The sequence below is a fragment of the Drosophila kikkawai genome, chromosome 3R, assembly GCF_030179895.1.
Source record: "Drosophila kikkawai strain 14028-0561.14 chromosome 3R, DkikHiC1v2, whole genome shotgun sequence".
Lineage (NCBI taxonomy): Eukaryota > Metazoa > Arthropoda > Insecta > Diptera > Drosophilidae > Drosophila > Drosophila kikkawai.
This window is the reverse complement of record NC_091731.1, coordinates 30,932,047-31,187,557: the sequence shown is the minus strand read 5'-3', so window position 1 is coordinate 31,187,557 and position 255,511 is coordinate 30,932,047. Positions and strand designations below refer to the sequence as shown.

The 255,511-nt window shown below is 40.1% G+C and overlaps 2 protein-coding genes and 1 long non-coding RNA gene across 5 annotated transcripts in view; 2 read left to right on the top strand and 1 right to left on the bottom strand.

Moving 5' to 3' along the window:
- LOC108077622 (aminoacylase-1-like) overlaps positions 1-475 on the top strand; it is a 1,707-nt gene extending 1,232 nt beyond the window's left edge. Inside the window, exons 5-6 of the mRNA XM_017171030.3 lie at positions 1-15; positions 81-475. The exon at positions 1-15 is cut by the window's left edge and continues 125 nt beyond it. Of these exons, the coding sequence (XP_017026519.1) occupies positions 1-15; positions 81-285 (220 nt within the window). The 3' untranslated portion in view covers positions 286-475. The remainder of the gene's footprint in view (positions 16-80) is intronic.
- A 72,045-nt stretch (positions 476-72,520) lies between these two features.
- On the top strand, positions 72,521-187,721 carry hth (Meis homeobox homothorax). Of its 3 annotated transcripts, XM_017170995.3 has the most exons (14): positions 72,521-73,909; positions 82,141-82,421; positions 84,856-84,997; positions 94,764-94,814; positions 97,036-97,086; positions 102,710-102,895; positions 129,117-129,240; positions 144,580-144,627; positions 161,914-162,009; positions 166,634-166,657; positions 175,413-175,561; positions 183,329-183,405; positions 185,828-185,886; positions 186,072-187,721. In XM_017170995.3, the coding sequence occupies exons 1-14, from the start codon at positions 73,895-73,897 to the stop codon at positions 186,230-186,232; spliced, it is 1,464 nt and encodes a 487-aa protein (XP_017026484.1). In that variant the 5' UTR covers positions 72,521-73,894; the 3' UTR covers positions 186,233-187,721. The 3 variants fall into 3 exon arrangements, with proteins under 3 accessions (XP_017026484.1, XP_070142457.1, XP_017026487.1); XM_070286356.1 differs by lacking the exons at positions 129,117-129,240; positions 144,580-144,627; positions 161,914-162,009; ... (3 more) ...; positions 185,828-185,886; positions 186,072-187,721 and adding an exon at positions 107,001-107,620; XM_017170998.3 differs by lacking the exons at positions 129,117-129,240; positions 144,580-144,627; positions 161,914-162,009; ... (3 more) ...; positions 185,828-185,886; positions 186,072-187,721 and adding an exon at positions 104,958-106,711.
- Positions 187,722-244,890: 57,169 nt separating this feature from the next.
- On the bottom strand, positions 244,891-247,359 carry LOC138928866 (uncharacterized). The gene is made up of 3 exons (XR_011445267.1): positions 246,772-247,359; positions 246,491-246,703; positions 244,891-245,166 (listed from the first exon to the last, which is right to left on the bottom strand). It is a non-coding gene; the product is annotated as an uncharacterized lncRNA (long non-coding RNA).
- Between the last annotated feature and the right edge of the window lie 8,152 nt (positions 247,360-255,511).

Here is a 255,511-nt window from a genome sequence, read left to right as displayed (position 1 = left end):
TGCCACGGATGAGCTGTGGGTTTTGGTTTTGACTTGTTTTAAAGGCAATTTTTAGTTATTTATTATGATTATTTTTTCAGGGGTCTGTCGATCAACCTGCAAGTATTCCCCGGCGGCACAGATAGTCGCTACATCCGCCATGCGGGCATTCCAGCCCTGGGCTTCTCTCCCATGAACCACACTCCGGTTTTGCTGCATGATCACGACGAGTTTTTACTGGCGGAAACCTATTTGAAGGGCGTGCAGATATATCAGAAAATAATTTTCAGTGTAGCTAATGCTTGAAAATGAAAGGTCCAACCTCGACGAACTTAAAATACAGAAAAATATTCCATGAGTAGAACTTCTCTAAAACATCTCGCAGAATAGTTTGATCATCCATTGCAGTTTGTGGTTCTCTTTGTTTGTCTTCTATTCGCGATGTTAGATAAATAAATTGTCTTCAACAAAATAAAATAAGATAAAATTGTAAAAATTTTACTGCCAACATTTTCTGCATTTGCATTTGTAATTTAAATTTCGCATGCTAATTGACAATTAGCAGTCGGATTTATTAATCTAATAAAAGTTGGCTAAGAAAAGCTTTTTCGAATTTGAAATTAACGTTTTTTTTTCACTTTAATTTAAATGTAAATTTTGTATTTTTTACATCGACTATAAGAAGAGCACGGACAACAACCCCAATCACAGACTTAAACCAGAGTGGTGATTTGCTGCGACGTATCCAAGTTTCGTACTTGTTTCACCAATAAATATTTCACCAACAATTTTTTGTTCAATTTGTTATTAAATTAAGAAAAACAAATAAAAATGATTTCCTTTAGATAAATTTATAAAAAATTCAGAGCCCCTCCGATGACCTTGTGTTCGATCGATCTACAGGTTATGAAGACACCATGTCGGAGCCAAAAGAAAATAGCAACAAAATAGTTACTCTGTGTAACGTAATTAAAATAAAATCGAATATATTATAATTGTTTAATTTTCTTATAAATTCCTTTTTTTAGGAAAGGCCTTAGTAATGGAAGCCCCAGCAGAGCCGGCCTAAGCCAATGATCTGCTTACGCAGATGGTCCGGGACCTGGAGAAAAAGGTGTTGGAATCCACACAAAAGGAGTTGGTATCCACACAAAAGGATCAGGACCAAGGCACACAAAGTCTACATAAACACAGAAAATTAAAAAAATATAAAATATATAAAAATAAATAAAAATATAAATTATGCTTTTACCCGGAAAGTTTATAATAAATTAGATAATCAATTAAATAAATAGAAATGAAAATAAACCTTAAAAAATAAATGTAATTTTAGAAATGATTTCCTTTAAATAAATTAAGAAAAAATAACACAAACACTCGTAGGAATCGATCCCAGAAGACCACTAGCAGGTAAGTGGAAGATATGGCAAACACTTAAAAAAAAAAAATTAATAAAAAAAAAGCTATGCTTTTAACTGAAAAGGTTATAAAAAATAAATTACAAAATTAAATGAAGAGGAGATGCTTACATCTTGCTGCCCCAAAACAGAATGAAATAGTAGAATATATATTTATTATTACGGGACTTGCAAATTTGACAAGTTGTCACAATTTGTCACGGATTGCTAGGATCCATAATTTTCTCATTTTATTTTACTACTGAAAATCTTATAAAAATATGTTAAAGTCACAACAAGTCACACAAGTTAATTATTAAGAATTTTAATTTAGAAAACGATCTTAATGTAAGACCATTTCCCTTAAAGATCAACTCTCTTCAGTTGTAGCAGTCCCAGGTGGAATAAGCGGGGGCTTATGCGATCGAATCTTAAAAAGAGATCTACCGTCCCCCCTCTCCGACCATAATTTGGCCACCGAAACGTTGGCCAACTTTGTCACACAGCAGCAGCAACCGCATCTTGGCCAACTTTTTGCGACGCTTTTTTTTCGCCAGCCAGGTCTTTTGTTGGCTGCTGCTGCTGACTCGTGTGTGTGTAATGTGTTCTACCATGTTGCAAAACGATTTGTTGGACGCAAGATTTATGAACTTGTTCCCACTGACAGCCGACAGTGGTTAAGGTACGGCCTGTGTGTGTGCGTGAACATGCCGCCTAATTAGAAGATTTTAATTATCTGTTTTCAATCAGCTTCCATTGAGATAGTGATAATGCTGCCAGCAGCAGCACATTCGGCATCAGCCTTCTTGTTTTTATTTTATATATATATATATTTTTTAAAATTTTTGTATCCTTAATTTTCTGTGTGTATTTAGACCGTTTAAGCCAAAATGTTATTAAAAAGTAAAATTTAAGGATATGATAATACAGATTTATCGAATTACAAATTGTGTGAAAAAGATAGGTGAGGTTTTTAATAATATTATTATATTATATTTTTATTTTAGAATTATATTAAAGTCAGTTAAAATTTGTTATTTATTTCTTTAAATAATTACTTGACAACACTTTCTCACAGTCTCTGCTTAATTTTTTCCCCTGGTTATTTTAAACCAAAAATACTGTTGACATTTCGCTCTGATTGAAACTGAACTGAAATATTTTTCGGCAAAGGTGTTTTGGGGCTCTGTGTGTTTTTGGTATCGCGGCCACGCGCACGCTGCCAATAAGCGCTGTCAAAGTATCCCAAATCGATTAGAATTGATTTTGAAAGCCGCTGACAGGCCCAAACGGACCCGCGAGCAATCATCCTCGATACAATAGGTCGCGGATTACAGTTGTCTGTCGTGTTCTATGGACTTGCACTCCCAAAACCCATTCCCATTCCCGATCCCTAAAACCCATCGCCAGTCCGTCCCTGGATCCATGCCCAAGCCCCAGCCAGATCCCTTCGTCCCCGGTTGCGTGTTTAAGGCCAAAAGGAGGCGATGTTGCTGTCATTGACGATTTATGTCAACTGCCGCGGCGGCACAATATTCAAATTCTTTGCATTCACTCATCACTTGTCGCCGGCTCGCCGCCTGTCCTTGCTCGCCGCTCCAGAGATGTCAGCCATGGGTGTGAGTCAAGGGGTGCAAAGGACGCTTTTCGGGGGCTCGAAATTCACAAAGGGTTAATTAAAATTGTAAACAAGGAAGTAAACTAACTTCGGGAAAGCCGATCTTTTGGAAACCCTTGTAAATTGTCATAGAATCATAGGATAGGTTAGTTAACTTTCTCGTCAGATTTAGTTTAATATTTTTTAATAACTATTATTATGTTAAATTATTAACTATAAAAGAAGACTTCTTTTGTAAATCCAATCTTAAATCCCTTTCAAAAAAACTAAACTTCTTCAAGCGCCTCTGGAAAACGACGTCTGCTTTGAACTTTTAAATCGCTGAGCTGCAAAATAATGGGCACCGAAATACCTGACGAGGGTAGCTTGAGCGAAAGTTTAGACTAAAATTATAGTTTAACAAACCTCAGAAATATTTGATAAGTTTTAATGGCAAAGTTCAACAGATGTAGAAATTAATGTATATAATATAGTTTGTTCAAAAGGCCAACTTTTTAATAAAATTCGGTAGCTCAAGGACATTCATGACATTTTATTAAGAAAGATTATCTTTAATAAACTTTTAAAATTAATTCTGTATCATTTACATTATATTTCTTTGGCATTTAAAACTCTTTTTAAGTAGTATTTAGTGTTATATTTTTTTATTAGGAAACCTTAATTTGAAGCTCCCTTCCTTTGTTCCCCCCTTTTTACAGTAAGAAGACCATCCCGCACAACTTTATAACCCACCCACTTGGGCGGCTGGACAAGCCAACGCTCATCTCCACCTAGTTAACTCGCAAATTGAATTCAAAATCAAAATTTATTTAACTCTAATGGATTTGGCAACCTGAGTGGTTGCCCCGCCCCCTCGGAAGTAAAGGGACGGTGGTCGGCGGCTGGCGGTCCTTCTTATCGGCTATCTGGCGGATACTGCATACTGAGGATACTGGGCTGCTGGATTCTGAATATCTGCGCGTTTCTCGCGTCGCCTTGATTTGACAGGATTCATTGTCTCCGCCACTTCAGCTCGTCGTCGTCGTCGTCGTCTTGGTCTGCTCCTGGCGAGGCTGGAGAAGGGCATCTGAGCTGGATGCGTATTGACAGTTTAAATGCGTCCATCACTTTGGCTGAACTCGGGGCCGCCGCCTGACGCTGACGGAATTCATTTAAATACATTTCGGCCCCAAGGGGCCAGAGATGGGGCCCACTCGCATCGTTGCCCCGGTGATTTAGGACACTCGAAAAAATAGTGAATACTACAATAGGATAAGGTTTGAGATAATTCAAGAAACTGTTGAGTTTAATGGAAATATTTCTGGCAATATTTTAAAGTAAATATGTTTAGTTATTACTTTCTTAAACAAGATTTTTTAGAAACCCATTTATAAAATATTAAGTTGCATAATCCAAAGAGTTTTATTACCTTTTAACTAAGATTTTCTCTGACTGCAGTGGGCAGTAAATTGGGTCGCGTCAGAGGCAATCGAATGGAATTTATAAGCGGCGCATTTTCGTGGCCTTTGATTGACTTGTGTCACTTTGTCTCATTTGTCAGACGAACGCCTTCGGCCAGCGGATGCCGGGATGGATGCCTTTGCCTGGATGCTCATCATCCCGCAGACCCGGATCCCTGGGAAAACCCAACGATCCTGGCGCTTAAGTGTCAGGTGTCTCACTTTGGGCCACTCGATTGAAATGTTCGGCCGGATAATTCAAGGGGAATGGCAAAGGAATGGTATTGGGTATGGGAATGGGAGTGAAAGAGGGTAAACGAGAGCAGTTCTTTGTGGCAACTAAATGACACGAGGCTGCATTCAAATGCCCATCAAGTTGTTACACAGTCGAGCGGGCAGCGCGTATCCTTTTGGGCAATATCCGGCCGCAAATCCCAACTCTCGAACGTGCGATTTATGACAGCTGAATGGGGTGCACTGGGACTGGGATTGGGCCAGCGGAAATGTCCTGCCTGCTAACCGGAGATATGTTTCATATCCGCAACAAGCTGGCCAACTAACGTGCGAGATTCCACAGTCACACTCCCATTCACACACGTAATAGCACGCCCAGAATCCCCTGTCCCCCGCTCACCATTCACTCTGGAATTGAATGCCGACTGTGGCGGAGGACCCGTGACAGCCAAGATTTGTTTGTTGTGCCCATCCTAGTCCATTCTAAACCAAAAGGGTTCCATCTGATTGAGGCGGGACTTTCATTGGCATGTCCTTCAATCCGCCTGACAGCCGCAAACTTTTCTGCCCAATCCCAAATACCCAGCTTCAGGCCCATCTCCATCCCGAAACCAACACTGATCCCAGATATTGTCTGATGCCACGGATTCTGCTGTTAACATGGCCATTAATAATTGCTTGCCGCAGAAGCGCTGCCAAAATGTGTTCAAAGTCGTTGCCGCCTTTACGCCCCGCGGGCCAAGTGCAATTATTAACTGAAATGTGGCAATTGCATTGTTCAGAATGTCTTCGAGACAAGTTCTTGGCCATTGGGAGCGATTGGTGGCTAAAAACTTGGGAAATGGTATGGAAAAGGTTGAGAAATAAACTTAACAAGAAGCTCTCTTAATTGATTGGGAGGGAAAAACATTATTTAAATAATTTAAAAAATATATATATTATATTATTTAAAACAAAAAAGTTGTATTTCGTTAGAATTTAAGTATTTGAATTTTAGCTTTCTGATTTAAGATCCCAGATTTATTCTCTTGCCAAACTCTTTCATTTCCTGCCGCACCTTTTCAGCCACAAATAAATTTAGCATAAAAGAATTAACATATCAAGATCAGACAAATAAAGAGAATACGGGTCTGGCTTTTCTAGTGCAGCCTTGATTTCGATAATGTTTGACCCCCAGTCGTCGTAGCCGACAACTTGTTGCAATTATGATTGCACCACAAGTTCCTGTGGCCAGCTGGCTGGCCTACCGATCTGAGATCCAAAATTTCCAAGTTTTCGATCTTGGAACGCCCAGAGGTGTTGCCAGCTCGATGGCAAATTGAAAGGCAAATGCAGCCGAAAGACGCCCCCAAGCAACACGCCCATGCGATCTGTATGAGGTTGCAGAAATGGACTGAGAAAAATCTTATAAAAATTAAGACCTGATATGTTCTGGGATAAATATTAGAATTAACGGTTTTATACCCTTGCAGGGTTTTATAATTTTAGTCAGATGTCTTCGTCTTCTCGGAGATTGCTTTCTTCTTTGTTTTCTTATTAAAATATTTAATCATTTCTTTTTGTAAAGAAAAATATTTAAAAATCAAATCTACTTTCATGGCACCTGTTCCACCTTTACAGCTTTATTTTAAACTATCTCTCCAAGATTTAAATGATTTTTTCTGTCTGTGTCTTGAACCTGGAAGCTTTGGTATTTGCCACAATTGCCTGGCACTTTGTAACTGTCGGCGGCTATTAAGCGACTCATTTTTCGCCCGGCCTCCGCTATGTGGGCAACTTCATGTAAATTCGCCAGTGGCTACCGCTTCGAATTTGGATGCGAACTCAGATTCGAGACAGAATCCCCACTCAGAGGCAGTTACAGCTGCGGCAGCTGTGAGAGACATAGTTACAAGACCCAAGGAAGCCGAGTTGCGTAATTTGCTGCGGAGGGGGAGAGTGCCAGCCTTTGAGCGGCAGAGTTTTTGATTTCCTTCAAATTGGCCAGCTTGGCACAATCAAGGGGGCTAAAAAGCCGAACGCCGAAAGCAGAAAGGCCAATGGCCATTGGCCCCTTTGAATTGAATTCAAATTTCAATGCAATTTTGCATATCCAAGCGCATTATAGCCGCCTGCCGACTTACTTCCCAGCCGAGAGTCTTCAGTCTTCAGCTCTCAGTCTCAGTCTCTGCTCGGCACAAAGCCTATTGAACTGTGGGCCATTTTCTGTTTGATGTGCCGCCTGCTTTAGCCTTTAGCCAGCTTTTGGCTTTTAACTTTTGGCCGCAGTCGGTTTGCCTTTGTGTCCTGACGGCCGCCATTTTGGTCCGTTGCGCTCGGCTCAATCTCAACTGCAACTGAATTACGCAGAATGGATCTGCCAAGGAGATGGGGGGCATCAGCTCCACTGCGGGAAAATTAGGAAGAAAATACGAACTAAAACTATATATTAAATTCAGGTCAAGTTTACAAAAACACCAACAATATAGTATAATATCATACAACTCTCTCATTTTCTTTTCGTAACTTATGTTCAAATAATCTTTTTTAAGCTTAAATATTTCTTAAGAATTATTTCCCAGTGTCCGATGGAGAAGGTGGATGCAACTAAGCTGCCCAGCAAGATGGACTGAACGTCAGAGGCACTGCGACATCATGCCTGGGATTCGGGATTGGGACTGGGCACTGGGATTGCGTTTTTTGGAGCCTCTGCGGATTGGGAAGCCTTGCATTGGGCTGGCTTCGGCGCTTTTTTATTCGTGGAATCAGAATATTGACATTTTTTCAACAGCGACAACAACAGCGACGGGGCGAAGAAGAACATTTGCTACATTTCGCTGGCTCCCAGTGTTCGTTCGGCTTAGTTCCTGGCCTGGAACTGAGCGAGAACAATGGCCAAAATGTGCCAGAGTGGGCAGGCATCATGTGGCGACGACAATCGCATCAGGCCCCATCCTCTAGCCTGTGTACTCCAGCCTCCATCCTTCGTTTCCCAGTGTCCCTGCTGCCTGATTGCAATGAGATCGGATCGGAGCACTTGGCTTTTTGGTTCCGCTTTCGGCCTCGTTTAATGCCGCCAATTGAGGAAAGCAGCTTCTTGGCCAGAATTGGGGGAGCGACAGAGATGAAGCTGCAGAGATCTGGGCTCCTCCTGTTGTTCCTGCTCCTGTAAGTGTCCGCCATCAGGTGTGTGGGTTTGTGTTGTGTTGTTGGCTTCGTTTGCGGTGAGGGTTTAGTCTTTTGGTTTCCTGAAATCAGCTACTTTTGTTAAGATTTTTATAAGTATAACATCTTAATATAAATATTATTATTAGTTATAGAATAATTGGAAAGTCTTCTCTTTTTCTAGCATTAAAGTTGGATGTTAATCAAAAGCTTTAAATATTTTTTTATTAATTAAAAACCCTTGCATTTCTTTGTTTAAATATCCCCTTTTCCCTATACAGTAGCGTGCAACCTGGCAATTGCCGACAAAAGTACAGGGGACACTCTGGAAACGAAAAAACTTTTGGGCATCATCGGCAGCCATCTATATCTATATGTCTGGGGATCTGGATGTTGGAACAACCGTGGTGGCTACCGCCAGGATGCGATGGAATGGATGCTGCGCTGGTCAATGGAGTCATGTCCATGTTATAAGCACTTAATCTGATCGAAGAAGCCTTTGTTTCTCCGCCGAGGTCTCTTCTTTTGTTTTTTTCTTAGTTTTTATTTTTATTTCCTTACCTGTTTTTTGCTATAGCTGCTGATTTGGTTGCTAAATTACTTGGCGACTTTTGGCCGAGACTTTGGAACTAATTTGTTGATGGCCAAACGGTTTTTGCATCAATTAAAAGCCTTTGACTGAAAGCCTTCAAGCCATCGATTCCGAATGCGAACCCTACTCAAGATGTCTATCTGTCTAGGGAGTTACCTTGGGGATCTGGGATCTGGGAAGCCTGATTTCTGCCTTGGGAGAGGAGGCAGGATGTTGAGGAAGTCGTAAATCGACTAACAGTTGCCCCCCGCTCCCTCCCCGTTTTTATTAGTATTAATTTGTGTCTGACTGTGTTCTTGTTTCTTTTTCTGTAGCTCTTTTTTTTTTTGTGTTCTATATACAAACTGCGGTAGGTTAATGGCTAACTCAAGTGGCCAAAGAAATGCTTTCACTTTTGGATTGCTACACGGTTCTGGATTTGGATTTGAGTTGGTATTTTTGGACCACACACTGCCACCAGTCCTATGTGTCACACATATGCACTGAGGGAAATAATTAAAATAGGAAATAAGGTAAAAAATATACATATTAAAAATATACATATTAAAGAAAATTCACAAATATATTTCTAATACCTTTTGCAAATGGAAAATCCTTCATTTAATATACAAAATAAATCCATCAAGTTGAAGACTCATACATAAATCACTTTTACATGAAAAACTAATTTTAAATAAAATCGTAAGTATTTAAATATATTTCAACTAGACACAGATTTATGATAGTTATAAAAAAATGTCAAAAATAATTATTTTCTATTTAAGTTGTAACCAATTTTTTCCTGTGCACACACACATACATATATAAACACACAGTCTATCAAAATATTTAGAGAAAGGCGAGAAAGGAGATCGTTTTTGTCAGGGTCGCAGGCCAAAGTGAAAGCGGTAGTCAAATTTTTATAGATGCCCAGCAGGAGCCATCCACTAATCCCCGTTGCCTTCTCAACTTCAGTTTGAGATACTTTACGCCTGCCACAGATATACTCTGTATACTCTGTGATCCTCCGATCCTCGGAGCCACGGACACATATCCTCACAATTGACTTTTGCGGCCGATGAACAAAGGCAAATCCGCTGCGACAACTGCGACATCGACAATGACAGACGTCTTGCTGGCCTTTGGCGCATTATTTCACTCTACGGCGTCCAGCATTTGCATACACACGGCTAAAACCAAAGGCAGCAAATCCCGATACCAGAAGGCATAAGGCAAAAAGGCCAAAAGCCGCTTGGCCATTTCGTCATGCTTGATTGTTGAGTGCCTCCTTTTATGAGCTGATCTGGCCGACTCCGACTCCGTCTTCGACTCCTGGAAATTCGTAGAAAACGCCACAAGACACATTGTATTGCCGGCACAGTGGTCGCCGCATAGGGCCAAAAAGTATATTAAACCAGATCAAGTCACCGGGGTGTTATTAGCCGATTACGCAGGCCCAATCGCCTGGAAAGGTGCCATCTCTGCGGAGACAAAAGATTGAGATGTTGCAGCTGCAAATGCAAATTATTGTGTTGGGTCTTAGCAAAAAGCGGATTTAAGATATATTTTTACTGAGATTTACAGCGGAATTCTTTTCACAAAATTATTCTTAAAATATTAATCAAATTATTATTAAAATGTATATATATTTTTGTAAAATAAGTAACCTGATAAAGTCTAGATAAGTGTGGAATTTATAAGTTTCTGTTTGGTTAAGGTTCATCGTTTATATTTATTTATATAGACAAAAGTCCAACACACATGTTTCTACATTTTCTTTTAAATTTTAAATCATTTTTAAAACTAATTCAAAGATTAGTACTAATACTTCCAATTTCTGATCAAAGTAACTACCTCAACCCACTGTATTTTCTCAGCTCAGGTCCCACTATATATGAGTATATAGTATGCTCCCCGCCGCCTTCATCCAATTGCCCAAATAAGGTGCCACAATTGCAACAGCCGCTGTGGCTTCTGTTTGTGGCAATGTTGCCACCGTTGCAAGTTGCAAGTTGCAGCAAGAGATATTGCTGAAACTGAAACTGAAACCGAGCCCAGAGAGTCTGTGTCTGTGCCGGCAAGTCTTTTGTTTTTGATGAATGATTGCAATTTATTTGTATTGTTGCATTGCTGGCATTCATCGCCAATTGCATTTTTGATTATGTGAACTTATTTCCGCCGACCAAAAGGCATCAAAAGGCATTTTGCCGACGATGCAAAACACTCGATTTCCCCTTCATATATCTGAATATATCCCAAGATCGAACCCTAACCCAATCCTGTAGGAAGAAACTGTTGCCCAGAAGTACGACGAGTACGAGTATTCGATTCAATTCGATTTGGCGGTTGCCGTTGTTTGTTTATTTATTTACATTTGAAAGTCCGCCAAGCTTCTAGCGCGCTGTTTGCGGGGCTCATGTTGTTTTTAAGTGGTGGCGCCAATGGCCAAAACGGATGGAATGGGTTGGCATTAGAGCTGGAGGAGGCTCCTGCTACCCCAAATGCACAGAGAGAAATATTTAAAATAAAACAGAACTAGATTTGGAACTCAGAAAAGACAAGGGATAAGTAAAAAGAGGATTTGAACACCTATATCCTACGTTTAAGGCTACCTTGTTATCCTATAACTTTCATGTTTATTAACCATTTGAACATACATTTTCAGAAAATATACACTCATAAAAATTTTTGGCTAAAGTCGCCCTAAAAAAGTCGCATTTCGCCCGTGTATTTAGAAATTCGCCATAGAAACGGTTCCAAAGGCTAGTCGCTCTAGATTTGAGAAAATTTGCCCTAAATTTGAGGAAAGATTCTTTCCTAAATCTAGGGCGATTTTTCTTAAATGAAGAAACATTTTCTTGTTTATAAGGAGATTTGTCCTAAATATGGGAAAAATTTTTCTCAAATTGAAGGTGAATTTTTTCTTACATTTAGAAAGATTTTTCTTGAATGTAGAAAAATTGAAGGTAAGTTGCAATTGTTTGTTGTTGCTGCTGCTGTATTGGTAAATAAGCAATATTTTTTTTTTTTGTAAAAATATTGTTAATAAATAAGAAATAATATTATTTTTGTTGTAAAAATATTGTTAATAAATATTAATAATAATATTTTTTGTTGTTGTATTACAACAAACACAATATTATCATTGTATATTAACAAAGGCGGCCAAAATGCTGACACTTTTGGTGTTGCAAAAGAGACTTGCTCTTACTAAGTGTTGACCGGCCATCGTCACCTCATGCCAGAGACGTTTGAACCAGTTGGGAATTGTATGTGCACGCGTGCGGAATTTGCCAAAAGAATTCGCCATAGTTTTACGAAAAGTTGACCAGCAAAACAAAGAAAATTCTCCCGTAATTTAAGAAAATTCGCCCGTAATTAAAGAAAGAAATTGAGCGAAGCAAATCCGAAAATTTTGCCCTATATTTGAGGAAAATATGTACACTAACCCTAAAAAAGTGTATTTATGGCGGCTATTCTTTATTTTACTGTGCCTTTCCTTAAATTCATGAAAACCTTTTCCTTATTCCAGAAAAATTTTCTTAGTTTAAGGGCGATTTTTTTTTATGGCGATTTTTCTTAAATCTAGAAAAATATTTTTATGAGTGTACACAAAATCATTTAAAAAATTAAAAATGTATGTACTCTCTACTTGAATTCAAGGCTTTATGGACTTTCCTTAAAGTATCCCTTGGCTTGTAAAGGTTTTTCTTATTATTTACTTAATTTAAAATTATTTTCCATCCAAAATGAAACTCATTTCTCAGTGCACTCTACAAAATGAAACGTTCTGCATTGGCTGCATTGTTTAAACATAAATTTTTCATTTTTTTAAATCAATAAAGCTAAAAGCGCCAGCCCAGAGCCCCAAAGCCAAAGCCAAACAACGCCACGAGACCCGGGAAAATGATATTTATACCACACACTCTCTCCCCTGCCTGATACGGTTGTGTATTTGTGTTTCTAATTGAGCTTGACTGAAATTATATAAATAAACAAATCGAAATTGAAATCCAAATCGAAATCGAACAATTCCATTTGCAGCATATAGCCGCTGCTCGTCATCGTCGCTTGCTTCTTGTTTCCTCTTGATTTTTTCGTGGCCATCATTTTGGTGATGTGGAGATCTTGGTCTTGTGGCAAACATAAACACACGAACTGCTACAAATTAGCCAAGAATACGCAGCCCTTCGAACATGATGGATTTGCTGATCAACTGACGAGACGAGACGAGACGACTGCTTCTTCGTCTGGCAGCCTCAGAATGTTTAATTTCAAGTCATATATCTCCAAAAGAGTTGGGTTTCTCACTGGCTGTGTTTAGTTTATGGTTGTCAATGGGCTATTTGTCATTGGGTCAACGATGAATTGGCTGAAAATCGTTTAGAATACACCAGGGTGTTATGATTAGGATCAATGGCTGACTGAGAATAGTGTCAAAAACTGTAAAGAAATTTAAAAAAAACAATCTTGGCTTATGGGTTTTATATAAATTATTCATTTCATATTTTTGCTGGAATTTAGAATTAATAAATTGATATTTTAGGATACAAATTTTATGATTATTAGTTGGCTAAGTTTAAACATGATTTTAAATTAGATATCTGATTTTGATTTATGGTTTAAAACAAATCTCTTTAGTCTGGTTTAAAGCTTTTTTCTGCAAATATTAAATGGGAATAATATGTAAATTTATAATATATAACAGCACAATCATTAATTACTTAAGGTTGTATATATTTTAGATGAATTAAAATAGTTATTTATGTAAATTTAAGGCCACTGTTATACATACATACATAGACTTACATATATTTTTCACATTTAATAAACTATGATAAAAGCTAGACTATTTTTAAACTATTTACACTATTTTTAACTAGTGAAAATAACTATATAATCCTTACATAAAAGCACTTATTAATGAAATTTAATATTATAAAAAATAGTTATGATTTTGGAATTATTTCTTATACCTAAAATGAATTTCTATCAATATATTTTCTTATTTTTTAACTCTTAGAAAATAAATTTTAAGCATTTTAATACGTAACTTGAACCCACTCAGATATCATAATTAAAGCCCGTCTTCATGACTTGAAATAATGTCTAAAACCTATCATATTGAAGTTACACTCGACTTTTTATATTTTCAACCACAGAATTCGCCGACCTCTTCATTGCCACTCAAAGTTCAGCCAACTCTTTCGTAGACATATCACTTTTGATGGCAATTAACTGTCAGCTGTGTACTTGATACTGGAAAAAATATATAGATGGTATAGGGGGAAAAATACCAGTCGATTCGCTGGTGAAATGCCATAATCATAGCGTAACGTTTATATGAGCAATTTATCAATTTTTCAGCGCCAGGGCATTTATCAGATAATTGCTGTTTACACACAAACACACACACACACACTCTCACGAAAAACAACAACTGGGGCCAAAGAGAAAACCGCAAAATCATCAGTTGTTGTTACTTGAGGCCACGAAATTGCAATAACAATAAGAACGGGCCAGTTAATTGGCCCAGAGAGCGGCTAACTGACAGCCAAATTGCCATATCGCATTGCAGTTTTGTTGGTTACACACAGCCGCAGGCTTTTAGCCAACTTGAGTGCACCTTGCCCCTCTGCCTGTCAAAGGCAATTCAAATTGGCTCAAAAGTAGATTATTTGATTTAATTTAGTTGGGCTTGGCGGTAGAGTGATTTGGTTTAAAGAAAAATTAATGAATACAGATTGGATTTGTTTTAGGAGGAGATATGTTTTAAAATAAGATTATAAGTACTTATTTACTGGGTATTTTAATTTATGTCAGAAGCTAGTAACCCGGTGAAGGAGTCATTTCCGACCCCATTAATGATATATATTCTTGATCAGCATCAAAAGGCGAATCGTTTTAGCCTTGTCCGGAGAAATATAATTTTTTAGCAATTTTTCCTAAATTTGATAAGGGGTAACATCGTTAAAAATGTAAAAAATTTACCAAAATTTGAATTTAAAAAATAATTAAATTCGGTACGCAGATTTATTAACCTCATAATAACTAACACATAAACGCTAACCGAATTGAATTTAAAGCATTTTTGGCTTATTTATTAAATTTTTAAGATATTATTTTCACTAAAATCCCTAAAAATCTTAACTAATTTTATAATAATATAATTTAAAATCACAATCTGACATTTTCCTATACAATTTATGATTTAACTCCAATATTTCATAATTTATAACAAATTAATTAACTTATAAATACATAAGTCATCTGTAAAAAGAGTATTTCATTAAACTTAACTTAAAATCACCCTAAAAACTAGTACTTTCATATTGAATTACATGGCTCACAATGTTCTTATTGATCCATTAATAATATTATAATTTATTTCAAATTAATCCCCCCGAAAACAAGAGCATTTGATTGGCTTTAAGCGACTGAAAAGGTGGATATTTGATGTGATTTAATGCGAATATTGATCTCCACTTGTTGCTCGCTGGGCTTTTCATGAAAGTGCCGCTTCGTTGGCCTCCCATTCGTCGGACGAACGCCAAGTGTAGAGTTGCCACACCCCCTTTTCGGGGATTCGACCAATGGCAGCCGTCGCCATATTTGAAAAGAGACGGCCATATTGGGGGCGAGAGCGAGAGGCAGCACAGCCACCACCGAAGTGCAGCTATGAATTTTCTCCACTCTCCAGTGGGTACGCCTGACCACCGCTTGGGGGCGCTGCTCTCGTCAATTAACCCTGAAAAATAACCAACAAAAAAAAATTGGTAATAAAAATAAGGTAATAAAAGCCACGTGGGTGTAGATTACACATACACATTTTGTGGCCCCGCGGGGGTGTGGTCGAAAAAAGAAATGCCTGGCGAAAATATTTAAGTGCTGTCAATCAAAAGCGTTGACAAGCCAACTCCAGTCCTTCCCCCTTCTTACCAAAAAATACCTACTTGCCAAGTTTATTTTGCAGCCTGTTACGTGGGGCATTTTAAAATTAACTACTTGAGATGTGTTTTGAGCGATAAGAGCGCTTACACGAATGCTTACCAGCCCGATGATTAATTACCCCAGCAGCAGCAGCAGCAGCAGTGGCGGCAGCAACAACAAAAACGCCTAGAATATGGCAGGCAGCTGGGTTTTCTTATTGTTTTACCTTCTTCTCTACTTTTTTTTTTTACATTTTTTTGTTGTATTTTTTGGTCGTCTCTCTCTAGGGCCCCGTCTAAATTAACTTGCTAGCCAACAGCCAACGGGCGCGAGTGCAGGGCATTGCATTGCAGCAAATGTCTTTGGCAACATGACGACAACGTTAAGGGCCCCGCCGAAGACCAGGCCAAAATGGCCTTTAGAGGGGCATTCGCGGCATGCAAAAAATGTTACGCCATTTACAAAGGCAGGGGGCACTTAGGCCGGGTAGACGTGACTACGTAACTACCCCAAAAAAAAATAGGGTCAACAAGAGACGTGAAGTTGACGAGAAACGGTGCCGGTTTTTGGTCCTCAAGGTAAGGTTTTAACTGATTTAAAGGGAATTTTAGTTTGAAAAGATGTTCTTTGAATAAAGTATTATATAAAATAATTAAAAAGAGCATTGATAACTTTACTTTTACAAATTTTAAATCAGGTTCCTTGAAACTTAGACTTAAGATTCTTAGTGAAGTTTTAAGTTTTTCTAAACCAATACTTATAGTTATATATAATTTCATTAGTTAATTTCCCGACATTTTCCTTAAGTTTATTTAATTATACCCGATCTATTCCGCTCCTGGTGGCCAAGACTTGTGGCCATTGTTGCGTGGCGAAGGCTCATTGGCCCAAGTCGAAGCCCAGGCCCAAAACCAAGCCCCAACGGAACCCCCATTGAGAGACCCAATCGAGGGGTATTCGTGGGGGTTTCAGTGGGGTCCAGCACCCCAGTGGCATAACTCAAAAGAGCGCGCACACCGTTAGCTGCGAAAATTGCATTTGCATATGGGCGCAAACAAAGCACCGACAGACGAATAGTAAATGTGGCACAAAAAAAAAATAGAGAACACTACGTACTGCACCCAGTTTACAGCAATCGGCAGTTGGTGTAATGGTAATGGTAATGGTAATGGAGAAGCCTCCGCCGAATCGGGGAGGTATAATGGAGGCAATGCCGGGCCTAATGGCACTGGTAATGGTAGCTAGCATGCATGGCATATAGGAAATGCAAAGATTACCATCTGAAGTCGGAGGGGGGAGGGGAAGGGAAATGCAATGTAGAATGGAAATGAAACGAACGACCCAGGGAACGACACAATGGCCGGCGGAAGTGATAAATTAAAATTATTTTTCGCAAGATTTTCCCCCAATCAAAAAAGTCAAGTTTTTGCCTCCATTTCGGTTTGAGTTTTTTGCTCCATCGACCCAAGAGTCGAGTTGAGACGCTTTGATTTGATAACAGAACAGAAAATGCCAAGAGTTGGGCTCGTTTTTCCGCCTTTCGCAGTTTTGTTGCGTTGCGTGTATGTTGCATGCAACATTTCTGAAATATTTTTATGCACTGTCGCACAGACATGCCGGCTTGACCAATGGAACATTGTTTTCCTTTCTGTTTTTCCAACCAATTTCCGCCCCGCCATACGGCTTTCCGCTTTCCACTTTTTTTTTTTTTTTTGCGGGAGGAAAACTTTGCCCAGAAATTTTGGTATTTCGAAACTATTGTGTGCTGGAAACGAAGAGTACGCAAATTTTGTGAAAGAATGGTTTATGTGGAAAGATATTTGTCTGCCAATTTAAAAGTATTTTTCATTTTAAAAAATTAAGGAAAATTTAAAAAGAAAAGGTTCGAATAGAGCAAGTTGTCTGTAATTATTCTCATATTTAAGGGAAGTCACTGGCAACTGGATAGCGAAAATGTATAACGGTCAACCGACTTTGTACTCTTTCCTAAAAATGATATAAACGACATTACATACATTTAATTATTAAACAAATTCCCTTTTAAAACTTGCAATTGACTTTAAATTAGTTGCAACTACATCACAGCTCACACCCACTCTCTGGTTTATTATTTTTTATTATTTTCCCAGAGCTGCCTCGGGCATTGGGTCAGTACTACCCCGCGAGAGTGAAGATTGAGGGGGCGGAATCTGTATCTGAATCTGAATATTTCATTCCAGGTGATGACCCGTTGCCGAGTGTCGCCTAATCGGAGTTTATGCTCGCCCGGAGCTGGCATCCAAGTCGACTTACCAACCGATGCCTTCAGATTTTAAAAGATTTTTACACAGAGAAATAAAGTTAAGTTTAAGTTTAGCTAAGTTTAAAGGAGAGACTAAAACTATTTATAGACAGCTTTTCAGTGATTTTTAATTTTCCAAAAATTTCTGTGGGATCCTTAAATGTCTTGGTTATGTTTTGCATTATTTTAGCATACCTATTTCATAATGAAATTAAATATATATTCAGCAGAATATTCATTTGTCGAGTGTACAGATTCCTACAGATTCGGATGCAGTTCCTTCTGCGCAGGCGTGCCCGGCTACATAAATCCATCGATTTAAGTGCCGCTTGCAGGAGATTTCACAGCCACTGGATGGTCAGCAGCAGAGGGGGGGAAGCGGCTCAGAGGGACCCAAAGGGGTCCCGAGAGCGGCTCAGAGGCGGGGCCAGCGAGGGGTAGGCTCGGTTGGCGCATGAATTTATGGCACAGCGTCACATAACTTTGCTGCCGCGCGTAACAAATTGCCAAGGAAGTAACGAGATTTAGTGGAAATTGTTTAATTGTGAATGCAGATGCAGTCGCTGTCCGGGCTGGCATGGCGGAGGGATATGAGATACGGGCCGGAGGGATACGTATCCGAAAGATACTTGTTGCATATATACCCATACACTTGGCGACCCTTTCGGGCCAGGCTCGAAACGCGGCATAAATTAGGCTTAAGTCTAGCAAATTTATGCCGTATGAGTGTCGCCTCGCGTCGCCTCTCTTTCTCGAAATGAAGTTGTTAGCCGGGCCAACATTATTCCATTAAGTGCGGGGGAATCCCCGGACGGGATCCAAAGCGGGGATGGGGGGAGGCAGCATAATATACGATTTTATTTTTCTTTAATTTTTATGACCAACCGTTTGTCAAGCGCAACGTAGGTGGCTTGTAAATTGAACAACACACAGCGACATGTCGAAAGTTTTCCCTGCTTGTAATTTTTTCTTTGCCTCTCATATAATTCACATAATTTCTTGCCGCATTTATGGTTTTAGTCGCCGCGCGATCCGTTTTCTTTATTAATTACAGCGAATTTTCCGTGTGGGCCGGCCGCTGGGTGCGCACATTGACATAAATTGCGTGTCGCTTGTCCAATTTTTGCTTGTCGCACAGCTGCATAGTTGGCCGGACAATCCAGATGGGGGGGGCTTCAGGGGGTTAAGGAGGCTAGAGGGGGGTTTTGGGCCATCCAAGGGGGAGGCTCGGGTCGGAACCAAGGGCAATCTTACAAATGTTGGCCAGCTCATTTGCTTCAATTCCATTATCGCCTTAATTTTTTATCGCATCAAAGGCGACGGGAGGGATGAGCCAAGAGGTAGAGTGTCTGGGATACACTCAGCAAAAAGGCTATATCAAATAAATTAATGTTTAATATACATTTTAAATTTAGACAAGTGTTAATAACATTTAGGTTTTACTTACCTTTTAAAGCTAACAATCTTTACAATCTACCTTACATTTTTGTATTCAAAATTTATAATAAAGGTTCTTAACCTTTTCTCTTAGTGCTCCTGCACCTTTTGGGAGCACCTCCGGCTGGCTGGAGCACATCAAAGGATGCTCGGCACAGTCGGCGGCCCCCAAATGGAGGGCCGGGCACACGGATCGCTTCGGTTCGGATCGCATCGCATCCATCCCATGCGGCGCGGGCAGCAGTCACTCATAAGACGCAAACACGCAATCCCGCGGCTCCAATCGTTCGCTTGGGATGGTGTCTCTTCCGTCTCCTCTCTGTGCTCCTCCAGCATCACCGCCATCCCCATCTCCATTTGCGGGCTTTGTATAAATGGCAATGGAGCAACAGCATGACGTTGTGCAGCCTTAAATTATCATATGCCCCAGCAGTCGCCCTCCGTCCGTCCTTCGGTCGGTCGGTTGGTTGGTATCCGTCCAACAACAATCAGTCGCCATGGCTGGTCGCACCCCTGCTCTCCTTTTGGATCCCATTTCCCATTCCCAGCTCCGAGGCTCAAAATCGCGCATCCTGCTGTGAGCCGCATTTACGTTCGATTTTTAATTTGAATAGTGCGTCTCCCCCCGGGTTCCATTCCCTCAGAGATTTCCTCTCCTCCTTTCGCTCTTTTAATTGTGCGCAAAAAATCAACTTAAATAATATTTATGCATATGCGCTTTTCGATTTAAATAAGTTTCTTTTATTCCGCGCCCCAGCTTTTGAGGGAGTGAGTTGGGCTTGGGATTGCTGATGATGGGACAGGATCAGGTTGGGCGGCGGGATGTTTACGAGATTTAATTGTATATAATGCAGAATTATTTTTTAAAGATTAAAAGGTATTAGGGAGTGATGTGTAGGGAAGACTTTAAGCTGGATCTCTGCTTTCTTTTTACTGATTTTAAATATCTTCTGAATGTATCTTACAATTATTAGTTGTATCTTCAAGGCACTCCCTACTATCTTTTTCCTTAATTTATTACCAAAAGTATCTTTAGCTTACTGATAAACAAATTTCAAAGTAATTTCAACTCAAACAAGCTCCATTTCTTTGAGTAACCATCAAAGATACCAGTTACAAGCTCGTTATCTGGGGGCAGGGGCATTCATCAATCGTTAGATATCGCTCTCTATAGATGACAGAGCGCCACTCCTGCCAATAAAGTGCACAAAAGTGACACCAAACGACGCAGATTGTGCATTTCCCAATGGACTGAGCTACTAAACTGCCACAAGAATGACGATAATGAGGCACAATCTCTCTACGCCGCTGCCGCCGTTGCATTAACATAAATAAGGGAAAAACGAAACGAAATGCGAGATCTTCTTGTTCGGCATTGTGTTTTTTGTTTTTATCAAATTTGAAAATATCAACATAAACATGAAATAAATGTGTCCGTTGATAGTCTTATACACAATTCCAGATACCCATCGGAGATGCCACACAGCGAACGCGTGGAAAAGGGGTCGGCGGCGGCCATGGGTCAAGCTAAATGCGATCGGGCCAATTTGAATTTCTTTCGTTTTGTGGCCGGCACATTAAAATACTCAATGTGTAAGGTCTTAAATTTGAATCTGAAATCTCAAATCTGAAATCCATAAGCCATTCAATACCACATTCATAGTTTGTTCTCTACCCGGCTCTCGTTTTGATTTGCATCTAAATCAGATAGATACTCCCACTCCCCGGCTTTTCAGCCGCGTCGTCCATAACTCTTCTTCACATCGCGTTGAGTTTCTTTGGGGCTTTCCTCTCTGCTCGCCCAGAATTTAAATATATATTTTCCTGGTCTCCGTTTCGGTTCTGGCTCTGTTTTCATTTTAAGTGTTGGCTGTCGATGACTTTTGATTGCTCTTGGCCCGGCCAGGAGGTCATTAATATTTCAAACATACCCAGGGATAAGTTATGGGTTCCCCCAACACAAAACCCACCCACCGAACACCAAATACTCGCCCCGCCAGCAACATCTGTTGGCCCTGAAAATTCGGATAATGCATTTCTCGATTGGGCTTATCGGGCCCGGTAATGTCGGCATTCCTTGGCCATCGGACAATCCGGCAATCGGACAACCTGCTGCTGTTCTTAGCTGTTTTCGGCAATTCTTCAGCATTCCCCGCTGTCTTCAGGGTGACACAGAGACACTAACACATGGGTCATTGGTCAGCCGAAAATTGCGCAAAAAGGACATTGGCACACTGAGGAAAAACAATACGAAACTAACCAAATAAGGAGTAAAATTTAGCAGTTAAATATTTCTGAAAATGTAAATTAGAAAATAAGGAAATTGTTATCATTTACCTATCTCTTAAATTCAGACTTCTTTGCTTCTGTTTTATCTATATGTACTTATAATTCTCAAGTCTTTTTTCAGCACTGAGATCCTTTAAGATTTTAGAAATCTAGCTCCTTATATCTCTAAAGTGATTCTTAGCTTAAGGCTCTTTTATTAATACTTTTTAGTTTCTTTCTTGAATTAGCTATACTTTTCATTTAAAGAAGTTTGTTTTCCAAAATTTGAAGTACATATTCCAAAGATATTTGTAGTTTTTCCCAGTGGACAAGAGCGTCAATGTGACGGAAACGTTGCCGTGTCGCCGCTTTGGGACATTTGGCAGCATGTTTTCGGCGCACTCGAGAGATTAAAGCGATTAACATTTGTTCCATGTCCGCAGTTCTCACTCCACTCCACAGTGACCGCCGTCCGTTTGTCCACTGGGCGACCTGCAGGTCGCTGCGCATGCGCCTTCCCTTGTTCTTCCCCGAGAAGGTTTCACCTGAGACGTTGCCATTGCCATTGCCTCCTACCGAAACCGCTCGAGTTCTGGGGAAGCGCGCGCATAAATCACACGCCCTGACACTTGTCCAGAAAGTTGTCAGTTTACGGCCCCCAGCACCTGTGCTCCCAGCTAATGTTTCGGGTTAGGAGTTCACCTGTGTGACTGTGGATACGGATTTGGGATGCGTATGGTTTTACAAGCATCATTACGCCGTGTTTCCGTGTCGGGGGACATTATCTAATAGTTATAGTTATACTTTTAATTGCCATTTAAGCTGCGTTTCCGCCGGAAAGGTCTCATGTGTGTGGTGTGTGTGTGTGGCCAACCCATCGCGCCTGAGTCACGGCGACATTTATGCCCGTTTTATCGTTTTATGGTCCACTTCCACGTAAAGCTCTTCGAATTGGCATCATAATGGCAGTACTTCTCAGCAGAGATACTAATCGGCCAGGTTATGGCCATCCACGAGGGCGTCGCTTTTGGCCAAAGGCCATAACCATTGTCTTGTCTCGGTTGTCTTTTCTTGTTCACTGGCTTTTATTAGATTTTAAAAGAATCTGATTGAATTTACTGTGGGAGCTGGCATTCATAATTAGACAGATGGATGTGAGCATTGATAGATTTTAAAAGATATCAAGTTGGAGTGTGTAGGCTGGTAATGCCATATATACATATATCAGTGTATATATAGGAAGATAAAGAACGCAGGTGGCTCAGATACACATTCAGAGATTGCTGATTGAAAATGAATGGCTTGGCTTGATTTGTGGGGTAATTAATTCTATACTTTTCTAAATATTAATATTAAAAAGGAGTTCTATGTTAATTACAAATATTTAGATTGAAAGGCTTCCCGGCTTTAGATATTTCCAAGACCCAGGTGAAATTCATCTAACTAAACAAATATCCTTTCGTTCCCTAAATCAGAAGAACTTCAGTTCCTAATACCAAACATAATCACCTTCTTTCATGACCATAACTCACTGGGTTTCCCCCTTTTTGCTGTCCTAGTGATATCTCCCACACATTATCACCAGAACCATAATTCTCACATGGATTTTCATGCATTGGGATTTATGTTAATCCATCTAAATAGCTGCCAACAGTTTGGACACATGCACGACTATATTTGCCCGACCGATGTGAGCCAGGATTGATCTCCGTCTCCCAACCGATCCCGAGAGCCCCCTTCCATTGAATCCCCTCATCCTATCGGCGGTTGTGTGTACCTGTGTATCCGATGGATACAATCTGCGGGTCACCCCTTTGTGTGTTTTGTGTGTGTGTCCCAGCGGCTTTTCTAGAAAACAATTTAAATTGATTTCAATCAAAAAATGCCTTTTTGTTTTCGGGATTTCTGTTTTCAATTTTCGGTTCCCTTTCTGGCACTTGCTGGATTGCTCTTTCTTCAAAGGTTTTTTTCGGATTTGTCGGTTTTTGGGTTTTTGGGAAAAAGGGACACACGCTTTCGGCGTAAAGATCGCATTTAAACGAAACAAAATTTGACTTTATAATAATGCCAGGGGATGTCCGTCCCGAACCGTCTAAGCCAGCATATCCAGATCCAGTCCGCAACGATCCACGAGATACAATACCGGATTATGGGCCTTTTGTGGCCCGTTTCTACCTATTGGTATGTAGATATGGCGGCTCCACCAAGCTCTGCATTCCTTCTCCTTCTTCCTCCCTTTTGTGTGTGCGGTGCGTGTCTCTTTTTTCTTTTTTTTTTGGTTTTGTGAACATTTTTGTCTTTTTCGTTTTTTCAGCTTCGATGGGTTTTTGTCTTTTTTCGTTTTTTGACTTGATTGAAAATCTAGAAAATCAGGTTAATAGCTTAGGTGACAGCCGCCAGTGTTGTATGTGCGGTTGGATTGTTTAGAACCACACAAACACACACACATCCAACCCTGATAAGATTGATTTGGCCTGCAGATACTTTTTGAGATACAGTATGAACTACAAAAGAAAAACTTGGAAATTCTTGAACTGAATTTGGAAAATATTATTAGGAAATATTTTTCTGTTTTTAGAAATTAATATGAAGCCATGGTTACTTGAATAAGAACCTAGTTTTTAATCTACAAATTTCTTATTTTAATTTCCATCCTTTTTTGGAGTAACCTTTGAATATAAGGGCATCTTTCTTCAGAATAGACTCCATTAAAAATTCTAAAAAAGCTAAAAAGTATTGAAGGATTTTTATAAACTAAGAAATGAGTCTTATATGAGCTGAATTATTTTTTAATTTCAATAGTAATAAATTATTTTTTAATTGTAAATATTTCCACATATAGACACCTCACTGTACTCTGCTTAAAATCGTCAAAGGTGCTCACATTAAAGGCGGCCCCAGCCCCGTGGGCCATCGATCCATGAGCCTCAAATGCCCATGCCCAATCCACAATCCACACACTACCCATTCCCATTCCCATTCCCATTCCCGTCCCCAAATCCCAGATGCCAGATCCCAGAGCAGGTCCCATAGCGATCTCTATGTCTCATTGTGATCGGCACTCAATTAGTTGGCTTGATGTTCGATGTAACTTTTGTCAGACGTGTCAGAGGCGGTGCTTTTGGTGGCTTTGTGACCGCGTCTGCGGCGTGAATGTGCAGAATCCATGGTGCCAGATCTTGACGAGAAGTACTTCGTATTCAAATGAATTTATACACTTCAAGGAAATTCATAAGGAGTTTAGGAAATTAAACAAAAAGTCATAAAATATAATATATATATAAAATAATTTTAAAATAATTATTATTTAAATAACTTGAAGACTTTACAACTCCATTATTCCTTTATTCAATTTAAATGTCTTTTTATTTTAGGATTTTAATACACATTTTCCCACTGTGTATATATATATTCAATTACCAATCTGAACCCTTTGCATATATGCTGGATGTTATCAAAAGAGAAATCGCTTTGTAATTGATTTTGTTGTTTGTATCTCGCCCTGCCATGCCCCATTATTACCGGCATCTCTTATTCGGCTTTTGTCTTTTAACCTTTTTGTTTGGCATTAACTCTAATAGATGTTTAGTTTTTGGCCGCGAGTGCCGGCAAAAAAAGTGTTTTTTATATACAATTTGTTTCGGTTTTGCGGGATTATTTTTAGATTTTTAGATTGGAAATTGTTGGGATATATAAAGAAGATTTTAATAAAAACTGTTAATTTTGTTAGCTTAGATATTAGATACTTATAATGGCAGTTTACAAGTAGTTTAAAGAATGCTAAAATTATATACAAATTCCAACAAATTACTTATATTAATATACAATTATTTATCAAGTTAATAAGCTTATAAGAAATTCTTTTCAAATTCAAGTCTACCCCACAGTTTTCACTTAATATTTCCAGCCTCACCTCTCTATAAATTCCGCAAAATAAATCGCTTGCAATTGATATTTGTCATTAGTCTCTGGCTGTGAGCATACTCCAAGATCAATGCTGTGTGACTGCTCATTCCGGCGTCTGATCAGCGCTGATTTGCATTTATTTTCATTGGGACTTGCACATTGCATTGGCAAACCCAATTCCCATTCAGACTTTGCCCATTAGAGGCAACGTTTAACAAGCAATTAGCCCGGTAATGCTGATTCGAAAAGCCAACCACGAGTGCAGGTTGTACAAGCTGGAGTTCCGGGGGGCGGAGATCTTTCTTTCACTAGCCTGGTCTCTGGTCTCTGGAGCCCCAGCAAACGCTTTTCTAATTATTTTTCATTACTCGGCCTGTCGCGACGCCGGAGTCGGGGACATAAAATCATTTAGTTTATTGGCCCATCACTCATGGGCCGGCTGAGTTGAGCCAAGGCGCGCGCGTTTAGCTGAGCTTTTGCGGTCGCCATTACATTGAGTTATGAAATGAATTTCAAATTTCGCGCAAAGAGCGTAAAAATAATTACAAACTAAACACAGCAGCCCCCTCGGCTCCAAGTCCCAGGTCCCAACAACTCCCTCGATCCCCGCCCATTGATATGCGCTAAAATGCATTCGTGATTTATCAGCCAGTAGCCAGTAGCTCATCCACAACAACTGCACTGTACATGGCTACTGCAACTGGCTCTGAGTCAGATGGGTTTTGGCCTAAACACAGAGGGAAAATATTGATGAAATTTAAGTGATTTTTTCATTAGTTTTCTGTGGAAAATTAACTAAAATTCTGTGAATCTCAAAAGCACATTTAAGACATTTTTAAAGTCACGCTGATGATCTTAAAAATATCTCCAAAATGAAGTATTTTTTCCACCATTTCATGATTCGATTAATATATAAAAAAAAGGTTAATAAAGCTTAGTAAATATTAAAATATAATATATTTTTGGCTATTCAAAGTCCTCTCATCTTTGCTAAGTCATAACTTATTAGCACACAAAATCAAAAATAAACCTTCTTCTCACTTTTAAATTTCTTAGTTTTATCTAAAGTTTTTTTTTCCCTAATTTTCCCTCCGTGTAGCTGTGCCAACTAACTTGGCCAACATGGCCACATGACCACTTGGGTCGCCGGGTCCGACTCAGCGTGCATTCTCGGCATTTGTTAAATTGAAAACTTTTCGCATTAAGTTTATGTTTGCTGAGGCTAGGATTGGAGATCGGTGAAGGAGTGTGGATTTAGGGGCGGAAGAGGATTTAGCCTAGTGTGTTTGGTGTGCCGAGTTACAAATCAGTTTTCATAAGAATTTTCCAGTGGCTCAGATATGATCAAATGTCAGGGAAATTACACTAAGCTGCAGAGGAAATATAAAAGAGTAAGTCTCTTTACTATAAACTAAAATATGTAAAAAACATTACCCTTACCAAAGTTTCTTTAAAAAAAAAATTAAATTCTTTAAGATCTTGGGATATTTTCAGTATAATTATACCTTAAAAATCCTTTAAAGTTAGTTTGTTGAAAAAGTTTACATAGTTTTAAGTTAATTATTTAAATTTTTGTTCTGCATTTCCGCTTAAAACTACAGAAGCTATGTCACGCACAGTCTAAAGACTGTGAGAAAATTCTTTACCAATTTCTAAATCCAAATCCAATACCCATTAATTGCAGTAATTTGCCTAACCCGTTTTTAAAACCATTCCTGTTGCTCAGTGCTTGAACTCCTCTCGTTCTTGCAGTATAATTTCTGCCATGTAAATTGCCGGAAAATTATAAGGCAGGCCAATTGGATCTCGGCCAAAAGAGCCAAGGAGCCCAGAGAGATGAGCAGCGCCCCATGGAGATCCGCAGCCGGCACAGATGTGACCAAAAGGATCCCAGATACACGTATACATCTAGAGATACAGATACAGATACAGATACGCAGATACTAAGGCACAGAAACTGAAATGGCAACGTTGCGAGCAATTTTCGTTATAATTAAATGCACCGGCGAACAGCAGAAGCGGACAGGCGGCCAACGAAAATTATTATAATTAAATGCACCCGCCAATGCGCATTTCAGGCGAATTGTTTTATAATTTTCCAAACTGCAGCTGGCTTTGCACCTGATCCAACCGCTGACCGACTTCGGCAATAAACTAAATATATCCGCCCTGAAATTTATTTTATTCCCTTTCGATATATTTGCTTAAGACCGGAGCGATCCGAGCCAGACAATTGTTTAACAATATTGTGATGGCCCGTTGGCATAGCAAATTAGCTCTGGGCAACGGGCCGCTGGCAGAGTTGCATAAATGCATGTCATTGCATTCGGATCGATGGATGGATGGATATGTAACACCTTTCGGGTGTCGTCTCAAAATGAATATGTCAAAAATTTTACAATTCTCATGATTCCCTCACACGCGCCACGCAGCGAGATCGAGAAGATCGAAATATCCGAGGATGACGGGCAGAAAACTAGAGAATTTCCTTTGAAAGGTCCTTCAGCACGAGTGTGTGCGAGAGTGTGTGCCCACATAAATGTTGATTCATAACACTTGTCCGCCAAAAATGGTAAAAATGGTAACGAAACCGCAAACGACCAAAGAAGATAATAAATCAAAGCGCATTAAGAGCGTTTTCAATTTCAACGTAAAAGGCACTGAAAAATATAAGTATTTTATTAAAAAAATTAAAATAAGGATAAGGAATTATAAAAATTTCCATGTTTAATATCATTTTGATCCCCTCAAGAGCACTCTCGTTTCAAAAATAAGTCTTCTTCAGTCTTTCTATATTTTTTACATATTTCAATAAATGTATCTGTATACCTCACTTTTTACCTAATTTCTATTTAATCTATTTTCTTGGTGATTCTCTTTAAATAAATATTAATTATAAATAAAACCACAGTTAATATTTCCCACAGTGTGGCCAACGCAACCTGATCAAGCCTCTCGGATCTCGTCGAATCTTCAACCGAATCTCACATCCAAATCTCACACTCAAGTAGAAGATGGAGTTTTGAGATGAAGTTGCTCAGGTTGATGTGGATGGATTTTTCGGTGTGGTTGCTGTTGTTGTCCCACGTCATGTTCTACATGTTGGCGAGCACCATAGGCTCAGTTTGAAGGTTGCCGCCGGCCAAAAAAAAAGATGAGGAAACTGTATGGAGTGGAGATGACGCTCTGGCCCATCATGATTTATGTCTATTTGGGAGTTTCGTTTGTCCGGCTGCCCAAGTAGCGCCCAGCGAGCACCAATAATACGCTCGTTCCGAGTGATTATTTATTATTTTTTATTGATTCGGATTTGAATTTGGTTACGGCTGGTGTGGCCATTGTCTCAACCTTGTGTGGCGCCTCCCTGTTGCTTTTCACGCATGTGCGCAAAATTTTCTACCTAAAGTTCCCTTTCTTTTGAAAATTTTACACTTTTAAGAAAAGTTTTACTTATTTAATTGAATTTTAAAGCCCTTTCTTTGTTATCTATAAATTTGTAAGATTTTTAATATTAAACAGGCTATAGTTTTAAGTTTGAGTGTAACTCATGGCACAGATTTGTTTTGTTAAATTCGCTCCGCATTCCACTGTGCACGCCATTTCGTTACGCTTGATGGGGGATCGGCGCACAAACATATATAGCATATAGCATATAGCATATAGCACATAGCAAGTACTATACATGGCGTCTGGCCAACTGACGAGTTCAAGATGGATCGTTACGCCTCGGATTCCAACCGAAAACGAGATCCAAACCAGGCCCCCCGTTGTAGGGGCCCCTCCTCCTAATTAAATGTGTTTTTTTTTTTCTGTTTTGTTTCTGGAAAAGGGAATGGGAATGGGAACTCACGCATGCACAATGTCATTGGGCTAATAAAACGTTTGACAAATGATTTGACATTCTCATTTGGGCAAATGGGCAAAACGTTTCTTTTCGCTTTTCGCCTCCATTGACGTGGGTCCACTCTAATGCTCAGGATTTGTCTCCATAACGCCTCCTGTTGACAGCGCATGCGGGCCAGCAGCCCTGAGATATTTTGTTTGATATTTCCATCTAAATTGAAGCTTAGTAGCTAAGTAGCGGCTATAATGACGTTTGATGAGCCTTAGATTGACAACAATTGCCGCTGTTTGGTTTTACGGGTGATGAAGACAAAGCGGAACTCTAATGAAGAGCTCACTTTGGGAAATTAAATGCTAAATGAGTTTCTGAAATTGGATTAAGTGAGGCAGATAATGATAGTTTTCAATTAAGAAGATTGTTTTAAAATAAACTGCCATGCAGGCTTTGGGTTTCCAAAGGTTTTGAATATATATAGAGCTATATATCTCAAAGATTTTCCCCTGAAAAGAAAAGCTTATTGTATCTAAACAATATCAAACCCCTTGATAATGCAAAAATACATATATTAAACCTTTGACACTTATGTAACCTAACCTAAATGGTTTTAATGGCTTCCTAAAGGAAAATTATCATCTGGTTTCCAGGGTAAATACCTCCAAAAAAACATCTGCAATTGTATAAAAATGATATTTCTAATTTCCCTGCCTCGAAATACATCATTCTTTCGCTTTGCAGCCTTCGACGGCATTGTAATCCTTTCGATTTCGATTCGAATTGCCCGGCAGCCTGAATGGCATGCATTTTCACGGTCTTCAACTTCTTCGCCATGGCCCTATCGAAATCCATAATAGAGCGTAACGAGCGAAAACCGCATTTCCAAAAATAAGTTTCACATGATTCGATTATTCGATTATAACTGTGAAGAGCATGAACAGCACTCGCTCGAAGCAAATTAATATGGAAAAAGGGAGTCTGGGCGGAGGGTTTGAGTGGATGTTTCAGTTGCTGGAATGGATGGATGGATGGTTTGTGTGTTTTAGCAACAGAAGGCGTCATGTCCCTAATTCAATGTGTCAATTGTGTAGCATCTTCGTCAGCGGGCCCGAGTTCCAGTTTGAGTTCGAGCTCTTGTTCTGGTTCTCAGTGGCTCAACGGTCTCCGTCATCATCGTTGGCGGTGGTTTCTGGCTACGGATCTGGCCATGCACTGAGACAAAAAGGTTTAAATGGAACCTTTAAAATCCCTTTTAAATTTATATACTATCTTGACCAATTTATAAGTAAATTCTGAAACCAAATTTGTAGGAATGAGGCACTTTTATATGCTATAAACGTATTACATTCTCTTATAATATTTTATTCACTTTCCAACTTGTCTTTAAATAAAACTAAAAACCCATTTAATTAACACTTAATTTCGCTCAGTGCCTGGCAGGGTTCTCTGTTTCTCTTTCAGTTTCAGTTGCCGTTTTCTGTGGGCCCGAAGAAAAAGGGAGTTTGATTAATGTAAAAGCTGCCACTGATATGTCACACGCATGTCAAATTCTGACATTTGACATTTTGCCAGACCCGCCGACGCTTCTCTCGTATTCCCTGTACGCCGGATCCCCCGTACTTCTTCCCGGTATTCCCGGATCCGTGGCTCTTTTGGTTGGATGAGCAACTGGCTGCCAACCACCAGCAGCAGCTTGAGTGCAGGCCCTGTATGTTATTTTTTTCTTGTTTGTTATTTTATTTTTTTAATACACTATATACCAGCAGGGGTATATAGGGAGGGAGGGCACTCAATGCGTTAATACATCCGTTAGAGTTCCATTTTGTTTCGGGAAACTCCCCCTCGCGCCAAAACTCACATCCCTTTCCGCTGGCACTTGACAACGACGACATTTGCGCATAAAAAATGCAACATTATTTGACTGCGAATTAATGTTAAATTGTTGTAGCGAAAATGAGGATTCCACTCGGGTCGGATCGGATCGGGACGGGACAGAGTCCGTGGACGACTCTCGCCGTTGATGTGGGAAATGTCACTTTTTGACAGGCCAAAAAGGAAGGCAGAGGGCAAACGCGGAAAGGAAAGGCCGACAAGTGTTCGGATTGCTGTTACCGTACACATTTTGATAAATATTTAATTATATTTTCGTATCCATTTCAAGGCAATCCTCTTTTTTTTCCCTTGTATTTCCATCCCTCAGCACTCTGCCCGGTTCCGATCTCAGTGCCTCCTAAAACATTTGATTAATCACAGGGCAACGAAATATTTCACACACCACTCGGCAGCGAGATCAAAGTGGAGATCTTCCTCTCCAATCTCCAACTTTTCGCGCATTATGTCTAAATAAACAAACAGTAAACTAAAGCAAACGAAACTTCAATCCATCGATCCCAGCCAAAAAGCCCAACATCCAACAACTGAATCCAACCCAAAACAGAATTTGTTATTTTGTGCCTTTGTGTGGGTGGAAAATTTATTTGAAAAACAATTTTCATGAAAAGTATGCGCATACAAAACTGACAGCTTTTGGGTGTAAAGAGAAAAATCAACAAACTTGCCCAGTGCGCGGGGGGATTATAAATCTGCAATCCGCAAGAGGAGAAGAGAGGGGAGTTGGCTCTAGAAGTTGGCCAAGGAATTCCTGGCCGAAATAGTTACGAGTCTTGGGTTTGGTTATTTAAAGCTGATTTAATGATCTTTGAACTTTTACGTTTATGTTTAGTTAGCTTTTAGTTTATATTGTATAGCAAAATAAATATTTTTTATATAAAAATCCTTTTTCTGTAGTTTCTGATCAAAGCTTTTAATGTTAATTAAATTTCTAAAGTTGCTACTAAATTATAACCCTAAAAAAGTTACAATTTCCAATAAATAAGCCTGAAGAGAACCTCCTCCTATGACGCGACTACCACAACATTTGGGCCTCCTTCTGACCGCCCTGGACTCCCCCTAATAAATCCCTATAAATATTTTCGGTGGCTGCTTACGCACAGGAGACCTGGGGCCAGGTGAGATGCAGGATAATATCGGGAATCTGGCAACGGGCATCGGGGGCACCTGTCGCCACAGCATAAATTCAGCATTCAGGCACACACACACACACTCAATTGAGCGGTGCTTCGTGCAAGCAGATCCATTTTCATTAGCGCAAATGCGGGGCGTTCCGCAATGGGTCTGCCGACATGCCAAAAAGTGCAGCCATCAGACTTATTTACGGCACCGATGGTGGCCAGAGGATCCACCTCTCAACGACTCATTCACAGAGAGAGAAAATTAAGGAGAAGGAGTCTGGATTTAAGATGGGGTAGTGGAAATTGTGTATGTTTCAAATCAAAATTTAATAATATTATTAAAAACAATACATTAAAACACTTAGAGAAAGAATATATTATAAATCTAAACCAATTTAATACGTTAATAAAAAATCTCCACAGGTTTAAGATATTATATTCAAAATATTAGTTTAAAATCAGCATTCAAACTCTTTAAATATACTTCATTTCCCTTTAAAAATATTCAAAAAATCCCAGAATTTTCCTAGTTTTTCCCAGTGTCTCCTACAAACTAACAGATTTATGCGCCACGCTGCTGCTGCTGCGCCAGCTGAAAATCAAAGCCAAGTATGTGGCCATAAATAAATATCGGCCGCCCCAGCTAAATCAAATTTGATTGCACATATCGAGCATCGAACATCGCCCGGTTTTTGGCTTTTCAGATAATTTGGCTACCTGAGAGACTTGGCAATTAGTTATTCCAAACATTTTTGGACCGCAGCCGATAACACACGTGCAAAGTCAGGGGCACCCGAAGAAGGGGCTGAGCGGAGATGTATTGTATCTTAACCGCATTTGGATGGACCATGTCCATCTTCATCTTGAACTTTTTTCGTTTTGGCCTTTTGTTTTTCTGTATTTTTTTATATATTTTCTCATTTTGTGCTTGTGAGAGTGGCCGGCCGATTGGGGAATTGAGTCGGTTGGATTATAATTTGCATATTAATTACGTGGCTGCCGAGCTGAACTGCGCTGAACTTTTGCTTCGACAGCGTCTAATCTGTAACCCCCGAAAAAAAATTAAAAAAAGATTAATTTAAAGCGATCAATGAACGCCATTTGCTCATTAGCCAGGTCCAAACCGGCGGATCTCTCGGAACTTTTCAGCAAAACGAGCTCGTTTCTGTTTCTTTTCGATTTTTTTGGCGGGAGGGAAGCCAATCAAAAATTTAAATGAAGCTGCAAAGTTCAAAAACTAAGCCAAGACGATACTTTAAAATTAATCCAAAAGCATCAACAAATACAAAGAAAAGATAGCGCCGATCTAAGTTATTTCTGAGCGCTGACGCATATGTTTACAAAACGGTGTTTGTGCAAAAACTTAATTTGCAAAATAGTCAAAAAAAAAATTAAATATTTTAATTAAAATTAAAGATCTGGCAGAAAGGCAAATATTTGTGGCGACTATAAACAGTGTCTTCCGGAAGTGTAAATGTGTGAATAATTGGGAAATAAATTATATTTATTTTATGATGAAGATCAAGCTTGAATATTTGGTTTTATTGAACTAAAGTTTTTGTTTTGAACACTCAACAATTAAAATAAATTTTTTAGTGGCATAATAAAATTACAAAACCATTTTTTAAATTGATTTTACTGTCAGTTTAGTAATAACACCCAAAATTGGATTACTTTTACTGTACTTTCCATAACATCCTTTATATAAGTTCTGTAATTTCTCCAAGAATTTCTATAACCCCCTCATATCTACAGTTTCGAAACGCACTGTTCAAATTATAAGCCACTGGAATTTTTGGCCAAACAAAGGTCACCATTATCATCCGTAACGAATGCCCCTCTGAATAGTCAAATCAAGTTCATGGGATTCTTTAACCGTCTGCAAGAAAGTTAAATCAACGAAATCAAATAGACTAAATTTGACTTTTAAATGCTTAAACCCGACAATCGATGAAGTTTCCAGTCCGATGCGGTCAAATGAGCTAATGTATTAAATTTAGTCCGGATTGGGATTGGGATTGGGTCGATTTCGATTTGGGTTATTGACTTGAACTCCGTAGAGGTAGAGGGTACGTCATTAAATATTCATACGAATCAAGAAGATCACTTGGAGACATTGACAGACAAATTAGTCAGAGATCCTGAAAATGGTATTCACATTAATTATGTAAATCGTTTAGCCAGATAGAGGCCACTTATCAGCGGGTATAGTAATATTTTAGGGCAAATGTGATTGCTAAATAGTAAAGGTATTTCACTGAGAAAATTTGAGATGTGTATGAGCTATGTTGATAATAAATTAAAAAATAAATAATTAAAGGATTAATCAGCAAAGTTTCTATTTAAAATTAAAGATTACACATTCTATTTCCCAAGATACCTTTTACAGAATTATTTCTAAAAAATTATTACAAAATTCCTGATAGAAATCACATTTATTTAAGTGTAATTCACATTTCCTATAGGCAATATAAGCCCATCTGGATAGGGCAACTTACCCCACAGATTAGTAATACTTACAAACTGGCATATCTGTGGCAAATGTGATTTTCTTTGATTGGCAAACGGAAACCACATTATACTCTACTGCAGCTGCGGATATACATATATTCGATGCGGATCTTTGACCCTACTCTCTCGGGCTTCAATGTACCTTCTCCCCCAGAAAAGTCGAAAAGCCAAAAAGCAGCAGCCAAGTGACGTGATGAATAGCGTGCTAATTGTTGACAGACAAGCGGCAAAGCGCATGAATGTCAATGTACAACAAAATACATTTGATTGAGATCGCTGGACGGCACCAAACTGAATAAGCAGGAAAAAAAACACACAAGGATATGCGTAAAGGATACCCCTGCAGTTGGTGGTTGACATTGAGCCGCCTAACTCGTCACAAAATTCAGGTTTATCCTTATTTTACCCTTCCACTCGAGTCCTGCCTTTTGATGAATTAGAGTTGGGAGTTTCCAGATCGAGAAGGGAAGCTAAATAAATAGATAGGAAGAAGACTAAGACTAGTTAAATGAGGAGAAGAACTCAAAACCTTATATATAATTCCTGTTAAAACAAAAATATTCATAAATATCCCCATTCTTTCAAAATGAAGTACCTTTTCTGTATTATTTTAATTACTATTTAATATTTATAATTTACTTATGTTAATATTTCTTTCAACCCCTCAAAACTAGCTCGAAATTCTCTAAAATCTCCTCACTTTCTGAACTCCTGCTGCTGCATCCATTGAATACAAAATTGACTTTGACTTTTTGACAATTATTAGTTGAACGCATGTTGAGTTTGCTCGGCTCTTTTGGCTGCCTTCTCCATTTGTTTTTCCAAGCGCGAAATTGTTTGTTGTTTGTTGTTCGTTTTGAATTCAAAATGCAGGAAGAAAAAGTGAGAGAGAGGGTCGCCTGAAAAGCTGTTTTCCGAGGCTGTGTTTTTGTTCGAACTTCCTGCGATTGTTCACAGTCTCACCCCGGCTGACAGATCCGTGACAGGTCGAGGGCTCCGGCTCCGGCTCTGACTGGGACTCTATTCCCTGGATGAATCGCCTCTGATGGATGCCACTTGGGCCGATGCCATTGTTCGGAAAGTGCTAATGTGCCGTCGCCGCCGCCCGCCGCGGAAATGTTTCATTTTCTGCTCGGCCTGGTAAAAGGGATTCTGTGGCCAATACCAAAAATTGTTAATCAGCAGCCGGCAGTCTCTTTCAGATGCAAAATTAAATTTTTATTCCAAATTGAAATTGTATTTGTTTGACTTTATATGTTAGAAGCACTGAGAGAAGTTGGGGTAATAATTAAGCAGACTTTTTATAGATTACTTATGGTATTTAAAATGATGTGAAAGGATAAACATATCATTAACGAATCTGGATACTACAAATATTTGATTTGAAGAAGAAATCTAATGTAAGCCTTAGAAAAAACTTGGTTAAATACAAAAATCTATGAATGATCACTATAACTGAGACCCACATATTTATTTTATATTTTTCTGTTTGATAAAAAATATAAGAAACCCTTTCTTATTATAAATAATAAGGAAAATTAATGTAATTCCCTAAAGAAACATTTTCAGAATTTTTTTCTCAGCTAAACAATTAAATTAATTTAATTTGAATACACATTCAAAGGGATATTCCATTTAAAATAAAACCAAAATCTCAGAGAACAATATGCCAAATTAGGGAGTGAAATCCGAGAAGGAAAGTGATCTTCCTCAGAGACTTTGCACTCGGAATTCCTGGCCCAGTGTAGTCCTAAAAAAATAAAAAGCAAGTCGAAAGGACAGCACGCTACCCCGATTTGGTCTAATCGTAATCCCCGGGACATGTGCACTGCGCGACTCTCTGTTTGTGTGAAAGTCAAACGCAAAGTAGGGAAAGCAACTGCCAAGGAGAAAAACCGAGAAGAAAGGAACGGACGGAGGAAAAAAAGATTTAATGTCGACTTTGGGTGATTTATTGCCAACAAAATTGCGTCCAGACCAGCGCTCTTGTTGAGTGCAACGCAGTGGATGTATAGAAAATGGAAAATAGAAAATAGAATTGAAATAAAAGGCACAGGCACAGGCACAGGCAGGACTCACAGAGATACAAAGATACAGTAACAGAAATAGACAATTTCAAGGGAGGATGATGGCATCTGAAAGGCCCCGAGATGTTAAGATGGAACTAATAGCATTAAAAACTTGCGTAAATGCACAAAGATAATTTCTATTTTTGAGGGTGTGAAATGTATGCACACACACACTGAAAAGAGAAAGTGTCTTGTCTTTGGGATAGAGTCCAGAAATCGAAGTCGAAATCAGAATCGAAAATCCGAATCTACAAAGCGTGAGATATTTGTGGCTGTTTTTATTTTTAATTTCCTTTGTATGAATGCAACGATTTTGGTTTATGGGGGGGGGGAAAACATTCGGGGGCATCCTGGCAATAGATCAAAATGTATATTTTTGTTCTATTTTTTTGGATTTATAATAGAGCTGGAAAAGCAATCTCTGTAAGAGAGAATCCTTTCTTGTCCCCCATTTTGAATAATTGAAGAAGAGCAAATGCTGCGACCTCCACTTTATTAAAAATGTATTGAGCTCAGCTGCGTATCCGTGAGATACATTTGCACTTTGCACTCTCCATCGGGCAGAGTTAATTATTTATATCTCCACCAATTACCGAGGTCACTCGAAATTAGCTAATTAAATAAAAAGGTAGAGCTGCGTATATATATATTTTGTGCATGTGACAAAAAGTTGCGTAAGGAAGGGAAAGATTGGGATAATGGGTTGTCGGGGGTATTGGGCTTTAAGGGGACTCTAAATATGTGGGGGCAACTTGGGGGCTGAATGATTTATGCTTTGCCGAGATTTTGCTGTGGAAGTGACAATTGCTTTGGGGTTAATTAAAATGGATAGGCCGGGTAACTCAGTGGGATTTACTTCTATTTGAGAAGGATTTTTGCATTTGGAAAATATAAGAGAGACGTTATTTAATGTATTTAATTTTAATAGAATTTTATTTAAATTTTTAAGGAGTAAGATAAGATACTAAAAGGTAAAGAATAAAGGAAAAGAAGAAGGTATATTCCCTAAAACTTATATTTTTAAGGTTCAGATATACCTATTTGATTGATTACTAGCTGCATAACTAAAGGTTAATAAAAAGATTAAAATATTTAATAAACCAAAACTTTCTTTAAAAAACAAATGCAGCTTTCGGAAATGTATAACACATAACTTAAGCATCTCTGAAGCCAAGTATCTGAACCCTAGCCGGCTAATGAACCCCAACTGAAAACGGAGAGTGTTTAAATCAATATCGACTGCCACATCAATGGATCTACTTATCGACATATATGTGGGAAGAACCTAAAAAAGAACCAAAGCCAGAGGCAGCGGCCAGCTGGTCAAGTGAACCAACGCGGCCAGAGATACTGTATCCGAGGGATACACAGCCACATGCACGTAGCTGGCGAGATGGCAAAAACCAAATCCCACTAATGTGCTTAAATAAATTTTGCCAGCGTTTAAGCCAATTAGTCCGTCGGACATTTTACTTCTTGTCAACTTTGTTAGCGGTACTCTGTCCCCGCTTTTGGGCCCACTTGCAGCTTGGCTCGAATCTGCTGACAACGTGCCTTGGATCCAGATACTTCGTTGATTTTTTTTTCGCCTTGCTTATTTTGTATCTGCTGGTGTTTCCTTTTTTTTCCATCTCTCTCGGTCAGTGCTTATGCAGCAAAAGTCCGTGGGATTAAAATTGTATCTGCGCTGTCGGCTGCCGCTTTTCATGCCCTTTTACGCATTTTTGCCATTTTGCCTCGGCCTGTGCCTTGTATCTGTTCTTGTTTTCCGTTTTCTGTTAAGCTCTCTTTTTCTCGTTTTGCTGGCCGTGTATTTTTTCGGGATTATTGAAGTGCAATTAAGCTAAAATGTCAACGTGGAAAAAATTAATCGTTATACTACCCTTTTTATGGCCTTGCCCCGTCAGTTTTTTTTCTTTTTTTAACTCGTTCGTGGTTAACTCATTTGGGGTCCTCTCGTCTAATTCATGTACATGTCAAAAAATTGTCCTGCATTATGAAAGCTGGTAGTTATAAGTGCACTGGGGAAAATATATTTATTTTGTATATTTTTAAAGTATTTCCTTCTACGAAAAACTGCCAAATTTCGCTAAAAGGGATCTCCCCTCTGTAAAGTCTAGAACAAGTTGGGAATTATAAGTAAAAAACAAGAGCTTAAGATTCAAAATATATACTTCTTTAAAGGAAGAAAGCAATGGATCGAAACAAATAATTATAATTAAATTTAAAACACTTTTAAAACTTTAAGCAGAAACTTAGATTACTTGTGATCTTTGTAATATCCAATTAATATCGATCTAATTTTCTTGCCGTGTGATGTGCCGACGGATTTTTGACAGTTTTCCCCGGACCCTTGAGACTCCTGTCTGCCGTCTGCGTAATGATTTGTAATTTATGATTTTCGGCTCCAGCCAAAGGCTATCTTATCACCAAAAGCAGAAGCAACAGCAGCAGAAGCAAAAGCAGAAGCGGCAGCAGAAAAAATCAGAAGGAAAAAAAGTAAAAACAGTAGAAGCCGCAGCAGACTGACTGCAATTGTTTGTCCAGATACAGATACTCGGCAGCTCGAACACACAGATACAGTAACAGATACAGATACTTTAGAGCTAGCCATGGCTGCAACGCTAATCGGCGAGTTAACATTTTATCGCTACTGTTCTGGCACTATGCAAATATATGCTCCTAAAAACAGATCCCCAGATATACTATATATAATGACAACAGTGAAGAGAGCTGCCTGCGTCCGAGGTAAACTCAAACTCAAATATTTTCGTGTTTGCCCGGTGGCTCTGTACGTTGACAGATTTGCGGGGCAATAAATCTCGGACGCTTTACTACTATTTTCTCCCCCACTTACTCACTCACTCGCTTACTATAAATTTTTATCACAATATCGCTCCGCCAGTGGGTATGTTTTAGAAGGCAGTAATTTGGTTATCTTGTCAGGCCACCTATTTGTACAATACGAATTTATATATGTATATATATCTGGCAGAGTCGGATCGGTGGGTGCTATCTCTCGCTGAGATACCGCTAGAGGAACCCATGACGTTGGCTTGCCTTGTCGCATTATGTCAATGACGACAGCAGGCAGCAGCAGCGCCATGAATGTGCACTGATTGTTTAGTCTAGTAATTATACACCCACACTCTCCGGACGGGGCTCCTCACTGCTCCAGTTCTGTCGCAAATGATGAAATCACAGGGACAAGTGCCTTCTCGGTTTACCTGGCCCCAGAGAAGGTGGCTTCAGTGGCGTGGGAACATGATTAGGGGCACTGATTAGCGCTGCGTGACATGAATCACTTCCATTGATTCACAGAATTCAGTTAAATTTTCATTAAACAAGATTTTAGGGTGTTAAATATTACCTGTTTTACCTGAAAATTTAGTAAGAAATTATTCAGAACTAACCTTAATTATAATGTCCATAGCGATAAAAAGATATCACAGCTAACTTATCACTCAACCTCTGACCCCTCGCCACTCGTCGTGGTATCCTAAATTTCCTGTCTGGCTCCACCCACTCACCTGAGCTATTTTAGATCTTTATCAGACCAACAGATACGAATGTCCAATGTCGTTATGATGAAGTGCCCATGTCCCCAACGTCTGCCAAACGAATAAACATAATTTTTTGCACCTAACAAATATCCCCAACGCCGTGTCCATGTCGCCAGCATGGCTATATCTGGCTGGTGCCATCTGCCTGGGGTTTTAGGTGATGATATTTAGTTGACATCAGCCTGCCACTCTGGTGCCACGCCCCCTTACAACCTTGGTTATGATGGACAGACACGCACAGCCCAGCGGAGAGACACATTGGGAGGCCCGAGGCCCATAGAAATCACGTGTCTCAATTGTTTTTTGGCGATTTTAATGGGCACCCCCCACAAATAGGAAAAGGGCCGGGCTGCTCTTAGGGTGCCAAGGCATAAATTAAATTTGAATAAAAAACCAATTCGTCTTCGTTAGGCGGGGAACTAAACCGACCAACCGATCCGCCAGTTATGACATTTGGCCAAGACCCGAGGCGGTCAGCTAAGTGACCGCACAACGCCCACGCAATTCGAAGGACTCAACTTGCGTTCCGAAAAAAAAATGTGAAAATGGGTAATTGCTTAATTATGAAAATTCCCTTTGTAACGCCTGGTGTGTGTGGCCGGAAAAGCGGAAAAAAGGGGCTGGGCTGCGCGGTCAGCCGCATTTTTACAAGCAATTGCCAGTGGTCCGAACCATCAACCATCTGTCCAGCCTTCCTTCCTTCCTTCCTTCCCTCCATCCCGACCAGCGGCACTCTAATTAAATTATCAAAAATTCATACTGACAGCGGTCAAGGGGATCGCGTCGAGTCGAGGGAATTCCCCCATATTGACTGTACACAGGGAAAAATAGGTTCATAAGTTATTTGGTTTTTGTTTAGAAATGAAAAAGTAACCAAATGACATAACTCTTACATTATTAAACCGTATTTAACATTAAGAATTTAAGAGAATTTAATTTAAGAATTGATTCAAGGAAAATTTAACAATAAAGATATTAAGATAATACAATAGTTTAGTTTCATAACTTCATAAAGAGCTCTAGAGCACAGTACATTTTTTTATTATATCTTTTTCTATATTTCTCAATATCATAACTAATTTTTCCCAGTGCCTCTCGAGAGCCCAGCTCATTAATTCGCATGTAGTTTTTAGCTCATCCTTTGGCTGCCTGCCTGCCTGGTGACATTCATTTGCCGGCTAAATGCTTTCTGACATTGTTTAATTGCCATGGCCAGCTCGACTGGCTTCTGGCTCCTGACTCCTGGTTTCCAAGACCAGAGTCCAGTTGCTTATCGGCCGATGGGCGTTTGATAAATGATTGCGCCTGCAGTTTGCGCTTCAAATTCAATTTGTTTACCTTGCCGCGCGCGATGCAGGGATCCCAGGCGCCGAGTGTCATCCGCCGCGTTGACAGCTGTCAAAATTGCGGCGGCGCTGTGAGCAAAATCGATAGGCGGACTACCAGTTGCCACTGGCTTTTCCATAAGCTTTTCTATGCTTTTCCTAGGCTCTCTTTTTGTTATCTGCGCAGTGAGAAGAGGTCTTGGAGCTTCCGCTCAGCATCTCGCTTATATCCTTTGTTTACAATGTACAACTCCGGCACTTCGGGAGAAGAGCACGCTCTGGGCCTGCAGGACATACGTTGATGACGGGCCCGGAGCGAATTCTCCAGAGAGCAGAGCAGAGCAGAGTCCTGCCTCTGTGTGTGTGTGCGAATGTGCGAGTGTTGAGCACAAAGTGTCAACGCGTGCTTTGGCATTCTTCTACGGCTTTTTTTTGTTTGCCCCCCAGTTTCAAAGGACTCACCAGGACTCGCAGCTTCCCGGCCGGGCATATGGCAATCGATGGGCGCATTGGCAACGCTCAGTTGTATAAATATTTTATTTATGCAAAAATCCCATCTGTTGTACCTACAACCTTGCTTATCCTTATCCTTATCAACGAAGGGTTCGCCGCCGTGCGTGGGTGTGTTTTCTATCAGGAAAGAGGGGTTGCAATTGTAACATTACGTTTTATTGTGCGTCGTCTAGGTGAAGGGGGAAAATTCTATTAATATTTTAAGGGTATCCAGAAAAGGCCCATACGCTTATCCACTATTAATGCAGCCTTGAAGTTGAGCTGAAATTGTGAGAGGTTTTCTAGGGATAAATAAAATAAAATAGTTGGTTACAAGATAAAAATTAAAAATTGTTGGTTTATAAATAAGTAAATATTGTAGCGACTTTTACTATAATTAAAAATTAAGAATGAGGTATATTTTAGAATAAATTGTTAACTATTTATAACACTTAATATAAATATAGTTGAAATAAAGAGCATTTTGAGATAAAAATGCATTCCGAAAATATGAAATAAATGTTTTTTAAATTCTTTTAGTAAATTTAAGAACAATATGAACCTATTCTTAGTAATTAGGGTATTTATACCTTTTAAATATGATTTTTTAATATTTTTTTTAAAAGGATATACGGTATTATTATTTTAAAAATTAAAACACTAAAAGAACTCCTTTTTTGTTAAATCAAATTCCTAATTTCCAAGCTCCAAATAGTCTAATTAGGTTTAATAGATCTTTACTTGGTCAGATTTTTATTTTTTTTAATATTTTTTCTCAATTTTATAACTTTACAAATATTCTTTAAATCTTTTTAAGAGCATTTCCAAAGTCGTAATAAGAAAAGTAAACTTTCCGCTTGGAGCTTTTTATTGTTTTCGGTTTTAGACGCAGCAGCCGCTGCCAAAGGAGAGAATGTTTTGGCCGTGTGGTTCCGAGGGGGGTTTTATGGACGATTCTGGGTGGCAAATGGGGCGGGGGGCCATGCCGGGGCTCGTAACACCAACACAGCCCACCGTGCACCGTGGTGGTCGGGTTGAAAACTATCCTGTCCCGTGCGCTTTGATGCTCACTTCACTTTTCCCACATTGCTGGCACTGTGTTCCTGCCACTCTTTTTTTCCGTTCGCCCATTTTCTTTGGCCGAAAGTTTTAGAGATGCTTTCGCCGTGCGCACGGTGACTGTGTGTGTGCGTGTGGTTCGATGGCGGCAACGTTTTTGGTCCTTGATTTTGGTGCGAGTTTGGGTTTGGGTTTCGCTGATGGGAGATGCTGTGATGCTGTGAGATTTTGGCTTTTGTAGCTCTCTCTTTGACAAAACGCAACGCAACTCAACGCGACGCGACGCGAGTGGAGCTCCTCTTGGCCAGGCTCAATAAAAATAAATAAATAAATAGTACAACTAAAACAAAAAAAAAAAGAAAATTTACCAAAAAAAAAATATAATATGTGAAATGAGCTAAAGTTTGCCTAAACAAAAATATATTCTGCGGGAACAACAACTATCTGTGGTTTGGCCTGAAAAATCGGTGGAGTCGCGAGATTAGAAATTTCGAGTGCGTGTGTGTGAGTGTGCGGGAAAGGAGACAGGAGAAAGGACATCGCGTCGCCATGTTAGACGCGTTTGTTGTCGTTGTCGCCGCCACGTTGTCGTCGGTGCTCCTCATCTTTGCGGATGCTCCTCAACTCCAGGACAACTACATGTCCTAGAGGATGGCGCAGGCTCCAGGACTCGTCCCGTAATTACCGATAGAAAGTGTTAAGCGGTATAACCCGCCAGCGGTGGAAAGCGGGAGTCCCCTAGACTTTATCCCGTAGACCCCCCGGAAAATCCCCATTTCCCCCCAGAAATTCCCATAGTGTTTTAGTTGCACTCTTGCTCGCTCGCTCGCTGGCTCTCTCTCTCCCTCGCGTGACTTTCTCCCCGGTCTCTCTCACGAACTGTCACTCTCGCAGGACCTAGAACTCTCTCCTTACGCTCTCCTGGCTCTCTTGCGTGACATGTTTATGTTTTGGCCACCAATGGCGCTCTTCTCTCCCAATTTTGACAGCTCCAACTGTCAGTTGACAGTGGCACAAATCGAGCTAATTGCGTGCAAAAACATTGTTGACAAACACAATGTAAAAGTGCAGTGAAGTGGGTTTTAGAAGAAAAAACCAAGACTCTCTCAAATCACTTAATGGTTCCTAGTTGATACTAAACTGATACAAAGAACAGCCAAAGAAGGTGGATGAAAGCTCTGGGACACACAGGCTGGAGGATTGGTAAATTGATTGGTAAGTATAGGATACTAATATAACCATTTTTATACAGGGAAAGGGATTTGAAAAAATTATATAGTAATATAAATACAATCTAAAAAATTTTGATATTATTCTTGATGAGATTTGATATACCTTTGGATTTTAAACAGGTTAATTCTTTGAAAATTTATAATTCATTGGAACACTTACTTATTTCCACATATCAAACTATCTGCATCACTATTTTAGATAACCTTTTGACTCAAATATTCCATTAAAAATTCCTCGTGAACCTAAATAAACTCTTCTTGTGCTCAACAAATCATTGGCATTTCATTATTGGCTAAGAACTCAAATGTCATTAGAAATACCAAAGCCACCTTCCCTCATAATGGCCTCAAAAGTCACAGGTGACCACCCACATTATCTAATATTTATCATAGCCAACCGCCTCCGTATAGCTGAATCTAATTTGGCCGGACCACGACTGGGCCATGCTGACAATTTTAAATCAATTTGCTTATTACAAAATGCCAGCGAGAGATCCCAAGGCGCCGGGATCCGATGGTGCATGCAAACACGCAAATATGCAAATGCTGCCTGAAAGCCAAAATGCAGGATGCCAAATACACACATACATAATCTATTTAATTAAAACTCTATTATTAGCATTTATTAAGTATGCAATGTGACAGAGCGTAGAGTCTGGGAAGGGAGGAAAGGGAGCGATTTTCTGCATGGCCATTTGACAGGCGAGAGACATTTGTCAACGGAAAATTCATTATTTTAATTAACTTTCTCTTCAACGCGAAAAAAAGCAGGGCAAAAAATCAAACCATTTCGTGGGGGAAACAAACAAAAAGGGAAACAGTTACAGTGGAACCAGGAAAATTGGCAGGGAAAAGAGTGATTTTCCTGATAATAATTTATTCAATTTGAAGAAAGTTTTCTTATACAAAAGTTCAGCTTTTAGTTGGTTTACTATAATTGTTTTCCATACATTTTCTGTTTGTTTATTGTTTTTGTTTTCAGCAATTTTCCTGCACTACCACTTGCAGTGCCTTGACAGGGGCAAAAACCCGCCTCGCAGAAAACAAAACCATACCAAAGTCGCGGCCTGGCTGTCCTTTATCCTGCTAAATCGCATTACTAGCCTGTCATGTGAAATGTCAACCGTAAAGCGTCCGTTGATTGTTAATTTCACTTTTATTACCACGCCATCGCAGTTGGCTATAGATGTTGCTCCGGTTGCTCCTGTTTTTGCTGCTGTTGTTACCGCCATCATCATCATCATCATCATCGTTGTGGATCGCCACATTGTCCGCCATTGGCCAACCTGCTGGTGGCTTTGCCTTTCTGTTGCCGCTCTTTTTGAAGGACCTGGCCATGGCAAGTCGCTCTAAATGGGCATGCAGTTCGGTTTAGTTCAGCTTGGTTCAGTTGTTAACCACCAGCCTGGATGACTTTCAGTTGCAATTTTGGCCACGGCACCTGGGGGCCTTTTTGGCCATAGAGACGACAACAGCCAGCGAGAGAGATTGGCAGGTTAAACCGGGCATTCGGCCATTGTTTTGGCCAATTCGAGTGGGCCATCTGTTGTAGTGGGTGATAATCGAAATGGATTATGGCCACCGATTTGGAGGGATCTCATTTCGCCGGAGACTTGACACTGGAGAGCAGAGTTAAAGGGTGAAAACTATTTGCTTTTGTTGAAGAGCTTGTTTATAATTGCCTATACATTTTGTTTTCTGTTTAAAGCATAATAATTAAGTGCTTTCAAGCCTCTTAAAATGGCTACTTAATTATATATTTACTTATTTAAACTTCCAATATCCAAATAATAATTCAAATACCCATTAAATCTGAGTGCCTGCAAAAGTGTTTTTAGCTTTAACGACTGCGTTTGATGATGACAATGTGTCACCTGTTACACTTGGCTCTTTGTCCAAAACTCTGGCCCCGGCAATCAAGTCACAATGGCCACACATTGGAGGTAAAAGAAGAGTCACCATAAGCATTTGGTCAATTGTCTCGTTTACAAATTGCCCCCAAGAACAGAGCTCATTTTCATAAATGCAACGCCAACTGGCTGCACGTGGCATGTGCAACTGGAAACAGACAGCATTCCCAGGCTACCCGATCCAGCGCCATTATCTAGTAACTATTTTTCTAGGACACTAAAAGAAAATTGTGTTTAATGATAATACAAAGATTCTTCTTACTTAAAAGTGATTATTTAAGAGATTTAAAGACAATTCTAATATGATTTTCTAGACCATTTTGAGGGGAAAAGTCTTAGGACAAATGGTCACATATACAAAATTTGGCATATTGACAGTGCTTGCTTTTTTTCAGTGTCTCCACCTATATCCCCCTCACCCCCACAGCGTCTGTCACTGGCTATTCCCAAAGGTAAAAACAAAGTGATTATACTTAGCTATTGTTCCGACTGCTCGGGAAGGTGAGCTGTGGGACTTGGCCGGGAGTTCTGCGTGCCCGGGAGCGGGCAGTTTATTAATTGAAATGTTAGTGCGGCAGCAGAAGCAAAAGCAGCACCAGAGTAGAGGTCTTAAATAATAGATTCGTATCGAGAATTGCGGCCAAAACGATATGGCTGCAGATACATGGAAGTCAGATATTTGATGCTCATTAAGTTAAGTGGTTTTAGTTTTACCCCAGCACCTCAGTTTCCTCCCTGTGCAATTTATGTTTCGTAGTTTTCTTTCCCATTTTCTCTGAGGATTAAAGGATGCACGCTAAGAAAATTAACTACTTAAGTATATAATTAGATAATATTATGAGGATATACAACTATCTATGCTTTGATTTATCTCAATTTCTGTATATTTAGTAACTCAAATCAAAGTCTTGAGCATAGTTTTTCCTTTCAGTGTCTTCTCCTAGAGTCGGCTCCACAAAGAGGTTTTCCCAAAGATGAATCGCTGGTCGTTTGTTTGGAATCCACCAGTGTCGCCGCAGTGGGTCGAACCGATACCCCCAGATTCCGATACTCTCTGGGCATTAGCCGGAGATTCCCAGATTCGTGACTTTTGTGGCCTTTGTCTACCCCGATCCCCCAAATGGGATCTTTCTTTCTTTCTTTCGGTGTTTTTGTGTAAGGTGCACATTAGTAGTAATTTTTAATGGTTTACTTTTCGGTTTTGTTCGCGGAGGCTGTGAACGGTTTTTTATTTAAATTCGTTGTCGTTGTCTTCTCTACGATTTTAGTGGTTTATTATTTAAATTAAGCCTCGGGGTTCGTTCTTTCTGTGACTTGGCTTTTGGCTGTTTTGTTCGCCCTTCGAGGCTCAGATTGTTTGCTGTTCGAATTTAATCAATTTGATTTATTTTCCTCTTTCATATTGTGTTGAAAATATTGTTCGAAAGCATTGTCTCCATTCCGCCCATCCATATTCCATTTCCATTCCATATAACCCATATCGCATGGTTTTCTACACATGTTTTTCCCCTTTGTCGGGGGGAGGCATTAGCATAAGCAGCTGAGGGCTTAGGCATTTTCTATACCCTCGATACCTTTTAAAGATAGACGACATTTTCGGTAAGATTTCGATTTTCAATGCTCCGAAGAGATTGCATTTCTTCAGGTCAAGATTTATGGCTTTGTTGGAGCTTCTTTGGTGCTGACATCGAGGAAATAAAAGTAATTCGAGAGAGTCTTATAGGTCTTAGATCGATAAAAACGCTCTCCTTTAGCTTTGAACTATGGAATTTTAAAAAAAACTTTGAAATTACTTGCTCAGTTACTTGTTTTTTTATAGCTTAATCAGACTTAATCAGTTACAAAGTCACAAAATCAACAAACTTGGTCCGACTGGTCTTGATTAATTTGTGTAATAAAAATGTAATATTCTTGTTTACCCAAGGCTATCATTAAGCTAATAAATTAGTCGTAAACTTTTGCAAATGCGCTTAAAATGTAAGCAAATGTTTAAGCACGAGGTATTTTAAATGCTACTTAATTTTACGAGTTTTTTTTAAGCGCTTTTTGAGAAATTAAACCACTAGTTTCTTATCAAATTAAGCAGCTGCTAGTAAGAGCATTAAATTTGATATGAAAATGTTTGGTTTTTATGTCATGATAAATGATAGTTAGCCTAGTTATTAGTCTTGATTTCTTAATTAAAATATTAAAATAAAATATTCCTGGAATGTCGAGAGTTTACTTTCTCATCATTCCCATCACATTTAACAATCCCAATCCTCTGCTCCTTTGACATCTTCTCGTTTTTTGCAATCTTTTGGCTTATCAATTGCAACTAACAAGCCTAACCAGCTACCACAAGAACCGCACCCACCCTGCGCCCACTTGGCCGGGGATAACACGAAAAAGTTATCTTTATGGTCAGAATGCAATCGAACGAGCCAAGAAATAACCAGAGGAGAGAGGAGAAGAAGCGACCACACCCCGTTTTCGGAGTCTACAACGAGTCAGCCCACTTTGGTTGATGAGAAATTACATTTGAACTGCGAGCAGCAGATGCCAATCTTATTAATGTTGTTAGTAGTTTCTGGCCATGCCAATGCCTTGTCGACTAGCCAACATTTTTGCATGCAACTGGCAAACATCCCATTGCCAGTCCCCCATTCCCATTCTCCTCCCAGGCCGAAATGTATCAAATTTCAATGCACAATCATCACAATCAAAAATAAAAATTCTGAAATCAACTTTTCTCAAGTTGGATTTGGTCTCGTGGTGCCCCGCTTTATTCTGTGGATTTTGCAGCTCGAGCCTCACACTTGGCATTTGCTGGGGTCTCGTCTTGTGTTGTTGGTAATATAAGATACGAAATCAAAAATACATCATTGCCAACAAGCAAAAGGCGCAGAGGCTACAACGAAAGATATTCTGAGAGAGTTTCCAGGCACTGTTAAAAAAATAATAATTATTATTATTAATTACAAAATATATTAAATTTTAATAAGTAAGACTTGTTGCTTAAATGGTTTTAAATATTATTAAAATACCTTTTATTTAAGGTTTATAATTTAATATAATTTCTACATATTTTAACTTATCTACCATCGAAATTTCAGCTCAATTGCATAAGTCAAAGGCTCAAAAAACATATATTACTTCCATTCCAAAATAGTTCCTCTAAGCAGGCGCCAAAAAGTAGGCCATACTTTTGCCTAGCAAACTCCCGGGCATGACAACTTTTCAAAACTGTAACAATTTAATTTAATTTAAATTTTATACAATTTTTAAGTCAACATTTAATTGTATTTTCTCACCGTGCAGTTCCCCTTCGAGTTAAAGTCCAGCTTAAGCAGCTCCATTCTGCATTCCCCGTTTCCTTGTCCCATGTCCCTAGTCCCATGTCCGCGATGTCCAGTGCCAGTTTTCAGATCTCTCGGTGGGGAACGTTGTTGGCCCGTTTGGTCCCCGTTGGCCAGGGTTTGCAAGCCACGCTGATTGTATGCATGTTTCGCTTTTCTTTTCGCCGCGCGCTAAATGAAGTAAGCAAACGTTGATTACATGGCCTCAAGTGTGCGCCTCCAAGAGAGGATTGCTCGGACCGGAGGAGGAGGAGGCTCCAGGCATCCACAGATCGCGTCCTCGTCCTCATCGTCGTCGTTTTTAATGATGACTTCAAATGAGACGCTGTTTATACGTTTTTCATGCAGATACAGCCAATCTGCTGACTTTGGCCAAAAGGCCTGGCCATAATAGACTTGATTTTTGTCTGATTAAACGAATGTTTGTGGTAACACCCCCCGCCCTCTCTCTTGGAAGTGTGTTAATTTTTAATTAGAGTTGTACTGTTATTTGTTGTTGTTGCTGTTGATGTTGCTGTTGTTGTCTGCCAGGCTGATCAGGCTCAAAAGGGTTAAGAATGCAATTGACTTTGGCTCGCCCTCTTGACTTCACACGGCCGCCACAAATTTGCAAATGCAACGAGACACGAGTCCGGGTTATTCCGAAGGAGTTTCGGGGGCGAACTACACTGGGAGATGAAATTTTAAGGAAATTCCTAATAAGAAGCCATTGAAGTACTACGAAAATATTATTAAATCGCTACAAGAGACCAAAAATTAGCATTTCAGCAAAGGAAACATAATTTAAAACAGCTTTCTCTTCAAGTATAAGTTTTTAAGATTTTTTCTGGCATTTTTTTAAAGTGTAGCAAATCTTAGGGGGAACATCGACGGCCATATAAGGTGCGGGCCCCACGGCAGCACTAGCGACAACCTCCTCTTTACAACTAACATGTTCTTAATTACAACGAAACGCCGAAGGTGAGTCCCAGGTGAAGTCGAAGGTGGAGGCCTGCACCTCGTTTCAATTCGATTCGTTTCGATTCGGTTCTACTTTGATCTGAATGGCACTGCGGAGCCCACACTCTCTCTTCCTCTCTCTCTCTCTTAGCCATTATTATTGTTATTGGTCACTTCACTTCTGGCCATGATATGCAAATAAATAAATAGGAAACTCTTGGGGAACTCCGGCAATTGACAAGCTCATAAACTCACAAGCTCGCGCGCCTCAAAGGAAACTCAATCTGCTACAAGCATGGATGCAAATGAAAACGCAATCATATTTTATGTATGATCCAACAAAAAAACAAACAGAAAAAAAGCAAGAAAAAAATAGCAAAAAAAAACACAATAAACCTAAGACTCACATGAGGCTTTCGGGGCTTGTGTTCGAAGACTGGACCACAGATGTTTTTGGCCATTTCGGAGCGGGTGTCTCAGGGCCCAGGAGAAGCATTAATCACAATTACCAGCTGATGTCATAATGTAACTCCAAGGAGTCCATAGACCAGGCAAATTGAACTTCAAGTGAGTTGTTTGTATGGGAAACTAATGGATAAACTAATGATGGCAGGTCCTTCTATGAGGAAACCATAGATAAACGAGAGATAGACAAGCTCCAAGACAGGTTGTCATTAGTGTTTGAGTTCCCAAATTGGTAATAATATTATCTTTATATTATGAAGAACTTTTAAATGATGTATTATTATTTATTATTATTAATAATATAACTTGAAGTCACCCTGTTTGTTGGTGTATTTTTTGTAACCCATTCTTAACCAGCAAATGCAAATGCATTGGCCATAACCACTCCACCAACACCTCTCCCCTGATCTCTCCTCTCACTCTCAACCCTCCGACTCCAGCGAAGACAACGGCGAAGGTGTTAAGTTATGGCACAGTCTGTAGCCACACAGCTGGGCATCCAATTTGGCCCACCACAGGCTATATTCCCCGCCATTCCTCCGGCTCCTCTGACTCCTCTGGCGGCGGCAATGTCCACCTCCAACTCCTTTTGGGGCAGAAATTAAGCATCAGCATCACATTTCACATTTGCCATTTGGCGTGTGTGTTCGGAGGTGCATTCCAATGGCTCTGGGTGGTTTCAATGCTGTCACAAAATGCACTTGAAGAAATAATATAGCACATTTACAAGAGAAATATATGAATAATGAGATTTACAGCACAATTTTGTGGAAGTTTTGCGATATTTTCGTTGGTTTTAAGCATAAACTAGCCTAAATTTTACTATTAAGAAAGAAAGAAAAATAATTAAATCATCTATTTTAGACATTTTTATTTATATTATATTTATACACTATATTTTAATTAATTTCCTCATCCTATTAATATAGTATTCTCTTTAAAACTCACCTTTTTCATAACTAAAGTGTATCTTTAATTAATTTATTTACCGTGTAGCCAAAAAAAGGTGGCAAGGAGGGATAAGGCCGGGCTGAGGGGTGATCCAACCAAGCAGCTCGCCCTGTTTTGGGCCAACGAGCGAGCTACGCGATTTGATTTATGGCCCATTGTCAAATTATCCTTGATAAGTCATTAATATATTTTGTTTGTTTGTTTCTTTGTTGTTTTTTTTTCAGCTCAGCCACTCTCTGGGCTGGCTGGCCATACCTTCCTCATCTAAGAAGTGTGCATGTTTTTGTTTTTATATATATTTTTCCGATCCTGACATTTGACTTTCGTTTGTTCCCATTCACATGGCCATAAAAACTGCGCCTAAATCAGCCCCCAAAAACCATATTATTTATGCCTTTACAAGCTCTCAAATGAAGTGGCAAATTCACACTTTTCGGTCAAAAGGCTGTAAAAATGTAACATACGACGAGTGTAACAACATCATCATAAAAACCAATTCACAAATCATAAATATAAATGAATTTCGTGCCGAGGAGGAGCCAAGCCGAGCCGAGCTGAACTGCAATCCAATTGGGTCGATCGCATTTCGCATACAATAAAGCAATCTGATTTCGTATCATAAACTTAAAATGATCTCTCCTAGCCGCTCAGCTCAGAGCCCTCACCCGTGCGAGCACTGGCCGTAAATCTTCAGGGGCCTATCAGCATCTGGCTCCTCCGTGAGGTCCAGTGTTTGCGCATGCGCACGCGTTCGAGTTCGAGTTAGCCGGCGCGCGCTGATAGATTTATGGCGCCAAATAAAATGCCTCAAGACAACCAAGCCAAATCACCAAGACCAGGCTTGGCTTTGCTTCGGGTTTTTTAGTTTTTTGGGTTTTTATTTTTTCCTCAAACAGCAGCCCAGGAGGAGGAGGTGGAGATGGAGGGTAGGCTCTCGGCCGCAGGGGCTGCTGGTTAATCAAATAGTAAATGCGAGAAGAGTGCAGTAAAACACGATCATTGACGATATGCGCCATATACATCCATGGCAGCTCCATAAACTGTTGGGCATATTAGTTTGAAGTTAATTAATATTTTATGGAATAATCTGGGAATGTTTTTGTGGGTTTTTTGATGGTTATTTTTGGGTTAAAGATGGAGGAACTAAATAATCATCTGAGTAGAAATCTTTAGAGAAGGTAAAGAGCTTCAAGTTAAAATATATTATTTATATTTTATTTGTTGCAGGGTTTATGAGTATTTAAATATATATTTTAACTCAATCTATTACCTTTTTATTCTGTATTTAAATAGAATTTAACTTAGGAAAGCAGAAAGCTTAGATAACACATTTAAATTATTACAATTGCTGGGAAATTAATTAAAATATCATAAAGAAATATTTAAAATAGTAAAAGTACATTCATAGATATCTAAATGTCTTAAACAAAGTTAATAAATATAAAAAAACAAATATTTAATTATTTATTTCGTATTAGAAATTATCTCGAAGCTTAGCAAATGTATTTAAAGCTTTTTGATTTCCTTTCTCATTCTTAAATATTAATTAATTAAGAGATATTCAAGATATTAAGAAAAACATACATCAAACCAACTCTCTAACAGGGTAACAGGAATGCCCTAGAATCAAATCTAATCACTTTGCGTCTGAATCGCTGGCACGCAATTTGCAAATCGCCTTCATGATCGCACCATAATAATTCCTCCGATACGATAATTAGTCGCAATGCGATTATAAAACATTTCCCTAGACCGGCACAGAGTCTGGGAGTCTTGGGCCTGGAAGTCTCTTATGGAGGGGACACTGCGCATGAGTAACGCGCCGCCGCCTCAAGATTTATGGCCCGACGACGATCTGTGGGGAATGAGTCTCCTCCAACTGGGGAAAAAGGGGAGTGCGACAGGGCCCAAGGCAGGCAGGCAGCTGTAGATGGAAAACACCAGGAAAAAATTATATATAAAATTTAAAAAGAGCTTTTTAAGTATTTTAAAATAATATTTTAATATTTAAAACGAGTTTAGCATGTTTAGATTATAAAATAAATATGAAGAAAGGGTTTCTATGTCTTTATAATTTAGTTAATTAAAAAATTGAATAATATTTTGTACCTCAAAAATATGAAGACAATTTTAAAACCTTCCCAAAACTTCTATATATTAAATTTAGTATGCATATTTTGTTAAACTTTTAAACTTTAAACTTTAGTTATAATCGATTTTTTGATTCAATGATGATCCCAAGGCAAACTGCAAGCTTACACAAATTTTGGCTTCCAGAAGTTAGTTCTTTCTAGTTTTTCCCCTTATTTTTTTCAAGTGCAGCATTTGCATTTGTTTTTCTAGATCGTTTCCCCGGCTATGGCGACACCGCTGATCGCAATGTTGATGTCCGAAAGATCTTTGGCGCTCCGATAGATCTCTCTAGCTCCAGGCATGATCGCTCTTGGTCTCGTAATTTATGCCTTTGGATCGCTGACATAATTGCAGGGACCGACCCAGGGGCCCGGGGAGTGCAAATTGATTGAAAACTTACAACTCTGAGCGAGAGAGAACTCAACTCTGTTCTTTTTTGGAGCGACATGCAACAGTTTTTTATGAAAAATAATTACACCTCTGTACTTTGTCAATCAAGGCGAACACACTCGAGCAGCATGGACGACGACGACGACATGTTGAAAAATCGGTACAACATTTCATTGAGTCAACACAAATGGGCCAGGCTAACCGACTTGCGAGCCGCGTAAATCTCATTTGAGCCTCCACTGACATGTCGCAGGATTAAGTTGTCAATTGGTTCAGTCGGTGGAGCTGGGCCCTCCCCTTCTGCACCTCCATTTCGAGTGCAAAAATATTGAAATTATGTTGTAGGGGGGCTTAGCTGCAATCTCGATACAATGATCGCATTTTGATGGATTCCCCAATGATTTACGATGCGGCAACCAGTTGGTCTCGCTTGGGCCTCTCCTCCGACAATTAACGAGCCTCGTTTTAGGTGTTGCCTTGCTTCCCTCCGCCGGGGCAGACACCTGACAGGTGTGTGCCAAAGATAATTTATGTACATCCAAAAGTGTGATGCCATGGGAGTCTGTGTGTGTGTGTGTGTGTGTGTGTTTTAGCCGGATTGTTGGATTTCTGTCTCTGATTAAGAGTCGGCCGTCTGTGGGCTATAAGTCAATTAGTCGATGAGATTGGCAACACCAAGATTCAATTGATTTTGGGGGAAAGGATTGCCAATCAAGAGGGGAAAGAGCTTAAAAAAGGGATAATTAATAAGCTAAGAGGGTATATATACTTGGGATATTATAATAAATATTAAAAAAATATATTTATAGAAAGTTCAGACAAGAAAAAATCATTGAAGAATATTATTCATATTTAAAACTTTATAAAACTTCAAAAATCCATCCTCAAAATATGGTTATTTTGCAAAAAGCCAAAGAAAACTTATGGTTATTCCACTTTATTGTTATTATTATTTCTTGTTGTTGTTGTGTCATTTATACCTTACCAATATCCATAAACATAATTGCGCACGCGAGGCTATAAAATTGGCCAACTCGGAAAATATGTTCATATAAAGGGGGGAGGAAAGGGTAACAAAACAGTGGGGCGGCAGAAGGGCGTGGCTGGGGGTAGAAGTTTCACAGTTTTTCGCATATCACGACAATGATGCAAGCTGTCAACTTCCCGCGGTGTTCATAAAAGTCTGGGTTTTGTTTGATTGCTGTCTGACATGCACTGAAAAAACAAGAAAACTTAAAAAATAATATATATAAATAAAATAAATCCAAGAAGAAAATATATATTATTTAAAAAAAAAATAATTTTAAAGAGCGAAATTTAGATAATTTTGTATACAAAAAGTATCTCTGTTATGAGATTTTAGGTTTGCCCTCAGGTAATGCCTAGAACCAGTTGAGAATTTTAGTAGAAACCTAGCTTTAGAAGGTTAACAGCCAATTATTTAGTAAAGTTAGGCTATAAATACTTTATTACTTGTATAAAATCTATATTTTGTCTTTCAAAAAAGTAGTAAACTTTCATTGTGATTTTAATAAAATAAAATTACATTAAGGTAAAAAAAACTGAAGTCTCCAGTGCCTGTTTCATCTGCTGTAAATTGTATACTATTTTGTACAGCATTTTTAATTTGTAAAAATAAAATTCATCATTTTTAAGGTAAAACTAATATTTCATAACTTATTTTTCTCAGTGCTTTAGCTCCACTCACTGAACTGGTATACGTTTCACCCAGATAGAGAGTGTGGGTGCCATTGCATTTGCATTGTTATCGCTCAGATACGGGTTGGCCTGCTCCCCAATTCAGTTCAGTTTTTGGTGAAGTTCGTCAATATCCATTTGCAGATTCTGGTTTTTCCTCCGTCTCTCTCTCTCTGCGAATATCTATCAACTGTATTTTCCTGTTGCAGCAGCGGCACTTATCACTTCATTGCAGTTTTATGATGCGTCAAAATTGATGCTTAACGGTTTTTCGCGTTCTCGCCGCACTTAGGAGGCCACTCTGTGTGTGTGTTGTGTGCTGTGTGTGTGTCTAGGCCCGGTCATGAACCATTGGCAATGCAATGAATTTGATTTTGATGTTGATTTGGGCCCACGTAGTGTGTTTACAACTGTTGCATGCCACGTTATTTTCAATTTTCATAGCTGTATGATGTTTTTTGGGGGTTTTGATTTGGAGTTTTGGGGTTACAATTTTGAGCTTAGTTAAAATGCTAATTGAATGAGGTTCAGAACATAAGGAGAATGTTTAAGATTAATTAAATAAAGTTGATTATAAGTATTAAATTTTGTATATTTTATATCAGATTTATATTATTTCTTATTTAGATAAAGGAAATTTATACTAAATTATCAAAAAACAGCTCTATGTTTAGTTTTCTTCTCAAATCCATACATTACTTACTTCTCAAATATTAAATTTTGAGAATGACCAAACACAGATAAACTGTTGACATTTTCAAGCTGAAAACAAATATGTCAGAATAACCAAGGAAAAGTGGCTAATAGACAAAAATATTTACTCTAGCTAAACTCAACTTCCTAACATATTTAGTCTAAAAAGTGATTGTGCAAAAACTATAACAAAATATTTACATATTTTATCAAGTTTTTCTAGTACTTTTCCATAAACCAGTGAGGCCGTGGCTCTTCCTGAAATTAAGTTATTATCACCTTGACATTCCTATCGTTTTTGGTTTTATTTTTACGAGGGGTTTCCCCCAATAACAAAAAAAAAACATGCGGGAGGAGAAGTTTCAATAGCTAGTCCCCATTCCAGTTATGTTTCGATTGATTTTATTACCAACTTTTAGGTGATTTTTATGTTCTAACAACAATTTGAGGAAATTTTACGACAATATAACTTTTTTCTTTTGGGAGGGGCAAACAACTCTGTTTCCACTTTTATTTTCCGCCATTCAGAGGGAACTTTTACGATCATTTAATTGAATTGTGAACATTTCCTAGGCTTTGATTTCCTCTACTATATTTCGATATAGTTTTTTGTGTTTTTTTGTGTTTTTATTTAACAATTTGATTGGGAAAATGAGCAAGCAAATGAGCCAATGAAATATGGTTACGATCGCTGGCGGTGAGCATTAAATATTTACATCATCGTTCAACTCGTAAAAGGCGACCATTAAAATCCAGAAAACTAAAGGGAGAAAAATTGAGTTGGCATTATTATGATGAGCTGTGGGATTGAGTCACTCCACTTGGTTGGGAATCGGATCTTGTTATACACTCCCGGCCAAGGATCGACAGCTGAAAGTAAAAACTGTACAATTTACACAACTGCCGAGCATGTGGCAAGGAGGGAAGGAAGCAGGACTAAGGACGAAATTACTCAAACAAAATGGTCGTAAATCGAGAGTTTGACTTCTTGTCGTCAAAGTAGGCAGAAAGAAACAACCACCGGCGCGGCGGGGTCTCACGAGCTCAGGTAGAGGCTATAGTATTTCCCCAGAAAAACATTGCTTCAAGGAACCTAAGGTTAAAGGTCCCTTATATCTCGCTCTCTTTCGCTCTCCCTCTGTATATATATTTTTCGGTTTCTGGATCGCTAAGGGGCGCAACCAGAAATTGAAACAAAACAATCAGCGATGCGCAAAGGATGCGTTGTTAATTTCATTTACCCCGAAAAACTCACTTTCGCTTTCTGAATCTTGGGATCTAGGACGGGACCTCGGCACCTCGTTTTCAATATAGATATGGATAGAGCCTCTGCCTGCAAACATTCTAGAGCAGTTCTGCCTTCTATACTTGGCTGCACATGCTTGTAAGAGGACACCTTGCAGGGCTCGGAATAAAGGAGATAGCAAGATATTGAAAGAAATTTAAGAAAATTATATACAATTTGTTTAACAATAACTTCATTTTATGCCTTCATATTTAAAATATATAATATATAATATATTAAAATATATATAAAAATATAAATAAAGTAAATACAACCTTTTAAACTTCTTAAAAAGTTCTTAAATGATATTTTCCTTGGTTTCGGATTTTTTAAACCTACAAATTTCCATTTCTCCCTATGATTCCTTTGATTTATTCTCCTTTTTCTTTACTCACCTTTAAAAAAAAGGGAAACCAACTTGAATTTTAACAACTATAGCTACAAAAAAAACGAAATTTAATGATCATTTTGTGACCAGCACCAGGATCGTGCGATTTAACACGTAATAGTTTATTTCGCTAATAGAAGGCCTATCATAAAAGCCACTTTTATATGCAATTTAAGTGGCTTTTGGCCCGGGACTATCAGTATCAGTATTTCAGCATCAAATTAAACGTTCCACACGCGGTCACCCCAGACGGTTTACGATCCCACCAAAGATCGTAAAAATGAGAGCTTGTTGCAAAAAAAAAGCAGGATAAGTTGACTGTTTTATTTTTATTTTTATGGTATTTCTTTTGAGCCTGGTTAGTTTTAACAGTAGTTTTAGTTGGACATTTAGATTGGGAATTGTCTATAGGGCTTTTATAATGGGGAGATTGAAGATAAGCCAAAGGGAGTCTAAAGGTGTATGGGTATTTTTTAAAAAATTTTTTAAAATAAGAAGATTAATGTAAAGAATTTAAGTTAGGGTATTTCTGATTCAACTTTTACCTAACTTTATTAATCACCAATTTTTAAGAAAAAAACCCATTAAATCAGTCATCAAATTTTGCATGCCAATAAAAATTCAAGTAAAAGGTTATCAATATAAAAATTAATGTGTTCCCACCCCAAAAACCAAAAATCTTCCCACAGAAGTCAAGAAATCAAAATTACCCTTAGGCCTTGCCTCGTCACCTGTTGATTGGCCTTTGAACTCAGGTGAGCCCAAGGATGGGGCAAAAGGGGGCTAAGGGGCTGTTGCTTATCAGGCCAAAAAGCAAACAATCACGCGGGTGACTTAACCAAATCGCTGCTCTACAATGAATTCAATTCAGGCAGCGTCTTGCCGCCCACCGATCGTTCAGGGTATCTATATATATTTATTTATATATATATATTTGTATATAGATATCTGCCTGCAAAGAGACACATGTATATCAGTGATTGAGCGATCAGTTAAAACGTTTTCATTCTTTTTATTTTCTTTTTTTTTCCATGAAGTGAAGTCGAATGATTGAGTGGATTTCATAGAGCGACCTGCATGTTCCATTCCAATTCTCCATTGAAAGGTATTTCCCATGATTATTTTTGGAGATACAGCAAAAAAAAATAAATAAAAGATAAAATATATGTAGTACAGTGTGGGGAGAAAGCATAAGGCGATTCAGGGTAGTTGAAATAATAAAATAATTTATTGAGAAAAATATTTAAGTCACTGATATTGACTTTTTTGTAAATTTAAAAGAAGAACTGCAAATCTTTTTACAAATTGTTTCATTTAATATATCAATTTCTCAAAAGCAGTGTGGCCAAGTCGAGAAATATAGGTTTAATGTGACCCTGCACAGGAAACAATTTTTTTTTATATTATCCAAAGAACAAAAATGTTTATAATTTTGTATTTAAAACAAAAATATACGACTATTATTATAACGAAACGCACTGTCTTCCCCGAGAATGCGTAACAGCAACATTAAGTCGCATTAGACAGTGTCAAAAAAAGCATTTACCTTTGCGATAGAATGTTTGTCCCGCGTTTTTACTTTGTTTTTGTTTTGCTTGCCTTTCCACCTGCAATATATTTCAATTCGAAACTTGACATGTCTATCTGTCCCACCGTACGCCCGCCCGCCCATTTGTCCCACTGTACTCAATCTGTAGAGGGCTCAAGTGGCTTAATTACAAAATACCTGTCCGAGGAGGAGGAAAGGGAAGCCCATCAATTAGGTGAACATTTTCGGGGAGTTGTCAATGCTGACCACGTGGCCAAGGATGCAGTTCGGTACGGATGTAAGCCAGCCCCAGACACTAAGGCCATAGATAACCCCGTGCTTTATGAAATGGCCGATAAGTTGCTCAACTTTAAGCGGAATACTTGTCACTTTTGACAGGTTCGTTAATGCGGCATGTTGCACGTTGCCTGGTTGCAGGTTGCAGGTTGCACGTTGCAGGCTGCCTGCCATTGGCAAGGTGTGAAATGCCCAATTAACTGAAAATATACGACTTCTTTTGGGTATATATGTGCTTAACCCATTGCCAGCTATTCCACACACAACCTATGATGGCCCGAAGGTCCTTGAAGAGCACAAGGCCAACACTTCATAAATTAAACATCTCCTGCAGAGAGAAAAATATTTAAGAACTTGTGTTGAGGATTTTAAAATGTTTTTTGCAAGTTAAAAATATAAATTATCGCAAAAAGATCTTGAAATTAATCAGTAATTCAATCTTAAAATACATCAATTTGTCAAAAGCAGTGTGACCAAGCCAAGATATATAGGTTTAGTGTGACCCTGCATAGAAAACAATTTGTTTATATCTTCCAAAGAAGTAAAAAGTTTAAGATTTTATATTTAAAACAAAAATATACGACTATTTTTTCAATTAATTTATTATATATCCAAAATTGTAGAAAGTATATTTTTTGTTGTTCCCATAACAAAAATTATACAAATTCTCAACTTAAATACCCTTTTTCCCAGTGTATACCTCGACTTCTTTGAGTGTCCCTCCAAAAAGGTAGAAATCTCGTTGTTCCGCTCGTAAAAACTTGGCCATTGTTTCAACGATTTTGCAACTTTACGACTTTCCGAGTGAAGGAAACTCGACCCGAAAACTAGCCCAAAAATAAAATATCAATAAAACTGGGAAGCAACAATTGAATTTACACCGGACAAAACTTTGTTTCAACAGCTTGTAAACCAGTGGAAAGGTGGGGGACTAGAAAAGAAAGATTGCTGAAATGACAGGAACATTTTAGGGAACCAGGGGAGTCATTTTTACGACGTTCGCTTGAGGGTTAAGGAGGGCTCGCTGCTGCCGCTGCCGCATTGTCTCCCGTCCACGTTTTCCCCGTCATAATTTTCTATTTATCGTGTAATTTGTAGCGCAATTTGTTGCTCGTAAAATTCTCAAGTGAAAATATCATCATCGCCTTTCGGAGCGAGTGCCCATATAAAACTCGTAAAATGTGAAAGTTGAACAGTTGCCTGGCCTGGGTGTGCGTGTGTAAACATCAGGAATTGACATCACAAATTGTTCTGGCTGGGAGTTCATTGAATTTATAGACATAAAGTCACAAAACTGTCCATCTCGGCAGTCGTAAAAAAGTTGTTGTGTGAAGATTTTCCCCAACAGGGAGATCATCGCTTTTCTTGGTGGCAATTGTTGTGGCTGAGCCACTAATTAGTAATTTTTGATGTAATCTAGTTGGAAATTACTTTGTAAGTGGGTTTTGCGAGAATAGAAATTAATTGTATTATTATTTAATATATGAAGGGGTATTTTGACATAAAAATTATGCAGTTTGGTCTTTTTTTGGTTTAATTAAGCCTTTTATTGATAGCTTACTTAAAGCCTTTGGAATTACTGGTTGAATTAGCCATTAAAAACACATAAATAAAATTTATTTCAAGCTTTAACAGCATTTTTATTAATCAATTTAACAAAAAACAATCATTTTTATGATAATATTAAGTTTAATGAACAATTTTTAGTACGTTAAAATTAACCATTTTAATTAAAAAGTAATTAAGTAATTAATTAATATTAAAAAATTTCTCAATAATCAATTTTAATCAGAAAAAACTTTAAAAATTCCTTAAAGTACTCAAAAAAACGTTTAATTACATTTTAAAAATAAATAAAACTACAAATGTTGCCTTAAATGTTTAATAAAATAATAAATATAATAAAGAAATCCAAACAAAAAAATTTGTATTAACCAAAAATCACATTACTCCTCATTTCCTATTTAATCAAAATATTAGCCCAAAATTGCCACACAAAAATTATTTTTTCGCTCAATTGATCAATAAACAAAAAAATGAGGGCATTATTTTCGAATTTTTTATACATTTTTCCCCAAAAAAAACATAATATAAACACGGGGCGTATACTTAATTCGAGAGAGAGATCGCCAGCAGGCAATACATTCGCATATCAATCATTACACAGACACATTTTCGCACACACACACACTATAGGACCAAAAGTATTTTTGCAAATTTGCGCTCAATTAATTGCAAATAATTCATTTGTTGTTTGCCGTACCCCCCACCCACCCCTTTCAGTGCGAGTGCAAGCGAGAGGGCCAGCTTGGGCACCGTTGTTTTATGGCATTTTGATTTGATTTCTGCGAAAGCGGGCTTTTTTCTCCTTTCTGCAGATGCTGTGGCTCCTTTTTGATTTATTGCCGACCTTGTTGTGTGCAGGCGCATTAGTCGCTATATATCCATTTCACTTTCCATAATGGCAGCGAGAGCCACCACCCCTTCGCTGTGGGAGAGAGCGAGACGAAGAGTGACTATCGACTGGAAAAAGCGGCGGGGAGTTTTTCCAATGTTGTAAACTTGCGAGAGGGGAAATTCTCTTACTCTCTCTCGCTAGCTCTCTCTATCTTTGTCTTTCTCCTTGAGCTTCGGCCAAATTTCCCCTTCGTTTTTATGGCATGCATCGGAAATGAGGGGAAATTCGTCCAAAGTCCGGCTTTCGATTGCCATAAATTGCAATTTATGAGTTTTGATAATTAGGAAATGCAATTAACAAGCTTAAAAACGTCATTTCGAAACGATAAAAATACACAAACGGTTGGGTTCTGGGTTCTTTATTTTGGAGTTAATGTAATTCCGCTGTCGTCTTAATGCCTGGCCATGTTTCTTTGATGCTTTTTGGGGTTTTTGCAGCGGTTTTGGAGGTTTCTTTGGGTTCTTTTTAAATATTTTTAATGCCTCTTCATAAGGTGGGATTAAAAATACTGGGAGAATATATTAATTAGTATGATTTATATATTTAAAAAATATAATAAATATAAGGAACGTTTTTTTTACATGTTTTTAAGGTTTTTCTTTATTTTTCAGCTTCTAATTTCTGAATATTTTTATTTTTATAAAGATTAGCATACTTATACAAATTTTAATAAATGTAAAGTATTTCTAAACATTTAATAACATTTTAATTTTGAATATTTTTTAAAGCAAAATCAACAAAATTAACAGTTAACCTTTTTTTAAATGATTTAAACGTAAAAACCTTTTTTTTAATAATAATTTAGAATTTTACGACCTTTTCTTATTATTTTTTTAAGGCTTTTCAATCAATTTAAGTATTATATTTATACACAATAATAGTTAATATATTATTACTATTATTTAGCTTAAATTATTCCATTAATTTAGTTATAAGGAATTTTAAAACCTCCCTTCTACTTTTTTATGGTAAACATTTTGACTCATTTTTTGTTCAGCTTAACTTTATTTTTATTTTTGTTTAATTTCCCTGCCTTGGCGACTTCTCCACTGACAATTAAATTTAATTTGACGTAAATGCCAATATTCCGAATGCAATAATTCTGCTGAAACAGCAGAGTCCCAAAGTTCGTGCCCAAAGCGGCAAAATACAAAATCCTCGCTTCATCCCAACCAAAAATTTTCGGATTTCTGATTTCCGATTCCCTTGGCTTTTGTTCTCACTTATTTTTAGTTGCAACTGGAAATCAATTTATAAATTTTTGCTTGATTCTTTTTTTTTTTTATTTTTGCCGGCTTCTTGGTATTTTGTTTGTGTTATGCAAATGCTTATATATGTATTATTTTTTGGCCAGCTTAGTCAGCCGGTTTGGCAGCATTTCCTTGCTTTGGTTTTCGGTTTTGGGTTTTGGGTTCGCGTATTTTATGGCATTTCGCAAGATTTAAGAGCAAAAAACGGTTTTGCTGCGAAATGTGAACCTCAAAAATGTTGAACTGAACACATAAAAAGGTCAAAGGGGTTAGGAAGACATGTTTTAAATTAATTGGTTAATAGTTAAGTTGGTTAAGGCAGAGACAAGTTGATTTTTAAGTGGGTTGAGATGGAGTAAATGAAAAGTTTATTATATTTTAGGTGCTAAATGATGCTATAAAAGTTATTTTACATATTTGGATACTAGAAATAGATTTAAAAATAATTTATATAAATTTGTATTAATGTAATTAGCCTAAAACTGTGTGAAAAGAAAGCTTAAACCATTTCAATTGCCTTTAAACCATTACATTTATTATTTTTAAAGCCACTATAGGCTTCTTAAATTATTTAAATTTACCATTTAAATAATAAAGATTAAGAAATTATAAAGCTTTTATTAAATATATATATATATTTAGGAATACTCGACAATAAGATTCCTTTTTTAAAAATAGAAACTCAATTTAATTTCTAATAAATACCTGTCCTTTCTTTATAAAAAATCCTATATTTTCTTTATCATCTCCATTAATTCTTTTTTCTATTTTGAACCCAAAAACTCCCTAGATTTCCCTCTTTTGATCTCTTAACCCCTGCAAAACTGACCTTGAAGTCAACTTAAAATAACACAAAATGTGTGCAAATTGTTGCACTTTTCGTCCAGCCTCCTTGCAGGACTTTATTCCTTTTTTGCTGACCAAAAAACAGATTGAATTTTTCGGGTACACAAAAGTTTTTAACAAGCCCCGAGTCCGAGTTGCCCTGAAAGTCCACAAAACTGTGACCCAAACGATAAGGCCAGGGGGTTGGGGAAAGGAGTATCCCAATCCCGGCCAAGAGTAATTGGTAAGGGCTGCCTTATCGAGGGGCCTGCGTTTAATTAGAGTTTCTTGTTTATTTATTTATTTATTTTTGCAGCTTCTGGCGGGCCACTGCCTGCCCACAACGAAGTTTGTCCTGGACTTGGTGCTCCTTTAAGACCTTGGCTCCTCCTCTCGAACTGCATTTTTGTGTGCTGACCATTAATAATTTCATTGAGTTGCCGGTTTGTTGTTTGTTTTTTGGTTTTTTTTCCAGCAAACATGCAACAAAGAAGACAGAGGCTTCCGTTCTGGGGACAGTTTCACTTCCGGCTGCTCTAGATTGTCTTCTTTTTTTTTGGGTAAAACCAAGGTCTTGGTTTTGATAGATTTTTGTGGGTTTTTATTTGACAGTTTAAAGGAAAATAAATACCTTAAAATTCAAAGGATTTGGAGCTCTTGTATTGATAAGGAACTCCTTCATAAACCTCTAAAAAATAACACTTTATTTAATTTTTATTCTTATATTATTTGGCTTAAGAATTTCCTTCACTGAATAATAATTCCTTAATTTCCCCCTTTTTATTTATGCCAATTTTCTTTGACACTTCCAAGCCACGCCTTCCAAAATACCGCCCATAAATCCCCCCCAAAAAATACCCTGTTTTAACACCACAAATCCCCCTTATTCTGGGCACTTTTCCGACCCCCAACTGACCCATGTTTTTGGCTGCTTTTCCTCAGTTTTCCGCTGCTGCTGCTGCTGTTGGTCATGCGATAATAATATTTGTTATTTACTTTAGCGGAAGGAAAAGCAAAGGAAAAAAATAACAAAAAAAAAGAAAACAAGAAAGAAATTCTTGAAAAAAATAACGGAAATGCACATAAATTTATTTATTTTGTGCGTTTTATTTTGGAGTCTCTCTTGGCTTTCCAATTCGATTTTCACGACATTAACAGAAATAAGTTTCTTTTTGATGATATTTTCGTGGAGATTGTTTTATTTTGGGAATAGTTTCTTTTTTTTTTTTTAATGTTTTGTTGACAAATAAGAAAAAACTAGAGAGGAAAAGACTTGCAAGACATTTTCTGTGGGTTTTCCAAATGGGAAAATGATTTTTGATTAAGGGAAAAATATAAAAAGAAGTTGTTAAAATGTATTTAAGAGTTAAAACTTAATAGCTATGATTTTCCTTTAAATAAAACCTACAAAAATTATTACAAATACTTTAGTCATTCATTTAATATCTAAATATTTCCTTAAGGATTCTAAATCCTTGCTTTAAGTGATCGTTTTTCTGGTAATCCTAAAAGTGGTATCTCATTCCTTAATTTAGTTATTAACATGATGCACATTCCCTTTCCCCCCTTAAGCGCTAAGTAGTTTTTCATTGGAAAACGATTTCCTCCATCTGTGTAAAAGTGATTTTCACTTCGGGGTCTCACTCCCCCCAGCTATAGAATCTCTATAGAAGATGTTCCTCTCCCCTTGACAGTTTCAAGTGGTTTTTCCAAGGCAATCAATCAAAAAAGGCAGCCTCTAAGAAGGAAAACATTTCCCCGACAAATGTGGCACGAAAGGAAAAGATCACCGGGATGAGTCACTTGGGATGCCACTTGGACTCCACATGTTCTAGCAAACGGACAAACGGACACGAGACTGCATCTCTTAATCCCCTTTTGCCTTCCGCTCATTTGCATTTTCCCTATGATTTTCCCTACTGACTTTTCTTTAAATCTCTCAGACTATAGACCTTTCTCTAACTCACTTTTCTTTCTTTCTTTCTTTTGCAGGTAAAGTATGATTAAAATCCTGGGCGCAGGTAAGTGAGTTTAAGAACCTTTGATTTTAAGAAAAAATTAACTTTGTGGCAAAAGTTTTAAGGAACCCCTTTGAAAATGTTGATATTTTTAATAGAGAAATATATAAATAATATTTTAAAATACTCGAAATATATATGAAAATTAAAGAATTGAAAGAGTTAAGCAGTTAAAAGTTGCTTGTTTTGTACAGAAAATGTAAGGTTTTTTTTGTAATGAAAGGTAAATATTTAGTGCCTTAAAAAAGTATACAATAACTAAAAAATACTTACAAATAAATAAAAAATAATAAACTAAATATATACCTTTGAGTTCTTAAATCTCTTTTATACCTAAACTTTAATTATTATTTAAAAATAAACAACTAAATACTTATAAATATCATAAAAATATGAGTTTTATTTATACATTTAAACTGATTATTCATATTTCTCTTATAAAAACAATATAAATATTCTTGGCATTAAGACATTTTACTTATTTATGCATTTTTAATCTTTAAAAAATTCATATTTAAGAGAAATAATTAAGAAAACAAGCATTTTCTGCACATCAAAGTTGAAAATATCTTAGTTAATAATATTTATAACATTAAATTATACCCTCTTTTAATAAAATTTTTAAATAAAAATAATAAATAAACTATTAAGCACTATTCTAACTTTATTTTTTTATTATTTTTAATAACAAAAACCCTTTGTTTTCAATTTTAAATAATAAAACATGTAAATTTTAACTGCCTAACTCTTTCACTTTGAAGAACCGAAAAAAAATATATAAAAATAAAACACGTTAGTCAACGATAACCTTAAATTAAACAAAATACCATAAAGGACATTCAGCTTGTTGTCCTTGAGAATTTGTTGAGGGCGTGAGGCAGAGAGGCAGGCACTCTCTGGCCTTGTTTAGGCCGCATTTTGTTGACACGGCCCCGTCGGCGCTCTGGCCGGAATGAACACCGAAATTGACACTTTTGTCGGCGGCTGTCAAATGCAGAGCGAGTGCCCAAAAGGACATCGTCCTGGATGGATGACCCGGCACATTTGTTTAACCAGCAAAGTTCTGCCATCGATTTTTTATATATTTTGTTTTCCTAAAAGAGAGTTAAAGTAGGCTGAAGGATGACTTGAAAGAAAGGACCTTTAAGGCAGAGTAAGGAAATAAAGGATATTTAATTTCTAAATAAAGGTTTTAAATATTAGAAATTAGGCTAGAAAATATTGTAAATTTCTCGCAGTGCTGTGAGGGTGTGAGTCCCCGATCTAGGTAGAATTTTGTACAAGTGTCCTAAGCCTTTTGTGGTCCTTTTCAAGCGTTGAAAGTCACAAAACAGAAAAAAATACATAGGTTTTAGGCCAGAAGGAGGATTCAGGAATGAAGCTGGGAAAAACAGGTAAATATGTACAGGTAAATCTGGTGTAAATTCCGTGTTGCAAGCCCAGAATTCCAGGAAACTAAAATCGGAAATTAAAATTAAAATTATTCAAGGATATTTTAAATATTTAATTGATAAAAGATTAAAGACCAAATAATAATATAAAATTCAGCTATAAAAGTAGGATAAAAAATACAAAGTAATTTAATAATAATGAACTCTTAAACAAAAATAAAATTAACAAAATATCCTTTCAAAAACTGATAAATAAAGTTTTTAAAACGTAGAAAAATTCAAAATAAAATAATAAAAATAAACACAAACTTAAACCCAAAATTTTCCAAATAATAAAAACTGTAACAAACAATTAAAAACAATATAAAATCGAAAATAATTCAAATCAAAAAAACCAAAACATCCTAACCGAGTGCCTCAAAAACTGTGACAGCATAAATATCCGCTTAATAGTGACTCTCAAACTACAAGAACAGCTGTTCAAAAACGCGTTGCCATAAAACATAGCTCGGCCTCTCGCTCTGAGGCAGCCACATTATAGGCTATCTCGTTCTGGCAGGCTCTCCGCTCTCCCCGGCGAATTCGCAAACAAAAACAAACCATTAAAAACGCGGCGAAAAGAGAGTCTCTCCCTGACGTGTGTGTGTGTGTGTGTTGAGAGAGTGCACTTGTCTGTCAAGATTATGGCGGTTTCAGTCACTTTGTTGTGTTGTTGTTGTTGCTGCTGTTGGGGCAGTGGCGGCGGCAACGACGACGACGGCGGCGAAGAAGAAGAAGAAGCAGAGTCGACGGCAACTCCTATTTTTCTTCATGTGCCATTTTTTCCGTTCTTGCTGTTGCTGATTGTTGTTGCCTTGGTTTTTTGCTTGAGCGGTGTGCGAGCGAGCAGGCGATAGCGGTGTGAGCGCGAGCGAGCGAGGGAGATGGCGCCACATCAAGTTGATATCGTGTCGTCGTCTTCATCTTTTGCTGTCGCTCGCTCGTCGTTTGCCATTTGATAAATTGCGTTTATAAGAAAGAGATGAATTGTCATGCACACAACGCACACACATACAGGAGGGCTCCCCTCTGCTGACGTCGCTGCCAGTGTGTGTGTGTGAGTGTGAGTGTTTAAATCATATTGGCTGCCCCCCAATTGGTGTGAGTGAGAGCCCGACCCGAGCTTTCCCCCTTCACTCACTCTTCACTCCACTCCACTCTGGGCCCTCTCTCGCTCGCTCGTCTGGGATTGGAAGTTTCCAAATGCAATTTTCCTTGAGGTTTTCCCGAGTCGATTCCTTTGCCTTGCTTCTTTTTTGTGTTGTTTTGCGCTCAGTGGGTGGGGTTTTCCGCCTCCCTCTGCCACCTCTTCTGCTCGCCTTTTGATTATATTTTCCTCTTTTTTTGGTGATTTAAATTTCATGGTCCCTTCAATTTCGCAAAAGTTCTAAATATTAAATTAAATTCCAACTTGACTCGGAGATTCGGGGGAATTTTTAGAGGGTTGTCGAAGGTTTTTCTTTGTTTTTGTGTTTTTTTTGTGGCGAAAGTTTTCCTTAATTGAAGATTTTCGTGTATTAATTACATTTATAATAACATTTTAATAAAAATAAATTAGCTAATGTGTATTGCAATTGTTTGCATTATTAATATTTTATTTATTTATGATTTTTTTTACATTTACAAATGAAATTATACATTTAAAATTTTATTCTAAAAGAAAACTATAAAATAAATTACAGTTTTTCAAATAGAGCTCAACAATTTTCCATATTAATCGATGTAAAATCACCAAAAATTATTTTGTTTTCCATTCTTTATAAAATATTTACTTTTAAAGTTTTTTTTTAATTTTATATTTGTAAAACTAAAATGAAATAAATGTTGTATAAATGATTTATGATTTGTTTCCTATAGTCTTTGAAATCTTCCTAGATTATTAGGTGACTTCTGTTATCAATATTTATTAAAACATACAAGTTTTCCAAGAAATGTTTATTTTATTAACAATTTTATTTTAAACAAGATTGCCGTAGTTGTCAACCTTGAACTTTAACTCTTTTGAATAGACCGATCGATCCGCTGAGATGCGAAACACCGAATAGTTCCCACACTAAAGCCCGCTAATTTATTGCATTTAATTGATTCGATTTTATTTGACTTTCGCTGCGGACATGAATAAATAAATTACACTTGATTTCTCGCTGTCCCCCGAAGAAGCCGCACAAGAGACAACACAAGAATCGGGCGAAAAAGGCGACCGCAAATCAATCAAAGTCTCATAAATTTGTCAGAGTGTTGACAGGACACAGACCTCCTGTATATATGGCCGCCTGATCCGATTCCATATCCCCCCCAAGATATCTGCCAGGAGATGAAATGGCAACCAGATTAAGTGCAACATCATCTTTTTGACCAGGGGAAAACAGACACGGGAAATCCTTTTTGGCGAGCGCGCGCGCCGGAAAACAAACAAGGCTATTTTTCATTTTCCTAAAAACGGCAGCAGCAGCGGCGGCGGCGGCGGCCAAGCTTTCTTTCTCGCCATCTCGCTCTGTCTCCCATCTCTTTCGGGCGTAATGGCCAACTGCAGCGCCAAGCCAAAAATACGCTGGTGAAAAATTGCCTGGGAATATGTGTTAACTGCTTTTTAAACTGCCACGAGGACGACGACACGACAGCAACAATAATAGCAACAATACTGAGCAGATATTGCAAACCGAAAATTTGAATACACTGAATAAGGGGCTTTTAAAGGACAATCGGAATATCAACTAGCAAAGGATATTCTTAATCATCTTAAGGGATATGAGGAGTTATCTTACAGATTCTCTATACAAAGAAATGTAATCGTAATCTAATATTCCAATAGGATTTTATTATCATTTTGAAATTATGTTTCTTTCGTTATTAAAGATTCAAATAAATGAATTAAATTAAGGGACTTTTAAATTTAAAAAGGTTTCCGTCTTAATCTTAAATAATAATTATTTAATTTTAAACCATCCAATGGATCCAATTCCTGATTATTTATCATTTCCAATCCGTAAGAGAATTTTAAAAATCCCTAGAAATAAAAGCTGAGCCACCGTGGGCAGACAGAACGGAACAGAACAAAACTGAGCAGGATAAAACGGGACAGGGCCGGACAGGAGCGACGACGAGTGACCTGCAGGATATGCAATTTTCGCTGAATGTTATTTCGGCAATTTATCGCCGCGCTATTTGTTATTGCCGCGCCAAGGGGAGCAAGAGAGAGCGTAGGAGAAAGAGACGCCTGCCGACAAAACAGCTGTTTGTGCTTTTGTTATTGTTGCTGGCAGGATCATGTCCTGCAAAGTGGCCAGATCACCGTTATGGCAAGGCAAAAAAGCTGTCAGTTTTCTTCTCTTTTACTCCTCGTTTTAGTTGCTTTTCTTCGAAGGCGTTGCCTATTTATTTCCGAGTGTGTGTGTGTGTGCTTGTGAAGGAGAGTGAATATCTGTGTGAGAGCGTAAAAGCGAGGCGAATACCTTGAGCGAAAGCTGATGGACAAGTGAAAAGCGCTCAAAACAGAAAAGGAGACTTTGGAGCAGCGGCGAAGGAGCCGTATTTCTTGCCTGCCGCCCCTTTCTTCACTCTCTCCACTCACGCAACGCAACGCAACCTGTAAAGGTGCGGCGAAAGCCAAAGAGAGCTGGAGCCAGAATAGCAAGAGCAACTGCCAACTGCCACTCAAGCGAAAAATAACAAATGGGATTGGTTTTTGCTGATTTTCAACGCCACGCACTGCGACGCCGGCCGACAGCAGCGACGCCGACAGCGGCCAAAAACCTATAAGCCGTCTCCTTTTGGCCAAAGCCAAATAAATTTCAAACGCGCGGCGAAACGCTACGTTGCGCAAAAAGAGCGCAGTCGACGCCGGCAGCGTACGGTGAGAGGGGGTGGGTGTGCTTGTGTGTGTGTGTGTGTCTGTTGGCCTGTATGACTGTGACAAGTGTGTGCATGACAGAGAGGCGTACCAACAAATCAGTCATCGCCAGGATGAGAGCGCCTGCGCTCTCTCGCCGCAAACAGCGAAGCGGGCAATTCGCCGGAGTCTGCGCAATAAACAACGCACTATATTCGTCTCGCTTGCACCGTCTGAGTTATGGCCCGAACGCGCTTAATGGCACAATTGTTGCATGTGAGCGTGTGTGAGGGGGAGAGCGCGAGAGCGAGCCGAAGAGAGAGAGAGCGAGCAGCGGCAGTGGCGGCGGCGAATGATTGACACACAGTGTATCGCGTATCCGCACAGTGTATTTTTCGCTGCCAACGTGATACGACGTGTCTCTGTGTTGCGTTCTGCGTTCTCTGCGTGTTCACCGTTTTCGTCGTAAGCGAATGAAGGAAATAAAAGAAACGGAGCGTAGTCGTCGTCGTCGTCGTCGTTGTTGCCGTCGGTGAAGTTTATTATTATTATTGCCGTTATAAAAAACACACAAAAAGCGAGCACCAAACCACACACAACAACCGAAAAGCTACGCCTGGAAATCGCGCGCGTTTTTCCCCGTACAGCCTAGCTTAGCATTACGTGATGCATTACGTTCTTTAGTGTTACCGCGAAAACAACAATTTTGAATGAAAATTTAGAAACAAAGAAAATAGAGAAAAACTACTCAATATTTTCTGTTGCCGAAAAGGGGGCAGCTACTTAGACGAGGGGATCCCGCCGATCCCCCCGCAATATCTCCAACTCTCTCTCTCATCCAAACTTTTGCCGTCGCAAAACAGCAAAAATTTCAAAATACAAAAAATATATTGCTAAGAAACAATTTCATTTGTTTAACTCTAGTAACGTAGTATGTAGAAGCAGCTGTGATAAATAGTGCGCATATTATACGAGAATTAACAAAATAAACAACAACAATACGGAAAAAGAGTATACGAAAAACAAGCAACAACAACTACAAGAATCCCAAGGAAAAGTCCAACCCAAATGGAAAACGGCAAGGAAAACTAGAGAGACGAAGAAGACGAGCCATGGATTTATGACAAGACCCAACAACAACAATCAACAAAAATTATGTTGCAGCAACAACAACAATACTTGAGTATACCAAGAACAACAACAACTATAACTACAGCAACGGCAACTAACAACAAATTGTATACGATTTTTATATAAAAAGAAAAACCAAACAAAACACACAAATTATATGTAAATAAAATATTATAACGAAAAAGGAAAACTTTAAGCAAAAAAAAAAAAAAACAGATCTCCTACAACAAATCGCGCGCGTAACAACAACAAGTATACAAAAACGTAATAATAATACATAAAATCTAAACAAATGTGCCTGTGAAATAATAATAAAAGAAAAAGAAGAGAAGAACGAAGCACAAAAAGCTTCCCCAAAATTAGATGTAAAAGTGCAAACATAAAATCCAAACAAACAAATAATACAAAAACAAAAGTAATACAAAAATTCCAACTAAACTGATAAAAAGAACTGGAAAACCTAAAAGTACAGTAGAGCGTCCCTAAAGCAAAAAGTACCAGCGGAAGCGGCGCAGGACGAAGCAGAAGGTAGAAGCGTCGGAGCGGGACGTCGATTTGTGTGTTGCGACCCCAATTTGTCGGTTCTACTCCAAAAGTGGCACAAATCGGGTTAGACGTCGCTCCCAGAGCATTAATGGCTCAGCCCAGGGTAAGTAGTAACATTTTAAAATCCAAGAAATATATAGTAGGTTTTACTTAGAGAGTGTTGTTATCATAAGTACAAGATAGCGACGGCAAAGTCCTTTAAACTAAATCTTAGGTACTTACTTGGGGAGTTTTCAAAGGCCGACGGCACATATTTATATAGTCTATGTTGCTAGTGAAGAAATTTCTCTAAATACATTTGGTTTTTGATTATAAATATTATACTATAATCAACAAAAGTTTATGAAAATCAAAAAATTTCACTAAGTTCACATCTGAAAATTGACTTATCAAATAAAAAATAACTTGATCACCTATTAGTTGAGTTTCAGAACTTAGATAATGCTTAAAAAATTCTTACTTTTAGTAAATAAATTTCCCTATAAGTCTACACACGACTTCTCTTTAACGTCAAGTCACTATTATAGCTTCTTGGCCCCCAAGCATGGCTGCCTAAAACCTTCCCTAATATTCCCCATTTTAATCAATTCAATGGGGAATACACACAGTTCCTATTTATTAATAGAGCCCTATCGAGTCGAGAAATTTAACCAAGCGATCCAGATCGAGTGTGTGTGTTGTGCGTTGTGTGTGTTGGAGTAGGAAAGAAATCACATTTGATTTATGCGGGTCATTTTCTCGTACAAGTTTATGTAATTAACTGAATCTGTAGGCATCCAAAAGTCAGGGTGTTGTACGAAGAATGTTTGATAAAGTGAATCGCATTTTAAAGAATTCTGTTTTAGGAGAGTACGCCATTTAAGAAATTCAAGATAATATAAGAAATAAATTAATCTATTTGGTTTTTTTTTAGACCCTGTGACATTTAAAAACAATGTTTAGTAAAAAAGAATGTATTCTGTATGCTTTGGGATTTTCTAAAAATGATTGATAATAAAATAAATAAATGTCTTCTTAGTAAATCATTGTTTAGCCAAAATTCTTGGAATATTTCTCAGTTAATTTGAATATTTCATTGAAAAGATTTAGATTTTCTTAATAATAATTTAAAATATTCGATTAAACAAAAGGTCAAAAACAAGCAAACAGCTGTTCTTGGTTAAGAGGTTCTTTCACAGAAACATTAAATTTTTTTTAGATTAAAAGATTTCCTATATAAAAAAGTTCATCACTTCAAAAAGTCCTCTGCCACAATCTTGTTTCCATCAATATTATGCGGCATAAATTCTCGCCTTTGCTTAAAGGTAATAATAATTTTTACAATCCAACTGGATCATAAATTATATGCTAATCAGGTGACCGGCAGTCTCCGCCTTCTCTCTGTGGCGCTCTCCCACTCTCTTAAATATTATTACCAAATCGCAGTTAGACTTTATCAATTGATTATCATGGACATGAGAAGTGAACTTGATTTTTTATTAACAGAGCAAAAAGACTTGAAATATACAAATGCAGATACAGTGTGCGTTACCAATTAGCGCAGGTACTCCAGTGTGTGTGTGTGTGTGTGTTAGTGAGCATTAAAAAAAATATATAAAAAAACCAAAAATGGAAAAATAAAAAGTAAAAAAGAAAACGTAACGAAATGAAATGCGAAATGCCCGCGGGAATTTTCAGTGGTGATTTTTATGTGTGTGCGTTACTGGCGAATAAATTTACGCCTGTGGTTTAATACACGATTCTCTGCTCTTAACCCCCTATAACCAACCCAACCGCCCTATGTGTGTGTGTGTGTTAACCCGTTTCGTAGCCCATGTAATTCTCCTGCGGCTCTTTTACCCGAATCCGCGCCATTTCAATTCCATCAAATGAATTTTTCGAGATATATACGGGCTGCCCCCTGTCTCTGTGTGCATTTGATGCATATAATTTTATTGCACACTGTGTTTTCTCGCGGTTTTATTATTTACAATTTTATTTTTATCATTTTCCATGATTCTCTCTCTTTGGGAAAAATGGCGGGAAGCAATTTTCGCGCTTTTTATATATATTTAATTTGATTATTTTATGCCAGAGCGAAAAGAGAGGAACGAGAAGAGAGTCTGCGAGAAAAAAAATGTGCAATTGCAATTGCAATTTGTATAAAAATGTGCAATGTGCAGCTGCTGCAGTTTTCCCTCCCTAACCCCTCCCCATTGCCATTTCAAACGCCTGCAAAATGCAGCACAAAAATTGTTTTGGTGTTATTTTAATTTAAAGGTTAACCGCAGCGTAATTTGTGGCATAAAATATAATTCGTCTATCGTGTGTTCAGTTCAGTTCAGTTCTCTCGTTCAGATATTTCTTTTTTTTATTTGTTGTTGTGTTGTTGGCTTTAGAAATAGTAAATTCGAAATAGAAAAGATCAAGGAGAGTGGAGCAGTGGAAAATGCCACAGCCGACGATATTGTGGTTTACTTTAGTGGCTGAAAACATTGGCCAAAAGTTAATGGAAACATTGGATCTTTAATGACCAAGAGGAAATTACATTTTAAAGGAATATTCATTTTTATGAGATGCTAAATTCACCTGTAAATTTTGATAGATTAAGCAGAAAAATACATTTAAAGTAATAAAAATTACAAAAAATTTTAACCTTGGAAAATGTTTGACTTCATTAATTTCGTAGCCTCTCCAGCTTGATAGGAAAAATATATATTATGTTTCTCTGCCATTTCCTTATCATTCTCCAACATTTCAATCTCTAACCTTCACTGCGAATTCTTCTCTAATTAAGTGAGCAATTCTCTGGTCTGGTCTTCCCAGCTTCCTCGCCATGAGTCACGGCTCCAGGGGAAGAGAGTTTCTCCTCTCGCCTCTCTTATCTGGCGGATATCAGATATATCTCGGGTTGGGTTGAGAATTCCCTCTGCAGACACTTCACATGCCAGCGAAAATTGAGCGGCTGAGAGGAATATTTATAAACAAATTACATATGCATATTTCTGCAAGGGGGCACCGGGTGAACCAGACTCTATATGGGGCCTAGTATATATCCACATGGGCTCCGCTCTTTCTCCGCCATCTCTCCCAATGTTGTTTTCCGTGTGCTAAAGAGCTTCATGTTTAATGATCAAATTGCGTGCCTGATTCTTGGGTCGACGGCGGTGCCTGCTGGTGCTATAGTTGTTGTAGTATTATTATTATTTTTTTCCTAACATTTGTTGTTGTTGTATCTTTTGGTTTTTTGCCATACAACACATAGTTGCCAAGTTTGACGAGGTCGCCGCTGTGCTGCTGCCGTTGGAAGTGTTTTCATTAGTTTCATTTCTTTTTACATTTACGCCTAAATCGTCTTATAAAGTATAGGTTTTTTTACTCGTAATTTCCCCAACATTAAGTCAAAGTGATTCGCTAATATTCTTCGACTCGATATAAAATGGTATTACTGTTTCTGGGTTAGAAAACTCTTTGGATCCTATGAAAAAGTGCCTCTATGCGGGGCAAAGAGCAGAAAAAAAACCAACAATTTTTGGTGTGTGTTGTAAAGTAGAGAAAAATCATTTAGACAAGTTGCACGCCGCTCATTAAATTAAATGAGCCATCAGCACGCAATTTATTTTCGTATTTTTGAGTAACTTTTGCCAACTCCCAAAGACTTTTGTTTCTTTCCGCTCTTTGGAATTTTTGTTAGGAAAGTTGGCGCTGTTCGGCAAGAGGTCCTCTCAGAGCAATTTAATTAAATAGCTGAGAAAGCGAGGAATTTTTTTGTAGCTCGTCTAGTTTGAGGAGGTTTAAGAGTTGAAGAAGTTGGCCAAGAAAAGAGTTTATTTGATTTATTTCGTTTGCAATACTTTTTTTTAAAAGTTGCTCTTGATTTTTGCTGTCCTGCCATTTTTCCCACATTTTTCTTTAAATTTTAAAACAATTTCAAATGATTTTCCTTAAATTTTTGCCCATTAAATTGTCTTCGCCTTTTGGTGAGCTCTTTAATTCCCAGAAATCATCTAAAAATATATATTTTCTTTCGATTTATTTTTGATTTGCAATATTTTTGTTGCTTGTATTTGAGTTTACCTTTTTGGACAAATATTTTTTGTTGCTATTGTTGCTGAGCTGCTCTGTTGGTTTTTTGTTAATCATCTGCCAGTTTTTTTGTGTCCGGCTCATTTTAATTTAATAAATGCCATGGCCTGACGTCATTTGTTGTTGATTTTTGATAAATGTTAAAACGCCAAAGAATTCATTTAGATTTCTTTTTTTCGCTGCCTTTGGTCGCTTTCAATTTGGCTACCGAGCATCATCTAATTTTTCTGCTTTAAAATTTATGCATATATTTTGCTTGTTTTAAGTATTTGTTTTTAGACATAAATTAAGTGGAGGAGAAAAAAAAACGAAAAAAAACTAGCGCACGTTTTCGACGTCTGTTGACGTTTGATGTTTGCCTGCTCGATAATATTGTTATTATAAGCAATAAAAGTTAATAATATTGGGGGGTTGCTGTTGTTGCTGCAACTGTAAATTAAAATAACACCAAGGCACGCAACAAAAATTAATTGTCTAACACCAAATAAAAAACTTTTGAGGCATCCACAAAAACAAAAAGAGGAAAAAAAGCTAAAAAGCTGGGCGTGACTTGGTTCGAAGGGACACACCTACAACTGCGGCTCGTCTGCTAATTAAGCCAAAGCCAAAAACCGAAAAAAGGGGAAAGAATTATAGAGAAATATATATACGATATACAATATATATATACATATATAGAGGCAGAAGAAATTGAAAGAAAGAAATTCAAATACAACATGATAAACAATTAATTTTGATTAGGCCTTCGACCGCGCCAGCGCAATTAAGAAGGTTTCCTTCTTTTCTGTAGTTTTGGTATTTTCGGGGAGGTTATGAAAATAAAAGAATAAAAAAAGCAAAAGTGTTGAGGGGCGAAAGGAAGGCAAGAAATCGATAAACGAAGTCGGGTTGTACAACCAAACATATTGAGGCCTCTATGTGGGCCAGGAGTGGGCGGAGGAGGGTGGTCTATGTATAATGGCGGCCATTGTCACCATTTTGGCCAAAAGCACACACACACACACACGCACGCATATATGTATATATAGTATCTCCATCTCGCTTTACGGTCTGGCTGCATTTTTGCACTCGCATTCATAACTCTTCTGCCGCTGGCGTCTGGTTTTTGGTCAGTTTTAGGCGCCGCCAGATAAAGCCCACACCCCCACTTCACGCCCACTCCCACTCGCCTGCTGTTTCCAGGCATTTAAGCCCCTCCATAAATGTCCTTGCTGGTGCGGCCATTTCCTGGCTTGGTTTGTGCAACATTTTCAGTTTCAAGTTCACGCAAAATTTCGTTACTGCACCCGCACCTGTTCGTTTGCATTTTTGGGGGGGCCTTAACTTAAAGCCACCATTTACCATTTACACTTTACCTTTGTGATCTTTTTGGGAAATCAAAATTGCATTTAGGAGTGTAAAATTTGGATTTTGGTTTGTCAGTTTAAGTTTAAAATATTTAAAGAAGATGACACTTCTAATGAAATCGATTTTGTACAAATTTCTAACAGTGAAATAATATTTTTAGAAAAAAAGTATAAAGAAAATGTAGAATAAATTGTAAAAGATTTATAAAATCATATGTTATTACACATTTAATTTAAAAAATATTTTTTAATAAAAGTCCAACAACTTTAGGCCTTAAATTCTCAATATTAATTTAACCCAAAGGACAACCTTATTACAAATTTTCCTTCCTTGTACTGGCAACCCAACTTAAAGCTAAAATCTACATATTTCCCCCCCTATTTATAAGCACTTAAAGCTGTGCCTTAAAAAAAAGAAGTACAATTGAGTTGTTGCTGGCTAAAGTTGGCAGTAGTAGGCTGGCTGACTGGCTTTTAGCAATGACTTAATGTCGCCGAAACACGACAAAAACACACACTTATGGCGCAAAGCACAAACACACACACACACAGACAGACAGCAACTAGGACAAGAGCTGGAAAACGCAACTTCCCCCCTGGAAAAAAAAGGCTGCTCCAAAAATACAGAAAAACAGAAATCGTAGCTCCTTCAGCGCCTGTCACTGACAGTTTTGAGCACCAAACTCAGCCACACACACACACACAACACCACCCACAGCGATTGTCATAAATTTTTGAAGGATTTTCGACGCTGAACTTGTCAAAATCAGGACCATGGGCCTCGACTGCTTTTGGTGGTTGGTTCTGCTATTGATCCGCACTTTTCCCCACCGCCGACGAGCTTTTCCCCCCCATTCAACAAGGTCAATGGCTCGGTCACTAAACAACAAGAGGGAAAATAGGGAGAGAGCGAGTCGAGTCTCGTCTGAGCCCCGGCTAGAGATCATCAATCAAAGTTGGCCCAAACCAAAAAGACCTAAGTGTATTTGCCTGTTCGATTTTTACTCCTCATTGTCTGGGGGCCCTCTGGTCGGTCGTCTTCTTCTACCAAATTGGGGTCTCAAATTCCCACATTACTTATGTACAAGTACAAATTGTGGTAATTTTCAAGATCTCTTTGTTGCCACGGCTTTTGCTCCACAATTTCCTCATTTCTAAACGGACCGAACCGAACTAAGGCCTGAGTGAGCCGCCGAGAGTTGCGGCTAAGAAATCGAAGAAACAAAAACAAAAGGCTAAGAAAAAGCGACGTTCGGTTGCCGCTGCCACCAACACTAAAATTAGCATAACAACTTTATAGTTTAACAGCCATGAACCGAGCCCCAGCGAACCGAAAAACCCGGCCAAAAACGAACTGACTAACCCGGACAAGTCTGTATCTATGAGTTTGTATCTCGTGCATGTGCAAACAGCAACAGAAACGACGCCAAAACGGAGGCAGCACGACAGACGGCATACCACCACTACCACCAACTGGCCGCCCCGCTAAAACTAATCTCTGGTGTGTATCTCAAGGATTGCCTCTCAACCTCAAAGGTTGACAATCGTAGCTGTAGCTTCTCTTATATTTGTTCATTTTTGTCTGAAAGCCACCTGCGAGCAGCAGCTGCCACTGCCACTGCTGCCTCTGCACTATTTCTCCAAAGTCTAGATACAGATGCGGCTACTGTATCTGCAAGATATGCTCGCTAGCTCTCGCTAGCCTGCCTCGTATATCTTTACCTCCTTCCTCCAGGTGCAAATCCTTGACATTTTCGCTAAAAATCTTCCCCCTTTCGCACTTCAACTGGTTTGCTCTCGCTCCTCAACTCTCAACGGCAAGTCAATTGCTCATTTAGTGTCAAAGATTTTTCCAGGCTGATAAAAAATCAACCTCAACTTGAGCTGATGAAGAGGGGAGGGGGTAAGGGTAAGGAGCCATCCTCCCATCATTTCTTGTCGCTGCACAAAAATCTTTTTGTCAACGTCTTCTTCGTGTTCCCTCAAATTATGCAGTGTGAAACGGAGAAGCGAAGAGCTGGGAAGAAGAGTGTATCTTCAGAAAGACGGACGCCACTTGAGTACAAAATGATAAAAATCTCACACACAGATACACTGGAAAAATTAGTCCAAATAAGAGATATATAAAGAGTGATTTGGGAAGAGTACACTAAGTCCTCAAACTTCTACCAAACTTTTCTCTCTGCATTACTTGAACTTTTACTAATTAGAAGTATACAAAAAATAAATAACATAAATTATTTCTTACTTGCTTTTGGTGTTATTATTATTATTATTATTGCACACAAACCAGTTTGCAATTGCGCGGCTTTAAAAATCACAAAAAATATGTATGTACTTACAAACAACTGTTGTACAACTTTTTGGCCAGATAGATATAGAGAACAAAATACACACAGCACTCAGATACTTGGACAGATTAACTGATAATATTCAAAATCGTCTGCTGCTTTTGGCGCTTAATTAATATGCAAAAAACGTTGAAAGAAAAGACGAGCGCCGAGACAAAGTAAGGTAACCGAAAATGTATAGATATTAAATGTATGTATGGGTTGTGTCGGCGGCAAATGCCTGAGTATATATCCATATAATGTCGAAGCGGCGGCAAAGTAATCACAAGGTCGACAGTTGTTGGGGTTCGTTGTGTTTTTTTGTTAATTTTATTTTTTAATTTGGTTTATCGGCATGTTCTTTTTGCTGGCCAAGAGGAGACTTAAGTTTAGAAAAATATATATTTAAATATGTGAAGATTTCATGTAGCTGCTAATTTCAATGCAGTTAGAGAAATTAGTAGGGTTTTAGAAGTGTTTTTTAGGTATGATAACAACACTCTTAGAATTTTTTAACCTTTAAAAATATTCCTAAATTTATTTAATTATATATAACTAATCTATATTATTTCTTTTCTGCTCTACTTCTTCAGTATGACGATGGCCTACACGGCTACGGCATGGACTCCGGTGCCGCCGCAGCGGCCATGTACGATCCACACGCCGGACACCGACCGCCCGGACTGCAGGGCCTCCCCTCGCACCACTCTCCGCATATGACACACGCGGCTGCGGCGGCGGCCACAGTGGGCATGCACGGCTACCATTCGGGGGCCGGGGGTCATGGAACACCTAGTCATGTATCGCCGGTCGGTAATCACCTAATGGGCGCAATACCCGAAGTACATAAACGTGATAAGGATGCCATTTATGAGTGAGTATATAACTGCGAGAAATCAGTACAAAAAACCACTAAAATATTTAATGATTTGCCAAGCAAACAATCCTTTCAAAAAAAGCTTTCAAGATGACCCCAAGATGATCTTGAGTTCTATTATGATTAGAATAAAATAATGTTTTGAATGAAAAGTGTGGGAAGTGATGGCACTAAAAAAAACTAAATGCTGTCAAGTAGCTGTCATTGATTAAGCTGAATAAAAAACAGTCTTCAATGAACATTTGAAGATCACTCACAGTATCAGTTTTAGAATATATATAAATATATTGTTTTGTAGAATTAAAATAAAGATTATACATTTCAGAACTAGTTTTAGATGTAGTTTTTATGATTTGTTAAAAATAAATAGTCTAATAGCATTTAAAGATCACATTAAAGAATTTACAAATCAAGGCTGTTAAATTTTATTCTGAGAAATATAGTACATTAAAAAACATTTATGAGGTGTTATTCATACAAGTTGGTTCCAATTTTAATTATATTTTTTTATGAGCCATATTTTTTATTGAGGTCAGTTGTATAATAGGAATATAATGAACTGTCCAACTGTTTCAACATTCCACTAAGAACTCCCTAATCAATATCCCAAGCCCCTTTAACGATTTATAATTTTTGGCATGTTCGGCATAGTCCCAGCCCCTGTTGGCCACCTGTTTTCACCTGAGCGAGGGAGGGAGTCGACATCGTTTTAACGCCACGCGTAACTCACAATCAGTCAAAAGAGGAACAAGGATGAGAACACATGATCCACAGAAGAAGCGAGCCGGCGATCCTATATAGGAATGGGCGTGATCCTCTTGCGTTTTGCACAAAATACAAAATTATGGGTTTGCCGTTGCCGAGGAGGCCCTAAAATGTCTATCTTCTGGGGGGTGTGTCTCAGGTGTTTAGTGACGCACACGGAACATGAACGTGCTTAGGCATTAGGGAGTCCAAGAGCTGAACAAAAAACAACAGAAACGGAACCCAACCAACCATATATCCATCGAAAATGAGCTGCAGTTGCGGTTCTGGTGTTAATTTGCCAAAATTGTGGTTTTCTTCTCTCTGTGTTTTTTTCCTGGGGTTTCGTTTTTTTCTAACCCGATCGCCGCCTTCGTGTGTCATTGCGTGTCCTGGCAATTTTCATGTGTTGCAACTGTTTTGCCAGCTGCCTGAGTGCCCTGAAATGCTTGTTTGTTCAGTTTTTTTTTCATCATCGAGCTCCCCTCGATTTTCTTTGCTTTTTTCGCTGCATTTTTTTGTGCAAATATTTGCTTTGAAAGGGAATTTCATGAATGACTTATGAGGAGAGGCCTTCAATCAGCTGTTTGATGACTGTTTGATGATTGTCCCTTGTCTCGAGTGTCTGAACAAACATGAATGATTATATATATGACTTTATTGAGCACCTGTTATTATTATGATTATGATTATTAGTTTTTTTTGGCACCTTCCTGCCGAAATTAAAAGAGAAAGAAAGAGCTCTGCTTAACACCTTCTTGGCAGCCAAAACTCTTCAGCTGCTCCTGCTCACACTTTTCGCCACGTCATCGCAACTGAGTGCCTGTTTTATATATTTTATTTTTGGTGTCCAGGCGAAAAACGCACTCAACTGTAAAAGCCTGAAACGAGGACGGAGGGACGGTCGGACTCTTATTAATAGTTTGTTAAGCGCAGGTCGACACCCCCTCTCTTAGGGGTCAGTTTTTTGTGCCATCTAATGGGTTCTCGGGTTCTGTTCTTTTCCCTTTTTTTCACTGTTCTTTTTTTTGGTCAGCCGTAGTCCCGCCTAATTTTGTTCAGGTGCAATTTGTGCGTGAAGAAAAAAACTACGAAATTGAGAAATTGGGCAGGGAAAACTACTCCTGGCATGGAGAACAACACAAAAAAATGGTCAAATCATGTTGAGTTGTTGGAACTAATCCGTCAGCATGAAGAGGGGGATTATTCCTGTGTGTGTGTGCAGTCCAAGATACAGCTACAAATGCAGATACAGATACAGATAAAGATACTAAAAGGAAATAGCAGCTGCTCATTTGCATTTTTGTTGGACAGGAAATGTCCTGAGCCTTTAAAGGGAATCCAGAAAAATAAAAGACCCAAGGAAAGTACTTGAAGTAATGGGATTTTGAAGTAGAAAATAATATTTAAAAAATATATATAGAAATTATAAACAGTAACTTTAGTAACTTGAGTGATCTTCATTTGACTTGGAACCTGGTCTTTAATCAACTTTCACGATCAGCCATAAACTTTAATTTACTTAAGTATTATTGTTTTTAACTCTCTGTAAAGTCCAAGTTTATTTTGTTATATTTTAACCGGCAGTTCTGCAGCTGCTGCTCATTTGCATTAATCAGAAACGTCCTGAAATTTGACCAACTTCTTCTCATGTATTTTATATGTGCCATTTTATTGTACCTTCCAGACATCCGCTATTCCCGCTTTTGGCGCTGATCTTTGAGAAGTGCGAATTGGCCACATGTACGCCGAGGGAGCCCGGGGTGCAAGGTGGCGATGTCTGTTCGTCGGAATCGTTCAACGAGGATATTGCAATGTTCAGTAAACAGGTAAGAATAATGGCTCCAACTCCAGCTGAAATCGGAGACGATTTTCGCTCTCTCTATCTTGTTGGGATTGCTATTGGGATTGGGATTGGGGTAGGGGTAGGGGTTTCGGAAACACATATGGCCCACATGTGGCCACTAAATAAATATAAATAAAAATAAAAACAACAAGAGGCCAAATCGCGGCACACGAACTTAACGAAGCAAGCCGCTAAATGATCGGATTACATTACCCCCGAGTGGAGGATCGTCGTTGAGGATCGATTCCACTCTGCTCCGGCTTCTTCTCTCTCAATAAGCGGGGCCAGTCCTGCACTTAATTACAGTCTGTCCCGCTGACAACAAGGCAACATCCCATCCCATCCCATCCCATTCCAGTGAGATCCGCATCCCGGCAAGCTGGCAGCCAGGCAACATATGTCACAAATATGCCATGTGACTTGAGAATGGCGCTGCCCACACTTGACACTTCCACCGCCGCCCCCTTTTTTATTTGGAGTTCATAAAACCGAAGAAGAAAAAAAAAGGAAGAAGGCCAGGAAACTTTGCCACACACTGACATTTAAATAATTTACGATGTTTTAACATACAAATTATAATGTTGCAAGTAGCTGCTGCGGCTGCTCTACATCCTGCTCCCCAGTTTCCTTAGTCTGCTGCTATTTTTACGAGTCAGTTGAAGATCTCTGAAGATCCCAATGATGATGCCAAAAATGGCTCCATTTCGGTTTTGCTTTAGTTTGTTTTTATATATTTTTATATATTTGGCAAACAACAACTGCAGCAGCGAGGAGAGACAACCGGCGACGATGATGATGATGACGCCCCCAGTTGAATATTATAAAAATGATGTTTTTATTTATGGTCCATTTGGAATTTTGACAGGCTCCTGCTATGGGCAATAAAACGAGCAACAACAACCGCAAGAACAACATAAAACAACACACTCTCGAACACCAACTTAGAGTCAAGACACACCACACATTTATCAAGATGCTCCCGGTCGGGTCCGGTCCGTCTCTCCGTTTTCGGTTGGGTGAGATTTTGATAGACTTTTGTCAGATTGTCAATGAAATGTCACATAAAGTTGACGCAACGCCTCTGAACAAATGGTTACGCGGAGAGGAGGAGACCATCTTCTTAACGAGTGCAGTGGGAGCTCTTAACTCTAAATATTTAAATAAATATTAAATGGTTTAAAATATATAGGGAGATCTTTTTAAAGAATTTCAACCTTTTAAAAAGGTTCTAAATCCGGATTCCACACCTTCAAAAGTTGAGAATATCAGCGAGAAACCAAGACAAATCTTCCTTGAATGATATGATCTCTTGCAGTTGACATTTGTTGATCATTCACCGAACGTCAACAACTAAGTTGTCGCTTGCATTTTCGTTTTTATTTCGGATTTTATTTATTTCTTTTTTCTGTTTCTCGGTTCAGTTCAGTTTTGGTTCAGCTCAGTGTAGTTTTGGCTGAGTTCTTTGGCTGTGTCGGTTGTATATTTGTGGTTGTTTTCGTCGTTGTCGTTGTCGGGCTGACAAAAATAACTCAAAAATGTCATTCGCCCATCGAATTTTAACAAACGAGCAGAGGAGCAAGAGAGCGCGTCGTTTTCTTCGCCCCAGAAGAGGGGCTAAAAATATAAGGCTTTGGCACTTTTTTACTTGTACACAGAAAAAGAAGAAGTTAGTGATTTTTCTTACAAAGAAGGAAGTTATAGGGTTGTAATAGCTAGAAGAGATTGAGAATTATAAAGCTTTGAACACAAAAAAGGGTCAGAAAATGTAAATAGCAATTATTTCATATAATTATTATCATTTTAAAACCCCTTAACCTTCTGAAGAGTAAGGTTTAATCTTATATATTTTCTAGATTTTTAATTTCTTAAAGTTTTGATCCTTATTTCCCCGAGTGTACCTTCTGTTGGCGCAGTTGTTGCTGCTGATGTTGTGACTGTGCTGCCGCTGCTGCTGCTGATGATGATGCCGATGCATTTTATATAGATAGATTGCATAGATATATCTCTTCGTTGGCACTCTCCCGCTATGCTATATATATATTCACTTTAATTTGGACTAAGCAACTGCGTAAAATGCGCTACGCCAACGCCAGCCAGAAGGCGGCGCAGGGTGATATTTTCCTTATTTTCCTTATTTTCCCTATATTTTTGTTCTCTTTATTTCTCCCCCCGATATATATCTCCGCTGAAGATCCTCTTAGTTAGGCGACTTTTGGTGTTGGCGCTGCTAATGATGCAGCTAAGGAAACGCTTTATAATTTCTCTTTAAAAACCAACCAGCAACATGTGATGCAAATGATGAACAAAAAAATAAAGACCACAAAAAGTATGTGAGGAATATACGCAGATATATATACAATATAAATACCCAGTAAAAGTTCGTTGTCTGATCATTTCTTTGTTGTTGAGTGAGGAGGATCCCCAAAATGAGACAAAGGAGCCCCAAATACATATATATGCACACACACCCTACATGTGATTTCGTTTTAAGTAATTTTAAATGAATAACATGAGAGCTCGTTTCTTGACATTTTGGCTAATAGTTTGGACATGCGACGAGTTGATTTGTTGCATGTTGCAAGCTGAATGATTTCCGTGATTAATGAAGTGCCTTTCGCCGAGGTCTGTCCTTGACATTTGTCCTGTCACAACATTTCAGAAACTGACCAGAACGGTGCCTCGAGGGCAGGTAACATAAGTCTAACCGAGACCGAACAGGTTAAGCCCTAATACCAATCAATGCTATATGTATTTCTTTTTTCTGGGTTTTCCCTACAAAAGGCAATTTACCTTTTTCCACAGTCTCCGCTCTCCCCTGCTTTTTTTTTTGTTTCGTAAATTGCATTTTCTGATGAAGGCGGAGGATGGTTCATAATCAGGTATGAAAGGTTACGCTTCGGATTGGGATACGAATGCGTATTTTGTGTTTGTATTGTCAGCAGGAGCACACGGATCCCCGGTCTCGGCCTCGGATCGGTTGGAATGTTCACTTTGCCGAGGAGAGAAGATATCTTCCTGGGGTACGACGAGGCCACAGAACAGAAAAGAAAAAGGAACTTAATCTCTTTTGTGCAATATTCCTTCGGTTCTTCGTTGTTTTGTTCTTTTAATGATAAAAAATACAGAAACCTTTACCTTTTTATTTGGAATTTGGTACCTTTTTAATCTCTCTGCGTTCCCTGTTTCCCCCTCCCCCTTTCTAGTTGTATTATCAAAGCATTGTTCTTTTAGGTTTGTGCGATCTCTCTGGCAACCCTTAGCGGGTTTTGAATTTCTTTTTTTTTTGGTAGAGAACAAAAGATTCGTTCTGTTATTTTTATTTTATTTTTATTTTATTTAATTTTCTTATGTTTAGTGAAACTGCGAAATGAGCAAAAGCGCAGACGCAACTGTTTCCAGAATTTACAACAAAAGAGGGGAGTGCCAGGGGGTTGAAAGTTCCTTAATTTTTTTTATTTCGACTCTGAATTGCGTTGCATTCATTTGCCTGAAGAAATGTTGATGTTGATTGCCGCAATTGCACAGCGTGAATTGATTTGGCACAGCCGCCGAAAACAAGGGGGGAGAAAATGGTATATGGAAACCAAAAATCGGGTGAATTTTCCAAGATTATTTACTTAACAGTTGCATACGAGCCACAATCCATTAGCAGCCAGCAGCCAGCGGCCAGCGGCAGACAAGATGCGTTCCAAATTCCCTTCAAATATTTGTTTATGGAACCACTTGGCGCCTTTTAAATGTGATTATTTAGTTAACTGCCTGGCAGCAGCTCCTCTCTTTCTCTCTGTTTGGATTATGGCAACATTTTCGGGCTATGCTGACTTTCAATATTTGTTCAGTAGTTTGACCCTTTTTAACAGCTCTATATATGCCATCGCATGTGTGTCTGTATCTGTTAGATACATTGGGGTGGCCAGCCAGCCAGCAGAGAGAAATAGAGCCACAAAACGATAACGAAACCCAACAAATTTAAATGGATATCCACTAAGTTCCAAATTTCTTCTCTAATGAATTAATAGAGCATCGATCTGCTTCGTTCTGTCTGAAATAGCTTTTCTCTTTTCTGTTCTCTGCGAAGAAGTAGGGGAAATATTTCACTCTTTCGCTGCGCCTTTATTTATGTGGCGTTACTTATGGGGAAAATGTTAACCCAAAATGATTTATGAGCGGCGGTCCTCGAGACGAGATGTCTGGCCTAAACGTTCTCAATTAAAAAGCAAAGCGCACAATGACAAATTTGTGTCACAATTGACAGCAGAACCTGCGAAATATGCAAAGTTCTGAAAGGTTATTTCATAAATTTATTTTTGTTTTCATTTCATTTTTTATTATTTACACGATTATCAGCTAAAGACCGGATGTTTAGGGGCAACATCATTACAATTATCTCCATGTTTCTGTTATTTTTTCTGGCTCTTCGTGGGTTCAGGTTCAGGTAAGAAGCAGCCAAGAAATCTCTTGGCCAATGCAAATATTGACATTGTCGTCGTCGTCGGCTCGCTCTCTTTCTGCCATATGTTTGCTTACACAAAAAAAGAAGAAAGAGCGTTAGATGTAGTGTATCTGAGCGGTAGCTGCCACAGTGCTGCGTTTACTTTTGGGTCGTAAACTGAAGTATCTGGAGTGGAGTAGTATCTGCCGCCTGCCTCTGGCTGCAGCACACACACACGCATGGGGTTATAAAAAGAAACTATACACATTCATAGATAGATAGATATATGTGCGAGGGGGGGTCTCTAGTCTCTGGTTTTTGTTTCTAGTTTCTGCTTGTGTCACCTCAATTGCTGCGGCTCTGTGTTTTACTACCGATATTGTGCGCCCATTATAAAGATATAGATAAAAACAACAACTAGGAGTACAGCAGCAACTACAACAGCTTTGGTTTTGTGTTCTATTTGGGTTTGTTTGGATGCCGGGCAAAAGTAATCAACGACATTAAACATTGTCCTCCCCCCCCAGAACATCATCGTCGTCATCGGCTTGGCAAATAAAGTTCTCTTTTTTTCCCCCGGGTTGGATTTTTGTTTTCCTTTTGGTTTTGTATTACAACGAAATTATTGTTTTTTGTATGAGTGGGTTGTGCGAGCAGAGGTGGAGAAGAATAAATTAAAGGGGGGATATGGTTTTTATTTATGCTTTCATTTGTATTTAAGCCAAGTAATTTAATTAAAGGAAAGGGTTTAGTTTTAGAGAAATTTATATCTTTCAAGAAGTTTTTGGTTAGTTCAATTAATCGATGTAGAACGATATATTTTAATAAAGATGTCAATGAAATCGATAACCGTTTTGATGAAATATTGAGTGTTTTTATAATATATTTTTTTCTTTTCACAATTATTTGAATATATCTTAAAATATGTTTTTTTAAACCCCCCTAAAAGTCAAGACCCTGTTGTAGTTTTTTGGTCATTGTGCAAGCTTTTAGGTACCTAAAGCGTGGTTCCATTTGCCCCCCATTGTGTAGGTGTGAGAAACCCGATAGGGCTTTGTCTCGTTTCGAGCCTTCGGTTTTGAGTCTCAGTTTCGGTTTCGCCGGCTTTGAGGTAAGTGCAATTTTGCAGTGACTGAGCAGAGATGTTGCACTTCTTGTACTTTTGCGGTCAACACTTTTGTTCGAGTCTAGACAACATTTTCTTCATTTTCCTGATGGAAACCCAGAATGTAATCTTTGTCTCAAAATGTCTCAGAGTCCACTATCTGCATCTTTGGCTGTTACTTTAATTTGGTTTGTACAACAAAAAATCTTGATAACATTTTCACAGACACTCGGTTGGTGTGTTGGTATCTCTCTGGCTACCCAAAAATATATATATGTTTTGTTGGCATTTTCCGTTTGTTTATAATGTTGGAAAAGGGGAAGCAGGGTGAAAAGGGAAACCCGCATGAGGCTGGCGCCGTGGCACGCAACATGGAAATGAAAATAATATAATGTGGCTACGTGCTGCAATTTAGGCGCCTAGCTTTTCCCATACCCCGCTGACTTTTGGCTCCGCAATTAGATCAACTAATAAGAGGGAGTGGTTTTCTTCTTTCAGGAAAGAACTTTGAACTTTCAGCTTGGGTTCTATAACCCACACTTTCCTTACTTTCCTCACTTTCCTTACTTTCCCCTTTTCCGTAAGTGGTTTTCCCTACCAACCATCTATTACTCAGCTATTTGCGAATCTTTGTTGTTGTTGTTGTTACTGGCTACTGCCTTGTGTTATCACTGTTATCACTGCACTCTTTTCTCAAGTGGCCAAAGACTTAGCGAACTGTCGATCGACAGCCGGTGTTTGACGGCAGCGAAATGCTTGGCGGCTACTGTGCGCGCTGATTCCAAAGTCGTCCCCGTCCGTCGGTGGTGCATAAATTGCTTTATGGCCCCGGTGCCCGAGTCCGGGTAAAAACTCTGACTGGAACTATAACAGGGGCTTTATGGCCATATTACTCAAGTGCCTGCAGACCAAAAGACCCGGTTGTAGTAGTAGTACTATTGTCCCTAGTCGGGGGCTATCTCCTCGGAATGATTTTATTGCCTCGCGACCTGGCCATAAAATCATGCCCAACCGTATGTGTATTGGCATTATAAAAAGAATATAGTCCACCCATCAAGAGAGCGCTGAATAAAAAAATAATAATAACATTGTGTCGTTTGCTGTTGATGAACCCCCAGATTTTTGTTGCCTAGTTTAAGCTTTCTTCTTTGGCGTCTCCCATTTCGATAATTGTCTGAGGAAATTTCCTGATTGAATCATAATTTGTCTCTCCAAGTAGTATATATAGTTTTTCCTTCTTTTTTTTATGACAGCGGATGATAGCACGTGGTTGATGAAATGGTACTGATTTCAAAATTCCCCCACAATCGCTAGAGTAGGGAAATTTATGGCCACCTACGCCATCAGCTAGTTTCGATTTTTATTTTTTATTTTGCCCTGGCTTTATTTTATTTGTTATATATATATTTTTTTTTTTGTATCTTTGGGGCCAAACGATTTGGAGACGCGGCGACATTGTAAACCTTTTGCCGGTTGTATAATTGCATTTATTGGCATCATAAAAAAGGCGCGTTTGAAGAGCAGTATCTAAACAGTAGTGATTTCTTTTCGCCTGTTGTCGCAAAAAAAAAACTCACACAATATTAAATAAATAGAAAAAAAAGAAAACAACGAAAAACAGAAATAGAAATTTATGAGGTGCTCATGTGAAACTGATTAGGAATGGGGTTCGCTTGGCGGTTCTCAGGTTCCGTTTGGGGCGCGTGACGATGTCTGCCACTCAATGAGTTTCAGATTCAAAATATAACAAAATATATGGCGCTACACTCTGGGGAAGTAACCTTTTTCAGGAAGAGTATTCTAAGTATTTCAATTGAGAGAATATTATACATTTGCTGAGAAATATAGACCATCCCCAGAGTCTAGATTAAAGCGATCTATGCTTAACTTAGTTGGGAATTATAAGGACCATTATAGATTGTTGATAGATTTCAATATATATCTGTCAAAAAACATTAATTTTTTGGTTCTCCCTGTATTTAGACACTATAAATATAAAATTGTCAGCTGCAGAGACGCCCACGCACTGCAGCATGTTGAAGAGATGGAAAGTCTGGGGGAAAATCATTTCGTTTTCATTCCTATTCCAATTCCTATTTCCATTTCATTTTCACGCCCCAACTGCTGAACATTTTGTATTTATAGACTTGTCTCATGCTGTGCATTTTAGTTAGTTGCCCACATGATTTATATATTTTTAAAATCTCCCATGTATATGTATATCTGTCTCTCTTGAGGAACTTCAATTAGCATGGGAAGAGATATGTTTTTGGGGACTTCTCAAGGTTCCCCAACGGCCATTTTTTATATGTTTTCTTTTCTTTTTTTTTTTTCTTAAGGCTCAAAAGTGCGTGCAATATGCCAGGCCAACTTGTGCTCTCTTCATATCAGTTAAAGCCAAAAGCGCGAACCGAACGGGCCTGCATAGTAGAAACCAGTTTGGCAAGTTCCCATTTTATCTGTATATCGATGTGGTGTGCTGGGTGTGTGTGTGTGTGTGCTAGTGCCACACCATTCGACCAACCAGCATTTGAAAATGCAACATAAAAGCCAACAGGCAACAACTTTTGCAAAATACTCAACACGCAACTTGGCTCCGCTTTTTCAGCTTCACCCTTCTAAACCCCCCCGTTTTTCCTCAATGGCCGTGCTTTGTGCTTTGCTATTATCTTGTTGTTGTTGGCCTCACAATGGGGCGTTTTTCTCATACGACGACCATCGTACAATGGTATGGAAGTGCCCACATATCTAGATGCGAGTACGAGTCTTCCAAGTCGCCCCGTCCGTCGTCTGTGTGTCCATGTGCAAAGTGTGTAATTATTAGCTGCACATGCCTCAGTTGATTTCAAATTGCCGTTACTGCCTTGGACCACTGGACCGCTGGACCTCTGGTCTCTCTGTGTGTGTGTTTCTCGCTTTTTATATATATATTTTTTTCTGGAAGATCTAGAAGAGCTTGAGCTCTATAGGAGATCAGTAGGGCAGCCTAACACGTAAGGTCGCGCCAATGTTTAATTGGGAATTGTGTGTTTGAAGGTTTATGGGGTATTCTTTCAAGTGGAATTACACTAATTATTAAAGAAACTTTAAAGTAGGAAAATGCATATTTCATTTTATTAGAGTTTTTTGAGTTGGGATACCAAGTTTCAGATCATTTTATTGATTTCTGCAGCAACTACTCTTATGAGAGTTACTTATCCCTAGATCTCTGCTCATCTGAGGGAGGTCTCTGTAAAAACCTCTTGTATGGTCTTACCTCAAACCAAACAAGACCCATAATTCCCTTAGCCCCTTTCAGGGTCACATCTTTTATCCCCGGAACCGTATATAATCCCTGCCTTTGGACCTCCCCCATGCAGTGCAACCTTGGTGCATGTGGCTGGGTGGTCAAAATAGCAACAACTCCGCACCACAAAAACCCAAACAAAGCAGACACACACACACGGATTTTGGACAAGGTCAGGTCCCTCAACCGTTATATAAGATATCGCAGCGGGTGTGTATATGTTTATCTTCGAAGACTCCGAAGTCTGAATATCTGAAGATCCGAGAGCTCAGTTCCGTGAGAGCCAAACAGCAGAAAAAATATCAAATAATTCGCACAGCATTTGATGATGACCTTCTCCGGTCGGTCGGTTGGATGGTTGTACGGTTGTACGGTCTGTGTGGCATTTTATCTAGCCAGATATTGCCTTTGTGATCTTTATCTAAGTGTGTGGTTTATTTTTATATCTACGTGTGCTCCGGCTGGGATTGCTATAAAAGCGAGAATCTCTTTTATGGTCACAGCGAGTCGCATCGTCACCTCTTCGGGGCTCCGGGTTTTTGCTTTATTTTTTTTCGGACTCGGTTTTTGGGTCCGCTGATGATGAGCTGATGAGCCCGGCACAAATGTGGCGTTTCCCAGGCCATGGAACCGATTTGCTGTTGTAGTTTTATAATGTGTACAATATTTTGGTTTGGCATGGGCTTATCGGCAGCCAGACCATCATAAAATAGCAAGAGGAGAGTGCCAACGAAGAGGGTTTGGCTTTTAGGCCAGAACAGCTGGTAAATGTTTTGCACAAAGAGAAATTCTTGGATATTTTATTTGATAATTATATGATTTTTGGGATGCCTTAAATCAGTTTGTGAATGACAACCCCTTTGTTTTTCTCTCTGTAAAATTTAACACTCACTAACCATTGTCCTTCTTGCTCTTTCTCTTTGCAGATAAGATCACAGAAACCCTATTATACCGCAGATCCCGAAGTCGACTCACTGGTAAGTAAAAAACAAACTACAAAAATCTAAAAAAAAATACAAAAAAGAAACCAAAGCTGGCAACAAAGTTGCCACACAGCCTCCTTGGCAGCAAGTTGCCAAAGCCAAAGATCATGGCTATTTTTTTTGTTGCTGTTTTTTATGCTGAATGTAGTATGTATGTGTGCCTGTGTGTGTGGGTATCACCTTGACCCAAAACGACAACGACAATTGAATAATTTTCTTTTATTTAGAATAAATCACAGTGAATTTAGCAAAAGAGCAAAGCCTCGGCAAACGAACGCAATTTATGAGCATTTGTTCGCCAGCGCGAACTGAACTGAGTTGTTTAGTCATTTTATTGGACAGCGTTGCCATACTTTTCGCTCTCTGCAGCTCTCTGGGGGGATGTATATACAAATATACATATATATATAGTCGGGGGAAAATCGGAGGGCCAGCCGCGAGCGAACCCATGCGAACGACAATATGAAGCAGAACGATTTAATGATGCATATGACATTTTTGCACTCTCTAAATGGGCTGCCTGGGCAGCAGCAGCAACAGCAGCAGCAGCAGCAGCCTTGGGTGTGCAAAGAAAAAAAAATATATAAAAAATATATATATATAACAACAATGGAGCCAACGTCTTGACTTTAGTAGAATATGCATTCCAAGGCAAATGCCAGGCGGCAAACAGCAACCTTGGCGCTGATCATGATCAGCGGCAGTGCAGCTCATGATGAGGCTGTGATCTTCGAAGAGCATTATTATAGTTTAGGGGAAACGGGAACTCATGCTAATCTGCCAAGGGAAATGATCGTTAACAGAGCTTCGAGATTTCTGAGGAGAACCGATATGAGTCAGAATGCACAGGGGAAATGAGTTGATATTAAAAAGGAAGATATATGTACATATATCAAAAAACTAGAAGGGAAAAGTAAGACAACTAACTAAATTCATAGTAAATAGAATAAGTCTAACTTTATAATAATAGATAAACTATATTTTATCTCTTAATTGAATTCACTTTATGGCTAGTTTCACCTAGAATCTTACTATTTCTCAAGGTGTAGCAAGCATCCTTAAACCGCAAATACCTTCACATAGCACATTAATCCAACTAACCTGGCAGATCCTTCTTCTTTGGCAGTCTCCTTCTTATTTCTTTTATTTTTTACCTCTTTTTTTTTTGTATTCCTCCTGGCATTCCGAGTCATAACAATTTTTACGACCAAAAAGAGATCATTTTGGCGGCAGGGCAGCCAGCATCCAGCAGAATGTAAATCAAGACGGAAATGCCGCGTGCAAAGAGTGCAAAAAAAAATGCAAAACGAACCGTGCAATTGGGTAGCAGCTAAGCTAAAGTCGGCGGATAAATACAAAAAAAAAATACAAAAAAAGGAGTATATATAGTGGAGCAAAAGTCTGGCAGAGTATAAAGAGATTATGGGCAAAACTAATTTTAATTGCCGGCAGTCGTAAATGTGTCACTTACCCACTCGCTAGCTCGCGGCTGGGTGGGTTGCTGCCTCTGGTGGCCTTAATTTTATGCACTTGCAGATTAGTTTATTAGTTGTAGTACAAAATCACTGAAGGCCCTCCGCCAAGACCCCACTCTTTTCCCTAGATCGCCAACTCTTGGCCATGGCCCTGTGCCTATGTGTGTCTATCTTTTGGCCCGCTCGCGTCTGCGTACTTTGGCCATAAATCATTTTGGCATGCCAGCCTGTGGTTGCCACTCCCCCTTTATCCGCTATCGTGTTTGAACATTTAAAAGTGCATTTAGTAACACTCACTTAAAGGAAGAGAAAAAAATACAACAAAAAAATAAAAACACAAGAGAGAAAACCCCTTGCTATAAAAATGTTTATGGCATGTCTTGGGTTTTAAATGGAATTCCTGGCAGTAGCGGCAGACACAATAACCAAAACCAAACGCAGGCCACACAGCAGCAGTTAGCAGCATCGTAAAAATGTCAAATGTCAAGCTGATGTTTTAATTAGCGGTCTGGTCACACCAGCAACATAAAATCCAGTAGTTGTGCATTTATGGGGGCCAAAAGGGAGTGTTGTATAAATAATTATAGATTAATTGGGCATTTAAAAGAGGTAATTTTAGTTATCTAAAAGTTTATACTAGATTTATATGCTTTAATAACGGCTTTGGTCACTCTAACTTGAATTTAAATTCCTTTTTTTATGTGCAAACTAATTAATTTTACATTTTTCTCTCTTTCCAGATGGTGCAAGCAATACAAGTACTTCGGTTTCACCTTTTAGAATTAGAAAAAGTAAGTAACACCTTTCTTTTCAAGCAAATATCCCCCCCAAAACTAAGTTAAAGTACAACGCTTTAAGCAAGCTTAAACATTGCCATGCCAATAGCTTTAATATCGGGGGAAAATCCATTTATGCAACCTCATCAAAGCTGCAGAAAAAGCAGCATTTGTTTAGTCATTGCAATTAACTGAAAAAGCCAGAGAGCCAGGCCAGGCCCAGCCAAGTCGCCGGCAATCATTTATCAACGCCCCAAAAAGACCACCCAAAATGCTTAACCAGGAACCCAGGCAGGACCCAAAACACAGTCTCCAGCCAGCAGGCCCATAAATATAAAACCCCGAGCCCAGAACGCGAAAAAAGAGCAGGCAAATAGTTGCCAACGGGCGCGCATTTCAATTACCAACATTTGTGTTGACATTTTATTGAGCCATGTTCCAAGGCGGCCCTGGGGTTGGGGATAAATGTAGAGTCCCACAGCAGGCGACCATATATCTGCAGCTTGTCTAATACACTTGCAAAATGTCTAAATTAAAGGCAACGGCAAAAAGTGCAGCTGAAAATTGAATTAATTGGCAATCAGAGTGAAATATTTGTTAGGCATATGTACAGGATGTGGCCTAAACCACAAATATTTGGCTTTAGCGGCAGGTGTTTTATGTAGTTTTGGTTACAGTTTCATGCGTAAGATAAAAGAATGCAAAAGAAATATAACATTTCGAGTTGAACAATGGAATGCATTCAGTTTTTTTATTCGGCCTTTGCCTTTGTTGTTGATACATGAGGTGTGATGACTGCTGCAGAACTTCCCCTCGATTTTCTAACTCTGAAAATTCCTAGATAACACACCAAGCCAAACATAAATTATTTTACCAAAGTGGGGGAGGTTTTCTCTTATGTTTTAAAATGCCGCAAGAGGAGGGAGTGAGGGTTCCAAACACCTACTTGATTATTAGACACTTTATTGTCTAAATGGAAAAATTACAGGTTGCCTAATTTGTTTTAATTTCAAATAATATGCAAGCAAGCCCTGCCAGCTTCGGGTGCGTGTCAGTCTCTCTCTTACACTCTTGTGACTTAATGGAAGTTGTTCCTCAAACGTGGTCGTAATTAATGCCGGTCTACCCCCTCTTTTCTGTATTGTATTTTATTTTTGTTGCTGCTGCTGTGCTGAGAAAATTAATTAGGCAAATGCGCAACGAAGCGTGGAGCGAACCTAAACCGAAACCGAAACTGAAACCGAAACCCAGAGCAGGAGTTTAAGTCTAAGCTGGCCAGCAAGCCAACAGCAGCAGCAAAACCCGTCTCTTACTCTTTTTTTCAATTAAGTCTTAAGTAAGAAATTATGCAAAACACTGGACAGAACACACTGAGAAAAGAGCTAATCAAGAACAAATCTTGGCCGCGGAACATGACTTATAAATGGGTATTAGACATGCCTGCCTAGCCATCAGACACTATTAAAACTTCAGTGCTTCATAATAAGCCGATATAATTAGAGTTCATAGCTGATCGAAGCAGGTTTCAACGAATAATCTATATAATGGAAATAATCTATAAATCTCTATGATATAAAGGGTTATTTTCTGACGTAATGGAAGTTAATAATCTTTCAAAACTCTTCTAAGCCTGGGAAAACCTTGACTTTTCCTTTCTAATTTATTTTAAAAATTAAATTAAATTTTCCAAAGTTTAAAAATACTTTTCATAAATCAAAACAAGTCGTGTTTCATCTCCGATTTATTTTTTTGTGTGCATAAAATGATACAAGCACAACGCTTAGGGAATATATAGTAGAGTTAAAGTCATTTGCTGTGGAATGTGATGTCCGTTTCGGTTTCTTTTTATTTTCTTTTGGCTTTGCGTAGAGAGTACATTTTTCCACCCAGATATAGGCTAATGACAGGTAATCGAACAGACAAGAAGAAGAGTCAATCAAGGTGCAATTAGCCTGGCAAAACGCTTTCTAAGTCCAATGCAAAACAAACGCACAAAACTAGTGCAGTAAGCCAAGTTAGTCAGTCAGTTGGCCAGCTGCAATTTGTTTGCAGCGCACCCTGTATAGAAAGCCAGAAAAATAAAATAAAAAAAAAGGCAAGAAAGAAATAAATATAAAACAAAACAACAGTCAAGATCTTTATCAACATCACAGCAGCAGCAGCAGCGGCCACGACAGGTTTTTGTTTTGTCATTTGTCACTCACACAGCTTGCGACACACAACACGAAACCAACAAAGAACTGTAGCAACTTGTACAAAAACCCAAAAAAATATATGTATATAAAAAAAAGGATAAAAAATCGAACAAAAAATAAAGCACATTCATTTATATGCAGCCAACAAAATGCAGCGGTCGATTTTTTGGTGTATAAAATAAATATAAATGCAAAAGAACAAAACAACAAAAAATATACTTAAATAAAATGTGCGGGCTGGTAAAAAAAAGTACAACAAAAATAATACAACATCTATATGTATATATATATATCTGTATCTGTGCATATTTGTTGCTACAGCAAACAGAATCAGTTAAAAAGACGTTTTCAAGACTTGTGTCTGTCAAAACTGGTTTGGCAGTCTCAGTTCCTCAGTCGCAGTCTGGGCCTCAGTCACACACAGAGCTCCCAGTCTCTCCAGCTTTTTAGCTCCCCAGTCATGCAAAAAATAAAAATAAAAAACAAAAAATAAAATACAGCAAAAAATATAAGGGGAGAACACAAAAAACTAAACAAAAATAACAAAAAAGTCAAGCAGGCAGGCAGGCAGGCATTGCAATTGACAAACAGACGACGAGACGGTGGGACTAACCGCCTGATGGACAGTGGGACAAAAAGACACAGCACACAGACCGAGATGGAGTCCAGAGTCGGAGACACAACACGTTGGGTCACTCAGTTGCACACGCTCCTCCACCGGCAGGGGGTATCAGAGAATCGGAGAATCGGAATCGGCATGGGGGCACACACAAACACACACACACACACAACAATTTGGGGGCCTTGTTTTGATGGCTTGGCCAAGATCGCTTCGGGATTGCTTCCAGCGACAGCTGTATGCTTTTTGAGTATTTTTTTTTGTGGTGTCTGAAACCGATGATGCAAGCTGAGGGATCTGCCAAAAAGCCAAGTAGAAATGATATTCTCAATGACTATTTTCCACAGATTTATAAAGCAATACAGTTAGCATTCCATCCCAGACTAGTGCATACCATATTACCATTAATTACATTTCATTTAAATGTCAGAGCAGCACAGAGGGAAAAGAGTTGGCTACGGAAACTTGTTAGACCCCAGCCAGAGTGTGTTGGAGGCTGTTGCGTGCCGGGGACTTTGACTTTAAACGGTTGGGGCCTATCTATGAACGGAAATCGAGAATTACCACTGCGCAGATTGGAGCGATTTGCATCGAGATTAGAATTACATAGAGTAAAGAGAGGAAGCTGTGAGGGGCTACTAGAGGGGTGGCTGCTGTTGCTGTGAAAAGTTTTGCTTAACAGGATGTACAAATGAGCGGGCAGTAACGCACGCCCTCTTGTTGCTGCCGCATGTCGAGGGCCCACCCAATGTGCAACAGCAACAGCAACAGCGAATGTGCAACAGCAACAACATGGGGGCCTTCTGGGGGACTTGCTTTTGTGACAGTCATAAATATCGCAATGAGCCGTTCGAAAATGTCACATACAATGCTGACAAATTAATCAAAAGTTATCAGCCAGCCGGCATCGAAAGCTGAGTCTCCGAAGGGTCTTGATGAGGATGCTCCCTCGGCATCTGCCGGCATCATAAACATATCAATTTGGTGGGCGCACAGCGGCAGCAGCAGCAGCAACATGTTGCTGGCGTGCTAATTCCAAGCTTTATGGATATTGTTATGGTCGCTTTGACAGCTACAAATGCAATCATAAAACTGATACACCAGAGCAACATGTTGCTGCTGCTGCTGTGCACTGTTGCTTATCAGCGCAGCGGCGGCGGCGGCGACAAATTTGACATTGTCCTGTCATAAACCAGTTGCAGGCCGCCGTTGCTTTTTATCATCTTTTTTTTGAGCTTTTTTTTTTGGTGACAATAACATTGAAAGCAGCCTGCAAACGAGTTTGACAAGTTTGGGCAATGGGCAACAAGTTAATAGCCCCGTTGGCCGCCGTTGCAGCTTTCGCAGGCCAAAAAAATACAAAAAATACAACAAAAAATGAAGTCAAGAAGCAGCAGCACAGGAGCAACGCAACACACGGCACAGCAGCAGCAGCAACAACAAACAATTTGCATAAGCAACGCGCACTTTTTCGTAAATTAAATGCCAGGCATCGGTTAAATGGAGCACCCTGTTGTTGGTGTTGTTGCTGTTGCTGCTGCTGCTGTGTCTGCCAGCCATGGCCCAGTGCAATTAATTTCTTTTTAGCCGTGGCGGCGGCTGCATTCCTCTCTTTGTTGCCTGCATATTTGCATATAGTATGCCTGACTCACACTCACTTTGGCCTTATCGCATTTGTTTTATCATACACACACACACTCGAGGCAGCCACAGCAACAACAGGGCTTTAAAAACGCATTCTGTTGGCCAAAGTCTTCTGGGCCTTTTTCCTGCTGACGCCACAGCGATCTTCTGGGCACTGAACGAAAAATATTACTTTTAGAAAATGATTCAAGGCTGTATAAAAATCCAGAAAACCGGAATTCCCTCAGTGTACATCATCTCCATGTTGCTAATGCGAGTGTTGCACGTGCTGCCTGATGTTGCTGCTTGGTTGGCTGGCTGGCTGGCTGGCTGGTTGCCTTGCTGAAAGTGTGCCCCGAGGCACTGAGCTTGCCCGCCTTCCTCCTTCCTTCCACTTCCTTTTCGGCCAGTGCATTATTTCGGACCTCTCTCTATGCATATTTATGGGCCTTGGTTAGAGAGAGGCTTTGTCCCTCAGCCATTTTTGAGTGCCATCATCATGGCCATGGGTCTGGCCTGGCTCTGGGTCTCCATCGTCTGGAGTTGCAGATGGAGTTTAGCAGGTAACGCATCAAAAGCAATTTGCATGCCATTTTGCGGGGGCAGGGATCGCGCGGAAAGTGCCAGGATGAGCCGGTTTTTTGGGTTGATTGTGGCAAGAATGTGATGGCGCTAAGTATGGCAATGTTTAGGTTCGCTTTAAGTGTATATATAAGAACAAAAATAGTCAGTGAAAAATAATTCTTTATTATTAACTGATCTTGTATAAAATAAAGCATTTCAAACAGATAGATGATCGAAAAGGTTAAACTAAAAATTCAATTATGGAATTTACCTCAATAAAATAAGGAAACCAAACCATTCGATCACCTAGACTGCTTTCGTTACTACTTCATATGACCATATTTCTTCACTTAATATTTTAATCACTTAAGAAACTCCTTTAAAATAAGTAAACCCCTTGTAAATATAAATATTACGAATTCTTAGAGTACCCCCTTTATATAGAGTAGCATCACCCTAAAAAACCACCGCACCCCCTTTGTTAAAACCGCCGCCCCCTTCCTCTGGAGATACCAATAAAATCTCTAGAGAACTAAAAAACAAAATCGAAAACACAACTGATGATCTCTTTTCTTCTCTCTTCTCTTCTCTCCCCCCAAAACAAAAAACAAAAACAAAAACCCTCGTTCTCCGACAGGTGCACGAATTATGCGATAACTTCTGTCATCGGTATATATCGTGTTTAAAGGGTAAAATGCCAATAGATTTAGTGATCGACGAACGGGACACCACCAAGCCACCGGAGCTGGGATCGGCGAACGGAGAAGGGCGCAGCAATGCCGACTCCACGTCGCACACCGATGGAGCTAGTACACCAGACGTTGTGAGTACCCCCTTCGCGGGAGCACATGGTCCTATATTGGCGAGCTACAATGCGGTGGTGCACCCATGTTCGTAGTACGATAACGACCTTCTTGCAAAAACGAAGCGGGTGCTCACAATGCCCTGGGATTAAAATGAATCAATAATAATAATAATTGCAATGCGATCAATCAGTACGAAATCGAAAGCGAAATCGAATCGAATCGAATCGAGTTGGAGTGCGAATCGAATGCCAAATCGAAAATGCCACAATCGATAATCGATGACCGATAACCGATAACAGTAAAGAACCGAAAATGTTGCTGCTTGTTGCGGCAAACAAAAATCTAAAAAAAATCAAACATAATATTAATATTGATGAATTCAAATCCAAATCCGAACGCAGAAGAAGTTGTACGTCATTATGAACAAATCCAAAAAAACACACACACACACCCATAATATACACACACACTTTGTAAATTAAAATCAGAATCCGAAACAAAAATAAGCGAAGAAAGCTGAACAAAAATTACCTATTACAAATTAAAAGAAACCAATTCAAAAAACAGTAATAATTCCAAATCAAAAGCGAAAATATAAAGGAGAGCAGAGGAGTTTTACGAGCCGGCGAGCAGCAGCACACAGCAGCAGCATCCACGGCAGCAACATAGCTATGCGACAGCGGCAACATACACACACATACGGCAGCAACATACATCGGCTGGCGGCACAGAGAGGACAGTAACCGACATGAGTAACGTACCAGCGACAAACGAGCTTCCAAAAAAACGAGGCTTCGGCCACGAAAACCGAACTGATAACCGACTCGAACGAACGCGTAACGAAAACCGACTGAACTACGAACGTGTGTCTATATATATATATATATCTTCATATATATATGGACAATCCATTAATGTTGCTACCGTTGCTGCCACGGCCAAAAAATTTGTTTGCTCTCCTCCTTCTGTGTACAGTAAATGCCATAAATTTAAGTTCCAACAACAGCTGCAGGCAGCAAAGAGTAGTAACGAAAGACAAAAACTATGCACTTTTTGAGTGGATTTCTTTTTTGGATTTCGCGCCTGTTCTTTTCTGCCCGTCAGCTTATCTCACTCCCTCTTAAAAAAAAAAAAGAAAAAATAAATACAAATATCAGTTTATATATCTCAAGCAGATTGTAAATGATAAAAGATAAACAAAAAGCAACTGAGCAACAATAATTAGAGCAACAAACAATTTCGCTTAATTTGTAAAAAGTACCAACAACTAAAGAAACAACAACAAAAAAACCGAAAACAAAAGTAAGAAAACAGAAAACAAAGAAAATGAAAAGCATAAAGTAATTGAGAACTAAATTACAACAATATGAAAATGTTCGAGAACTTCGTTTTTGCAAGAGGCCCATATAGCTCGCCAATATATTATTAATTATTATTAACAACACTCACACAAACCATTAACCAACCAACCAACTATTTTTGATTATTTTTCCCCCTTACTTAATACTGAACACCCCTTGAAAAAAGTAAAAAACAAAAAAAGTCCCCCCTAAATATTAAAATCCAATCAACAAGAATTGAAGTAATAATCTTATATTATGAGAAAGTTTACTAACCCCCCAAAAATCTAACCAATTTTTAACATTTTTACATATGCACACATAACTCTATATAGAGTTCTATATAGAAACTATATATATATATAATACCCAAGCATACGCATATATTATATATGTATACTGATTATATGATATACGAAAGTCTGGCCTCTGACTCTTCTGTCCCCGATATCTCGTGGGCCTGGTCAGTTAGTCGGCGGGTATCGATAACCTATTCGGTTATCGGTTTGAGTTTTGTTGAGTTTGTAAACTTGTAAATATTTGAAATACCCCCCAAAAGTCCCTCCTCTCAGATGACAACAACAACAGCAACAAGCAGACAGACACACAGCCCACAAAGAATATTATTCCCATTTTCTAAAATCTCTCTATCTATATTCAACCATTAAAACCCCAAAATTCTTTTACCTAAATCTGTGCCAATTACTTGGAAAAACCAAACGAATGATCACACACACAGCCCAGCACCCAAGACTTTTCACCGCTGGAGGAGACCTATGCCAGCTATCGCATCAAACACGAGGCGGACTTCTAGTCCAGCCCCGATTTTAACCCCCTCCCCCCCCATCAGTTCTCTATAAATATACGGAAAATCGATCTAATATAAAGATAAAGCTTAGCCATGTAGTTTGTAACTAAAATCCAGTCTAGGCTGCGCTTAAACAAAAAGAAAAGAAAGAGATAGAAAGAAGTATATAGTTAATTCCTAGAAACTTCTATCCCCACATATATATATAAATATATATTTTCTAAAGCTTAGTTTGAAAATTTTTAATTTCCTCTATAATTTCGGGAATTTTTCAATTTAGCAAACGTGTATACGATTTTTCTAAAAACAAAACGTCCTTTTTCCCTTCGTGTGTTTTACAACACTGGAGCGAAACTTGCCAAATAATACGAGAGAAAAAAAAAGGAAGAGAATGTTAAAAAGAAGACATAAGGATATTTTCGTTAATCACTTTTTTTTTTGTTTTTGTTTTCAACTCTCATCATGCAACGCATATACGTAAAAAAGAGATACCAGAAAAGCAAAAAAACCCAAAACCTGAGTTCAAATGCAAAGTATACGAATAAAACATTATTGTTTATTACATAGAGAAAGCAACAAAAAATACGAAAAAAAACAACAACTAAGAAACTTAAAGTTAATTTAATTAAATTGAGGATCCGAACGATCGACATTTTAAATGAGCCGAGGAACTTTCAAGAACAATTGATATACGTAAAAGCAAACAGCAAAACCAACTAAAACTAAACAAACTTTAAGCATTTACTAAACGAAGCAAATCGAAAACTACGCGATACTATTATTATTAAATAAATATAAAGGGAAGGAGGAAAGCTAAATGTAATTTAATTGAATTAGAAGGAGAGAAGGAGCAGCCGCTACCCTCCAATCCCCCCCAACTTGTATACTATAGCGTACGTTATATAGTTCTTAGTCAGGCCCCCTGAACCCTAGGCAGTCGTAACCCTCAACATGCAATACGAAAGGATATGAGAAAACGCAATTCTTCTCTAGCTACCAAAACACTTTCTACTGCTAACTTCTACTACTATTTTGAGTTGTAGAACACTACTACTAAACAAAAACTACAAAATACAAATAAATGTACTTAAATCGAGCTGCGATCAGTCGATCCAGCAGCTCCTTCAGCTATATGGGCAGTCATTTGTATACTTAGACTATAGTTGAACCGATTTCCCAGCGGTTTATTATAGCCAACTAACTAAACAACAACAACAACAAGAAGAAACAACAACAACAAAGCTTTTGTACTATTTTTTCAAAACTAACAAGAAAATGAGGGAAAACTTTCTTGCAAAATTATGAAAATTCAAATAGTTGTTGTACTTTGTCTCAAAACCCTTAAAAAAAACCTAAAAATCTTGTATGTAAGAAACTAAATTTAAACTCGAAAAATTGCTGTAATTATGTAATAATTTTTCTGTTAGCATAATTCGCCGCTTTTAGTTAAAAACAAAAAAAAAAAAAACACTGTTGCAAAAAAGGAGAGAAAAAACTTTGTTTCCTATGATTTATTGTGTGAGCTTTTTGCATTTTCGTTGAACCATTATACTTTAATGATTTTCTGTATTAAATGTTTTGCTAAAAAATATTATAAAAACCAAGCAAAAATTTTTTATTGTTGCATTGTATAAATAAACTTAAAATACACACACAAACACACACAAAATACTGAAACTGAAATACGTAATTGCTTTAGGTGATATTTTATAAAAATATAACGCAAGTAAAAATAATAATAAAAAATGAAAATGAAAAAAAAAACAAACTAAATTAAAAAAAAATGATGCAAAATATATACGTAAATATGTTTTAAAAATCGAAAGAAGGCGCTTTTTTGCTTTTTACTATTTTTAAAATATATAAAACAAGAAAGAAACACACAAAATAAACAAATTAACAATAATTTGAGCATACATTTTTTAATAATTATTATTATTATTATTGTTTTTACAAACAAAACATTTTATTTAGTTTTTAGCAAAATTGTAAAATGAAAGTAAATGTTATAAGACGATGACGATGAGAGAAAACGCAATCAAAAATTAAGAGAAGGAAAAGTAAAATATACATAAAGAAAATCCAACAACAAACAAAAACAACCAGCAACTTCTATACGATATACGAATACATTTTAATGTAATATTTTTAATTATTTATATTGTATACTAATAATATAATTAAAACAAGGAAGGATTAAGAGTAAAAGCAAAACAAAAAAGAACTACAGAGTAAAGTTTAAAGAGTTAGCCAATAAATATATGAAAACAAAACGAAGAAACAAAAACGAAAACAAACAACAACAAAAAAACAAAACAAAAAACAAAAAAAAAACCAAAATATATTTGAAAAGTATAAAACAAAAAAACCAAATGGATTTTTTCTCTGACCTAAACTTAGTTATTTAAGCAATTGGAGGACTTTTATGGAACTGGGAACCGAAAGCAGCTGAAGACCCAAGAAGGATGACCATTAAAACTGGATTTGCTGGATTTTTTACAGTTCTTTTCTAGATTTTCTGGAATTTTTAGGTGCTGAAAACTGCAAAAATGGATTTATTTGTATCATTTAGGATCTTTCTCTACTTTTCAGCCGCGTTTATAAACAATTTTTTAGGGCAAAAAGGTCATCTCTAAGTGTTGGTATAACTTTCTTTTAGGTTTTCATGGAATTTGGATTTTGTGAAATGACCTCAAGAGAGTTTTACTTAATTGCTTGGACTGAACTTTGTTTTAAAAGTGTTTAAAACAAGTGCTTAAAATATTATACAACCCCATTTTGTGATTTTCAACGCAGAACAGGACTACTATATATTTATTATATACTTTTGCCACAAAGTTGATTACAATTTATAACAATTATTTACTACTATAATATGATAATTATAATATTTAAATAACCCTTTAAATATGTTTATAATAATTTCCATATCTTATAGTAATATTTGCCACAATTTCCTCTTGATTATAACCTATAAAACTGACCCAGTTACCCTGTTGAACTGAACACAGTCCTGACCCTGGCTCCTGTTCCATTAACATTGCCTGTAAATTGAGAACGGCTTGGCTCGTATTACCAACAAAAAAACCCAAGGCACGTGTAAGCCTCTTAGCAGAGGGAGGATTTCGATACAGAATTTTGGGGGTGCTGCCAGTTGCAGGCGGCCCACAAGGATCACGCCAGGATAAGTGCGTCTGAATCTGAGGAATTTATGAAATTCGAGCAGTTCATCCGATCGTTTTCTGGACAGCTGCCCCTCTACCAACACACGAGGGTAACGAACGCGTGTAAGAAACACCTTAAATGACTCTTTTTTTCGGGTAATACCCTGGTGTTTTCCCCTTCTGGGTGCGTGTTAGATGAGTCTCGAGCTCGAGTTCGTTCGCTTAATGGTGGCTACATGTAATTTGGCATTTTGCGTGATTGCCTGGGGCGTGTTTCTGGGTTTCTTCAAAAAGTCAAACCAATTCAAAGGCATTTTCTTCCAGCAAGTGGGGAAAATGCTCTTTCGTGTTGGCTGAGTTTCTTTAATTTCTCGAGCAACGCCCCAAAACAAACGCTCTCGCACACAATTTTCCAAGCTGGGTTGTCCGAGTAGAAACCTATAATTTTATAGGCATTAAGTCAATCCACTCCCTTTTACCGAAAAACTCTTTCAACTGGTTTTTCTGAAATCGAAGGCCGAGCTCCAGATAAAATACAAAAAAAAAAGAAGGATCCAAGGCAGAGACTTTGGCTTTGGCTTTGGCTCATTAGCCGCACTCTCACCTCAAAAAGAGAAACACGAGTTAGCCAAAAGGATTTCTTTCTTATAATTTACTTTTATGTGCTTGGCTTTTTTTGTATTTGTTTGTTTTTCGGCTTTCGGCTTTCGGCTCTTGTGGCTTTCGACGTCGTCATACTGTCTGCGTTTTGTGGCCCAAAAGAAACCGCAACGCAGAGCAGACTTGTCCCGAAATTTTGTGCATTCATTTGAGAAACAAAGACGGACCATCGCCAAGTCCAAGGCTACAATTAATAAACCAAAAGGCAACGAAAGCCCTACAAATGCTACAAAAAAAAAAAAAAAAAGAGAACTGAAAGCTTGATGGGTTTTTTGGGTTTGAACGTCGAAGGTCCAAATACCCTCGGGTGATGGGATTATAAAATGAGTTCATTATGACGGGTTTGGTGTGTATTTTCATGAGGTTTTTAGAGCATTAGGGGAATTTACTATTAGAAGCAGCTTGGAAGTAGTAGAATTTAGGAAAAAATAGTTAGTACTTCTTACAAAAGTATACAGGGTATCAGGTATACCCCATATCTTAATGTGGTTAACAATTTTTTGGCCTTTGTGATCCCTGCGATCTTTTGTTATTATGTATGAAGTGTCGCGTTGGCAGGAATTTCTCTCAACCATCAAAAGCAACAAAACCAGACGATCCCCAGACATTTTGGAGGGTGGACCCGGGGGTTGGCTGACCGCAGAAATGTCATCACTGCTAATGTTTCAATGCAGTTGCCACAAAATTTCGCTGTCTGCGGCTGATCTTTCGTCTGTTTTTCTGCCTTTTTTTTTAGTGTTAGTTTCGGATTTTTGATCAGAATTTGGTTTCGTCAGGGGAATTGCAAAAGGCTTGTAGATGAAGCGTTGAATGCGATACCTTTTGGGTCAACGAAATCTTTGGGTTTTTGGGCGTCAAGAGACATGCCAAACTGACGGCTCTCTGGTTTTTTAAGGCCAACAAAAAATCAATTTAATTTAAATCGAAAACTTTTGCCCACAAAATTTAATTTCTAGTCGTAAATATTTTATAGAATATTTCCATTTTAACTCCTTTTTAAGCAATTCCAGGAAATCGATCGTAGCAAAAAGCATTTTTGAAATCTTAATGAAATTTTGTGGCTCAAGTGTTGTGCTGCCTTCAAAGGACGGCGACCGACAGGAGGAAATACTCTACCTGATTGTGTCAACCCTTTTTTTTTTTTGGTTGTAGAGTCTCGAAAAGTATCAATTCAATGGAAATTTATGCCGTAAAAATGCCACAAGACAAGCCACCAAACAAAAACCAAAAACACACACACACTGTCTTTGTCTTGCCCTAAGGCATTTTTTCCAATGAACACACCACGGAGTTTTGGTTTCATTTTTTAGCTTTTTTGGCTTTGTGAAATATTTGCACTGATGTCGCTCCTCTATCTCCTGGCCATTCAACTAAGCTGCAAATCGGTTTAAGAGCTTAACGAAAAGGCGGTGGAAATTATACAAAGTCGCTGGACGGTTTACTTTTGTGTCATTAGGCAAATGCAGTGCACCTCTCTTCCCTCTCCTTGTATATTTTTTATGGCCTGCTCACCTGAGGGAAGCCCTATGTGGGTTCAGCTGAGCTCAGCTTTGGACAATTACCATTAATTACCCGGCGTATTCGTTGCACTTGGCACCGCAAGTAAACGCCACTGAAGTCCGCTCGAATATCAAAAGGAAAGGCCAGGACAATTTACGCTTGTTTTAAACTCGATTAGTCAGCAGTTGATCCTATCTCCACCCCCGATACCCAGTCCAATTCCCGATCCCTTTGACCCCATTGAGTGCTTTTCAATTACACCAACACGCAACTGACCACAGGGAAAATATAAAAGGGGGCCTTAAGTCCGCTTAGCCGGTATTGACCACTTGTAACGTGTAATTGAATCCAGCTTGAAGGGCATCTATTTCCTATGATTCAAATATCTGAAAGGGTAGCCACTGACCGCTGCTAATTGAATTTGTCTTGAGTTGCTCTTTCTCGTTTAAACCCTTTTTCCAGGGCACAAATATTTGCTAAATGCACGGGGAGAAAGTTTATTATTTGGGATCAAACATATGAAAAATAATCGAGTTCTTTTAAACAAGTGTATTGGTGAATTGTTGGAAAAGGATTGTTGCATTTAATTTCATTGTTAAATTGCTTAATAAATATTATAGAATATTTATTGATAAATTTATGAATATACCTCATAAAATATATATTGGTGAATATCACCTGGTGAATATCATTGGGTAAATATACCTGTTGGTGAATTTCATTGGTGAATATTTGTTGGTGAAGATCAACCTTAGTATTTTCATATTTATTTAATTTTTCCTGTGTTCTCTATTGTATTTTTCATGATTTTTCGTCATTGAACTTTTGATTGATTTATTTTTTGCGACCAAAAATTGCAATTTGGCTCCCGCTGGTATGGACTCTCTTTTTGGCTAATTTCTAACCTCGACTCAGACCACTGACTTTCGCCCACATCTCCGAGGACATAAATCACTTGCACTTAAATCCGCTGCTGGCGACGTCTCCGTTTCTATATCTGTATTTGTCTGTCTGTCTGTTTGCCTTGGCCATTAGGCCCAGTCCCCGGATTTGGGGGCCCTTTCTGGAAGGGTGGCCGCTGGATCTCTTGGATTTTGGCCTTTGTTGTTGAACGCTCTGGCATTTCTATTGGCCCGGAAGCTGTGCGGCCAGCATCTACAAAATAGTCGTCGTCGTGTGTTGGTGTGTGCGTGGGGACAGCAGAAATTTTTATTGCCTTTTTGTGCTTTATTTCCTGCGCACTATTTTCGGGCCTAAGAAGTTTTCCACGAGAGGAAAGGCGAATGTAGAAAGGAGGCTTTATGCCTGAATGGCGCGACGGGCATTAGATAATGGTGTTCCTGCTTATTGCTTACATTGGCTTTTTCTTTATCCCCACATCTCTGGACTGGGCGTCTTTGGGGGATTTTCTATAATTTGCAGGCAGCTTAGCGAATTCCGCAGTAGCAGGAGGCAGAGGAGGCGGGCAGAAACTAGCAAAAATAATTTATTGCATATTTAATAGCGCACGTGCCAAGGAAGGAACCCAACTTCTTTATTTATTTTTATTTTTTTGCCTTGGCCTATTTAGCTGGATTTTCAGAATGGTATTTCATATGCCCTAATTGGCTTTGTCCCTTTTTAAAGTCGCTTCTGTGGAGAGGAATTAATACTTAAAATTAATGTAAAATTATATTTTTTAAAAACATTCCATATATTCTATAAATTTTAAAGCAGAACCATTTCTTTTAAAACTTAAAATGTGTATTGCCCTGATAAACAACCCATAAACTTTTCTTAAAATATACCTTTCTCCATTGAAACTCTCCAGAAATTTCCTTTTATTTCTTAGCTTGAACTTTTAATTAACCAAAAAGTTTGGAGAGCTGCTAAGTGCAGCTTAACACAAAAATTTTCAATGAAACAAATGCCGCATAAATCTCTAAGCTACTTTTACTTGCCAAGCACTCAGCGAACTTGCTCGTCTCTCCCCTTTTACGTCCCCAGGTCTTCTCTGGGAATTTTTTCCTCAGACTTCCTCAGGAGCTGTGCTCTGAGTGCCTCAGTTTGCCTCAATGCTTATCCGGCGGAGAGGCAATTCCCATTTGGGCCACATATGCCCGGCATTATGGGGCATAAATAAAAATGCCTGCCACGCTCGCTGCTAATAAATGAAATATGATGCCGATGCCGATGCCACCCCCATGGAAATTGTCGTAGCTCCTGTTTTATTGGGCCCCGGCCTCAAGTTTTCAATATATCAGTAGTATATCTCTGCATATTTCTGCACGGCGACACAATTTCTATATTTTGGCAAATTATTTTCTCGGTCTCGGGGTATTGGATTTCCCCTTGGGTGGCTAGAGGATAAGACTGTAGAAAAATCCACCCACTGGCAGCCCTCTTTTTCCCTGGGCTTGGCTTGGCCTTTATTTATTTTTGTTGCCTTTGTTGGCTCTGTTGCTTTTCCTTTGGTATGCGCGGTGCGAAAACAAAATTGACGTCAATTACGCAATGCACACGGGGCAACATTGGTGGGGTTCCCTTCGCGGCTTTACCAGTCAGACACCAGCTTTTGCCGCCAAGTCCTGCCACTGCCACTGCTTTTACTAATCCGCTTCGGGGATTTGGGGAATTCTGTTTCTCTCCAGCCGGCGCATAGCATACTTTTCCGGGAAACACTTTGCGTCAGATGCTCTCTCAGGTTGCTGGTTGGTTTTCGCACCCTCTGCCAATGTGCTGCTGCTGCTGCTGTTTGCCGCTGGGCGCTAATTAACGCATTAAATCATATTAATGTCGCCAAATGTTTCAAAGTCAGCCTGTCGTCCTGCTCTGCTTTCGTATGCTTATTGGGTTTCCTTGGCGCGGACTTTTGGTCCTGTCAATAAGCCGGCATAAATTGCCTCTAATGCAGCAAGGACGAACAGTGAGGGGTGGATTTGTGCCTACCGTTAATGCTGATGTTGTGTCCTGTGAGGAGTTGCTGGTGGTAATGGATTTTATTCCCCTATTTGAGCTTATTTTGGAGTGTTGTTAATATATTTGTATTTAGTTTCTGAGGTGTTTTTAATTAAAATGGAAAAATGTTTCTGGTTTTCTAGCTTTTACTCTTGTAGATGCATTCTCTAGATTTTCCTGTTATTAATCCTGTTCTTTTTGCTAGAAATTGATCCTCTCTACACTTCCTGTCACATTTCCTGTTAAAAGTTGCCTTTATTGCAGCTTATGTTGCTGCTGTCTCTACTGCTTTTAACCCAAGTGGTGTTGGCTTCTTAAGTTGATTAGAGCTGAAAGTAGATGTTGCCGAGGCAGAAAAATCACAAATTAATTAAGGAGTCTCTCGGCTCTCTACCGTTCTTGGACGCTCCGCTAATAAAACTTATATAATAATTGTTCATAAAGTGTGCGATATTATGTGTTTTCAAATGAGCTTTGGCTTGGCTGGCGGATGGGGAGGATGAGCGGATGAGCGGGTTGCCTTCGTGTTGCATGTTGCTTGTTGCATGCAACGCTCATGGCAGACAGAGACGCTCAACGAGAGGCAAAGCGAAGCGATGCCGTGTTGTCAACTATTTCTTCGGTTCATAAAAATTGTTATTAATTGGCACTTAAATGCTCAAACGCAAAAGTTGAGAGACGACGACGACGACGACAACGAAAACGAGGAACGTTGATGCTGTGTGTCTGACTGTCTCTTGTAGATTTGCTGTTGTTGTTTTTGTTTTTGTTGCTGTTCCTGTTGGCTGTTGCTGTTGCTGCTGCTGCCGAAGCGTGTTGTGAAATTTAAGCTTTTTAGCAGTTGTTGCTTCGTTCGCTGGCTCGTTCGTTGCATGTTAACCTTTGGCTCGCTTGTAATGAATGCAACCGAAACGAGGAGCTGCCCGAGAGGAGCCCCAGAAGAAAAGAGTCTTTGGAGTCTTTTGGGGAAGAAAGAAGGAGGCAGAAGACAGCAGCAGCAGCAGCAGCTGGAGACTTACTTAAAGCTCTCCACATATAAATTTCCCGACTTCATGTGGCACTTGTTTAAAGTCCATTTTGTGCACTGCGTGAGTGTTTATTGAATGTTTTCCTTTTCTTTTTTTTTTGTTTGCGCCAAAGAAAGTCGAGAAATATTAATAAAATGCCATAAAATGGCAATAAAAAGTGCAGGCTTCATATACATTTGTATATATATGTGAAATCAGAGATTGAAAAAGCTTGGGCTACAGTTGAACTTGTTCAAATCATATTATTCAGACATTTACTAGAGAAGTTTGCTTATAATTTACTCAAATAATTCCTTTAAATACTTTGAGCCTACTTTAAAAACTATAAAATATGATGATTTTTAAAGTTCTTCCTTAATATTGTTAATTTATTAAGAGCAACCTCACGAAATGCTGCACCATTACCTATCTAAACCTATCCCAAAACCTTTGTTTTCCTTATTACTATTTTTTATATTTTTAATCACAACTTGTACACAAGTTTCCTTTAAAGAAGTTCTACTGTATTTATTTTCAACGTTCGCTGCCAGTGTTAAAATCGAATTGCAAGCGCCGCAGCAATGTTAATTAAAATTATAAAAATACGAGAAAATTAAGGCACCTGGAGAACACCTTGAAAATATAATTTCTGTTTGAGCCAGCAGGCTCCCCACCTAGCGGGCCCCTCCCCAGAAAAATTGGACTTGGCTCTGAGGGGGGATATATCAGTATGTCTGGAGGTAAGGGAAGGCATGGCAAGATGCTGAGATGCTGAGATGCTGCTGCCCCGTTGCCATTTTTGGCCGACCGACCGCTGTGAACTGACTGAATGTCTGACTGAGCGCTGGGTCCGCAGCTCGAATTCGAATTCGATTCCGATTCCGTTTCCAATTGCCAGCTCTGCGAGCTGGCCGAGTGTAAATGATATATGTGGGCTGGAGGGAAGCGACAGCGGACGGAGACCCAACCGTCTTGTCTGTCATTTTGGAGCCACACAAAAGTCCCAGACCCGAGAGCTCCGGGCTCTGAGACTCAAAAGCCCAAACCCAAGACCAAGTCCAAGCCCAAGCCGAGTGCAAATGACTTATAAGAATTTAATATTTAACAACACAAATCAATTCAAAAATCATCAGAGGGGTGCAGCAAAAAGTACAGAAAAAAACTTATTTGTTGCAGCTTTTACACTGGGGAAAAATAATGTTTATAGAGATTTATATTAAGGTGAAGTAAAGTAAGAAGAAGAAAGAAAACATCTAGAAAATATATATTAGGTTTTTATTTTAAATAGGAGATTAAATATATAAAATTCCCTTGGTAATGTCTATAAACTAATTGTAATTCATTAAAAATTTATAAAAATGTAGGTAAACTAAATCTATTTCTCATAGACTTCATATAATTTTATTAAATATTTTAGTTAAAATATTTCTCTGTGTAGCTGTTTCGTTTTTCTGGACAAAGTCTCATTTCGGGCTTGGGCTTGTGTGTTGTTCCTGGCCTTTTGGTATCACTGCAAAGGCAACGAAAATGAAACTTTAACGTTAAGTTAAGGAAACGATCCGGCAGACAATGTACTATATTATGGCCAAGAGCGAGGGCCGGGGAGGTGGCCCAGCCAAGATGATGATGATGATGATGATGCCGAGGTCTGAAAGCTAAAGTCGTTAACATGGTGGTCGTTGCTGTTGTTGCAGCAGCCTTTTTGTGGTCAGCGCAAAAATTATGAAAAATCTCGAAAACGAAAAAAATAAAAAATAAAAATAAGCAACGAAGAGAGCCGGCTTTTGGCCATGGCCTTTGTATGATTTCTTTCTTGGCTTCACTTTGATTTCGAATTTTTCGTATTTTAAAATTGTATTTTTAGTGTCAGCTCCAAAAACTCTGGCACAGCCATTCCCCCCTCTTTGCACAAGGCCAGACATAAAATTAAAAAGACACACAAAGCGATCAAGAAGCAGCATCCCAGAAACACAGCACAAAAGATGCATCTCCCGCTGCGACCCGAAAAGAATCGAAAAAAATAAGAAAAAAATACAAATAATAATAAAATAAGGAACTGAACGTCAAGCGAGCAAAACTCACCAAAAACCAAGAGCAATATGTATAAAAAAATGAGCAATTTAACAAAATAAATTTAAGCAATAATTATACAGCGAAAATAAAGCATAATAAATGCACAGAAATTATAAAATAATTAAGAAAAACCTGAGGAAGGAAGGAGAAATAAGAAACAAGAGTTCAATGGAGAAAAATTTATTGAAAATCTGTTTTTAAATGAAAATATTAAGGAAAATAATAGATAAGTTATTTAAATATTTACAAAGCGATTTAGCTTAGTTAATTTGGTTTTTTGAAGACTCTAAAGTCACTGAAAATCATATAACAATTTGCCTTTAAATAAAATAAAACTGAAATTCACAGTCAAAGCAACTGAAAATAAAAAGAAAACCCAAATTCAATCGGGCGACAAATCCCCCAAGGCGTAAAAGTATGCACACTGAAATTATCGAGCATTTAACACGGTCGAGCCAAAGATTCCGATACGGATTCAGATATATAGAGGCAAAGGCAGATGCAGGTACAGATACAGATACAGATGCCGTTGCAGATGCAGAATCGAGATCTCGAAGATCGAGACCATATTGCACTCGCTATAGAGTGGGGTTCGATGGGGTTTTATTCGGGGGATTTGGCGGGGTCTACAGGGGCAACGGGAATCTGTGGCAATACAAACACTTTGCACTCAACACCCATTTAGCTAGGCCGCCTGGCTGATGATGATGATGATGATGTGGCCGCCAGCCGCCAACAGAATTGTTTACAATACTACAAAAACGAAAAAAAAAAAAAAAACAAAAAGAAAAGAAAAGAAATGAAAAAAAAAGAGTAAGGAAAACCAAAGTGGGGGAAAATTTTGCGATCGATTGCAGCGGTCCAAAGGAAAAGTGTGAGCAACCGCAGAGAGAGAACTGTAAACTATTTACAGCCTAGCGCATAGCAGGCTCAATGATTGTTTTGCTTGGGTTTTGCTTGCTGCTTTTATACAATAAAATTTATTTGATTTTCTTACGCCGCTTTCATGCCTCAGTATTTTCCTTCAATTTTCCCCCTTGCTGCACTTTTGAACGTGATCGTTGTTGTTGTTGTTCCTGTTGTTGCTAGTGGAAAATGCAGCAGGGAAAAGCGACTGAGGATGATGATGATGATGACGCCAACTTTGGACTGGCGGCGGTCGCTTCGCTTTTATAAAAATAAATTGTTCGCAGACGTAATGATGCGAAAGCAATTGAGAATTCTATATATGCAACTGTCTGTATGTTTGTCTCTGTGTGTGTTACTGTGAAAGTGTGTGTGTTCCTGGTTGTGTATGAGTGTGTGTGCCGCCTGCATTTGTTTGTTGTTTGTTGGAATGCGTAGAATTTCAATTGACTGTGGGCTGAGCGAGAGCTAGCTAGCAAAGATAAAGATAGAGCTACTAGCAACACCCACTTACACTCAAAAAAGATTGATTTAAAATCTTAAAAACTAAATATTTCAAACTCCTAATGTTTTAAAAGAACTTTAGGATTATCCCAAACAAAGACTTGGGAATTATAAGAACTCAAGAACGCTTATAATCAACACCTAAAGCGAACCGTAGTATTTAAAATCTGTTTTTAGGTTCAATAACTTCATGAATTCAGTGAATTTAATCATAAATCAATTATTAAAATAGTTTTTGTGGACAGTGTTTAGTTTTTTAGAACCCGTCCAAAGTCAAATCTCAGCCCGACAACCTTTGCCACCTCAATCTAGCTTCGACAATCGGACACAGCACAACACAACACCCAGCGATCCTCTCCAGCATCGTGATCTCTTCCTTATCGCCGGTGGACCATCGATAATGATTATTTTGACAGCCAACTGACACGACCACGTGATCTCCCCTCCATTTCTCTTCCCCCTGATTGTAGTGTAGTGTTGGCTAACGATCAACAAACGCAGCTGGAACCCAGATTCCGATCTTCGAGAGATGATGATTGCTCGTTTTTTGGAAATCTAGTTTTAGGGATGGACGGACACGCCCCGTCGAACAGTGGAAAAGAAAAACCTCAACAAAAAAGTTAATTGTTATGTGAACTACCCCTAACTCTCATACAGACTCTGAAATCAGCCTGAGCTATATATGTAGAGCTGAGGAATCAGAATTCAGGGCTCTGGAATCATTGCGGGGCATCCTTGAAATGCGCCTGCGTGGATTTCGGTACAGTCTGGCGGAGTTAATCCGATTTGTTGCGCCCCCTAACCGGAAAAGGTCCTGGACAAGGGTGAGTTATGCGGCGGTCCCTGTGATTGATTGCCTGATTTCGACGGGGTGGTTTCCACAGACACAAACACAGGCACACACACACAGGACCGTGTCACAACCCTCGGCCAAAGTGAAATTGTTTGAAAACGCATTTAATTGCATCTCATTGCCATCTTGTGACTTTGGGAGGTGAAAATTTGATTAAGAGAAATCAGGGGATCAAGATCACGATCGAAAAACGGGAACCACTTGGTCCAAAGGGGGCAACATTTTAATTATGGCAATTACAAATTGCAATGGCAAGCGCAGAAATTGCAAAAATCACGCATTTTATTGATTTTTAATTGCAACTCGTTGCATACCAAAGGAGGATCGCTGCAGCAGGCTAAAAAAAATACAAAAAAAAAAAAAGTAAAAAGAAAGAAAGATCCAGGCAGCCTGAGCATTTGTTGTCTTTAATTATGTTGTTGATTGCCCCAACATGTCCGTCCATCTTGGCCAGACGTTTTCCGTCCGTCATTCTGGCCATTTAGGTGCGAACAACTAGACATATACGCCGCCGCGCCACGCCGCCGCCGCCGCCGATTTTTGCCTTATTTGACGCGCCGCCGCCAAATTATGAAAATAACGGCGCGCCGCGGCGCGCCGCTGGTGCGGCATCGGCGCAGCTTCAGCGCGGCCTTCAGTGTCATTGTTCTTTATAAAACTTAAAAAAAAATAAATAACTCATTAAAATGGCCTTTTTGCCTTATTTGACGCGCCGCCGCCGCCGGTTCTTTCTGACTACTACGCCGCCGCCGCCGAGTCATTTTGACCTCTACGCCGCCGCCGATGCCTTTAACCATCGGCGTAAACCTCTACGAACAACTAGCTGCCTCTCTTTTCCACACAGCCCCACCAGCCACACACCAGTTAGTCAAGTTAAGTTGTCATAATTTTTGTCGTTCAACAACACCTGCAACATACATATGCACTGGGGGAAAATTAGGTATAGAGTTGGGAATATAATACAAAAATAATATTAAAGTTGGCTGATATTAGTAAGGGTTGGGGTGCTTATAAACAAGCTTAAGGATAAATAGATTTCAAATTTTAGGTGCTAAAAAGTTCAATATATATTTTTATGCAATTTTAATTAATCTTATTTTCACCTAATTTTTCTTCCCGTGCAAAGCCACTCTCGAGGGCCGAAGCCCGGAGTCGCAGAGCGCGCCAAATGCCGCAAATAACTCAGTTAATATAATTAAGTTTTGCACGAAATGTGCAGCAGAAATATGCGAAAAATGCCACGCAATCTCCACACAAAAACAAACCGGAGAAGGACCTCTCTCCAAAGGGGGGTGGGCAGAATGAAACGAAAGTTTATGAACTTGTCCAAGTGTATATTAGCTTAGTACATGTTCTTTTGCTTTTTCTTGTTTTTTTTTAATGGTCGCCCCAATGACGCTGCGTATATGTGCATGCAAATGACGTAATGACAATGTGGGCAGCGCCAGGATTTATTAACTTGGCGATAGTTCAACTAGAAAAATAAAGAACAAAAAAAAAAGAAAAAGTCATACAAAGGAAACGATGAAATGTCGACCAAAGTAATTTAGTAGTTAAAGGTTATGGTGGAAAATTAAAAAAGAAAAGAGTAAAGAAAGAACAGAAATACCTTTAGGTGGGTCTTTTTTTGGTCAAAAATGTATTATTATTATTTTAGGTGAAGGCTTCTTTGAAGAATATTTTTAAAAAAGGTTTAGGGAACTTACTTTTAACTTGTGTATTTTTGTTTTTAAATTTACAAAATTCCTTATCGATAAAAAATGTAAAGGAAACATATTATGACAATAAAATTGAAGCTTAGAATATTGTAAAAATATTTAAGATACTACTACATTTCTACATTTCTACATTTCTATCTGTATAAATAAGTTACTTTTTTGACTCTTTAATTTCATTTAAAAACCTGAACATACCATTTAAATTTTTCTAAAGTTTTCTCATATGTTTGATTTTGTAATGTGACTTTTCATTCGTCTAAAATAAAGCTTTATACGGTTTTCCCGCCTAATTTAATTACGCTTTATAATCGGCTTATTGGCAGAGCAAGAGAAAGAGAGATAGAAGGGGGGCATCACCCCGTCTGGCACCTGTTTTCCACGAAATGGAAAATCAAATTTCATGCCAGCCAGCCAAAAACATTTGCATACAAATCAGAGCCAAAGCAAGAGACAGAGCAGAGCAACCCTTATAATGCCCAGACAGCAAAAAAAGCAAAGAGCACAACCGTCTAATGATATTTTGATGTTGTCTCGATGGGTCTTCAATGGGTGATGGCTGGTTGGAAACCCGCAAAATGCGTGTTTTAAATCCAATTTAGACATTATCTAATTTAGGGCATCTCACTGGCTGCCGAGTCGAGTCGTTGCTTTATGCAAATCTATGGAAATTTCATTATCGCGCACCCCTTTTTTCCTTTTTTTACCCCGGGACTAAATGCTGTAAAAGGCGCCAAAAGATGTAATAAACTCATTTAAACTCATCGCTACCGGTGGAATGATTTTCGTTTGGGGGCCCCGGACTGGGTTTGGGTAATGAAATTTTTGTTAGAGCATCTTTCAGCCCAACATTGATAATATGCAAATGGACCTGCCCAGTGGGACGTCCTTTCCAGCGAACCCCCCCCAAAAAAGCAAACTAAAGTGAATCTCGTTTCGTGTTGCAATAATCAAATTTTCTAATTTTTATGGCCCTCTGCGGGGCCTGACAAACGGCGAGTAATGGCCAAAAAGTGAGGCTCACGACCAGGTCTAATTGATTTGGCAGTGGCCGGCATGATTCAACCTTAAGTACTCTTTTTCTGGAGAGGCTTTTCGGGGGAAATGCTGTATGGGGAGGGGGGTACTGTGACTACACTCCGTTTCGGAGATGGAAATGGGTGTCCAGGGGCGGAACTTGTGCCATGTCATGGCCATGGCGACGTCGTCTTCCAGTCTGCTGCTCGCACTGGCCATGATGCGACAGTTTTGCCCCCGACCACAGAGCCAGAGCCAAAGCCAGAGCCAGGCTTTTAAAGAGTCGGACCGCGCCGCCCCTCTATTCAAAAGACTATCTCAAAAGTGGGGAAAAAAAAGAAGAATGAAATAATACACAGAACTCAAAAGCGCCGTGCTGAAGTTCGCGGCAAAGATGACTTGGCTAAAAATTCAAAACAAGAGTGTTTGGATCGCATTCAGATGCGGATTTCAAAGCACTGAGGGAAAAAGTAAAAGAATTTACATTTTAAAATAGGTATTAATTAATTTCTAAAATGATTTTAGCTTAAAGGTAGCAAAAATGTTGATAAGAAAATGTTACATTTAATTTTTGGTTTATTTATTACTGCTTCTTCAGCTTGACTTTAGAATTCCCAACCAGTTAAATCTTCAAAATAGACCTTGATAAATATAATATATTTTTAAAATTGTTGTAGAACTTTTTCTATTTTATTTTAATTAAATCTAGGAAATACCTTAGCTTCTTTAACAGTCTAAGTGAGCTCATATAAATTATGAAAAATTAGAAGCTCCTTTATTTTTCCCTCTGTACTTCTCTTCTAGTGAAGGGGAATCTAGAGGTATTCGGGGGAGTTTATTTGGAATGCGTAGCTCGCGCGAATCTTTGATCTACATTTGAGTCACTCTGGGCCATTTATCAGAGTGTTCATATCAATAATACTGTATGAATTTCGTATTATCCAGCCCGCTGCAGTGACTTGGCATTTTCGGGGGCCTTTCATAGTAAAAACCCCTCCAACAAATCTCCACCCCTTCAGGTTTTCTTGTTATTTTGTTTTTTTTTCGAGTCATGACTCGCCAGACAGCGACAAATCCTTGTAATGCCTCGTCTCTGGGCATGTTTCCTCTTTGGTCGGGCTAATTTCAGCTGTCAGCTTATCGGCCGGAGTTCCAAAAGGAACTGGCCAACACCTTGTGCCAAATGCAATCTATGAAATCTCTAGCTATGGCTATAGCTCTCTGGCATTCGAAATGGAAATGTTTGGGGTTGTCTTGCTATCTGTTGGGTTTTTCCTGCTGTTCCGGGGGATTTGCGTTAGTCGCTGACAGGGAAACGTCCACGAAGTGTCTGCCTTGGGGGATCGGGGATCGGGGATACGGGATCCTGTCCGCCGGCTAATCTCTGGGCCAGGTTGTGTCGTCTCTATCGCCTTGCGGAATCTATTTGACACTGTCTGGGGTCTTGGGTTCGGTTTGGTTCGGTTTTGCTTGTCTTTCCGCTGGATTTTCGTCTGTCCCGCGGGGACTTTTTAGCACGCCACAAAAGGGGGGCAGACTGGCCAAGGGGGCGGGGCGTGACAGTTTACATGAAATTACTTTGCATACACATGCATCAAATTAATTACACGATTAATGTTCTCACATGCAAGTCTCTCTCCAGCCAGCCAGCCAGTCAGCCAGCCAGCCAGCCAGGCTCTTATGCAAATCTATTTCTCGCGATCACTGCAGCATTTGCATGTGGCTATCTTGATATCTTTTGCCGGCAAGAAAATGATTCCATTGCCTTTCGTGATTTAACCCCCTCCCCCCCACACACACTCACACACACACACAGCCCGTTTCTTCCCCCAGGAATTTGTGTTGGAATTGTGTGAAACATGCCATTTGAATAATTATCTTATTTGCATGGCAGCCACAGCGAGAAATGCACTCAAGTGCAAATTAAAAAGGCAGCAACAGAAAAAAAATAAAGAAAAGAAAATACAAATGGGAAAAATCTACAAACTAGAGTCCAAAGTTCTGCAGTTAATCTCGGGCTGTGTGAGCGAAAAGTTCAAATTGATAGCTCCGAGATTTGTGGAGCAGATAAACCCGATCTGCTCTGCTCTGCGAAATGCAAAATCGCGTGCAGCTCCATTTGCTCCATTTCCGCTCGTTTTTTTTCCCTGCCTCTTAGCATGGGATTTTTTCTCCTGATTTGATTCAGATAGCTTTATTTTAAAGTAATCTGGTATTTACATATTTTGATTAAGGAAAAAATAAACATTTTCTGCTGTTTGCATGGTCACACTGGCTTGTTAAGTGGGTTATGGTGTGACCAAGGCACTATTTGATTTATTTTCACTAGGTTTTCCTGCCTCTACTTATTTAATTTTATTTTCTGATTTGATTCTGGTTGATTTAAATATAATTAATCAGCCTTTTCTGTTGTCTACATGGCCACATTGCTTTCTTGATCAGTTAAGCAGTGTGACCAAGCCCACAAAGAAAGCAATTTTTAAGCTATATCTTTAGCTGTTTTTAGTAAATCTTTCAAATTGATAACTCCGAGATTCTGTATGTTTTGAACAGATAAAACCCCGATCTCGTATTGCCCATTTCCGCTCTCGTCTCCCTCTTTCCTAACCGGGATTTCTCCCTGTTTATTTTGGGGGCATGGCCTGGCAGTCTCAACGTTTCCACTGTTTGTGTAACATAATAACACAAAGGCAAACAAATGATAAGTTTGATAGAATCACAATTGCGCGCCACCGGTTGCCGTTGCCTGGGTCTTATCTATTTATTATTTTACCTTACTTATTCTTGACTTTTTTTTGTTGTGTTTGCTTGATTCTGGAGTAGTTTCCTTTCAGGTAGCTTCTGAATTTTTATTATCAAAATACTAATTTCATTGTTTGCACAAGATTTCCAAATTTTGTTCGTTGTGTGTTCCAGGCTAGGCTACTGCCTACTGCCTGCTTACTTCAATTTCGCTGTTATCGCTTATAAATATTTAATCACAGACCTGTACTTTAGGCATTCATCGTCGTTCATTCTTTATTGTTATTCGGGGTTTTCAGTTTTCAGCCTGCTGGCTGCTGATAGCATAGGAAGATTTGTCCATGCTTTTCGTTTTTTTTTAATTTTTGGTTAGATAATGGTCACAAGGGAGCTGCTGCTGCTGCGTATGAGTAATATGGGTTTTTTGTCTGGTTTAGTTTTAATTATGTCAAGTGTTTCGACATGAAATTAAAATGTTAGCCATTAGAAAATTAATGAAATTCTTTAGATATGATTAGCAGGCAGAAATGTTAGTAATTATTGATGTTTAATTAAAAGCACTGATAACCGATGACTTGTGAAAAGCGAAGTACTTTAAGTTTATGTAAATGTAAATGCAAATATCAATACATAAACCACTTTTGACAAGTGTTTTTAATGCCTGAAAACCTTTTGTTTAACTAACGAGAGTGTGTCTTTAATTATTGGCTTACAAAATTAATAATAGAATTGATTTCCAAGCGAACAAAAAAACCTATATAATTACTGAAAGCCAAGAAAAGTATCTCGCCAACACCTTTAATTTCCTTGGGCGTTTAAAGCCCTTTTTTGTCTGTCTGTGTGTGCACAATAATTGTGTGTAATTAACTTGCCATTTGATTGAAATTATACCTCCTCCATACGTCTGTGTGTGTGTGTGTTTTTCTAAGTAAAGCAATTTGCCTGCCAAAAGTGATGGCTGAATGGGTTGGGGGGAGACTTCAGTCAGCCATATTGAATTGTTCGGGTTATATTCCAAGGAGTTTTGCACCTCCACAACGGCTTTAATTAAAAATTCAACCCCCTAACAAAATGGCTCGCACAGCACACACATGAAAACACACACTTGCACACACTTTACACAACTTGAGCAAATTTGAAAAACAATTAAATGCCATGCGCGCAATTAAATACACAAAAGGTGGCAACAGGGAAAAGTATAGAGCTGGGGAAAACAAAGGGGGGTAAAAGGTGGCAAGGAAAATCTGGGGGGGAAAAAGGGTGGAGCAGCTGCTGCTGCTCAAGTGCAGGGGTTGTTATATACCGTTAATTAAGCAGCCGGCTAACAGAAACCCAACGCCAAAGAGAGTCTTCAGCCTAAGCATTCCAAAAGGGCTCAATGGCTCGAGGGCTCGACGGCAGCCGCCGCCGCCGCCTGGCTAAAACCAAAACCAGAAGCAAAGCCAAAACCAAAACAACAAACATGACACAAACAGACAAACAAAAGCTTTTGTACGGGGCAAATCCATCAAAACAAACAGCCAGGAGGGATTGTTCCGAGGATTGTTGGGGGGGTTTGGGCTCAACTTCCACTCGCTGCCACTCACTTTCCCACATCGCACATCGAGCCCATTGAGGCCCATTGAGCATTTTCCCTCCCATTTCCCATCATATCCCAGAAAATCCTGCGAAACCAGAAACCGCATAGAAAAAACTTTCATTCGCAGCGGCCGTGTAAAAAGGATTTAATTATTTGCTTTAAGGATGTGCTCATCAAATGAGGGAGAGAAATATGCTCCTGAGTGTTTGTGGACAAATAGAAAAAATATGTTTCACGTCCACTTGGCAAAGCGTTGGATAAACAAACTCAGGCCATAATAATAGGGAAAGTTACACAGAGGGAAAGTTTTGATAAATAAAATTATATATCACAGCCTTAAATTTTATTTAAAAAAATATAAAACTGTCCTATTATTTTTGTGTGTATAATAAATCGTATTTTTTTTTCATAATAGTTTTCGCCCGCTTAGCTGTAGTTGTGTATTTTTAATTGTGAAATGAGCCTGAAGCATAGGCTTAATCCCAAACTCAAATTCAGATTCGGATTTAAATTTGGCCGCGGGTTAGGCTTCGACTTACCCCCTGGAAGCCTCTGCCCCTGCCTCTCCTTCACTCCTGTCAAATGCACGACAATCGCCGCTGGGCAATTACGACTGGAATGGAAAAGGGAGGAAAATCTCTGCGAGTGCCACGCCTCTTAGCAAAAGGAAAAACTTCCCACGCACCAAAAACACACACACAGAGAGAGTTAGAGCCATAATTTGATTGTTTTGCTTTAGTTTTTCGAGAGCAGGAGGGTCCTCAGACTGTTGATTGTAGTGATTAACCGGTCGTCAGGAGCTGTGACAGAGATTTTTACTAAATTACAGGGCTCGGTGAAAATTGCATGTTTTGACTTTTGGGTGGAACGCAGCGTGACACGCGTCGATATTTGCTCAAAATATCCCCCAAACCATTGGCAATTATCTGCCACAGCTGAGCCGACTTAGCCAAGTCACTTGGAAAGTTCTCAGGCTGACCGCAAGTCAAACTTGGCACCAGCGTAATGAAGTGAGTGAGAGCCTGAAAACAATTGAGGAAAAGTTCTATTTTCTGTACATTAACAATTTGTAATGTACACGGTGGGAAAAATGTTTAGAGAAATAAGTTTCAAAGAAGATTTCAAGACGAATATAGGTTTTAAAATAAAGGAAACACGCATTGTTTTCCCAATCTTTAACGATTTTCCAACGCTTTCCTCCCAGTGTAAAGTTTGATGGTTTTGGTCGTAACTTTTTTTATGACTCACTTGGCCCTAGAAATTTGCGGTTGCCTTGTCTCGACCGCCCAGACCCGCCTTGCTGCCTCACCCAATTGTCCCCGCTCCACTCCAGAAATCATCAAAAATTTAGCAAGACGACCGAGGGAAATGGGTGGCCGGAGAGATGGGCATTAAATAAATAATTTAGCTCCCGGCAGGTAAGCGAAAATTGTTTCTTGATCATTTTAATGCACCCAAAGGGCCGCTCCCCCAACCAGACACCAAGCTCCACAAGAAAAAAGGTGAACAAAGTTTTCACGATGAGAGAGGGAGCATTACGTGACGTGGAAATGGAATTGGGGTTAGACAGGGGGGTGAACCCCCTCGATTCGCTTTCATTAATATTAAAAGCAGTCCAGGAGAGTCATCATTTAAATAAAACCGATATTCGGTTAATAATTGTCGCAGGACATGCAAAAGGAATTCGATAGCTTAATTTGTGGAGCGGGCCGTCGTCCTGGCTAATTGAAAATGTAATTAAAGCACGCATCACTGGCTCGTCCTCTTCAAGGAGCAGCGCAGGCCAACACTCGAGCGTGTTCCCAGTAACTGGATACACTTTCAAATGCCTTGGAAGCCGCCAAATAAAAAAAGAAGGCTTGTAAAAAATAAAGTTCAAGAAACAGAATCCTGGCAAAGTGTGCGGCAAGTGTGAAAGATGCGACTTTGCCGACCGTCAAGCCTATCAAATTTCACTGGGCTACAAAAAAACGAACAAAAAAAATTGAAAGTTTCTGGTTTTATTCCCCCTCCAACTCTATTTTTTATGACCATTTTATTTGATTTCGGCCCTGGCTAATTAAATAGTTTCGTTTTTGGCCTGCGGTCAGTCTGAAGTCTGAAGTCTGTGCTTGGTCTTTTGTTTATAAGCCATTAAGGCAACGACAATTGCTACAATTGCAGGTCCGTTTATGGTGGAAGTTGTTTATGCGACTATCAAGAGACACCTTATGGCTCATAAAAATAAAGGGGGAGGCATTGTAGCATTTAAAATGCAGACAGTGTTGTCTAATTATTAATAGATTTGCTACGGCCACGAGTGTGTTTTGAAATGGAAAGTAGGAACCACTGGAACTTGGCCAACTCTCCGAATCCCTATCTAACCTAGGATAGCAGATTAACCAAGTATCTTGAGACAGTTCATTGCTCTCTCAAGACAACCCATTAATTCCATTAACAAATCACAATTCGGCAATAACAATTAAACGCAACAACCCACAAATTGTCTATAGCAGGGCGCTATTAATATGCGATTTAACAAATATTTAGCGAAAACACATGAGCAATGTGCTCCGAATGCCAAATGAATCAAAAAAAGTCCAAAAGAAATAAATATATTTATCGTATTCGAAAGTCAAGAATTTTTACGAGCTTGGGAAAATAATAATTTTATGGCTAAAAATTGTGGTGCACGTGCATGAAATTAATGCGTATATATTTTTGTTATTAGCAGAATTTAAATTGCTCGATCCGATATATATATAATATATATATATGTATGTGTATCTGGACATTGACATTTTTGGTTTCTGCATAGGATTTTAGTATGCCGTCGTTGTCGTTGCCTGTTTTTCCTGGCTTGTTGTCCAACGCTGCCAATGATGATAATGATGATGATGGAGATGGAGACGAGTTGGTTCTACTCCTAGTTAGAAGACGGTCAGATCGCCAGAGCCAGTCGCTGCATATTAATTTGATAACTTATATATATGTATATATATAGATATAGCTATATTTATTTCTGCACACGATGTTGTCTGTCTAGCTTGTCGGTTTTGGTTTGTATTTTGTTCTAGGCCTAGGCCACGACAATCTTGAACATTTGTTTGCCCACAATATGGCCAGGCCATGGCACTTTTGACAACTTGACAGTCGTGTCTGCACGTTCACAGGGAGCTAGAGGGGGAGAGAGAGCAGGAAGAGGGGGACTGGGTCCCATATTATGGCCAGGAAGAATCCGGCCAAGACGAACAGGCTGACCATGGCCAGAGCGAAGCGTCTGGCTCATTTAATGGCCAGGCGTGTCAATTTAAAGCGACATTTATAACCAATTTGTAATCAATTCTAACAAACAGCTAACACACACTATACTTTACCTATACCTTACCCAATTTTTACCTGTATTTGAATTTCATATTTCATATTTGTTTTTTATTTTTCTTTTATTTTTTAGCGGCCGCCAAGCTCATCGCTGTCCTATGGCGGCGCAATGAACGATGACGCCCGATCGCCGGGCGCTGGTAGTACTCCCGGTCCACTGTCACAGCAGCCACCTGCCCTAGATACATCAGACCCTGGTAAGTCTTTAGTAAATATTATATTTTCCTTACAAAAGAAATGGTTTCAATCGATTTATAAAGCTTTAAGAGAGCTGTACAATTGATTGGCAAACTTGGACATTTTTTTCAAGATTTCTTGTTGAGTTTTAAAAGGTTTTTAGATTTGATTTGCTAATTATAAGGGAATTAGATTTAATCTAAAAATTCTTCAAAGTAGAACCCACATTTCTGTTGCCTAAAAAATAGATTATACTTAACTTGGTCTCTTATTTTCCTGACAAATTAGAATATTTATTACCTCCCTATTTTTACAATTTATTTCTCCCTCTAAATTCCAATTCTAAACCAATTTGTTAAACCCATTTAACTGATTTTAGCCAGTTTCGATCAGCTTTAATCCCTATTGAATGTGTTACACACTTCACACCTCTTGAGCCAGCTGTGTTCCCCTCTCCTCTCTTGATTATGTTGTTTGCTTCAGTTTCAAGTGCCGCCAAAGCTTTTCGAATAAAGTACAACAACTTGACAAAAGAGTAACAACAACAAGTACACCAGCACTTACAACAATAATAACAACTACAGAAATTACAAGCCCAACAACACCTGAGATGAGGCACACGGACTGACTCAGGAGAGGGACAGCCCTCAGATGTCCGGGGTCTTGAGACCCTAGACTGCCTGTCTTGGAGCATCGGAACTTGGAACTCGGCGGAGCTCAGAGCTCCAGCACTCGAAACTCCACTTCAGGCTGCAACTTGAAGAAAGAGTTTTATGTGTATTTCTTGGAGGCTTGTTTTTTTTCCTTCACTCGCTCAATATTTTTCGAGAGTGCGACTGACTTTGCACTTGGCGCTTCTTTTTGAAGATCTCTCTCTGGGGCAGGGTACAGAGGGGAGTCAGGTGAATTATTTATGGTGATAGGCAAAAATATTATTTTGTTTTCCTCGTTTTTTTTTCTTTACTCGCAGCGAGTGCGTTGTTTTCCCCTTTGTTTGTGCGGCGGCAGCAGCGAAAAAAACAAAAGCCCTGGCCAAAACAGCACTCGAAAAAGACACTCTGCGGCCACTCGTGGTCTGCTCTCAAAAATAAAAAAATATAAAAAAAAAAATAAGGGGAAAAAGATGAACAAAAATTGAGTGGGGGGAGGCTCAAGGTGATAATGCAGTTTCACTGCTAGAAGAATTTGTGCACAGGAACAAATTACTTACTAGAAATGTTACTTAAATAATTAGATAATGATTATTTGAGTAAGTAATTCATTCACAGCAGTCAACAACATTCGTTTATGATATTGAAAACGATAGTTTTGCGGCTTTCAAGCGGACAAAACGTCCGATTCAGGCTCATTAACGATATTAAAGTTAATCATCTGTCATCGGTTTTGTGGCTGAAAATGCTATAATTTTCGGAATCCAAATAAGATTTAAATTGGGGTCCTTTTACGTCTTCATTATCGGGTATAATCCTGAGAATTTCCGATACTTGTCCGCTTGCGCGTCCGTTTTTGAGCATTTAGCGAAACTAAAGCGGAAAGTCCGAATCTTTATCAGTATTTAATATTTTTAGCGTACATTTTTCGGATCCATCCGCACTAAGTCCGCTCTTAGTTACCATTTCCTATTAAAATTTATTCCAAATTAAATTACTATATAAATTTTCTCTCAGTGCCAAAAGAAAGGGAAGGGGGGTCCCGCAAAGTGGTCTCTGAAAAGTAGGAGGCGTTCCTTAGCCAATCCATTGACGTTGACGTCAAATTTTTACAAAAACTTTAAAGCGCGCCGAACCGGCCAACTTTAACGATTGTGTGTGCGAGTTTCGCCAATGTGTCTATATACAAACTTACAGATATACAGATATGTGTATATATTTTTATGTGACCGAGTGTGCGCGCCATTTTGATTGATTTATCTACACGTCGCTTGACTTTGTAGACAAATTAAATTTTGGCATAGTTCAAGTTTGTGCACTCCACTCGCCACTTCTCACTCCGTCGCCGCCACTCAATGAAAATTATCTACAGTTGAATAATTTCCAGCCGGCGCGCGAAATTTCCATGTTAATTTCGGACTGCTTCTTCTTGTTGGCCCCGGCGATAAGAAAATGGCAAACCACCCGCCCCCGCCCTTTGCCTTTGCGTATTTCGGGCGTAGAAAATAGATATTTTCCACATTTTAAGTAGACAGAGGGAGTGGAGGAGGAGGGAGGACCTGGTAGTGGTGGAATGCGGCGTTGCCAAAGAATATTCTCTCCGGAGCTGCAGAAAATTCCATTGCAAAAAAGGGAAGGAAGGGAGGGAATATTTTTCTGTCGTAATTTTATGCACGAATTCGTAAAATGTTATTCAAATGGAAAATGTGATTTTTATCAATTTTGACAGGAATTTCATGCCCCAGCCGAGGGAGAGAAAGAAAACGAGGAGGAAAAAGCGAAACCTCCAGTGCACGAGGATGCGCATCCTGGAAATTCCATGAATTTTGTGTGTGGAGAGGTCAGGGCAGTGTGGGAATATATTTTTGTTGAGATTCTTAAAGATCTTTTTAGGGCATAAACTCGGAATTTTTACCAACCAAGCAAATCAACTACCTTGTCATTAAATAATTCAATTAACATTCTTTCTATGACTAGTTTGAGGGATCTCTAAGCCGGGGTCTTAAGCTGTCTATGAATTTCCCTATAAAAATAATCCAAACTCTGAAGCAGACACTGTAATTATCCACGACCCTCATCAACTTCAGATACTCCATGACTTCAATTAAAGAATATATATATATTTCAGGATGATGTGCGGCCTAATGCCAGCGTTAATGCCTCGTTAAAGAGCCAAAGATGCCAGGGAAACGAGAGTTTATAATGTTTTTAGAACCCAATCTGTTTATTTAAACGGCAACTCGTCAAGTGTCGCCGGTGCTTAAATGCAAATCAAAACGAGATCTATTCCAGGGGGTCAGGGAAATGAAAATAAAATTGAAAAAGCAAAATAAACACAAGCGGCGGGTGGTCCTGTGTAAGTGCAACCCCTTTGGTCCTGCCCAGGATTTTTGACTACCCTCGCGCCGCGCTGACATTGATTGAAAATGCTGCGTGACGTAAATTAACTTTCATGGGGGTTGGGCCCGTCGAAAAGTGCGTGTTATCCTTTCCGCTCGGGAAGTTCGTCAAGCCGCAAGACCCACACAATTGCCAATTGTTACAGTTTTAAAACATCCTCGAGCGGGGATAAGGGATGTGGATGTGGATTTGGATGTGTGTTATGCGTGGCAGCTTGTTTTTGTCACTGCGGCATTTAAGTCCTGCCCTACCCTACCTCCTCCCCATTCTTGCTCTCCCCCAGTACCCTTTGACCTCTGAAGTGCAGTGTTTCTTTTTTATTTCCGACGACTAAGGCGATTATCTTCCGCCCGTTTCCGTTGTTCTAGCTTATTTACATTGATGAAATGTGTTACAGAAATAACAATAACAGGAAGCTCTAACTCTGCTTTGTTATCTTACCACGCACAATTAGACAATTTCCATTTGTGTTTTTGCGTTGACAGTTTTTCTCAGGGATTTCCATTCCCAGTTTTTCCCTTGGACTGGGTCGCCTTGGGAGTTTTCCCTGTGTGTCTTTTGTGATGTGAAAGCATTTTCCATCACTTTTAGTTCACTCACTTGCCCCGCCCCTGTTTTAATTGTATTGTCTGGGTTTTTCGGTTTGGGAAAGGAAGTGGAAAATGCTTTGAGTTTGACCTGGAGTTCTTTAATGTTATTTTGAAATAATTTCTTTAAAATTTCTTTTAAAAATCAATTAAATACATTCACCATCACTCCTAAAATAAATTCCCCCAAAAATGATTTATGAAAATTTAACTACAGCCATAATCCTTTTCCAATCAATCACATAAATATTCGCCCAACACCCTTTTAAATATTCATGTGGCATTCTCCCCCCTTTGATAATTCACACCTCGCCAGCATCTGCTGATCCATCTTTTTATGGTTCCCACAACTTTTTAACTCTTTTGTCAAAATGCTGTCACAATTTTCCCAAAGCAGACGCCGATCGACACAATAAAAAAATGAAATTAAAATTTTACGCATTAACAAAAACGAAGAACGGTGAATGGTGAGCGGGGAGAGACTTTTGAATGGTTGGGTTCTGGCAGAAATTGCCCGTATCTGTTCAGGGGTATCTCCTGGTGTATTTGGAATCCCTAACCCCTAACCAAACGTGCCCGACCAGCTGCTGCACGTTTTTTTTTTTGGGATTCCGCTCGGGTTGATTTGGAATCGCAATCGTAAAAATTGAAACACAAATGCAATGTTTCATAATGAGGAATGGGGGGAAGAGCACAGAGAGCTTATGTAACATTACGTCAAATGGCTCACACAAAGGCAATACATCTTCATCCCCTAAAGAGCCTGAAGTCCCAGAGACTTGTTCTTATTTTACAATGAAAATTTACGAACTGACTGTTGCTTTTTTTTTCGGTACGCATTATCATATTTCTGGGCCGACACGCCAATGAATAGAATGCGCATCGAATTTCCCGGCAGCTCCTCTTCCCAGCTTTTACTCGTAACCCTCACATCAACGGAATCATCAACACCAGCATCGGGTATATAGAAATTTTTTTCTGCTGGGAGGACGAGGCGGAAGGTCGCCGGGAGTTGACAAACAAGCAACACCAAAAGAAGTCTTTGAGGGTTGCTCTTGGAAGTCTGGCGAACAAAATGCAAACTTCCGTGCCATTGGTGTGCCCTGCCCGTCTCTTTCGTGTTGGCATCGTGTTTCATGGGTGGTCGCTTTTGACTCGAAATTTGTCTAGCTTTACACTTATCGCCGTAATATAGTTATGGATCAGCCACACCGGTGGTTGCATAAATTTGACACAGCCGGACGAACACTCAGGCCATCAAGTGATAAGCCAAAGACAGAGATGGTAGTACAAACTGAGAGAGAGACGGAAAAAGATAAGAATTTTTTAATAGCTGCACTGGAAAAATTATAATTTTGAAGAGATTAAAATTAATGAAAGGTAACATTTCAATTAAGGACCCAGGAAGTTAGGTTGGATAGACATTTACTTCGTTAAATATCAAAAACTGAGTTTATTTGCTGGCTTGGCCACACTCAAGCTTAGTTTTTCTTGACCTGGTCACACGTAAGCATGGTTTTTTATGAGCTGTTTACTAAATCAAGTCTAACTAAGTCAATACTATCTTAAGAAAACAAAAGTATCTAACAGAATTCAACCTTTTTCATCAGTACTCAATTGCAACATCTCCTGGGCTGGTTACATTAAAGCAAAGCTTCTTTTATGCTGGTCACACTGTCATTAAATTATATATTGTATTTCCCGTTATCAATAACTTTTGGCTACCCACAATTTATTTCTCTCGGTGCTATCTCTGGCTTTAACCTCGGAATGCTATTCATTCTCGAGGAAACATTAAATGCCATGTACTCCCGACTTTTATTATTCATTATTTTCGCATTCATTTCGGTCTGTCTTTCAACTGCAACCGAGCGGAGAAAGAGACGGTAATATGGTTGGCAAGACAGGCGGAGAGAGAGAGGTCGCTATGTGCTGGTGGCGTGCCATTAATAGAGCTATCAAGTGCCGTATGCTGCCGCACTGCCTCTGCTCCTGCTGCTGCTGCTGGTGCTGATGACAGTGGCGGAGCTTATCAAGCTGCCAGTTTTGCAGTTTCGCAGTTTAAAACTGCATTTCTCAACACACAAATCACAAATCACTGCGCGGCATGCAATCTCTCACACAAATCATTTCATTTTTGCCGGACGAACCAGGCGAAACCAAGTGTCATTAGCGTCACACGTCCCGATCCCAATCCCAATCCCGATCCGCGCTCCTCTTCCCGTTGTTCCCGGGTGTTTATTAGTATGAAGCATTTATCAGCAATTATAATTATACGGCTAGCTCTCTCTCTTTTTCGCCGCTCCAAGTGTTTGTGTGTGCACTGAGCCCGGACGACCTCTTAAATATATATATTCCGATTCGCTGAAATCTGAATCTGAATGACATACCAAAGAGATATGAATAAATATGGAGGGAACACGGGGGGAAAAATCGGATTATTTCATTTTACAATCATCATCTAACAACCATTTTAATTTTATTATTTATAAATTTCAATCAATAATTTTGCAAATTAAAATCTATAAATATTATACTATGTAAAATATTTATATAATTTTTTGTATAGTTGTTATCAACTCCCCACTGTACCTTAAATGCTTTTTAAATGCCCCGAACCAGGGAAATTAAGCTGCTCGTGTTTTGGACAACAACCTCTTGACTTGCCACGCCTCTCACTGGAACCATCTACCGCCCGCCCCTTTTTGTTGAGTCCTTGTTTCCGTTTTGTTTTCGGTTTTTGGGTATAACAAAGCCACAGAAACACCTACTAGAAACGAATAATACAGAGGGAAAAACATGTTTTTTTCACTTTTAAAAATCTTTAAAAAATCATTTTACTATTTTATATTAAGTGGAACTTTGTAAGATATCAAACTTAAAGACTTAAGTACTTTAAAAACTTAAAAAATGCATTAAAACTTATTTCAATCACCTCAAAATAATAATATTCCTTTAATATTAAACTCTAGAGTCTCGACCTTCAAATACCCATTTCCCATAAAGCTATTATTTTTCTTCTTTAATCATTTATTTCCTGTGTAGCCTAACGCCCTCCTAACCGCAGTGGGCGTGGCTGGAGCTCCCCTCCACCCAAAACGCAAAGACTACGCAAACATTCAATGACAAATTATGCGCCTCGTGGCTGAGTGATGGGCGTGGTCGTTCGGTGGTTCTGTTCACCTGACCAGCTCACCGCTATGCCACCTACTAACTTAGCTTTGCTAACGGGTGGGGAATCACCCCTCTGGTTTCCAAAAATACCGTCCGCCCACCTGGTTCGGGAGCGTGTCCGAGGGGGCGTTTTGTGAGGAAAATTTGACATTTTGTAATGCCAAAGAAATTATCAGGCGTCAACAGGAAGAAAATTGTACACAAAATTGTGTAGAAAATTGTGGTAAATATAGGTATACTTATATATACATTTTCTTGCTCAGCGAAATGGAAATTGTAGGTTAGCCTAATGATAAACGACATTAGTAAAGGCGGTGAAATTCACAGAGTGAGAAGGGTAGGGGAAAAGCTGAAGCAAATGATTTGATAATGTATGGAAAGTGTGGAAAATTGATCATGAAAGGGAACTAAAGATGAACATGGGAGGGTTTATTCAATTACTTAAAAAAATGAGGAAGAAATGAGAGCAGCATGAACTTGAAATTATATATAACTTGATTCGCTTTTTTTGTATTATTAAGTTAAATATATAATAACCAGCTGATCATTGAACCGTCTGCAATTTTGAGTCATTTCTCAGACAATTGTCTCCAGTCAAAAAAATAAAAATAAATTACCACAACGGACACAAAGAGACGCAGAACCCAGAATGCAAAATGCGGAATTGCTTGACTTGCAAGTAAGATCCACACCCACTGCAGGGACGAGTTGTATACACATGTGTCTTGTGCTAAATTTAAACTTTTTTTTTTTTGTTTTTCGAACCGGGCCATATAACGCTTTCAATGGAAAAATATCTTTTGTAGCGCCAAATGGCGCCGTGGCACAAAAGTTCCATTTCGCCTGGTATTTTCCTTATACGTTTTTTTTTTTTGCTCTGGTTCCGTATTGCCGTATTTTTCTGCGAGCCATTTGCCATTCGCCATTCGTTTGCTGGCTCTTCAAATATTCATTGAGTTTGACTAAAAGGCCCCTGCAACCCACTGCCATTTCATTAGCTGGGAGTCGGAGAGACGGAGCAACATATGGAGCAGGGAGATCCAGGGCTCCTCTTCACATTTAAATGCGCACATAATTTCTAATTTGTGCGTCTAATTTATGGGCCTCGGAGTGGCAGCCAGAGAGAGAGAGAGACCCCGAAAAACTTAGCACAACAAACTTGCCAATTTAACGGGCGCCCAACCAGAAAACAGAAAAAAAAAGAGGAAAACTCAGGCACACACACACAAGACGAGGAGTGAAAATAAAAGAAAAGCGAGTAGTAGTAGAGTGCGAGTACCGAAACTGAACTCAAGTGAAAGCGGGCGGCAAAAAGTTTTCCTCATTTCGTTTCGCAAGAAATAAGAAATAAATAAAGCCATTTCTTCTAATATACAAAAAGCCTCGAACTTCAAGAGGAGTCGGGGTGGGGTGGGCGCCCAGAAATGAGAAAATTACTTTTTTATAAGGCAAGAAAGCAGGAACACCCTCCACACAAAAAGGAAAGTGCCAAGCACCCACCCACCCATCCAGGATGGGCCACACCTTGATGTACGGGGAGGGTGCGAGTCCTGCAAGTACATTGCCAAACATTGCCTAATTTGGAATTGCCTATGAAATGTGCATTAGAATAACTAGAATCTACTACCCAAGTGTCATCATCCCCCTCCTGAAGGGAAGGCGAGGAAAAGCGAAGAAAAGCGACCCCAAAAAGGTGTGTAATAAAAATAAATGTCTGTCGTTTCTTTATATCAGCCAGGCGACAATTTCTGGCTAGCAAAAGTTGCGTATTATTTTTTTTGTCTCTTTACTCTGAGTCTGCGAAGAAAACCCTTTGCAAACACCTGGTGCGGTCTTGGTCCACTAAAAAAAAAAAACTACAAAAAATGAAAGAGCAAAGGGGAAAAAGTATGGAAAAACACGCACATTGATTGCTCAAAATCGAACTACATTTTACGACATAAACATAAATTTTATGACAGACCAGGGAAACCGGGAAAAGGAAATCAATTTTATGCGCTCTGGCCAAAAGTAAGAACAACAAATACCATGGCCCCATCAAAGCTCGGGTAGCTGAGATCTATAAAATCTATGTGAGAACTATTAAAAAGTCGTAAAAAAAAGGGAACAGCAGTTGGGGGATCCCCGAGTCTTTGAGTCTTCCAAGTCTTTAGGTTTTTGCGGGCGAGTGCTGTGCTGTGCTGTGTGCTGTGTGTGTTTTTACGGCGGCCTTTGGCTGTCGTAAAGTCGCCAAGGGAGATTTATTTCTGGCTTATCGCCTGGGAAATGGCGTAAAAACAATCGAGCCGAGGCGGCATTAATAATGCCATTACAAGTGTAATGTAATAATTGTCCTTGGTCATCACAGACCCTGCAATTAGGTCGAGTTGGAGTTCCATTGCATTACGACTGTTTGTGTTAGTTGTGTTACGTTTTTTTCTTTTGGGCCCTAATGTAAACGCATTTAAACGCAATTACTTTTCACCCGATGTGTGTGTCTTCTGGCCAACACGTACCAAAGCCATTTCTGTGGCTCTTTCCTGATGATGATGATTGCCGGCGTCGCTTCGAGTGTCGTCATAAAGATCTTTTATCAAAACGTTAATGGATTGACTCATACAGGCCGCTCTATAGGCGTCTATACACAGGGAAAAAATCATTAAATGGGGGTCAAACTATAGAGAGTATTGATGTTAATGATGTTTTGTATATAGAATTTAGTTTTAGAATTTTATTAAGGGGACTTAGCTTGATAAACATGGGAGTTATAAGGTAGCAAAGATTCAACAAAGATTGAGATATAAAAATATATTATAAATTTTCTAAATTTCTATAATTTTCTCTCTAAAAAACGTACTTTTTCTTAAATTTTAATACAATTTTTTGGACCGTGTACCTCTTCGTGCACTTCTGTATGCATTTAGGCTTACACGTGTCGTTGTTGGCCGAGTTTTTGGGACAATTGCAACGGCCTCTGGTCTTCTCTCTTCGTTTTGTGTAATATGTAATGGGAAGTTAATGAAATGCCTCGCACTAGCCCACACCGCACACCCCACACCTCGCTTATCTGCGCCGAAAACTGTTATTAATTATAGGCACACCCTAATTTGTTGCTAGTCCGGGTATAATTTGGAGTCCCCAAAGTCATCAGAACGTGCTGAAAGCCTATATTAATTGCATTTTAATGAAACAGAGAGAGGCAGCAACTTTTCCCGAGAACCCTTTTCCTAGGGAATCTAGATCTATAATAAGATCCTAACGATATGATACGACTAGGCCTAGAGCCTATAGCCCTAGAGCTGTTAATGATATGGTAAATGCCTGTCCGGGTCTCCTTGGAGAGTTCCGTGTTTTATTAAAAAGATTAAGCGGCTTTCAAACTGACACTATGTCTATCCCCGGTTGGATTTTATTGGTTGGACCACAAAATGAAATTAAATATTCGCAGGCGGCGCAAAAAAATTGCATTAAAAATAAGAAAAAAACAAAAAAATAATACACAGGCTCTGCGGTTGGCGCATTCGTTGTTTTCATTGCATTATCAGGCGCCATGACAAGAAAAAAATACACGAAAAAAATACAACAAATAAATAAAACATGCATGGGGAGAGGCTTATATAGCACATCTGTCTCTGTGTGTGAGTGTAGGTGCATTGTTGCTGATAAAAAATTCATTAATTCATATACAAAATGCAATTAAGCGCAGTGGCTGCCACAATAAAAGCACGAAATCAGTGATGACCAACTAAAAAAAATGTAGAGTAAAAAACTATGGGATGTGGAGCATTTGAATACCCTATAAAAGTTAAAGGAAGACTTTAACTATCCAGCAAACAAAAACGTTCGTTTATGATATGGAAAGCGATAGTTTTGAGGGTTTCAAGCGGTCAAAACGTCCGTTTGCGCATCCGTTTTTGAGCATTTAGCGAAACTAATGCAGAAAGTCCGCTCTTTGTCTGCTGGGTAAAGTTTATGTGGGTCTAATCATTAATATTTTTTAATAAAAACCTATTTTCTTATTCTATAATTTTCTATAGAAATATTTTTTACGGTATTTCTGTATAATAATTTTGAATTGAACCTCCCTTTTCCAGGGTATTTAAAAAGTTCTGCATAAATAAAATAGTAGTGGGCTGTGGGGCGGCACTCGCGGTATTGGATAACAGCAAACGCAGCAGTTAAATTAACAAATTGCATGCATATTTTAATAAAATAAATATTTTAATAAGATTAAACTATAATGCAGCCAAATGTCAAAGCCTCGCGCGCACGCAGCACATTCCCCAGCGGATAACAGAAAAAAGAAATTTGAATACAACACAACAAAAAAATTGAGAGAAGAAATGATTGCTCTGTTGTGTATATATATATATTTTTTATTATTATTATTTGGTATGTGCTCTGGTTGTTTAATTTATGCGGTTTTCAATTACCCTTTTGATATGAATTAATGACCGCATACAATGCATAATCCTCGGGCAGCATATCTGCGTTGCTCACATAATTTAATTAAACATTTTGTGGCAGGTGGGTGGGTGGATTGGGTGGCTATCATGTTGCACTTGTCTCTATGCCGCCCATAATGCCTTTCTTTTTTTTTTTGTGCTGACAAATGCACAGTCAAAAATTTATATTATGTTTTAGGAAAGCGTTGATTTTAGTTTTGGAAATAACTTATGACATTTTCTTAGTCAGAGATTGATTTTTAAAATAATTTAACTATGTTTTAAAAGCTTGAAACTAAAGCTTAAAAAATGGGTAAAAATATTTTTACTTGACTTTAAATTAGAGCAACCTCTTTATATAATAGATATCATGTTTTCCCCTCTGTGCAACTTTGTGTTGCATGCACTGCCAGCACTCAAATGTTAAATGTTGCTGCTGCATTCCGGCAACTACAAAACTGAAGCAACTGCCAAGGCTCCTAGCAACAACAACAACAGCAACAACTTGGCCGAGAGCAACAACATTCTTTTGTTGCTCGCTGGTGCAGCAAAATTTCATGCCTGTGTAAACTATTTGTCGACAATTTTGTCTGCTACAAAAGTCCGCATGCCACAAGACCAGGCCGTACTCCATAGCTAGACTCCAATAGGCCCCGGAGACCAGACTTTGGAATCGAGAGGAAAATCGTTGGCAAAACAACAGAAAAACAGAAGAAGGGGGGCTAAAAAAAAAAGCGTTGAAGCGCGCGCCGCTGGCACGAACACGCTCAGCCTTTTGGCCCGGCCAATTGCCGCTCTAATGACTCCGCTCCTGAGCAGAGAGCCCGAGCCCAACTCCCGGCCAAAAACTCCCTGCCAATCAAGTGCAGAGGAGAAGACCAGAGGAGCATGCAAAGTACATAAACAATGATGGAAATCAATGGCTGCACTTGGGGAAAAAGAAGGGAACTATAGATACTTAAAGTCTTAACCTTTAAGTTTAAGTTAATAGTTTAAAACCTCTTCTAAGAAATTACATTTAGTCATCATCTTTAGAAAACTTTTCAAAAGCAAAGCTTATCAAGTACCTAGACTTCAAGTTGAACCTTTAAATAATCAGTTATCCTTAATGTTTATTTGTTTATTGGTTTTCAAATACCAATATTTTTGCTCAATGTATTACTATCAGTCTAGAGGCAAGGATTCGGCGGAGGTTACCCTTCTTATCGGCAATGAAAAGTTTGGCGCGTTTAAAGTAAGTTTACGTGTAGCACGGCAAAGTGCATTGATAAGGTGTGCGCCCCTGGGTCCACCCTCCCCCCATAGCCCTGGACTTTCTTTGCCTTTTGCTGATTAGTCGATCAATGTTCGGTCTGAACGGAATCAAGCTTTTAAATATGCAAAAAGGAGAGGTGAAAAAAGTGAAAAACAACCTGAAAAAAATGTAGGTATGTATATGCGGCGGCATTAAGAGCTCTTAAGAGCACAGCGAGTTCGAACCAGTTTTTCAGACCCTCTCCTTTCGGGCGAAACTCCATTATGGCTCATTATCGCCCCAAGCAACACAACATCTTACATTATGCTGATGAGTTTTTTGGCCATTCTAATAGGAAAAGACCTCGGCTAATTTATAAATATATATCTAGAGGAGGGAGAAAAAAAAACCTAAACAGAAAAAGGGAAAAAAGGCACCACCGACTACCGCCTCTTTGGTGGTTTGTTCATTAAACGACCGCCACGCCCACCAATAGCTGTTCATTAATTGTTGACAATGATTACCTGCAAGACGAAACGAAACGAATCGAAATGAAACTAAGACAAAAACCCAGTCTGCCAGTCTCGAGGCGAATGCAATTTCAATTTCCAACGACAGGTGATAAATAAATCGAAACGCAACGAATTGAAAGCAGCAGCAGCAGCAGAAGCAGCAACAACAGCAGCAGCAACATCAGCAGCAGCAACAACGGTGGCATCAGCAATCGATTCGCTGCGTTGCGAATGAAATTGCGCCATATTTGGGCGTTATTTGTGGCCCCGACTTTTCAAGGTGGTGCCTAAGGAGAGGAGGCCCAATGAGTCTGTCCGCAGAGACACTAAAGCCACTCAAAAACGACTCCAACTCCTGGGTCTCTCGTCCTAAAAACCCGGGAACTCAAAGTCCAAGTCGCCCAGTCTGAGGCGTTGGCAATGAGCGTCGAAGGCATTTAATTGCCACCGCGGCATTTTGACGTCTACGCATCAGGGAGAAGCCAAGAAGAAGTAAACTGAGAGAAAAATCTATGGGTTATAGGGAATTGATAAGATAAAACAAGAAATTCGGGAAGCCCAAGATCATAACTAAGCCAAAAAAAGCATTAATTTCAAATTGGAAAATAGTTCTGTTTTATTTTTTATCAGATTAACTGCATTATATATTTTAGAAAATAAAAATTTGTGTCTATCTATAAGCCAAATTAAATATATAAAATTTAATTTTAAATAAAATAAATCTAAACTCAAGTCAACTTCAAACTGATCCCCATTTTCCCCCAGTGTTCTGCCAAAGAAAGAGCCAGAAACTTGGGGAAAAAGGCAGGAAGGACATCTCCGAGGAGGGACAGCTCCCGAAGAGGTGTTTTGTCGCCAGTTCCTCCAATGCTACCTCCAATTGAGTGCGAATTGGCATTTCATTTGGCGCATTTGGCATTTTCGGGGCGCGTTGATCATTTAGCCGTGTTTAGTGTCCATCGCTGTTGCGCTTTTTAATTTCGTTTTGTGATCAACACAACAACACAACAACAAAAATAAAAATAAAATAAAAATCAAGACAGAGATCTACAACAACAAAATGATTTAAGATGTTCGACTGTCACTGGTGACAACATTGACAGTAAAATTATTTCTACGCGCTGCAGAAGGTTAATTATCGTTGATTTATTTACAACAACAAAAGGCTTAAAATAAAAACTCCAGCTGTGCCATAAAAACCAAATTAAAATTACACTTAGTGAAAATGGAAAATAGTTAAAGGCAGTCTTTTAGGGATTAACTTGTTGGGTTAACAAAATATTCCAGCTGACTCTGCAAATGCTGATGGCCTTAAAAATATCCATAAAATGTCACAAGGAAATCACTTGCAAAAAAAGGCTTATACACATATACAAAATTAATAATTTATTGAAATAAAATGCGTGCAAATAAAATGCGGCAAAAAAAAAGAAGATAAAACACGGCGAAATTGAGAGAAAAAATAAATAAATATATATACCATGACAGCCATAAATAATTAACAATACAAAAAGAGAGATGAAGAGCAGCGGCCGAAGAGGATTCTGCGTTAATTTGCATTTTTGTTTTATGATAACAAAAGCAAAAAAAAAAAAAATAAAATAAGCGAAAAAGTTCAACAAACATGGCAAACCGCAGGCAAAAATTAAAACACGGGCACAATGTAAAAATATTAAATTAACATTAACAGGGAAATGAAAGCGCGGTTAGCGTGGGCGTATGTGTGCTTGTCAAAGTGAATTTAAAATAATTATTGTACATTATGCGCCGCAATGCGTATTAAATTAAATGCTGCACAATAATAAAATTAATCAAGCACCAAAACAAAACAAAAAAAAGCAGACAGGAAAACCGAAAAATTGCAGAAAGGTAGCAGAAACAAAAGCCAAACAAAAAGCGCACAAAAACTATATCGTTTCAACAATAAAATGCATGTAATTAAGCGTTTTAATGCTTCATTTATGGAGGAAAAGTGAGGGAAATGTGTTCGTGGGTAATATTTGTATTCGTGTTTTTAATACCTCACGGATTTCGGTTTTGAAAAGTCAGCATATTGTGTATATTTAAGGATTTTGGTTTACATTTTAAAAGGAAAACTAATTTTAAAACAATTTTCTTAAATAAAATTCTTGACTTCAGAATTACAGAAGGTTTAACTAATCACCAATCTACCCTTTAATCATTTATCTAGGGTATTAAAACCCTGAAAAAATACAAATAAAATTCCCTAACAAAAAAGCTTTTCTGTTTAATCCTAAATTATTATTTATTACTAATTAGTTTAATGAATGCGGCCAGCTTCCTTTCACTAATAATTGAAATTAATTAAATATAGATGTTGTTATTTAATAAATATTTTCTCTCTCTTCTATTTGCAGATGGTAAGTTCTTATCATCACTCAATCCTTCAGAACTAACATATGATGGTAAGTCACATTCCACATTAAGTCATTTAACACATCTATAAGAGTAGATTGTTTAGAGTTAAGTTGGGGTTTATTTAAGACGATTTTTTTTTTAGAGAGAGCTCCCAACTTTCTAACGATATTATTTTTATATTTAGCACTATATTTATAACTCAAACCTCAAAACACGTGCTACCCTTCAGTTCGCACATCAATCAAAGCTTCGCCATCGATATGGATCGATCGCCTTCGCCTGGGCTTTGGTCTTCTTGGCGTTCTTTTGATGTCTGTCACTAATCCTGTTCGCGATCACGTTCCAGCCCGATCCACGCCCAGTTTGGTCGCGGCAAAGCGGCTTCCTGTTTCTGCCGGTCTCCTCAAAATGAGAAATTTCTTTTTAATTTAGACTTAAACAGACTGGGCCCTCTCTGCCCGCAACCGGACAGCTGATAAAAAATCATTATAAAGTTAAATTTTAATTAAAAACTACAATCGATTAAAAGGCCGAGGGGACGGATACTGTCTGCGGCTCATAAATTGGGGATCGGCGGCAGCGGCCGGCGGTCTCTCTGGGCCTCGCAGCTTTCAACGTGCATGCTGGCCACGCCCCCATCCTACTACAACTACACCCTTGAAATCTCATGATGATGATGAACTTGTGCCAATTTTTGCCTCAGCGAAAATCAGTGGCAGTTTTTGATGTCGATGATGTCCGATAGTGTATAGTATGATGGTCCCCTCTACCGGCATTATATAAGCGCATTTCGCTTTCATTAATGAACATGAGGCACAAAATAAAAAAAAAATACGAATGGTCGAGCGAGCGCCCGGCACGTGAATTGAAATTTGATTTATGATCGGCGACCGACCGGCTCTCCATGTGAGGTTTTTCCTTCGTTCTGTATATATATAGTTTTTTTCTTTTTGCATTTTATTATTATTATTGTTGTTGTTGTTGCTGTAAACTTGACTCGGACTAAGCAGCCTCCTCTGGGTCATAAAATCCACGGCTCAGGATGCAGTTTTCCCCTCTTTATGATGCGTTAAATTGAGGAATGGCGTGCCAGAGCATTTAAATCGTTAAAAGGCAAGTGTAATGCCGCACAAAAATATAACTCATTTTTGTTCGATTCGATTGTTTTTCCCAGCACTGCGAAGAAAAAAGGGTTAACAAAGGTAGAAGAACGTTTGGGAGAAGTCTGAAGCCTTTTGATTGAGAGTTAGATATTATTTTGTTAGAAAATTTATGAAATTAGAAGGTTTAAAGTATTTAAAAGTATTTGTTGAGGAATATGTTCTTGTAAAAACGATAAAAAATTGATAATTGGTATAACCTATTTGGATTTCTGAAATTATTCAATTATATTAAATGCTAGTTTACATAGAAAAACTTTCCAGTTAAAATTTATGCTTTTTTGACTAAGTTTTGATCGATTTTTGGTCTGATGTCATGATCCTAAAGCTACTTGCAAGGATATACAAATTCCGGCTCCCCAAAGTCATTTTGCCTTATTTTTAACTATCAGAAACGAAACCTCTTTAGCCATTCTTGGCATTACCTGTCCCTTAGCCCTGTGCAAAATTCAAGTTCGAGAGACCCAGTAACCCACAAAAAGCTCTTTTATTTTAGGCTCGCCAAAAAGGAGAGCAGCCAAACACAATATGCCAAAAGTGTAATTTGTATTATTTTCCTTTTTCGGATGGCGGGGGCAGACAGTCACGGCCAAGAGCATAAGGCCAGACTGGGGGACAGGTCCGGAGCAGGGCGGCTTGGAGTGGAGCGTTTAAGCACAACTTTAAATAATCGTCTGTCAGAACTGTCAAACAAGCCGGCGAGCGCTAGAATTAATGGCACACACACACACCAGCAAACACACACCCAGCGACACACACACACAGACAGAGGCGTCACGAGTGGGTGGGACAGAGAGGGAGACAGACTGCCAGCCAGCTGCAATTTGTTTAACCCTGCGCAGGCGCACAGCGTCCATTGAACCTGCAGTTCGCAGTCGCCGTTTTGTGGAGCACAACTTGAATTATTGTTTCTGCAATTTTTTTTTTGTCTTTTTATACATATATTTTTCCCTGCATTCCTCTTTTTTTTTGTTTTTTTTTTCGCTTTTAGCGCAGTCGCAGCGAGTTAAAAACAATGCCATTGCCATGGCGGTGCTTTATCACACTCCCCTCTAACCGTCTCTTTCTTTCGCGCTGGGGCCCTCTCTTTCGGCGTGTGTGTGTTTGTGTGTAAAATTAATGTTTTTGTGCCGCAGCGGGCGAACTTTCAACTGTTGCTGCTGTTGCTGCTGCTACTGCTGCCTCAAGATGAAAAATTATTGCTTTTAATTTATTGCATAAACAAAGGCTACGCCAGCGGAATAAAAATGTCTGTGTGTGTCGGTGTCTGAATAGCTGTGTGTGTGTGTTTGTAACGGTTCTCAAGGTCACTGTGCAAAAGAGACAGCAACTGGGGGCTTTCCCCGGCTTCGCTGCCAACTGTCAAAAATGATTTAGTAGTTCAAAGACGCGTTTTGCGTTAGCGTCTGCTGCAAAAGTGCGAAAAATGTGAGGGCAGCGAACGTCCGACAGCAGCTGTCAAATGCAAATATAGCAGCAATATTGCAGCAAAAGGCAGCAGCAACAATAGCACACACATAGAGAAAATAATTAAGAAATAAATTCGATTACAAATAGTATTAATTAATGTCAAAGAAGAGTGTGGCCAAGCAAGGAAGTGATTTTTTTTAGAGTGGCCAAGACAGTTGTAGAATTTAAATAGAACGTATTAATTAAAAACTAAAGTAAATTAAATTCTGTAAAGGTTCTTATTTATTTCAGAAGGAAAAAGATTTGACTTTTACTTAACAATAAAATATATTTGATATACTTTTGCTCCCAAGTCATCAACAATTATATCTGTCAGTGCACTTTTTGACACATTACAGGCGACAACAAATTTTGACAGTTAGCAAAGGTCACACCGAAAGTAAAAGTTGACAGGCCTCGAGGTGTGTGTGTGTGTTTGTCGCGTTGTTGTTGGTCAGGGGAAGGTATTTCGCTCGCATTTTGATAGATTGACATCATTCCGGGCCTTTCATTCACTTGTCAAGCGCACAGTTAGCGAAATTCTGCGGCTGAAACATTAGTTTTTTATAGTTCATTGAGCCACCGAAAAAACAAAATATAGCGGAACGAGCAAAGCAGAAGCATCAGAATCATTGACAGCCAGCCACAATAAACTGACAAATCAAAATCAAAAACACACCAAATTAGCTAGTCATAAAAGCGTCTGGAATGGCAACTGTTGATAGATCATTTGAAATAAAATACAACGCAGTCCGGCGACCGTGATTTATGATGTTTGATAAATGAGAATTTAATAAATTTTTCAGCTTATTTGGATTTTCAGTTTTTAGTGTGTCCCGCAGACTGGCAATTAAATGTGTGTATGGGTGTATGGGTGTGTGTGCGGGGCTAAACAAATGGTGGCGCTCGTTCCAATAGATTAACGGGGTCTTAATGTTGTTTGATGGGCTCTCATTTGGATTTCTTGATTTCTTGGTTTTATTTGCTATTTGCCTTGCTATCAATTAGCCAAAAGAATACTTTAATTTAAAGTAAGTCTTAAATATGGCCAAAGGGGAAAAAAGTTAATGAAATGGATTAGAAGGGAGCTACACAGGATATTGTGAGATATTAACTTCGATTAAGAAGATTACTTTGCATTGTTTTTACTATTAAATGCAATTTAACCAATTTATAAGGGATTTTACTCCTTTCCCAATATTTTATAAATATTTAAAAATCAAACATGTAATTTCCATGTGCCCAGACCTCTAAGAACTTATTTTCCAAGTGTACTGAAATTGTTTCAAGCCATTACTTTCCCCCAAATTGAATACCCAAACCGTTTAAGTCACTTTCTTTGATGCCCTCTCTCTGGCTCATCATAATTCCTTGGCAGCCACCGAAAGTTCTTTAGCCAGACACACACACACACACACCCACACAACCCACATAAATCCCGAGGTCCCTCCCAGAGTTTGTTGTCCTCGTGAATTATGCATGCAACAAATTGTATAAAAATTTCTGCAACTTTACGTTGTTACGTGCAGAAATTTGGAAATCAAGCGAAGCGAAGCGTTCTGAACCCCAGAAATTTGAGGCGTACTTGCTAATACCAGAGAGCAAAGGGGGGCGAAGGCCCAGAAGGACCAGCAGGACTCTGGTCCCTGGTCCCTGGTCGCTGGTTTCCCGGTTTCCTGGCTTTCCTGACTTCCTGGCTTAGCCCCAGTCAACCCCCAAAGGATATGCCGGAATAAATATACTTTTTTTTTTTTGCGTCTCTTCTCGGCGTTTACAAAGTGATTACTTCTGTTTAAAAATTGATGCCACCGATGTTGGACACGTTTTCAATTTCCAGCGAAATGGCGCGTGCTGCTCCCAAAAAACTTACAGGTGCCGCCAGATCCATTTCCCATCGACAAAGTAAAGTGGGAAACTCAACTCAATTTGAACTCAGAAATTGTCAAAAGAAATTCCTTAAATGACTTTGTCAAGTCGTTAAAAGCGAACACTGTTTGGTGTCGCTGTTACTTGTTTGTGTTGCTTTTGTCTCTCGTTTGGCTTTAATCACCGATTGCTGTCATGTCCGAGCTGAATGGCAATTAAATGGTCTACGAATCGTTAAATCATTCATGATTAACTCACTTCAGCTCCCTGTCCTTGAAGATTTAGTGCCGTTGAGAATCGTTAAAGATATCTGCCTCACATTTTGGATCGAATTCGGATTCGGATCGGTATCGGAATCACCGTCACCGTTGCCGAAAACTGACAAAGCAGACGAACTGCTGTCGCATAATCGATGAACTTTGATTGGCACTCATAAAATCCATCAACCGGTTGTGTTTTTTCTTAAAGCAAATTATTTATAGTTTGGTTATAATTGCCGGGGCACTGGGGGAAAATTTACAAACTAAAATGTAAATAGTTTATATATTAAAGGAAAAATATAAAACTTGCCTATAGTTTTTAGGAAATCTGAAATAAACCATCTACAAACATTAAAGATTGCTCAAGGGTTTGATTTTCTTTGCAATCTTTATGTAATAAAGACTCAGTTTGACTTTAAATAGAATCAAAATGTTCGAAATACTTAAATAAATCATTTAAAAATGCTCTTAAACTGCAAACATTTTCTGTCTGTGCATTAAAGGTAACTTGGCACAAAAGTCTGTTAGCTTGGCTAGGCCCAAATGGCTTTTTAATTTGGTCAACGAAAACGGGTTGGTTGTTGTTTGCTTTTTTCTCTGCTGGCTGGCTTGCTTCTCTTTTTTTTTTTCTGTCCATTGTGTCTGCGGGTTTGACATTTAATGGCCTTTTGCCTTTGGGGGGAATGTGTGGAATGTTTCATTTGCATATGCAGCCTGCGCCCTGAAATATGCAACGGTTTTTGTGTGTGTGTGCGCATAGCTGAAAGGTGTGTGTGTGGACTGTGTGGAGTTAAGAATTTCCTATTAATTCATTATTTCATTTATTCCCAACACCAACACCATAACACCGACATGTTGGGCGAAAAGTTTGATTAAACTTCCCGCCAATGGCAAGAGCCTGGTGCCAGTATATAGCCGGAGTATGTGTCTGACCAACTTTCATATAAGTAACATAGATAGCACCACCACAGAATAATCGAAGGGAGAAGTTGCAGAGTAGCAGAAGGATATCCATTTGCCAAAATAGCAAAACTTGCATAAAAACTTTTGCGCAACAACTTGGACTTTTTCATCAAACAAAAGCAAAAGCAAAAAGGGAAAAATAGTTGAAAATGAAACAAAGTTTTAATGCAAGCAGCAGCGTCGAGCTGCTGCTCCCACCCAAAAAAACAAAAATAGGATAACTGGGGGAGAGATAGACAAACTTGTAGCACGCCTCCTTCGTCCTTGTTGCCGCCCATTTGCACAGCTGTCAGTCAGTGGAAAATATTTCCCAGAGTACGAGAACAGAAAGAGAACGGAGATAGGGTAGAGAGAGAGAGAGAGTGAGAGCCAACATGGCGAACAAAAGTTTTGCTCGCTGCGGCAAAAAGCGGAAATGCATTCAAAATCTAATATGGCAGCCATGGTCATGAGCAGCAGCAGCAGCAGCAGCTCCAGAAGCCCCACAACTCTGCCACCACCCCCTCCTAGCACTGCAAAGTAGCAGCTAAACAAAAAGACTAAAGAGTGCCAAAGAAGAAAATGCAATTTTCTGAAAAACCCATTAAATGTTTGCCATCAAAAAATAAAAAAAGAAAAATATATATATATAAAGAAAAAAAATAAAGGATGAAAGCAAGAAAGTGGCAGAGGACAGAGGAGTAGAAATGGGAGATGGAGCAGAACCAACTGGAAATAAAGCAAACGACGAACGCCAGAAGATGGCGGCATTTGCCAGTGATAGACTGTGTGACTATGTGCATATACCAACTGGCTATATATACACATTTATATCTAAAAACTACAGTCCAACTTCTGTGAAAACCCAAGGCAGTGGAACTTCAGGCAGCCTGAACTTTCTCTGCTCAGAGCCGTTTGTCAATAACTAATTTAGAAAAGGAGTTTAATGACCAAAGTTCTTGAAAATATAACTAATGACAACTTAAAGATGTAAATTTTATTCCTTAAAGGATACAAATTTAAAGAAACTTATACGAAAAATGTCATGAAAATAGAAAAATCCTACTTATTTAGAAACTAATTTGATTTTCCCAATAATTTTTTTGCTTCAACTAAATGTTTGCATTTAAAGAGGTTCGACTGTATCCACCATTTCCCAAAATGACTTGCAATTTATGTATATTTTTTTTCTTCATCTCTTTTGTGTGGCTCATATAAAGCCATTAGCAGCACTTTAAATTGCCTCAAAATGTGCCCAGAAACTTTAAGCTGGCCTCGCACCGCAGCACAGCCTCTGAGTTCGAAGGCTCACATGTCAGAGGCACCAAAGGCACAATGTGCTGATAGAGCCATTTACGCCGTCAGCACATAATGATGGAGGGAAAGTTTGGGGGGGCGAAAGCAGCAGGGGGAAAACTGGGATCATGGAGGAAAACGAGAAGGAGCAGCTGCAGCGGCTGCGCTTTTCTGACGGATTTCCCCGGCACATAGCAAACATGGCACACAGCAGCAGAAGGAGCAGGAGCAGGAGCAGCAGCAGCAGCAACCGTTGCCTTGGGCTTAGACAGACGAATACGTCCATAGATGCAGACGTGGCCAGGAGCCAAGAATATCGGCTAGCAGCAGCTGCCAGGACCTCAGTAGAAGCCCTCGATAGCTGTGTGTGTGTTTGTGTGCTTGTGCTCCGCAAGGATATATGCCTGACGATGAAATTTAATGGGGTGCTTTGATGCGATTGGTTTTCATATAACGCAGGCGCTTAAAATCATCGAATCATTCAAAAGAAAACTGAGCTGACTGCTCCAGCTCTCGCACACACACACACACACGTGGGGGGGAAAAGCTTTTCCAGTCGCAGAAACGCAGCTCTTCTGTGTATAAGAATTTTTTCTGCTGACTGGAAATAAAAGAAATGTAGAAAAATAGGAAAAAAGCAGTAGAAAAAAAGCAAAACTCGGGGGAAAAAAAGGAGGAAAAAATATATATGAGAGCATTTTCCTTGGCCGAGCTCGGGTTTTATATAAAGAACGAAATGACGACGACAGCTTGAGAGGAAAATAGGGAGTGGAGTGTGTGTGTGTGTGTTAGTAGAGGGAAAGCAGCAGGGAAAAGCAGTCGGAGTTGGTCGGAGTTTTCGCCAATACGCACACAGACAGCTGCCACACACAAATACAAGCTAAAGGCAGCTAGCTTTTCGGGATGAAAAAAGCTTTTCTTCATTCTATATGGCTTGCTTTAGTTTCTTTTTTTATTTATCCTCCTATTTCTCTGGCTCTCGTTCTCCTTTGTCACAGCTATAATTTATATATGGGGGTTATATTGAGTCCCGAAGTCTAGAAGTTGCTATTTTACATATGAATTGGTTTTATGGCCACTCGAAAGTGATAATCAAATTTAATTTGCTCAGACCTTAAAGCTGATTTCGTATGGGGTTTCTGTGTGTGGGCTTGAATAAAGCCCATAAATCCTGAAGGTATTCAACAAGTTCTCGGTGCATAAAACAATGCCGAAACTGTCACAGCATGAGAGATACATTAACACTTTAAGCCAGCGAAAACAGCCCAAGGGAAAACGGTCTGGGGAAAATGCAAAACTCCCGAAAACTCGCGGCAACCCCATGACAAATCGCTCTCTTTTGGGGCTGTCTGTGGGCGAGAGTGTGTGTGTGTGTGTGTGTGTGTGGTGGAAAACGCAGTCAAGCAGTAAAAACAACAAGGATACACTAGGAAAATAGTTTGTATTTAAGTATAAATTCCTTCAACTAAGCAAAAAATATTTAAAACTAATTTCACTCCATAAATAGTTTTTTCCTAGCCTTGGTCACACTTTTAATTGGCTTGGTCACACCATTAATGCTTCGTTTGCAACCTTGGTCACATTATTTAGCAAATATTGCTTTAATGCTTAATTTTTACTAGCAAACAACATTCATAAAACAAGAATAAGTCATTGCTAAATCAAGAATTACTGTCTTCCCTTCTGTTTTTCCTGTGCACACACAAACTCAAGGACTCACACACACACACTTATCGATTATTGTATAGCATACTTACGGCCGTCATTTCGCTTTATTTATTTTTGGTAGTTTGGTAACCAAGCAGACAACGAAAATAATGAAAGTCATGCTTGGTTTACAGATTCCTTAAGCTTCTGTTTTTCTCCTTTCTTGTTATTTTGTTTTTTTTTTTTCTGCCAGTAATCACAATTTGTTTGTCTGCCTACACTTAATGTAGTCGAACTTGAGGCGATCTGGAGCTCAGGGGCTGTCTGGGAAAATCATTTTACAGCTGGCGGGCCAAAGTTTTCCCAGTTGACAAGCGACTATTTAACACGCGTCATAGCATGAATTTTACGACACCAAACCAACACACACACACACACGCAGAGTGGGTCGGGGTGGTGGTGGGGAAAAAAAATAAAAGAAAAACCAGTGTCAAGGTTAACGACCAATGAATTTATTTTGCTTGAATAAATTTTACGATAATGAGGAAATTGTCGTTGTCGTTTTGGGTATTTTTAATGGCCGTAATGTTGCCGGCTATCTCTCTCTCTTCTCTCTTCTGCGTGTGTGCGGGTTAAGAGCACACATGTATATATACAATTTTTAAAAAATTTTCTTTATTAACCCGGGCCAGAGCTCGCTTACCAGTTGATCTTTAAGCCAAGGCTTTAGGCCACCGGAGGAGGACTCTTCTCCTTATCAGAAATGCCGCAAACGTTTTTCAATTTCCGGGACGGCATAGTTTAACCGCTCAAACGTTGGTGGTGGCTTTTTTTCCAGCACAGGACACAGGACTTTAGCAGTTCGGCAGGACCTCGGTGTGGACTTTGCTGCCGAGCCAACTCCATTTTACGTAACATTAATTCTGTGATTTATTAGGGTCACGTGACCGTCAAACGGACGACTGAAATTGCACGAGTCACGAGCCAGCCAGACGACCACAAAATAACCATTTTTACACGGCAAAAGAAATCATAACAATATTATTATAGGTATTATATAGGATTCTGGGTTGCAAAATAATTTATTTATAGTTTTAAATTTATTCGGAATGCTTAAAGATATTTTATTCCTTGAGAAAGAGTGTTTATTTCCCTTAAATCTAGACATTTTCTTATTAAATCTTCATGGCTGTATTTTTTTCTCTCTGCACATAATACTTTATATTGTAGACCTCATCAAAGTCTTTCAATTCAAATCAGTCGTGCAAAAATCGCCATCGGAAATCCTCAACAAAAATTCTTTGTTCGCTCTTTTGTGGAAATTGCGGGCAGGTAAACAAGTTTCTCCCACCTTCGATGGCTGTTGTGTTGCCTGGTTAGGTGTCATAAAGTGCATTCACATGAATGCGATAAAGTTTATTGTCAGCCGGAGAGCTTGGAGATTTCTGGATGGGGCAGACAGAGACAGATACAAAGACTGAGACTGAGAGAGAGATAGAGATTGAGGGGCCAGATGCCCAAAGGAACAACAAGAAAAATTAATACCAAAACATTTGCTGGGCCTGGGTCGTTGTCCGTCTGTCCATCTGTCCGTTTGTCCGTTTGTCCGTCTGTCCGTTTGTCCGGGAGATCGCACACGCCTACGCAAACATGTCGCAACTGTCATTTCAGCTTAAGTTGGTCCATTGTACGTTTATATTAGTCGCGGGCCAGATACAAAAAAAAAAAGAAGAAAAAAATATATATAAAGCCAATGAGAGAAGCTTGTGTGGGCAGGAAAACGGTGAGAAGTCACAGGGGCTTCTTGGGGGCTGAGAGGCAGGGACAAGAGTTACGAGCGGCCCGATCCAGACTTTCAAATTCGCTTCAAGTGTAAAGCGATATGTGCGGTGCAAAAAGGATGTCGCCAAAACCGATGACACAGGCTCCAGGAACGGCGGAGTTCCATAGCTTAAGTTACAAGTCATGTTCGAGGTGTGGCCCTTTATTTTTATTGAATTTTTGCAGCCACACACACACGCTGGAAAAAAAGCGTAGCCTTAAAATAAAAGGAAGATTTTTAAATTAAAGTTGTTGTAGAAATTTATCACAGAGTAAGATTAAACTCAGTTTTTAGTTAGAAAATAAAATACTCTTCATTTTTCTATTATTTTTCATGCTTTTATTAAATATTTTAAATTCATAAAACATGTATTTTTAAACTTAAACGGTTGCCTATAACCAAAACAAATCAATTTAAGGCCTGGCCTTACTTTTTAAACCAAACTAAAACCACTTAGTTGGCTTTAATGCATTAGAACTGGCTACCCCATATATGTTCGCCTATATGCAAGCCGCCTTTTTGCAGCCATTATTTTCATAACTATGCGCGAAAAGCTTTTTCATTTAAATTAAAACAAAAGCAAGCAACAAAAATTCCTCAACGCGAAAAAATGGCTGGTTGGAATACAACAAACAGAAAAAAAAAACTGGGAAATGCTGTGAAAACGGCAGCGGAAAATGCCAGCCAAACTGCAGCAGCAACAAAATAGATAACTGCTCTGGTTTTCCTCTTATTTTTCTTTTTTTTTTCTGCTCGTAAAGCAGCTGCAGCAGCGCCACCTTCCGGCCATCATGGCGAACTAAAAAAAAGGCAAAAATTCATTCGGTGCATGTGAATAATTACACAAAAAGCCAAGAAATAAAAGAAAAAGAATGAGGAAAAACTAAATGAAAGATTGCAGAGATGAAATGCCAATGCAATTTGGGTTAACAACATTTTCTGTTTGTTTTTTCCACGCCAGCTGGCTTTAATTTTGGCCGAAAAAGAATTGAATAATGGAAATCAAAGCCTACGTAAGACATTTATACATATATTTAAAACAAGATTAAACCGATTTTTACCTGGTAACCAAAATCTAATCCATATTTGGTAGCTTATCTTGGTCAGTGAAAAGGCAAAAATAAAATTCATTCATAAGAAATTAGCTGTTCTTTGGGGGATTTACTTTGTTTTGGAATTTATTGGAGTTTTTCTGGGGCTTATCATAAAAGATTAAGCAACTTTTAAAACTAAAAATTATAGTAAATTGTTTTTATTTTGTTTAGAATAAAAAAAAATAATATAAATGTCTTTTAAAAGATTAATATTCATAAAGTTTTAATTATTAAGACCCTAAGATCTTATTTTATTCTTCCCTTTAATTAATTCTAGGAATTCTTAATTTAATTCCTAACATTTTACAACTAAAAAAATACATAAAATAATAACAAAATCAACTTACCTGAGTAGTAAAAACCCCCGACGGCAATGCAAAATTATTCATTTAATCGAAAGAGAACAAAAATTATTCAGACTCGAGACCGGAACAATTGCTGGTCACTCACACGTTACCTGTTTTCCCAACTTGTTTTCCCAGTTTTCAGGGCCACCCCGGGCGAGGGTCTAGAGAGTCTAGAGAGTCTCCCATAGCATAACCTATGCAAATTTCATATTCCGCCATAATTTTCGCTGCCATCATTTTACTTTTCGTGCAAAAAACTTGCTCACCTGCCTCAAGAGCTGGCTGGCTGGCTGACTGACTAAATGAATCCATCAGATAGATAGACCTTTAATAAGGGAGACACGCCCAGTGAAACCACCCGGGTTTTTATCCAATCGCCCACCCATTTTCCATTTCCCTGCCGCCTGCTGCCTGCCATTTTCCCTTTCCCAGCCTGCTTCTCTCACCCCATTTTTCGCGAGACTTTTTCCCCTTCGTTCATTTGGCGCGTTCAACCAATTGGAAAATTTACACGTGCAAAATGTTGAAAAATTGTTGCGGTTTATGTATTTTATTTTAAAATGCTTTTTTTTGTTGTTGTTCGTTTTTATTTTTTTGTTTTTGCAAGCGGCCTGCTAGTTGTGCTATTCGAATGTCGCCTGAAATTGTTGGGCATAAAAATTGAGAAAAGCCAGCGTAAATTTCCACACGGCAACAATTTCATTTTAAAGCCATAGTATATGCAAATATACAAACATATATACAGAAAGACATATACATATATGAGTATATTTTTTTATGTTATTTAAATGTGTTCACATTGCTGTTGCTGTTGTTGTTGTTGTTGGGCTTTTTGTAATATTTTTAATTTCGCCCAGGCAGCGACATAAATCATTTTGTCGCGCATTGCAAAAATTCCAAAAGAGCAAAGCGAAAAAAATTACAAAAATTTTTAAATTAGCTCGCATGGGAAATGTGGAAAGGAAAGTGTGTGGGGGGGGGGTCAGGAAATGGTGTTACCCAGAAAGTTGAGGGGGTTGTGGAATTAAATTTTCATATGAAAAACTCACAGATAACAACAACAACAACAAGAGGGAGACCGGGGAGGGAACAAAGCCAAATAGTAGAAAATTGGAAAGATGAAGTTGCCTGAGATACCAGGAGGCAAGGACGCCAAAGGATGGGGGGGGGGCTGCTGACGAAAAAAGCAATTTTCAATTTTTCTACACAAAAATGCCAAACATTTTCTGAGGAGCAGGAGAAAGGCCGAGAGGGTGGTGGAGGGGCTGTGCCTGCTGAAGGGAAGCTTGTGCTAAAAACTTTGACGACAGCCATGGTGGGCTGCGCTAAGGGGGCGGGCCAGCGCGTTGGCGTTTGCGCCTTGCAGTCGCTGGCAAGTGATAAATCATTTCAACTGTCACTTTCGAAACACAATTTTATCTAAACACAGACACAGACAGAGCGGCTCACACACAGACGGACGGGACGGATGGCACAGCGACAGACACATTTACACAGAGAATAAAACTTTTGAGGGGTAAATCTATGTCATTATGGGACATTTCTTAATTATAATAACATGGGAAAATGTTTTCTTTATTCTTTAACTATATTTTAACTCAATGAAAGTTGTTTTTAGTCTTTAGAATCTTTACAATTCAGTAAAGTGGGTAGTTAAACTTGTTGGTTGTTACTTTATTGTCTTATAACTCTAAAGTTTATTAACTAATTTTCTTAAAAATTAAATCACTATTTTTTCTTTAACCTTTATTCATTATTACATCTTTACAACCTTAAAAAAACAGTCTTAACTAAATTTCTCTAACTGCATTGAACCGAATTGAAGAGACTTTGGCATTGGGGTGAAGTGAACTCTATGGAAAATGGAAAATTCGTTTCGTTGCGTCTGTTGTTTTTCTTTTTTCGACTCTGCTGGCTTTGGGGTAGGGGTTAGAATTTTCGTCTGCTAGGGTGGGGGGTAGGGTCATAATGGGTGTTAGTTATAATGTGTGTTATATGCGCGAGTGTGTGAGTGTATGAGGAGTGCATGGGTGATAAGGCAAATGCATTTCGGAGCTCTGGGGCATCTAATCAATGCCTAAGCGCCATTTATCAGGCCCACGGGCACTTCACTAGCTCCGGGGGAAATTCGGGGAGAAAGTGTGGGGGGAAAATCAGGAGGGGAGAAGAATACACTTAGCTAGAGGCTGAAAAGCGAATGGGGTCGCCACCGAAACAGTGCCACTAAAAATAGAAAATGTTTCGTTGCGTTTCACCGACAAAAAGGCCAAAAAGCAAATCAAGCGAGCAAACAACAAAACAAATTTAAAATATAAATAAAAGCAAAGAAAATGAGAAGAAAGGAAAAAATAAAATACTTAAGATTATTTCTAAAATCACTTGAAACATATTTAAAAATAAGTTCAAAGCAACAACGTGGTAAAAAAGAAAATAAAAAACATAATTAGCAAGGAAATATATTTTTTAAACAATTTAAGAGTTTTATATAATACTTTTTAAATGGAAATAATTCATAAGTCCAACCAAATTCTCATTCCAAATAAATAAAAAGTATAACTTCCAGCTTGTATACATTAAATATAAATCTGCAATAATTTAAAAGACAAAGAACAATAAAAAGTAATACTCAAAATATAAGAAATAGCCCACAAAACAGGCCAAGTTAATTAAGAATACATTTCTGAAACATATTTTTTGGGCGAGAGACGCAAGAAAAATAATTTAAAATACATTTCTGAAACAAGCTCGCCATAAATGTTTTAGCACATTCTCAAAATTGAGAATTGTGACATTTAAAAGACCCATAAACAAAGAATTCGAAAGAGTCATGTGTTGTTTTATATTATTTTTTATTGTGGCATTTTTCGGTTAATACTCGTATTATTCAAGTCATTTTTTAAAGCGTTAAAGCAAAGCGAATTAGCTTTGTTCGCTTTATTGATTTAACATTGCATAAGAAAAAGTAAAAATAACACAATAATGGGACAAAACGAGGGAGTCCAAAATCAAATTAGTCAAGTCTGAGTCAAAATCGAAAATCATTAACTTGACACAAAAAAAAAAAAAAAATAATAATACGAGCGCCCATTGACTGGGGGCAACTCAATTCGCCTCATTCGGCCCACCAAATTCGCCTTGCACTTGAGTGTCTTCACTAGGTTGGTCCCGCTCGCTCTCGCCGCGACCATAAGCTGTGCGAAGAGGAGGCAAGATGGCAAATGGCGCTGCCTTCTTACGATATTTAAGCAGCTAACTTACGATACGATAATCTCGCCAAGGGGAAATAACGAACGAGAGAGAGCGAATTTCGCTCTCCTAAAGCCGTCTGATTGTCTCTTTTGCCTTTTTGTTTTTGTTTTGATTTTTTTTTTTATTTTATTTCATTACAATAAAAACGACAATAAAATTTTTTAGTGCAAAGATTTATGTGCGAACAATTTTGTGTGTTTTTTTTCGGTTGTTGCCCTGCTTGTCGTTATTTTTGTTTTTGTTGGTGTTGGCACCCAGAAAACTCTATTAATTTCATTATTGATTTCGGTCGATTGCACAGCGAAAAAATGTAATAGATTTTTGTTAACTAATGATAAGATTTTAAATTAATTTTAAAGTTTAAATGTAATTTTAAAGATTTTTTTGTATTAAAAAATGGAGTGTCAAAAGAATATACAAATATTTTAGCTGTTAAAAATGGCTTCATATTTCCTTTACCTAATATTAAATATTTTAATTTCTTTGTTATTTTAAATATTTAAATTAAAAGCAATTTCCAATACCTAAATTACAACAGGAAAATGAAGTAAATTATATTCTGTTAGATATTTACTAAAATACCAATTTATTAAAATAATTTAAACACTCAAAGCATTTCTAACTAATAAGCATACATTTTTTCTCACTGTCATGTTTGTTATTCCTTTTTTTTTCCCCAAAAATTTATTCCCGGCCAGATTATGTTACATTTTAATTGGACAGGTGCAGTGTCAGTGGCAATTTAATAGTATTCCATTTAAAAACAAAGGCGACTTGCATTTGGTGTGCCCGAAAAAGAGGCGTGGCACCAAAAGGGGGATGGGAAAGTGGGGTGGCGGGGTGGCTGGGCATCGGCACCACCCCATAAACACCCCACAAAAGCGTTCATAAAACGTGCCCATTTACTACCAAGAAAATTGCCCATTAAGAAGAAAACGAAGCGCAGTCTGCCGCCTGCCTCCACCCCCCTAGCTTTTCCTCAGTTTTTCCTTCCTCTCGAACTGCCCAGCATAGGAGAGCAGAAGCAGAGAAGGCAAAAAAAAAAAGGAAATTTAAATAAAGGTGCGTTGGTTGTCTGCCCTTAAGAAAGTGCTTAAAAAAATAATAGAAATTGCCCGGGAGATTGGCCAAGGAAGGTTGCTTGCCTGCCGTTGTTTTCCCTGGTCTTCCCAGGGTTCCGCCTCTCCACTTGCCAGTCGCCAGTCTTTCTTTCTTTCCCGCCTTCGCATTGCCTCCATTGTGCTTTAAAGCCAATAAACCAAATTATTATTAGCGCCATTTTCATTCCGTGTTGGCCCTGCTTTTTTCTTACACTACGTATTTCATTTAAAGTTTTATGCGCTTAAAGTGTCCATTGAGGTTCTTATGTTTATATTTTGTGGCCAATTTCGGTTGATAAGCTGCAACGGCTGGGGTCTTGGGGAGCTTTGGCCTTGAGGGGGAGACCTATTCATTCAGAGATTACGGAGCATTTTGGGGGAGTTACCGCCGCCAGGTGGAAGAGAGACCTTATTATGTAGGCGCGCACCTGTCACTCACGGAAAGGTTGACGAAAGCGAAGACAACTATCTGTAAATCCCAGCCTTTTCTATCGCAGATACAAGATACACAGTGCAAAATGGAAAAATATCAGTGTGATTCCTTATATTCTTAACATTTATTTCGTATACCTTCTTAGGTAGTTAGTTTCTTAGAGTGTAACACCTTGCCCCCTCTCCATTTCCACAAATATCATAAGATATATGCGTTGGCTTAACATATTCAGTGTGCTGTCAATATCGGTTGAAAAGCATTAAGTTGACAAGTGTTGCGAATTGTGTCAGTCAGTTGGTGGCTTAAAGTGGCTCAAGATCTTAATGTTGCGGATGGATGCCTTAACTGGAAATGAGTTTCAGTTCGTTTGCCGAAAGGCTTTACTACGCGGAAAATTGAATTAATAATTGTCCAGGGTTTGCCCTCTTCTGTCTGTCTGATAACCAACATTAATTTACAACTTAGTTATTATTTAAACAATTTTATTGTTTATCATTGGGAATTCAAAGAGTAATTTTAAGTGAATTTTAGTGATAGAATTTGTATATTTAGTTTGTTTTCGTTTCATTTTTCATTATTTTCATCAATTAGAAATTAATTATAGTATACATTTAATAATTTATTGAGATGAATATATCCCTAATGATCGGCTTCTCTTTCTTTTCCAGGGCGATGGTGTCGAAGAGAATGGTCCTCACCTGCCGATGCTCGCAATGCAGACGCCTCCCGGCGATTGTATTCCTCAGTCTTCCTCGGTAGTCCTGGTAAGTATTAATCTCCAGCAAACATTTATTAAACTCTCTGTACTATTTCCTCTACAACTATCTGTCTGTGAGGTTTCCACTGATAGGGAGGGTCTTATCAGCTTACTTGAGCTATCATCACGAGACCAACTGACGTCAACGTTTCCATTAGATTTCAATAATTTACAACATCATTTTTTTGGTCTGGCCTTTCCGCCTGACAGTATTTTTTTTTTTTTTTACGGGTTGCCTGGTTGGTTGCTTTTAATTTCTTTTGCTGCCCCATCGATGCTGCCTCAAAAGCCAGAGAGATCAAGCGGCTCAGATTGTGCCAGGAGAGTTAACGTTAACGTTAATGGCAAATACTAACAATGGCTGCTGCCGAGAGTAGGTAATTTCTATAATGATATACGAACTGGCATCGCCCAACGGCCAAAAGGCTCCTCAGCGATGGAGTTCCAGTCGAAGTTTCAATCGTAAAACTGAGAGAAAAGAGAGTTACTCTTAAATATTGGGTTACATTTTTGAATTATGTGAAAATAAAAAGGTTTCTAGCCAGAAATTGCTTTTATTTTTAGAGAATTATCAAGAAACTAAAGATTAACTAGTTGAAATGTCCCTTAAACTCTCGCTTTCAAAACTAAATTTACTATCAATTTATTTCCTAAAACCTGAGAAACTAGTTGAAATGTCTCTTAAACTCTCGCTTTTAAAACTAAATTTATTATCAATTTATTTCCTAAAACCTTTACTTGTCTCAGGCATTTTTTTTCAAGTGATCTCTTTGGGAGAGTGCGCCTGATCGGCGGCCATGGATCAGATCAGACATCCCGCCTGCGGCCCCGAGTATCTTGAGTTGCCCAGCCTCCTCTCCTTAGCCTGGCCAACAGCCAATGCCAATGAAACGGCCATCAAAATGGCATCGACATGGCCCCAGCGAACGAACGCCTTCAATTGTCTACTGAATGGTGGTGGTGCTGGTGGACCCGAGTGGAGTGGCTTTTAAGCCGGGTCCATAGAGAGGTCCAGAGCTGGGGCCCGAAATGCGTGCCAATTACATGGCGGCATGGCCTGCGCAGCTTTCTTCTAATAGCAAATGCTGTAATCAAAATTCCATAACATGGCCCAAAAGAGCCAACCTGCCCCGTTCGGGCTGGCAATTCGTTAAAGTCAATTTGCAAATCATTTTTCCATTGAAACTCAATCTACGAACTACGTGAAAATACCGAAAGGCAAGACCTGGGGCACTTCGTTCGGTTTCAGCCTCCTCCTCCTCCAGCCTCCATCTCAGTCCCAACCTCAACCTGAACCTCATCTTCATCCACATCCAGTGCCTCTTTTTCATCCTCTTGCCGCATCGATAATAATGATTTTCTTTGAAATGCATACTCGAGAGCTCAGCCAGGCTTAAAAGAGGGCCCAGAGCAGCCTCTGACAGACAACTTTGTGTGCTCCACCTTTTTACCCTCTTTGCCTGCTGCTGCCTGCCCCTCTCTGGCTTTTTCGATGGCTTCGAAACGTGGTGTAATAATACTAAATTGTTGCTGATTATCCTTTTGGCGGTTTGCCTTTGGACATGTTCTCCACAGCCTCAGCCTCGGCCTCGGCCTCAGTCTTCTGGCTTCTACCTCTCTTTTGCATACGCTTCGCCCTGAAAATGGCGTCACAGTCACTGCACATGCAACCAACAAAAAAAATAAAAACAAAATAAAATCAGAGACTCCACTCGAGCCTCATCCGAGATTCTTGGGCCTTAGCCCTGCTCTGCATCTCTATTTTGCTGCAGAGCCGATTTTGAAAGAAATCAAGCAAAAATCAAAGCCCAAGCCGCCGCAGTCTCTTCAGGTCTGGAGTATTATAGAGTGCGGAGCATGGGACTACGACTACGACTGGGTTCTCCGGTCTCCGTTCTCCAGTCTCCAGTCTCGGTTCTCCTCTGAAGAGGAAGGCCCCCAGAAAGCGAACAGAAAGCCCACTTCAATAGTCACATAAATAGACTGTGAGTCGCGCTTGAGAGTCTCGGGGCTGCTCGGCTCTGGCCAAATGGAAAATCGTGTGCCGGTGTTCTTACACTGAAAAATACAATTCTATAGTTAAACTTTTAGTTAATACAATTTAAGAAGGCTTTCAATTGGACTTGAAATACTTTCGGAAATGCAAATCAAATCTTAGAAACTCTGTCAGCTCAAAATACCTAATTTTATTTATTTAAAATTTCTCCCAGTGCCTTTCGTCTTCTACTTCTATTTGTTTCTGTGCCATTTTTGAGGTTTTTCTTCGTTTTGGGTGCTTCATTTTTATGCTTCACTTGGCCGCTTTGGCTTTGTCGGCACTTGAGCTGCTCTTTCAGCCAGCTCCAACTCTTTGGCTGCTCTTCGGAAAGTCGGCTAAAACTACAGGAAAGAACAACAACAGCAACAACAAAAAGCGACCAAAGCATTTTCCAAGCCAACGTTCGCGGAAAGCTCTTTTTGTGCGGCCAGCCAGCGTTTTGGTAATTACCGTTAAATGACCCAAGTCCGAGGCTCTGAGACAAAGTCGCCTCTTTCCCGACCACCCGACTTCTAGTCCCAACTGTCAGCTGTCAGGTCCCAAGTGGAAAATAACAACAAACCCCAAAGACAAGGAGAGAAACAAGACCGAGTCGCGCCGCCAAGTTGTCGCAGTCCTTGACAATTGTCAACTGTTCAAAGCCTCAAGGCTGATTCGCCGTCTGCAAATTAATTGCGCCCAAAAGCCAGCCAGCCAGCCAGCCAGGCAGCCCCAAAGAAGATGAACAAGAAAAGAGGAGCAGCTACGATCTTGGCCCGGCCGAAAGGCAAACAAATTTTGCATACCAAAGCAGGCTCTCTCTCTCGGTGTGTGCAAAGTTTTGTCTTCGTTTTGTTACCGCCTTTTGGAAGGAAAGCTGCACTTTGCATTTTAACCAGAACTTTGGCTGCGAAATCAATTAACAAACAATAAACGTTTTTTGGCCAGGCCAGACACGTATTTTATTTAAGTATCTAGAATATTAAAATGGGATCAGACACGACACACAGCTCTCTGTATGTGGGGGTAAAAAAAAACGAAACAAACATTCAGTACAGAACCGAGCTGAGCTCAGTTGGGGGAAAAAAAAATTGAAGCAATGCGTTGCTGACATTCATTGAAACGTTTTCGGAATATCTGAACGATTCCCAGTCGCCTTTGCTTTCTTTCTGCACCAAAGCGCTGATAAATTCCCAAGCCTTTTCATTTTCGAACTGCAATGTTAAGCACTCGGGCTTAAATCCAGAAAGCCAAGCCGAAAAGCTGCAGGGAGAGAAAAAAATCAAGTAAAATCTTTGAAAATTAAGATAAAAACATAATTATTTAATAGTTATCAAGGATTTAGAGTTGAAATATAGAACAGAAAACTTATGTTTTTTAATATAAATAAAAGTGTTAGTGAGGTCTACATATTTTTCTTTCGGTGTTCCATCAACTGCAGCGAGTGCCACCCAGCAATCGTCGACAGTCACCGCATTGCCATCAACTTAAGACGATTATTTATGAACTGCTCGAGGGGGGGTTTGGGGAGTTAACCGACTCTGGAAGAGAGACTGGAACTTGGGATCCGGACTCGGACTGGGCCCTGCTGATGGCCGTTCCAGGACACTGACATCCAGCGAGTAAAGAGGAAGGAGACATGGAGCACGACAACAACAAACCCGACACCGACACCGTGTTCCAATGTACCAATGCGTGTTCGATGACTTAAATGACAAGAATAACGCATCCAAGAGAGGGATGCCAAGGCTGCAATTGAGCCAACCTCAAAAGCCGAGTTCACAAAATACTCTTAGCCATGTCATTACAAACTGACTAAATGACACCAAGGAGATGAGGAAAAAATATCAAGTATTTTGTACTTGCAGAAAGAGAGATTTTTCAACTGGATAATCTTCTTGCCTGAGAGGAATTTTCAATTAAATGGGACTTAATTCAAGTTAATTCTTTGAAAAAATGAAAGGATTTTAATTTAGTTGGTTTTCTTTCAGTGAACAGATGGCAAAACTCTCATAATCAGAGTCACCTCTGTTTAAGATTTTTCAAAAGATTAAATATTATGTATATGGATACCTTTAGATTTGCATAATGCCCCCTAGCTAAATCATAAAAACAGCTTCAAAAACCATAAAGAAAACAAAACAATCTACCAACAAAATATGATTTGCGTGCGAAAAAGCCAAAAATAAAATGATGGCCCCTAAAAAACCAGAAAGATCATAAAATAAAATAATAAAAAATGCTGGAAACGGGCATTATCTTTTGTTTTCTTTGAGGCTGCATTTGATTTGCTCCAAATATTTTTGGTTCGCACTTGGCGATGATTCCACGGGCTTCACATAGTTTTGATTGATTGCCGGCCGCCCCACGTCCTTTCCCTTCGGCGTGTGAATATATATATTTCATATTTTTATGGCCGAAAAAAACACAACAACAATTTGCGGTCAGAAGTCTGCACGAAATTTTTCAATTTTTTTTAAGGTTTGTCGGTTTGGGTTATGAGAAGATTTATTGTAGTCGAGTTTGAGAAATATTTGGGTTAGAGGCAGGTGGTTTTTGTGGCCTAAATAATTAACTAATTTTTGCATTTCTCCCTCTCTCTCTCTCTTTGCAGACAACTTTGGAACGAGTGCAAGCGGTGAGTTTTATTTTAAATATAATTATTTGCTTAATTGTTATTACCAATGGAATAAGGCATACACGCCCCCAGAAATGAGATTTCAGGGGCCAAAATGGAGACTGAGAAAGAGAGGGACTACAACTGGTCCCTCACTAAACTGAAAATTGTAGAGTTTGAGTTGGGGAATGACAGGACCCATAATTATAAACGCGCATAACCCATCATCAGTTCGGTTCAGCTCTTGGTCTTTAGTTTTCCGATCCCTTGATTTCTGGACTTTGGGCTGAAGGAACAACTAAATGCCGGGGCATACACACACACACACACATACGAATATATATATGTATATAAATTTTGTGATTAAGAGCCATCTTATCATTATTATAGAGTGAGCGCACGCTCTGGTTCGACTGGGGGAACCTGGGTGGGGATGTGAAACAAAAACGACTGAAAAACTGAGCAGAGGAGAGGAGAAAAATACAAAATACAAAAAAGAAAGAAAGAAATACCAAACCGAAACTCACACACGATGGGATATTTCAAAATGTAGCCGTGCGTGAGTGCGGGTCGGGTTCTGTGTGTGCGCCCCTCGCAGGCATTATAGGATTTAGTTTTTGGGATTTCGATTTCTCACACGGGGCCAGAGCAGAGTCAGGAGGAGCAGGGGTGGGGGGAGTGAGGAGTCGGGGCCCCGAAAGAAATGTGTAGAACATATTGTTGCTGTTCTGTTGGGTTGCGTTTCCAAAGATTTCCTGTGAAATACTTTAAGCCCAGAGCCTCCGACTCCGACTCCGACTCTGACTCCATCTCCGACTCCTCTGCGTTTCGGTTTCTGATTCGGATTTGGTTTTCGATTTTCGTTCTTTCTTTTTTTTTGGTTCTCTTTCTGTTTTGGGTTAAACATACTTGAAATTCTTGTTTCAATTTTGGGCCTGGGGTCGCTCCTCCGCGCTTCGTAATTTAATACGCTTTCAAAAATTAAGAAAAATACACACATCTACCAAAATATATCGATATGGGGCCCCAAAGGTCACAGCCAAAGATTCAAATTCGAAATTAGTGGACAGGGGGGGACCCCTTACAAGCTTGTGTTTTTTTGTTGTTGTCTATTTCGGGCATATTTCATTATTATTGGACAGTTGCCGAGCGGTTCAGAGATTCATTTCATCTGATCTCTAGTCTCCCATCTAGATTCCTTAGTTCTTTTTTCTATTTTTTAATTTATGCCGTCTGTTAATAAACTTGATTTGCATATTCTCAGGCCAAAAGGGGAGACTAGAAAAAAGATTCGAGTTGTTTTTTTTATACACACTCGGTTGTGTTGTGTTCCGCGTTTTCCAATCTAATAAACCATTTTGTTAAGTACAACGTTGGAATAAATGCGAATTTTTTGTTTTGCTTGCCCTCCTTCTTGCAGACAGCAAGCTCTCTCTTTCTGGCCAGACTTTTCCCCTCCAAAATGGCCGACAAAGCTGCACACACACAAAATGGGGTAAACAGCGGTACAGAGAGAGAAAAACATTTCCAGCAAGAAATAAACCCAGAGGGAAAGGGAAAAACTACAGGAAATAACGAGCAAGCAAAAGTTTCCTTGTCTTCGTGTTTTCGTGACTGATGCGTTATAATTTCCATGCTGTTAAAAAAGCATTTTCAGTGTGTTATTAAAAAAAAACTACGGAAGAGGGGGGATAAAACCAAGGAAGCTGAAGAAGAAGCAGAACATCCCCAATGTCTGGGACCGCCTTGAATTTGGCGGCGTTGTCTGCAATTTTGACGTCAGAAAAAATCAACTGCAGACATTTAACTTTTTTTTCCCCTTGGCTTGTATTTTAATTTTTTTTGCTCTCCTTGTTGCTGTGTGTTAAACGAAATTACACGCTTATGAATTGCTTAATATCATGTAAGACATGGGGTTAAAAAAAAAGAAAGGGAAAGGGTTCGGGGGAATAGAACAAAAGGTAAGGTAAATATATTGAAGAAAAGTGTTTTTAAAGGTAAAAATTAGGCAGAGGTATTTTATATTTAATAAAGAGAAAATTTGGGTAAATAATTTGAGGTTTCAAATATTAATTTCTGGTAAACATTCCTTATAAGAAAGTTCCTTCCTTAAGACCAAATTTTAATCTATCATAACTATGCTAAAAAAGCATCAATTTCAAATCGGAAAACTGTATTGTGTTAGTTTTTATCAGGTTAACAAATCAGTATACTAAATTTGAAGTTTAAAGAAATCAAAATTTTTGGCCATTTTTAATATTTTAATGATGTTACCCCTTATAAAATTTTGAAAAAATTTCTAAAAATTGTTTTTCTTTCGAAGATGGTTAGAAAGATTTGCCTGTTGATGCTGATCAAGAATATATATACTTTATAGGGTCGGAAATGACTCCTTCGCTGTGTTTTCACCTTCTGACTGAAATTATTATACCCTGGAAGGGTATATTAGATATTACAATAAACCAGTCAAAGTCAGTCACCTCTTCTATACCCTTCCTTTTTTTTTCCTGCCTGGAAGAGGTGTCAATGCGAGTGCATAAAGAGTAATGAATAACCGAGAACACCCAAAAACAAATTAAGCTCAGTGCCATTAATCTTTCAAAGCCAACTCCCTTGGTGGCAGATCAACTTGAGAGCTTGCCGAGAGTTCCTGTACCGCTGCTTTATACATATATATGTATATATATTCCGATATTCTGGCTCTGAGCTGAGCTGGATCCAACCGACAAGGCAAGGTGAGATGCATTTCAACATGTCTCATAAATTCAAGCGGATTGAGCGCACCGAAATCTCGTTGTCTCCATTTGCATAAAGCTGAACAAAAAAAAAACTAACCAATCCAGAGAGACAAAAATACAGAGCTCTCCGCGGAGGCTTCATAAATTTGGCAAATTTGACAATTATGCGCATTAATAATAAATAAAATTGACAATAATTGAATTTGAATAATTTGATTTTGCATATGGACAGAAGGAGAGTCGAAAGAGACTCCAGCTCCATATGGCTAATCTGCATATAAGGCGGTGGCTTCGTCAGCTTTTTTCGCTCTCGTAGGCGTGAAAACATGTGTTGGTTGCTTTTTGGCCTGGAATTTTAATAAACTGTTTTGTGCCGGCCATTTTATATACTATATCCCCATTTTTTGCAAGCAGGAAAGCCTATTGAATGGTAGCAGCAGCATCAGCATGAGAACCGAAATCCAAAGAGTCCAAGGCGAACCGCAAAAATCCGTACGAAAATAATGAGGCATGAACATGTTGCAGCATCGCAGCATCGCATCCCAGCAGCAACAGTGTTTTTTCCTTGCAACGTGGTTATTATTATTATTTTTATTATTATTCCCCATTTTTTTCCTGGCCAAAAAAACAATGCAACAAGCCGACAATGATGATGGTTGCCGGTATATTGCAGCGGATCACACAAATCCTCCATAAAAAGACCCCCTTCTATATATATTTTTATATATGTACGTTCATGTGTGTGTGTTTGGCTGGTAAAGCCAAAAGCTAATGCGGCTTTTGTGTTAATACTTCAAACTGTTTTTTGTGTACGCTGCCTGGGAACAGCAAACACGAAATACAAAAAAAAAAAATCACAAAAAATTGCCACAAAAATTGCTATTGACTTTGGAGTCTGGTCTGCCCCGCTATATGCCTGAGCCGTAGTTGTTCTTATTGACTTGTTGCCGTTTTATGGCGAATGCGCGATTGGGTGATCCATCATCATTTTGCGGCCTCCGATAATTTGCAGTTTATTCATCTTTTTCCCTCTTGCACGGGGCACATGAAAATTGCCAGTCGTCGGGAAATCGGAATGGCCAAATGGAAAAACACTTGGCCAAGGGCCCTCGAAATGTGAGCACACGGCATATAGTACTTAAAAAACACACGAGAACTGGTATTACTGGTCAAACTACAGCGAGCCTTGTGCTCTTTGATTGGTTGAATTACAATTAAATATCAAATTTAAAACCGACAACTTGAATATATCGATTTTTCAACCAGAAAATACCATCCGTAATCTCACGTTTTTCTGGGAACCTTCGGCATATGCAAAAGGATTGTTGGCCAATTTTTCTTCGGCAAAAACTACACTTCATAGATCATTGTCAAGCTCAACTTGGCTGATTATTCAATGTTTAATTAAGTCATTTGCCAGTGTGGCACTTAAGCTTTATTAATTTGCCGATCGTATGCATATCACTTGACTCTTGCCTGGCTAAAAAACACGAAATGAATTGCTCGTGTTTATCACCGCGGCAGGGGGATTCGGTGAAACTTTTCATAAACAATAAATGCCGGGGCCATAAATCAGCCAAGCTCGGATGCTGGCTAATAAGCGGGCTAACACCTCGGAGGTCTCACTTCTCGGGGGTCTCTGGCTCTCGAGTGTTTACTGTACAGCCACCCACTTGACAAGCTCTGGACGGATGAGCATGATGACGCCCTTTTCAGGGCTTTTGTCAGGCGTGCTTCTGTTTTTTTTATATTTGTTTTTTCTGGTATTTCTGCACTGAAAAAATGATAATTAAATCAGGGAATTTGTTTATTAGGTTTAATATAATATCAGAGATTTTTCTGTGTTTTAAACACTTTTTTAAATCAAAACATGTTAAAATTTCAGAAAATTGTGTGACTCTGACACCTCTCAATAGCTTTTTTACAAGAATTGGCCACAATCTTATTTAAATTTCTTTAAATTTCTCAAAGCTTGGCTTAGTTTTCTCACTCTGCATGAGTTTTTCTGGCATTTCTGGCTGTGAAGTGTTTGGCTCAAGCGCAGCTTCTTGGCCAACACTTGAGCCAACTCAGTCGAGTGTTTGGCCTGCCGAGCTGCAGCTGACAAATGCTGAGGGTTTTCTTCTTTTCTTACTTTTTTTTTTGTTTTGGCCACCCAGCGAGCTGCTGGCTGATTTCTTTTGACATGTTTTGAATTCAATTAACAGGCCTAGACCGCGCTGCTCAGCTGCTGCTGCTGTTTATTATCATATCGGGCAAAACTCAATTAGTTAGGCAAGTGAAAAACGCAAAAAAAAAGTCGAGTACTAGCAAGCCGATGAGCTTAAGCAGACTTCCGCCATGTTGGCCGTTCCCATTGGAAAATGATTGACAGACGATTGGCATGGATTTGTATAAACAAACTGAAAAACTCGCACCCACCCAGTGGAAAATGGAAAGTTTTCTTACCGTGGGCATGGAGGGGGTGAAGTTTATTTAAAAACTAATTGAAAACTGCTACGATTTTCCTCACCCCCTCTCTCTCTCTCTCGTAGTCAAGTAGTTGGGAAATATTTTGCCATACCAGACCAGGCCGGGCTGGGCCCTGGCCATATAACCATCTCCCTCGTCCGCCATTCGCTGGAAAAGCAATTCTGTTTGTTTTTGCTGCTGCTGCAGCTTGACGGGTGGAAAAGTGCATTTTGTTATTGAATTTTATGCAGCCTGTTCGAGATGTACGAGTATTTTACTTATTGTGTGTCTGCTCAAATGGAATTTCGTATTGAGATGGGGAAAAAAACTAATTGAAGTCACAGATGGGAAAGTTTATACGCATCCTAGAGCTCTCTGCTTTGCTCTGCTGAAATCTTAATCAATCGGGCAACTTTTCTGGACCGAAACTCGAAGCATTTTCGGGGTTTTTGTCAGCTTTAGTCTATAATTGCATTCTGGGAGGGAAAGCGGAAGGAAGGAAGGAAAAGCCAGCAGGAAACTAAAAATGTTTTGTATGTCCGTATAAAGGAAAAATCGCAAAATTTACTGCAAATTGGAATTTTGCGCAATTGTAGAAGGCAGCAGCAGAAGCAGCAGCAGCAGCAGCAGCAAAGAAAGAAAGCAAAAAAATGAGACCAAAAAGAAAGTACAGAAAACAAACATGAAAATGTGGCAAGCAGGATTGTTGCTGGCGAGGGTTTTCTGCAATAATAACAACACACATACCACAATATATATATATATATATATGTCTGTCTGCGTTTGCGTCTTGCATCCTTCGTCCTTTAAGCCAATAATAAATAAAAATGCTTGTGTGTGCCAGAGCCACCCACGAAAATTGCCATGCCATCAAATTTATTTGCCCTCCGAACCAACGGAGCAAACTTATTGGGAATCGAGCGGAGCTCTGGATCGGGGGCCCCCATAAAGTCCACCAAGTTATAGTGAAAATTAATTAAGTTTTGCGCGCTGCGCTTAACAATTCAATTAAAAGCAAAAAATGTAAGCGCCTTTATCGCGCATACAGCGAAAAGCACTTTGGGAAAAAGCTACGAAAACGCACACACACACACACACACATCCTAATCGGTTTTCCCCCCCTTTTCCTTCTGGTGGAAACACGAGTGCCCTTTCAAGTGGCACAAGTGCTTTTGCACATCGTTATTATAACAATAATAAGCGCGCCAGAAGATGCGGCTCTGGCCAAAGATTAATTGTGGAGGTCTTCGGAAAAAAGGGAAGAAAAAATAAAACACATGCACTGAAATGGGAGCAGACCGAACCGAACCTCGGAACCGAAACAGAGCCGAAAGTCGGCGTAAAGTGCAATCCACTTGAAGGAATTTACATATCACCAGGCAGATACCGCCGAGGAAGAGTCAGAGCCAGAGCCAGACGAGTCCGCCAGAGACCAGACCGAGACCCATACCCATACCCATCTGCATCTCCTGACCATCTTGCAGGCAAATGCATTAATCAATTTCATGTTTTCTTAAGCGCGCGCCCGTCGCGATTTGAGTGCCTTCTTCCCTTGGATCCGGCATCCCCGCCGCCTCTTCCATATGAGTGGAATAATCAATTTCGAGGATCATAAACAACTTTTAATGAAGTTGTTAAGTGCCAGCAGCTAGTTTCTTCTCCTCGCATTTCCCCGGCTAAAGTGCAGCTCCAAGTGTGCTCGATAAGCTTGTGTAATGGGACGCCTCGCCTCCTTGGCTCTTTCATTTGGCCCTCTCATTTGGCCAGATTCCGTTGGCCAACTCAACGCATTTCCATAATTGCTAAATTATGCAAACAAAGCCCAAAAGGTTTTCGGGGGCGAGGCGCTAGAAAGGTTCCAACAAGTGATTGTTTTTGGGAACTTCTTTTGTTTTGGATTTTTTGATTTTTCGGTTCTTTCTTTCTGGTAAATTAATTTTACAACTTTTCCGGTTTGGTGTTTCGCTGATTTGCTTAGTGACTCTGTTTGGACCTACGAATTTTCTTTGGTTTCTTATCTGAGAGAAGAGTATTTTTAAGGCTTTATTTGGTTATAGAATTTGTTAAGAGAGGCCTGAAAATATGTTTAATATTACAGATAGCTAGAAATTATAAAATAAAGTGGGTTTCCTATACCTTTTCGGAAATTTAAATAGCTTTATTTGGTCACAATCAAGGGCAAGACTTTCCTCTATGTAAATGTAATTTTAAATATCTCTTTCCAAGTCTTTTCAGTCCATTAAAGATAGCTCATTATATTCTTTAAGGGTATACCCTGGTCTGTTTATTCTCATTCGAATTTCTTTAGGTTTTCTGTTTGGCTTTTTTCGTATTTTTTATTTGGTTCGCTGCCATCGGGTTTTGTTTTATGGCTCGTTTGGAAAATCCCCCACACCTTTGGCCACTTTTCTGACCACTCGCCAAGCGAACGTCTCCATCGGCGACTAAATTAATCAAAACGAACTTCCGGTTTACGCAAAATGGCGTGAAGTCTGCCACCATGGAAAGGAATTAATGTCTTTGGATATACATATGTATGTCTGTATGTCTGGGCGCTACTGTGTGTGAAAATTAATGAATGAGTTAACTGAAAAATTAATGAAAAGCAGCCAAAGTGAAGGTGGAGCGAAAGCAAATGCCAAAGGTGTTGTGCAAAAGATAAAGCATGGAAAATTTATGAAGGAATTAGGCAGAAAAGCGAAGGCTACCGACCGACCCAACCGAGTTAGACATTCATAGGCGACGATGTTGGGCAATATTTGTTTTGGGCCTCCCTCCCTCCACCGAAAAATCTGATGATCATCATCACCATCATAGTCGTGGTCGTCATCGAGGAAGGAGCGTGAAATTATGCAATCTGGGGGAGTTGGGCATGGGCCGCCTAGGTCTGGTTTATTTTGTTTGCATGTGCGCAGCGATTCGGGCTTCCTGTTTGCTGGCATTTGAGTTACTTAAGTGTAACTAAAACTTTAAGTAAACACACAAATAACATACTTAATATTAAACAAAAATATACAAAGCCCAAAGGGAGATCCACATCCACATCCCACATCCCACATCGCACATCCAGGGTGATGATGATGAAAAGGAAAACATAGCCTCGGCCACAGGCGGAAATGCTTGGCCCCGGAGGCAAACAAAAGATAAAAGCCTGGGGAATTTAAATTAACCAAAAATTATGCACGAACATTACCAAAGCTAAGCCAAAGCAAAGGCCAAAACCAAAACCAAAGGCAAATCCAAAGCCTAATGCTGATGCTGAAGCTGAAGCCAAAGCGGCAGGCCTGACAAATATTAATTTTGTTTATAAACAAGTCTTGGACCTGCACTCCCAAACAATGTCATCCATATGATTATCGTTACGGCCAAGTCGAGTAATTTTATGCCCACTTGACAAACAGCCATAAACCAGAACAGCAAACACAGAAGTTGTCTTGGAGATGGTTTTGGGTTCGCTTTTGGGATCGGGATCGGGGGTTACAGTGTATGTTTGTGTGTGTGTGTGTGTGTATGACAATATTGACATAGGCCTAGAAGAGCTCTGTTCTAACAAATTTTCTTGCCCATTTTCCATATATATTTTCCAGGTGATGCCAGCAACGCCAGCATAGGTAGCGGAGAGGGCACCGGCGAGGAGGACGACGATGCGAGCGGCAAAAAGAACCAAAAGAAACGTGGCATTTTCCCAAAAGTAGCAACCAACATATTGAGAGCGTGGCTGTTTCAGCATTTAACGGTGAGTACACCTACATTTTCACCTGCCAGCAGCAATACCAAAATACCGAGTAGCGAATACTGTCGGGTAGCGACTAGCCAATGGCTTTCTGGCACGTCACAGATCTTATCGGGATCTCGGTGGGAATCTCTGACTGGCTGCGGCTAGGGGCTAGCCCCACCTACCACTGAACTAGAAGCTAAACCAGCCCACAGTTGGGTCTGTGCTAGCTGATAAGGCTTTTAGTCTAGGTACACTAGGGAAAATAATATTAAATATAAAGGGAAATGTGTATAATTTATAAAAGAAAGGAAGGATATTGTAAATTATAAACAGAAGCAGAAATTGTTTAATTAAGGGGAACATTTAAATCATTTTTATTTGCATATTTTCATAAGAAATTTCCTGTCTTTCGCTCAGTGTAGCTATTGTTTTATTTTCGTAGATTTTTTTTCCAACGTGCTCCAGGTTGATAAGATTACCGCATGGGCTCCAATGAATGGCCTGCGTCAATGGGCGGCCCAGAGTGGGAGGGAAAAGCGAAACAGGGCGGGGGGGAAAAGTGGGAGTGGGGAAAGCGGGCGGAAAAGAGGGCGAGGAAACGAGCCTGTGCACGATGATGTAAACGATAGCAGTCCGGGGAGGCGCCATTGGAACCTTGATTATATGGCCATTAGGGTGGGAAATGCAAACAAGATTGTGTGTGCCTTGTACTTGATCAGCCTGAAGAGAGCTTTCCAAGGAAAACCATTCGATGGGGGAGAGTGGTCTGGTCTCCCCTGCCCAACTGCCACACTCAATCGCAGTCCATTCAATCGGCCCAAGCATCCATTTAGCCATTTAGGCCAAAAGAAATACCCTTTCGGTCAGCCCGGAAAACCTTACAAAGCGAAGCTTCTTTGACCGGTCATCGCGTCCAATTAGATTTCCATTTTTGGGGCCATCAAAGAGCTATCCTAAACGGCCTCGAAATGCGGCACTAAAAACAAATTGCCAGTGGCAATAACTATTCAAAGCCAGAAGAAAACTGCAGTTCAAAGTTCCTTTGGCCAAACGGAAGTCCAGTCCCATCCAGCGGATGTGTAATACAAATAAACAGATTTGTTATGCGCCACTTTATGTTAAGCAGAGGGATGCAGGAAAAGCCCAGCCACAAAAAATATTTGAAAAGTCCAAGGTGGCCATGCACAGAAAAAGAGAGTCCTAGAGTTAATGTATTTCAGAATAATGAAAATAAATGTAGAAAAGCATTCAGTGAGACTAAAGTATTTATAGACATAAAATAATATATCTACAATAATATAGATAAAACAAATTATTATTTATAAAGATATCACCAGTTCTTATGGCTTATTTTTCCAAGTGCAAGGGTTGGACCTTGACTTCGGCTAAGGAAAACCCAAACAAAACTATAAGATTTTATACCGGACGGGTCAACTACGTTTTTTGGCCATTAGTTTTTCGGGTGGGGATTTTTTGTGAGTCTGCCGGTGGTGCTGCGTATGTAAAATGATAGAAATCTTAATGGAATTCCGCAAAGCGAGTGTGTGTGGCCAGAGTTAACGACCAAAAGCTGACCAGCGCGATAAGCCAGCGAATCGGAAATTAAAGTTGAGGCTGCGTTTCTGGGGGCCGCCACAGAAGAAGCGTTTTAAAACGGCAGAGCAGTTCCAACCCCCTGGACTGGAAAGTAAAGTAAACGGAAGAAGCATTAGCCCAGCCACCCCCATTTCCCCCCACCCCCACACCCTCGGTGACATTGATGAATTGCCGTTTAAATCAGCGCATCACTCATGTTTGCCCAGCGGCAGCGTCTCGTCTTTCCACAGCCGCATCCACATCCACATCCTCGTCCACATCCTCGTCTACATCCTTGACTGACTCCGTTGTACCCGGCTTAATGCCATTAACAGTTTTTCAACGCATTAGGGAAATTGTTTTTCTTTTACGCCGTGAACCTGCGTTCGAAACTTTAATTTCGTATTCAAAGGCCTTCGATCTGGGATCTGGGGATAATGCAATGTTTGCCAATTTGATTTATCGGCCAACGTCAGGGCCTGGCAATCGAAATAATTAACTGACAGACGAAGTGTCGATGAGTGATATGTTCATTGGGAAAAAGTATTTTGAAAAGTAGAAAAAAACTAAGAGAAAAATTTGAGTTAAATTACCAAAGATTTGCAGGTAGATGAAAGTTTGAGGAACTTGTAGGGATATATTTCTGGGTAGTAGGACAAATATCCAAACTGACAATAGTTTGGAATTGATTTACGGGAAATTGTGTAAAATTTTAGATCATTAGCTTTAATACAACTCGAAATATTCGTAATTAATCTTTCATATTTAGAGAACTTTCCAAACTGATAATCCTTTTAAATTGATTACTTAAAGCTGTTTAAAAATGTCACATTATCAGCTTATACCTAGCTCAAAATAATCGTAAAAATTCAGCACTTGTAATAATCAAGTAACAAAATCAGAATCCCTTTTAGTATTCGCATAAGACTCCCGTCCAGAGACCTCAAATAAGACCGCAATGATGGTGCTAATGAAGTGCATTGCATTCCCGTATTAAAAGGGTGGGGAGAGCTGCTGTTGTTTGGGGGGCTGGGTTAACTGACTGGCCAACCAAAAAACAAAAGGCAGACTGGCGGCGGCAACATTGAGGGCATTGCATGGCGGCGGCTTGTTGTTGCTGGTTGCCATAATTATGGCAGGCGCGCGAATATTTTGTTTACATTTGGCGCGCATTGCAGACAGCCAGCAACAACAGCAACAACAGCAACCAAGGCAACGGGCAGCACCAACAACACCAGCAATGGCACACCAGCAACACCAAGCAAAAAAAAAGTCTCATTTCGCGTGCTCCGCCTACTCGAGCACACATGTGTGAGCCCATATGCCCCAGGTCCGTTCCCGTTCCCGTTCCCATTCGCATTCTCATTTTCTCATTTCGCCTACCCCCGCCCCGCCCTTCCTCTTAACCCATTCCGCCTCTGCCTTTAACCCTCTCTGGCATGCAATTTTCTTCCGGCTGTCTGCCGTTGCTGTTCTGCTTTTTGGGCCTACGTTTTAATGTTGCCTTGTTGCTGCCTCGCTGCCTCACTGCCTCGTTGGTGTTGCAACTTGCAACCCCCGAAAAAAAATGCGCAAAAGCGCGAAATGTTAAGCCATGGCAAAATGGCCAAAAGGAAGCCATAGCGGTGGAGAGGGGTTAAGAAGAGCAGAGCAGAAAGGGGTTAACAACAGGGGCAGGGAGGGTAGGAGTAGTAGGTGCAGTCGCGGTGAAAGAGTTGCATTGTTGTCAGCGAGTCATGTTGCAACGGCGCTTAGTGTGTGGCATATTTTGAAGAATTTCGATGAAGGCGACAATGAAATGCACTTCTTTGAAATATAGAAAATTGAGAATTAAATATAAATAAATGAAATATTCAATTAAATATAAGATTTGTCTAATTAGAAACCTTTTCTTTCAATCCAATGATTTTTGTAGTTTTTCTAAAGGATTTTCCTTCTCATTTTCGATTTTAAATATTGACTTTTATATGATATTACATCTATTTTAAAGTCTTCTTTCGCCTCGAGCATTTTCCAATTAAAAGTGAGACCAAAGACTTCTATCAAACCCCCCCTAGATACATGTCTAAATGCATTTCCTATTCCAGTTCACAACCTGCCAAGCGTAGGGCATCTTCATAACTTTATAAACCTCTTTTCCGCAACGCTGCAAATTATAATGATTCTTGTGTTTTTTTTTCTAGCCTCCTCCTGCAGAATATAGTCTGAGGATGGGGACAGCCGCCTTGCGATTAGTGCCACGGCTAGGCTCTGGCTCACCTTATCAACGGGGTTTTCTGTTTGTGAGGGAAGGGGAAAAACACTCATTTGGCTTTGTTTAGACTGGAAAAAATCTTCATAATGGCCAACAGTCGCCTTTTCTTCGCTGTGGCAATGCAATTTTCGCGGCTGCAATTTGCTGCTGCCATCGTTGTTGTTGTCTGTTGGTGTTGTTGTTGTTGTTGTTGCAGTTGCTGTTGGTGTTGCAGCAGTTGTTGCAGTTGCTGTTGTAGCCGTTGGCTTGTTTCACAAATGGCGTCGCATTTGGCGTTGTTAATGGCGTCGGCATCGCTGGCATCGCTTGGTTGCTTGTTGGGGTCTTTACGTGTGTGGAAAGCATGCACTGAGAACAAAAAATTGAATAGGATAAATTATAGAATTTTTATTATAAAGATTAAAAATAAATTTGGTAACTTATAAAGACTTACTCACCTTGATTTCACTCGAAATATGAACTTATCTTCAATATAAAAACCTTTTAATTCTATTCAAATTTTCTGGTGAATTTTCTCTCAGTGCCCTTGATGAGGCGGGAGGTGAAAAGCGGGAAAAGGGGCGCAGACTTCTTGGGCTTGTTGTGCCATGTGTCACGGCGTTGCAGTCATGTTGACATCATTGGGCCCGGGTCCAATGAAAGGGGGCCTCTCTCGCTCGTCGTAGGCCTTGGAGGCCCCGCCACTTGTCAGCAGGGGGATAAGGAGTGGGCACACCCCCTTTTCGTGCCTCCCCACACCCCCGCTCCACCCTTCGACCGCCGCCCATGTGTGCGATGATTGTTTTAAATTCATTTGCCAAGTTTAAATAAACACACAACAAAGTGAAAATATGCTGGCGAAAAAGTGGAGCGAGTTAAGTTGCCACAGAGACACAAGACAGCAAAATCAGAGAAGTGAGACAGAGAGAGAAAGAGAGGGAGAGAGTGGAGCAGAAAGAGACGGCAACGTGCGACATGGCAAAAGCAACTTAAAGGCGTGACAGTAATTAATTATTTTGTCGTATGGTAAATTAATAAACCAAATGGACTTTGTTTCTACTTGACATGTTATGCACTGCTCTCTGTGTGCATCTGTGTGCATTCCTGTCCCTGTGCCTGTGTGAGTGCGAAATGCATAATTGCTTTCATTAGTCTAATTGGTGCAACAAAGTGCAGCTGAAAGAAAAACGCTTAAGCAGAGACAGGGGGAGTAAAGTGTAGGCGTTGAAAGAAAAGCTCTGGCAAATGATATATGTATATGCACTCCTGATCCCTAAAGAGTCGGACAAGTCAACGAACTTGACCTGAGCTCCTCGGAGCCATCGCAAACAAGAGGTATTTATATGGAAATATGCAAAAGGATTATCTCGGTCTTGGGTGAAGTCTGTTGTATTTTTAGTTAGTTGAGAAATCTTTCTGTCTTTGTAAATTACTTCAGGGCAGTGTGAAATTCTTGTATATTTTTACTTTACACGTCTGGAAGTTATTTGTTCTTTGTATCTGAGAATACTCAACCTAAATACAAGAGGAAAGATATATTACTTTGTGATAAATACATATTTTTTGCATTCTATATTCATTTTTAAAGGATTAACGCATATTAAGTGCAAGATTTTTTAAGTCTTCTGCTTGTTTTTTACAGTTAATAAAAAGGTAATAAGAGTAAATAAGCAAACTAATTAAAGAAAATAAATTTTAAAGAAGTTTCCTTTCTTTCAAATATGAAACCAACACACTCTTAGTATCAAAAAGTATCTAAAATACTTGCAGAAACTTTTACCTGCTTATCCCCCAACTTGAAACTTATATTTCCTGACCATAAAATCCAAAATATATATGTTATTTCCCATCGTTTTCTTGGCTCCGTTAATTATACCCCGTTGGCAACCCATTCTTTCTACCATTGACAACCACAAAGTTGTCCCTGCTATGGCCAGATGTCTCGGCTCTTGTTTGGCCGCAACATCAAATCAATAACAAGCTTTTCCACCTGCATCTGAGCAGTGGGAATCCCCAACCCCCATCCTAGCCTCGTTTTAGATCCGGTGGAAAACCATCTCTGTAAATAGATGTGCGCCACAAAGTATGCTATAAATTCCGTTTTAATTTACCTGCATGTAATTTATGCCTTCTGACTTCTTGAACATTTTATATGCACGAACCGGAGGGGGGCGGTGGGAGGATGAGGAACATGGCCATTGGCATGTCCATTGTATTTACATGGCTTCTACGTTTATTTGTCAATACGCAAATTTCATATAGTATTTCGTATTTGGTAGCTCCCCTCCGCCCTCCGCCCTCTGCCTCTGTCTAGTATTTGTTGTTGTCCGAGGTGCGGGCGTGTCAGCCTGAAAGTCCTGGCCTCGACAGGACAGCAAACAAATATTGCTGGCGGCGGGCAGGACAGCAGAACAACAGGACAGCGGCTAAAATTTATTAAACACAAACAATAAGGCAAATGCATTTAAGGAGCAGAGAGCCAAGCCAAGTCGGGGCCAAGCCAAGCCAAGCCAAGCCAAGCCTTTCTGTGTGCAGGACAACAACGGCAACTAAATTGCATTACAGACAGGACATGTACAGAAAGGCCAGACAGACGCAGGCCAAGACAAGGATGTGCAGCGTTGCACATTTCGATTGGGATTGGAATCGGGCCCCGCCTTATACATATAGCCCCAAGCCATGTTCTTGTGTGTATATATATATAAATGACAGTTCATATATTTTTCGGGGGCCCTACGTAAATTTCGAAGCAATTGCATTTGCCGAATGTCCTTCCCTTGTTCTCCTACAATCACAATTATCGAAAGGACGAGACGGGTGACGAGTGCCAAAAAGCTGGAACCGCCCACAGCTGCCGGAAACGATTGCGGCTGGCTGAGAGGGTTAAAAACAAAGGCTTCTTCGTCCTTTGCTCCTTTCTTCCTTCGAGCACGCGCACAAAAATATCCCGATTTTTATTCCGAGGGGCGAAACAAAGCCAAATCCTTTTGACGCGCACTTCCGCCAAACAAAGAGGTAGTGAGATCCTTAGAATACAATTTTTGACAGGAGCCAGGTGACTAGTGTAAACCTTTTTTACAGAGAAAAATATTTAAATTAAGTGTGCTCATATTTTAAAATAATATTTCATATTTTAAACGTATTCTTTATAAAGAAAATAAGTTCAAAAATGATTGTAGCTTACTCAGAATTAGTTTTACTTTGATTTTCTGCTAAAGAAAAGCTGTTAGATCTTGTTTTTAATGATTTCTTATCAATTTACAAGACTTAACCCTATATTCTCCCTGTGCATTAGCCGAAAACAAGCATTAATAAAGTGAATTTGTGCTGCGATCGGAATCGTTGAGTCAACACCAAGTGCACAACAACTAAGCAAATAAAACAAATTGTAATAAGCGCCAGGCCAGGCCAGCGATTAGATTAGCTTCTAACCGGCTAGAGAGGGTTAAGGCAGTAGCTGGGAGGTGTCCAGGGGGAGTGGCACTTTCACTTTAGTCGATCTATTTACTCACTGACGCCACTGTGTCGGCGGTTCGGCTGCAAGATTTATGGGGAAGTGGACGACTCCCGGGGTGGCTTTTGTTTGCCCATTTGGCGCTAGACACGCGTTCCCAATGCACTCCACATTCCCAAAAAAAAAACCAAAAACAAAAAAAAACCCCTCTCTAGTAATTGAGGACACTGCTGAGTGGCACTGCTGATAAGGCGGAGGCACTGCAACTGATAACAATAAAACAAAAACACCCAAAAAACGCTGCGTTTCAAGTGCAGCCAACGAAGAGTTTCGGGGTGACAGGTTCCCATTCGGTTTTATTGCGGCCATGATTGATCGATTGTTTGGCCAGTTGTGGTAGATAGATTGTACATTTTGTACAGGGCTTTACCCGGCAACTCGCATTTGATTTTCACAGAAATACATTACTTATTCCAAATAAAATAAACCAACTTATTTAACAATTTACTTGCTTTAATTGCAGCATCCCTACCCATCCGAAGACCAGAAGAAACAATTGGCCCAGGACACTGGCCTAACGATACTGCAAGTGAATAATTGGTGAGTATATTCCCGCCCGAGATCGTATCACATAAGTACTATATGCCAGCAGATCGACTATCTCTCCAGCCTTAAACACAACATCATAATATGGTTAAGGATGCCCCTGGGCTGTCCATTACTCACACGCTTTATTTGCCTACAAAAAAAACCCGAAACTAAAACCAAAAACCAGAGCAGACAGCACAAGCCAAGCAAAATTTACAAGGCAGCCCACGCCGAGGAAATAGAACCTGCCCGAAGGAGGTGCAAAAGAATGTGGCCAAAACAAAGTTATGGGCCTTGTTACCTGCCTGAGCATGGCAAGAGGGGGGAACAGCAGCCTCACAACTGGTAACTGGTAACTGGGAATGGAAATCCTAGGATACCGAAGTGCATTAGGCGGCTGACTACGGCAACTTCATCAAATTTTGCACATTATGCGACAGCCGGCAGAACCTGACACTCGGCAGGAAAAGATTGCAGACTACAGAGAGAGATACGAGAAGATACACTCGGACTTGGACTTGGACTTGGACTAGCTGAGATGGAAAAGCTTGGGAGCAAGTTAAAAGCGCCTGCTGAATCTTTTATGCATTTCGAGGAATGCTTTTAAGCCGAGAGACAGGGACATGGACAGGGACAGCGACAGAGGCCATAATAAAATCCGGGGAGAAATGTGTGAGAGCTGCTCCTGCTGGCAGGCACTCAGCTCAATTAAATTGAATTTCGCGCTCACCGAAGCACACTGCAAATTAACAAATAGTGGCCAAAGGACCTTCTGTCCTTCCGATTCGCTTAGGCACGCAACGCTGCGTTGGGAGAGCAGGGCCAGGACCCAGGGAATAGAGATGAGCACGAGGGCGAATAAGAGAAAATAGGAAAATAAAATGTTGACACTTTTGGTTATTTATGGGCAGGCGGGCACTCGCGACACCTTTCTGCCTTTGCCTCTGGGAGGATTTCCAGGAGTCGTCTTCTAATCCTGGGGGACCCAGGATTCTCTCTAAATGTGTATTTATTTTGCGCAATTTGAGGCAGAAAAAAAGAAGGCAACTCAGCCTAAGAAGCAGCCATTCAAATGACCAGCCACAAGGACTCGGGAGAAAGTCCATTAACACCCAATAAGATGGCCAGACAGCAGAAGTAACTTTTGGTAATCGAAAAAGTTTCACTTTCTTGCGAGAACTTTTAAATATTAACGCTTAGTTACAGCTGCAGATGGAAAAGTTATAATTATGGCCTAAGTACATAAATAACTCGGGTAAATCTCTCTCAGATATAACACTCTGCCCTCTATAGCTCCGATTTCAGATATTCTCCCAGAACTGCAATCATTCCAATCAACTGAGCAGCGGCCAGCGGGCAAATCGATTTGCAGCTTACAAGCCTCGTCGCTCCTCGCTCTGCTCCTGAAAAAACGAATCTCTATATATGCCAGAACGGAACTCCAATTCCATTTTGTCGTTTTGATAAACGATTTCAGGGCGTTGCAACAATTTCCGCCCTAAAATGAGCTGAAATCAGCCTGAGCAGAGTGAGAGCCAGCTCCAAACGAACTGCAAATTGAAAAGTCAAAAGGAGGGCGAGCACTTTTTGAAAAGGAGTTGAAGTTGGGGGCTCTGAAAGGGGCATTAACCTCGGCTAAACTTGGTTTTTGGCTAATGCGAGTAGCTGTATCCTGTATCTGAGTGTTTGGCACTGGAAAAAATTAAGCCAGAAATCAAGTAAAAATAGTTTGAAGTCAGAAATTGACTTAAAAACTTCTTAAATTCAACTACATTCCATTTTTGTAACTGATTCCTCTGATGCTTTTCCTTTTCCGTGTTGGCTGCCTTCTTTTTTTGTGCCGTGTTGACTTCGTTGTTTGGCTGATATATATTTTTTTAAAGGCCGTGTCAAAGTCTGTGGGTAACATCGTCGCAAGGCAAGTGACTGTCACTCTGCTGGCGGCTTTTTGCTTTAATCATTTTGCTCGTTTTGTCTTTTTTTTGTTTGTGATTTTTTGTTGTAGTTTTCTGGTATTGCCACTGATCCTGCGGATCAACGGCTGCTGCCGGCCTGCTGCTTATTATTTCTTATTGCATTTATTAAACGACAATCATAACCAAAGTCGGCATGGCCCATTGATCTGGCCCCGTTGCAGGGCCACAAAAAGTGTGACTCTCTTGGAGATTTGGTTTGGTTTATGGCTAAGTTGGCCACATAAAGCAGCGGCATCGGCTCCGGCACAAATCCCGGCCAATTCATGCATAATTCATGGCTCGTTTTCGGTTGTGTTTAATTAAAGGGGTTGCAAGCAGGAAATAGACCTAAGGAGAGGGGTTTTTTTGAGAAGAAAATTAAAAGATTAAGGCCTTCATCTACAAGATTTAAAAAAGTATTTTAAGATACATTACCCAACTAAACTTTAACTTACTATATTTTCTTTCCTTTCTTACAGGTTCATCAATGCGCGGCGAAGAATCGTCCAGCCGATGATCGATCAATCCAACCGAGCAGGTAACTATCATTCTGACCCTTGAAAAATATCCATAACTATGAAATGTGCGCTGATTTAGTTAAGAATTAAGTGGGGTGACCACCCCACTTACTTTCCAATAACAACAATCAATTAATTACGAAACGCAATTTCTAATTATGTGCATCTTTTTCTTCTCTCTCTTTTCTTGGTGACTCACGCACAGTTTATACACCGCATCCAGGTCCCTCCGGTTATGGCCACGACGCCATGGGCTACATGATGGACAGCCAGGCGCATATGATGCACCGTCCGCCCGGTGATCCCGGCTTCCACCAGGGCTATCCGCACTACCCGCCCGCCGAGTACTATGGCCAGCACTTGTAATCCTCGTAATCCTTCGGCCCCTCGGGGCGCTCCGGAAGCGATCAAGCCAAAATCATAGCTTAAATTTACTACCAACCTACCAACAACTGGAAGAGAGGAGCTGAACAAAAACAAAAAACTAAAAAACGTAAGAGAGAAAAGAGAAAATTAAATCTGAGAAGGAGCCCAAGGAGCTGTGGCTCCTTCTGGCCCTGTCCCATCCAATCCCAAATGCAATATCAGTCACGTAATTCAACACAACAGCAACTGTAGTAAAATGATATTAGCAGCAGAATACCAGAGGAACAGCAACAACAACATCACCAGCAGAAACTACAAAAAATTAAAAACAAGCAGAAATTTTAAAGAAACTATTTGTGTATACCTAAAAAAAAAAGAAAAGAAAAACATAAATAACAAAATGGGAAAAGTAAAAACAAGAAAAGATATTTATGCATAAACAAAAATGAAACGCTTAGCTATAAGTTAAATAAACAAAATAAAACCAGAACTCACACACTCTCAAACCAGCACACACAGATACACAGACACACACAGAGACAGACAAATTGAAATGCAAATTTTTATGTTCGAAGCTGCGAAACTAAAATTTAAAAGCATGAATTTAGGCGCCGCCCAGCAGGAAACCCCCCAAAAATTAAAGCGACTTTTGAATAAATTTTATAGTTTGAATTTAGAAAAAGATAGAGCCCCTCCCCCCGAAGTTAAAGTGCAGCCAGAAATTCGATAGAAGTTTGAATAAATATATTTAATTTGCGAGAATGTTTGCTAGTTCTTAGTTTCATTTTAGTTATACGCGAACAAGTCAGTTTGTTTTCTATATATATGTATATGTACATACAAAACAAATCGATAAAGAAAAACACTATATAATTCTACGTTTAGGCAATAGAAACCCTACCCGTAACCTACGTTTAGACGATTAATTTAAATAAATTGAATTGTTTTCTAATTTTACGCCTTGCAACACTTAAGTAAAAACGAAATGGAATTTAATTTTTACAAAAAAAGAAATAGAGAGATAGTAAGAAAAGAGTAAGGAAAGAGACCTATGATTTGAATGGAATTTGTTTTAACAATTTTTTATTGAGTGTGCGGATTTTGTAGTATTATTTTCCAATTGAAGCACACGAGAACCGGACCGATTTGAATATATATATGGATTTTATGCGAGATACAACAAAATACGATACAAATAATGGCATAGGCATATATATACATACATACATACATAGCTCTGAATATGTATACGTAATATTAATAATAAATTATGCTTACGTTTAAACTGTACTTTTATTTATGTATTCTAATTTGTATGCGTTAATCCTTAGTTAACTATTATTATTATTATTACATTTACTTAATTAATGATTTAAATTTAACCAATTCAAAAACACCGAGCAAGAGAATAGAATTGTACGAGAGATGATTTATTGATGGAAAACAACAACAACAAAATGCATATATGAGAAAATATTTGAAAAAATAACCACCTTTGTTTGTGTTTTTATTTGATTTTCTTTGATTTCCTTACAGCGGGGCAAGGGCTTATGATTTTATCGAATATAATCTGGTATAAAGAGATACTCTCCAAGAGATATATCTTTTCAAACCAGAACCCACATTATGCTATGGAACTGAATTGAATTTACATTGCTTGTGAATCTGATTAATCTTAAATGGTAACGAATATACGTAATTGCAGAGGGCAACAAATCGAACTTTAAGTATTCAGTTTTGGAATTTATTAACTATTAGTACACGGTGTGGAAAGCGAGTACCTAACGCGAATCAAGATGGATTTTTTGGCCTGCTCTCTGAACGAAACTTGAGCTTCTTTGCACACACACATTTCTTTGGCAGACACATCTCTACTAACTACATCTATCAACAACTTACTGACTACACTCGAAACAATCACTCGAAGAAAAAAACAAAAATGTATACGAACTTCTCTAAGAATCCCCTTATGCGAATTTTTTGCACCTAAACGAGCGAAGCGATAAATTTATTTACAACCAATTTGCTAGCCGCAAACAGCTGTAATTGAGAAATTGTAATTGAAAATTGAACTCGAAGGCAAATTGAACATTTTCACAATTATACAACAGAAAACTATACGATATACGAGTACGAGTACGCATCGCTAGTAATTTATTAGACTATATATATATATATAAAGTAGTTAAATAATCGACACAACAACCATTGACTTGAGAAACGTTTAAACGCAAATTGTACAGAACGCCTTAAATGAGAAGAAGCCCGAGTGGAGGAGGAACGAATGATGTATACGAGTCTATATACAGAACATAAACTAAACCTAGTTATACCTAACTAAATTTTAATAAATCTCGAATAGTATATATACCTATCATACACACTATGGCTTAAGAAAACGGAACCAAATGCTGTCGAACCGAGACGGGGGCGGGTCGAAGGTATCTCTAAGGCTGGGTTTGGAGAGATTCCAAGTATTTTGTATGAGCTTCTTTTATATATGCCGAAGATCGGGGATATATAGTGTCTGGCCAGAGTTTTCCGAGAGATATGTGTCTGCCTCGCCCCCCTTGGAGCGACAAAGGCTTGTAAATTGAAAATTGATTGAGGGAAAAGGGAATACACGATGAAGGCATTATCGCAATATCCGAGCGATAAAATACCCACAATCAATATTAATGAGTTATACGATTTATAATACGCATTGTACTATATACGGAAGACGGAGGATGGAGGCTTTTTACGTTTGAGATCATTTTCGTGTCAGAATTTAAATTAAAATGTGATTTTTCTCGAAACTTTAATGTATACGCCGTAAATATTATGAATATGATTACTAAGAAGTGCTGCAGCAACATTATTATTAATTACTATTATGATTATTCCGATGGATAATACGATTATAAATTTACATATTCGAGTGTAATGTATGTAATAAATATTGTACATTTTTGATAACTCCCATTTAGAGAACGACACTGTAAATAGAATTCGCAACATTTGCATAGATCACCACACTTAAGTACATTACAACTAATTATAAATAAATTATAAAGCTAAGTCTAAACCTAATCTTAAAAGGAGGAGCAGGACAAGGCAAACCCTGAGCATAGACTAAAGAGCACAAGAAATAGAAGGAGAGAACCACAGTTTATACAACTTACCCACGCGACAGCATCCAGTAAACCCAGAAGAATGAAAGAGGTAGAAATAGACCAGAGGCCAAGGTGCGATAGAGAGAGCTGGCCAGCGAGCGAGCGAGCAAGAGCATAAGAGTTAGAAGGGGAGAGCTAACTCTACTCGAATTAAATCAATAAATTAAAACAAAGAAAAAAAAACCCAAAGCATTGAAGTAAAAAAAAAACAAAAAACTATAAATATATTTATATGGAGAATTGAATTAAATAAATGTTTGTGCGTGTAAAAATTAACTTTAACTAAATTGCTAGACTTAAAGGCCAGAATGAATTAAATATAAATATATTGAAAGGAAACAGTATCATTAAACTAATTAACTAATTGAAGCTTCTATGTAAAGAACTAAAAACCAATTAACGAATTCCTGATTCCCCATCAATCGAAAGATAGTGGCCGATGGATGGCACAGGGGAACCACAAGGTCGGAAAAAAAACCAACAAAAAATAAAACAAAAACAAAAACCGAATATGAGAACAGAAATATTGAACATAATTTTCAATTGTAATAAATTATGAAATAAAAGATTATGAAAACCAAAACGAGAAACCTCTTTTAAATTTGGCATTATACGGGGCTATGGATATGGTAACGGGTTCACTGCGTGACCTCTGTGGGAGATCCTGGCTGCTGTCCTCCCGGCTGCTGTCCTGCTGACAACTGACGTGGGTCCTCCTCTTGCAATTTGCCAGCTGTCAGCCGGGCTCAAACTCCACTCTGACCCCGCTTGACCGTTGCGTGCCCTATGGTCAATATATAACATATATATATATATCCTTCGCCCGGCGCTCTCTCGACCGATATAATTGAACTATAATTGCCCCGAAATGTTCGTGCGAAGCACGCTTCATCTGCTCGACTTCCGCCCGCCCGGCTTTCGGTTTCGTGATCGTTTAGAGCCGGCATTAGCGTTGCGTTACGATTTGGTGTGAACTAAATGCACTTCTTCTGGTCCCATGCACTGAAAAAAATAACTTTGTACATCAGGGAATTCATTATGAAATAAAAAGGGAAAATTTTAACAAGGTAAGTGAAGTATTTTCAACTCTGAAAAGAGTTTATGTGGATTTTCGGCTGTCAATTTATGAAGGAGTCATTTCCGACCCCATAAATCATATATATTCTTGATCAGCATTAATAGGCGCTTCTTTCTAGCCATGTCATAAAAATATTAACAAAAAAAATTTTTATTTTTCAAAATTTGATAAGGGGTTACATTAAAATTGTAAAAAATTGAAAAAATTTTGATTTCTTAAAAAATGAAATTTAAGATGCAGTTTTGTTGATTTTATATACTTTCCAAAATTTAACACACATTTTCCCACAGTGCAGCTCCACAAACCCAGAATATTCTCCACTTCATTGGTTTGTTAAAGGGCCAGTATTTTCCTTTTTTTTTTTGGCATCCGCTGCTAATGCCCTTCTGCCAATCGAGTGGCACCCGTTAAGGAACAACAGCTGCGTGGATTTCCACGCACTCCGCCGGCCGAATGGCTGACCAAGAAATTCAATTAATATTAATTAGCCAAGGTGTCGAGCTGGTGGCTGGCCTCTCCCTAGGATCTGGATCTCACGCTGTTGCTCCTTGCACACACACACACACACGCAGATAAATGGAGTTTTAATCATTTTCCAAGTGTGAAAATTAGTTGCGTTTAAGTTGCCTATAATTAGTGGCTGGCCACTCGTAGAAACCCCCTCATTCTGGCTACACTTACACTACATGCCAACGCCACCCACAATTCTGTCTGTCGGCGGCTGTAATTACTTTTACGACCTGTTTACAGCTGCTCCGAGTGGTCATTATGCGGTGGCGTATAAAAATTTCTGCTGTCAATTTATGCAAATTTCTTACTTCCCTCCCAAAAAACAGTAACAAAATGAAAAACAGGAAAAAACTTTCTGTTGTGTCCACCTACACAAAGTTCTTTAAATTGTGTGTACAATTGCAGAGGACATCCCCTGGCTGTTGTTTTTTCCTATACCCTGGATTTATAGAGTAAAAGAAAGGTATGCCAAGAAGGGTAGAAATTTTGAGAGTGAAGTAATTTTAGTAAATATATTCCTGATTTTTATAAATACCTTAGAGCTCTTCCAGCAAGGATTATTGCATTTTAAACAAAAAACTTCAAGAGCTTCAGGAATCTTCAAAGTACTATGTTTTCCTAACTTCTTGTAGTTTATTATTTATTTATTTTTCTTAAAAGTCTACCAGGTATCCCTTAGTCGTAACCCTCATCCTTTTCCTTCTTACTTGTTTTTAAAACTTTAATTTATTTTCATTGCGCATTTTGATGCTCGTAATTCCCTCGTTATTGTTGCCTCCTGTTCCTGTTTTCCCCGCTGCCTACCACCCTCCTCCTCATCCTCATCCACATCCACATCCCTTTTCCCTGCTCCCTTTTCCGAGTGTTATAATGTCACGCTTGGTGTTGGCATCATTACTTGTGCCATTGTACTGCCTCGCTTTGCATATGAATATGATTTGGGAGCGAAAACATTGTAAACTGCGCTTACAAAGCCACAGCCCTCTTCTCGGCTCATCCCCCGTGGGCTGAACCCGGTTGCTATTTTAATTTCGTATTTTTTTTTTTCACCCGCCCTGACTTTGTTGCCGAGCGCACTCGCCACTTTTATAATTTCAAAACAGATTAATGTTGCGCATATGTGACACCATTTTATGCGACGGGTTTATCTCCTTTATGGCATCATCGTCGGCGCGTATCTTCTCTAGGAAGTGCGTCCCGGGCCTGAGCTGGGGGTTCAGCGGGTTCAGCGGGTTCAGCCGGGGTCTTAAGTGGGATCAGCATCGGCATTGGGTTAAATGCCCGGCCAGATCAAAGCAGGTGCGAGCGTATTATGAGCAATGTCTGACTGCTCTGAGGGGGAGATTGCCTTTCTGGGACTTCGATTTGCTCTTTTGCGGAGGGGGAACGAGCAAGGGGTTTGGCAAGAGCGGCTTAAAGGGTCAAAAAGAGGCTTCAAAGATATCTTGAATCTATCTAACGATAGACTTGGAAATCTTAGTTAGGTTATAGATATTTTTAAATTTAAAGAGGGTTGATCTTAGCTTCCTCAATGGATACAGCTTTCCCTTTGTGTCTCGCTTATTTGGCATTCATTGGCACGGATCTTCAAGTTCCCCAGGCCAAAATCTATTTAACAGCATTAGCCATTGTCTTTGGCCTGTAATGTGATATCCCGGCGAGAGCCATCCATTCAAGCCATCCATTGAGTCAGTCGCTCATTCATTCTGCCATAGCCTGGAGCTAGGACATATATATATATATTGCTATATAGCGACGTCCGAGGCTCATTAATGCACTTTGCATAATCGCAAAATCATTCAGACGGCCAGACAATAGCGTAGGCGTCAAGTGGAGTAAGAGAGCTGGAATTGAAATGTTTTCGGATAATTTAAATGACTTAAATTATGTAAATTGTCGCCCCAGACAATGCCGAATGCACTTGGAGTGGGCTTGAGAATGGGGAACTGGAACTGTGACTGTGACTGGGACTGGGACTTGGGGAATCCGGAATGCGGGGTAGCTGGAAAAGCCAGACGATATCGCCTGGCCCGCACTAGATTCACTTACAAATTTAATTAAGTTCAATTGAAAGTAACACCACGAACGGCGCGGCTCGGCATTGCTCCGCGTTCTGAGATCTCCGTGTGGCGACAATCCAAAACTTTGTTTTGACAATTGATTCAATGAAAAATTTAGTGCACTGCCAGTGTCGGATATTCTCAGCTGGATGCTGTCCGTTTGCCCGCTGCACGGAGAGGAATTTCTTAAAGTTAAGATAGGTTATTTTAATGAATTTTTCCAAATTTCCAGCAACAATTAAGGAATATTTCTATGGCTTCACCTTAGACCAATCGAATTTGTATATATTTTTTTATTTTTTATATTAAAAATCGTATCTTTTCTGTAATATAATTTTCATATAATATTTTAAGAAAGTTCTAATTATTTTTCTGTGTGTCCTGAGACCAATGTTTCGTTTGTTCGTTGTCCGTTGGTCCAGTGTCCGCATTGTCCATAGTCCAGTGTCCGTTGTCCGGAGTCCGGTGTCCGTGGCTCGCGTGGGCGGACAAGCGGACAGCTTCAATATGTCATGGGGCTGACTTCTGTCTCGATTGGCTTTGCACTTTCATCGCGGCATGTCGCGTGTACTTGTCCCACTTACTGTATACCCGTTGTACGTTCCTGGCATAATTTCCCAGTGTCTCTCGGCAGATGTATCTGTATCTGTATCTCTGGTATCTGTATCTGTGCCGGCTCCGTGCTGATGTCTGCATTTACATAATTGAATTTGTTTGCTTGATTGTCGAGCTGTCGATGGTTTGGCTCAGTTCGGTTCGGTTCGGCGGTGTTTTGTTCCGTGCGGGAGGCATCAGCATCCAGCATCCAGTATCCAGCAGCAGCTTCGGCGTCATCAAATTGACAATTGCTAGTTCCGGTCGTTTGCAGTTTGAAGTGCCATCGATGTGCCGGCCTGCAGGCACAGATACGGGGATATATAGAGAGATACAAAATCTGGAAAAGGGCCCTCATCCGCCGCCAGCGCAAAAATCAACGCAATTTGTCAATAAAAATGTAACTCGAACAGATTGTGAAGTGTGCGAATGTGCTCGAAACAATCGGCGGGCATAAATTATGGTCCATATATGATGCTGTGGATTGGGTTGGGGGATGTGGTGGCTTCTGTGGCTTCTGCTGCTGCTCCATCTGCGGGCTGGGCTTGCTGTCTGCGATTCCGATTTCGGGATGCTTGACTTTAATGCGTATAATGATTTCCAATGCAGATTAAATGATCAGATTATGGGCCACTCGAGAGATCTCTGGACTCCCGGAGTGTGCCTGCGGGCAGCGATTTTGGCATCTTTTTGGTGTCTTCTTGATTCGGGTTGTGAGTGTGTGTATGTGAGACCATAGTGAGATTTCCAATTATTTTCCATTATTAATTTAGGCACATTTCACATTTCCCTCTGCCTAGGCAATTCAATTATTTAAAACGCTTTTTGCTCCCTCTCTCTCTCTGAGTTTATAAAATGCCGCAAACGAAAAGCAATTTAATTTTGAATTAGTCGCTAAGACAGTCTACTTATGTGTCAATATATAATGCTTATGTGCACATATTTTCCCATGTGCGACCAATCAAATTTAATGCATTTAACTGCAATCAAAAATGGCTGTTCTTTGCATTTTGAACTCACACACACGCACACACATGCAGTGTGTGTACTATGGCCTTCTCTAGGGCGAGAACCTTTCAGCAGAATTTATATAAATGCTGTCAATGCAGGCCGCTATGCCTGCCACGCCCTCGCCTACGCCCACTGTCGGTTTTAGCTGCCAAAAGCGAAAAATACATTTAAATGAAAGTGCAGAGAGAAAAATAATAGAGAATTTATTTAAACTAGCATTGCTAGTCTTTAATATTTCCGAAAAAGATAAAATTTATAAATAAAACTATAACAGAAATTGTAAAAAATGTATAAACCACTTGTATTTGGGTTTTAAATGTAAGAAATGTTTAAAAATGCATCTTTAAAAAGAAAGCTTGAGTGAGCCTTATAATTATAAATTTCCCTAATGAAAACCAGGCCTTAACTTATTTTTGTAAAAAATAAATATATATAATTCTTTAAAAAATATAAGTAAATTAGAATATTTGGATTATAATGAAAAGGTCACGTGTTTCTTAGCTTTAACCTTGAGTTTCCATATTTCTTGAAATTATCTAATAAATTACTATGTAATTCCTCAGTGCATTTCTATTTTTAGGAAAGTGTGAGGCTTTTTGCAGCATTGAAAACTAAAACATGAGTGTATGGCAAATGGGAAAGTTTTATACTGCAGATGTAGCTACGCCGCACAATAGAATTTATATTGAAAACTAAAGGAAAATGTTGCAGTCTCGCAAGAACAGGACACTTTACAACAATTGCAAAATGTCTGTGGCCCGAGAATGCGTGCGCATGTCAACAAATTGTTGTTGTTTTTATTGTTTTCTACCATATTATAAAAGTCACTATAATAATTTCTTAAAATCTTTGCATATTTTTGGATGCCTCAACTTGAGAGCTGCAACAACCGTAGGCGATGATGATGGGGATGATGGTGATGATGATGATGTTGCTGTTTCAGTTGTGGCTTGCATTTTATTTGATGCTTCCTTCCGTTGAAGTCCCCTTCTGCGAGATATGTACATATATATATTCTCAAGATCCCGCACAACCCACACAAACATAAAGCGGGATGAGGATGAGACGCCGCTGAGATGAGACACACATGGACGGATTTTTCGGTGGGGTTGTTTATATATCCGCACTTAATGCTTAATTCAGTTACAGCTGCTCTGCTTTCACAATGTTGTTGTTCTTGCCAGAGTGACATTGTTGTCGTTGTTCTTGTTGTTGCCATAGCATTGACAATGACATCATCATTATTGGGTGCTCAGCTTCCAGCTTCAGTTTCAGTTTAAGCAGCAACTATAGCAGGCAACTAAGCACAGGGAGAAAATAAGGAAATTTTACTTATAAAATGGTTATTTGAGAAATTAAATAAATTTAAATAATTAATGTAAGTAAAATCATTCTCTCGGTGTAGTCAAAATATAAGAAAGCTTAATCTTATTATCTTATAAAGCCGGCAACTTCCAGTTTTTTCTATAAAGCTAAAGAGAGGCTCTAAAAATTTGTTAAATAAATTTAAGTAAATTTTCACAAATACATATTTCCTTCAGTGTAGAACCGCAGCGACATCGACAACATCAGCAACTTCCTTGTTTGCCAACGTCTTGGCATTTTCTTAGTCCTCGACTCCAACGCTTTCCTGGCTCCAAGCTGAGACCCCATTCTTCCTCTTCGAGGCTGTCACATCTTTGTTATATTTTTGCGCAAAATAAATGAAGTAAAGTAATATTATTGCACTTAGACCGCATTAAGTTGTACGTGGCAATCTGTGCTTGGCTGCTGCTGCTGCTGCTGTTTTCCTGCGATATCGCAGGATGGCAAGGATACCAAGGATGGCCTGGATGGGTGCCTGGGGATTGGGTTTAGTTTTCAAATTTAAGTGCCCGGGATTCGCCACGAAATTAGCCAAAGAAATGGCTAAGAGGAGCTGGCAGTCAGCCGTCGCTGCCTGATGATAATAAAACCATAATCAAGTATACGTACATTGCACTTAGCTTGCCTTCTCTTTCGGCGCCCCTGCTGCCATCTCTCTTTCTCTCCCTTCTGCTGCTGCTGCTGCTCGGTGTGTCGCCAACACACAGTTAACAATGGAAAATTGCTGTTGACATGATTTTGCACTTTCGCATCGACTGCATTCGGCAATTAGATTTGTCTCTGCATTCTCAGTGCGTGTTGCTCTCGTTCTAGTGCTCCCTTCCCCCCCTAAAATGTTGCACTGCCGTTGCCCTGGGGGGGTTCGTGTTTTTGTGGTCATTTCAAAAGTGCAACGCTGCACTTTCAGCTGCTGGTGGTGCTGCAACGTGGCCATTGCCATTGCGTAATGTGCGGCTGTCAATTTATTTGAATTATTTCCGAACCCAAACACAAGCTTGGGGCCCACCTCCAAGCCAAGAGTCGGCAAAAACGGAAAACGCTTTTAATAAACTCCAACTGCCGCTGCACCGCACCCCAGTCTCACCCTGGTCCCCATCCTGGCATCCTTTCTAGGTGTCATTTATGCAACAGTTTCTGTTTTATGGCCCACACGGCTCAAGACGCTTTTCGGTGGGCTGGTCACTTTTGCAGGCCGTAAAGCAAAAATATAATTATGACGAGGGTTACGGGTTGAGGAGGCTGGGAAGAAAGTCTTCAAGTGCGGCCTTAAGTCTTAATAAATATATGTGAAGCGTCAGCCGCTGGCTCGTAAAATCGGATAGCTATATGAGGAATAGTGCTGGGTGATTCTGTTTGGGTTTTTGGGACTTTGAAGATGCTCTACAACTTATAAAAGGATATAGGTTACCAGAAGCCAAAATAGGATTTATTAGAGGGGGTATTTTATTTACTAAAATATTATTATATTCTTCGTTTTTTTAATATATTATTCTAAATTTAGTCTTATAGACTTTAGACGTAGCGCATCTTGCTTATATTATATCCGTCAGGCAACAAAACTCGCATAAAAATCGCAAATTGAAAGCAGTCGCGGAAAGAGTTGCCACAAAAGTGCCGCCGCGCCTCGAAAGGAGGCTTCGCCTCACTCTGTCCAGCACATCCATCGCCATGTCCATCTGCATCTCCACTTCCATCAGCAGTTCCATCCATGCCAGGGTTAGTGTCAGGCGCTGACAGACAGCTGGACAGACCTTCCACGGAGAGAAAGAAGGAGAAAAGGTTGAAGCTGGGATTCTTGACCAAGTTCGCCTGTGGATGCCCTGAATGCAGCTTTCGGTGGGTGGACACCACTTTAATTAGCCTGCGTTCAAGATGGCATTGAAAGTGCCGACCCCAGAGCTGAGATGGATAGGATAGATGCTAAGAATGGGGCTCAAAGACACAGAAAGAAATTTCTGTTAAATGCTAAGATCTACAAAATCTTTGACTAATTTCAATAACCAGAAATCTTATTACCATCTAAAATATTTCCATTAAATATCATTTGTCCAGAGCTTGTGTTATTTTTAGGTATATTTAAAGTACCCTATTATTTTCTTCCAGTGCTGAAATGGAGCTGGGCTGACTGTGGATATCGATGGATGTGCCACTGGATAAATGAATGAATTCCTGAGTGCTCGGCGAGCATTTGAAGCGGGCCAATGATGATTTGTTCGCCGACTTCTGATTGCAGTTGTTCCTGTTTTTTCGTAGTTTCTTTTCCAATTTTTATTATTTTTTTTTTTTTGTTGCTGCTGCGTTTGGCGCGTAATTAATTCTTACAACAATTTTTCATTTCGGGATCGCTGAATGAAACAACAGCAGCAGCCGGGGAGGGATTCCGAAGGAGCGGCAAAAAAGAATGTGTTTGCTCAATGAAAAGTGCCAAAAGTAATTAATTTCATGCGAAATGCAACGGAGCGATGCCGCCATGCTCTTGGTGTTGTTGCTGCTGCTGTTGCTGCTGTGTTTTTGTCATTTGTGTTGCGTGTTGCGAGTTGCGAGTTGCGAGTTGCTGGTTGCTGCTGCCCATGTGGCTGTGGAATTACTCATGAAGGGCACACGGAGAAAATAATTATTTTTTGGGAGAAAGAATTGCAGATTTACAGCTTCAAAGTATAATTGATTTTATTGCAAAAACCCAACAAGATATTGTCAAGATTAAGCTGTAGGACTTGATTTAAGGAGATAGTTGCCACTTCCTCTACAACTAAGTTGCAACTTGGCTTAATTTAAAATTCTATTGCAATGGAACCTAGGATTTTACGGATCCTGATCATGCGTACCTTTAACTTTTATTTCAAATATATTTTATTAAAAATACAAGTTCTTACATTTCTCCTTTTTCAATTCTTTTATTATATATGGGAAAACATCAAAGTTCTTTAAAATGCTACACATACTGATTATTTCTCACCTCTTTTTGCTTTCTACTAAGTATTAACTGTCCCAATTATTTCTCCCTGTGCACAGGCAGTCGATCTCCTTGCCATATTCTGATAATTGCTTTAATTTTCTATTAATAAGCGGCAAAAGGAAGCTGCTAACAATTAGCCGCTGTGTTGCATACGACTTATGACATGGCAAAGGGAATGGGAATGGGAATGGGTGTGGGTATGGGACTCCGATTCGGATACAGAATGAGGTACTGAGACAGGGATTACGGGAATGTATAGCCAGGGATATTGGGGGGATATTCGGGGGGATATATGGACCCCAGACGGCTGTCAGATTTCAACTGAAAACACAACGCGACGACAGCGTCAGGTTGCCAAAGTTCGGTGTTCGGTGTTCGGCAAACATGGCGACAGTTGCCAGTTGTGGCAATTAATAATTTTTCCCGCCGAGGGCCGCGAGCATACGCCATTAATTATGCGCTGGCTAGAGGAATTTCGCTTTGCCGAGGCAACGGCAGCATCGCTGCAACTGTCATTCCTCCCAATTGAGGCTCGCGCTTTTCCGATTTTCCGCATTCGAGTTTTTCCCCCGAAAATAGACAATGAGACTGTGGCACTGGCGAGCTTCATTCATTTTCCAATTAATTGAAGCACGCGCGTTACTTTCTCTCCTCCTCATCGCAGTTGTTGGGAAAATTCGCTTTCGTTTTCCTGCGTGAAGCGGAGGCGGAGAGCGGGGGCGTGGCATGTGGGGCGTGCCCGGCTTAATGGCACTTGAAAATCAAATTGGTAAAAGCAATTAAACGACGCCCCAAGGACACATTACAGCAGCAACAACAACAAAAGGCTGGCTGGCACACACACACACACACAACACCCACACAACAGGCACCCGCACACACACACACACTCGTGCTGGCTGGAGATGAGATGATTGCCTATAAAAAAGAAATTCTAATTATAATTTAACGCAAATACGTTGTCTGTGTGCCATCGACAATATCCTTTGCATCATACATACGGGACAATGTACATATAAATATGCACTGGGGGAAATATCGGGGACTTGGGAAGAAATAAAGTTGTAAGAAAAATAAGAAAGACTTGGATTATCTAGGTTGATTTTAATTTTCTAAAATAATTAATATTGTTATTGAATTTTAGAGTTACTTTCTTTGATTTTGTTTCAAAAGTTTATTAATCTATTTAGCCTTGTTCTTTGGCCTTTTGTTTGAGCCTTAATATTAAATTTATAATTATTTAAGTAATATTTATAAATTTCCCCAACATTTTCCCAGTGTTTGCATGTCTTTATGGCTCACTGGTTTATTTTTGCGTTTAAAGCAATCGAATGGTTTTGAGGCTTTGGCCGAAATAACGCAGCAGCAACAGCCAGTCACCCCGGACGCCTGGATGCACGGAGAGTAGGGTGGTGGGTGGGAGGGGGTGCACAAGAGGGTGGCAGGGCAGGACGCGTCCCCTGTTGCGCGAGCACAGGCGCCTTTGTTGGCTGAGTCCTAAAACAGTCCGCCGCACAATGCGTCCGTCAATTGCAGGCTCTCATCTCGTTGGCCTGCAGCTGACAGATCCTTTCCTTTCCGTTGCCGTTGCCGTTTCCATTCAGCTCCTTCCCGCCAAAAAGCCCAGCCAGGATGCGAGTGTAAGGATATACACGCCGAGTCCAGGGTGCCGCGACCCGCGACTCTGTTCCCATTCACTCAGCAAGTTATTCATTTTTCGCCCGATTTGAAGTTCATCTTTGCAGACGAGTCGCGACTTTTTCCGCCTTTTTTGCCTTCGTTTCGTAAATTGGTTCCATATCCTCCAGCCTCTGTGAGTCCTTCATGTGCCCTCCCCAGCCCCAGCTTAAGCTCCAGGATGTGGTCGTTATTGTCGTCTACTCCATTTATTGGCGTCGCCGGCTGAGCCGCATAAATCTAGGAGTCGCCATTTTGCTTATTTATTAAAATTAAAATATGTATTTGGCCAAGTGCTCTTCATCAGCGAGATTGTCTTTATTTGTTTATCGTTTTAGGCATGTTTTTTTTAAATATTTTAAATTTAATTTGTGGGCATTTATTAGGAGCTTCTGATTTTTAAGGTAATATTTGGAATATTTTTTTGCAAATTCAATTCTTAAATTAATTTCATAAAAATCCTAAAGCCATTCTTCAAAATCCAGCAATTATTTGCTTTCCTTCTCCTCTAGTAACTCTTTTTAGCTAATGACTTTTTCGGGCTTTTCTTTATCGCTGGCTTTTCCCCAGTTAATCTGCAAGATCGAGGGACCTTCGCAGCTTTCCACTTCCATCTGAAAGGCGGAAAATATCCTCTGGACGTAGTGTATTAAATTATAGCACACACCGAAGGTCATGAATTCCTATTTTCCCATTTTACGTATTGCCTTTTTCTCCAGCCCTAGACCCCGCCACCTCACCCCCTTCTCGGCAACAACAAATAAATGAAAATTGTCTAAAAGCAGAAAAATAAACTAAACTCGCAAATTCGCATTTTTGTCGAGCACGCAGCAGACCCCAAAACGTCCAAGGGGGGAGAAGGAGTTGGGGCTCCAACTCCAGAATTCAGAAATACCCAGAATCCTGCTACCCAATGCCAGGCCATCCTCCTCGAGCTGAACCCAATATCAACACTGCGGGAAAAAGGGCAACAAACAGAGGGTTCCCTGGGAAGGGGGGAGAGGGGTGCAGGGAGCTGGGAAAAAAGCAAACGCAAAAAGTAGCGAAAAAATAAGAGAAATTGTATAAATTGAAGTCCTTTCGGACCATATATCACTTTACTTGACAGAGCAATTCCCTTATCTTTGAGAAATCCTGTCGACTGGAAAGTGCGCAAGGACGACGGCGACGAGAGCAGGACCAGAAGCTGAAGCTGAAGCCGAAGCCAAAGCTGAATCCATAGAAGAGCCAGGACGAAAACGGGGGACCAATGCGGGCGGCACTGAAAGAAAGTATATCCTCATTTTGATTATATTTAAGGGAATATTGAGGGAAAACCATGGTGTAAAGATAACCAAAGCCACACAAAAAATAAATAAACAATTTATAATTATAAATACTAAAAATATTAAAACAAATTTGGAAATAACTACTCTCTCCTTTCGCTCCGTGTGGCCCTGGCACATCAGCTAAGCTCGAGTTTAGCCAAACCCACTTTGCTGGCTGGGCACAGGGGAAGATCCTGGCGGGGGCGAGGGGTGTCCTAGCCAGGGGTTGGCACTTTGGGGCGTGCTCCAGTGGGAGGCGTGGCATAGCTTAAGATGACAGCGCGCGCGGTTTATTTGAATTTCTTATTATGGTGGAGCTGCTGCTGCTGCCCAGACCCAAAGCAGCTTTTCTATTTTCTCCGCTTTCCTTCTCGTTTTTTTTTTTCTTTTTAATTTTCCTGCCTTTCCTTTTAGGCGATGTAAGGGAAATCCTTTTGCCGGGGCGGATTCAATTAGAGCACCTTTTTATGCAAATTTCACCGTTGAAAGTTCAATAATTGCCGATGTTCTACAAGGGGAATCAATGCAGGCAGGTAGGAAAAGCGCCCATTAAGGTACGCCCCTGTTAAGACCCCCCCCCCCTCGCTGTATATCCCCCCTTCAGGTTGAACCCTCTTCTCCACTCAGATATTTGATATAATTCAAGGCGAAAGACAGCTCGACGAAGTCTTCGCATCTTGGGGTTGCCTTGGAATTAGTTTTCTAACCTGCGGGCGCGTAGCTGATAATTAAAAATGCAATTTTTTATCCATGGAAATCATAAAAAGAAAAATAGGGAGAAAAAGGGAGCGGAAAAAGGCAATGGAAATGGGGGAAATGCGAAAGGAAATCCAAGACAATGACGGCTCCTTTGGCTTTGACTTTAGCCCATCTGACGCATAAACCAAAACGCAAAATGTCGCCCCTGGGAATCCAGGATACCGAGGAGTTCGGGGTAGCAGCAACCCTTTGAAGCAACCCAACAGCAAACCGAACCAATCCTGGCCAACAAAACAACTTCATTTTGCATTATCCTGCCGCTCCCCTGTCCCTCCCTCTCTCTCTTTCTCCTGGTGTGCCATGCGCTATCTACCTTTGCCAGCCCGAAAAATCTTAATGGCAATTTGAGCTGATTTTCAATGTTACAACTGGGAGTTGGCCATGGGGAGGTGGGCCAGGCTTTCCTGCCAACTCTTTATCAAGCCATTATGTGAGTCAGTCAGCCGGACTGATTGAGCCATCGATAAGTCTTTTGCTTGGACAAAATCTGAATCTAAACCGGAGCTGAAATGGAGCTAAAATGGAGTGATCTTTGGTGTGTTACACTAGGTAGCAGGGAACTAGATTTTAGAGACAAATCTGGCAAAGAAACCGTTCAGTCTCTTAAAATGTTAATACAGTGTTTCTAGTTAAAAAACTATACCATACCATATTATATAAACTCAGTTATTTCAGGTAAGATCTTTACTGTTGCCTAGTGTTTCCATTCTGGCCGTTAGCTGTCAGGTGAGAGGAGCAGCCGAGATAGAGATTGGCCCAAATGGTTTGGCAAACACAAAGCTCAGCAGTGGCCAGCATTTTCCCACATTCGAGGCCAGCGTTTGGGTAAACTTTTTCCTTATTATTATTATTTTTTTTTTTTTGGCCAGTCTGGGTCGCTTGGGTTGGTTTTAATGAGGCGTTAATTAATTGCCCCGCTCGCCCGTTCTGACGTCGTCGAGAGCCACGAGATTTATGGTCGTCGGTCTCTCCTCTCCGCCGCTTTTCTCTTTCCCTTTCTCGGCCTTCGCGAAAGTGTTTATTAAAATATTACATTTGACATAATTGGAATTTATGTGCCACGATTCGAAGAGGGCCAAGAGCCCAGATCTCATCACGTTCGGACCGCTAATGAGCGGAGTCTGAAAAGCGGCGACAAATGCGCGTCATGTAAATGTAAAAGATTTGTAATTTATATAGTCAAGTGTGGGAATATGTATACTTGATTCTTTATTATCAGGTGAGATGTAGTTATATACAATTATTTATTAGATTTTACACCAAAGAACTCTTAAAAAATACAACAAGTCTCTCCATGAAAACTCCCTTCTAAAACATTGCTTCTTGACCCATGAAACCTGTCAAAAAATGTCACTAATATCGCATTACATCAATAGCTTATTAAGCCCTATAAAAGCACCCATTCCCCCTGCCAGGTAAACAAGTGCTTCCACCCTATCTCAAGTTTTTTATGCCCACTTCCGGCTAATTAGAAATCATTTTAAGCGCCTTAAGCCAATTGCCCTGGCCAACTGCAAACAATGGCAAACACATCTAACAGCAACAGTGAGATGACGGCATAAAAGCGGATCCGGATCCGGAATGGGCACAACGGGCAACCCCGTGGCCATCTTAAACGCCTGATCTCTCTTGTCTCTTGTCTCGGCGCCCATAAAAGTCATCAAATTCACTGAAAACAACATTTGGCTTTGCGTTTACGTTTTGCCTTCATTGTCACAGGGATTGCCACAGGGGGATGAGTAGGAGGAGGAGGCACAGTCTTTTAACTTTTTTTTTTTTTTTGCGAAGGCTGTGCGGCACCCCTTAACCCCTGGACGCCGCACGGGGCATCACACACCCCGCAGCAATCAACAAGAGTGCCGCCGCCGACGACGACGACGAAGCCGTGCATTGCGTCCTGGTGCGTTTTGGGTCTCAGACTCATCCGAAATACTCATCCGAATACTCGTCCTCATCCTCTTTTGCCAGCCTATGCACTGAGGGAAAATTGTATGAAAAATGGTATAAATTATTCACTTAAAATAAAGTATTATTGCAAAAAAACTGTTGATCAAAGTCATCTATTATTTTCTTTATTTCAGAATCCAATGTCTATTTTCTAACATATTCTATCTTAATTTTTAATCATGCTTTTTCCCTCAGTGCAGGCATTCCCAGTATGATTCCGAACCTCATCCTCTCCGGACTTGTCGCTGTCGTTGTCCTCTTCCCTGAGGGAAACGTCAAACAAATGACAGTTGATTAGACAAACATCTCGACGGCGGTGGCGGTGCCGGCGCTAAACGAGCATCAAATGGAAAATTGTGAAATTATGCAATACGCTGCCGCACTCACGGGGAAAAGATACTCGAACGGGGAAAGGGGGAGTGTCGGTCGGAGTGCCGGAGTCAAATGAAGTAGTTCTGGACCCGGGCTCTGAGCGATCTTAGCCGGCCGATAAGATTAAACTCTGGCGTACGCACCGAGCACCAATTCAACCTTTGGCCTTGCCCTCCCACCGCCCGCTCGGGCAGCCACTTCCACCCACTATCAGCCTAGAGGGTTTTCTGTTGTTACCCTGGATTTGAAAAGTATTTTAGATGAGGAACAAATGGAGAAATACAGGATTTATTTATACATTTGGAGGGTATTATAATTTTAATCAGAAAGAAGAAACAAAGTGAAGAAATTTCAAATTCCCTTCAATTTCCCTTTCATATTGTCAAGGTATCCCAAAGTCTTTACCTTCTCTTCATCTCAATCTTGGTTCCTTTTTTTTTTTTAGAGAGACAGTTGGATAACAGACAGCACAGACAGAGCCACGCAGGAATGGCGCACAATGCCGAAATAATTGAATGCGATGAGGCTCATAGCGACGTTGGCGTCGTTTTTTGGCATCAAGCCGTTAAACAACAGGCGTAACAACAACAACAACAAAAACAACATCCCAGCTCTGGGGATTTTCCGGAGGCGGAGGTGGAGACGTCAGACGAGGACAAGGATAATGGCAAGGGGAATGTGTCTCCAAATGGGCCTCATAATAATTTGTGAAATAGGCAATATCAGTCAGGGCAAGTAGTTACAATTACTTAAGTGCTCCCGGCAGCCGAAAGTTTTGTCCAGCGAGAGGAACTGTTATGACTGGGTGTCTTCTATATAGGGTGTAGGGTATTCGTATTGGAAATACACTCGTGGAAAAGTGGTTTTAAGAGAAAGGTTTAAAGTTCCTAGGTTGGAAGGGTGTCCTGATTAAGAGACTTCTCGTTCTGGTTTTAAATATGGATTCTTGTTTAAAAGTCTGTCGACAATAAATAGTAAACTAATTTTTCAGATACTTTCTTAAAAGATTCTTTGTTTGGAGATCTTATATCTCTCCTGAAAAAAACAATTGATTTTACATACTTTCTCCCTCTTATTCCTGATTTTCTTACAGTGCAAAGCCATATTGAGTGGCAGCACCTGGTGCCGGATATACAATACTTGAGGAAGTGGCCCACAGGCAGCCTCTTTCGGCCACTCGAGCCAATCTGCCAACACTCGATTGCATAAACAGCGATTTATCACCGGCCCAGGCACATTTAGCGTATGTTTGTTTTTTGCCCCCAAAGGCAAGCCAAACGGAATCCAAATTCAAATTCCCCTCCAGGACACAAAGGCAGAGAATGCACTCACTTTCCACGGCAAAAGGGGGGGTGGGGGGAGTACAAGGGGTTATGAAAAATAAATAAACCCACTGGAAAATCCCCTCGCCTCTGAGGTCCGAAATGAAAACAATGCAAAGCGCAGCAGTTTTCTGTTTTCAGTTTGCAGTTACCCAGAGCTCGGTTCTCTTTCTACCTTTGTGAAATTCTGAGAGGGGAAATTCAAGGGAAATGTGAGGAAAACTGAAGAGGTGAAGCGAGCGGAGGGAGCAAAGGGAACGGTGGACTCAGCTGCGTTGAGTGGAACGTCTGTTTCTAGAATTGTTGTTGCGAGCGGTGGCGGAGGCTGAGGTGAAGGTCCTGGGTACTGGGATCTGGTATCTGCCTCAGGCGGCTGGCAGGAAGACTAGGACACTGAAAAAAATAAAAGAAATATTAAGGAAAAACGTAAACCTTTCAAATATAAGTTTCACACTCTAAAATGGCTATAAAAGGATTTTGTAGCAAGCTAATGGAATGCACAATGCATTTTTAAGGTTGGTCAATGTAGGATATTTATAAGAAAAATATAACTGTCTTCTTTAAAATATCCTTATATTTTAAGAACCTAATAGCCTTAAAATATTAAAAATAAATACTGCACATTTTTCCAACTGCACCAAAGGACATAGGAAACGGTTGGAGGCTGCGGAGCGGTGGGTTTTGCTCACTGAGCACAGAGCATAAAAAAATGTCTCCTTCTTCCGCTACTTGTTGGTGTGTTTTGTTGTTGTGTTTTGTTGTTGTTGTTGCTGTTGTGTTGATTGTCGTTTTTACCATTGTTGTTGCTGGTGGCTGCGTTGCGTGGGCGAATGCTTTAACAAACAACAGAAGCTGCCGTTTCCCGTTTCTCGTTTGCGTTTTGTTGATGAAATAAAATCCGCCTTTTGTGCATTTAATTTTAGAATGCCCCAGACAAAAGCGCAGGCAACAACAAAGGGCGTATCCAAAAATTTAACGGCGGCCACCACAATGGCTGTGCATTCACAATGGCCAGAAGGACACTCTGTGAATAACCTGGGATAACAAAAGGACACCAACTGCAGCCAGTCAGCCAACAAGGCCTGCAATTTGATGCCCTGAAAGAAGCCTGAAGAAGGGTTGATTCACTGCGTTGATTGCCAAGACCAAAGACCCGGGTCTCAGGACTCTGGGACTCAGAGAAGGTTGACGAAGACGACGACTTAATTATTGGCACGCGTTGCAATTTTTCGCATTGACTGAGACGGGCGCCACGTGGCGTATGCGCAACCTCCGACCGCAACAATGCCACCACAACAATGACAATAACAACAATAGCAATTACAACAATAACAACGGCAGTAACATCAAAATGAGTGCTAGATCCTTGCAAACTATTAAGGAATATATCAAAAGTCTTACAAAAATCAGGATTTTTCCAAGTGCAAAAATAAAACAGAAATTGAAGGCGCCAGAAAATCGCGAGGAAGTCTCTGTAAAAATTACATAAATGGTTTTTAGCCAAGATCCCCGCCTATACAGGACCTCTCTTTCGCTTTATCTCTCTTATCCCGATGCCAGTGCGCTCTTGTATTCAATGTGAAAAAAATTTCTTTATCCTTTTTATGTGCCCATTTGGCATGTGCCGTTATGCCAAGCCCAAAGCTCAAGCTTCATGTCCTGGCAAGGACACAGGGGGTGGTGGGTGGTGGGCGGTAATGGGCGGAGGGCAAAAGGGGCGTAGCAAAGGAGCAACATCAACGACTTCGTCGCCGACGCTGCTGTAATAACATCCCCCAAATGGGTCATTTGCGTATCCTCAAACAGCGAATAAAAATCAGTGAATAAGAAAAACAGGAAGTGTCAGAGGACATCCGCATGCTTGTTGTTGCTTTTCCGCAAACTGAGTGTGTGTGTGTGTATGAGTGTGAGTGTGTGTGCGGATAATAAAAGGACCGACAATGTTTGGGTCTCAATACTTTTGATTAAGAGTTCGACAACGTAACGCTGCTAATTGCAAACGACGCTCCGACGCACGATTTATGTCGTGACCGAAATGGTCATCGCGCCAGGCTATAGACGGCCACAATATCCCTTCAGGTCCCTTCACTTGGTCCTTGTTCTCTGGAAAAAGGGCAACCTCTAAATGGGCCTGTCTACTAATTATCGCAGGGCGGGAGCACATTGTGCTCCGAAATGTCAGACGGAGAAAAAAAGGGTCCTGCCCGAGCTGTCGAGGAAATTTAAACCCAAGCCAAGGAAGGAACAGGAGTGGGTAGGATTAGAACAAAAGTCCAGCGATGTGTTATCGATGGAATTGGCTAGAGTTACCGAAACCCGATTACATTCGTTGTGGCCAATATGAAGCGGATTATGTGGGTTGCCAGCGTACAGGACGGGGTTGTTCAGTGCCCAAGGTGCTGCGAACCCAGTCGATAATCCCATTCATATTGGCACTAATTAAAGGCAACCCCATGGAGGTATTTCCAAGGGTGCAATTTTATATTTACCTCCATATGGCTGAAGTGGGTTTGTAACAGAATATTATAAATAAAATGCATAAATGGAGAACTAGTTGGGAATTGGGTAATACCTAATTTTATGCTTCTATTTGTAATTGATTTATCTAAGATTAAATTTAATTCCCCTTTCACATTCCCTTGGTTTAATTTAAGACCATTTCCCTTTTGATTTTATATCTAAACACCTTTCAATCCCTTCTTCTGTCATTATCTATTGACTCTACCATTCTCTCGCCTCTGTTCGGTATGCAAATCTCAAGAGCTATTGGCAAAATTAAACTTTCTAAACGCTGACATGTAATCCCCAAGTCAGAGTCGCCGTCTGTGCTGGTAATCCTTTTTTTTCGCAATTAACAACGCATACGCATGTCAACACAACAGCGGGCAGCCAGAGTCTCTATCCTCGGTTCCCATCCTCAACGCAGTATATAGAGTTAAGGAGAAACCCCAGACACTATGCCACATCCTAAACCAACCTCATCCTCAGCCACAGCCACAGCCACAGCCCATTCCCGTTGCCGTTCCATGTCTCCGGGCAAGATTAATGGGCGAGTTGCATTCTGTTGCGGCGACTTATGGAAATTCATCATTATCTCGCAGCGCACAGCTACAACTGGCTGGTTTAATGAGTTCCCGAGCGATGTTCAATTCAACTCATTAGCTGCACTTTTCCTGCCAGCCAAAAAGTGCAAATGTGTCTCTGGGATAATGCACAGGAAATAAATATGAGAAGAACGAGAGGAAAGGATTAACTTTGATGAAATCATGATATAAATAATTCAATAGAATATATTTTACAATTATAAAAAGTATCATTCTAAGAGGAGGAAGGACTTAAATCTCTCTACTTTATGCACTTATCAAGACTCTCTGTTTCCCTGAAATTTTTCTCTCACTGCTCATATGCATATACGAATACATGAAGTGGTTTTGCGGACTCGTGTGCGTATTTGTCATTGTCAACATGGCTGTAGAACATCGCAGGAGGAGTAGGAGTCCACGCTGCAGGAGAAGATAGCAATGGCGATGGAGATGGCGATGATGATGCCACCGAGATGGTCTGCAGCTGCTCGGGCTTTCGGGCAGGTGATTAACATAAACGCCGAGTGTCATGTTTTGCACTCTCCACAAGTCGGAGCATAGTTTTTCTATTTTTTCGGCCAGCAATTTGTGCGGATTCCGGGGCAGTTTTCCTAATCCGGGGACTTGGCACGCGTTGCCTGAAACTTTGAGCCATAAATCACGGCGCTTGCCAAACAAACAAGCTCACAACCGCAGACGGCAAACAAAAAATACCACAAAGAAAAAAAAAAAAACAAGTGAAAGGGAAGAAGAAATCACAAAGGACCAAGGCTGAATCCTTGGCTGGTCCAGGCACCACCTTTGATAAATTCAAGAGCACGCACTTTTGATTTAGGCAAATCCCCACTCGGATATGTGCGAGTATATCATGCATTGGCAGAAGTCATCGGATCGGATAGGATGGCGAAATCTCCATAATATATGCCGGAACATATTCCGCACACAAATTGCAGCCAGCCAGGACTCGGCCAGGAGAGTCCTGGCCATTGCAGTATTATAATTCAAATTTATGCAGCCAAGAAGGAGCAGGAACCCTTTTCACACGCACTTTCTTATCGACAGGCAGGGCTGAATGCGGGGAGTGGCAGCCGCAGGACATTCACTTTCTGGCAAATGGAAATCGAGAAAGCTGGCGGCGGAAACGGAAATGAAGCCAAACGGAACAAGCAAAACAAATTTACAAAATGAAAATGCCACACACACACACACACAAGGAAAGGGGTTGCTGAAGTGGGGGTCGTACAGCATCCCCCACGGTATTCGTTTGGCGATTTGCCTGTCACAGGACTCGGACTCCCTTCCTGCGCCAGAACTCCTAACTCACCAAATATCGTTGCTGTCGCCGTGGCTGCCACTTGTTTTATTTATTGCTTTTTTAACCCTTTTTTTTTGGGATTCGCTGGCGTTGTTTTCTTTTTTTTTAGTCCTGTTATCCCCGACCCCTGGCGAATGAAATCGAACACACCCACCCAACCATACAGCCACCCACTCGAAACAGGGGAAAAACATTGGAAAAAGTTTCGCTTTGGCGCGCCGGCAAACTGCAATCGAAAAGGCCGCTTAATGAAGTCGCCGCCAAGTCCAAGTCCATTCGAAATGCATCGATTTCCTGGCTTTCTGGCTTTTAGCCTAATGAATAGAAAGTGAACACGGAGGAAGGACATTTGCATGAAGCTCCTGGAGGTGCAAAAGACAAGAGTGACACTAGGTAAAGGTCAATGAAAAGAGCTTTGGCTTGGGAGGTCAAGGCAAAGAATATTAGTTTGGCAAATCGAAATGGTTCTAGTTTTAGATAAATAAGAAATTTTAGGTTTAGATTGTGGAATATATCCTTTTTTGAAAGGTTTACAAATATAATTAAGATAAAATTAAGCTGTTACAAATTCATGAAATGTTAATACTTTCACCACTTACCCAAATTTCTACAATAAAAAATCAAAATCTGTTGAATTTTCTCTTTCTTTAAAGATTTGTCTGTCTTTAGTTGACATTTTTGGTATTGGTCGTCTGGCATTTTGCACCATGTTCCAATCAAGCGGAGCGGTCAAGGCTCCGACTTCGATATCCAGCTGGCGCTGACTAATCTACATCTACAAGATTGACATTTTATCCCCCACACTCTCAACTCCATCTCATAAATCCCAGAGCCAATCCTTAAAGAGCAAAGCACTCGGGGTCTCGTGGAGCAACTTCATTACGCGGCGGAGCCAAGTCCGAGATGCGAGATTTCCCGCCGCCGCTTGCAGCTTAATTGAGACGCTGCGGCCGCTCGTCTGGCAGTTTCCAGTTGCCTGGCCAAAGTTAGCAGCTTTTTCATTAGTTATATTAATTGAATGGCAAACACACGGCACCAAAACATGGCAAAAAAAAAAAATACAACAAAAATCGTTAATTTTTTGTCGGGCAAACCAAGGCAAAGCCACTGTTTTTAAGCATACTTTTTTCACACTCTGTTTTGGAGTGGATGTTATGGGTTTAGTTGGGGGAGAGAATCGCTTTATTGCAGATGATGTATGGGACAATGCTGCTGATGACCTCATTGCGGGGTCCTTGAGTGTACTGGAAAATATTGGAAAATTTAAATATATTTAGATTATGGAAGCCTAACAGTTTTTCAACTATTATATATAATAACTTGTTCATTAACTACTTCATTTACCTCTTGAGTTGCCTTCAATTTTTCTCGCAGTGCCGGGATTATGCAAAACCTGGACTGCTGACCATCTGCCCCTCATCTTTGCTAATAATTTCAGCTGGCTGGTTGTCTAGTATGTTTTTTATACATATATATATTTTTTATCGCCAGCTTTTTGTTTGTTTTGTTTCGCGCATTCTGCCTGCATAATGACAAAAGTTTGCACTACAATCTCGGAGTTTCAGCCGACTCCCAGCTGGAAATAATACCATAATGCTAGCCCGGCTCCTCCTCGGTGGTCAGCGTCCATTTGTCCACTCTGCCCAGTTGAGATGACAATCATTTAATTAGAAACTTTCCCATAGGCTGCGCGGCGCTGCGTTCCGTTCGTTGTTTCCTTTTCTTCTCTCTTGTACTTTTTTTTTGTTGTATTTTAATAAGTAGTTTTGCGAGCTGTTAATTAACTTGTTTGAACAGGTGTGAAAAAGTTGCAGAGGTAATTACAGTTGGCCAACTTTTCAGATGCTGGCCTCGCTCTTTGTCCGTCTCTCATATTTGCATAAAGCAGCAACAGCAGGCACATTCTCTGCAGTGACACTCATCGGCGGCGGAGGTGGGGGATCCAAGTCGAAATCCAGCCAAGACTGGAGACGGGGACTGGCAAACTGCAGACCTTGCAGAAATTAAAAATTCCGATCGGAATTCCCCGATAAGTTGTCGCCGCAGAAACAATTAAATATCGCTGGCGTCGTCCGCGACACGATTGGCATTTGTTATAGGCGCCTCGCTGCTCGCAAATGCGTAGCAATTGGCGCTACATTTGGCCACGGATCTCCAGCTCCTGCTCCACCTCCTGGGCTCTGCACCTCTGGCACCTTTGCCGCTACGTGACCGATCGCCGTTCGCGATATGCCAGACCTCTATTTTGGGCTTGGGCCTGGAACTCCAACTCCGACTCCAACTCCGACTCCGACTTCAGCTCCACCTCTGTCTCCAAGTGGAGCCCAGGAAGACTGGCATCTCAGACAGGCGAGCCAATGTGTCAGGGCGCCCTGTTGGAGCGGCGGATTTGGATCGTTCGTTGGAGCGGCGGATCGGATTTGCCGTTTGACTGATGATCGTGATTAGGCGGCCATCGGAGACCGAGAGAACCAAAGACCAAGAGCCCAAGACTAACTGGAACAGATTACACACTCGAAGAAAAAGCCTTAGGAAATTACATTACCTCTTGATTCCCTCATGGATCCCTGCAAGATGTGTGTGTGTAAGCCAGCACTCCCCCTGGCCAAAAGGTTCATTAAGCGAACGCTTTGTATAAATTATGCTAATGATGCTTCAATTGATTTGTAATAAAAATCCAGAACGCTGCAGCCACAAGATAAATATGCTCGAAGCACGCACTCCGCCGGGCACAAGATCGAAGCAGGGAACTGGATTTCATGAGGTAAAGAGATCCCCGAGGAGGAGGAGAAGGAGCAGGCAACCAAGTGGAGCATCTCTCCCTGGTGCATGTCCGCCTGTCGTCGCCGTTGTCGCTTCAGTGTTTCAGTATTGCAGCTGCAGCTGCAGGAACAACGCAGCAACATGGCAAAGTTTACATAATTAGAAAGCCGAAAGGCGCATATGCTGCCGCCCCCACACCTTCGACGAGTCCTCGCCGTGCCGAACCACCGCCAGACAAGTTCAAGTTTGGCCGTCCTGTGAACCCTTTTACCAATTCCGCACACTCTCTGGCCCCAGCTGCTGCTGCAATTAATGCTTCATGTGGGTTGGGAATCGGGAATCCGGATTCAGGGATTCCCGTATTCCGAACTCGGGATTCAGCCCACACACTCTCAAACACTTGCTTCACCCACCCAAAGATTCGCTTTCGTGTGTGTGTGGGCAAAATTGAGAAAACATGCCTAATTTCGTGTAATTGCTATTTGATTTATTGCAATCTACAAAATTTGACTTTTGGCGCAGTCTGCGCGCTGCCATCGTCAAGTTTTTACCCTCCACGGCGGATTATACACTCAGAGAAAGAGTTCTGTGTCAGGAGATTCTCCGAAATTTGGATAACATATGCTTTTGAGATCTTCAATGAGGCTTGAAGTAGTTTATTTTAATTTAAATATTGACTTGGCTTCATTTTAAGTTTGTAAAATCCAAAATTCTCTTCTTTATTGTTTCCCAAACCTTGTAGTAATTATCTCCCAGTGCATCTAGTGTTTACTGTTAGTCGTGGCTGGTGGCCTTCGCTTATTCAAGCATGTGGAAACCTCTGGAAATCAGGCTGAGGATGAGGACTTGCCACCCACCCAGATGTTGCTGTTGGCTACATTTTCTAATGAGTAATTTGGCCAACGGAGCTGCCTTGTTAATGATGTGCGTGAGTGGGTGCCAGTGGTCGTTGGAGTGGGTGATAGAGGCTGGAGCATGGAGCATGAGAGGATGCGTGATAAGATTTCAGTGGAGAGTAATTGCCAGTCCAAGACAGCTGCGGGCCAAGACATAGCGCCTGTCAACCAGCTCTGCTGGCTAATAAGGAGTCGAGAGTCTGCCCCAGACTCCAGAGAAACTAAATAGAGTGGAGCTGCGAGGGATGTTTATACTATATACATACCTCCGGGGACCCAGTCTAGGAACCATCAAATTATTTACTAACCAATTCTGGCAATTACAGTAGGCAGCAAGACATGTTTATATTCCTCATAAAAATGTGTAATTATAATTTAAAGAAACCTATAAATGTAATAAATTTTTCATATTAAATATCTCCTCTATTTCTCCTATTTTTGTAGCAGCAATAGTGCTTTTTGCTGGCGAGTGTTGCCACCCAGCGGTGACTCCTCTACGTAAGTGGATCCCTAATGAAGCCCACCTATATGGGCACAGCCTGGGGTCCTCCGCCAAGCCCCCTGCCCCTACCCTGCAGGTAGACAACTCCTTTGGCCATTAAGCTGGAAAAGTGCTCGTGTCTGATGACTTTTTGTGCGCGCGTTGACAATTTTCCTGTGTGATGTGCTCAAGATTGATGGCCTGCAATTATCGGCGATGAGGTAATTTATATATGCAACTGTCTCGATGTGTGTGTTCGCGCCTTGTCACTCCCTCAGTTACAGCGGTATTTACACGATGTGTGTGTGTTGATTTTACCTGAGTGTGTGCGAATTCAATTAATATGGAGTGCAGTGCCAGCCATATATTTTATGCAGCAATCGGAATTAAAATTAAAAACTAAATATCGATTGCGAAAAGGGCAACCGCAAACAGCAGGCGAGGGGTTAAGGTTAAAGGAGGGTTCGGGGTTAGGGGTTAAAGAAAGTGCGCAGCAATACTCAAACACACATACAGAGACGCCTTTTGCATATGTGGCAATAACACAAATTACGCAACATATGGTGCCAATGATGTTGCCCTTTTCGCCGTTGTGCGTGTGTATCCCTGTGTCCTTGTGTGATTGCGGCACAATCCTTTTGGCTGTCAGTGATTTTAATGCCTTTATTTCGCCCCGCCATCTCTCTTTTTCGAGCTTGGCCCTTCAGCCTTTCAGAGCCTTTTCTTCCCTCGTCGCGCTGCTCCTTTTTTCCACTTTCGACAAGCTTTTTACTTTTTTAATCTCAGGTGACGCCGCCTGGGTGTCGTAAATCAACCTCACCACCAGTCAAAGGAGAAAGGGGTGACTTTCACCCCCACTTTCTTTTATTTTCCTTGGCGTTTTTTTATATGCAGGCAGTGCGAGTGTGCGATAATTGAGTTGTGAATGTGTTCTACAAGACGCACGTACGTAAATACAGGGTAAGAAAATAGGCAATACTTTATATTCAAAAGTTTTTAAAGAAATACATACCTTTCTCTTAATGTTTTTTATAGGAAAATGCTTCAAGTTTCTTGCTTTTGAGTCGGAAGAAGCTATCCTATTTATTTTATAGAAAATCACAAATTTTAAACTCAAAAGTTAATATCTTTTCCCCGGTGTAGATGACTTAACCTCCCATTTTCTCAACGTATTGATATGCGGCTCAGGAAGCTGCGAATTATCGGTTTATGTATATTGCCAACTCCGAACTCCTGCGATAAGGGGAACAATGGGGAATATCCTTTGCCACTCAATGCTAATTTCCGCGAACATCCTTTCGGCGCCACCCGTGGCGAGGCGGTGGCTCTTTCATTTCGCCATTAGTTGGATTTCACTTCCCGCTGGACGGAGGGGGGGAAGCACCGCCATAAAGAATTATAAAATGTCTTAATGGTCGCATAACAATTTCAACAATGAAAACCCGCCCCGAGAGGCGACACTAATCGCCAAACGAAATGAAATTTACACAAAAGTTTTTGCCTTGTCCCCCCAACCCCAAATTCCGGTTACTGACAAAGGCCACCGAGATGGTCCTTAATTTTTGTGTATCCTGGGCTCTGCCAGCGGAAAGTGTTAAACATGTCGGGGAATTTGTTTATTGGGCTTTTTCGGGATCTTACGCTCGGCTGGGGTTTTTCCCCTCTCACGATGGGCATCTGTTGGCGGCCTGCAAACAATTTCTAATTAGCCCCGGCTTCGAGTTTAATTAAAATTGAACATCAGAACATCTTAGCGGAGGCCAGGTGGATTTCTTTTCTAGCTTTCTAGCAGCTACGCTAATTTTTAATTAGTGAAAATTGCACAAATTTCGGCTGGCAGAGGCAGTGAGTCCTTTCAAAATGGCGGCCTGGCCGGGCAGAGCAATTACCATTAGTATTGCATACTTCCCAGAGCCGTACATAACCCCAAAAAGCTGGCCTGGCAAATGGCATTAAATAAAACTTAATTGACAATTTGAAGAGCCAGCCAATGAGGGGGGCATAGGACTTGCCACTGCAGCAGTCAATTAAATCCACCACCAGCCAGCGTATTGACTTTTGCATTTATTTGCGAAAATTCCAACAAACTGCACAAATTAAAAACTGAATTGACAATAATTTAGCACTCCTCGGCATTTATCAGGGAACCAGAGGGAAGGGTCTGGGGGCAGGCCAAACAAAATGGCGTTTTAACGCCAACTGACAGCTCAAGTTAAAAATGTCTGCTTATCGAATTGAAAATTATTATTTAAATATGCGTTGCTAATTAGGCAGAGGACAAGTCCAGTTGCCCAGAGAGACGCAGGTCCGGTTAGGAAAGGATTTTGAGGGGGATAAAAAAAAGGTATCTAAAGGTATCTCTCCAACTTTGATACTTCGATAAATTACAGTACCTACACATGTATTTAATGAGTCCTTTTTAAAAACTAAGTTTAGATTTTAAAGAGTATTTTGAGGAACCTTTGTTAATAATAATAATATTAGCCCTTAGTTAGGGCATCAAATTCGTACTTTCCACATTTGCAAAGCAAACTTTTTCGGCTGCTGATTCGTTGGACATTTGGAGTTCTCGGAATGTCAATTTGGGGACAGGATATACGCCAAAGTTTAATTATGCAAACCGGTCGCTGCTGGGTTGGTTTTTTTGGAAGGGGGAAAAAGAAGCACAACTGACCGAAAATGATATACAACTAATTTATTTTCAATTTTCGGAAATCATGAGCGCTATTAAAATGTTAGTTGTCCGACGGGGAAAAGGATGTGGATGTGGATGTGGACATGGATGTGGGCGAGTGGTCCGTAATCTGGCTGGCTGCATTAGGGAAAGGCCTGCAGTGGGGCATGAAATTGACACTGGTGCGCATGTGGTCAACAAAAAGCGAGGGGGTCGAGTGGTGGGGGCTTTTTATTTTGCATTAACAGCAACAAACACGACAATGAAATGACAACTGAAACGTCCGATACGCAAATAATATGCAATTTTATTTTATTTTTAAACAAGAGAGGAAAGGGGGTGGGACTGGGTCGGACGGATGTTAACTTCCACTTAAATGGCTGCGCTTCCGCTTGTCGTTTGTTTGGCTTTTTAATATAATGTGCATAATTTTTCAATTTTTATTTATTCGCCAGTGTTTATGTGTGTGCATTTCATTTGCAGAGCGAGAGAACCGCATTATCGGGCCATGCCAAATAATAATAATAATGCATAATAATGTAGCATTGGTATTGCGATTGGGATTGCTCTCAGACGTGTCAGCATTTTAACATTTTTTCTGCTTAATTTCGCAATTTTTACCCACAAAGAGCAGCAGTGCCTGGGCTCCTTTTCGATGACCGCTCCCGGTTTGGAGTTTCCCTGCCCATTTTCCCCATTTTCACATCATCCTGTCTGACAGCCGCAGCTGTATGTGTGTGCACGAGTGGCATTGTTTATGAATTTCAGCCCCTGGTGACAGACAAAATTGCAACAACAGCAGCAGCAGCAGCAGCAGCTGCGTTTCGCTCCTCAATTAAATATGAAAATTTGTCAATTATTTTGTGCAACATGCGACGTTTGTTAAATTAATAATTATTCCTGCTCGACTCTGGTCCGGTCTCTGCCTTGGCCCCGATTCAAATACAGAAATTTCAGCTCAGAGCGACAGCCAAGTGACAAATTAAAAGGCGATTCTTCATTAACCTTTAATAGCCAGAGTGACCAACACCTGGAGTTGCTGCTAATTAAACCAGGAAAATACAGGACTCTTTTAAATTAAAAGTACTGAATAAATAATGATAAAATATTACTTTTTCTTTGGGTCAAATCTTTGTTTCATGTTTGCTGTCAATATTTATAAAACATATAGGGTAAATAATCTCTTCTTAAGAGTAAGTAACTAATTAATTACCTTAAATATTTATACAGAAATATTTGTGCTTCAAATTCATGTAATTTTTAATTGAAAATCCATGTAATAGAGTCTTTTTCATAGTCTAATGTTTACACTTTGAGGCTCTAAAGGGAGATCCTCCCTCTTGCATTCCACAGAGCTAAATGTATAGTCTGGGATGTTGCCTCCGCCTTCATGAAGGCGCCATTGCCACCCACGTAACCACCCACTCGTGCACTTTTCCCCCCTTCAATAACTCTGCACTCGTATCTCCCCCACATCCATGGCCACATTTACATCCACATCCATTTCCACTTCCACGTCCATTTCCACTCCAAGATTCCCGTCCTAGAGTTGCAGTTGGCGACGCGACGTGCCTAAAAAGAAATTTCGCTTGTTTTGGCATTGCCGCTTGACATGCGCTGCATTGTTGCTTGTGTTGTGCTGTTGTTGTTGTTGTTGTGTGTGCTGTGTGTGTGGCATTTAACACTATCAAGAGTCAAAAGTGCGTAGTGCACGTAGGGGGTTGCCAGCAGGGAGAGGAGGCAGGCGCTAAAAAGAGTGGAGCCGAAGTTAACTCAAAAATGTTTGCATGTTGCGTGCCACGCAAACATTCTGCACAGCACCACCTACCACCGCCGAGGAAGGGGGGCAAAGGGAAAGCAGTGTAGGGCAGGGGGCTGCACTGCAGGGGCGTGGGTCGGAGGGGGTCTGAAGGCAAAAGGGGAACCCCATTTGCATGCAAGATTGGGCGCGCGCGCATGTCCAAAGTGGCGTCGTCGTCGTAGTCGTTTGTTGCTGTTGCTCCGGGCTACAAAGTAGTCCTCCGTCCGTAGTACTCACCCCGCTCTCCCCTCTTGGAACCCCCCTTGCAACCCCCCCTTGCTTTTCGCTGCAACAGCAGCTGCTGCTGCGTTTTGCGATTGGCTGACTTGGCCTGCCCTTTTGGCCATTTTCGTGTGCATGCTGATAAGCCAAGTAGTGACCCCCCTTTTGTCCCTTATTTTTCCTTCACTTTTCGCCAAACAAGACGACATTGCCCAGTCTTGAACCCCTTCCAGCCCTCCGCCTCCAACTATGCCTTTGTGTGACATTCAATCAGAAAATGGCGTTTTCTTGTCAACGTCTGCCAGACCCAGTCGCACTCGCATTCGCCAAGTTTCGGGTTTGAGTTGGAGAAAGAGCCAGCGAATGTCACGCCCACGATTTTCGCTCTGCTTATCTCCCTACCAACCCAACCCAGCTCCCCTTCCGGACGACGTGTCCACGTCCATGTCACAACAAACGCCAGGCTCCCAACAATAAGTCAAATGAACGAACAAACAAGGGGCCAAAGACGCAATGCTTATTGTGAGCGAATCTTAGATGCTCTTGAAAGTACTTGGGGTGATGTCTTAACTAAAACTGTAGGTTTTAATAATAAATTATGAATTTAAGCCTTTATTAACTAACTTAAGTAATGATCAGTCGCTTGAAAAGCATTTTAAATTGATTTAAACTTAAATACAACTCATTAACCTTAAGTAAATTTGTCCAAAGACTCATTTTCTTTGACAACAAAGTTAGAAGATTATCTAAAAAGTGGGCTCCTCTTAATTTATTTATTTATTTACATTCTGTTTGCTTAAAGTTATAAACTAAAGCAACAGATGGGGGGCAGCCATAGCTACTTAGGCTTTAGGCTGACTGGATTTAGGGATTTCATTCAAAGTTTTCTCTTAAAATCTATGAGGTTTGATTCTTATTATTCTATTTTAACAAATATTATAATTCAAAGTTTTTCTCTTAACGTATAAGTTTTGATTTTTGGTTAAATTTATGTTATCTTAAGTATTGATTTTATTTTATAAGAGGTGTAGGAGGTTTGTTTTTTTAAGAAAATTGTGAAGTTTGAGGAGGTTGCTCGTTGTAGGATTGGAGAGAAGCAGGGTAAGGTTTGAATTAGGAATAGAGGTTCTGTGATTTTGAAATGCTGTACATTCATTTAAAATATGTTCTATTGACTTTGTGTTGTTGCCGCAGAATTGGCAGGTATTGGTTATGGCCTGCAATAGTCTGTAGTTGTGTGTAAGCCGAGTGTGTCCGAGGCGTAATCGAATAATTTTGGTTTGAATTTTTCTGGGGAGTTTGATAATGTCTGGTTTTTTTGAATAATCGTTAATACTGTAGTTGTTTTTGTTTATGGTTTGGTACCAACTAGAAGAGTACTGTAGGAGATTGAGATGGCTGTTAGAGAAGATTGATTTTATGTATCTGTTGATATCTGAGCGGTTGATGTTAGGAGATGTGATCAAAGGTGAGATTGTTCCATTTTTTGCGATGTCATCAGCGAACTCATTGCCCTTGATTCCGACGTGGCTCGGAACCCACAAGATTTTTATTTTTGGATACAAGTCATTTAATAGTCCTCTGATTTTCGAGGGGAGGTACGATGGATTGTCAATGTTTCGAATGGAGTCAATTGCTGATAAGGAGTCGGAGCAGATGCACGTTCTTCCTTTTATTTTCCGTCCAATCTCAATGGCGTCCAATATAGCAACAATTTCTGCTGTGAATACAGATGAGTAGGGTGGGAGAATGGCCTGTTTTAATATTTCGTTTTCCGTGGTTATTGCGTATGCAATTGTGTCGTTGTTAAGTGATCCGTCAGTGTATATAAATGTGTAGTTTTTAAGTTCAGATTTGGTCTGCAGAAATTCTTGTCTAAATATTGCATGGTTTGTGTTTGATTTGTGATGTTGACTTAAGCGTGTGTCTATGGCATCCGCTTTTAGGTGCCATGGAGGCTTTTTTATCTTTTGCATTTTTATTGGGTTTATGGGAATGTCAACTTTTTTGCATAACTCTATAATTTTTTGAAGTGCTGAGTTCCTAAATTTCCGGTTTTTCTTTTTTGTTATCTTATCTATTATTGGTTTTAGTGGAGTGTCCCTAGCGTGTATAATTGTATGAGAAAGTTTGGCTTGAAGCTGTTTTATCCTGGTTTCTACCGGGGATAGGTTTGCTTCAATGTACAGATTATACGTGGGTGTCGAACAGAAGGCACCTAACGCTGCTCGGATCGCATTGTTCAATACGGTTTGTATTGGTTTTGTGGTTGATTTCGGTGCTAATCCGTATATTGGAAGCCCAAAATCTATTTTTGAGATACATAAACTTCTAACGACTTCAATGAGCGTCAGTGGCTGGCAATTATATTTCTCATTTGAGAGGCATTTTATAATGTTGGTCGACTTCGTAAGGGATTTTTTAAGTTTTTGTATGTGAGGGTTAAATTTGTATTTGGAGTTAAATGATAGGCCTAATATTGTAAGTTCCTGTACTGTCTCTATTCTGTTGAGATGGGTAGATACTTGGCAGCTACAGTTTATCTTTCTGCATACGTGTATATGTTTGCATTTCGAAATGGAGAGAGACGCTCCTGATTTGTTACACCAGTTCCTTATGTCCTCGAAAAGATTGTCAACATTTATCTGTGGATTCTTTTGTTTTTTTAAGTCAATAATTATGTTGAAATCATCGGCGTATGCAGTGAAGTTAATGTTTTTGTGCATGCTTATTGTGTCTGATAGGCTGTTAAAGGCAATGAGGAATAGAATCACAGACAATGGAGATCCCTGTGGGATTCCATTATGTAGGGGGTGAATTAAAGAGTATTTTTGGTTAACTCTAACTCTGATTTTCCGGTTAGTCATAAATTGTGTTACGTAGCTTAGTATCGTTGGCCCGCAGCCCCATTTAGTAAGTTGGTTGTGTATTGTGTGTAGTCCTATCTTCTCAAAAGCCCTTTCGAAATCTAGAGATATTACTGACAAGTGTCGTTTTTCAGAGAGGGCCCTGTTGATTAGAGCGTCTACATATAGTAGACAGTCTGACACAGATTTCCCCTTTCTAAAACCTACCTGACGACTGTTAAGGAGTTTGTTAGAAGTAACAAACCACCACAGTCGTTTGGAAATGATTTTGTCAAGCGTTTTAGAAATGCATGGGTTGAGGCTAATTGGTCTATATGCGTCTATGGTCGTTTTGTTTTTTCCAGGTTTATGGATTGGGACTATTGTACTGATTTTAAAAGCTTGGGGGATAAATGATTTTAGTATAGAGTTGAAAAAGTTAATTATTCTTATTTTTACCGCTTTCCCTGTATGCTGTATCATGTCATAGGTGATTTTGTCATTCCCAGGGGTGTGTCCTTTTAGGCTGTTTAGAGCTACGCAGAATTCTAGATATTCAATTTGTTTTTCCATAAAATCAGCTGCCTTATGTGTCTGTTCATTATTGTTTTGTCTGTAAACTTTCTGTTTGGCATCTAAGAATTCCTGGGAGAAGTTTCTGTCATCGGAAAGAGATGACCAATGTCTAGCGAATATGGCAGCAATATCTACTGCGTTTGTAGCTGATGTATTTACATGGTTGTCGTGTATACAGTGGATATTTGTTAATTTGTGAACGCCACAGAATTGTCTGATTTTATTCCAAATCTTTTCGGGTTTGGATTCTGGTGATATACTTGATGTAAGTGTTTGCATGCTATCTCTTTTGCTGGATCGGATTTCTCTTCTGTATTGGGCATTAATTTTTTTATATTCTATTAAGTTTTTTTGGGTCATGTCTTTATTAAAGGATCTCCAGGCTCGGTTTCTAATACCTTTTAATGTTTCTAATTTTTTGTTCCACCATGGGACATTATGTTGGCTTTTTGGGGGCTGGGACTGAGGGATACTATTATAAGCGCTATTTAGTATTATTTTATTAATGTTACTGTGTTCTTTATTTGTGTTAGTTGATATTGGAATTTGGTTATTAAGGATGTTTGAAAGTTTTTCGAATTTTTCCCAGTCTGCTCTGTTTGTAAAGAATTTTTTTGAATATTTAAATATTTTTCTGTCTTGGGTGAACATTTTTATTGTTATGGGGAAGTGATCACTACCCTGAGGCGAATCCATGATTTTAAAATCGGAGTGTATACTGAGGTTTGGTGAACAGAATGCAAGGTCGATGTGAGTGTATGTACTATGAGTGGAAAAATGTGTTGGTTGGCCATTGTTTAGAATTATAAAATTTTTGTCTTGAATGTAATCTTCTAAGATTTTTCCCCTTTTATTGTTCTTGGGTGATCCCCAAAGGGTATTCCATCCGTTAAAGTCTCCTGTGATTAATGTAGGTGTAGATGTGTTAAGAATAGTGCTCTCTACATCGGTCTTGGTAAATGTTTGTGAGGGTGATATGTATATGGAAAAAATATTAATTTTTTGTTTTGCATCTATTTCGAGTGCGATAGAATCCAATGTTGGTCCTACAGGGATGGACTTGTGCTGAACTGATTTGTGGACCAGTAAAGCAACTCCTCCCTTAGCGCCAATAGATGTAGTGTAGTACATTTCAAAATTAACTGGGATGGGGAATGGTTTGGTGGGTGTTATGTGCGTTTCTTGGAGGGATATAATGTTTGGTTTCTGTGATTTTAAAAGCAATAATAGTTCATTATAATTATTTAAGTAACCATTAATGTTCCATTGCAATATAGTAAGTGACATGTGTTAAGTAGATAGAGGGTGTCTTTTTAATGTTTTAGTTATTTACCAAATCTGTAATAGGAGAGTTCTTAAGTTTAGATCTAGTAATTATTGAACTATTTGTTTTTTCTTTATTTATAATATTTCTTTTGGTTCTCTTACTTATATTCTTTGGAAGGATATTAACTGTTGACTTGCTATTACCGTTTTCAAATTCTTCAACAGAGCTTGTTGACATAGCTGCCTCGTCCCTGTCGTCATATGCGATTACGTTTCTTCTGTTGTCATCTGGTGTTGGTGGGCGGTTTGAGGTTGATGCTAATGTCGAGACTGTGTTTGGTGGTGGTGTGGAGATCGGATTTGAGCCTCGTCGTGGGAGTTGGTTAAGTCGCTGCTGGGTGGTATTGGCCACCGATGAGTAGAGGGAGCCGTCATGTTGATGCCTTTTCTTGTAGATAGACCATGCCGTTCGGTTGTCAACTTTCTCAAGTGTTTTTATTGCTTGAATTTCTTGTTGGGTGATAAATACGGGGCATTTTCTATCTCTAGGGTGGTGGTCGGTATTCGGTAACTTTTTTTCTTGGCAATTTATGCAGGATAGGCCGTTTGTACATGTTTCCCCATTCTCAATAGTGATGTGGGCGTCGCGACTGCACATGAAGCAAGCCTTTGGATTTTTACAAAATTTTTCCAGGTGTCCTAAACGGAGGCAATTGTTGCACCGCATCGGCGGTGGTATATATGGGCGGATTCGTACTCTTTCATATCCTATGTTTATGTATTCAGGAAGATCAAGTCGCGTGAAAGTTAAGATGATAAGTCCAGTTTCAGTTAAGTCCAACATTGTGCGCTTCATTATTTTCCGTACAGCATATACTTTTTGCGATTTTAGGTTTTCGAGTATTTCTTCTTCTTCAATACCTCGCAAATCATTTGAGTATATTACACCTTTGGAGTAGTTCAATGTTCGGTGCTCTGAGACCAGTACGGGTATGTTGTTAGGAATACTTTTGAGATTTAACAATTTTTCAGCTTGTTTGTTGTCTTTTGTTTGGGTCAGAAGATTACCATCGCGTGTTTTTTTGCAACTAGCAACTTCGCCTCCACAGGTGAGGTCTATGACTGTTTTTATGGTAAATGGAGAGACTCCAGAAAGAGATCCCTCATCCGTTCTAGTGATCACCAGGTATTTGCCATTAGGTGAAGGTTTGTCCCTCCAAATATCTGGAGGCTCCCGCATTTTGGATAGCTAAAATCTACCAATAATAGCGTGACAGGCGTTCGTCAAACTGATGTACCAACTGATAAGAAGTCTAATTATAGAATTTTGTCTTTGTTTTGTTCTTTTTTCACTTGGGTTTTGATCGCTGTTAAGTCCGATTCGGGAGAAAGACACGACTGATCGCTTCGACTGCCAAATGTAAACTGGGGCTCCTCTTAATTCCCTCAGGATAACCCAAAATATGACCCACCTATTGCTTTTTTCACACTCTTTTCGTACATAATTTAGGGCCAACAAATGGCACACTTCATCTGTCCTCTTGATTCGTTAGAGTATCCCCGACTGGATGACGACTTCTGTTGCCTTTAGAAACAAGCACGAGGCCAAGGCAACATCTAGACTGGCGGAGGCTCGAGGATCCGAGGAGATGGAGGGTCTCTGGCTCCCTCGACAATGTCAACTGGTGCTCGTAAAAATGCACAAAGTCCAAGAAATGTCAAATAATTTTAGCAACGATATAAACCCATTTCATGTTTACGACAAACGTTCGCTCGCCTCGCTGGCCAAATGCAGATGATGATGATGATGTGGATGTGGACTAGTGCTGGATGTGGATGCAGAATTTGCATGTGCCACGCCTTTGTCCGCCCACTCCAGCTCATGTGGAGGCGTCGGCTGGTGCTCTTGTGTTTTCTAATGTCCTGTCATGTACTTTATGAGATGTCGAGCGCCAGCGCAATGCCAAAGATGGTGAGGGTCAGGGAGAGAGAGACAGGGGGGGCAGGGGGTAGGATCTCGGCAAGGGTTACTGGTGGTGGTCCATGGGAGGCAGGACAGGAACCGTGCGCGTTATCGTGTCAAAATGAAGGGACAAACGACAAGAACCAAAACGACACGAAATGAACGGCCCCGACCGGCGAGAGGATCCGCAGACCACGTTCTCGTCCAGAACGGACATATTAGGAGGCTCCTGCAAGCCTTTCGCTGGGTAACTATACATGGAGAGAAAATCAATAGAGAATAGGAGGATATATGTATAACTATTTTTAGAAGAAATCTAAGAATTACAAGGTATAAATTAAATGTAAATATTTTAACATGTATTCTTAGGCTTTGTTTAAATCTGTTTTTCATAAATTAAATATTTTCTGCAATTAAGTATACATTTTCCCTTAGTGTAGTATCCCCTTTTCCCATTTTTCACCCACTCGCTTTGATTGTTGGTTTTCGGCTTCGGCTCATTTCTCTTAGGCTCGCCGGCCGGCAATCTCATCTCATCCTCATCCTCATCCGCCGCCGACGCCTGACAGGAGCACAAGTGCAGTTTAGCAGGCTGGCAAAAAGCGGGAAAAGCTGGAAAAGTGGGAAATAGGAGCAGAAGCAGCTGGGGCCAGCGCATTAGCTTAATTTGTGTGGGAGGCGTCATTAGAGACAGGCGCCCCATCAAAGGAATCGGACGTGAAAGAGCATCAGACCTCGGCAAAGGGCTTTTCGCTGAAGAATGAGCCAGCAGTAGCAGGAGCAGTGGCAGGAGCGTCACCATCATCCAATGTCAGGCCTACAGGCTGAAGGGTATTAACGGACATCGGCTTTGGCAAAATCAGAGCACTGGAAAGAAAATTAAATTCAAATTATTTTTAAATGTCTATACTAATAAATCTCATAGAATCTATTATCTATCGTATCATTTATAACAGAATTTATCAATTAAAAGTCGAACTGTATGAATTAAATATAAGAACAATGAAACGAGCATCACTGGTAGTAAGTGAGATGGCATTTAATGCAAAATAGCTAGATGAGCATCACTGGCAGTTAGTGAAATGCCATTTTCTCCCAATAATGCAAAATAGCTTGATGCGCATCACTGCCGTTAAGCCTGATTTTATAGCCTCCCAATATGGCAAAACAGCTAGATGAGCATCACTGCCATATAGCCCGATTTTATTGCCCCCCAATTTTGCAAAATATAGCCAGATGAGCATCACTGATGCACATGAGCATCACTGACATTCAAATTCAAATTTGGCAGTTAAATTCAAATTCAAATTTGGCAGTGAAATTCAAATTCAAATGTAGAATTTTTTACATTTTTTTAAATATTTTAACGGCCAAATTTGAATTTAACTGCCAAATTTGAATTTGAATTTAACTGCCAAAATTGAATTTGAATTTAACGACGATCAGTTTCGGTGTGACCAGGTGCAGTTGTAAAATAACACCTAAATTTGGATTCAAAAGGTTTGAGTCTCCGCTTACTTGCGCCGGCTCCTAAATGGTTTGAAACTTGGGCTTTTTATAACAGTTTATACCAGTTTTCAGTTGCTTGCTGCTGATTTCTGTTCGCCTGTTACCCCAATTTGGGAAACGGGCAATTTGCATGGAAATGTTCGGAAATTTGGATGGGCTGCTGTAGGGATGTTGTTGTAGAAAGGTTGTTGTTGCCATCAAGCTGTTGTTGTCGGCAACAAATAGGTATAAATGCATAAAATTAAATATAACAGTTATTCAAAAGGTTTGAGTCTCCGCTTACTTGCGCCGGCTCCTAAATGGTTTGAAACTTGGACTTTTTATAACAGTTTATACCAGTTTTCAGTTGCTTGCTGCTGGTTTCTGTTCGCCTGTTACCCCAGTTTGGGAAACGGGCAATTTGCATGGAAATTTTTGGAAATTTGGATGGGCTGCTGTAGGGATGTTGTTGTAAAATGGTTGTTGTTGCCATCAAGCTGTTGTTGTCGGCAACAAATAGGTATAAATGCATAAAATGAAATATAACAGTTTATACCAATTATTATTTTTGTCCAAATGTTTTTATAACAGTTTATACCAGTTTTCAGTTGCTTGCTGCTGGTTTCTGTTCGCCTGTTACCCCAGTTTGGAAAGCGGCCAATTTGAATGAAAAGTTTTGCTCACTTCCATCAGTGATGCTCACTTCCATCAGTGATGCTCACTTCCATCAGTGATGCTCACTTCCATCAGTGATGCTCACTTCCATCAGTGATGCTCACTGCCAACAGTGATGCTCACTTTCATCAGTGATGCTCACTGCCAACAGTGATGCTCACTTCCATCAGTGATGCTCACTTCCAACAGTGATGCTCACTTCCATCAGTGATGCTCACTTCCATCAGTGATGCTCACTTCCATCAGTGATGCTCACTTCCATCAGTGATGCTCACTTCCAACAGTGATGCTCACTTCCAACAGTGATGCTCACTTCCATCAGTGATGCTCACTTCCATCAGTGATGCTCACTTCCATCAGTGATGCTCATCTGCATCAGTGATGCTCTTCTGCATCAGTGATGCTCATCTGGCTATAATCGGGGCAAAAAATTGGGCTTAATGTCAGTGATGCTCATGTGCATCAGTGATGCTCATCTGGCTATATTTTGCAATATTGGGGGGCAATAAAATCGGGCTATATGGCAGTGATGCACATCTAGCTATTTTGCCATATTGGGAGGCTATAAAATCAGGCTTAACGGCAGTGATGCGCATCTAGCTATTTTGCATTATTGGGAGAAAATGGCATTTCACTAACTGCCAGTGATGCTCATCTAGCTATTTTGCATTAAAATGCCATCTCACTTACTACCAGTGATGCTCACTTCATTGTTCTTATATAAGAAAAATAAAATAAAACAAAATAATATAAAATAATGTATTTCATAGTTTTTATTTAGGTTCATTAACATAGAATAAAATAAAGTATTTTAAAATTAAAATGTTGCTTGTTGTGTTCGTTGCTGTTGTTGTTAAAGTAGCCGGCAGACCTGACTGTCGGTGTTCTCTCCTTATCCCTGATTCCTGATCCCTATTCCTCCATTCCCATCCCTTATCCACCATCCTTTTGCTTGTGTCGTTGGTCCTTTCCCTTGGTTCTTGGCCCGGGTGGGTGTCAGGTGTACTGATACTGATGACTAGGAGCGATGGCGATGGCAATGACGATGGAAAGTCTGTAAATGAAAAGAGAAAAATAGCAAATTAAAAACTAAAAAAGGCATAACTCTGTCAAAAATGCTTTAATTTGCATTCGGAAAGCGGTGTTATGTTAGTTTTTATATGGTTAACAAATCTGCATACTTAGTTAGAAATTGAAAATTTTATCAAATTTTGAGAATTTTAATGATGTAACCCCTTATAAAATTTTGAAAAATTGATTAAAAATTTTTTCGTTCGGACTTAGCCAGAATGATGTGCCTGCTAATGCTGATCAAGAATATATATCTTTTATGGGGTCGGAAACGTCTCCTTTACTGCGTTGCAAACTTCTGACTGAAATTATAATACCCTGCAAGGGTATAAAAAACATTATTACTATTTACATTTGCCTTTTTACCCATTATGAAAAGTACGATATAGGTAATCCTTCAATAAATATATTATATTAAGTGGAATTATTACCCTTTAAAATTTGTACCCTCTTTCCTTTGTTGTACTTTTTCCTACAGTGCATAGATAACCCATCCCGCTTGTGATTCCGAGATTCATTTGTCATATTTCCCGCGAATGCAAATGAGGTACTGTTCCTGTGAGTCACCAGCTCTATGCAAATTCCTCGACTTGGGATCAGCAATCATGACCTGTCTTGGCTCAGTATTAAGTTCTTCAGAGCGCGATTTTTTTGCACTCGCACAAATTCCAATTTCTTCAGCCCCCCGGAGAAATCTCCACCCACGAAACACTCTGCTTTAGGCCAACCCCAAGCCCTGCCGCCGCCTGTCAACTCTCATATACAATTTTTGTTTATTTTAGCAACTGATTTATGCATGAGATAAAGCAAACTTTGTAGACATTCTAAAGCAGAGCTCCAAATAGCACACAAAAAAAAAAAAAAACGGAAAAACGGAAAATTGTATATTTGAGCTCACAAAATATGCATAATATTTGATAATGCTTTCAGCGACATGTCCTTGTTGTTGTCCTTGCTGTTGTTGTTGCTGCTCAGGAGGAGGGGCCTGAAATTTACTTTCAGCAAGGAGTTCTCGATCTTATCGAAGGCGCCATGTGAGCATAAATTTCGAGCTGCCGCCGCAGCCAAACAACAAAACAGAAAAAGGAACTGAGCAACATCCCAAAAGGTCACAGTCAATATGCTAAGGAGGGCTCTCTCCCTCCCTTCTTTGGCAGGGGGTTTCAGATTGAAATAGCCGCCCCTCCAATTGTCGAGGGGCGTGGCCGCTTGCTGCAAGCAAATTACACGGCGATACTACAATTATTTCCTAAGCCTCCATCGCCATCTCCAGTTAAGCTCAAGCTCCAAGCTCCATCTCCATCTCTTCGCTTGCTTCCCTTGAAGTTCGAACCTTCTGGCATTGTTATTATTTCAGCTGAAGAGGCTAACTGGAAGCCGGAAAGTTTGGCCAACCCGAGCAATTAATACCAAAAATTACACACTTCCATTCGCGAGGCTAGCTCGGGGGCAGGGATTCAAGATGAAAGCACTGGGAAAAATATAAAAAACTTAAGTGGAAATCATTTAAAAATATAAAAAAACCTATTTTAAAATATTTAAAGTGCATGAGAAGAAAGAAGCCTAGTTTTCTAAGAAAACTTTTAACATATTTCGCAATATTTATAAAGTTTTGAAAACCATTTTCTTCAGTGCCCCTGGGTAGTACTGGCATCTGCCTACTGGTGACTGACTCACTGGTCTGGTTACTGGTTCCTGGTTAGTTGGTTGCTTAATCGCTGATTTCCTGCCCGATGGCAGGACCAAGTTCTGAAGTTCTGGGCGCCCGTTTCCGTTCGCACTTGAGTGATTCTGCCGGGGATTTGGGCTGTGAGTGTTCTGGGTGCTCAGTTCTGCGTTCTGGATTCTGGGCTTCTTCTTTTGTTTCAGGACAAGCTCATAAATAAATAAACAACACAAATAAATTCCGCAGCCGTGGGTTGCTTGGCTTCTCATAATCAAGCGTTGTCTTTATCGCCGCTAAGTATCTGTATCTGGGCAAGTGTCTCACCCTTCCTCTTGCCTGCCTTTTGGCCGCCTTTTGTCTTGGCCTTAAAGGCTGAAGTTCGCTTCTCCCAATTCCCCCTGGTCTGAATCCTTGTGGAGCCAGTGAAGCGTCAAGGTGTACCAATTTGCAGGGCATGCTTCACTGCGCCTAATAAGTTTTGCCAACCGCATTGGATTCTTTCCAGAAAAACCCCACAAGAACTTGTCAGGCCAAATGAATAAATTTCGGGCCAACTTTCCGAGGCGGGCGGAGATGCTTTTGATTTCCAACTTGTCGCCCGATTGTCACACGTAAACAAAGCTTCAAATTTGGCCAGGTTCGGGGAGTAGATCTCTGCATCTCCACGTCACCCAACCCCGGGCTGTGGCCGTGTTCAGCAGCGTGCGAATGATTAATGGACGGTTAGACAAATGGAAATTGTATGAATTACATTAAAGTGTAGTTAGTTCGAATTCGGCAAGCGGCAAACTCCGACAAGGGTCAGGGCAATGCCGAAAAGGGGAAAATCCGAGCTGCACTCGACTGCCGTAGAACTTTCACAAATGCTGGCATTTTCATTCTATTTTCCCGAATTTTTTTTTTTTTTTTAGTAAGCAACCGTTTTAAAATGATGTAAAAGTTTCTGCGGCAGTTGGTGGTTCGATTTTGGCGGCAGGAGCAGCAGGGGAAAGTGCAGAAAGTTGGCTAATGAAGAGGCAGTGGCCATGACAAGGCTTTAAAATTAAAACCAGCCAGTGATTCTCTGTGAAAATCAACCCTGAAAGTTTCATGACAAGTCGAGTGTTAGTTTTATGAAATTAAATTAAAAAGAAGTTCTGAATTTTTCCTAATGAAGAGACCATAATGAAACCCTAAAAATAATAACCCCCAACCCATTCGACCTCCTCGTCAGTTTATGAAACCAATTTGCAGTCTGTGAAATTCTTCTACCCATCTCCCCTATATTTTTTTTATGTTCAAATTACAGGGAAATGTGTGGCAAGAAGAAAGAAATTCGGTATGATTTATGAGCTAAACAATTACGTGGCAAAGATGTTCCCAGGTAGGAGTACTCGTACTCGTACTCGTATTAGACAAACGACAAGCTCTCTCTGGAAATGGAGACCCAACTGCAGCGAAAATTAAACCTAAAGTCGTGGCAGCTTTAATTTCCGATTAAGTCCGGGGGAAACAGAAAAAAAAAAAATGAAAATAAAAAAGAATCCAGAGCCAAGTGGGGCCAACGAGCAGACCAAGAAATTGGCAGCCATGGAGGCCGAGGCCATTGCAATGGTGTATCATATAATAATAATAACAACCTGGTGTAGGGAGCAGGAGCCGGAGCTGAAGATGGAGATGGAGCTGGAGCAGGAGCTGGAACAGCAACATGGAACATGGAGAGAACAACAAAATTATTACAAAAGCCAGAAGGGGCAGGCCGGCCAAACGGCTTTTCGGGCTCTACCAATGGCCGGTTGCCTGCATCGTTTTGGAAAATCTACCTTGAAGGTAATTATAGTAATTACTTCACGAATCGCAAGTAGTGAGCGTGGCCGTTGCCTCCGTTCCTGTTGCCGTTGCAGTTGCAGCTTTACTTCTGCTGCTGCTGCTGCTGCCGACGTGCGACCGCCTAAAAACATCAACAGTTGCCCGTTCCAGAAAGCCAAACCCCGGGCCAAAAACCCAAACCCAAACCCAAAACAGAACCATAGCGAGACCCAACTGACCAACATGGCAGAGTGGCTGACTGGCTGAGTGGCTGAGTGGAGGGATCTGGCCGAAAACCCATTGATACCAGACAAGGACAGACATGGCTGCCACGGCTCCTTGCTTATCGCTTCGAGCCAGTTTTGCTTGTATGCTCTAAGAGAGGGTACTATAAATTGGGGATAAGGTTTGTCGATCGCAGGTATTTATCATAAAAGTATAAATAATTAAGAAAATTATTGTTTGAGCTCTTTTTGTGACTCTTTGATGATCATCACAAGTTAAGAACTTCTTGAAACAGAGTCTTACCAACTTTATGCAATATATCTAAATCGAAAGATTCGTTCAATGAAGTTCTCTAGGGCTGTCTATATATGTATCTTTAAATGATACTCTTTAAAAGGGTATATAAATCCCGGCTATCTCCACTAGATATCCCTTAGAGTTTCACCTTTTTTTTTGCGCTTAAGACCGACTAAGAGCGCCTGCTGCTTTTTGCTGGCACAATCGGATTGGATTTAGCTTTAGCCCTTGATTAGTTTTGCGCGCCAAGCGGAGGATGCCGCCAACTTGCTCTTATTATTATATATATCTACCTACCTACAGACCCCGCTTATTGGCTGCAGAGCGGCTTTTGGCTTTTGGCCAGGGGGATCGGTTTTTGGTATGGGGGATACTGGGGATCGGGATCGGGATCGGTGAGCCAGCCAAGACTAATTTTCTTGCACACGAAGCAATTTGAATTCACCGAGATCTCCAGAGGAATTTCTTCATGTTGCTGTTGCTGCTGGGCTGCTTGGCTGCTGCTGCTGCTGCTGCTGCGAGATGTTGCTGGTGTCCATGTCCGTCGGTTGGCGGGCGCTTGTTGCCGTTTTGTTGCCAGCAAAATTGCTCTGAACTTTGCTGCACTCTTGGCAATTCGCAGTTTGCGATCACGATGTAATTTTGGAAATTGCCATGTTGGCTATGGCTTTCGAATACGGATTTGGAGTTGCGGTGTTGCGCCTAATTTGTCGCCGGCATGCTGGCAACATTCCCTTTTAGCCCTCTTAGTGGCCAAGTTATGACTTCCCGACTCTGCCGGCTGACACAATTAAATCTGAGCGATCGCCGCGACCCATTGATAAATTCTAATTGTTAAATTTAATAGCCATATCGATCGCTCAGGCCGCAAAGGCCGCCGAGGCACCTCGATCGCAGCGGCCATTCGAATTTATTGGTACAAATGGCATTCTTAATGATGGTCAGGAGCCGACTTGGAGTTGGCCAAGATCGCGGCGCCTCTTTATGCCGCTTTGTCGGCATTTGTCGCAGTAGCAACATCAGCAACATCGAATGCAACATTGCTACGGCAACTTGGACTCTGGCTGCAGTTTTCCCAAAGCATTATAACCGATTTTTATTGCCCGCCATATATTTCATCTTATTGAGTCGTTCGACGGGATGGTGGTTACTCGATACCAAATTCAATGCCGGCGAAGGGGAATCGATGACAACAAGTGCGCCGCCCGCCGCTCTGCCTGTGAGAAATGTGCAGGAAATGATTTTGACATTGCGAAGGTGCAGTTGGGCTTAGCAAATATCTTTGCCAATCTGGGGGCTCTACACTGGAGATAATATAAATTTATGGCTTAAAATCTAAGAAGAGTTAACTAAATTAAGGGGGGAATATTATAGAGAATAGAATATACGTTATGCACACTACAGAAATCTATAAAAATTATAAAAAGATATCTACCAGGTTTCTTTTTTCATTTTCTAAACAAATATTACTCTTAGTAAATATTTTATAGTATAATTTAAAGATCCTTTATAATTTTGATTCCCTTTTCCTTCTGTGCATCCACTGGCAGTTCTATCTACAATCGGAATGCCATCAGTTAAGCGTTTAGAGCTCGCCTGCGATCAGCTAACAATAAAGTCTGCAATGCGAGCCACACCCAGAGCAGGCAAATGATAGGGCGAAAATGCGAAAATGCCTGCCTAACTGAATTAACCGGCTAATCAGCCTGTAGCCTCCATGATCCTCTGGCCACATTTCTCTAAACGAGCAGAAGTGAATGGCTATGATGGCCCGTCTTGGCCCGACTTCATCATCCCGCGATAGCCATCAACATGGCAACATGGTGGAGAGGATGGCAGGATGGGATGGAAGGATGCAAGGCCTGGGGAGGAAATGCGTAGGCCGCAGCTGGGAATCTGGGAATGTGCCAGAGCGGTTGGAGAGGTGCACCATCGCATCGATGCACACATGAAGATGGAGACGAAGATGGAGCTTTGGCCCAGGAAAAGGATGAGCCAGCAAAGACCACAACTAGATGCAGGTAGAAAAAATTTATTAAATATGTAAAAAAATCTCAAGGCAAGTAAAGCTTTTAAGGTATATCAAAGATTAAATAAAAGCCATGAAGAGCAGTCTTAAAATGGCCAGAGATTTCCGGATTCCAGCTATTTAATTTTATAAAGTTTCATAATTTAAGTATGATTTTTCTCTGTGCAGAAATAGGGACAGGCCCAGGGCCTCGCCAAAGCCAATGGCACAGGGCCAGCCTCCTTTTGCACCGCTGTCTCTAATTTCGCTGAAGCAAATAAATGTCGTTACAAATCACGATGGAATTCAAACCGCACCGTGTCGAAGTGGAAGTCAGGAGTGGAGTGGTGGTCCAAGAGTCTGGGGAGCGATAAATGGCAGTCCGAGACAGCGACACAGAGGCCTGGGCTCCGGACTCCAGCTCGGACTTGGACTGAGACTCGGGACAGGCCGGGCTGGCTCATTATTTAATGGACTGATCGATCATAAAAAATGAGCTACATGCGAGCACAGTGTGTAAGTACAAGTCGCAGTTGCAGTCACCGAAGGAGCAGAATTTGGGAGCGGAGTGGGAGCGCCGCGTTTGAAACCCAAATGGAGCTTGTCATGTGAGTGGTACAAATGTTTTAGGCCACAATTGGAGCACTTCTGTTTGACAGTGCGTATGATTTATGCGCCTGCTGCTGCTGCTGCTACTCCTTCATCTCCATCTGCAGCACCTCCTTCTCCTCCGGCTCCTCCTCCTCCTGAAATGCAGCTGGAACTGCAACTGCAACTCGAGGGATTTCCATGCGCACTTCCGCCGGAATTTCAGACTTGACTCTTAGGTCTGCCCGGCGGCTTTTGCTAACCGAAAATCTACGGCAAAAAAGCTGGATGGAAAACTGAAAAAAGTGCAACAGCTTGGACTAATTGCACTGGGAGAAAATAGGGAAATATAAACAAGGGATAAAAATAATTATAATTTAATGTTTCATCTTATTAAAATCGAAAATAGAGAATGCTCGTACATATTTTAGCATAAATTAGCTTTTGTTTCTTTGTATAAAAACATATTTCCTTGCTCTTTATTCACTTGGAGTTAATTTCCCGAAACATTTCTTTGTTTTTGTGTAGAAAACTCTGTATTTAGCCAGTTTATTAGGGGAGTTGAGCTGAGAGGAGTTGTCCTGCAGCAGGACTTTTCACATCCGCTGACAGCGGCCTGTGCAACTGCCTCTGCTGCTACCAACAATATGAAGTCGGCCAAAAGGCAGCCAACGAAATTCAGTGGAGCAATTTCTATGAAATTTATTTCACATGAAGATTTATCGCGATTCCAGACAGTTCTGGCGACACCTGCCAACGCCTACAAATGTAATTTATGGCTCTCCCGCATTATGCACACCAACTCACTCACACACACACCAGTACACACAGCATGTGGCAACTGTCGTTGGTATATCACACTCCACCCTGACCCCTCATTCTCTCGGGGACCCCTCAGTATCTCCCACCATTTAGCACACAAAATGCTTATAAGCGCTTGGAGCTCCCAGTTCCGCAGCTCCTCCGCTCCCGACACTCATCATCCCACCGACTCCTGACTCCAGGCATTACACGCTGCCCACAGCCTTAAATATATAGTCGTATCTGTCGCGAAAATTTGAGTCTTAGTCATTCAAACTGCAGCAGTTACACATTCCAGGGAATGTTACTTTAGAAAGGCTGTTTAATTAGAGAAGGAAATAGGCTTAGGGACAGGTTTACTAGGTAATTTCAAAGAATTTATTCAAGATCTTAAGTATATTTAGGAATCTAGTGACCATTAAGCCTTAAAGGTTCAGCATCTCACGAAGTTAAACTCTCAAATATATAAAACAAATTCTATAAATAGAATCAATCAATACTCAAATCTACCCCATAAAATTCCGGTAACTTTAAACCATTCTTCACAATTTAAATTTCCTCTCTCACAGTAATATTCTCTCCCCAAAAAATATTCTATAAATGGTTTGCCGCAAATTTATTGCAAACTACATGAATCTTTTACCGTTCCACGAAAGTGGTTTGCCAGTTTATTGAATTATCCTCGCAACTCCCGCCGCAAACTGGTCCATTACCATACACAACTGATTGGGGGACACCATGTCATCCCATTATAGCCCAAAACTTGAGGTTGCTAACGTAATCCGCACACTTTGCTGGCTATAAGGTTTTCCTTTTTTTTTCGGACAACCCCTGGAAAAGCAGAAAGAACCCGAAAAACTGAGAGAGAAGAAGGGAGCCAATCCTTTGATATGTTGAACAAAGTGCCACTTGGCACAAGTTCTAACGAAATGCGTTGTACATTTGCATATGTAAGGGAGGGGTTACTGAGACAGGAGCAGGAACAGGAGCAGCAACGAGAGCAACTGTCATTTTGAGCTTTTTGAGAAATTCATAAACTGAAAAAGTGGATTTTCATATGAAATTTCTGCGTGTGACTGTCGGACGGAAAGGGAGAGAGTGGCTGGGCCAACTTTGAAATTCAAATGTGGTGCAGTGACAGGAGCCACCCACCTCCTGCCTCCACCACCTGGGATCCTTACAACCTGCTCGGCGTGTCGCACGCATGAACACCTCGCCTGAAGGACCTCTGATGCCTGATGTTGCTGCGGGGGGTGCAGCAGCAGTAGTTGCTGCTGTTGCAAACAACATAAGTCGCACTAATGCCCATAAAAGTGGCACCCTCACCCCGGTCCCCAGTCTTGGCAGAGGGAATCTTCCCCAGACTCAACTCAACTAAACTTGACTCTGGCCCAAAGTGCTCGAGATAAAGCCGAGTACTTGGGAATGGAGTGACAAGTGGCCAGCATTTCATGCGAACTGCAGAAGACGACATTTTAATGATAAACACTCTCCGGGGTCTCCGGGTTCTCTAAGCTAAGCCAGAGCCCCACACACAACTCAATAAACCTGGCCTCAAATGAAATGTGGCTACAAAAACGCAATTTAATAATTAACAGCACGAGCAGAGAGGCACACCAACACCAACATCTCGTTGCCTTTATTATTGTTATTAACATTTTTGCGAATGCCGTGAGGCGAGTTTTAATTGATGGGCCCTCGTGTCGTGCCTCTCTCTAATGCAGTTGTACAAAAGCTGATGGGGCTTAGCCTTGGTTTGGGCCCGAGCCCAGCTCCCCTCCTCTTACTTTTGCTACACTGTAGCTGCTGACTCGCTCTTTTGCATGTGCCACGCCCCCGTGGCTATTATGAAATTATCGTCATCGTCTACGCAGACGTACATATATACGTATACGTATATCCCCGACCAGAGCCAGACATCGCTGGCCGGAGACATTGGCCAGAGTCCCACAGAGGCGGCCGCAGGCCATAAAATACACCAACCGAATGGGCCTACGCCGCGCTTCCTTGGCCAACTCTTGCCGCTGCTGTTACCGCGATGTTGCAGAAGCCAGAAGCCTAATTGCAATTTACCTTTGGCTCTGCCAAGGCCCTCCCTCCGAATCGCATCTCCACTCGCGGTCGGAGTCGCAGTCGCAGTCGCCATTCTCCTACGGCAGCTAGCACTGTTGAGAATTTTAAATTGTTTAATGGTGACTAACTTACGATTCCAGGCCGAGTTAATTACGCCGGGGTGCATATTTGCCGATGCGATCCGACTGCCGGTGAATATGGCCCCAGGACCACACCTTAGCCACCACCAAAGGGGCCAGGACAGCGGCCATAGAAATGACAGACGCTCTCGCGGAAGGGCACTGTAAAAAAGTTGAGGTATTATGAGATTTTTTCCATATTATAATCCATAAATAATCCGATTTTTTATAAATTCTAATACTGCATACTGGTAGCTTTATGACCTAATGCTTTATGACATAATAATTATATTTTCAACTTATTATACATATAATTCTGGATTTTAGTACTTCCTTAGAACTTACTTTCGTTTGCAATTTCTTCACTAATTTCTCTCAGTGCATCGACTTAGTCAACAGGTGCCAGGCAGCTCCGAGACACACCGACTGAGAGGGAATCGAGCGAACGATAGCATTTGTGAAAAATTAAACAAAATGAATTTGTAATTTCATGTCATAAATAATTGGTCGCTAACTCGCAGTTGGAGCCAAGTCGGGACCAAGTCCAAGCCAAGTCCGGACGAGGCCAAGACCAAGGCGTCCCTGCTCCAAAAGGAGAACCCACAGCAGATAAGAGAACGATGAACGAAGAACGAAGAGCGGACTTGGGCCAGAAATTGTAAAAGCTGAAATTACGCTAAATGCTGATTAAGTGAACATTTATCATCGCTAGTTGGCTGAAAACTGGCAACTGGCAACTTGCAACTCAAAACTGCAACTGCAGCTGTATCGAGGAAGTGAATGTGAATGCGAATGGGGGGCGCCTCTCTGTTGGGTTAGTTAATTTTCTTGGAAAAGCGACGGGCCACAGAAGCCACCGATGTCCAATGGCCGTGGGCACCACCACTTCGCGCGCGGAAACAGCTGTTACAGGAGGAGGGAGTAGAGTCTGAGAGGATCGGAATAAATGAGCCCAGAACCCGGTAGTTCAAGCCGCGAATTAAGTGGTAAAAGTTGTCCCAGAGTGATGGGCATGGACCAGTCTGGGGAATCGGAACCAGAAGCTTAAATGATCTAGAAGAAATAGTTTTTAAAAATGTTTTTTAATAAATTAGCTGTAAGCAATTTCCCAAATAAAAGCCCAGCAAAGTAAATGCTCTACAAATATCTCCTTTAAAGCTCATTCTTCCACTCCTATTTCCTACCATTCCAAGAATACCTGGTACCCTTTCCTAACTAAGAAATAAAAGCTTGTTGCAAATCCTATAAGGCACCAGCACTCGACAGGCGCACCAAAAAAAGTGAGGAGAACAAATGAAATGGAACTTGGCGGCGGCGGCTTATCAAAGACCAGCTCGTGTCCAGTGTCCACTGGACACTGGTGTCCTCCTCCAGTTCAATGGCCATGGACAATGAGGGAAAATCAAAGACAATGACAAGTAGCCGGGAGATGAAAATTCAAGAAGATGCAACGTCAATTTGATACATATTTATGATAATATGCCTGGCTCAGTCAGAGCCATAAAAACGGTTCCACGTCGGGCCAGAAACCGAAAAAAAGTACTACAAAAAACTGAGAAAAAAAAGGGGGAGGCATCCCAGTTCCATTTGGCGGCAAAGAAACAAACGAATCGAATTGAATCGATGTCGAGGAACGCCGAACCGAAGGCTGAAGCTGAAGCCTCAACGGTTCCGGCTGCTCCGCAAGGTCCAGCTTGTTAGTGGCCGGGACAGACAGTAACCGCTAGGTCTCGGGATCGGGATCGGGATTGGATCGGAGCCAAGCCGAGCCTCCTCATCCTTAGCCTCATTGTTATCGAACCATATCAAAATGATCGGCGAGCGTCGAGCCAGCCGCATTTGCGTACCCCGGCTTCGAGGCGGCTTCAACTGCGATTGTGTCCGCCGAAACAGCTACAAACAATCGCCGCCAACGATCTTGGTAAGGAGATTCTCGGGGATGCTCAAGAGGGGTATGAGACCAGAGCCCCCTTTTGGTATGCAGATCGGGAGCCGGCGGTTGCAGCATTTGCATGCGGAGCCGGCAAACAGGAGTCGCGGTCTCCGTTTCAGTCGGGGATTCAGGCACAGACTCTTAAGCTGACGCTGACTCTGACTTGGACTCTGACTCTGGATCAAAGCCCAGACCCAAAGACGACGCTGTGCGACTACCGCCAAGAGTGGCAGTACACCTGGAGAAAAGAGTTCCTAGTTTAACTCTCTTTACTCTGATCAAATTTTCGAAAGTAATTAAAAATAACTTGGCCTGAAATGTGGTACTTAACTAAGCAATGAAAGCAATTAACCAAAATTAACACCTAATTGTAGCTTTTTTTTCTTTCTGTGCTGACTGCGGGAATCGGGCTTCTCGAGGAGCTTAGGCTTGAGTCCTCGCCTGCGCGATGATTGCTGGCCATTGATAAAGCTGCGGCTGCCTCGTGTACGCGCTGTAACTAAAAACTAGAAGCATTTACCGCAATTGTAATGTCGAAAGTACATGATATAAGATCATAGATAAACGCTTCAGATTCTGTGCCATCTCCCTGGGTCCCCGGATACCCAAGATCCCTGCTGGAGCCTCGCGATTCCCGCGATTCCACTTGTCGGCTCGTTTGGAGCCTCAGCGTTTGTTCTTTCATGTCGCTGCTGTTGGCCTTTTTTTGTGTGCCTTTTGCAATCGCAATCGGGAGCTGAACTGAGCTCCTGTCTTTCGGGGCTTCGAGCTCCGTTTTGGCCTGGTAATCCACGCCAACTGCTCCCCGTATCTGTATCTGCGACTGGCTGGGTTTCGGTTTTATTAGATCATTAGTTGTCTGCAGCTCGATAAAGATCGCCCAGACGCTCCGCTCCGCTCAGCTCAGCTCACAATCGATTGGCAAAGAGCCTCAGTTGGAGTTTGCGATCGGTTCGGTTTCCTTTCCGCAGTTTTCGTACTTTTTGCTGTCCATAAAGTCGTTTTGTTTGTTCTTAATGACTGCGTTTAGATCTTGATAGTTGGCGTACTTCAAAGAGACATTGCCGCCGGCATAGACTCCACTTCACTGCCGATGAAGCTGGAGCCTGAGCCTGGACTGGGCCAAAGTCAGATGGTTTATGGCACGATCTTGGCTCTGGGAACAGGATGGCCAAGGAAAGCTCAGCGCGTCTTGGGATGACACCAAAAAAAAAAAGGGTAACCGCAGAAAAACCCCAAACTAAAAACACTTACAGGTGCAGCGAACTCTGGCTATTGAGTTTTCCCGTCATTAAATCTGAAAAATATATATACTTTTGGCCACAAATGTCAGTCATTATAATTTGGCCACTCATCTCAAGAGAATTACTGACTGTTTGGCGCTAGGGTTTGAGTTACTATGTACGTTTTTTGGCCTTCATTAGTGATAAATAAATGTACATAAATCACATTGTAAATATTTAGAAAGTCTTCATTTATGTTTAGTTAATAAATGTTATATTGAAAATAAATAAATAAATTTTATCTTATTCTATTTCTTGTAATACTAACTAGCATTTGGAGCTTAACTTAAGTACCTCCCAAAACGAAATACCCAAAATTCCTAACAATTCCATCTAGAGGTTCCATAAATCCCTATCTCAATCCATTTTTCAGGCATCTTTCGGCAAAGTCCATCAGCCAAAAATCCGGCTGTTTATGAAGTGGCCAAGACAAAGCCGAAATCGAGCTGTGAGCAGGTTCGGGCCATTAAGCAAACGACACTGGCCGCAGCGGAGGTCCCTGTGACCACCAGGCACTGGTGGAAAAGGACTCCAACCAGGATCGTGGGATCAGGAGGAAAAGAGCTGGCAGGGGGTGCGAAAAAACCCACATTACGAGATGCTGTGAAGTGCATAAATCGATGAGAATGGCAGGGACTATGCCACTAACAACCTAATAACTGCAGCAGGCGACTCAGACGACAACCTCGTCGACGACCGGCGACCAAGGAGGTCTAATCAGGGGCGGGGCTGTGGGTTTTCCCCACATTTTCCCAACTGCAAAGCCCAAAGCCCAAGCAGCAGCAACAGCAGCCACTTGCAGCAGGCCGGGACTCCAGGACTCCAGCTCGGTCAGCAGGCATTGTTCTCGCAAAGGCGTTGACTCTGCGGCTGCCCAGGCATCCATTCATCCCCCCCTCGACCCCTGGTGCAGTCAGCCAGCCCCTGCACTTCCCACTCCCTCTCACCCTGCACCGGTAAATTTTGCACTTTAGCTGGCCCAAAATGTCATTGGCAGCAATGGACGCAAAAACCGCAAGTACACTTGAGTGCTGCACTCCAGGTGCCGTTGTCGCTCCGCCCCCCGCTTGAACCGTGCTCCACGCCCACCTCTGGACGCAGACCTCCTCTTTGGGGTGGATAGAGGGGTTTGCTCCTCATAATGTGGATGCGAACGTGGCCGGGACATGCACGACGTTGTTGATGTCTAGCCTGCCGGTCTAGTGTGTCTAGAGTGTGTGTTTGTCAAGACCGAGGCCGAAAAACCACCAGACATGGCCCAAACCATGGCACCAGTCACCGGGCGGGGTCCAGGCCGAGGTCCACGTCCACGTCCAGCTCTAGCTTCAGCCATAGAGCCCCCAGGACGGTGGAGCCGAGCCGTCGGCGAGAGATTTCATGTGAAATTAGCATGTCGTGACACAAATGACTTAAAAGCACTCAATCGCACCGAACACACCAAACAAGGAGAGAGCCTGAGCCTGGCCAGGAGATGGAACTGCAGAATGGCGGAGCAGGTGCACTTGAAAAATTTAAATGTAGTTTCTAGTTAAATAAAGCTGCAAATACAAATTGAAAGACATTCTCCATGACTTGCTCCACTTGTTTCTCAGTTTTTCTAACTTTTAATAACTTTCCCAACATTTTAAATATTTTTATTTTATTTTTTGGGATTTTCTTTCAGTGTTTTGAGTGCCGTAATGATCGGGAGTGTGGGCTTTGGTGAGCTCTGAGCCTTTGGCAAGTGTCGCTCGCCCGCTGCGTGCAAAATATATTCAGACGTAGAGTTCATCAACTGAACTGTTTGTGGCAGTACTCTTCGTCCTCCTCTCTCCTAATCCTAACCCCCTCTTAACCCCCCAAAGTCCCCCTAGATCCACCGCCCCCATTAACCCACCTGTGCACAACTTAATTAAGCCGCCGAAGGGGAGAATACAGCGCATCTCATCGTCTTCAATGGCAGCCGCCAGTGGGATCTGGATCCGGAGACCAGTGTCCAGAGACCCGAGCTGCATTCCAGACAACGTCCCCGTCCCATCCCATTGATTGCATTAATGTATTTCTTCAAAATTATTGTTTGCCCAGCCGCGCGCCTGCTTATCATAAATTATGTAAATGGAAAAACGCGAACCGGAAAACAGGACCGCGCCGAACAACAATTCTCAATTAATGAAGCCCCCGATATCAGTATCATGTGAGTCGCCGGTTTGCCAGATAAAAATGCAAAAAATAAAATATACAAAAATAAAAAAGGAAAGCGAAAACAGGACCGCAGGCAGCCCTACCTGAGTGCTACCTGGATCGCGGCCAGAAGATCCACAAATACTCCTCGCATCATCCACAGAGAGCCACAAAAAATACTCTGTCCGAGTGCGCCAAAAATTAAGCAGTGACAGTTGATAATTTGTCAAAGCCACAGAGAGTCCAGTCACCGCGACGAGAGTCCTAAACTCGTTTCCATGTCCAATGTCCTCGCCAGAGAAGGTTCCCTCGGCTAGGATAACCCATGCAACAAAGTATATTTTTATGGCTTAAGAAGGGTCCATATATTAATTCCTATCATAATATAATACTATTAAGATTAGCATTAAGAGTTTCTAGTGTTGCAAAGATAATTCTGAGCTCACTAAATTATAAAGTTTATTTTGTTTTAAAACATTGTTACAAATTATTCCGAGCATAATAACCACTTTACTTAAGAGTATTCACTTCCCGGTTCCACAATGTTGTTCATAATTCTTCACAGTTTTTTCTTTTTTTCCCGATTATGACAAACATGCACTGCTCATAAGCCCGGCTCAAACCGATCTGAGGCGGGGCAAAGATGGCCAGGACCTGGACACGCATGCGTAAGTCGTTGTCGGTGTAAGTGTCAGTTGTGGCTGATAATTAGCGATTAAGGAGTGATCGGGACAGGCACAACTGTACCTGGGATTTGGCACTAAAGAGGAAGAAATTAAATTAAATAAAAGTTAGAGGTAAAAACAAGAAAATAATGATTGGAAGAAACGAAGAAAAACATTACAAAATGGAATAAGATTTAATCAAAGTTTAATTTAAATAATAACAGAAAGAAAACTTATCCTGATATCTTATATATTTTTATTAGCTAATAAATTATATGTAAAATAAAAACAAATAATAAAAAGTATCGTTATATATTTTCTAAAAATTTTTATATATCATAATATCTATTATAAATAAATTGTATATTTTCTTTGCCATTTTAACTCTTTCAATAAATTAATTTCCAAACTCTACCTGTCACTGCATCTGAGCACCTTTGTTTGTGCAACAAATTTAGGCTGCCTCGTTTGAGGTTTTGGGGGCGCTGATTAACTGTCGGCGGTTCAAAGTGCTCTCACTGTTCCCGAAAAGGGGGGGAGTTTTGACCACCACCAACCATCTGAGTTGCTGAGCGGGAAAACTCGGACTGTGCACGCACATTCTGCCGGGGTCAAGCACGAACATTTTAATGCGATAATTTAACCAGAATTTGTGGTTACATTGACTAATTGAACAGGTGTGGCCATTAAGCAGCCGCAGGCCCTCTGACTGCGACTGCGAGTGCACACGCATTTGCATGCGAAGGAAGTGCAGAGGACATTGCTGGACGCAGGACGACCAGGGACGACATCCCGCCGTTACTTGACCCTTTGCGTGACACAAAGCCTGGTCTGTGTTAATTTGTTAGCTTGTTGAGTTGCTAACCAGGAAGGAACTGGAAACCATGCACCAGGAACCACGAACCAAAAGGGATGCGTCGCCTGATAGTAATAACGTGAATCCGGCTGGTTGGTCAAAGTGCATTGCGGTTTTTGGAGCAACAACACAGAGAGAGAAAATATGAATATGAAAATTAATATTATAATATTTTTATCTACATTTTAAACATATTGTAACTAGCAAAAAATGTATTAATTATAACAAAAGTAAGCTTAAATTTCATATTAAATATTAAAACCAATTAATGCGGAAAGGGTAAAAAATCACTTAAAGCGTATTAAAATTCTATTCAGAAGCTTGAAACGCAGTGAAGGAATAATTTCCGACCCCATAAATCATATATATTCTTGATCAGCATCAACAGGCGAATCTTTCCAGCCATTTCAGGAAGAAATTTTTTTTTTGTAAATTTTTTCAAAATTTGTAAGGGGTTACATCATAAAAATTTTCAAAAATGGCCAAAATTTTTGATTTTTAAAAAAATTTAATTCAGTATGCAGATTTTTTAACCAACAAAAACCAAGCATAGAAAAGCTTACCAAATTAAATTTGATGAATTTTTGGCTTAGTTATGACCGATTTATGATGCAATATCATGATCCTTTGGCAAACTGCAGGGTATACAAATTTCAGTTTCCCGAAGTTAGTATTCTTTCTTGTTTTCAATAAGCGTATTTATTTTCCCAGTGCATTTGGAATCCGTCTTGTATTGGTAATATCCAGAACCCATTGCATGTGTCACGGCAGAGGGACTGGAACTGAGACCCCAGGAACCCCGGGAACCCCCGAAAATTAAACACTGTTGACAGCTCGCACTCACACACGATTTGAATATTTGAAAGGGGGATATATCTGTCGTATCTATATGTCTGCTCAGCATGTCAACGAGCGTCCCATTGTCTTGACAGTTGTTGGATTCCGCCTTTGTGGTTTCTGGGCCCGAATCCTCATCATTGTTGTGGCCAGAACAAAGGGTTCGCTGCAGATCGGATACATTCCGAATTTCATATTTCGCCTCATAATTAGGTAATTTGAGCCAGGTTGTAGCAGTCGCAGGCATGGCACCCAATTAGTTGGCTTTGACTGCCACCAAGTGCGGCTTGAAACCTGAAAGGCATGCAGCCGCCAAATTGGTTTCGAGAAATTACATTTCATTTTCGGAAAATCAAATTTTATCTGTCCCTATTAGATTCGTATCTAGGAGATAGACACACGCATGTACACTCTGTTACACTCCCTTCGTAACGCATTTTCCACCGACACAAACATAGAACTCCCCTCAGATTTTCCACTTTTCCGATGCGATGTGTGTGTTTTGTGTTTGTGTGTTGTGCATTTGCATAGTCAACGATTTTTTGACATGTTGACAGTTGATTTTTCTGACAATTTAACTGGTTGCGATGTAAAATCAGTTTCGAAAATTACACTCGAATGTCAGCTGACATTCCGACTTTATAGGAATTTCCTCGGCTCACCTCGTGGCTGATTTCGATGTGGCTTTTGTTGCTGCTGTTGGCCATGGCGTGCAGCAAATTGTTGTTGCCGCTTCTTACCTGTATCTCAACAATCAACTACGATTTTCGTGTCGTTTTCCCCGCGTTCCGCTCGGCAGGCAAATTATTTAAATTGTTATATAAAGCAAATAATTATCCAGCAAAGAATAATTAGTTTTTGATTTTTATTTCTCCGCCTGAACGCTGGTTGAGTCAGTCGAAACTCCTCCCCTTGTTTTTTGGTTTCATTGAAAAGTCAAGAGCTTAAATCAAATTTAACAAAATGGCGCAGACTCTATAATAATTCTAGTTTTCGCTAGTTTTAAAATAAAGCAAATTTTCCTTAAATTCAAATGAAAATATGGTTTTGAGCTTAAATTATTGAATTTCCTTTAGAAACTAAAACTATCTCAAAAATAATGGGTTGCTTTCAAAATATATGGAAATTTCTCTATAAATATTTGTGATCCTTTCTACAAGGACTTCCCCAATCAACTTGTCATCCTTGTCAACGTAAAATAGCTGAAAATGTGCTGCCTACTTTCCGGGCGCCTGTGAAATAAAGACCTCTCGCGAGTTGGAAGCATCCGAAAATGCAGCTCGCTTAATTAATTAATGCACTCTGGCAATTTATGAAAATATATCAAAAGCTGACAAGCTGGAAATTTATGCGCCCAACTGGTTCGCACAACCTGAAACGGGAGCAGGCACAAGAAACACAAGGAAAAATAAGTTGAGTCAAAAAAAGTCTTTATATTTCATTACAAAAAAATATAATGAAAGAATAAATCTTTTTAATTTGTATAATAATAATATATTCTTAATCTTAAGATAATATATTTTATATTTTATTTTTTTTTAAATATACATTTTTCTTCACGTGTGGCTATTCTCGAGAATCCAGCGGCAGGAGTCGGCGCCGCTGCCAATACAATTTGGGCCCGTTGCAGTGGCAACTGGCGACCGGCAACTTAGTGGGGCAACCTGCAGGGTAGGGGAGGCGAGTGAACCTGGGACTGGTGCAACAAGCATTGCATCTCTTATGAGCAGCAAATGCAGCGCAACTAATGCGCCTCAAAATTCCAGCCACGGGCCGCTGTCAGCATCTCCGTCGGGCCAATCCATTCGGCGGCGACCAATGCCAATGCATTCTGGCACTTGTGAACATTTTAATTATATAGTACAGAGTGCGGATTATGGAGGATTCCAGCCAGAAGCAGGAGGAGAAGGCAGCAGGAGGAGGAGCAGGCCAGGTGAAAGGGGAGTGGACTCTCCGCGAGGTGATAAAACACCCGATAATCGCCGAGATCGTTTTGCTGCCGCTGCATCTTCAGCGCTTTTGCGCATCGAATGCAAACATTATAATTTAATTGACAAGATTTATCGCATACGCAATTAGTGTGGCAAATGGCAAAATGGCAGAAATGGCAAATGCCGCCGCTTCTGGTGCTGCCACAGCTTTTTCAGCGTAATTCGGTGCCCGACGTTTTAGACAATTTTTCCGCCGCGCTGGCATAAATCTCGTCGGACATCGCCGGATAGTCGTAGTCGCGGCTGCGGCGGCGGCGGCAATTATGCACGTTTTGCTTTAAACGTCCCAATTAATAATTTTCACTTTGGTAATTATGACAGCCGCGCTGAAGTGACAACATCAAAGGGGATCTCTCATCCAGAATGGGAGCCGTGGAGTCATGCAATTGGCGCGTGGCTGCCGACTTCTGCGCTTCTCCTGTTTGTGGGCTCCTCTACGTTTTTAGTCCTGGTTTATTTGGTCTACTGCGGTTGCTTGCGAGTTATTTTACGGGGCCTTCTCGGGGAATTTCTCGGGCATTAACCAAAATGCGCATAAATTCCAGCAACGTGCCAGGCGAAGGCGAGAGCCTAAAATAAAAGCAGGGAAAGGGCGAGGAAAGGTTGAGTGGATAAATGTTGGGTTAACACCTTGGATTTATAAGATATATAAGAACTTTAAGATTATATCCTGAGTCTTGTTTCATAATTTCCTCAATTATTTCAACAATATTCCACTAATCTTTGCTCTGTTCTTAAGGATTCCTTTAGTAAATTCTCTGCTGTATCTCCCTATACCTTATGCCTGCACACACCTGCCGCATTCTCAGGTAACACCCATAGTTCCCCTGGCCTAAAAGAAAAAACCGCAAATGCTAATATTTCTGTCAGAGAGCGGCTCACACACACATACACACGCAAGGGAAGGAGCTCTCCTACGTTGGTTCAGGATAAGGATAAGGATGGGAATGAGGGCATCTCATGGCAGCACCGCAATTCGCCAGGCTGAAAGCACTTTGGATTTCAATTTGTGCAAAGCGAAATATTTCAGCTGAGCTCCTCCTGCTCCTTCGGCTGGCTGCACAGGATTCCCGCTTTAATCTTGCGGATTTCTTAGGAAAAAAGAAGGCGAGTAAAATAGATAAACAAGCGACAGCTAGGAGAAACCCATACCTAAACCAGAACCCAATTCCACACCCACTCGCTGGCAAACCCAATCCGTGAGGCCAAAACCTGAGCTGCAAGCCCCGTGTTATCCTACGAGGCACCTGCTCCAGTACCAGTTTTCTTAGCCAGGATTCTCAGGATGCTTCTACTAAGGCACTTGAAAAAATTAGAGATTAAATTTATAAGAATTTAGATTATTTTAACATTACAAAAGAGTCTTTAGATGCAATTTCTGTATTATATTAATTGAAAATAAAATAATAATTACCGAAACGGTTCTGTAAAAGCAAAATACTTCAGGTTCTTACCTTTAATGTGCAATATTATTTATTCTTATATCTAAACATAAATCAAATAGGAATTTAAAATACTCTCTTTAACTTATTTCCAGTGCATGTCTTAGCTCTTTGGTATGCATGAAATGTACGCGACGCCAAATTTGTTGTGCGGCGAGGCGAATGCTCAAAATGTTTCCAAACAATTCACACACAAAGATACCGAATGGGGAATGCAGATGGAGAGGGGGTAGCTGGGGAATCCCCCACATAGTCCACATATATTTTCAAATTCTTATTGCATATAAATTCGCACGTGGTGCGACTGTAATCAACATGGGGGCAAGGACACTTTTTACCATTTTTGCCACAACCCGAACCTGAACCCGAAACCCAACCCCAACCCTCTACTCCTTCGCCTTGTAGCAGTATCTTTAAAATGTTGCCATTTCTTGGCACTCGCTCATTAATCTTACTAATGATGCTGGCCAGCAAATTGCAAGCCAGCCAGCCAAGCCAGCGGAGAAAGGAGCGCCGAAAAAAGCCGGCTAAATGGGAAAACAAAAACAGAATCAGAATCAGTCAAGCAAAAGCCAAGACAGCGGAGTAATGAAAATGATAAGAAAATTTCTGCAGCAATGCACAGGAGCAGGAAAAACGAGCACAAGGCGTGGGAGTAGGTGGGGTGGAGTCCGGGAATATAATTAAAATACCTTCCATCATTAGTTTTGGAAAATGGTTTTGCGTGACACTTTCGAGGGCAGCGCTGCTGCTGCAGCCAAGCACAAGACTGCGATAACCCGCAGGACGAGAAAAAAAATACAGCAAGGAATAACAGAAGAACAAGGAAAACCCAAGGAAAAAGGACTATCGGGAGTGCTCATCAAAAAAAGTTAAATTAAGGCCGTTCGCAAGCGTGGGAGATGCCGAAAAAAAAGGCAGAAATTTTTCATTAAAATTAGAAACAAATCAATATTTTTTTTCGCTTAGCACGGGGACAAACAACAACAAAAACAAGGGTAATAGAAAAAAATAAGGACTCTCTCTCGGAGCGAATCAAAAGTCAGGGCAGGCAAAACAAAACAAGAAACAAGGATAATTAATGATTTCTGTGCGCTTATCTGGCGGCAGAATGGGGCTGGGGTGATGTCGAGCAACTTTTGCCATTGTCTGGCATTATCTTTTTTGCTCTGCGTGTGTTTATACTCCCTCTACTTCACTGAGGAAAAATTTAATAAATTATAAGGATGTTTCTAACAATTAAATATGGATAAAGCTTAAAAAAATACATTAAAATATAGTTTTTCTACAAGAAATCAAAGTTAAAATACATTTTTGATAAACAATTCAGATTTATCCCTACATTTGGCTTACATTTAATTCCCAATTAATTTGTGATATTTCTCTTGTTTTTAACCAAATTTATTTCCAGTGTTTCAATGCCCAGGAAAGTTCAGAAAGGTAAACGGCAAAAAGTTGCAGCCACATTTGACCAGGGCAGGAGGAGGACACACTGAAACAGGACGCGCGCGGCAGGACGAATGCCAAAGTGCCTAATCTTTAAATTCAAATCTCATTTGCTGGCATTCGAACCCCGGATCTCCGAATCTCCGGATCTCCGTCCGACCTCCTCCCATCTCCTCAATCCCTGTTTTTGTTTTGTAAATTAAGCGCAGCGAGCTGGGCTCCTTTTTTGTGTTATTTTGTCCTGGCTTGACTTGGGTTTGCCATTGCCATTGTTTGATTACAATTTAGCATTTCGTGACTGACTGAGCGGCGGAATGAAGGATCTATTTGTTGTCGCGTAATCTTGTGCAATCACTACAAAACGGCAATAAATCAGGATTATTGCGAATGTGGTGCGATGCGATGCGATGCGTGTGAAGCCCAAGCCGCAGTCCTGCCCACTTTTCCAGTTTTCCCACCCTCCTCCTGCTCTGGGAAAAAATGGAAGGAAAATCACAAAGGGAATCAGCAGGACTTGGGTTTTGTTTTCCGTTTCGTTTCTGTTTTTTTTTTCTGGTTCTCTGGGCTGGCTGCGTGCAGTCAATGATTTATGTTGGTGAATTTGAATAATTTATAATTAAAAATGCGGCGCGTGGAATTCGGTTACCCCGGAGTGTCCTGTAGCGGGTTCCTTGACTTGGCGACTTTCCTTGGTTGCCTCTCTCTATTCCTAGTTCGGGTATTCCCCCCTTCCAGGCGTGCATACTTTCAGGCTGTCAGGCCCTCATCTCCTTGGCTCCTGTCTCCTGGCTTTTGTCTCCTTTGGCGCTGCTCCTTCGGTTACTGGCTTTAATTACTTTTATCCTTTCGGCCTTTTTTTTTCCGCGCTTTGTGTGATGTTCCCATTTGGACATTTCCGCTGAAGCACTTAGAAAACTCTTATTACTTAATTATTAAATGTAATTATTATTTTTTATGCATATTGTTACTAACATTTCCACCATTTCCTTGGGCGCTTAAAGCCGGAGTTTTTTTATTATTAAAAATTTCAAATAATATATTAACGCATTCTAGCATTATTTTCTCTTGGTGCACTTGAGTTTCCTTTGTTTTTCATTTTTATTTTTTCGTTTTCCCGGTCTCTGGTTTCGTTTCCTTTCATGCCCTTCCTAATCTAGTTGCGGGCCTTATGGCTTTTAATTTCCTTTCCTTTCGCCCAATTTATCATTGCCCGGCTTAAGGTAGATATGGGTCAGAGGCACTTTCCCTTCCATGGGATCTCCGGAATAAGTATTTCCCCCGATATCTTTTGGGTCCTCGCATAGATCATGCCATAAGGTATATACCTAATGACCTCTCAATCTGTCCCCAAAATGCGGACCTGCTCCTCCTTTATTTGCTGCCTCTTAATGCAGGCGGGGATAGAGGCAGGGACCGGGACCACTTCCGTCCAGAATATCAGAAATTCATTCAAGGGGCTCCTACCGATCCTTTGATAAATGCGCTTTTCGGGTATGTAAGTCAGTAGCCAGTTGTCGTCGTCATGTGAAAAATTATTATGCGTTGATTTTGCTGGCTTTGAGCAGCCGCCGCCGACGCCGCCGCAGATTAAATAAATTCTGCCAGCCAGCCAGCCAGCCAGCCAGCCAGCCAGCCAGCCAGCCATCCAGTCGGACTGCTAAAAGCCAGAGATCCGCAGCAACATTGAAAACCCGACCCAAACCGGGCTTAAACCAGGCAATCCTGCTCAATCCGCGGCTGCAAAAAGTTGCAAACTCAATTGGAGAACCTGGGAACGGAGCGAACAGGAGGAGAAGATGGAGGTGGACTGGAAATCGGGGGGAATACGTAATCCCAGTTGCTCCATCAGTCTTGTTCGATCAATTGCACATGCGCACAGGTTTTGCAGAGATTTCTGGCCAGGCGCGCATTGTTTCCACTTGCCGAGTCGCTGGGTTCTGCTTTCCGCGTTCATTCTACAGATTTTGATACTCTTTCTAAAGGGTTACTAGACTTTTTTTAAGGGGAAAGTTAAAATGGAATATAAATTAAAGATTAAATTTTTAAAAAATGCAGAAAAATCCCAGGAAAACTATTCTTAATAAAAGTTGAATGAATTTTAGGCTGGTTTATAGTTTAAACTGATTTTAGTTTAATAAAAATAAAAAGTAATGCCTTTCTATTTCCTATAAACCGAACCCCCTTTCCTTAGGTGAGAGTACTCCCATCTTCGACCTTTAAAATTAACCCATTTCCTAAAGTTTTTTTCCAACCCGATCCCTAGCCCGATCGCTGCTGCAAGGGATTATGTTTTATTTATGCCCCGCACAGCGAACTTAACTTCAATAAATGTCCGGCAAATATGTGGAGCATGTGTTTCCCCCGGCAATTTTTGTCGTCAATTTTTATGTTTGACGGTCCATGGACGTAGACGTGGACGTGGACGTGGACCTGGTTCGATTTCAGCTCCTTAGCCTCGTTTTGGGACCGCATCGCATTGACCATTGTCGGCGGTGATGTTCTACATTTCGTCATATTATTCGCGGCATTATTGTCAACTGTGGCGGCCAGGCAAAAAACTGAGATGGCGGTCGATCTGAGGAGCACCGAAGCTGTCGCTAAGTCGTGATATTCGCGAAATGCAATTACAAAACGTGAATGGGAGCTGAAACGAGGAGCAGAAGGAGGATGAGGAGGAGACAGGAGGCGGGCCCAAGGCTAAATGCTTTGGCCGATCTACTCTGGCCAATTTCAATATGAAAACCCAATTATCACGACTGCCCTGAGTGACGCTTTTGTCTGTAATTGACTGTGGTTTAATTATAAAACGCCTCTTTGCCATCGCCTGCCAATCCCATTCCCATTCGTTTTTCCATTTCCCAGACCCCTTTGGAATCGAAATCCTGAATCCGAAAACCGCATCCTGTAGGGAAGCACTGGACACTTTGTATAATTTGCCAGCAGTTGGTACACTGAGGAAATACAAGCCAAGAAATTGAACTATGAACATTAAAGGGTTTGTTTATTAAATTTAAATTAAATATATATTTTTGAAGCTTAGAGAAATATTTAATTGGTCAAGGAGTTTATGTAGTTTCTGGCTAATATTTCTCTCTGTGCATTTGTCCAACTGTCTGGCTTCCATTTCGTCGTTGGCTGGCTGTTAATTTTGCACTCGCATAATATGCATTATCAATACATTTAAACCATTGTCAGGTCGGGCTCTCTTTTTTGGACGGGGAGCTGGATGGCTTGTGACCACAGAATTTGTGGAAAAGCAATTATGATTTTGTCATTTCGAGCATCCGAAAGATACCCAGCTTTGGGCCAGTTTTGGATCGGGGAAAAGAGAGAGAGTAGTGGCATAAAGCAGCCCCTGACATTGGCATTTTGTAATGGGAGTAGGCATAGGCCCAGTACCGTCTCTGAGTTATCACTGCTCACGCTTTCCGTTTGGTTTATGGACATGCCTTGCAGGTCCGCAATGATTAGATTTGGAAATGCATTCATTTCGGTTATTGTCGTTGCCTTCACCTGGGCACCCATTCCTCGTTCACCTGCAATTTGAGCGGCAATTGTGTGTGTGTGTGTGTGAGCTCACCTGTCGTTGCTAGCGTTGCATGTTTTAGTGGGCGGTTTTTGGGGGCGTCTCTGGCTCTCTCGGGTTGGCCGTTTGTGGTGCCATAACTTGGCTGAAATTAGCATTGATTTGGCTGCGGCCTGCCACAATGCATTGCCCCTAATCGATACCCAATGTTCCCTGTCCAACTGTGACTGGTTCTGTGCATTATCCTGGGGAAGTTTTTCAATGGGCGTATCCATTTTGGGGCTCTAAAGTGATCGATCGGTGGTGAATGAGCAGGGATTGAAATTGTAGTTGGATGAGGAA

Excerpts from the sequence above, each read along its gene's own strand:
- hth (XM_017170995.3), top strand. Across the intron at positions 97,087-102,709 it reads ACCTTTTAGAATTAGAAAAA|GTGCACGAATTATGCGATAA; the intron begins GTAAGTAACACC and ends GTTCTCCGACAG. Across the intron at positions 185,887-186,071 it reads CGATCAATCCAACCGAGCAG|TTTATACACCGCATCCAGGT; the intron begins GTAACTATCATT and ends ACTCACGCACAG.